Genomic DNA, 288,358 nt, shown 5'->3' with positions numbered 1-288,358 from the left:
TCTGTAGGCCGGAAATTACGGTACTCATTGTTGCATGTTTGAAAGATGAATTGTTTGGAAGCTGTGGAGCAAGGCGGTGGGAGCATCATGGCTTTGGCATGCTTTAGTCACAGGGGTGTCAAACTTACGGCCCGCGGGCAGGATCCGGCCCGTCTGGTGGTTTGGTACGGCCCGGGGAAGAAAGCTGCATTGTATAAAAAAAAATATATGAATTTTCTTTAAAATTTGTAGTTCTTGTATTATCCGCTAGGGGGCGCAGTGTTTTAGTACGTGCAGACAACATGAAAGCAACACTGCGGCGGAACTAGGACCACCTTGACCTGGTAAAATTGAACGTCTGTACAGCGTCTATTGGCGACAATTGCATTATCTACTTTTCCGTTTGCCTCGCACCCTCATCAGCAAAATGTCTTTGTCAAAAAGGAGAAAAGTAGACACAGAGTGTCGGACTTTTCAAGAAAAATGGACATGTTCTTATATGTTGACGGAGGTGAATGGGAAACCCGTGTGCCTGGTGTGCCAGCAGCAAGTTTCGGTGCTTAAAGAATCCAATATTCGGCGCCATTACGAAACTCAGCATGGTGAAAAATACAACAGTTTGCATGGAGAATTGAGAAAACAGAAGGTAAATGAAATGATGGCGCGTCTGAAGAAACAGCAATCTGTTTTCACCCGGAGCCGAGAAGCCAGTGATGCTGCGGTGAAAGCCAGCCCCCTAATTGCGAGCCAAATAGCAATGGCATCAAAGCCGTACAGTGATGGAGAGTTCATCAAAAACTGCTTGCTGACGGCTGCTGAAATTGTGTGTCCTGAGAAGCGACATGCTTTCGCCAATATAAGCTTGACAAGAAATACAGTGGCAGACAGGATTTCGGAACTCTCTGCAGATTTGGACCACCAACTAAAACGCAAAGTGGCATTTTCTGTTGCGATTGATGAGAGTACTGATATCACGGACGTCGGCTCAACTGGCCATATTCATTCGTGGAGTTGACAAGACTTTGAATGTCATTTTCAGCTGCGTCGTCGGAGCGCTGGACAGAGTCGGAGCGGACCGGTCACGCGCCGTAAGCCTGGCTACTGATGGTGCGCCGTCAATGATCGGTAAAAAGGCAGATGTTGTGACAAAGTTCAGAGATAACGTACAAGCCGCAAATGGGGGAGGTAATTTTTGGACATTTCATTGCATTTTGCTTCAGGAGGCATTTTGCAGCAAATCGCTAAGAATGGATCACGTCACGGAGGTGGTTGTCCGAACTGTTAATTTCATCCGAGCCAGAGGTCTCAATCATCGTCAATTTGACAGCTTTCTCAGTGACTGTAACATTATCCACGGTGTGCCTTATCACACGAACGTACGATGGTTAAGCAGAGGTGCTGTGCTAAAGCGCTTCTTTGATTTACGTGATGAAATCGGACAATTCATGGAGAAAAAAGGTCAACCTGTTAAGGAATTACAGGGCCATCTGTGGCTGCAGGACCTTGCGTTTATGGTTGACATCACTGAGCACTTGAATATTCTTAACAAAATGTTGCAGGGACGCAAAAAAAATCGTAACACAGTATTATGACAGCATACGTGCATTCAAGTTAAAGCTCGGGTTACGGGAGACGCAGGTGGCAAGCGGTGACCCTGCTCATTTTCCCTGTTTAAAAGATATGTGCGCAGCAAGCGTTAATTCTGACGTGAAACGGTACAAAGAGAAGATTTCAGGGCTGTTGATGGAGTTTGAGAAAAGATTTCAGGTTTTTAGCGAACTCGAAACAGATTTTGCAGTTTTTCGCTCACCATTCACAGTCAAAGCTTGTGATTTGCCCGTTGCCATGCAACTTGAAATCATTGATTTGCAGTGTGATGTAGAACTGAAGGACAGATTTGCCTCTGTAAGCTTGGACACATTTTACAAGGACCTCCTACCAGGCTATCCCGCATTGACAGCACTAGCTGCTAAAACATTGTCCATGTTTGGGACAACCTAGCTTTGTGAGCAAGTTTTCTCACTAATGAACATTAATAAAACAAAGCTGCGCTCAAAGCTCACACATAAGCATTTGAATGAGATTCTGAAATTGGCTGCTTCTCAGGACATGATGCCTCATATTGATGCACTTGTGCAGGATAAACGATGTCAAGTTTCAAGGGCAAATTCCAAGCAAGACGAATAATTGCTGTGAAAGTTATTCATTTGTTCAAATTGCTTTCCAGATGTTGAAAAACAGTGTTTTTAAGTTCCACAAGGCTGGTACTAAATGTTTTTGGAACATTGTTACTATTTCTGTGATCAGTTTTTTGTACAACACACTCAAATATATGTTTAACTGTGTAAAAGTGTTGTTAAAATTGCACATACTTTATTTATGTTCTTATGTTATTCTCTTGTTCATAATATATTGTTCATAATGTAAAAGGAAAATTCTGTTAATAAACATTTTGATAATTTACTCATTCTTTGCACTAATTATTAGTATTAGTGACTAATACAAAGGATTAAAAGTGGGCTTATTGTTAGTTCTATGTAATTTTGCAATGAGTTTACTGGTCCGGCCCGCTTGATCTCAAATTAAGCTGTATTCGGCCCGCAGACCAAAGGGAGTTTGACACCCCTGCTTTAGTCACTCAGGGGCTGGACAGCTTCCTACCATCTATTATCATCTAAATCTACTGATTGTGGTATTAAACAGTTTCTTACTAATTTATGTAAATGTTTATGAAATACTAAACAGTTCCCATACTTGTATCACTGTACCTAATTTTCTGCCACAAAATTCTATTCCCTCCCAATCTCATATCGAGGCTCCTGAAGTTTTCGTTGTCTTTTTTAATAAATAAATAAATTAAACTCTTTTCAATTGCCATAAAATGAGAATTGTTCACAATTAAAATTAATACATGAAATAATAAATAAAAATTAATAAAAAAAATAATGTTTAAATGTTGAAAATGTTTAAGTACACTAACAAAGTCTTTGTACCTACTTCCCTTCACTGTAGAAGAAAAAAAAAAACAATTGTGAATGCAGATTCCATCTTTATTGCAAAATGTACACGCAAACACAACGTGAAGCTCATAATTACAAGCCAGAACACACTCAATAGCACCGAGTGGAAGGCGCGCTGATTAACAACATCATAAACTGAGAACATTTGCGACACTTGTTTGTCTGCTGCTATTCGTCGGGTGTGATTGTGTGTGTGTGTGTGTGTGTGTGTGGGGGGGGGGGGGTGCTCCCGCGACATCATCTGGAGCAGTTCTTTGTGCTCTTTCATCTATTTGACATTTTCAGCAGCCACATGCACCTGTCCGGCTGTCCTGCTTTCTCTAGCATTACCCCCGCGCGCCCCGCCCAAAAAAAAAAAAAAAAAATTGAAAGAAAAAAGCTCAAGTTTGTAAGCATTTACTACTGCAGCCATTAAGCCGAGTGAGGGACATATGGAAACAGATATTTACACAAGGAGTGGACAAAATATGGCGCAGGGGCCACACAGGGGCGTGGCGGTCTTTAATCTGGGCCACTGACCATTTACATTATTGAGTGTCTTTTGATACCTGGTATTTGTTATATTTTTCACTAACATTGGTTCAATTGCCTTAAAAAAAAAAAATGGGAATTTCTAAGTGACCCCAAACTTTTGAAGTATACATGTACAGGATCTATACATGTACAGTGAATATCCCGCATATTCATATTTCAGCATGTGCAAATTCACCAATTAGAGGACTTACTTTTAATCGATACCCATCATCCCCTTATTTGCTGAGAAACTCCTATACATCTTTTTGTGCTAAATCCATCTCTAACATTGTTGAACTGAAGCGAGGAGTTTCATCGAGCTAGCCACACCAAATAGCCTTGTCGAAAAGGGGGGGAAAAGTGCTTTGCCACCATCTTGTGGCCACTACAGGCAATTACAAACCGTTTGGGGTGCGTCAATTACGGATTTTCTTTACAAGCAGCAGTGTTCATTCGCTATCCATCAGAAATGACGGGGGTTCACTCAAAAATTAAAACATGAGAATCAAACCTTTTAACCCAAGTACATACCTTCATCTATACAGTGGTACCAATACTTACGAGTTGAGTTAATTTTGCCAGATACGAGCCGTTGTGCTGCCGATATTTTGTCTAGTTTCGAGCATACATGAGTTATGGGTGCTAGCTATGGAGAACTAACTACAGTAGCTCGACAAGGAGCCCTGGGGCTTGCCACTCCAAACTGACATTCAATTTAAAAAGAAAACCAAAGAAAATGACACATTATGTACTGAACCAAAGCACGCAAATTCTTCCAAAAGGCATCTAGCTTAATGCTAACACATGACACAAAAGCACTACAGAGGGTGATGAAACTAATATGAACATTGAAATTATCATAACCCTTTATATGACCTCTATTTGAACACAAGTGATGGCAACACATGCAGACAAACAGATGGGCATACATTCTTTCCCTATAAATACATTTATTGCATCTTATTTCCAGAGGTGGGTAGTAAAATTTGGATAAATTGTACTTCTATGAGTAGTTTGACTGAACCATAGTTTGTATGGTTTATAATCTATTATTGTGATCTATTTTTAGAATTGATCGTCAGCTTCCGCATAAGGCAGTGATATGCGCACGCACATACACGCGCGCACTATTTATCAACTATCAACAGCTTTTTCATTCAGTCATTTAAGTGAATAATGCAAAAAATATTTCTATAGGGCCCACATCATTTTTTTCCATTTTATTTGACATTCATTCTCAGATTTTCCTTTTTTAAATATTAGAAGTTCCTAACTAGTTACTATATTACATACTTTTTAAAATTTGAGTCACATTATTCTAAATAACAGCACTCTTCCATGAGTACCATATTTGTCAACTCTCCCCACCTCATCTTGTCTTCTTCTGTTTAATCCTAAAATCTACATGTAGTATATGTATGTATAACGCTGCCCCCAGATGGCCAAGGTCCACATATCAGAATGAGCAGCACGCTCAAAATTATTTTGAAATACCATGATGCACAAACTGTTTAATTCTTTACATTGTGTTAGATGATCTAATTGGGTTAAATGTTTTTAAGAAGTAAAAATAAATTGCAGAGTGCCATTTATATTATTAAAAACAAAAATAGTGTTTGTGAATGCTGGAATGAATAACTGACTTTCATTTTAATCGGGGAAGATAATTTGAGATAGAAGTGACTTGAGCTATGAAAGTGGTCATGGAAAGATTTAAACCCACAAGTCAAGGCGCCAATGTACGTAGAGTAGTGCTTGTCTATAAAAAAAAATTAGAATAAAATATCCAAATGACCCCAAACTTTTCAACAGTAGGGTATATATTGTACACATTTTACTATTTTAATTATTCTATAAATGACTATTTTTATCTCCCCATTTTCAAAATCAAAAGGGTCCCCCTTGAGCAAAAAAAAACCCCCCAAAAAAACCACCCAAACCTGAACTAGCTGTGTACACACTATTATTGAACATCAACAGGAACAAAAATATAAGAGTGTATTCAAAAGTATATAAAGCGACACATTCTTCGCAGCAATCTCCAGAAAGAGCATGTGCAACTCAAAAGTGGCAAGCCGAGTGATTGCACTATAAAAACATTTACAATAAATAGATTTTTTTTCCTTTAAAAAAAAAAAAGTGTTTCCTTCCTTCTTTGTTGACATTTGAATATAAAAGGATGATTTAAAAAAAATGGGGCAACATGGTAGTGGTGTACGAACAGAGCTTTACAAATCCACATTGCAGTCCATTCTCACTCACCTGACGTCGACAGCAAAACTGAATTTAAAAAAAAAAAGAAAAAAGATGGTCATTCAATAAACGAATCAAATCGCTTACTGGACGTACGAGTGAGCACGCACGCACACGCAAACTACTGATAGAGCTTTATGGACAAATCTGCCATTAAAATTGTAATAATGCAATCAAAGCGGCTACATAAGAAGAAATGGCTCATATCAGATTAAATTGAGCATCAAGGATGATGTGGAATTGATTGTTGAAATTGGAGTTCACCACTTGGAGGGAAAACAGCAGAGGCGCTCCTTTTTTTTTTTTTTTTAAATATTTTATTTTAATATTTTTTTTCTTACTAAACTTGCAATGGGATTTTTTTTAGGTTGACTGACTCGCATATATTGTATACGTTATTGGTTCATAAAATTGAACTAATGAAATATGAAAATTATATTCTTGTAAAATGGGCAAACGTGTATATGTTTTCTTGAGAAATTCCTGGGAATTCTGGTAATAATAATTAAAAAAAATCTTGTAATTTTGAAAAATAACTCCCTTTCTCTTTAGGAAATTTACATGGTCATTAAATTGTTCAAGTTTCTTTATCACATGACTACAAATATACTGTATTTGTCAAATTACAAGCTTTTTATTGACTAGTATTAAAACCTTTCAAACAGATTTCAATGTAGATTTTTTAAAAAGTATGGGTAGTAAAATAAATGAAATTAAAACCTTTTTTTAAAAAAATGTATTCCCATGAATTTTTTTTTTTGGAAGAGAAAAGTTGAAATATAAAACACATTAAAACCTTTTCCCTATAATATACCATTTTCTGAAATGTCAGGAGTTTTTTTGTTGTTGTAATTTTGTGACTTTAATTTCCACAACCTCACATCATTTTTCATGGAAAACGACAACTTTGTTCTTGTAAAAATCTTTTGCAATTTTTCAATCGTTTTTGTAATTGTTCAACAATTTTCATAATTTTCAATTCACTTTTGTGACTCTTGTAAAATGTCACTCACCTCCTTAGTGGAACACGAAAGAGGGAGCATTAACTCCTATTCTGACTTTGCACCACGGGCTGCACTTAAAAGTCCTTTTAAGATTTGTCATGTTTTTTTCTTTTTTTTTTTTAAATCATAATACAAGATTTGCATTATTGTCTTTGTAAAGGCAGAACGTGTCTCATTTTGGATTGTGCGTAGCTAATGAAGCGTCTGACGAGGAACACGCGTGTGGCAGCGCGTCGAATAGAATCCGCACGGAGGATCAACAAAGTGACGTCAGTACAAAAAAAAAGCAGAAATGAGAACGACTGAAGCAACGAGCTCGCAGTCCTCGTCGTAAGTGCTTGAACGGCTGGTGTGGCGCTCCCGCGTCATCTCGAGAGTCTTCGCCTTCAACATGAACAAGCGGCGTGTTCATATGCTGCCTCCAGGAGGACAAGGAGGTATTTTTGGAGAAGAGGAACCCCCTCGGTCAGTCTAGTGGTAGTGAAAAGCAGATGGGTGATGGGGGCAAGGGGTGGGAGCTTGGGGGGTGGGGGCACAACACATGCCTGACTAAAGCACCCAATTGGGGGTCTACCGTCTTGCTGGCGTCCCCTCACACCGGGTGACAGTTGTAATGGTTGCCGTGCTCCGAGTCGACGAACTGAAGGCTGGGCTTCCTCTCTGGCTCCTCGCTGTCGGCGCGCTCGGGCTTGGGGCGGCGGGGGGGCCGCTTCTTGAAGAAGTCGGACACGAAGCGGACCTGCGACGCACAAGGGTGGATGGCGTTTGTGAGCAGCAGTTCAAGAGAAGCGGGCAGGCGCGGCTCACAAACGATAGGAAAGTGGAACTCATTCCAAAATAAGGTTTTCTATAGCTTGGGTAATATTCCAACTTTTTTCCTAACCCCCAATATTTCTTGAAAAAGTGACAATTTTACCATGATTTTCTTGTATTTTTTTTTCAAGCAAAAATATTATTTTTTTCTTATTAAATCCTACCAATTTCTCTTTTTGTAATATTAACCGAAATGTTTTTGGTAATTATATAAAAATAATTTCTGAATAGTTTTAGATTTTTTTCTTGTAAAGTCACATTTTTCTTGCAAAAATATGATCACATTTTCTTAGCGGCAAAAAAGTCATGTTTGCGTTTTGTTTCTAAATACATTAAATATATTTAAAAGTAAATGCTAAAAACATGTAAAGACAGAACAACTTAGGACTAAATATAGAACCAAAAATCAGAATTATATCTCATCATACAGTGTGACTTTATTCTTGCAACGGAGTAATAGTTCCCAATTTGTCTTGTAATATTTCCATGCGTTGCTTGTGATATGAGCACTTTTTTCAAATATAATTTTGTGACTTTTCTCCGCTATTTTGTCACCCCCCCCCCCAAAAAAAAAAATTAAATGGCACAACTTTTTTCTCCTTGAACTACTACGAGAGGAGCGCGAATGAGGCAGGCAGGCGGGCGTAATAAACGCTGGGAAGGTGTGCCCGAGTGTGTCTGGCAGGCTCTCAGCGCAGACGTTAACGCAGGGAAGCATAGGCAGACTGAAAGCAGAGGCCATAAAATGCACGTGGTCCCGCGAGAGAATGTAAAATTCCCTGCAGCACCACAAAGGCCAAATGTGGCCTCTCATTTCCACAACCTTTATACATGCGCGCACATGCACACGTTCCCATAAAATGCCGACCATTTTGTCTGAAAATTCACTTTTCTGCCTTCATCATTTTGTGGCTTTTGGTGGTTCTCTTATAAAATGACTACTAAATACATATACTCATCCATATACTATATAAATGCACAATAAAAAAAATAATGGCACTACATTGTACATTATATAGAAATAAAATACTACTTCTTTTTTCCCCTCAAAATGAAAAATAATGACATTCAAATGACTGATGAAAAAACTCTTTCTAGTACAACTTCTCACAAACCTACATTGTTATTGTTATTTTTTTCCCCCCAAAATTCAGACTTCAGTGTATACGAGGAAAATTGCAGCTTTTTTTTCTTTTTAACATTTCAACTTTTCTTGGGTGACGAGCAGAACCTCAAAATATGATAGTGAACAGGGAACGGTTGATTAAAATACTCAGCTACTGCAGCCCTACTTGCAACCTTTTACAAGTTGAGTTCTTGTCGTAAAATTTAAATATTTGTCTAATATTGAAACTATTTTCTCTCCAACATTAACAAATTCCTTCCTGTAAAATTGGGACCCTTTAGTGATATGGCGGGTGGCACGGTGGGCTCAGCTGGAAAGCGTTGGCCTCACAGTTCTGAGGTCCCGGGTTCAATCCCGGACCTGCCTGTATGGAGTTTGCATGTTCTCCCCGTGCCTGCGTGGGTTTTCTCCGGGCACTCTGGTTTCCTCCCACATCCCAAAAACATGCAACATTAAGTGGACACTCTAAATTGCCCCAAGCTGTGATTGTGAGTGCGGCTGTTTGTTTCCATGTGCCCTGCGATCGGCTGGCAACCAATTCAGGGTGTACCCCGCTTCCTGCCCGTTGATACCTGGGATAGGCTCCAGCATTCCCGCGACCCTCGTGAGGATAAGCGGGTAGAAAAAAAAAACATGTATATATATATATATATATATATATATATATATATATATATATATATATATATATTAACATTTAAATATTTTCCTCATATTGAAACTATTTTATCTCCTACATGTGCAAATTCCTTCTTGTAAAATTGAGACCCTTTAGTCATACTGCACCTTTTCTTTCCATTGAAATGTCTTACTCCTTATCTTCAATGTAATATTTTTTAAAGCAGATTATAGTTTCAAGTTGGTATTTTTCTTGTAAAACTATGACCTTCACTACTGCACACAGACACACACTTGGTAATTACCACAAGATGGTGCTGAGTGTCATTCCAAACAATAAAGAGCCCCAGCTGCAAGAGGCGAGAAGAACCATTTGAGGTTCTGTCGAGCACGCGTTTGTACCAAGTCACACTTCTCTCCCCGCTCACTTCCCATCTAGATGAAATGTAACAGCGAGCAAGAAATGAAGCCAACATATTCCTGTGGCGAGAATTATGCCCGACACGGTCTGATGTGGAGAATCCCACCCGGCCTCTCTTCCCTTAAAGCAAAAAAAAAAAAAAAAAAATACAATGTCATCGGGTTTGCTTTGTCTAGAATGTTGTAAAGAAAATAAATGGACTGTGAGCCTGCTCAATACATTAGACAATTCACAGATATTTATCAAGTATGTCCCCATGAGAATGAGAGTAATGTAGGGACGAGGACGCTGCCACCTTTTCACATTTGATCTATTTGCTTTTTTTCCCATATTTACAGGAATAATCAGCAATTTTCCCATTTTATCCAAAGCTAATTTCTTTGCATTGCTTTAAATTCAGATTTATTCATTATATTGTTTTATGTTCTGTCCATTCAGAATACTTCCAATAGTGACTTAAGACTTTAAAGGTAACCCGATATGAAAAACGCAAGCACTAATTAAGTTTGAAAAAAAATCTGAATGAATTAAAAGCTGGAATGATTTGCTGAAAGAAGAAAGCTAAGCCCTAATGAAAAGATTAGCAAGAACAGACAGCTAGAAAAAAATAAGCATGAATAAGCTAAAAAAGCTAAGCATGAATGAAAAGCTAGTAAAAAAATACAAACCTAAAAAAAGCTATACATGAATAAAAGCTAGAGTAAAACTCCAATATTGGGAAAAAAAAGCATTAAGAAAACCTAAAGCATAAATTAGCTAAAAAGGCTAAACATGAATGAAAAGATGGAAAAAGAAAAAAATAAGCAGTTAAAAACAAGAAAGTTAAAAAAAAAAAAAACTATGCAATGAATCCAACGTTATTTCCCAAACAGACAAACTCGAGGTACAACGTGAACGATGGTCGTCCGGCGTAGTCCACGTATGTGTTGCGTACTCACGTTCAACACGGCGATGAGCGCCCCCTGCAGCAGCCCCACCAGGACGTCGCTCCAGTGGTGCTTGTAATCGGAGACCCGCGTGTAGCCCACATAGACGGCGAAGGCCACCAAGAAGAACTGGATGGTGGGCCGCAGGAGCCGAGCCCACTTGGCCACCAGCCGGGCCTGAACGTACAGCTGCGGGCGGCGGGGGAAAGAAGTTGGCATTATTCGACCGATGCCCATTAGCCATTACCGACAGACTATTATTGAAAATTCACCGTGTGGTTTTTAGTCCTGTGATGTCTTTGGTTTGTGGGCCAAGAAGTCTACTGGCAGTGAAAATGGTGGAAAAGTCGTTTATGGCCAGAAAAAGCAACAGCCGTGCAGGTGCTGCACATTTACGATGATGGATAATATAATATTATGTTAACGAAAGGGGTGTCAAACTCGTTTTTGTCACGGGGTCAAATTCTACTCACGGTATGACTGTGAAACGACAGAAAAGTTTAGTCCCTTCATCATCTTATATTGCACAACAAATTGATGCATAACCGTTTTTGAAATCTGGAGTAATAACTTGACCAATTATTGTTGAAGTTACTCTAAAAATGGTTTTGGTACCAAAACAATGTTTGCAATAATAATAATGCTTTTATGTTATATAGCGTATTTTCCGCACTATAAGGTGCACCTAAGTGTCTTTAATTTTCTCAAAAGCCGATGGTGCGCCTTATAAAAGTTTTAAAATAGGCCATTCATTGAATGTGTGCCTTATAGTGCAGAAAATGTGGTAATTTTGAGTGAGGTTAAATGGTCCAGAAAACGCATGGAGTTATTTTCCATTTATTTATTTTTTATTTTATACTATTTTCTTTAAAATTGTGTATTTATTCATTGAAACTTTTGTCTTTTAAATTATTTATTTATTGATTAACATATTTACCATGAATCCATCCATATTTATTTGAATATAAATGTATTCTTTAATGTAGATTGAATAAAATATATCATGCCGGTTATGTATGTTTTTGAAAATATTTTGTTACAACATTTGTGTTTAGATTTTTTTTGCAATTGAGACTTTAAATTTTCATGCATGTTTCTTTTTCATTATAACTTCCAAATGAATTTATTTGGGTTTTTTAATTATTTTTTTCTCTTCATGCAAACTCTCCGTTATTAAATAAATAGTAAAGAGGTCTACGGTACACTGAGCTCTACTCTAAACAAGTGAATAAGTAAGAGTAATAATCATGTGCTGGCCATGTCTGTCTTTTATTTCATTTTTTAAAAACTGCAATATTAACACATTTTGGGAAGCTGGCAGCAGTTCCAGACTTTTAGCAGGGCTGCCGGTGAAGGTGCCAAACTTGGCACCCCACCGCCACACGTCCAACCTCACCATTGATAAAGAACAGTGGACGCTATTATTAGTGATGACTGAAGCTCCGCAAAGCAAGGACAAGGTCTTTGCTGCTTTGCATGGCCTCCAATTACGCTGCCCTGTATCTCTATACTGTACGCGTCTGTCTGTGTCTACGTGTGCGCGTCTATACCTGTCAATGCGTGTGTCTATGTATGCGTTTTTCACTCTGCGTGTGTGTGCGTGTTTATGCGTGAAGGATGAGGCCAAGGCTAATCAAGTGGAACACATCACGTCTCTGCCGGGAAGGAAGCAGGCAGTCCACTGCTGACAACTCGCACATTTTTTCCACCCAACTTATCGCCATGTTGAAAAAAAAAAAAAAGAAAAATAAATAAAGCCCTTATAAGGCTCTTGGGCCTTGATGATTACAAAGTGCGAAGGTCTGCTCCACGCGCCCATCTGGGGACTATTAGGTCTGATCATGTGAAAGGTATCACATTGCGTGCAGATCGCCATTAAACAGACAAATGGCATCAGCATTCATTGCAAGGTTTTGGAGTTTTTCAGATTGAACTTGAAGCGTCTCTGACGTCTTTAAAGAGTGGTAAATGACATACTGTTGTATCTTGAGTTACAAATTTAATTTCCTCTGTGACCATACTCCCAACTCAATTTCCATTTCCAATGAATATTCCTACCTGAAATGCAAATTATCAATCCTCCCCTCACCCCACCCCAGGACAGGGACAGCCAAAGTTGGATGTTTTGGAGACAAGGTTGGAGAGAGGAGACTTCGATGGTTTGGACATGTCCAGAGGCAAGAGAGTGAATATATTGGTGGAAGGGTGCTGAGGATGGAGCTGCCAGGCAAAAGAGCGAGAGGAAGACCAAAGGTTGATGGATGTTTTGAGGGAGGACGTGAGGACAGTGGGTGTTAGAGAAGAAGATCCACGAGATAGGCTTGGATGGAAAAAGATGACACGCTGTGGCGACCCCTAACGGGACAAGCTGAAAGGAAAAGAAAACTGTATTGTAGATTTAAAAAAAAAAAAAAAAAAAAGTACATCGGCCCCTGTTGCGTCCCCCTTCTTTGGTCACTTGACCTGAGCAGTAATGTATCTTAACCTCATACGTACTTTGAATATTGGCTTACAATGCAAAGCAAAACAAAAAACCCCAACAAAATAAATAAATAAATAAATAAATAATCTGCATATCCACAGCTCCTAATGTAAGAAAACTTAAAATGGGGCTTATCACTAAGGCTGGCCAATAAGGCCTTAAAAATATATATATTTTTTCAATTATTAGATTTCTCATTTTTAATGAATTTTTCCTTTTCACTTCACATGCAAATGACAATTACATTTTTGAAAGTTTGATATTCTGAAGATTTGCTTTATACAGTATCTACAGATACCAAACAGTTTTTTTCCACAGAATTAACGTCAATAGTTATTTTTTTTTTCCTCCTCCCTTTGCCCTCCCTGTGACAAGGAGTGTAAAAATGAAGTGCCACCTAAAAACAAAAAAGCTAATTTTTGTCAAAACCGCAATAAAAACAGGAGGCTTAATAAACTAACATTTTAAATATGAATTTACAATCATAAAATTAACCATCAAGCTGTGTAGCTCAGCTGTGGCAATTTGTTCACGGAAGTAGTCTGTGCTTATTACACACTCACCCCCCCAGGTACTTTCAGTAATTTTTAATTTTATTTATGATTTACTAAGCCAAAATTAGTAACAGATTTAAAGCCTTTGAAGCACAAAAAAAAAAGACAGTATTTGTCCGCCTGACTCATTTTAATAAAAAAGTCCCAACGTGGCCTGTGATTTCATTTCGTGGTGATTGATTCAAAAAGCTTCTTCCAAGTTGTAAACACATGAATGCACGTTCTTGAAACAAGAATACTCAAGCATGTCATAAATTGTGCTTACCGCTAAGAAGAGCATGCAGTACATGCCAAAAGATGAGTGACCAGAGTAGAAGGACAACCTGGAGACAAAAGAGTACATTTTTTTGTTAATTATTTTTAGGGTTCGTCAGGACACCAAAATGTCAATTTCCACCAGGATGAAGTCATTGGGCAAAAAAAAAAAAAAAAAAAAAACTCAAAATGTTGACCAGTTTGTTCAAAGAATAAAGAGAAGGTCGAGTGGTCCCACCTGGACTCTGTGACGTCCTGTGGATTGCCCGTGCAGTTGATCGCTTGCACGTAGCCCGTGCACTGCTTGGGCGCACAAACGGTCATGAAGTTGGGCCGAGGCCGGCCGATGGTGAACTTGGCCAGGTCCGTGAGCGACTGGCTGACCGCGGCGCCGAACAGGAAGGTGCCCACCACCTTGTAGAGGGCGGCCACGTACTGGTTGAAGTCAGAATTGGAGTAAATTTTCTTGCTGTACACCAGATAGGCTTCCCCGGATGAGATCTGTGCCAAATAAAGTGTAAACCCGAGTGAGTGTTTTGGCACGAGCAGAAGAGAAAAACAAAAGCATTTCGAGTTAAAACGTACAATGACGACAGTGCAGGAGATGGTGACGGCGGCCAGCATGCTGTGGCTGATCGTGTCGTCTTTGAGCGGGTACTTGATGCTCTCGTCATCGCAGTACACGCCCCTCTGGTAAGGTTTGAAGACGATGGTCATGATAATGAAAGGCAATGCCGCTGTAAAAAAAAAAAAAAAAAATAGCAATAATCAATCATCTAATCATTTTTAAGGAACAAAAACTTTAATTATAATCAAATCATACCGAGAAAAGGTTGCAATTATTCCAATAAAGTTTAAATAGTGTATTATGAGAATAAAATGGAATCCTGGAACTAGTTTTACAGGGAAAAAGTCATGAAAAAAACAAACAAAAACAAAATAAAATACAGTAAAATTTAAGAAAAAAATGGTAGACTTTTTAAAGAAAAAAAAAACAAGTCGAAGTCAATCAACTTTATTGTCAATTCTTTACACAGTACCAATCATACAAAGGTAGTAAATTTTTTCTCACCACCTCATGGTGAAGACATTTCTGACAATGAGTAAACAGCCAAATAAATACACAGCTACAACAAATAGACATATCTTATCACTAACGTAAACAAGGTGCAAAGGAGATGAAGGAAGATTGTGTGCTTCGGGCTTGCGTCACTCACAGTTGTGATGGCTTTGCAGGTTTGGTGTGTGTGTGTGTGTATGTCTCTTGTAGGAAGGGACTGGGGCACCAATGTTCCATCCAGCGTTGTCGACTAAGCGCTGCAAGGCTTTCCTGGTCCCGCCCAACAGTGATGCAGCGAGAAAGGATGCTCGCAATGCTGCCTTGGTAAAATGTGCTAATGGTGGATGTGCCACACTTGCCTGCTTGGGTTTGTAGATGAAACAAAGCCAGGAGGTTGTTCTTTCTCCTCACATGGTCAGAAAGACGAAGACCTTCCTGTAGTGAGTCTTGTCACGCTCGCTGGTTAGACCCACCAGAACTGTGTCGTCTGCACACATCACAATGTGATTGTTGTGCAGTCATATTTGCAAGGTGAAAATCAGGGGAATGAACACGCAACCTTGGGGGACCCCCTCTGCTCAATGTTATGCTGCTTGGCGGGTTATTGGCGACAAGTAGTGCTCGTGACCTTTGATTGTGGAAGTCCAGCAGCCAGTTGCAGAGGGAGGTGCTGAGCCCCCAGTTTAGTGATCATTGAACACTGACACGGAGATTAAGAAACAGCATTGTTGAATCAGTTTTTTTTGGGTGGGTGAAGGTAGGGTGTGTGGGAGGATGATGATAAAGACAGGCATCAGTGCCTCAGGACTGGTTGTTGAAGCACGATGGGGCAGATTTATTCAACAAATGTATGAAGGAAGCGGCGTTGAAATCTGATGGAAAAATAGCTTGACTCGAATGTGTAGACGAGGTCTATGAAGACATCCTTGAGATCTTTTGAGCTGTCCTTCAGCGCACAACCAGGGATTATCTGGACTTGTTCCCTTGTGTGTGATGATAGTGGACTGTCTTATTCACACTGGCGGCAAACAGGAACAGAGTCTAACCATAGGGAGGGGTCATTTGTGGGTGCAAGTTTTGTGCTTTGAAGAAAACTTTTTTAACAACCTGAAAATTTAAGACATTTGTATTTGCCGACCTTACCTACGTCAATGCAATAACGAACACAATTGTTAAAGACCTCTCCGACAGTGCCCACCAAAAATGACAAACTCTTGTAGTGGATCCAGCAGGTGCACCTAATAAAGTGTCTAATAGAAGCATTGGAAACCGCAGTATCACAAGGCATAACGGCCAGACAGGAAATGCCACAGAGCTGCACTACACGCAAGAAAAACAGATCAGCATGCTTACCTTAAGTATTGGATTGCGGTGCCAAAGTGGACCCCTCCCATTCTTTCATGAACCGCTATACAGCTGAGATGATTAAAGTGGGGAAATCCAGGCAGATTGCCTGATTAGAAAGCCACCATGAGCAAAGAAAAATAAATTCTTCAGCTCATGCGGAACGCCACCCTCACATCACTCAAGTTTGATTAAAAAAAAAAAAAAAAAAAAAAAAACCTTCCAATACCACTACACCAACATCCCGTTAAAATATCAGTTAAGTTATAATAATGAGTTATTCCTCAAAAAAAAAATAAAATTTAACAATATTTGATTTAAAAAAGTTCATTACATTTGCATGATGTAACGGCTTTATCAAGTATCAGCACTCTACCAGCGGTGTCAAACTCATTTTTGTCGTAGGCCACATTGTACTTAAGGTTTCCCTCATAGGGCCGTAATGGCTGTGAAACGATAAAAATCTTTAACCGCCTAATCATTTTAACACATGAAATTTATGAACTAGTTTTGGAATCAGAAATCAAGTGTAATGGGTTTTTCCAATTATTGTTGTTTCGTAACACATAAATGCTGGTAATTGCTCAACGGTATCGTTATTTATGATATGACAATTTGTAATTTTGGAACAGATTTGAACAAAAAAAAAAATCATGGAAGTTGATCCACATGATTTGCCTCGGAGGGCCACATAAAATCATGCGGCAGGCCAGATCTGGCCCCGGGCCTTGAGTTTGAGACCTGTGGTCTACTCCAAATTGTAGTACTCTTTCTGGGGAAAAAAGGTGGGTATTGTCATCCTAATATGGAGACATGAAGGAGACTCACTGAAAAGACCAAAATAGTCAAATTTTGCCCAGAAAAAGTTGGAATATGAAAAAAGAGCTACAAATAAAATGTTATTAAAAAAACAAACTAGGAAATAAGTAGTAGTATCAGGAGAATTTAATGATTGTTTTAAATATTTTACAATAGTTGTATTTTTGTAATCTTCCTGAAAGGTGCAATATTAAAGAAAAAAACTAATCACATAGATAAAGTTGTATTTTTCCACAATAAAAAAAGTTTAACTACAACATCCATACAGTCCGTGTCTGTGTTGTCTCGTTTCCAAGGTGACGAGTACTGACATTTGATTAGGAACATAGCAACAAGCAGCATGATTGCCCCTCAGACACGTTCAAGACCAAAAGAGCGGAAAGCAAGCTATGAGTAACAAACAATCAGCCTTTATATGATAAAATCACTGAGCAACCTTGGAGGGATGCACTTTAACCCAAAAAAGCAGACAACTCACAGACAGTTACAAGTTGTACCTTGATGTATCCCGTTTTTACTCGTCCGCCCTCCATCACACAATCGCTCAGCCCGATTTCAGTCTTGAAAATGGAGATATTCCTTTTACTGTATCGTTATTAAGAAAATAACCTCAATATAGCTTTGTTTGGATTTAGACTAGTGATGTCCCCGTTGAAAACCATGTTAATAGATTTAGGATTTTTTCCTTTTGACATTCTTAAAAAAGGTCATACACCCGGGAGGAAGCTAAGATTAAAAGATATGCTGAACTTTAACTTTGGTGATGCGCCTAAAAGGAAATGGGAAACATTACTGTTAGGAAACTGAGTCACCTTGTTAATAATCATTACTGAAAGCAATGAAACTTGTTTCAAGACAACGCAGTGACAAATGTGGAAAGCAACTTCCCGCCTCTCACTGCATTCTGCTCGTCTCCCATAATATTGTTGACAAACTGCCATACCCATATTCCATTGAGGAATCAGGAAACGTACACACGTATTGCTTCCCTACGCGGAAAATGCTTATCATCCGCTGTTGCTGACGGCATTTTAAATAGGTTCCAAAACAACATTTGTGAAGTTTCTTTTTATTATGTCATATGCAACCAGCCAGAGCATTTAAACCCACTCACCATGCAAATCTTAATGCAAATTCACTTCAGAGAAATGGTATACATACACTGTTTTTAAACATTTCATCCTCAAATGCTAATTATAAAAACAGTGGGACATCACCTTGTGGTGGGAAGAAAAGGTATGTGAACCCACTGGAATGTACGAACCATCTGCATAAATTGCTCATAAAATAAATTTATGTTGTGCTTCACAACAATAGTACTGTCGCCAAAATGTGAAAAAGCCTAAACCGCAAATTATTCCCTTCTTTCTATTTTCTCACACGTCGCCTTTCAGCTCACGTTCCCCGTCCCGCGATCGACGCATTGAGCACCCCTGGACTAAAGGGACATTTTATAAAACAAAGATATTAATTTGAAGAAATAGACATTGGATTTAGTAAAAACCGCATCAAAGCTTGGAAGTACTGAAAGGAATAATGCAAATCCCAGAAGCAAAACCAAGAAATAAAACTTTTGAATAATATTAGGTCATTTGCCTTCGATAAATAAAGTGTGGAATTATTTGGAAATCCAATTTTTGTGAAAAACTAAATTTGAGGTTTTATTTCATTTCAAGGCCAAATTACCCAGCCCTACTTTAGGCACGAGATGATTACGAATGGCCGGCGCACATCCACCACGTCCACCAGCCGCCTCCTTTTTCTGGACACGTTGGCATTTGTGCGGCCAGCTTCTAATTTCTTGCACAAAATATACAACCTGGAAGCGACATTTTGTCTGCAGGTAAGCCTGAAAGGGATTTAACGCTGTAGCTTTTGGAAGGATGCAGCCCCCTCTCTGCATCCTCTGCTGCATTTCTTGTAAACAACGTAAATTGGGAGGTGGGGGCAGGGCATCATAAAATGATACCAGAGCTTGCATGCTTGTGCGTCCAACTATATTTTATGTCCACCGCCTTCCAAATATGACTTCAGATATTTCCAGACTGCTGACTCGGGAACTGGCTGTGTCAAAACATGACATCAGCCAACACTAATGTGGAGGAGTTTTTGCCTTTAAACTTAACACTTTTAACACATAATTTATTAAAAAGGTACATATGAGTAAGTTGGCCAAATTATGTTTGCTTGTTTAAAAAAAAAAAAAAAAAAAAAAAAGCATTGTAAATGTCACTTCAATTTCGTGAATGAATTACAACAACACCTAAAAGTACTTGTAATGTGTTGGTAAACTTATGTGTTTTCTGTTAAATGCGTTGCAAAACATCTTGAACCTCAGTAGAGTGGACAGCTTTTTAAAACCCGCTTTCTTCAAAATGCATTAGGTTTGATGTTAACCCATTCGTGGGCAACGTCCCATTTTTGGGACATCACGATTTTCACGCATTATATCCTTCAGTATATCAAAATATTTAAGTGTCTTAATCTGAAGCCACAATTTGTTATCTAAGAAAACCCAAATACCCTCTGGCGGCCAGCGTCCCATTTTTGGGACGAGATTATAAACTAGTAAAGTTATCATATAACCCAAACCATAAACAAAAAAGAAGTGTTATTTCCTTGATTGTGGCCTGTTAGGACGCTTTTAACTCAATAAGGAAAAAAATTGCCACCCTGCCCATGAATGGGTTAAAGTTATGCATCAGCCGCTAGTACAGTGCCCATCCGTTTTTTTTATATACCGTAATATCCGGCCTATAAACCGTGACGTTTTTCACACGCTTTCAACCCTGCGGTTTATACGATGATGCGGCTAATTTGTGCATTTTTTTCTAACGGCCGCAAGGGGGCACTCGATCGGAAAAGGTAAGAGTGAGACTGGTGGAATATATGTGCCGAGGAAGTGACTTTTACCGGTCCGCCCCTGTTAGCGCTGTGCTAGCGTTAGTGTGTTACTGTTGTGTCTTAGTGATTTTTACCGGTATGTTTTTCTTTTTTTTTTTTTTTTTTTAAACTGGCCCTGTTAGCGCGGCGCTACCGTTAGCATTAGCACGGCGGCACTATCGTTAAACTCTGTGTTGTCTTTCTTTGTAAATATCTTGTGTTTCAATGTGGGCACTTGCGGCTTTTACATATCTGCAGAGTATAAAGTAAGTAAGTTTCTTTCGGCTTGTCTCGTTAGGGCAGTGATTTCCAACCTTTATAGAGCCAAGGCACATATTTTACAATTGAAAACTCCCACGGCACACCAACAAAAGTAAATGTCACCAAAAATGTATCGATTAATTACTGTATGAAGGATTTTTTTGTTCTGTCTGTCATTGTGCCTCACTGGCATAAATAGATGAATAAAGATACATTATTTCTTGGAAATAAATGTGTTTATTAGCAATTACAGTACATAAAATTGGATAACTTCCCACGGCAAACTAATGCACCCTGGTACATTGTTTGGGAATCACTGCGTTAGGTGTCGCCACAGTGTAACATCTCAGATGAACGCTCATATCTGTCTGGCACAGTTTTTACACCACATGCCCTTCCTGACACAACACCTCTTTGGGGAGAAGAGGCTCCATTGAGATACAAACTCACGATCCCTGGTTTACCAAACTAATGCTCTAACCACTGAGCTATGGGGCCTCAGCGTTTGTATGTACTAAATGGACTCGCTCTGTAGGCCGGGAATTACGGTATATAAATGTGTCTTGATGACTAAATCTGTTACTGCAGTCACCGAAATATATGAAGGCTGCTTTCTTTCATGACTGGATCAGTCACGACTGTGGACACTTAGTCAAAGGTTTTCCGTTATGTGCACAATTGCTGTCAAAGTTGTGAATCAGTCACTACAGTCGACTGAAGGATGTTCCAGTGATTATTACAGTGGTGCCACAACAGATTCATGGTAGTGGTAAACCCAGCGTGAACAATGTGGATTCAAACGTCAACGGAATGCTTTTGCTGGTCTAAGGGGGAAAATAATCTTACGTGACATCCCGATTGTGTACTCAAAGAAACTGCTAAAAAAACATGCAGAAATGCACAAAGCAGAGGCTGGTCAAAAATAGACATCTGTAGACAAACTGGGCCTCTGAGAGACCACGAGACAAGCCCGCAAGACTGAGAGACACCACTTAAAAAGCGAGTCCTCGGTCTCATTGGGGCTTAACTCAGATGTCTCGCTGACAGCGTGGATTGACTTTATTTAGGATGGAAAAGGGAAAACCGTCACTCTGGATCGGACGCACGGTTTCTACGGGCTGGCCGTCTGGAACGTGGCCAATTTAATCTCGTGCAAATTGTAGTGCCTGCTAGAAGGCAGAGGATGGTAGTATATCACGAGAAATACAGTAAGCAGTATTACGAGAAAACCTCTTTTTACCCCCCTTCTAAAAAAAAAAAAAAAACATTACAAGATTAATATTGCTATAAAACATTTCAAAAGAAAAAAAAAACAAATTACTAGAATACCGTTGGAATATTACAAGAAATAGACGAGAACAAAGGTGAGTTTTCAGGGTGCGGGAGAATAATTGAAATAAACTTTACAAGAATAAAGTCTTTTTTTTTAAAAAAAAAAAACAATATTAAGTGAATGAAATATTTTGGGAGTAAGTACACTGCAAAACTAAAGTCACTTTAATTAACATGAACAGGATTGTATTTAAAACAGTTCCATAAATAAATACATTTTCACGCAAATGTAATTTGAATCTCTGGATGCCGTGACAAGCAGAAAAGCAAAAGACTTGCCCCTCTCATTAACATCCTGCCCTGTTTTTAGTCCATTGACTCTTCACCAGCCATCCGTCCATCCGCCTGCCTGTTATTGTCTTGTGTGGAGCATCCTCCCACACACTTCTCGCGCTCATGTAAATATAGAGCGTGCCCCATTTAGAACGCACATGTGCAATTACACCGTCCCTTGGGGAACCGCATTGGCACTTCGCAGTCTGGATGTTTATTCCAACTTCCATCTGGACGGCACTGCTATGCGCCTCGCACCTACTTGCCCGACCTGCTGCACTTGCACAACCGTACCGAGGACGTCTATTCTCCTTCTCTTTTTTTCTTGGACAAACCCAGCTGTTGTTTTCATTGGTTTCTTTCTTACGCATATTTTCAAGGCCTGTCGAGAGAGAGAGAAAGGTGTTGCTTCAAGATCACGCGTGTGAGAGCGCTCTTTGCGCCAATTCTCATATTCCTGTCTCTTGGCAGCGTCAAGGTCACATGCGGATTCCACGCGGAATTTGCTAGGCTCATAACAAAGTAAAAACAATCTCTTTTTTTGGGTCGGTGGTTTAGCAAAGACTTGCTTGCGTTGTCAAAATGATTCCCGTTCACACAGAAGTGAACAATGTGCATGGCACGCCAGTCACTTTACAAAATAAAACTCACGTGCGCAAACTAAAGTGTCAAGTACACACCAATGGCCTTTCTGTGACTTTAGTGGAGGATTAGCCGGTGGTGGGTTCACCGAGACGCATTTGCAGTCTGGATGTGGATGGGTAGACATTTGCTTTGGTGGGAGTTTTTAATGAACTGATTGAAGTAATTGCAAATTTTTTTAAAAAAGTCATACAAAAACTAACGAGAACCGCTGAACTTTATTTGGAAATAGCCCAAGGCACTTTTAATAGAGGCAGGTGAGTGTTGACTCCCATGTAACTTTTTGTCAAATCTAAACAGAGCCAGATTCAAGTTGTTAGAAGGCGTGCACACTTGTGCAAGATTACTATCTTAGTTGTTTCTTTTACTTACCCTTTCAAAACGTAAAAGTAAGAAAGTAGCACAGGGTATTTTGACGAGCTGCGATAGACCGACAATAAAACAGCAGCCTCCTTGCACTACCTTTTACGGTAAAATGAGTTTCAAATTATCACTGGGGATCAAAAATTTGGGTATATTTCAGATTTATACTATTAATAGAGGTGGGAAAAAAAATAGCGGTGGAGGTGGCAAGCATGCGCTAGCTCCGGTCATCATGATAGCAAAAGCAGAATTTAAGTGTGACAAGTGGACGTTAAGTGTGATGTCATTCTTTATCTTTTGTACATTTTCCTTGAGGAATGTCAGAACTCTTACAGGCATCTGAAAACTATTATAAATTGTAAAAAAAACAAAACTATGAGTATTAAGGGTTTTTTTTGCTACGATAGTTGCCTTTCTCAGGTCTGAATCAGTTCACAACCAATGTCCAAGTCGGTTTTGGTGTTTGCATCGTAGACATTCCAAGCATACCATAAAGAGTCACATAAAACCACGTTTTGTCTCTCTGGTCAATTGGGAGAACGTTTGGGAGTGATAAGCCAATAAAGCAGCACAAGCAAACATAAAATGAGGCAAAATTGATGCTAACTGCTAACATACTAAACCAAAGATGCATCCATTATTGATTGAATCCATTTACGGTACAGATCATTAGATTTTTGAGTGTTGTGGGAGTATATCAAAATAGATATATAATCAAATGTTTGGGTCTTTGGAGTGTCTGCCCAATGTGAAATGAAACCAAGTACATGTACATTACAAAAATGTGCACGTTCTGAATTTCCACCCCACTGTTCCACAGGAGCGGTACCAAGTTACATAATAATTGCCCCCAACAATGAATTTCTCAACCCATGACTTGGCAGCAAGGCTGGGCAAAGATCCAGAATCCCTTTTGAGAAAGAGCCAAGCTATATCAAAGCCAAATGGTAAAATGAGATTTGTTGATTAGTAATTAATGTTGTTTACATAGTAGCACTTCTCATAGACGGGGCTCAAACATTGTAAATTAACAAGAGAACTGAATCAAAACAAGTTCTTATGGCACACCTCGCTAAACAAATATGTTAACTGTTTTTTCTAAATGTCCACAGAAGAGGAATTAGGAGAATTAGCGTTAGCTTCTGATAAACAGCACATAAAGGCTGGGTTGCACGTGACGTCACGCTTGTTCATCCAGGTACTTGACCTCCATTGTTGCAGACAAGCAGTCAGCTGTCCATCGTCATCATGCCAGATTTTTGTTGAGTCTACAGATGTGGAAATCGCAAAAACAGAGACATTGGGAAGCCATTTTTCCGTGTTCCAAAGATTATACTGCATGAAGGAGAAGATACAATGGAGTTATCGAAAAAACGGCAATAAACGTGGCTTGCAAATATACGACGTGCAGATCTGAACGAAGCTCGAGTCCACAAGGCAATTGGTTTTTTGAAAGTCTCTTCTGATCATTTTGTAAACGCCGGGTAAGCGTGTGTATTTCTATTGTCCGGATATTCTACTTCACGGAAGTCTTTCAGATCATTTGAAAGTAGGTCGTTGTGGAGAGTATATGGATCGATATCTTCACAGAGTTTGATCTTCTGTACATATCTAGCTTTGGTGACATCGTCGAGTGAATTAAAGTACGCAAAAAATATCTGCCCCTCGCCGCTTACACAAGTGTCTGTGGACGTTACGTGATGTCGTCTGCAACGCCTAGCTTGTCTGTAGAAATGGCGGCGATTATCACGTGACTGCAACCCAAGCATTGCTTGATGAATGACTTTGTCTACGTGCGGAGGTGGGATATTTGCGTTTGCGAGGGCTGGCTGACTTTCGAGAAAAAGGGACACTGATCAAAAATGAGAAGATGGGACGGTACTTGATAAAACTGTTTCGTACGTATTGCATAAGACAACACAGCCGTATGGACCACACATTTCAATCATGCAATGAATTTATTATATACAAATCTCTATTGAATTATTAACTTGCCATTCTAACTTTGCAGTACAAGACTAGTACTAAGTAACAAGCTTAGGCATTAAATGACGGAAACCTGAAGCACTGGCTTCATTCATATCTACCGTGCCGATTAAACAGTTTCATCGTGGAAAATACAACACCAAGGGAGTGAAAACGCATGGACATGATCCCGTCTTGCAAGCGCTCCTTGAAACATTTGCCGTACTGTAAGGGAAACAAGCAATATGACCTTCTCCCATGTTTGTACTCTGAGACGACGCTTGTTTGACAAAACAGTCAAAAAGTTACACCAGTAAAAACATTTTTTTTTTTTTTTTAAACGAGAATACTTTTGACCACACCTACTGTGCACTTTACAACAAAAGAACCTGTGCAGTGAGAGCATTCATTGCTCAAGGTTTGGAAAATGTGTGTTTTGATAACTATATGAAAACACGACCAAAGGTTGTTGCACTTTTCAGCCATGTTTTAATTCCCAAACTTCGTACTTAAGTGGAACAGTTGGATTAAGCACGGATCGATTGGCAATATCTGGGGGGCTGGTATGACCAATCGACCCATGCTGAACCCAAATGTTGCACGTTTTGGTTTTAATTAGTTATATATACACACGTTACATTACTGTAGTCACATGTGTAGAATTAGTTAAGGAAAAGGGGCAGTGTGCCATGTGAAAGTTATTTTAAAGAACCACTTAATGCTCCCAAAAAATTGAATATCCTGCAAATTGCAGTTTTTGTTGATGAGCAAAATACAGATTGTTTTAATCCAAATGATTACATTTTAGGTGTGTGCTATAATTCTTGACCCTCGGAGTATTTTGACGAAAGCACATCACAGGCAGTTAAGACAATCTGGAAAAAAACCTGCAAAAAAAAAAAAAATGCATGGTATAGGTCTCATTTAAGTTATGTAACTATGTCATCCTCCGTCTGTCTCTCTAGCCCTTCTACTTTTTTGGCTTCTTTCTGCCCGTTCATTAAGGCATGCATGCAGTAAGAAAAGCACGGGCAAACATTTCAAAGACAACAAGGAGCAACAAAACAACCCGCCGTCCCTTCTTCTCTGACAGTCTCAGCCCTAGCCGGCCTGACTCAAGCGGAAGGTATTTGCTGAGCCTTCACTGCTGGCCTCTGGAATTCTAATTCAGCGGAGGAACGCCCAACTTCAACAGTCACACTAAATCCTGCCGCTGCCGATTCTTTTATTTTTAATCCCCACTGCTTCGCTGAGACCGTCATTCACGCATGCTTAGCCGCGTGAGGAGATGGACGCGGTGGTGACGGGGTCGTCCGAGGGCTGCCAGTCAATGAGTCTGGGTTTGAAAAAGCGTTTGGAGTCAGGGGGATAGAATGAAAGAAGCGGCCCACACAGGTTTAAACCCCAAAACCATAAAGGTCCACAGAAGGATTTAAGTCAGCAAATATGAATGTGAATGAATTCAAAGAGCCGCAAGATCCGCACACATACTTGTGTGGCCTCGTGAAACCATGAACATGTGAAAAGTGTGTGTTTGTCTAAGCTGGCAACGCTGCCATAATCTTGACTATATTATGCGTCACCGGCAGAGGTGGTTAGCAACACGCTCTATTCGCTATATGTCTGTGTAGAATTAGACTGAAATTCCATTATGTTTCCTCTTTTAAGAACGTGGTACTTGCCGAGTAGTACATTAATAGTAGCACCGCACTGAGTAGTTTGCCTCAGTGTTGTGGATTGGGCCAATGGTGTGTTAAAACCACAATAAAGCACTCCACACTAAACTGCCATCCGCCCTGAGTGTTATTGAGCAATCACTACAACTATATAACTAGACAACTTAATTTCCATATCGACTGAAGAGTGTGTACTTGAGCTCAGTCGACATATTTGTTGACTTTCGAGGCGCAAACCAGCACTGTGGGCTACCCGGGCAGTCTGTACTCCACGGCACAACGTTGTGTACTTTTGCATGGCAATCCCATTTAAAGGCTTTATACTTCCTAGCCAAACGACGGATGCGCTATGGGAAACATAACCGTGAGAAAAAAGATGTTGTTTGGGTCTCAGAGGAAGATGCGCGTTCTGTTTCCATGATGGTGCCTTCCTAAGGAAAAATTGCTCCCACAGAAACGACTCCCTGAGAACGTCACGACAGCCGTCTTCCCAACGTGCCAGTCTTCCAGTAAAAGCTACAGCACCACCCAAAAATAAAATGAGAATAATGTGCGGAAATGTTGGTGTTTTTATGCTGAAGGGCTTCTGGAAAAGAAACAATGAAATTAAAAAAAAAAAAAATGAAAAAAAGGGAATTTTGTATTAGACAGACACCCTTCATGGTGTTTATATTTCAGCACTCAAAACAACAGATGTGCAACTCCCTTCGTGTGTAATCATTCGGAATGTGGGTGTGCGTCCTTTGTGAGCAAAGGTACATCTACTGACGACTGTGCCCTGGGAGAGGTAAGCCCGGAGGTTTCTTGTTGCAGCCATTGCACACTCACTTTATTCCTCCTCAGTGTACACACGCGTGCATACTTCACAACCTTTACACGTTAAACTACACAGTTTGGTTTGTGCGAGTTGAAACAATTTACACTAAATTTAGTGGTTCTCAAACTTTGGACACCAAGTACTACGTTAATAAAAATACTCCGCTTTCGTAGTACTACCAAAAACTGTTCACAGGATTTAATGCAAATGTAGTCTAACTGAAAACTACAAATATAAACTGTTTTTGAAAAGTATTTTTTTAAAGTATTGTACTTAATAAAAAGAAAAACTTTAAACAACTTTTGATTTATTTCAGATTTAAGCCATACCTGCCTGATTGACTGTCTGCAGTGTAAGAAAATGTTTCAATTCTGGCCTTACTGTCAGGGAAAATAATACTGTACAAATGTCAAATGTTACATACTATATAGTTGGCATTGGATGAATCATCCCAATCCTATTTATTTAAATGGTAACCACCACACTTTACCTTTCATTGCTTATTTAATATGAAAGTAAATATCTGCCACCAGGATTTGAATTTGAAATGCTGCAGAAAACAGGATTTGAATTTGAAATGTAAAGTGATCACATTTTCAATAGTTGTATTTCAGTGTGACTTTTAAATGTTAACAATTCAACTGGCTACAATTTGCAGGCTGAAATTCAGCGTCTGTGCCACCAGGCACAATGAACGCAACAGCCAGCCAATCCAGTTACGCTTTCTCACGTGGCTAAGAAAGCGTAACTGCGAATGAGTGAGTGTTTGGTTCTGACCTGAAGTAACGCTGCCTGGTGGCACAGGCGGTGAATTTTAGACAGCGAATTGGAGCCAGTTGGATTGTGAACATTGAAAAGTTACACTGAAATACAACCATTGAAAATGTGATCACTGTACAATTCAAATTCAAATCCTGGTGGCACTTTATTTACTTCTGTAATTTAATGATGGCTGCACCTCAAACATTACATCTTTAGACCACATTTATTTATGTTGTTTGGGCAGATGCAGGTTTGCATCACACCAGTTGGTCTATTTAGATGACAAGTATTGCCACCATCCCCAGAAACATTTTTACAAACTTTCCCTTCATGACAATATTAAAAAAAAAAAAAAAAAAAAAAATAAGGAAGGAACCAAGCCCAAAAACACTTTTCCCCTGCTTATTAAAAAAAATTGGGGGGTTTAAACATACATACATATTTGTGCTATTATAATGACAGTCAATTATCCACAGAGTTTCATTCATTGCGGTTCAGCCTGATCCCTTTCACACATGAATAGCGGCTTCCACTGTAATGCAAAGATGTATTCCTGCATGCATATCATACAGTAGACAAGTACTGGCTCATCCAACCATCCATTAATTTTCTTACCGGCTTATCCTCACGAGGGTTGCAAGGCAAGTACTGGCTCATTTGCATGAAACAGGACGGTTACCCCCAAAAGCGGCGACTCTGATCAGTGCTGTTTTGAGAAAGGTTCTTTTACCAAAGCGTGCATTTTATTAAGATAATTCAATTTAATAATTTTATGCAAATATATAGTGGCAACTCCCAAACTTAGAAGGAATAAAACCAAAAACCATTTCATATAATTTGAAACCCATTTTACATTACCCTCAAAAGAAAATGACTTGCAGATTACATGTAGCAGATACTCTAAGGAACTTCCAACGACCCAGCCTAAACTGAGCTCCTCCCCAACATGGAAAGCTTTTTGCTCAGTTGAGATGTTTCACTTCAACATATTTCCTTGACATGATTTATTGTATTACTTTCCCATTTAGCGGGATCTTAGGCCATTTCAGAACGAGTACCAAAACTTGGAATAAACAAAATTTAAATTAATAAGAGAGTAGACAGCAAATCAACACAGGACTTCAGTATTAATGGGGAAAGTAAAACAGACAGCAACATTGTATTCAAAGAAAAAGAGCTACATGAGACACTGAATGAGTAGACATTCATTCAGTAGTGAGGCTGTTTGACAAGGGCAGGTCCAAGTATGAAATACACAAAAGGAATCACTCCCAGATTAGAAGTGCTGCTTTTCCCACACTTTAATTCCCTTCGCAAAGCAGAATGTGGAAAAATGGAGTATTTAATGTTCCAAAAATTACATTCCAGGGATATGGAAATCACTTACATGCAAACAAAACTATTAACCCAACCGGAAAAGTATTTTGTGCTTATATGAGCCGACGGTCAGCATAATTACACCTCTGTCAAGTCATTACTGCACAGCCTCGTCCTGCTCACTTAAGCTTTCTTATGTGGTGTGTGTGTCTGCGTGTGTGTGTGTGTGTGTGTGTGTGTGTGTGTGTGTGGTGGGGGACACGAAGGGTGAGATGCATCTGAGACCTGGATGACCGGATGTGGCAACAGACCGACAGATGGAGGATATTTACGTAGCACAAAGCCATGGTGAGAGCCAAGCTAAACCCGCAGGACACTTCAAGAGCTAAATCCCACCATCAATTTTCTAGAGCGCTTGTTTTCATGAAGGTGGGAATAAACCGGGGCCTATCACAGCTGACGTCAGACCTTTGGACCAGAGGTGGTGTACCCTGGACTGGTCGACAATCAATCACAGAGCACGTATTGATAAACAAGCATTCGCCAGTGGACAATGTAGACTGTTAAAATAAACTAACATGCATTTTTTTTTTTTGAGAATGTGGCAGGAGGCCGGAGTACCCGGACAAAACGCAGACAAGCACGGAAGGAACAAACTCCACAGAGATTTGAATGCAGAACAGCTTGACTCTGTGGCGGACTTGATAACCATTAGTACACCGTGTTACCAGTAAATTTCCAAACGCAATGTTTTCAGAATTTACTTTAGTTTTTTCAAGACTTCTCACTCCGATTATTAAATGGTAAAACACAAACAATTAGGTTTATTTATTCACTCGTTTAAAATAAGACTGGTTTTTAAAGGACATTTGCATGTGAATGTGACATCTTAAATCTATCGACAGGTTGATGTAATATTTTGAGTATAAAACAGAACAAAATAAGGGTAAGAAAAATAAATACATGTACAATACAATGACACAGATCATTTGGGGGCACGAGAATTTCTTTGTGGAAAGTCCTAGAGCCTGAAATGTCAACGACTACAACAATTATGTAGTCAACTGTATGTATTTGTCACTTACAGGAGATTCACCGTGGATGCTTAGTACAACACGGTTAAAAACCCATTCGTGGGCAGCGTCCCATTTTTGGGACATCATGATTTTCACGCATTGTATCCTTCAGTATATCAAAACATTTAAGTGTTTTAATCTTAAACCATAATTTGGTATCAGGAGAGGATAACTCATCGGTCAAAGTTAACACGGAGTTATTTCCCTTTCCTTCCTGACCCAACATGGCTGCCTCAAGTACACATGGAGCATTTTCCAAGAGAAGAAAGGGAGAAAGTTCTGTATGCAACCAAGTATGTCTTCAAAATGCTAATCCATCAGTATTATTCATGCGTAAGTGTCGTTCTCGAATAAGAATTCCTTAATGAACATATCTCTAGTATGTACCACTTCACAGAACTGACAAGATACCCGTACCAGTTTTGGGACGCTGCCCGCAAGAGGGTACATCTTTTTTGCCCTTTGTTTATGCGTTAAACGAAAAAGAAGTGTTATTTCCTTGGTTGTGGCCTGTTAGGAGACTTTTATCCCAATAAGGCAAAAATTGCCACCCTGCCCATGAATAGGTTTTAATAAAACACTTTTTTACTCCAGGCGGTCAAATACAGGGGTTCTCAAACGTTTTGGATTCATGGACATTTTTCCAAGGATCACCCCATAGCCCTAACAGCAACAAAATATACTCCCATGTACATTCATAAATACCATTGGTAAATATATATATTGTTAAATTTCAAGCTAACTATTGATAACGTTATGAGAAAGGAATATTTACCCATTGCTGCTAGGTGACACTTTGAACACAGTGGAGGTAACTTACAAAACAACGGTTACTGTTGACACTTTTTCAAGCAAGTAATAATAATTGTTTTTTTTTTTTTTTAAAAAAGCACAGTTAATTCCTGTGAACCTTTGACGCGTGAGTCAAGGAGAAAGAAGCTGACGATGTATTGATTCCCAATTGTTTTTCCAAAACTTTTAAGCTGAAATATGTGTTTCCAAACAGAAAATGAGGTCACGTTGTGCCACCTGGACACGGCTCGATGTCAAATTTATGGAATACACCAAAATCATAAAACTTTTAATTGACTCAAGCATAACATAGGAAAGAGTCATTTGTTTGCTAGTATTGCGTTTTGCGGTTTTAATGGTACATAATTTACGACAAATTACTTGGTGGACCCACAAATTACGTTCCCAGGGATTTTTTTTTTTTTTTTAAATCTAGGTACTTATTCGCACAACATAGATACAAACGCAGTCGTGGACATTTTGACACTGGACGCCGAACATTCCGAGTTGAATTCTTGGCAAATAAAAATAGAATATCACATTTCCATAAACAAACAGTCCTGCTTCCTGCTCTGTGCACGCCAGAGGAGGAGAATGGGGGGAATCTTTTGGCAAAAGTAGATCACAAAGGAAGAACGGTCGACTAGAAATAGCAAGGGAGGGACAAAAGCCGACCACCATCCTGTGCGTGTGTGTGATAATGACACAAACATTCCAAAATTACTGTCACAAATACTCGTAGTCAAGGAAGACTTTGAGGCAGACTCACCGACGAGTACGCACAGCACGTCCATGAGCACGTACAGCTTCTTCTTCACGCTCTTCATGTTGCTTCGCCGTCGTTTCGACTTCACTTTCGGAGCGTGGGCATTCAAAAGCAACCTCAAACTGTACCCGTAAACACCTCCATTGTGCTTGACTTTGCTACATAACAACGACAACAACAAGCAAAAAAATGCAACCTGCACTACGGGTTCTTTTTCCGGGCAAGCCTCGCGTCTACCTGTGCGCGTGCACAAACGCAAGTGCTCGGACTTGTCAAAAAAGTGTGAAAGATGTCGTAAAAAAAAAAAAAAAAAATAGGACGTGTAAATATGGTACACAGTCCGGTTTGCGTTCTGGAATAGGAGACAGGAGAGCCCGAACGGGGCATCCAAACGTTGTTCGAGTTCAAGCAGTTGTGGGAAAGACGGAGCCGAGCGACACGACACGGTGACACTTTGGGCGCCTCCCACCGTGTCCTCCATTCTTGATCCTGACTTTCCCCTCCCATTTTCCTTTCCTGTCTTCCCGGAGTAGTAGGGAGGGAGGGGGTCGCTAAAATGAAAATAATCACGATTAAAATAAAAAGACATATTGACATATAGGTGAAACGGTGGAGCAACGTGTTGGCCTCGCAGTTCTGAGGGCCGGGGTTCGAATCCCGGTCCCGCAGTGTGGAGTTTTCATGTTCTCCCCGTGCCTACGTGGGTCATCTCCAGGGACTCTGGTTTTCTCCCACATCCCCCAAAACATGCAGCCATCCACCCATTTTCTTAACCGCTTATCCCCACAAGGGTCGCGGGGAGTGCTGGCGCCTATCCCAGCTGTCAACAAGCAGGAGGGGGGGTACACCCTGAACTGGTCGCCAGCCAATCACAGGGCACATTGAGACAAACAGCCACACTCACAATCACACCTAGGGGCAATTTAGAGTGTCCGATTAACGTTGCGTGTTTTTGGGATGTGGGTGGAAACTGGAGTGCGGGGAGAAAAGCCACACAGGCACGGGGAAAACATGCAAAGTCCAGGATCGAACCCGGGACCTCAGGACTGTGAGGCCAACGCTTTCCAGCTGAACCCACCATGCCGCCCCTCCAAAAACATTCATTGATAAATTGCCCGTTGGTGTGACTATGAGTGCGACTGTTGTCTGTCTCTATGTGCCCTGCGATTGGCTGGCAACCAGTTCAGGTTGTACCCTGCTTCCTGCCCGATGACAGCTGGGATTGGCTCCAGCACTCTTGTGACCCTTGTGAGGATAAGCGGCTCAGAAAATGGATGGATGGATATTCAAATATTCATTTTCCGAGTTATGGTATAGAGATAGTAATAACAATTCTATTACTATTGTGTAAGCCATGTAAACTGGAAAAACAAAAATCTTTAATAACCGTTTTAGACAAAAGATTGAAATAAGAACAGAAACCATTTTTGTTTGTTTATGCAACTATTGAACTGCAATTGGCAATTTATGACTTCTTCAGAATTCTTAAACACTTGTAAATTTCAAGTCACGCCAAAACAAGATGGCGCTCTATTGCAAGAACTACGGAGGTTCGAATGCCTGCTTTTGCACCACCGTATATACTCTTAAACTTCTAGAGACAGAGAATTGTAATATTTTTTGGCTCAAATGATATTGAGACTATTAGAAATTACACACACACACACTTACATCCTGTACACACATACTGCAACTATTGAAAGATTATTACTGAATATTTGGGCAAGAGGAAATTGAAATTTTACACGTATGCACCCAAAAATAAAAACAAAAGAAAAACTTTAGAATATAATATAATTTCTGTATATTTTTTCCACATCTAAATTATAAACATATTTTTACCAATTGTACACTGGCCAACCACCAACATTCTGACTACTTACACAATACTGTTCCAATTTTAGGCCATTTTAGCGTAATGGTTCCCATATAAAAAGTGCTGGTGTATTAATCACCAGCTGTTTAATTTAAAAAGTCTTGCTGCTATTTAGAATATCATCTTGTTGCCACTCTCCTTGGGGCTCATTTTAAACAGCATACCATTTATTATTTTTGTTGTTTTTTTTTTGCCGAGGTCAGCAACCCAGAGATTAAACAAACTCATTTTAGGTGCGCTTCTGTCAAAACAAAAATTACATGAAACAGATCAATTATGTTGGTTAAATGAAACATTCCTTGCATTGAAACAGTTTCAGAACAGAGTACAAATCCGTTTTTTTTTTAAATGTATTTTTTCTGCCCCCTTTTGGGATATTCCAGTAACAACAAGCTTCCCGTTTGGCAAAGCAGATCTGAACTGAGTTAACAGTGCTGAAACTAATCAGATCACAGTAGCTTTGACTAATTACACGTGAACAGTCTTTCTCGGCGCTTGCCAGCCTCTCATAATAAGGCTTCTCTGAAAAAAAATAATATTTTTTTTTTTTCAACGCTTGCCTGCCTCGTACAAATCCACTGGCAAAGTTACTCCAATTAAACCACTTGATTTACATGTGGTTGCACAAAATTTTCCTCCACACTTCTCAGCTGCCTCAAATGCACACCGATTTACCGCACTCATAAAGTTGCCCTGGCTACAAAATTTGATTGACACGTTAACGGTCTCCTGCGGCGCCTGCTAAAAACGTGGAGGTAAACTTGGCAAACTGACGAATGCACTGCAAAGTCGTCTTACCAGCTTTTTTTGCTATCTAAATCAATGTAATATTCGATTTAGTTGAATCATTTATTATTATTATAATATTTATTATTATTACAAAATAGAATAATTAACAAAAACAGGGCAGTACAATACATACACTGCCAAAAACAAAACATGAAACAAAGAATATTCCTGTTCATAACAGGCCTCGTCCGTCACCTCCTTTTTGTGTAAACGCAAAACATCAACCTGGAACTCCAACACGTGCACATAGGAATGAAAAACAAATAAATAGAGATAGAAAGAAGACGACAAGCGTGGTTTTGCTCCTTCACATCCAGAACGGGACTGCAATAAAACGCAAAGTGACGGTCGGTTAAAACAACAATCACTAAAATCAGTGTCCCGATAGTTCTGTTAGATGAAATCATAAAATGACCAGAAATGGAAATGTAAAAAGTCAAGATTTGTGGTAATCATAATGAACACCCTTAATCAATCATCTAGGATGCCACACTTTCATGTGCAGGGAAACGATGAGTCCATCTTGACCACATTTACAACTGAAACCGGAGCTAATATATGACATTCTTCATCATTTCATCACAAATCCAGTTGACTTCATCCCCGGGCGGACACGATTCCATCCCGATGAGCTAGTCACATCTATATACCGCGGGGAATATTTTCGGCTTGTTCTTAAACCAGACTATTACAGCGTAAAATGATCTACAGTTATTTTTTTTTTTTTTTTTTTACAAATACAGTATCACCTTGATTGAAACCAGTTTGTTCAGCTCTTGATGGCATTCGGCTCGTCGGCAGCGATAAAACGACAAAGGAAAGCACAAGGAAACGGAACAGAGAGGACAGTGAGTGGATGACGGCGGAGAGAAGACCTTTGTGTTCAAATAAAGACATTTTGTGTAAAAAGGCCTTCCAGCAGCAACGACAAGAGTTGAGCGTGCGTCACTTGTACTGCTCCGAAGGAGAGGTAAGGGTATTTTAGGAAGTGTACTTTTTTTTTTTGGGGGGGGGGGGGGGTTGGAATTTGTTCGGCTTGCTTTAATCAGTCTCAGAACACATCGCGATTCAATTGGGATTTTCCAAAGTGCTTTCACTGGAAGGGAAGGCAGTGCAGCAGGGGGATGAATGCAGACAAGCCGGACTGGAGGTCATAAGGTGGGGGAGGGGCGGCACGCAGCAGGTGAAGTCCCACTCGAAGGCCACGGGGGCGTCAACCACGTCACCTGCTGCGTCACAGTCCTCGGGGATAAAAGGACCGTCGCGCGTCTGGAACTGAAAGAAGCCCGGTGGGCGCCCACGGTCTTGGAGGTGGATCGGACCTGCGCCGCAGCCCGAGAGGCGACCCCCGTGGGGAGAAAAGGGGCGGCCAAACAGGTTCTGAGGACAGCCGTCGCCACGCGTGTCTGACAGCCCCGTCAGCAGTTCTTCATCTACACGCGTCACGGGAACAGAGAGAACAAAATGTCATCAGACGACTACTCATTGTCATGACACAGCATGTACAGGCAACTTTGATTTTAGCCATGTTGCTAGCACTGTTCCGTTGTTGAAGGATTTAGGTCAGGGGTGGGTAAGGTACGACCCGAGGCCTACACAGCTTAATCGTCAAGGCTCAAGGTAATATTTGTTGGATCAATTATAATTTTTTTCATTCCATCCATTTTCTTCGACGCTTATCTAGGGGCAATTTAGAGTGTCCAATTAATCTTGCATGTTTTGGGGATGTGGGAGGAAACCGAGGTGCCCGGAAGAAACCCGCACAGGCACGAGGAGAACATGCAAACTCCAAACAGGCGGGTCTGGGATTGAACCCGGGACCTCAGAACTGTGAGGCCAATGCTTTCCACTGTGATCCACTGTGCTGCCTCTTTCACTTCCATTCCACTTTTTTTTTTTTTTTTTTTTTTTTACAAGGAGCATTTACATGTTTAAAACGTCCTTATCCAATATTTTTTTCTAATTACAGGAATTTCAAACAATCGAACTGAAACATGAGAATGATTTTAACACTACACCAACATTTCATTTTGAGTTCTTGACTTAAGCGTCCCGCAACGTACGCATGCTTTGTGCAGCAAGACAAAATTTGCATTGTGAGCAAGCTTCAGATACGCCAGTGCTCAAGTGGAGCGACCGAAAATTCTGCCGTTTACTGAACGCGACAAACCGTGAAATGCAAATCCAAAATGACAGCACTCGCAAGCAGCGTGCAGACGCGCTCACACTGAACTAACTGTATATGCTGAATGGGCAACTAGAGTCAGACTTCCTGATGCCAGTCACTTGACGCATGAATACTACTCTGTGTTTGTATGTGTGTGTCTGTCTGCCTGTTGGCACAGTTAAACTTCATAAACCCAGTTTATTATCATTTTTTACATTCTTTTATTTTATTTTTTAGATTTATAGTTGACAATGAAATGCGATTTGTCTGTTCAAAATGTACCAACAAATTGTGTTTTGGGACATTGTAATAGATTAATGGCATTTTAGGTCATTTCAATGGGTAAAATTCACACAAGTACACAGAGTAACTTGAGAGCTTGGCCATTGAACGCATTAAATCTCAAGTCAGTGCTCAGTGTTTTTTGTTTTTTAAACCGCATCAGTCTATATCAATAATCACATGTTGCCCTTCAGCACAAAGTTTTCCCCGCCTGTTGTAAACGGTGCCAAATGGATAGTACTGTAGCTACAGTGAAGAAAATCAGTATTTGAACACTCTGCTATATTGCAAGTTCTCTCACTTTGAAATCGTGGAGGGATCTGAATTTTTCATCGTAGGTGCATGTCCACTGGGAGAGATAATCTAAAAAGAAAAATCTAGAAATCACAATGTATGATTTTTTAAAAAAAATGAATTATTTGTGTGATACAGCTGCAAATAAGTATTTGAACATCTGTTTATACCAACTAGAATTCTGACCCTCAAAGAGCTGTCAAAAGTCCACCTCCACTCCATGTGACCTGTGTGAGGTCATTAGCTGCATAAAGACACCTGTCCACCCCATACAGCTAATGACCTCACACAGGTCACACGGAGTGGAGGTGGACTTTTGACAGCTCTTTGAGGGTCAGAATTCTAGCTGGTATAAACAGATGTTCAAATACTTATTTGCAGCTGTATCACACAAATAATTCATTTAAAAAAAAAAAAGCATACATTGTGATTTCTAGATTTTCCTTTTTAGATTATCTCTCTCACAGTGGACATGCACCTATGATGAAAATTTCAGACCCCTCCATGATTTCTAAGTGGGAGAACTTGCAATATAGCAGGGTGTTCAAATACTTATTTTCTTCACTGTCGAAGTGATGAAGTACCTGCCTCGTGTTCCTCACTGCCCTGTCTGTAAACTATTGATGCAAAATTGAAGTCAACGTCGCAAATTGGCCGGCTTCTAACATAGTACGAGAGGCGGAACACCAACAGCGGTGTAAGCAGTAAGGTGTGACTGGAGGATAAAGGGCAACGATCGAAACTCACTGCTCACACCCCTCTGCGCTGGAAGCAATTGTCCGGACGCTGATCCCAGTTATCTACGAGTAGTTATAATTGCGGGACGCCGCAAAGGCTGTGTGAACCCGCGGTGTCACCCGCTTATGCGAGTTCTGTCTGAAAGGCACAGGCTTAGGCGAAAACAGAAGAAAGGGGCTCCACAGACACACAGTCGTCCATTGATTCGTCAACAGAGAATGGGCATGTGAAAAGAAGACTGAAATGAGAGATAATGTCAACATGCTGCGCCGTGCCACATTGTACAGCTTGTCTTTGTCCCATTCAATGGTTACGTTGTGTCCTGACGCTACAGTGTAACACTATTTGACATAAATGCAGATCAGATTTGAGCATCCCAAGAGACACAGGCCGTCCTCCTCCTACCAGGGAGTTTCTTTTCAAGAGCGGTGACGTAATCTGATTTTGGACAGTACTGCGCAAAAGTCGGTATCACCAAACCGCCAGTAAATTTGCTGTGTGAGCAAAGTGGAATGACTTCACATGACAAGAAAGACACTAAATAGAACACACACTCTTGATAAACGTGAAACAGTGAAAATACAGCATCATTTTGGTTTTAGTTGGTCCAAATGGTCATGAGCTAGCTAGTCAGTCGACTTCCCCCATGAATGAAAGATTCTGAACAGACGGGAGGCGCCAATATGACTCGCTGATATGTGAGTTGGAGGAGTTGGTTGACGTCATTGTGACTCAAATGGTAAAAAAAATATATACATAATATATTCCTGTCTTTGTAACTTTGTACAGATTGACACCACTTTCTTCTTTGTCTCACAACAGGGGGAAACGTTGAAATACTTGTGCGTCCATTACAGCATTTCACCACTTTTACAGGAGTCAATGTGCTCCAATGACAATTATAAAGATTAATTTTCCATAGAAAGGTCAGGATTTCATTATATGTTTGATGAACTTGTCTTTGGGTCACATGTAACAAGTTTATAGTTGCAAAACAATTCACAAAATTCTCTTTACGGACTAATTCATCTTTGCAGCATCCCTGAAAATGGCCAAAATGGCAACTAAAATGGCAGACTACCTGCGTCTCTTGGGGGAAGGGGTCTTCAGTTTTTTTGTTGTTGTTGGTTAGCTACCCATGTATCTGAGTGAAACGGATACAAAAACCATGAAGAAATATGGAGTGAAGCAATGGCAACAATGTTAATGGTTGGAAAAGATACAGACGCATCGCAACAAATATATATATAATACATACGTAATAAATTGGAATATGGTAGAAAATCTTTTGTATTTTAGTGGTGAAAAAATAGTAAGTAAAAGTAAAAAAAGAAAAACACTCACTAAACAAATGGGAAAATACTTTTTAAAAGGCAAACTATTACTTACCGTAATTTTCCGGCCTTCAAGCCGCGACTTTTTAAACACGCTTTCAACCCTGCGGTTTATGCAGTGATGCGGTGCTAGTGTTAGCGCAGCGCTAGCGTTAGTGCACCTGGTTATAAGTCTCGGTACACCGAAAGAGTTTAGGGTTAGTTAGTTAGTAGGCTAGCGTTAGCATGGCGCTAGCGTTAAAACATTTCCGTGTGCCGTGGCTTATAACCAGCTGCGCTCTGTAGGTTGGGGATTACAGTAGTTTGTATATCAAAAAGAGTTTGTCTCTTATGTAATATTCTAATTACGTACTTGTTATGGTAACCCACACAAAAAATACATACATTAAATATTTTCCTCTCTCTGTAATAAATCTATATAAAACACTTCCTCATTAATTGAGCCACTGAAATAAATATTTCCCATGATATTCAAATGTATCAAGATGGTGTGTCTTGTTCTAAAATAGTATCAAGGACGACAAGCCACCCTCAATCTTTACCTGCAGGCTGCAGCCTGCTTTCTGGAGGCCTGACCACACCAAGGTCACGGCTTTAAGAGAAAGCGGGGGGTCCGTCTGCGCCGAGGGCGGCCCTCATCTTCTGGAGCGCCGTGTCAGAAAGGGGTGAACCATGCATGCATGCGCGCACACACAGACAGACACAAAACAAGAATGGGGGTGGGGGGTGTTGGGGGGGGGGGGAGATAAGGGTAAATCATTCAGAACAGAAGACAGCAAATGCTTGATGTAAAAAATAAATAAATAAAGAAATTATGAATTGTGATGCATAGTAATGGACGTGACATTGTAAACACGTTCCACGCTGTATAAAGTGGGCGGAGACAGAAACATTTTTTTTCAATATAAGCACCAGTTTCACCTTGTTTGTCCAGTTCCAGCCTCGACCGACGAGGGAAGGGATGTGTAAGCTTTCCGGAGACCGCGGCGCTACTGCGAGACAGTAAGCCGGCGGAATTATTGCTTCCCTCCATCTCGCCTCCATACCCGTCCTGATCTCCCTCATCCCTGTACCAATAAAACACAGGGAAGCATGGCGGGGTCAAAGGTCAAAGGAAGGTGAACTTTCTTTACACGAGGGTTAGTTGGACAAGCGATTGTTTACAACTCACATGCTCCCTGACTGCAAGGTGTACTTCTTGCGAGTGATCCTGGTGGCTTGTTGAGTGAAGTAGTCGTGCCTTTCAGACTTCTTCCACATGTAGTAGTACTCCACACACTCCCCCACAGAGCGGGTCCTTACCTGTGGAGAAGGTAGTCTGTCTATTACGCTGATTCCATTTTTAAAAAAATTGTAAGCGGAATGGTACTTGAGACCTGATTTGAACATTACGCCTTCATGTGAATGGACACAAATATGTTTACATTATCTGTCTATGTGAATGTGAGAACCTTTAAATCAGTGGTCTCAAACTGGTGGCACGCGCAAATGATATTTTGTGGATCCCACTGTCATGAAATGAATGATTTTTAGTACTTTATTAACAAATAAAAAAAAAAAAAAAAAAAAAAAAAAAAAAAAAAACGGCAGCTGGTATGGACCCATCCGTTTTTTCACCACAAAACATGATTTTGACTTATATGGCTTTTTGTAACTCCCGCCATAAAAATCCTTTTGGGGGATTTGCTTTTCGAGAAAAAGCAGGATGTGACCTACAGCGCAGTAACGCACTCAAGCGGTTTTACCTGCTGGAAGGTAGCTTGTTGTTCCTTCATGTTATCAAAAATGTCAGGTCGTTGTATTACTGAATATTCGGGAGGATGGATTTGTTCTTCATACTTTTCAAAAACACCCAGTTTGTATTGAAAAATTGATTAAACTGATGCAAAGGACGAGAGCTTCGTGGGTTCCAAATGACAGGGAGGTGTGTATAGAGCTACTGAAAAAAAAAAAAAAAAAAAAAAAAACAATAGTTGGGGGGGGGGGGCGTAATCCGTAAATCAGGGGTGCTAAATGTGTTGATGTGCGCATCGGGAGGCTTCCGTGCAGCAGCCGCTGAAGGATGGCCTCCGCAGGCCTTGTGGATGGCCGCCGGCCTTGTCAACACGGCTTGGCCGGGTTGGCCTGTCACGGCGCCGGGCTACGGTGGCTCATCTCCACCGCTGAGGTGGATCAGACAGGGATTAGGTTTGGCTGCGGCGTCGTCCTCCTCGCAGGCAGCGTTGTTTTTATCACCACCGTGAGGAGGTGGTTTGGCTGCATGCGGTTTGGCCCTGATCCGCATATCATCTAAATATGGCTCGAAACGATAGGGTAATATTGCACCGGTTGCTTCACTCGGTTGTGAGATGTTCTCTTCTTCGAAAAGAGTTTTCGTGTCAGAGGGGGTGTTTTCGTCTCCCATAGTAGGTGGCAAGGCGTGTTTTCAATGACGAATGTCCCAGTGTGATATCACGGACAGAAGATGCAGCCAATATGGCAAACACTTAGATGTTCAATGAGACTTCCGCAACTTTGCGCATGGATGATGCGCTCTCCACTCATATTTATTTTTTCGTATGGACATTGAAGTGAATAATGTTATATGTATTTTTCATTACAATATCTAATTTAGAATGTTTATAGGGATGACACTTGACCTTTAGTATGAAAGTATAATGGTAGTGTGGCCCTTGAGTTTTATACGGATGGCACTTTTACAGTGTTGTGACGCGACTATGGCCTTGCAGTTCAGTACTAAACATCTCTCGTCTTTGAAGCACTTACCTTATTAGCCTGAATGAGGTGGAAGTTTTTCCCGTAAACTTTATAGCCATGCTCAAAATTCCTACACTCCTCCTCACTCCAGCCACACAGATCTTCTAAACACAAAGGATGAGCACAGAGACGGCCCAAAACATTCAGAATCAGTCATAAAAGATAGCGGCCTATTTTTTTCCCTCACAATGTTTTCAAGTAAGCGTTACACTTGCTTTACTGCTGTAAGATGTGAATATAATAGGAACGCTTACCAGTGAACACTTTCACATTGAAACGTAATCGTCGCGTCGCCTCCTCCACATTGAAATTGCATTTCAGCAGTTCATACAGTGCCTAGTAGCACAGACGCACACACAAAAAAAGCATGATAACAGTCACTCACATTTGAAAAATATATGCGTGTGGTCAGTCATGCCCGCAGATATAAAGTTACGGGTGTGGTCCACCAGTCATGCCTGCAGATATAAAGTTGCGGGTGTGATTAGGGATGGACTCTCAAGACCTTAAAATAACTTACTGAGTTGTTATACCAGAGTATGTAATTTATTGAAACTGCACAGAGACACACATTTTTAAAGAGGTCAATAGACATTCAATGTCAAAACAAAATATTCATATAATGAAATCAATTTATTTCATCATGATGTATTGTTATAATTTCACATAATTTACGGCACTATCTATTGTCAATCCATTGGTGAAAGATAGCAGTAGATGATCGATATCTTCCTAATGCAGAGGGGAAAAGTTTTCAACTTCAAGATAACGCGGTACCACGCATTTAGATATATGGATAGATTAGTCTAACGTTAGATCTTAGATCAAGTCAAAGTAAATCACAATGTCATACTTATTTATATATACTTTTCAAGCAGCCAACCTCTTGTGATCGACCGGCGGGGAAAAGTGGGCGGGTGGGCGTCTTACTGGAACGCTCTTTTATGTGCATGCGCTCGACGTATTGGCCACACCTGAATCATGCGACATGGTGGACGATAGTCCAACGTCTTTTTTTTTTAGGGGGCACGCCGTCAAACGATCAACCAAAACTGCCTCGCGATCGACGCACTGAGCAGCCCTGGTGTAACTGAATTTCCTTTGACATGGTTCATGATGTTGATGACTTTCGACGTAAATGCGCTCGCAGTACGTGAAGCAGCTCTGAACATACGGTAATGACATCACATCGAACATGCTCAGTACGGTTAACTTGCATTTCTTGTTTCCGGGTGAATACTGATTGTTTAGGAGCAGGCTTGTTTTGTTAACGTTTATGAAATGAACACGTAAATTAATCAAGACTACACAATAAGCGATGTCTTTCAATATCTATGTATTTCTACTCATAACAAATTTTACACGCGTTATTTTTCGTGCTCGACTGTGCTGATTTGCGAGTGGACGCGCTCGTCAAATGTGAATGACTGGTGACAAAGACGTTTACTGTAATTAGATCTCTGTCTATGTATACAAAATAACAAATGCGCAGTGAATGACCTGCGGTGCCTTTGGTGAATGACCGCCGTGATTGGCTAATGGCTAACGAGGCGGTGATTGGTGTCATCACACAAATCTAAAGGTTTCACATATTCTCGTTGTAGCTCAGTCACTGTGTTTTGACGAGTGCGATCGCGCGCCATCATGCTCGCAAATCTGTCCAGTCGAGCACGAAAAATCACGCACATAAAATTTGTACGGAGTAGAAAAAATAGATATTGAAAGACGTCACTTATTTTGTTTAGTCGTGACATTAATTTCCGTGTTCATTTCTTAAACGTTAACTAAACAAGCCTGCTCCTAAACAATCAGTATTCACCCGGAAACAGGAAATGCAAGTTAACTGTAATGAACATGTTCGGAAGTTACAGTGCCCTCGCTACCCACTTGCCAAATCGTCGTATTAAGAAAATTCCTTTTTAGTAATGAGTGGCAGCGATAATGAATGGAAATGTGAATATTTACTAAGTCGATTTACAGTGTGCACCTCGAAACTTGGTACATTTCCCCTAAAACAATAAATTAGGGCTCCCTCTCATTTTAATTGCATAGCCCAAATATGAACGGACAGACAAATGCTAACATTATGTGTATACGTGAACGGGCAGAACCTGTTCATTGTCTCGGACAGTGTCGGCACATGTTTGCTTGCACATTGCCTCCTCTTGGCCCCGTGGCCTCTGTACATTCAACAAGAAGTCCTCCACTTCCTGCAACGGGAGAGCACCTGGTCTCCACAGCAACTGGTCCCCATTGTTGTACGCTGGAAACAGGGATGCCAGAGATGAAGAAATAAGGAGATGGAAGAATGGCACAAGTAAGAGGTTCCTACCTTGTTCCTGGTATGTGTATGGACTGAGTGGAGGGATTATTGCCTGGTACATGGAACCAACCATGATTTCCTGGTACAGCATGTCAGAGAAATGTGTGTCAGGCCGCTCCAACGACCGCAAAATCTGTGTGATGCAATCTTCTTGGGGACTGACCTTGTGTTCTTCGTTGGAGGCAAGGCAGATATCGTCGGAATCCTCGTCAGACGAGCAGACGGATGCGTCTTTGTTTCCAGCTGAGGGGAAATAAAACATCTGTCTGACTTAATCCATCTTAACCATTTGATATTTAAAGCCCAAGTGTCATCCCTATAAACATTTTAAAATAGATATTGTAATGAAAAATACATATAACATTATTCACTTCAATGTCTATACACAAAAATAAATATGAGTGGAGAGCGTGTCATCCGTGAGCAAAGTTGCAGAAGTGTCATTCGACATCCAAGTGGTCGCCATATTGGCTGCATCTTCTGTCCGTGATGTCACACTGGGCAATCGCCATGGAAAACACGGTGTTCCACCTACTACGGGAGACGAACACGCCCCTTCTGACACGGAAGATCTTTTCAAAGAAGAGAACATCTCATAACCGAGAGAAGTGACCGGGGCAATATTACCCTATCATTTCGAGCCGTATTTAGATGATATGCGGATCACAGCCAAACCACCTCCCCGCTGCGGTGATAAAAACAACGCCACCCGCAAGCAACAACAATGCTGCGGCCAAACCTCCTTCCCGCCTGATCCACTTCTGCGGGGGAGATGAGCCACCGCAGCCCGGCGCTGCGATGAGCCACCTCGACCGAACCCGTGTTGACAAGGCCTGCGGCCGGCTCAGCCTTGTCGACAAGGGCGGCGGCGATCCATCAGGCCTGCGGAGGCTGTCCTTCAGCGGCTGCTGCACGGAAGCCTTCCGATGTGCACATCGACACATTTAGCACCCCTGATTTACGGATTACGCCCACCCCCCTATCTGTTTTTTTTTTTTTTTTTAAGTATCTGTATACACACCTACCTGTCCTGTTGGAACCCACAAAGCTCTCGTCCTTTGCACCTGTGCAATTCATTTTTCACGACGAACCAGATCTTTTAGAAAAGTATGAAGCGCGGATCCATCCTCCCGAGTGTTCGAGCAATATCCAGCAATTCAACAAGCCGCCATTATGGCTAACACGAAGGAACAATAAGCTACCATCCAGCAGGTAAAACTAGACCGCTTGAGTGCGCTACTGCCCTGTACGTCACTTCCTGCTTCTTCTCGAAAAGAAATTCCTCGAGAGGATTTTCATGGCGGGAGTTACAAAAAGCCATAAACGTTAAAATCATGTTTTGTGGTTAAAAAAAACCGCTGGGTCCATACCGACTGACGTTTTTTATTCATAACATACTAAAAATCATGCATTTCATGACAGTGGACCTTTAATGTCAGACGTAAGCCAGGTACACACAAGTCTACAATCAGGGTGAATTTGAACATTTTCCTTCCCTTGTGATCAAAGTCAACAAAGGTTTAATTGTCAAATTTCGCTGAACGATTAACACGAGGGATTATCCCGTGGTGCTGGTCACGGCATCAGAATGACAAAGATGGTAACTTTGTCTCAATTTGAGCGAGCACAGGAAAACCCCCGCCCGGTCTGTGTACCCACGACATTGCGCAAAAGGCACTCCGCTGTGTAACTTACAAGGCAGCTGTTGCTGGATCAGATCTGATGTGCTGGAGGTGACTGAGGGGGTGAGGTCGTCAGCTGATGACTCCACTGCATCTACTGTAGCAAAGATTTCTTCAGTCATCTGATTCTGGAGAAGACAAGGACCATTGGAGGGGGTGTGGCTATTTATTTATTTTTAGCGTCGTTGGTCTGAGGAGGGGCGAGGGGTCTCACCTCGTCCAGGGTCATGTCTGGCAGAATGGTGGTAACGTGACAACTCTGCTTGGCTGGATCAGGCACTGCGTAGCCACACAGAGCCAGCAGCTCCTCCAAGGGCAGCTCGTTGGCCTACGAACCAAGTCAATAAACAGGAATAATGCGGAAAAAAAAAAATACACAATGGAACACTTTACAGAACATTTAGTTGAAGAAGAGCGACATAAGCGTACACTCGGGGATTGGGCCGCCATCTCCTGCGGAAGAGGAGAGCTTCTCCTTCAACTCCGGATAAGACTCCTGCTTCCTCTCCGGCCTAGCGTCTTCATCGCCGTGCCTCAGGATCTCAACTGGGATGGGACCTCGGCGGCCAGGTCCACAGGCCCTCGGCCTGCTTGTGGACAGAAACAGTGGTCACTGACGTACCACTCTTGGTCCAGAATCACATGTTTATTGTCACTCAGCGTGTACTCACACTGAACTGCGGCTAAAGCTATGCATATGTGAAGTGCAGTTAATTTGTATCGTCCACTTGGGGTCGCCATCCTGATGTTCATCATCTACACTGCATTTCTGTCACTTTGAGTGTGTATGGCTTGAAACACTGGGGCCTGGCGTGTTGAGTATTGTGGCATCAGGGAGAAACCGTAGAATTGGCTGTCTTTAGCTTACGTTAGTACCTGCCTGTTAACTGGCCAATTGCTGATTTTGTTGTTATTTGTTTGTATGCCTCTGAAATATGCCTTCTCGGGAAACCGGGCACAGGCACCAAAAATATTGGGGGCTGCCACACAATCCAGAAAATCAAACAAAAAAAAACTTATAAACTCTACTTTTATCACATTATGTTAACTACAAAAAATATGTAGTACATCAACCCCTGATTGCGATGGCAAAATTACTCCAGTGACCACGATGAGAAAGCTAATGGTCGGCCATGACTTCCACATAACCATTTCGAACCCTTTACATGTTTAAAGCGTGTTTCTGCCATTAAAATAAACACACAAGACTCCCCGGCTTCATCTTGTGTTTGATCATCAACGTGAACTCAGGTAGTTACAAAAAATGTTTAAAGTTAATTAGGTTGTGTAATATTGGCTCGTGCGGTTATGCAAGGCACACAAACATACATTTACACATAAAGATCTTCAATGTAGTGGAAAATAAATGTTTTGCATTTTTGTAGTGGGTAGATCTTTGTGACTTGGTCATTCTACTTATCATTGGTCATTCTAAAGTTAAAAAAAAAAAAAAGTCTCGCCCCCCTCGATCGCGAGAGGCTGAATGCTTGAGAAATAGATCTTGGGGTAAAAAACCGGCCATGCACGGTAGCTATATTACTAGCATATCTTATTAATGATGGCGTCTTGCCAAACATAGTATACTGTATGTTACTGGTTTCATGTTGGTTTTTTTTGGGAAACGTAAACTAAGAAATATAAGAGACGTGACCAACCTACTTGATGACCAAGTGAGCATTAGTAGTAGCTTTCCAAGACTAGCCATATGCAGCATTCCATGTATAGGAATCAATTGTTAAATAACATTTATCCTTAAGTATCATTTACCCTTTTCTTGCTCACTTGAGTTAAATAAGTCAAGAAACTAAAATAGTCTCATTTCACGAGAGGCTGCTTTTTGTCCTCACATATCTGCACGTGCCCGGAGCGCATACACAAATGATCGACACATTACACAGTCCCACCATCTGTCCTGACAGGCTTTTCTTGTCAAGTTGTATGAAAATAAGATTAAATTAGACGGCATTGGCATTAGATAGGGCCGGAGAGGGATGAATTTTCCAAAGATAATTTTAATAATATGCTATTGTCAGCTCATACGGACAGTTTATTGTCCACCCATCCATTTTTACACCACCTATCTTCAGTCCAAGGTCATGGGGGCCGCAGCCTGTCCCAGCTGATTTTGAGTGAAAGGCAGACGCTACCCTTGACTGGTCACCAGTCACATATAAAGATGGACAACTACTCACTCACACACTAGCACCATCACTGAGTGAGAACCGAACAAACATTGCCTGCACCTAAGTCAGGCAAATGTACCACCACGCAATGAGTAAGTTTTACACATATGACGAAGTTTTTTTTTTTTTTTTAAAAACATAAACTAAGCAGTTGAATAAATACTTTTTTTTTACACTCTTATTAACCATTACCTGCCTTATGTTGTGCTTCATCTAGATATCTAAGAAACAGTAGCTTATTGGTTCGAGTAGGAGTTGTCATCACATTTAGCATGTTTTGTAGCCTTGTAACATGTATTTTTTTTTTTTTAAAAAGCTATGCTTAATGTTGCCCTTCAAAACAAATGAACAATGTATAAACAACAGGAAAACGAGCAGATAACACCCCCTGCCTTATCTTGAGTTTCATTTTACAAGTTAAACGTGGAATTGTCGTGTAACCACTTTTAAGGACGTTTTATGTGAGACGCGAAAGTTTCAGACCACCAGAGCAACAGGGGAAAGGACACGAAGTAAGCTTTACACAGCAGCGGGCTAGTTGAAGAAGCTCCATTCGCTCGGGAGTGGATTTCGTTCAACATGGCCAGTCGTCGTGACAAAAGTTGTGCTGCTTCGGTTGCAAGTGTGTGACCAGGGGCGCTTTCCTGCCACTTGGTGCTGAACGCCTCTTCCTTCTCGGCGGATCGCGCGAGAAGGAAATAAAGTCAAAATGTCCAACTAAAAAAAAAAAAAAAAAAAAAAAAAAAAAAGAAAAGAAAACGAGAGAGACGACAAAGACTACTACGACAACTTTTTCAGCGTGTAAAAACTTCACCAAATCCGCTCGGGCCGCCGCCTTCCTTCTTTTGTTTTGCGTTCGGTTCCTCTCGACGGCTAAGAGGGAGGAGGAAGGGGAGGAAAGGCTCTTTAACGCCAAGCGAGAGGCTCGAAACGCCGGGGAGCTTCTCCATTCCTCCCCCTTCTACCTCCACTTCCCCGACGTTTAACCCCCGCGTTGCTACGTTTCCCCCTCCGCCTCCTCCACCCCTTCCGCGTTAGTTCGCCGGTCCCACCGCCGACACGCTCGCCGTGCCGTCCCGGGCGACGAGCGGCTGTATTTGGCCCCGGTTTAGCCCGTCGTCTGGGCGACTAGAGCCTCGCTTTCGCCCACTTACCTCCGCCGCCATTCCGTTCCTGCGTGAGCCGACTAGCCCGGATGTTGTAGGTCTGTTGTGTAGCACTGTGCAACGCGACGTGTGTTACTCCCTCAGGTAGTTGTGTACTTGTTGGAACACAACTTCACTTTTTCCCCGTCCATTTTCAACATATACATTTTATATCTCGGACGAGTTTTGAACGTGTTTCAAGTCATTTTAAAGCCACCATTTCCTCATTTTATTTCAAACACTTTACATCTGCTAGCTTCCCTCCAGTGTGTACTAGATATAGTGTATAGTAGAGTAGTTAATATTTTACACTTTTGACATATGTGCTGCACAGCATATTGAAAGGAATCATATTGAACACAATGTATAAGGTTTTTACCAGAATACTAGAGATATGAGCAAAATAATGCAATTCTAGGGATTTAGCATAAATGGTCAAATAACTGTACACATACCAGCACAATGATAAATCTCTGAAAATGTTATTTTTTCACGTTATACTTTTTGTCATCAGCTGTATGTGATCTTGCCCCCCCCCCCTACCAATTACTGCTTTGCAAATGATACACGATTTAATTAGTGATAGTTTTATCAACACTGTTGCATTTATAATATCCATCCAACCATCTTCTTAGCTGCTTATCCTTACAAGGGTTGCGAGAGTGCTGGAGCCAATCCCAGCTGTCAACGTGCAGCAGGCAGGGCACTGTTTGTCAGCCAATCGCAGGGCACATATTTATAAAATACATACCCCAATTCCAATGAAGTTGGGATGTTGTGTTAAATGTAAATAAAAGCAGAATAAAATGATTGGAAAATCCTCTTAAAACTATATTCAATGGAACACACTACAAAGACAAGATATTTAAAGGTCCCATACTTTGGGTATTTAGACCTTCGTAGAATGACTCAATAACATGGACTTAGTACAAAAGTGTCCAATTTATATATACTGTAGGGGTTAGGGTTAGGGTTAGGGGTTAGGTTAAAAAAAGCTTGGTTTTATTGTATGGGTGTTCAGAAAAGGCCCCATTGACAGCTGCGTTTGACCCAGTCTCGTATCCACTTTGTCCACATTTTTCTAAGACTTCTGCCCGCTGTCCTCTGATTGGTTGCTTCTGTGTAGAAGACCCACTTGAGAGAGTACATGTGTTGGTCATGTTGACCACGCTGGCTCAGGAGCGGAGAGGGAAGATGGAGATCTTCGCTAGTCACGTGTATAAATTCGAATGACCTGATTTCAGGCTTCTCGGCAGAAAAATGTTTGGAATTCAGTAATACGTTGACAATTTAAATTCCTCTCTCACATCTTTATTGAAGCCCCATAGAGCCAATGAATCACCAGAAATACTAGTAAAAGTTTGGTAAAATAGAGGATTTTAATGTTCAAAATGATAAATTAAACCCTAAAGCTGGGATAAAGGCATGTTTTCCTCTGTGTTATATTACTTTCCCTTTTAACAACACTCACAAAGTATTTGAGTAATGAGGACACAAATTGCTGAAACTTTATTGGTGGAATTCTTTACCATTTTTCCTTAATGTACAATTTGGCTCAAGATTCCGGGGTCTCAGTTCTTGTACTTTGCGCAAAAATATGTGTCACACATATTTTTATGTGAGACAGGTCTGAACTGTTAGCAGCACAGATTAGAACTTGCACTCTTTTATTACAAAGCCACACTGTTGGAACATGCAGAATGCGGCTTGGCATTGCCTTGCTGAAATGAGGAAGGATGTCCCAGAAAAAGGTGTTGCTTGGATGGCAGCATCTGTTGCTCCAAAACATGTAGGTTCCTTTCAGTGTTCATGTTATTTTCACAGATTTGCAAGTTACCCATCCCATGAGGACGGTTTTCTCATGGAGTTGATCACAAAGAGGTGAACCTTGCCCCATCCTTGCTTATGAACAACTGAGCCTTTCGGGGATGCTCCTTATATACACAATCATGACACTCACGTTTCCAATTAAACTATTTATCAATTGAATCTTCTAAATAGGTGTTTTTGAGCTTTCCTCAGCTCTCCTCGTCTATTGTTGCCCCTATCCCAGGTTTTTTGAATGTGTTGGAGCCGTCAAATTCAAAATGAATGATATTTTAATTAAAAAAAAGGCTAATTTTCAATTTTAAAATTACAATTTTAAATGTAAACACAAATAACAATGCACCTTCATTCATGGTTGGTTTTCTCCAAATATAAATAAATATATTTGAATGGAAAGTTTTTTTTTCTTTTATAAAGTTCAGTTTGTTCCTCGCTAGTTAGCTAGGAAGTAAATATGTGCCACCAGGATTTAAATTTGAACACAATTCGCTGTCTGAAATTCACCTGGCTACAATTTGCTGTCTAAAATTCACCGTCTGTGCAACCAGGCAGGATTACAACAGCCAGCCAATCCAGTTACGCTTTCTTAGTATGTGACATCACATGACTAAGAAAGCGTATCTGCGATTGGCTGGGTGTTGAGTTCTGACCTGAAGTAACCCTGCCTGGTGGCACTGACGGTGAATTTTAGACAGCGAATTTTAGCCAGTTGAATTGTTAACATTGAAAAGTTACACTGAAATACAAATATTGAAAATGTGATCACTTTACATTTCAAATTCAAATCCTGTTTTCTGTGGCATTTCAAATCCTGGCGGCACTAATTTAGTTCCATAACCAAGCAGCTAAAATATCGAGCATGTACTCTTGAGCAACAACTAACATTGGCGTTATTACACAATGCTGTTAATATAAGTAATACTATAAATAAATAGTATTCAGAAACAATGTCACATTTAATTTTGAAGTTATTTATTTGACAATATTAATATATAAGGATTTGGTATCTGGGATCTGTAACACAATTACAACACAAAACTTATGATATGACAAAACATAAAACGTGTACCATAGATGGATTTGGTTGGAGCAATCAAATTATCTAATGATTTATTACCAGTTTTTCTTGAAAAAATAAAAACAATAGATCAGGGTCAGGTTTTAAAGATTCTGACTACCTAAATTGTCTTCCAATTGGAATGACCAATTGAAACACGCCCCACTGAGCACAATAAATAATGTGCTTCCACATGTAGCAAGGAGGGGGCCGGGACAGTTGTATATGGCCGAAGCAGATAAAGATAGACGCTGCTCTCTTCACACATGTATGCTTCCCGGAGCTGGAAAAAGTCCCCACAGTCTGTACTTGTAGAGTACAGCGTGTTAGTACGGAACAGAAGTGTATAAAGACAGCAAAAAAAAAAAATACTCTGGTAATGGTCGAAGTACTGATTTAACCTTTATATTCAAACAAAAGTAAAAATGCTCAAGTAAAGTACAGTAAAATGTGGTGAAGTGCACTAACTGAAAGTAATTTGTACTCCACATATGAATAAGTGGTGGTTGTCCATCTCTGGACACAAAATATATCACCTAAAACAAACAAACAAAAAACCCAAAACTTAACGCTCACCATACAAACATCATCATGACCAAGAAGTTCATCAAAGGTGTGACCTCAACCACCCCCCCACCAAAAAAAGAGAAAAAGTGATTAGTGCTCATCAAAAACAAGAGATGATTTATTCATTTGTTATTCTGTTGAGGGATAATTTTGTACACCTTGTTTCAGGAAAAAATAACATTTTTCATTGTAATTTCAGAATACTATATAAAAAACATCCATCCATTTTCTAAGATGCTTATCCTCACAAGGGTCATGGCAGTGCTGGAGCCTATCCCAACTGTCAATGGGTACACCCTGAACTGGTTGCCAGCCAATCACAGAGCAAGTGGAGACAAACAGCCGCACTCACAATTACACCTAGGGGCAATTTTTAGAGTGTCTAATTAATGTTGCATGTTTTTTGGGATGTGGGAGGAAACCAGAGTGCCTGGAGGAAACCCACGCAGGCACGGGGAGAACATGCAAACTCCACACAGGTGGGTCCGGGATTAAATCCGCGACCTCAGAACTGTGAGCCCAACACTTTGCCAGCTGCTCCACCGTACAACTACAAAAAAAAAAATGTAAATAATTTGTATTCATGAAAATAAATCCAGAAAAGAAGTGCAGCAACAGAAGCAAAAATTTCAGTCTGCAGCACTAGTGTCAAGTATCGTGTGTCTGCAACGATTGCACGGTAGCATATGACAACAATTAAAAAGCACGTGTCGCGGGACTCGTCTTCACTGTTCGCTCACAGTTATAGCCACAGCCTCAGCCAAGTTTATGTTTCATACACTATAGAAAGAACACGGGCACATAGTATATTAAAATAAATATAGACATCATGTGAAGGAAAGCATCTCATATCCAAACAACAGCCCACTGACATGTCTGACCTTGTCCCAAATACTGGATAATTTTGAGGGATTTATGTGTCTCACTCAAAGAGTGATTATGTTGCTTCAAAGGGGAGAAAAACAGCACCACGATGTTATTTTACACAGCCAGTAGGAGTAGTCTTCAATGCCTTCAAAAAAAAAAAAAAAAAAAAAATCAGACCGCTCTCCATTAGATTAGAAAAGGAAAAGGACTTCACAAATTTTTATCAATGGTTAATTAGACACTTTCCCCAAAAAAGCACCTGATTAAAAAAAAAAAAACACGTAAGCATGTGTACATAACCTGAACTGTTTTTGTGATTTTTTTTTCAGATTTGTGCCAAAAAAAAATCACATATTTTGAGAGATATAATCTAACACAAGCCCCCCCTCCCAAAAAAATAAAAAATACTTGCAACGAAAATATTTTTTTGCTTGCGATTGACAATATTCGCAGGTGCACTACCTGACTTTGTGCTCGCTTGTAATCTTTGAGTACAAGTATTTTTACGATGCTAATATATAATATAAATAGGTAATACACGTATTAGCTATTTGACGTATGTGCATTGCCTAATTTTCTGAAATTTATTTTCGGCACAAATCCCTGGGGTGGGCGGGTTTTAGGAGGCATGCATCCTCATTGGATAATTTGTTTGAGTGACAGTTTATGCATTGTTATTTTCTTGTTACATTCATAGTGAAAGTAGACAGTTGACCACGATTTCTTCATGCATTCAAATTATTTGCTGCAAACTGAATTATTTCAGAGGGAAATACATTTGATATCAATATAAATCTAATACTGAAATAAACAGATGTTATTCTTTTATTTTGTCATCACCAAGTAAGAAAGACAGGCTGACTTTAAAAGTAGATATTGTATATAATCCATCTGTTTCAAAAATTCCTATGAGTTAGAGGATTTGTTCTTCCCTTAAAAAAAGTGGCTAATGGCCTTATAGTATCCAGTACGGACGAGTCAGTTTGGTAGCTAACATTAGCAATATAGCTATAGTTATTAGTTGCTAAATTGTTGATAAACTGGCTGTGCGCTTGTATGATGTTGCTAGCACAGTGATACATCACTTCTTCCTAGTACAGCATAGAAAACAAATATGATAACTACTTAGACTTCCTTAACGTGATTGAACATTACAAATCTTGCATTCTTGTCGGTGGCCCCGCCCATCTGAGGACATTAACTGTTACTGAACACAAATTAGCCAATGAGGAGGCATTCCTCCTAAGGGCCGCCCACGCAAGAGATTTGGGCCAAAAAGAAAACCAAAAAGATTGGAAGTGAGCACAATGTCAGCACGTTCACACCCACACATCATTGCAAGTAAAAAAATATTTTCATTGCAAATAATCACGTTTTTTTTTTTCTTGAGTAAGAAGACCATCGTGAGGATAAGCGGCTTGGAAAATGCATGGATAGATTATATTTCTCAATGTCTTATTTTTTGCTTGCAATCGAAGTTCTGTTTGATAGACTTTTTTTTTTCATCTCTGCTGAGTTTTTATGTCTTTAGTTTTAAAAATAAATGAGTCCATTCGACGAAAAAAGTGGAAGTAACGAGATATTCAAATGTAAACATTAACTTAAGGAGTGCCAAGTTATACAGAAGTTATACAGTACGCTGTGTGCATATTTCCTCATTATTATTATTTTTTTAGCAGACTTCCAGTTTTTGTCTTTGTTGACAGGTCAAACTGGCGGGTTACTCCTCCACTTCATATGATCATCAGCTGACACACAGCAACTACTGCAGTCTCACTTGTGAACATCGTGACTTTATCGTTCACACCGCAGTAGAATCGAAACAAAAACAATACAAAGGGATTGTCTGGAATCAGAGTGTTTGTACGCGTGAAAGCAAAATCAACATCGTTTGAAATGATAGGGGGAGAAAAGTATGAGGAAGGAATTTGTCCCTCTACCAATTACATTTCCAGTTGTAGTTTCTACAGAAAATTGAAGTAAAAGTCAATGTTATGCAAATAAAGTTAGATCCTATATTTATTTTACTCTTCTTATACTACTCATGAATTATTCCCAACATTAAACGAATGGAATATGAAAGTCACTCTGAAGAAAAAGTATACTTCCAGGATAAAATTGCATTTTTTTTCCCTGGCAGGGGGTGGGAAGAGGTTCATCATGTTCAGAATTATTTTTTTTTAATAGAAAAAAAGTTGTAAACGTTTTGAGGAAAAACAAGTTTTTTCAAAAGAGCAATCGTGTGTATTTTGAGGAAAAAAAATAATATTACAAGAATAAAGTTCATCAATGTCATAATAGGTAATGTCAAACTGAAGAAATTTTAAAAGTTGAATTTAGTCATTCCTTTTTACCACATTTTTATTGTAGTTACACTACATTTTTTCTTGGAAAAAAAACCCCTTTAGAATCATAAGATTTTATAATAATATTTTATTTGAGGCAGCACGGTGGAGCAGCTGGTAAAGCGTTGGCCTCACAGTTCTGAGGTCCTGGCCAGGTTCAACCCCGGACCCGCCTGTGTGGAGTTTGCATGTTCTCCCCGTGCCTGCGTGGGTTTTCTCCGGGCACTCCGGTTTCCTCCCACATCCCAAAAATATGTAACATTAATTGGACATTCTAAATTGCCCCGAGGTGTGATTGTGAGTGCGTCTGTTTGTCCCCATGTGCCCTGCGATTGGCTGGCAACCCGTTCAGGGTGTACCCCTCCTCCTGCCCGTTGACAGCTGGGATAGGCTCCTGCACTCCCCGCGACCCTCGTGAGGATGAGCGGCAAAAGAAAATGGATGGATGAGGGTCACACTGAAGAGAAAAGTATACTTCAAGGATAAAATTGCATTTTTTCCCCTGGTGGGGAGAGAGGTTCATAATGTTCCGATAATTTTTTTACAGAGAAAAAAAATTGTAAATATGTGAGGATAAAACGAGCTTTTTTTCACAAAAGAGAAATGGTGTGTATTTTGAGAAAAAAAATGTAATAATATTACAATAATAAATTTTGTTATCAAATAGTGATTGTCAAACTGAGGACATTTTAAAAACTGAATTTAGTCATTCCATTTTTCCACATTTTTAGTCTAGTTACAATTTCTTCTTGGAAAAAAACAACAACTTTATAATCATAAGGTTTCAATATATATATATTTATTTTTTTGGGGGGGGGGGTTCCTTTTTCCCTTCAGCACATCCCTAATACGCTTTAGCAAACTTCCACAAGGCGGCGATGTTGCAGCGTTTATGAGTTCATAAGAGGCAGTCGAGTAGAGCAAAGACTTTTTTTTTCTTCCGTTGTGGTCGCTATCATCAAACATTTTCTGTGAAATCTGCAGAACAGCATGTAAAAGAGTCATTGTTGTCATGGTGACATTTCGACAACTTGATGTTGCAGATAACCTATAACACTACCGTGGAAGTGTATTTCCCATCATTCTCAATAGCCAGCCAGCTGTGTTTGCGTAATTATGATTCTGTACCGCTCATGCTAACCCACATCACCAACTGAGAGTGACTTTCCGAGTTCCTTCCCAGAAACTTTCGCCGCCTGTTTTCTCTGTGACATTCCAGCCGCTCTTCGCAGTCTGGTCCATTAATGGCGCATTTCCATTTCCAGCGCGCTTTCTCCCTTGCCCACTCCATCTGCAGACAGGATGTTTGTGTCTCGGCAGGGCAACGCACCAGTGCGAAGATGACCGTCAGATAGCCGGGCTCCCGGCCCTTGTGACAAATTAACGGGGGGTTGCTAAACCGACGCAGGGAGATGGGCCTTGTGTAGATTTACACGTTCACCACAAACACTTTAGACTTGCTTTACGTTTAAAAACCGCAATTGTGTGCATAAAAACTCATCACGTCAATTGTATTCAAAGGCAAAAAATGATCACCACTCCATTTTCAACATGAGCCTTGTAATTAGTAGTCAAAACCTACCACGTTGTTTTCTGCAGTTTTATTTTCATGTTGAAAGCTGTCCTGTGCGTTGGATTGTTTGCCCGGGTTTGGCCCGCTTGCCCTATGTTTGACACTGCTGGTGTACACAGTTTTTCTTGAATAAGAAGACCATTGTGAGGATAAGCGGCTTGGAAAATGGATGGATGGAATGTCTTATTTTTTGCTTGAAATTAAGTTTTGTTTGATTTTCAGGTTTTTTTTTAAATCTCTGTAGATTTTTGTGTGTTTAGTTTAAAAAATAAATGATTTCATTTGACAAATAAAGTGGAAGTAATGAGATATTCAAAAGTCAATATTAACTTGAGGCGTGCCAAATTTTACAGAAGTTATAGATTGCGCTGTATACATATCATTATCCAAGATGCTTATCCTGACAAGGGTTGCGGGAAAGCTGGAGCGAAAGACGGACCCTGAACTGGTCACCAGTCAGTCGCAGGGCAGATATGAACACCATCACTGAGCGGGAATCGATCCCATTCTGCCCGCACTAAAGGCAGGCGTGTGTACCACTACACTATCAGTGACTCTCTGTCTACATATTTCCTCATTTAATTATTTTTTTAGCGGACTTCCAATTTTTGTGTTTGGTGATAAGTCAAAATTACTCCTCCATATGATTATGAACTAACCAAAACTACTGCAGCTGTGAAGTTTTATTTTCATGTTGAAAGTTGTCCTGCACGCTGGATTATTTGCCCGGGTTTGGGCCACTTGCCGTATGTTTGACACACCTGGTGTACATAATGTATGAGCACTAACCTTCACAATTCAGTCTTATACAGTAAAATTCTGACTGCTCAGAGTTCAGTTGGAACAAATGCAGTTATTTGTACAGTGAAGACAATAAATATTTGAACACCCCGCTATATTGCAAGTTCTCCCACTTAGAAATCATGGAGGGGACTGAAATTTTCATCATAATAATACTTATTTGCAGCTGTATCACACAAATGAATCGTTAAAAAAAAATCATACATTGTGATTTCTGGATTTTTCTTTTTAGATGACCTCTCTCACAGTGGACATGCACCTACGATGAAAATTTCAGACCCCTCCGTGATTTCTAAGTGGGAGAACTTGCAATATAGCAGGGTATTCAAATACTTATTTTCTTCACTGTATATTTATATTTTTTTCCCCTTTTTTGCTTTCGTTCATTGGACATGGTGCTGCTCCTTCTGATGTGCAGGTCTTGGCCACATGGGGCTAGCATAAGACAGACAAATGATTAAACATGGAGGCGATCACTCCTCAGTAAGTAACATTAGTTATTCTTTGCAGAGTATAAAGATAATCTGCCCATGAATAGTTTTAGTATATAACCTGTGTATGTGTTCCTCCGCTGCTTGTATTCAAATAGGAGTTGCTTAAAATGTCACAACACCACTCCATAGATGGTATTCCAAAGCCCACCTATGGCGTTTTGCTTTGTTTGTTGGCATTAAGGCAACCGAGGTAAAACTATTTGGTTATTTTTAATGGACTCCTCATTGGAGCAGCACCAAGACAGGAGATGGGGTGAGGTCTGACTTGATTCCATGAGACAATGGTTTGATTTCAGCTAGATATGAAATAAGAAATAATTATTGATCCTCGGAGTAATTGACCCCTCTGTAGAAATTGCGTGGGCCGCGTCACTGACCAATCAGAGCCCAGAGATGTGCCTAAACCACGCCCCTTGTTGTCGTCCCCCATAACCTCAGACAAAGTCGCATGGTTCAGTAAAGCTTTTGTTTGCGTTTTATCACGTCTTAGGGATCCTTAACAATAGATATGGTTAAGAGGTGTTGTCACGGCCTTTGTAATAGTGACGACAGGTATCCTGGTAGGCTAGTTGGTGGAGTTCAATTTGTACCCTTTCCAAAACCGAAGACCGAGTACGAAAAATGTCTTCGATGGATCAAAGTTTGTGGAAGACCGCATGATCAACTGAATCCATCTAAAATCAACCGGAACAGATATGTTTGCACGAAGGTAAGCCCTATTTTTTATTTTCAATGCATGTCTCTTATAAATGAATTAGCTGTTCTTCGCTTGCATAACATAGCTACGTGTGAATGATTGACACACTTGATTTGTGTTGAGCAATACTTTGCGAGGACCTGGCTGCACAAACGTGTCTCTTTGTTGGCGGCTAGCGAGCTAAGCTAAACCGGACGAGCAGTCCTAAAAGCCTTCGACGTGCACCGAGACACCAAGACTGAAGGAAGGATGTTTGAGAATACTAAAGTAGTGATTGTCGTACTCGGTCGGGACTTGCGTAGGCTCGGCACTAATTCAAGAATAATTATTGAGGGGAGCGAGTGACGTTACACAAAGAAAACGAGAGAAACAACTCGTAAATCAAGCCTCGCCTTCTTCTTTTTCTTCATACGGCGGTTCACAATCGGCTATACAGATACACATTATACAGTTTCTGCACACAAGTGTGATATGTAACACGAAAATAGGAAACTGTCAATGACGAATTCGTCTTTGGGTTATAATATATTATATTATGTGGCTTCTCGGTCTTCCTCTGACTCCGGAAAGATCTCGCGCTAATATCAATGGTTTCTCCGTCGATATGCATGGAAATACCATTGAGATACCCCTCGCTGAAATACTTGAACCCTGCTGTCTGCTTTTCAACGATATTTCACTGTTAGCTAAGAATGCGAGTGAGAAATCAGCTGGTAAATCGGATAATTTTGCTCTTGACTTTTCTTCCTGCGACGCCATTTTGTATAATGTTTGTCTGAGGTTAGCAACAGTGGGGTGACGTGACTTCAGGAGGCGTGGTTAAGTGCCCTGTACGGAGGGGTCAATTTGATGAATGCACGTCACAGATATGTGGCAACTGTTATAACTTTTGCACTGCAAAAAAAAAAAAAAATGGAGACATGCAAGTACTCATCACCACTGTCGAGGGCCAGACTTGCGGTTTTTGTCGCAATAATAAGTCAATGGCGGGATTCAAAGGTCACATGAGAGGACTCACGAGATTCGGGTTTCCATGTATTGTACTGCATCAAGTGTACTTAATATCACACGGCTGGGCCGTGGTTTGTGGAACACAGGATCTGAATCATGAGAGGAGATTGTTCCAGAACAAAACAATGTCGCTCTTGGGCCAGCCAAAGGACAAAATGGCCACTGCAGGAAAACAATTGCCTTAAAACAAGTCTATCTATCTATCTATCTATCTATCTATCTATCTCTATCTATCTATCTATCTATCTATCTATCTATCTATCTATCTATCTATCTATCTATCTATCTATCTATCTATCTATCTATCTATCTATCTATCTATCTATCTATCTATCTATCTATCTTCTATCTATCTATCTATCTATCTATCTATCTATCTATCTATCATTATAAAAACGTGCAGTACTGACATAATTAAAGAGAATGTAATGACTTAAAAGGTGGCACGGTGGTTCAGCTGGTAAAGCACAGTTCCGAGGACCCGGGTTCGATCCTGGCCCCGCTTGTGTGGAGTTTGCATGTTCTCCCCGTGCCTGCATGGGTTTTCTCAGGGCACTCCAGTTTCCTCCCACATCCCCATAACTTGCAACATTGGACATGATTGGACACTCTAAATTGCCCCAAGGTGTGATTGTGAGTGCGATTGGTTGTTTATCTCTATGTGCCCTGAGATTGGCTGGCAACCAGTTCAGGGTGTACTCCGCCTCCTCCCTGTTGACAGCTGGGATAGGCTCCAGCACTCCCCGTGATCCTTGTGAGGATAACCGGCAAAGAAAATGGATGATGTTTTGCCACATTTTTTGCAATCCTGTTATATTGTTATTATAATATCAATCTAAATGTGTCCCTCTATTATTGCTTACAAATTTAGAGCACCGCCACACTGATGCATTTTGCAGTGTTTGTTAGCATGAAGCTAAATGGACTTGAAACTGTATCAAATACTCGTGTACATGTTTTTTTGTTTTTGTTTTATTATTTTGTAAGTAAACTTAATTATGGGTGGCAATAAACACCTCTAAGCCTTTTTCTTTTTTTTTTTTAAAGAATTGTTCATTATGTGGGTGGCACGGTGGGCTCAGCTGGTAAAGCGTTGGCCTCACAGTTCTGAGGTGACGGGTTCAATCCTGGCCCACTCCTATGTGGAGTTTGCATGTTCTCCCCGAGCCTCTGTGGGTTTTCTCCGGGCACTCCGGTTTCCTCCCACACCCCAAAAACACGCAACATTAATTGGACACTCTAAATTGCCCCTAGGTGTGATTGTGCGTGCGGCTGTTTGTCTCGATTGCGATTGGCTGGCGACCAGTTCAGGGTGTACCCCGCCTCCTGCCCGCTGGGATAGGCTCCAGCACTCCCTGCAACCTTCGTGAGGACAAGTGGTGAAGAAAATGGATGGATGGATGTTTATTATGAACACTATATTATTATATACATTATTATATTATACTTTATGTAAAGTCCTCTTATCACAAAATTTTGCTTGCAAGTCAAATAAAAAAATTGCCCTAACAAAGGCTCGCGGTTCACCTTTGTGACAAACAAGAATGTTGAGACGGGTCACAAATGTGCCCGGCAACATCGCAACGCCTGTCTGCAATGACAAAGTCTCATGTCATTTTTCTTCATTCCTGGCAACGTTGTCATGTTCTCTTGATTTATTAATATCTATTTTGGCTCCGGCTTGAGGAGAACAAGACGACTTCATGGAAACGGCAGAGGGCACTTCCTGTGGGAGACTCAGATAAAAGTGAACTGGTGGAAAGTTCTAAGTAGTAGTGGCCCATCCAGTTTTAGTTTCTCTCCAGCCTCCAACCCGTGCATCACCCTCTTCACTGTGGTTCTCTGGCCCAACCGCTTCTTTCCCGGGCTACGTTTGCCATTTTCGGGCTTAAATCCCTTCAAACGCAGCTGCGTTGGCTTAAAAGTGTTCAATCTTTTTTTTTCTCCCCTTCTTATTTGGAAAGCAGTTGATTTTGTATAGCGGGACAGAATTCTATTTTAGATCAAAGCGGGGCCAAAACGTGCAACGCCAAAAAAACGTTGGCCTCCGATCTCGGCGACACAAGCGGTTCTCTGTTTCCTCTGATTTCCTCGCGTGCTGTTTTTTTAAAAAAAAAAGGTGCAAGAAACGTGCGCATGAATCAGGCCAGTAAGTGTCGTCATTAAATCGGTGACGCCCCAGGACACTCGGGCCTTTCACCCGGCCACGCGTGCACACATGCGCCATAGATACCGCGCACAAGTCCACGTCTGTCTGAATCTACCGTCACCCACCATCCTCGGGATCATATGACCCACGAGCGGAACCGGCTGTGCGACATGACATCACTTCTCTCAACGGCCACTCAGCTTTGAAATTTGTCGTTAATCATTTACCGGCAACATCTTTGGAGGTTGTTGGTGACTAAAGGTTCTCGTTTTTGCAAATTGGCGAGACCACCGCCAACGGAATTGTTCGTAACATGCAGTCAGTCTCAATATTGGAATGCTGACTAAGTGCTGCTGTTTTGGTTAGCAACGTAGCTATTAGTGGTGAAATTGTTTCGAAATTCTGTATATATTTGTCAGCCCAACCATCAGGTAAAAAATGAAATTACAACACTAAGTTTATATTGGGTGAGTATCATACAGTCACTATATAAAGTCTGCACACCCCTATTCAGAGGGCTTGGGCAATGTCAGGGTGGGGAGGACACTTCGCCAAGTGTTCGGGCATCAGCGTAATTGCGTGGATTGGCGGTGGCCCATCCTATTCCTCACATTTCACAACAACCTCCATCCATCCATCCATCCATCCATCCATCCATCCATCCATCCATCCATCCATCCATCCATCCATCCATCCATCCAATCCATTACTGCTCTGTGGTTTATGTTGATTTTCTATTGAATCCAATAATTCCAGTGATTTTCATCCATCCATCTTCTCAGTCGCTTATCCTCACAAGGGTTGCCGGCAGTGCTGGACCCTATATCCCAGCTGTCAACAGGCAGGAGGCAGGGTACACCCTGCACTGGTTGCCAGCCAATCGCATGGGACTTCCATTATTTGTGAACTAAAACCCTGTACAACAATGTTTTTTTTTTTTGAGAGGGAAAGAAATAAAATAGTGATTGCACAAGTGTGCACACCCTCTTACCACTGAAGACGTGAGTGTGTTCAGAATCAACCGATAACATTCAAAGTTATCTTCAAGTCAGCGCACACTTGCCAACATTTAAAGTAACCCCGTGAAACTGCAAATAAAGTACAGCTGTTCTAGTAGGCTTTTGCTGGCATGTTTTTACTTTCCGGCAGACGGCTGAAAGTTTTGCGCTAACTCTACATTTAAACTGTTCATAATGCTTTCCACTTTGACCAAGGCCGCAGTTCCAGCTGTAGAAAAATGATGTTGCCACCATCATAGTTCTCTTTTGGTGAGGGGGAGTGTTGGGGTTTGTACCAAACATGCCTTTAAGAATGCTGGCCAAAAAAAGCTCAACCTTGGTTTTCCCATGTGTTTTGTGGCTTTTTAACAAGAGTGTGTACACATTTTATTTCCACTGTAATACCACCCATACATCTAGTTTCCCCACCCATGGCTTGACACTAATTTGCATTTTTCCCCGCAACATTGATCCGACTATACGGAAGCACTGTCGTGTCAAAGCCAAAAGCTCACCAGAACATGAACGTAGCATGTACCTTTGCGGTTGACTGTCTCCGGTCCACTGAGGCCCTGCGTCTTTATCTTTTGGACTTCTTCCATTTCAAACAAGTCCATTTGAGCGAGCGCTGCAGAGGAAACACGTGAAGTCAGACTTTTTGGAAATTCCTAATGTACAGTAATTTCATTCCGACCAACCTGGACGGAGCTGGGTCGACGTCGAAATCATGTAGAACCGAGCCAAGACACACACAAAAGCGCACAATGCCCAAGTCATTTGCCAGTTGGAGCTCAGGTTATATGGAGGTTGTAACTCTGTTTTAGAACCGTGTGTCTCGGGGCTGGCAGCGGCTGTATAACGTAATGGATTTTAGACGTGCGCTCAGTTTCCTGTTAGACGGTTTGGTGTAGACACAAGGGAAAACCGCGCTAAGGTCCAAGTAGAGGGCAAGGTGAGAGCAATGTCTGCATATGTGTTGGGTCTGCTCATTGGTGGGAGCTAATTCAATACAAATATTTAGTAACTTTTAAAAAAAGAAACATTTCTACTTTGGTACATAAGAAAATCTTTGAGTCTGTACCTTAAATATTTGAATACATGAAGGAGTTGAATTATTACCAGTCTGTTTTTTTTTTTTTTTTTTTTTTTACACAAATATCTTCTACTTAAGTAAATAGTGTGAGTACTTTTTATAAAAATTCCTTTATACTTTTGTACTTTTGTTGAAGTACATTCCACAGTCGTTATCTTATTTTTTGGTTTTTCAAACAAATATCTGTACAACCTATGTACGTGGTGTGAGTACTTTCGCTCCCTGTTATTGTATATTATGTAAGTTACATTAATTTACTTTTGGATGTAAGTACATCTTTTCATTACTTTTACTAAAATAGTTTTATCAGTATTTCCAACTTTTTTTTCTTACGTATCTGTACTTCTATTGAAAGCCCCACTGACACGAAAAGCATGATTTTTAGTGTTTTTAATAAAAAAAAAAAAAAAAAAAAAGGCAGCTGGAATGGACCCATGCGTTTTTTCACCACACAGCATGATTTTGACGTATATGGCTTTTTGTAACTCCTGCCATGAAAATCCTCTCGAGGGATTTGCTTTGGAGAGGAAGCAGGAAGTGACGTTATCAGCAGTAGCGTGCTGAAGCGGACTCGTTTCTTTCTATTTCTGCTGGAAGGTAGCTCGTTGTTTCTTCGTGTTAGCCAAAATGCAGGCTCGTTGTATTGCTGGATATTGTTCAAACACTCGGCAGGATGGATTTGCTCTAAGTACTTTTCAAAAAGACCCGCTTCGTTGTAATAAATGGATTGCACAGGTCCAAAGGATCATAGTTTTGTGGGTTCCAAATGACAGCTTGGTGTGTACACAGCTACTAAGTAAAAAACAATAGTTGGGGTGGGGGAGGTAATCTTCTCAGAACGTAACAAAAGATCCACGTACGTAAGTCAGAAGTCAGGGGTGCGAAATATGTTGATGTGCCCGTCAGCGCCGCGTCCGCCACGGACGGCTTCGGCGGTGCCACGTCCACCGCGGACGGCTTCGCCATATTGAATCACAACATAGAAATTACTTTACACGGTCTTGAAGTTATTTCGGAGCATGTACTTTGTTTTTAAGTAAAAGTATAGATACTGCACGAGTTAAAGTAGAACTACTCATTGAATTCTTAAGGAAAAGTAAAAAAAAAGTATGAGTACTTTTGCCTTAGTCATCGGAAAAAGCCAATATCAGAGTGAAGACAATAAGCTCAGTGTTTATTCGGAAGGCTCATAAACATTGACGAGACCTGGAACCTGACGCGGTGTCGTTGGCTCGGCTTATTTTCCTGCCACATTCCCACCGTGCGATCCGACCTCTCTCCCCGCCCTTGTTCGCTTCCCTCTCTATAAACACTCCAGCCCATCACGGCCAACCGTGTGGCCTTCCACGGGCCTCGGCCTCTGCGAGCCGCAAGGAGGGCAAATGCGGCCGGGCGAGGTGGGAGGTGAAGGAGTGGCCGCTGTGATCTTCATAATGGACCGTGGACCGCGGCGGTAAACACCCACTCACACCGCGCACTCCTCGCTCGCGGCTTTGTGCGAGAAGATGTGCTGTCCACAGCAGCACATGTCCCACAGATGCCCCTTCAAAGATTTTAAACCATCCCAGCAGCTCTGTTACCAGCACACTACGACAGTGTTTTTTGTTATTTTCTTTTTTTAACCCTGTCCTGTTCAGGTGTATGATGATGCAGAATGGCAACAGAATAGGGCAGTTTGAAATATTATAATAATAGCTTATTAAAAACTGCAGCCAGACAAAAGAAAAAGTTTGAAGGCAGAAACAGAACAGAGAGGATAGTTGAACACTGGATATATGAAAAGTAGTATGATAACAAAGGAGAGACGATGGAAAAAAGGAGCTACGCGGTGCTCCTAATGTGTGGTGGAATACTTGGTGGCTCAGTGGTTCTCAAACTCGGCTCCCTGGACCCTGGGTGTTCGAGAGCCGTAAATGTGGGGCTCGCAAATTAATCAACAATACATTATGTAATTGCATTTCACATTGTGTCATTTCAATGGGATACGACTGATTTGGGATATGAACGTGGTCACAAAAAAAAATCAAACTCCTATTTTAAGGCCCCCTTTTCATCCATCCATTCATTCATTTTCTTTGCCGCTTATCCTCACAAGGGTCACAGGGAGCGCTGGAGCCTATCCCAGCTGTCAACGGGCAGGAGGCGGGGTACACCCGCAACTGGTTGACAGCCAATCACAGGGCACATGGAGACAAACAGCCGCACTCACAATCACGCCTTGGTGCAATTTAGAGTGTCCAATTAATGTTGCGTGTTTTTGGGTTGTGGGAAGAAACCAGAGTGCCCGGAGAAAACCCACGCAGGCACGGGGAGAACATGCAAACTCCACACACGCTTTTAATTTCTTTTAAAATAGTTTTTAGAGCCTGGTTTTTTTTTTTTTTTTTTGCTGTTTAGATAACCACAAACTTCAAACTAGAGAGTAAAAATGTATAACCGTCGTACGAGTATAAATATTGCAAATGCAAGTAAACAAAATAATAGCTGTTCGCATTTGTACAGAGTCATGTAGATGGCCAAAGCATCGAGTCACTCCACTGGTGCAGTGGATGTGTTTTGCCCAGCTGTCACAATGTCCTCATCTAATGTGATGTGAAGTGTGTGTTTTTAGCTTTTATTTGGGCCCGCGCGTGCGTGGAGCCGCCCGGCTTTTCGGATCGTCTCCCTGTCTTACTGTTGTTACTGGTTCAATGCTCGCCGCAGCCCCGCAGATCTCTATCAAGCCGCTTCTTTATGCGCTGCGTCGCATCGCACGGGGTGGTTAGTTCGTCGCCGTGAGCCAGCTAGTGCGCATTCAGCAGTCATTTTCATTCACAAGCACACATTACTTGACCACAGGCTCCCTTAGCGGGGTTACATGTTGGCCTAGGATCCTGCGTAGGTCAGCACAAGATCTTTTCAAAAGTTTCACAGAGTTTACAGGCAATGTTTGAGCACCACAATGGTGAGATCGAGAGGTGCTTTAACTTTGCAAACATTGTGAACTTGTTAGGCATGTTTTGGAGAGCATTCAGAGATTCTAAGACAAATAGCAGAATCTTAAAATGGACTAAAGTGCACAGGCAGTCAACGGAGGGATGCCAAATTAGGAGTTATGTGCTCCATCTTAGTTGTTACAGTTAAGCGATAAGCAGCAGAATTTTGGACGCACTGGATATATTTGAGGGAAGGCTGGCTGACTCCAAAGTCACGTGCGTGACAGTAACCTAGCGAGTTGTGATAAAGGCACAGAACATTGTTTTAAAGTTTTCACAAAGTTCAAAACGTCAGTACTCAAATTACTGTCCATCTTAAAGGGCCACTGTCATGAAATGCATGCTTTTTAGTATGTTATTCATGAAAAAACAGCAGCTCCTTTGGTTTAGCTAAAATGCCAGCTTGTTGCATTGCTAGATGTGGCTCGAACACTCGGGAGGATGGATTTACCCATCATAAGTTTCCAAGATCAGTCGTGAAAAATGGATTGCACAGGTGCCAAGGACGGGGGGGAACCACGTAATCCGTCTCTCATAACATAACAAAAGATCCGCATACGTATGACAGGTGTGCTAAATGTATCGATGTGCGCGGAGGACGGCTTCCACGTCGGGCTTGCCAGCGACGAGCCACCCCGGCCGACAAGGCTGTCCCACACAAACTATTATTTCTTTCCGTAGCTGTTCGGCCGCGATCCGCATATCATCTAAATATGGCTCGAAACAATAGAGTGATATTGCCCCGGTAACGTCACTCGGTTGTGAGATATTCTCTTCTTTGAAAAGAGCTTCAGTGTCTGAAGGGACGAACCCACAGCGTGTTTACAATTGCAAATGTCCCGGGTGACGTCACAGACGGTAAATGCAGCCAATATGGCGACCACTTGAATGTCGAATGACACTTCCGCAAATTTTCGCATGCTCATATTTATTTTTTTCGTGTCGACATTGAAGTGAATAATGTTATATGGATTTTTCATTACAACATCTATTTTAGAATGTTTCTAGGGATGACATTTGACCTTTAAAAGCCAAGTTTGAAACAGTCCACAAAGTGCGCTGAGGGGGCCGAGTCAACATGAAGGGATGACCACAAGGGGGCACATAAATCTGACTGAAATTATTTCAAAACACAATTCCACTATGACGCTAAACGTCACTGTTTGTAGTTTGTGGGCTCCACTTGCCACAGGTTTCATTTTTGGTCAAATATTTGTAAAATTCACTTGTGGTATGATATACTACTGTCCGCCTTGTACAGCAACACAAGTTTCACTTTTCAGTGTCTTTCAGATGGAGGAGTCAAAAGTCTTCTGCGAATGGGCCAGTTGGAAAACACGTGGTTGGTTGACTACAAGTGTTAAACATTAATGGAGTAGTAAAGTCGACGAGTGACAAAAAGTAGTCAAATGAATCTATACTTTAGTCCAAAAAAATCGACTCGAGTACAGCAACAAAGCACTTAGTTGTGTCCCTCTAGCATGTTTGGTTTACTGTATGTTTTAGTCTCCTGCCAAAGGCGGTAAGCTTAGCTTGGCACAGAGATCGGAATGAAGTGGCTCAGTGTGCAGGAAACTGCATTAACGGCCTCTATCTTGTATGATCAATCGAAACAAAAATACTTGGTGTGGTTGCGGTCTTGGCTGGTTAGAGAAGCTTTTGTTTGTTTTTGTGTGGTACCAATCAGTCAACCTGCGTAGGCTACTGCATTTGCACACACACAAAAAAAAAAAAAACAACCAACTGTTCTCCTCAAGGATGTTCATGTTCCTCTCAAAAGGAGGCTTCTGCTTCGTTAACAGTCAATATATGATATAATATATTCTCTTGTCACTATGAAAATGCTTACACTTCCCATAACCACATTATTTAAAGGGTCACTGTCATGAAATGCATGATTTTTATGATATTATTGATGAAAAAACGGCAGCTGGTATAGACCCATCCATTTTTTCACCACAAAACATGATTTTGACGTCTATGGCTTTTTGTCGCTCCCGCCATGAAAATCCTATCGAAGAATTTGTTTTCGAGAAGAAGCAGGAAGTGACGTACAGGGCAGTAGTGCACTCAAGCAGGCTTGTATATTTCTAATAGTTTTACCTGCGGGAAGGGAGCTCTTTGTTCCTTTGAGTTAGCCAAAATGCCTGCTCGTTGTATTGTTGAATATTGCTCGTCACTCGCGAGGATGGATTCACTCTTCATTCTTTTCCAAAAGACCCAGTTCGTCGCGAAAAATGGACGAGAGCTTCGTGGGTTCCAAATGACAGGTAGGTGTGTATACAGCTAATAAAAATAATAATAGTTGAGGGGGGGGGGCGTAATCCGTAAGTCAGGGGTGCTAAATGTGTCGATGTGGCACTCCGGCCGAAGCCGTGATCGACGGACGGGGTGGCTCGTCGCAGCGCCGGGCTGTGGTGGCTCATCTCCGCCGTGGAGGTGGATCGGGCGGGGAAGCGGTTTGGCCGCATGCGGTTTGACCGTGATCTGCATATCATCTAAATATGGTTCAAAACGATAGGGTAATATTCCCCCGGTCACTTCACTCAGTTGTGAGATGTTCTCTTCTTCGAAAAGAACTTCCGTTTCAGAAGAGGCGTGTTCGTCTCCCATATTTGGTGGAACAACGTGTTTTCAATGGCGAATGTCCCAGTGTGACATCACGGACAGAAGATGGAGCCAATATGGCGACCATTTGAATGTTGAATGAGACTTCCGCAACTTTGCGCATGGATGACGCGCTCTGCGCTCATATTTATTTTTTCGTATAGACGTTAAAGTGAATAATGTTACATGTATTTTTCATGACAATATCTATTTTTAGAATGTTTATAGGGATGCCACTTGACCTTTAAATAAACAAACAAACTTTAAATGCATTCCAACACAAAACAATCAATGATATTACCTGACCATGACAGCTGAACTTCCATTTCACTTTACTCCAAATATGTCAAATTTTAAACCAATTTATTTCAGATATTATTCGTTAGAGGCAAAATCTTAGACTGTTATTGGCATGCGTATCAGAGCTTTTTTAGTCAATTTTACAGCTCTGTGTGAAGGAGAATAACAAGTAGTTTTTATATTAGTCTCGGGGGCTTTGGGGTGACACAGCCGTGGCCCGTCTGAACTGACACAGGCAGAATGATGTAAACTCCTAAAAACATCCATCATAGCACAAGAATGATAGTGTAGTGCTTCACTTCCCTGCAGTACGTTTGCTATATTTCGTGATGGAATATTATTTTTAAATGACACTTACAGTCCCACAAGCTACACCTCAAGGACCCCCAAGGTACCGCAGTTTGAGAACCGCTGGAATAGGAAAGGACGCACTGACAGAGACTCACTAATGGTTTACGCAAAGAAGCAAACTGTTTTTGCACGAAATTGCATAAATGAGCAAAATTTCCTTCGCGGTGTTGTGCATGGGAAAATATCTGCGGGGAACAGAAGGCGTTCATGAACGCTTGCGACATAAATGGAAGCGTCTGTCTCAGTAAACGAGCGTTGACACGATGATGCATCTATTTCCAAGACATGCACGTCCTTCCCGTGGTTGCAATGACTCATGAAAATTAGAAAATGGAAGGAGCAGACATTTTTCACAAGATAGATAATTAAATGGGCTGGGGAAAAACACACACACAAACATCGCACATGTCATCTATTTACTCTATTTTCATTTACAGTGAAGAAAATAAGTATTTGAACACCCTGCTATATTGCAAGTTCTCCCACTTAGAAATCACGGAGGGGTCTGAAATTTTCATCATGGGTGCATGTCCAGTGTGAGAGAGACAATCGAAAAAGAAAAATCCAGAAATCACAATGACGATTTTTTTTTTTAACCATTTGTGTGATACAGCTGCAAACAAGTATTTGAACACCTGAGAAAACCAATCATAATATTTGGCACAATAGCCTTTGTTTGCAATTACAGAGGTCAAACGTTTCCTGTAGTTGTTCACCAGGTTTTGCACACACTGCAGGAGGGATTTTGGCCCACTCCTCCACACAGATCTTCTCTAGATCAGACAAGTTTGTGGGCTGCCACTGAGAAACACAGAGTTTCAGCTCCCTCCAAAGATTTTTTTTTTTTATTGGGTTTCATGATTTCAAACCATGACATCTTAGTGAATTACCAACAGTCACATTGGAAACGGTGGTCCCAGGTCTTCTCAGGTCATTGACCAAGTCCTGTCGTGTATTCCTTGGCTGATTCCTCACCTTTCTTAGGATCAGTGAGACCCCACGAGGTGATATCTTGCATGGGGCTCCACTTCGATTTAGATTGACCGTCATGTTTAGCTTTTTCCATTTTCTAATGATTGCTCCAACAAGTGGACCTTTTTTCACCAAGCTGCTTGGCAATTTCTCCGTAGCCCTTTCCAGCCGTGTGGAGTTGTACAATTTTGTCTGTGGTGTCTTTGGACAGCTCTTTGGTCTTGGCCATGTTACAAGTTTGAGTCTTACTGATTGTATGGGGTGGACAGGTGTCTTTATGCCGCTAACGACCTCACACAGGTGCATCTGATTCAGGATGATACACGGAGTGGAGGTGGACTTTTAAAGGCGGACGTCTTTGAGGGTCAGAATTCTAGCTGGTATAAACAGATGTTCAAATACTTATTTGCAGCTGTATCACACAAATAAATGGTTGAAAAAAAATCATACATTGTGATTTCTGTATTTTTCTTTTTAGATGATCTCTCTCACAGTGGACGTGCACCTACGATGAACATTTCAGACCCCTCCATGATTTCTAAGTGGGAGAACTTGCAATATAGAAGGGTGTTCAAATACTCATTTTCTTCACTGCATAAGGCATTACTAATCAATTTTGGGGGATAGAATACATTTTAGAGTAGAGTGAAATAGTAGGAATCATGTCTCCTTCAGAGTCAGGTGGTTTGGGGTTTGAATTCTGACTCAGGCCCCGCTATGTGGAGTTTTCATGTTCTAAGTCGACTTTGACTTCTTGTCTTTGTGTGTGGGCAAAGCACGGCTGCAAAGGTCCTGTCCTGAAGAGGTACAGGCGCGCGCTGCAATTCCTCTAACATGCAAATTCTTCAGAGAAAGGCGTGAGGGCAGATTCCAACCCCAGGCCTCTGAACTGAGAGTATGACAGGAAATGATAATATAACTTCCTAATAGGCCACATTAATTGTGGTTTCCTCAGCCAGTGACACGGCGTGACCTTAATGCCACAACAGTAAACGTCAATGCCAACATCCACCCTTGAAATCCAAACAAAAGCCCCATTGTGACACGAAGGTTTTAAATGTCCTCACTTTCTAAAACTGTCCTCACGCTGAGGTTCGTTTTACTGACTGGTCCTTACAGGGACACGAAACGAGCACGCATGCAGACGTGCACAAACGGCCCCCCACCCTCCCCCAATCGTTCCCAGACGTTACAAAAGCAAGTTGTGAGAAAGCCGGTGAGGGTTGTTTATTCATCCAATCTATTTCCATCATATTCCTGAGGCCTATTTAACTTTCCTATCATAAAGAAAATAAATGATGACACGAGGATCTGCACTCGAGTTCCAGACTAATTGCTTGAGACCCAACCGGGCTGTGATGAAGAGTTCAGAGATTGTGTTAGATTTACAAACGAACTTTTCTTTTCTTCCCAAGCCCTAAATCTTGCCATACAAAAGTCACCACCCATGACAATCAACATCAATTTCGCATCATGACTGATCTGGCATCTGTCCACAGATGTTACTGTAAACAGGTCTTTGAATTTATGAAGTCGGAAAACAAGACCTTACTCATCTGGGACAAACCGTTTTCCGCTGCTTTCCCATCATTACTCATGTGGAATCGCATCCACATTTACAGCATTCTCATTTGACCAGCGGTGATTCTGCACCAGATGACGCATCCGAAAAGTGTCCAACCTCCATGGTCCCGCACTAACTGTTCAACACCTCTCATTTGTTCCAATGTAGAATACATTTGGCCGGTGGATATAATGACTGCCAGGGTCAAACGTCATATAGATTATATAAAATGGACAGGTATGCATTAATGTTCATTTGGGTTTGTCTCAGGATGGCGGCTATCCTAGTGTATATCGCCCAATATTATTTAGAGTGTTGCTTTGCTGTTTATCGACACTAATGCTATGTTTAAAGGTCAAGTGTCATCCCTATAAACATTCTAAAATAGATATTGTAATGAAAAATACATATAACATTATTCACTTCAATGCGCAAAGTTGCGGAAGTCTCATTCAACATCCAAGTGGTCGCCATATTGGCTGCATCCTCTGTCCGTGACGTCACTCGGACATTCGCCAATGAAAACCCGCGGTGGACCCTACTATGGGAGACGAACACGCCCCTTCAGACATGGAAGCTCTTTTCGAAGAAGAGAACATCACACAATGGAATGAAGTTACCGTGGCAATATTACCCAATCGTTTCGAGCCAAATTTAGATGCTATACGGATCACGGCCAAACCAGCTCCCCGTCCGATCCACTTCCACGGCGGAGATGAGCAATCGTGGATCATCGCAGCCGGCCGGTGTGGCTCATTTTCAGCACAGAGGTGGCTTATCACGGAGCCGAGCTGGGCTGCTTTAGGGCGTTGTTCATAGCTGCCGCGGTCCGCGATGAATAACACCGTCGAGCCGGGGCGCTTCACGGTGTCGTCGTCGCACGCAGCTGACTTCAGCATTGTCTGCAGTGTTGTTTTGAGCCGCCGCCGTCCGCAAGCCCGACGCGCAGCCTTCGCTGGCAAAGTGACGCAGCGGCCCGACGCCGTCCAATGCGTACATTGACACATTTAGACCGCCTGTCATACGTACGCGGATCTTTTGTTAAGTTATGAAAGACCGATTATGTGGTCCACCCCAAACTATATATATATATTTTTTAGTAGTTGTATACACACCTACCTGTCATTTGAAATCCACGAAGCTCTCGTCCTCTGCACCAGTGCAATCCATTTTTCACAATGAACCGGGTCTCTTGGAAACTTCTGAAGTGTAAATCCATCCTCCCGAGCGTTCAAGCAATGTCCAGCAATGCAACGAGCCGGCACGAAGGAACAATGAGCTACCTTCCCAGAGGTAAAACTAAGAGAAACAAACGAGTCCACTTGAGGGCGGTCCTGTCCTGTACGTCACTTCCAGCTTCTTCTCGAAAACATTTTTTCAGTTTTAATTAGACAAAGCTATGGCCTGACTAAATTAAGCTCCTCCCCTCAGTTCAACATCAACTTTTAGCACCAAAATGCCACCAGATGGCAGCAAATTAATATTTCCATTCTAAACCCGACATGATGCACAAATACAAAAATAATAGGCTGGGTGGTCCCATATTTAACTACATCCATCCATGAACCATTTTCTTAGCCGCTTATCCTCACAAGGGTCATGGGAGTGCTGGAGCCTATCCCAGCTGTCAACGGGCAGGAGGCAGGGTACACCCTGAACTGGTTGCCAGCCAATCGCAGGGCACATCGAGACAAACAGCCACACTCATAATCACACCTAGGGGCAATTTAGAGTGTCCAATTAATGTAGCGTGTTTTTGGGATCTAGGAAAAAACCAGAGTGCCCGGAGAAAACCCACGCAGGGACAGGGAGAACATGCAAACTCCACAGAGATGAACGAACCCGGGACCTCAGAATTGTGAGGCCAACACTTTCCACCTGATGCACCGTGCTGCCATTTAACTACATGTATTCTTGATTTTTCCCCCCATTTTTTAAAGACCCCCCCCCCTTTCACAATCACACGCACACACTTATTTCATTTTTTTTTCTGATTATATTGCGTGTCAGATATTGGGCGATTTTCAAATTGTGTTCAAATTGTATTATGCCCGTTTGTATTCCACTGAGATGAAATGCAAATCAGCACGCATCCTGTCAAACATCCTTCCCTTCCTGGTACTCACGCTTTGATGACGTTATTTTGAGCCGGGTGCAGATAAAAAAAAAAAAAAAGGTTATCTGAAAGATGCAGCGAAACTGTTCCCCAGACAAGCGGTCACCTGGTGCCCTCAAAGACCCCCAGGAGCTCCGCTGATAAACCGCCACATCTGATACATTATCTCGCCTCAGTTGTTAGCTCACAGACCCCCGACAGTGCATGTTTCCTGTGTGGAAAATGTAGTAGCGATGCAGGTACAAATAATTAGCTCGAATGCTACTACGACGCTGAAAACTTTCAGGCCCACCCGCGACGTGAAAATCCTCAAGAGAGACATTTTTAAACATATACATATTTGAATCCTCCCCAAAAATTGCACAAAATGTATACCATGTATAATATGTTGGACATGTGCCTTTAACGGGCGGTGCTTGTCGGGGCGACGTGTGACATTGGTGAGCCATTATTGCCATTTATTGAATGATATAAATGATTCAACAGATGACTGCAAAATGCGAACACGAGCAAAGGGCTGCAACGCCGAAACCCCTGCAAAAATTCACGTGCGGAAAAAAATCACAAAGTATGACCGAATAGTCTCCATTTTAGGATTGAATAATAAAAAATAAATAATAATAAAATTGTAAAAACGAGAATGGTTTCACAAAATGATTTTCCATTTTAGTTCCCTGCTCTGTGGTTTATGTTGATTTCCTCTTTGAATCCAGTAATGTCAGTGATTTTCATCCATCCATCCATTTTCTTTGCCGCTTATCCTTACAAGGGTCGGGGGGGAGCACTGGAGCCTATCCCAGCTGCCAACGGGCAGGAGGTGGGGTACACCCTGAACTGGTTGCCAGCCAATCGCAGGGCACATAGAGACCAACAGCCGCACTCACAATCACACCGAGGGGCAAATTTAGAGTGTCCAATTAATGTTACATGTTTTTGGAATATGGGATGAAACCGGAGTGCCCGGAGAAAACCCACACAGGCGGGTCCGGGATTGAACCCGGGACCTCAGAACTGTGAGGCCAACGCTTTACCAGCTGAGCCACCCAAAAACAATTCTTCAGGATGGGATGGTTGCGAATAATGAACCACAATTAAAGAAGCAGGATTGACCTCTTTGCCCGTTGCAGATTGAACTCGCTCAGGACGTGCGACTCGGCAGTAGTGGGAAAAGCGGCATTTGAAGTTCCATCGGGGCCTTCCTCTTCCGCCAGCGCCACGCAGCTTCTCCATTGTTCCCACCTCGTTCCACATTCCCGAACGTCTAACTCATCAGCGCTGGCCTACGTCACGGCGTCGTGACTCACTGCGGAGTCGCACATGTCAAGTGACTGCGGCCGCGCACACGCTCACACACACACACAGATAAACACAGGCTATGTTTTTCCCATGATTTACCAGTCATGTACCTGTATGTATTTTTTTTTTTTTTGTTTCCCGCCATCACAGAAGCGGTGCAGATTTCGGATTAGGGTCCGGGTTTTGAAGTTTCAAGTTACGGTTTGAAGTTAGGAAGTTGCAGTTTGAAGTTTGGGTCAGGTTTTGCAATTTGGGGCAAGCTTGCTGTACACCGAGTGACGTGATCAAATGCAGAGGAACTTGACACGCGGTGTGCAGGGTTGTGACGCTTTTTTTTTTTCCCGTCCCCCCATTGGTGGCTACCCGTCTGCAACTAGTTTCTCGGCAATTCTAAATTTGAACGGCGGGTGGTGAGGTCTCAAGGTTGCAGACCAATCAAAACTCGAATCAGATGGCATTTCACAACTTATACTTTCAATTCCGAAGTGAGATCCAGGCAGCCGTTGCAAACACAATACAGTAAATACAGTATAAACATACATTGCCTTTAACAAAAATACAAATTCTATTTATGGTGTCTTTTGTACCTGTGGCTAAAATGTGAAACATGGAAAGTCTGTTGCAAAAAAAGTGCAATCACTGAATAGGGAGGTCGTTGCTACTCGCAGCCTCTTACAGTGAAGAAAATAAGTATTTCACCACCCTGCGATATTGCAAGTTCTCCCACTTAGAAATCAATGAGGGGCCTGATATTTTCATCGTAGGTGCATGTCCGCTGTGAAAGAGATAATCTAAAAAGAACAATCTAAAAATCACAATGTATGAGTTTTTTTTAACGATTTGCATGTGTACATACAGCTGTAAATAAATATTTGAACACCGAAGAAAATCAATGTTAATATTTGGCACAGTAATACAGTGCAGTTGTCCTGTCCCATGTGCAGAAAAACACCCCCAAAGCATGATGCTACCACCTCCATGCTTCAGAGTAGGGATGGTGTTCTTGGGATGGAACTCACTCAGTGTATTACCAACAGTCACCTTGGAAACGGTGGTCCCAGTTCTTTTCAGGTCATTGACCAAGTCCTGTCATGTAGTCCTGGGCCGATCCCTCAGCTTTCTAAGGATCATTGAGACGCCTCGAGGTGAAATCTTGCAAGGATCTCCACTCAGATGTTTTTAGCTTCTTCCATTTTCTAATGATTGCTCCAACAGTGGACCTTTTTTCACCAAGCTGCTTGGCAATTTCTCCGTAGCCCTTTCCATCCATGTGGAGTTGAACAGTTTTGTCTCTGGTGTCTTTGGACAGCTCTTTGGTCTTGGCCATGTTACAAGTTTGAGTCTTACTGATTGTATGGGGTGGACAGGTGTCTTTATGCAACTAACGACCTCACACAGGTCACATGGAGTGGAGGTGGACTTTTGACAGGTCTTTGAGGGTCAAAATTCTAGCTGATAAACAGATGTTCAAATACTTATTTTGCATTTTTAAATCATTAAAAAATTATACATTGGGATTTCTGGATTTGTCTTTTTAGATGATGTCTCTCACAGTGGACATGCACCTGCGATGAAAATTTCAGACCCCTCCATGATTTCTAAGTGGGAAAACTTGCAATATAGCAGAGTGTTCAAATACTTCTTTTCTTCACTGTAAATATCTACACTCACCTTTATTTCGCACCTGTTTCCCTCTTTATATTATTATAAGATAGCGACAGCGGCCAGAGAAACCCGCTTTTTCCATGGGTACGGTGCCATGTTGTTTGTGGTTCAATTGAAAAAAAGTACAGAGCCTCTTATTGTTGTTGCCCAGTAATAACACCATTATTGTGTCAACATGTTGCTATCTGCGTGAGGGCCAATTGCTGGGTGTGCAGGTGAGAGGAGCCGACTGTAATTTGCTCACGATTGAACAGTTCAGTTGCATTCAGTCACGTCGCCTGAGGGTTTCAATTTTGGGTCACAGTTTGAAGTTAGGGTAAGGGTTTCAATTTAGGATTTGAAGTTTGAACGAGCATTTTGATATGGGATGGATCGTGATCGACCGGTCAGTCGCGAGGCAGTCTTAGTCGATCTTGGGACAGCGTGCCAAAAAACAAACAAAAAAAAGACATGTTCCCTCTAAACTGCGCGCGTGCACAATTGTGCACCGCTGATGCAGTCCCTTCGCAGATATTCTGCGTTGCCCACGCAAAAAAAAAAAAATAAAAATCCAATGCAAATTGAAAGTATAACATACTGCTGTTCAGTTTGTGGCATTTTGTATTGTGATTCAATGAGTGAGGGATGACTGGTTGTTATATTCAACGCCACAATTCACATAAAATGAAAAGAAGAAGCCACTGGTTTCTTTAAACGACCGCTGCTCCACCACACTCTTTTTCCTAGTTTACCTTACCCCACCCCACTCTAAAAGACATACACTCATAATTACAAACGTTACAGTTCTTACGCACCCCATCAATGTGTTTTAGTTAGCAACACAGTCTGGGCAATATAGAGCAAAGACTAGCTAGACATGCTGCTAATATTTATTTTTGATATTATTGGAGAACGTTAAAAAAAGAAATGCTGGTGTTTTAAGATACAATGACTGTCGGAGTATGCGAATAATCAAAGAAAAAGTGGTTAAAGTGGACAAGATTTTCTTTTTCCTAGTGGGAAAGGTCTGGTCTGAAGCCATAGTAGAAAGTGCAGGATGAGATGGTGTGTCATTTTAAAAGTCCACCTTGGCACAGCCTGATCCAGGATGAAAGCACAGACAATACAGTGCACAAAAAGCTAATTCTCTATTTTAAATATAGGAGGCAACATAACATTAACCTTAAAACCATTTGATTTGGGAGCATCATCCCCTCCCCTCGTCTTCGGTATCTCGTGAGAGGCTGGCTGCTTGAAAAGTAGATCTTGGGGTAAAAATGTCTGGGCACCCCTGTGTTAGGGTGTCAAGCCATGTTTACATTTTAGTCTCTGAGTTCACGTTAGGGTCTCTTTTTAGGGTTTCTGGTGTGGGTTATGGCACAACCTTTGGGTCAGGGTTTCAAGTTAGTTCAGCCCGCCAGTCAAGCCACGTTTAGGGTTTCATGTCAGGTTTTGAAGTTAGAATTACGAACACCATCGAGCCAAGGTCAGCGGGAGTGCGTAGGCGAGGTTGTAAATGACCTGTCAGAATTTGCGGACATCCGTCACTGCGTGCTCAGGGTAAAGTCAACAGCTCTGAGGGTCGTTCATGTTGCTCCAACGCCGGCCTGACGCGAGCACGGAGGGACAACCCACTGACTGTCAGTAGATTGGACACTGAAAGACAAGACAGAAAGACCGGAGAATTCCATTGCAAGTGTAATATTTGTAAATGACGGACGGTTACTGTGAAATGTATTTTGGAGCAGCAGAATTGTGACTCCTGAATGGAAGCAGCTGTGGATCAACCGCCGCTTTCACCCCACTGCCACATTTATGAATGACAAAGTGCGACTCTTCCATTCCACTCGCATTCCCGCGGCCCTTTTGGTCCTGTCCAATGGGAGAGGTCTGACCTATCTCATACACCCAAGTGATAAACTCAGTCAAGTCGTTTGTCACTTTGGAAAGGAAAAACAATGACACGTCAAATTGGAGAAACATTCACGAGGTTGGAACTCTGCTGGCCTGTGCAGAGGCCACAAATTCCCCATAAAAGGAAAATAAACACATTGGCTCTCCTTTTTTATGCCGATACCGAGATAAAAATAAACCCGTTGACATCGGGCTGCTCTGAATGAAATGCATTCGTTTCTTGGATGGCGGCCTCCGAAGGATCTATTTATTTATTTATTGGTGGGTGAGATGTCACATCCAACTACGTCTGCAATTATTTTATTATTGCGGTTATGGTTTGCAGTGGTGGGGCGCTTCACTGCATCACGTCGAGCGGTTTCCAAAAGTTTGGTCACCGCAGTAACATAAGAGAGGGGCAGCATATTAGGATAACTGTGCACATCAGAAAAACACCACATTAGAAATTCTTGAACAGTGAAAGTCATAAAGTACGTTAACAAAAGTGCTGCTCAAAAGTGAACATAAACATCTCTGGTGCTCGTTATGATGCTTTCAAAGTTATCAAATATCGTTGCTTGCCTGTCAGGGGATAAACTGATAATCCATCCATTTTCTTAGCCGCTTGTTCTCACAAGGGTCGCAGGGAGTGATGGAGCCTTTTATTCCAGCTGTCAATGGGCACGAGGCAGGGGACACCCTGAACTGGATGCCAGCCAATCGGAGGGCACATGGAGACAAACAGTTGCACCCACAATCACACCTAGGCGCAATTTAGAGTGTCCAATTAATGTTGCATGTTTTTGGGATGTGGGAGGAAACCGGAGTGCCTGGAGGAAACTCACACAGGGACGGGGAGAACATGCAAACTCCACTCTGGCGGGTCCGGGATTGAACCCGGGACCTCAGAACTGTGAGGCCAATGCTTTCCAGCTGATCCACTGTGCTGCCTAGACTGATTAGATGGTGGAATTTTTCTTTCTTTGTTTTTATCGATCATAATGATAGATTTTAAAATGCAAAATCATGTGTACTCGGTTGAGTTCATTTCAAGTGGATTTAATTTTCAATAATGAATATAACAATGAGCAAAGGAATGCATAAATCAATGCGTATGGAATTGTGAACAATTCCAAATACTAGTCAGTGTTGGCACAAAACATCCTTACGGTTGGAAAGAATTAATAATTAAAAAAAGAATAATCATCACGAGTCTGATAGAGCATCTAAACTTTATTTTGCGTTAATTAGAAGCTCTTTGTGGAACTGGTTAATTCTGCACAAAACATTGGAAAGCGGGTGGGTAAACCTTTTTTATCCAATGAATATATTTAAACATTTGACATATTTTAGTTTATATGAATGCATTATCATTATCAGTATAATAGATTAGTACATATAAAGATTTAACTGATGTCTTTCCTCTCATGAAATCAATAATATTACTCTTTTCTTTTAGTCTTTCCTTTGTTACATTAATACATACAGCACTTTTGTACAATATTTTAGAATTTGTCGAGGGCATTTAAATGATTTTACTATTTATTCTAATTATTTTCCCATTATTATGACTGGAGTAAAAACATTTGTTGGTGCACATTCGATTTCCTCTCCAAATGAACAAATACGTGTTTAAGAAAAAAATGTGCCTGAGTTAAGACCAAAAGTTATCTGTGAAGAGAGTTCCTGGATGTGAACAAACAAAAATGTTCAGCGTTAGGGAGGAGCTGCGGGCGCAAGAACCGCCCCGCGTCACTGTGAGAGCACACCGCCGTTTTCTGTGAGCAGGAGGACCGACCAAGCGCCCTCCAAAAACTTCACACAACTTTTGCCAACGCGCTTGTGACTGGGCGAGCGGCAATTTTTCTTCTTCTTACTTTAAAGCGAGGGGATATGTTAAAACGGGGAGAACAGAGCAGAACAGACAGCTTTATGGAGCAATGACATATTAAATTCTGGTGAGTATTTTCTTTTTCTTTCTTCTTTTTTTTTTCCTTTGTAAAGAAAGGCTTCCATCCTGTGCCCAAAACAACACTAACCCTGAATATTTTTTTGTGCTGCACTCCACTTGCAGTAATCGACTTTTTTTTTTACTATTTTTTTGAGAGAGATGAGAAAACGTATTTTTTTTACACTTGACTAAGACTGAAATATGCATATACATTTTTCCCCCATTTTTCATAATTTTAGTTAAGTCTGATGTTAAGCTGTATAAAATGACAAAGTGCAAAATACCATTAATTATTTTTTAAAAATCCGATCGGGGTTGTGGCAGTTTTTTTTTTTTTTTTTACCAGTTCTGCTCTAGAAAAAATAATCAGGCTCCTAATATAAGATATAAATAAAATCAGGGGTTAATCATGTCACCATGTTACATATTGGATATGACTTACTCTGGAATTGAATTATGCATTGATGCATTTTTATGATGGAATGAAACAGAGGACTTTGAGATGCTCCCTCTGTGATTATATGCACTGTGAGGGATAAGTTTGGGAATTTAATTCAACAGAAGGAAATATAAAAATATTTATACACTGCATTCTGACGGGTTCAGCACAGACTAAAGATTTTTTCCCTCTCTCTTTTCTTGGGGGGTGGGGGGAACAGATCCCCCCCACCCCCCAAAACATATTAGCACGTCATCACCACGTATTCAATTATATTTCAGGTAATAATTAAACAAAACACTTTTTGTAATGTAATTACTGTATATTTGGTGTCAATTTTGCGCAGATTTTTTTGTTATCCGTTTCCTATCCTATGGGAATACTAGAGGTCCACTGTATTTAAAAAAATTTTATTCATCACATCAGTTTTTGAATCCTACCTTTGCATGTGATTGGCAGACCCTCTGGAGGAGGCTGTAGTAGGATGCCAATCCCCCGCGAGTCCAGTGCTGTGGCGCCCCCTGCCGTGTGAGCGAGGGAAAAGAAACAAGGCTGGAGGGGCTCGAGGCAAGATGGGCAACGCGCCGGAAGAAGGGATGAACATGGTGATCGTGGCCCACTACAACAACTCGGGCAAGTGGGAGCGGGCCCGGGGCGGCAGCCCGTGCAAGACGGCCGTGCTGCTCCTCATCTGCGTGCTCATCGTCCTGGAGAACCTGACGGTGCTGCTGGCCCTTTGGAGGAACAAGCGCTTCCACAGCCGCATGTACTTCCTGATCGGCAACCTGGCGCTGTCCGACCTGCTGGCCGGCGTGGCGTACGTGGTGAACATCTTCACCTCGGGGAGCAGGACCTACTTCCTGACGCCGGCGCAGTGGCTGGCCCGGGAAGGGAGCATGTTCGTGGCCCTCAGCGCGTCCACCTTCAGCCTGCTGGCCATCGGGATCGAGCGGCACATGACCATGGTGCGCCTGCGCCCGTGCGAGACGGCGAGCCGCGGCCGCCTCCTGGGCCTGCTGGCGGCCTGCTGGCTCGTGTCGGTGCTGCTCAGCGCCCTGCCCAGCCTCGGCTGGAACTGCTTGGACGACCTGGACTCGTGCTCCACCGTGCTCCCGCTGTACGCCAAGAGCTATGTGGCGTTTTGCATTAGCGTCTTCAGCGCCCTGCTGGTGGCCATCGTCATCCTCTACATCCGGATCTACCGCCTGGTGACGTCCAGCGGGCGCAGGGTGAGCAGCCGGCCTTCCGAGTGTTCCCTGGCCTTGCTGAGGACCGTGGTGATTGTTCTCGGGGTGTTCGTGGTGTGTTGGGCGCCCCTCTTCCTGCTCCTGCTGCTGGATGTGGGATGCAGCCCCGACGGGTGCCCCGTTCTCTACGAGGTGGACTGGTTCATCGCCCTGGCCGTGCTCAACTCGGCCCTCAACCCTCTCATCTACACGCTGTCCAGCAGGGAGATGAGGGCCGCCTTCTTCCGTCTGCTCTGCTGCTGCCAGAGCGGCGCGGAGTCCAGCGGGACGCCCGCGGCGGGTAACCCCAACCTAGGCACGGCGGGGCCCACGGGGGAGAACAGCAAGAGCAGCATGGGGGGAGGAGGAGGAGGGCTAGGAAAGGCCGTCTTGACCAGAGGGGTGAACTCGGACGTGAAGCACGGGGATCCCTGCGCCACCGCGCTGCCTCACCCGGCCGGGCCCGCCGAGTTGCTGTCGGCCGTGCTGGTGAAGGCGGGGGCCCTCAGCAAGTTCTGACGGGAAGCACCTTGAGAGAGGCCACAACATTAGCTACACCTGCACTCACCAACATTTCTAGAGCCTCGGCACATAGCGCATTTCACGTGACAAAAAGCTCACAGCAGACCACCCAACAACAAAAGAGAAACCTCCACTAATCCGACCTACGATCGACGCACAGTTTAAACCAAAACCCCCAAAACTCTTGGATATCATTTTAATCTCATTTTAACACACTTACGTGGCTTACAGATGTAAAATAAAAACACGCCACAGCGTGAGTGTGCATGCACCGAAGAGTCTCCTACCTTCCACCGACAACCCAGGCTAAATTCTGCTGCTCGGCTACATAGAAAACTTGACTTCCAGCGCACTTCCTTGAGACCAGCTCATATTTAGACAGCGTTTTGGCAATAGGCGAGTTTTTCAGTGAATAACAGAAGTCACATTTTTAAAAAACATAAAAATATGAATTCTTGAAAAGGCATCAAATGAAAAGCATATCAGGCCCACCCAACAATGTCCTTCATTTTTTTTGCTCATTGGATTTGTTCTTTTCATTTTGTCAGATTGCCAAAAAATTGTAGTTTTTCTTCACATGAACTACTTTTGCACGTCAACAAATTCCTTCTGAAAATAAATTGCTCAGATTATTATCCATAATTTACAATTTCAAATTGGATTTAACGTTAAAAATATGCATCACTATAAAATCCAGAACTACTGTATGATGTGGCACTCAACGATAAAGAGTTTGACGCCCAATGTTTTTTTTTTTTTTCCCTAGAACCCAACCTCAATTATTCATTGAAAAACTCACCTTGTCTGTCCTGTTTTGTGCTTGGATCATAACTTTGTCTACGTCGTTTAAAAGTATGGCTTTGCGCCATCTTGGTTGTTGTATGTTGACATGTGGGGAGTAGCTTCATTTCTCTGTCCCCTATTCACAAATGTGAAATGTGGGCGTGTGTGGCTAAACAAAAAGCCGATGTACAGCACGAATAGCGGGAGGTGAATACACAGATTACTTGTACCTTAAGCCATCTAGCAGAAGAGCCTTTCATTGTTTTGTCACTAATTGTAGGAAAGAATAATATAGGGACCAATCAAGTGAAATTGTATAATCTCCCCAAACGCACGATGGCGTCGCAGTGATTAGGAGCCAATGAGGTCCAATAGTGAGCGGTATCAAACTTTTTCTTTCCGAGAGTCCCTTTCACAGCGACAGTTCACACAGCTGTTGCGAGTTGACAAAAACAAAATGCTTGGCGGCATAAACCCAACATTACGATTGCGTTGACACCTTGTTTCACAAAAATATACGAAGTTCTCACTTGAGAACTGTGGGACAAAAAAAAAAAAAAAACTATTAGTGAAAAACAATACCTTTCACTCTCACACATGGCAGACGTGAACTAGCAAAAAAAAAAAAAATAATAAATCCCTTTCTTCTTTTTATAAACACCTATGAATGTAAATTAGGATCTAAACCAAAGGCAGATGCGGGATTTGGTTAGTCGCCGCCCCACGTGGCCCCAGTGCAAGTGGACTGTAACTGTAAACCATGGAAAACATCAAGTTTGGAAGTCTTTATTCAGACAATATTGGATAGATGTTTATGAAATGTGGGAGCCCAAAGTGTACGGGTTTAAAAACTAATCCAGTCATGACCTGCTCCACTGCTGACATTTCTAATATTATATAGCTTAATCCATCCATCCTTTTTCTTAGCCGCTTATCCTCACAGGGGTGGTGGGGAGTCCTGGAGCCTATTCGAGCTGTCGACGGGCCGGAGGCGGGGTACACCCTGAACTGGTTGCCAGCCAATAACAGGGCACATAAAAACAACCACTCGTACTCATAATTACACCTGGGGGCAATTAATGTTGCATGTTTTTGGGATGTGGGAGAAAACTGGAGTGCCCAGAGGAAACCCACGCAAGCACGGCGAGAACATGCAAACTCCACACAGGCGAGGCCAGGATCAAACCCGGGTACTCAAAACTGTGGGGCTAACGCTTTCCAGCTGCTCCACCGTGCCACCATTTCTAACATTATGTAGCTTAATATCAAAGCTATTATTTTACCACAGTTACATAAACTCATCCTAACACACCCCCAAAAAATTGCAAAATGAATTCCTCAAACCTTTTTTTTCTATTCCCTTGGGGCCCTTGCAAGGTCCTATAGAAATCTTTTGATCCAGCTTTTGTATTGGACGGGGTGTTCCTAATGTTTTGGCCTCTTATAGCGTTGAGGGTGACAATGCACTAGGGTCAGTGTTGTTTGGATGAAAAAAAGAAATAAATACATCCAGATTCGAGACTTATTAAAGCCACTATGTACAACAAGTGTAAAGTAAACTTAACATGTTTGTATTTAAAGAGTCATTTTCATGGACTTAAAAAAAAAACAAAAAAAAAAAACAGTACCAGTCAGTGCTAGTGCTTCAAAGTTTTATGGCAGTTTTTTTTTTTTTTTTTAATGTAGAATCTATTTGGGCACTTTTTTTTTTTTTTTTGCGTGTGCTATATGCAAACCTCTCCCACCCCACCCAACTTGACTAGTATTTATTTTCTGTGAAAACATTTGTTGCTTGATAGTATCCCTGAGGTCAATTTTGTGCTCTGTGTGCATAAAAACCACCACGGTACTGGGACTGTTAAATGGGACGATTTGAGAAAGGAAGACAAAAGAAATGGAGAAAATTATTATGATTATTATTATTTGAAGAAGAGACGAGGATGCTGCTTTTGGACTTACCACTACCGGTGCACAAACCTGTTTGTCCTGATGGCGGCGTCAGAGCACCATATCTCAATTCTCTGTTTTTCCGCCAGAATTTGTTTTGGTTTTTTTTTTTGTTTGTTTTTATGTTTGTGTTTCCTCATGAGCATGATCTAAAAACCACTACGACATCAACTAACCACTACTAGTAATTAGCAGTGTTGGATGGAATGATTTCATAGTGGTAGTCTGGTGCCATTATATAGTTAATAAAATTAAAAAAATCCCATTTTGTGTTGGTCAGATTTGAACGTGTTTTGTTGTATGCGTGTGATAAAATAAAATCATTTTGCAAACACATTTCCAAAAAGCAGACAGCAAAGTGTTAACATCACTGATTAGTGAAGATTATTACATATGTGCATAAACAATATTTCATGCAAAAAGATGTGAATTCAATTCATATTTTTTTGTTTTTTGCAAAGGTTTGAGCATCTATGGCTGAGAGTTTGCCGTTTGTAGTACATTGCAGCGTAAAAAGTAAGAGTGACATTTCACGCTCACCTCACTCAGAGATTAGTCCTCGTGCCGCGCCTTAAATTGTGATGTCAGGAGAAAGCGGGGATGCGAAAAGCACAACCTTCTCTGGGATAAAAGGTGAGCTACTGTCGGTTTCCTCGTCACTCACGCTTGAGTGTTCCCTTCCTCGCGTTTGCCTGGGACGACGATGGCATTTTGCCATTTGGAAAAAGAGGAAATGGTGCAAGGTTCAAAGATCGATCATTGCTGAGAGTCACAGATACAACAGTCTGTCAGCTTTTTTATACATTGGCACATACAGTGGGAATAAAAAGTCGAAATACCCGTGTTCATCCATCCATCCATTTTCTTAGCTGCTTATCCTCACAAGGGTCACGGGGAGCGCTGGAGCCTATCCCAGCTGTCAACGGGCAGGAGGCGGGGTACACCCTGAATTGGTTGCCAGCCAATTGCAGGGCACATGGAGACAGACAAACAACCACACTCACAATCACACGTAGGGGCAATTTGGAGTCTCCAATTAATGTTTTTGGGATGTGGGAGGAAACCGGAGTGCCCGGAGAAAAGCCACGCAGGCACGGGGAGAACATGCAAACTCCGCACAGGCGAGTCCGGGATTGAACCCGGGACCTCAGAACTGTGAGGCCAACACTTTACCAGCTGAGCCCACCGTGCCACCCACCCCCGTTCAAATGCCATAGAAAATGTGATCAAGATAAATCATTTCAAAACCTTTTCCACTATTGTGAACTATACTCACTTATACTCAACCGCCAATTTTCAATGCATTCGAGGGGATGCAAAATGTATCTGAGATATTGTGGTTGCACAAATGTGAACACCCTCTTTGCATGTGGGGATGCACATTTGTTCAAAATCGACCAATAATATTCAAACTCAGTTAAATGTGCGTGAGGACACATGGCCTCATTTAAGTGCGCTTTAAAGTGCGCTAAATGACCCATAATAAGGTTAAGATGTTCTGGTAAGCTTTCCTGGCATTTTTATTTTGAGCAGAAACCTGAAAGCGGTGTGTAATTTTTTTTTTTTCTATATCCACTGGTAATTTTCTGGATGTGGTGGCTATTTTAGTGACCTTTACCATGTGACCTTATGAAAAAGTGGTTTCACACACACACATACGCTCGCGCGCACAGACAAAATTTCACTGGCTGGCCATTAAATCACATATTTCATTTTGACTTGGAACAAGTCTGAGTTAAACTCAGAAAATAACATTTCATTTAAGTCAGTATAATGAAATACAGTCAGAAAAAGTCTTTTGGCCCCGATACACTCTAATCATTCCGTGACATTTTCCAACCGCTGCTGATAACGCTGACAAATGCACTCGACAACATTGGAGAAGATTTTTTGGGGAATTGTGAGTCTCTCGTCTTTCACTTCATCAACTGTCGTTGGTTTTACGGCGTAAACCTTATTTTTGGGATAACTGCGTAATCTTCTTTTCCTTTTGGCTTGTCCCGTTAGGGGTCGCCACAGCGTGTCATCTTTTTCCATCTCAGCCTATCTCGTGCATCTCCCTCTCGAACACCAACTCTCCTCACGTCCTCCCTCACAACATCCATCAATCTGTTTTTTTTTTTTTTGGTCTTCCTCTCGCTCTTCTGCCTGGCAGCTCCATCCTCAGACTCTCTCTCCTCTGCACATGTCCAAACCATCGAAGTCTGCTCTCTCTCACCTTCTCTCCAAAACATCCAACTTTGGCTGTCCCTCTAATAAGCTCATTTCTAATCCCATCCAACCTGTTCACTCCAAGCGAGAACCTCAGCATCATGGCCGGCCTCACCGCTGTTTCATAAACGTTTCCCTTCATCCTAGCAGAGACTCTTCTGTCACATAACACACCAAACACCTTCCGCCAACTGTTCCACCCCGCTTGGACCCATTTCTTCACTTCTTTACCACACTCACCATTGCTCTGGATTGTTGACCCCAAGTATTTGAAGTCATCCACCCTCGCTATCTCTTCTTCCGGTAGCCTCACTCTTCCCACTCCACCCATCTCATTCACGCACATATATTCTGTTTTCCTACGGCTAATCTCCATTCGTCTCCTTTCCAGTGCGTGCCTCCATCTTTCTAACTCTTCCTCCTTCCTATTAAAATATAAATGACACTAGCATGAGGTCTGGGAAACATGCAGGAAATTCAACTTCCAAAAACTGAACAAGTAATAGCCAGTCAAAGAGTGACCCTTTAGTTTGTTGTTGTGTGAGTTCTTGCTAATGTGTACATCTGCTGCTCCTCTGTGTGTAATCTGGATGTTGGTCAACAGAAACAAAAGGGGCAGATCTGTTGACAGGGATGAGAAAAGACTGCGGAGGTCAAAATGATCAAGATTATACAGCACACTCCAATGGCCATACAAACATGCTCTTCCTTAATATAGTGTACATCCAATTTCTTTAGCACTTCTCCACATTCAGCCAATCACAGGGCAAGTAAAGAAGAAAAACAATTCCCATTCCCACGTACGAGAAATGTATTTTTTTAATTGTGGAACGGACTTGGAATCCAGGACTTTAGGCTTATAAAACAGATGTGCTAAAGGCTGGACCACCATGCTGCCAGCAAGTGGCTTCTCTAAACCAAATAAAAATCTCACAAATCTCCTTTTTCTCCAAAGTGGGTCAATCACCTTCTAAATCTTGTTAACTAAATAACCGTCACCAGTCCCCTTTGAGGGTTTAGACATGGCGGATTTGCGTCAGTCTCAAAGCGCAATTTGCATTCGCTTATGACAAATGTGAACATGACGGGAGGACAAAAGGATCAGACCGCACTTCTGTCGTCCTGATGCCGGGCTCTGCGGATGATTTGCATGATTTGTGCTTGTGAATCGTGCAACTGTGTGTGTGTGTGTGTGTGTTTGTTCAGTCCTCACAATCAATCTCCTGAAAGTGAAGGGCTGTGTAGACTTTGCTGATGAAACGTCAAGAAAAAAAGATTAATGTGATCGATGTTATAGTCCACGTCAAAAACTGAGCAGTTCAGATGCAAATTGAATAAAATTAGTTTTTAAAAATTTCTGTCTAATTTGGAAAACAAAATCTCAATGACAAGGTCGTTCAAAGTTTTATAGGACATCATTTCACGGCGAAACCTGACATCACACAAAAACAAAAACGTACCAAGTCTGAAATGTTTTCATAACTATAAAATGACATTGAAGTGGTACATTAGGAAAAAACCCATACAAGCGTGGGAAGCATATGCAAATGATATTCAAACCCGAAACCTCTTAATTGCAAGCCAAACAGTCTAACTACCAGGTCGCCCATTTCCCTTGTGTAAATTCTATATTGTACATTTTTGGGCTATTTGGCAATAAGCGGCCTTGCAAGCTTTTTACTTGGCGGAGGTCGTGCTCGTGCGGTGGCTGGATGGAGCGAAACGCTGATAAATTCTTCCTTAAAATAACTCCGGACCACTCCAAATCCCCCCAAACAGCAGCTGCTTGCTCTGCAAACCGTCTCTGATTGCAATCTTCCCACAAGGCATGCGCACGGGTGCACGCACACATGCACACGCACACTAGGAAACGGTCACACACAAAGAGACACAGTCACATGCACTGTCTCAGACAGATAAACACACACACACACACACAACTGCCTAGTGTGACCTCCACACTTTGATGGCAAGCCCCCTGCAACAAACGCTGGGGTTTAGTGTGTCTCAGACGAGGGATAAGAGAAGCAAAGCGCGACGGCCTTTTAGCCCGATATGTGTGTGTACAGTCTCTCGCTTATGGCTCTGTGTGTGTGCGTGTATATATATTATATATAAATACTGTTGCAAGAAAAGGTTCCTCAATCCGTAGAAATGACCTGGATTTCTTCACAAATTGCTCATTTATGGTGATGTAATTTTTAGCCAAGTAACAGCAACAGGCAAACACCACAATCTTAGACTAATATACCACAATGCCACTTTTTAGTGTTTTTACTCAACACAACACGTAATTGACCTTTCCAATGGCGATCTTAAGGTCCGCCCCCTTAGCCATGTCCCGCAAGCTAACAAAATGTAGTCGATTCTCTATCGCGTATTCCAGACAATATTGTGGCATGTTTGTTTGTTTGTTTTCCTTTCGGCTTGTCCCTTTCGGGGTCGCCACAGCGTATCATCTCAGCTGAACGCATATATATATATATATATATGTTTGGCACAATTTTTACGCCGGACGCCCTTCCTGACGCAACCCTTCTCAGGGAGTGGAGGCCCCAGTGGGATACAAACCCACAACCCCTGGTTTACCAAGCCAGTGCTCTAACCTCGGAGCTACGGGGCTTCTTGGCATGTATTTTTGCCAAATGCGTCAGACTTGTCCAAGAGAGTTCTACAGAGGTCGCAACTCTTTCACACAAGGAAATGTACACAGGATTAAGATTTTTGAAAGAGCAGGACGCAATGTTAGAGTTGCAGCGAAACGTTGGCGATCGATGCAAAAAAGTTTGACGCCTCACAAACATATTCATATTGAAATGCAACAGGATAAAATGGTGAAATCGTACTGCGCATGTAAAGCTGGGTGAGTACTTTTTACTTGGAAAGATCACGAAGGATATCATTGTAGTCTTTTTAAGTGAGTGGGTGTATTCATTTGCCTTAGCTCCTAATGGAACCCAGTTTTCTGTCTTAAAAGACTGATGTGATACAAATAGGCAAAATAGACATTTCTCTTGCATGACATGGCGCATTTACGTGTCGCTAAGCCGACTCGTCGGCATAAAACATTACACACTGCATTCAGCAGGTCAGTGATACGCTAACAAAGTGAAAGTTGTTCTCCTGCCATGTATAAAGCACTGATAATAATGAAATCAAACTCAGAGAAGATACTTCTCCCTCACTTACCTTTGAACATACAGCCTTGTCCACATTTAGTTGTACGTGCGGTCTTCCGTGAGCCTTAATCCATTGAAGACATTTCCTCAACTGTGTTTTAGGCATTGGAAAATGAATCAAGCGGGCCCCTTGTAACCTAGCAGGATATCTTTCATCAGAATTGCACATTCCCCAAGACCATTTTCTTCGTAACATTAACTTTTCCAAGCGCACGGTACTGACAACCAGCATTGCTTGTGGGGCAATATGGCGAGAGGGGCGTGTGAAGCCAGGGGTTAAGACAATGCGGCTATCTGATTGGCTATGATTGTATGAGTGATTGATAAGTCGGAAAGGTCCATTGTCGCAGTGCACGGTGGGAAAAAAAATACAGGAAGCAGCTTTAACCAACACTTCCGATCACATCACATTTATTGGACCCCAGGTCAGCTCACCCCGTGTTTTTCAACCACTGCACCGCGGCGTAGTGTCTGGTGTGCGGTGGGAAATCATCCAATTTCACCTAATTGGCGAAAATGAATTCGCAGATAATGTGCAGTCGCCGCCTGTCTGTGCAATGATGCGAAGAGTAATCGTGTAATATGCTTCGATATCAGTAGGTGGCAACAGGTAGCTAATTACTTTGATAAGTGTTGCGTCAGGTGGTTCTGCCGGTGAAATTAATGCTCGGAAAGTGATAGTGATAGAGAGGATTTTGAAAAGGAAAGCTAATAACTCAGAATTGGATTCTGGACAAAATTCTGACTCAGATGAACACCCGAATATGAGTGGAGGTCAAAAGAAACCATAGACGGTTTGCTCATGGAAAGTCTCTGGCGTGAGGCAATATAGCGAAAGCTATCTTTCATTTGGCGTCAATCTCACTGGGGATCCAACGATTATGACTACGTTGTGCTTGGTCTGTGGTGAAAAGCTAGCAGTCCAATGGTTCAGAGAAAGCTTAAACGGCATCTCCAAATGTAACACCCTGCACTTCAGAACAAGAATGAAGTGTAGTATTTTGGTCCAGTAGAGGAACAGGTAACGTTGATAAAAAAAAAAACAAAAAAAAAAAACAGGAAGATAAACAAGGAAGCTCTGAAAGCAAGCGCCCACGTATCTGAATTTGTAGCCAAATTAAAAACAGCCACACACTGTGGCAGAGACATTAATACTTAGTGGCTGTAAAACCACTTTAAATGAGATGCTTGGACCTAAAGCGGCTAAAGAAATAGACAAAGTCCCTCTTTCATTTAACACCATTTACAGACGTATTGGTGACATGTCTGCAGATGTCGAAAGTTTAGTTTTGGAAACGGTCCCTATCAGTAGTAAATTTGCATTGTAACTTGACGAGTGTACAGATATTCGTAGACAAGACCAACTCCTGGCAAAAGTGCGGTTTGTGGATGGATGTGCAATGGGTTGCTTTCACTGACGTCACATTTTTTGCTGAACCATTGCGCGCTGCCATTTAACCTCTCTACCTAACGCATAGCTAGTGTGGAAGTGTACGGAATACTCTCGGTTACTGTTTTTGTTTTTGTGTTTTTACCGGACTCAAGTACACAAGAGAGGACTTGCTAACCATCAGAGCGCCTTCTTCTGACTTTTTTTCGACAACTCTCACCAATTCGCTGAAGCTTTTTCCAGAGTCACGAGTCAGCGCGCTCTTCAAAGCCTCGTGATCTGGTACACAAGTCCGGCTGCCTAAGCAGGGACATCGTCTAACGCTTCTGACGAAAGACTTTGGATGTTGTGCGGCTCCGTGCTTCGCGGAGACTTGGCTTTGCGGACGATTGCCCGACGCTGCTATCACGCTGCCCGGTCTCAACCTCCTATCGTGCTGATGTGTCGCCAAGCTAAGCTCACACGCTTAATCGATAGTTTTTTTCAGAAGGCCAACATTACAGTTAAGATCGTTTTTTGTTAGTCACTTGAAAGATTTGAGAATTTTGTGAAATACTGGATTTGTTTATACTTTTGTCTGTCTGCCATTGTCATCAAATTTTAAACAAATAATAAACATTTCGCTTTGCTTGTGGTGAACTAATATACAGGTTTACTTTTTGAAAAAAAAATGGAATAAATTCAGTTTGCCTCGATATTAAAAAAAAATAATATTCCACCGCCTTTTGTTTTCCATGTTAGCATTCGGGTAAGTGCTCTTCCTTCGTGATTTCTGTCACACAGAGTAAAAGATCAAGGGGCACAAAACTGCGCCTTTGTTACGCAGTCCTGAGTCCCATGATGTGTGTATGCCAGGTGGCCTAATGGTCAGTCTGGGCTTGATGTGCTGTCGGTCCCGTCCGTCTTCAATAAATGCGGTTAGAAACATGTCGTCCACCTTGCCTACGTATGAGTAACGGGAGCTCATGGATTGAAAATGGCTGCCGTTCGAGGCAGCCCAACGGGAAAACAACGTTTTTTTTTTGCGAGCCAAGAAAGGGAAATTTTTTGGGTCCCATCTGAATATCTTGAACAAAGTGGACTTAAATGGGAAAACTGCATGGGTGTCTGCACTGATGGAGCGACAGCCATGGTCGGACGCACCAAACGCTTTGGAAGCAGAGTGAAAGAAAGAGACCCTGATCTGATTGTTACGAACTAGCCAAGACCTTACCAGGAGACATACTGTAGTTCCTGTGTTGAATGATGCTGTGCGAATGGTGAACTTTGTAAAATCAGGACCCGTGAAAAGTCACATACTTGCATTTTTATGCGAGGAAATGGGTTTGGAACATAAACTCTTGTTGTTTTATACAGAGGTCTGGTGGTTGTCCTGTGGGAAGGTACTGGCCCATGCTTGTGAATTGCTGGTGGAAATAAAAGTGACAGTAACAAATGAGAGGTCCAATTACACAGAATTGTTTGCAGCTGATGAGTGGTGTGCAAACTTGGCCGACATTTTTCATCATCTGAAAGAAATGAACACATGTATGCAAGGCTGAAATGAAAACAAACATACAAGCGCACATAAAAACAAATGGATTTCCACTCAAAGCCGCAATTCTAGAAACAACGTGGAAAATGGAAATCTTGAAATGTTCATACTCAGCAAGCAATGGAAAAACGTCAACACGGCAGCATTATGTAGGATAATAGTGACAAAACACTTGAGGGGAAGATGTCATTTCATTTTTTTTAACCTCCATTCAATCCTTTGACTGGGTGAGGGATCCATACAGTTCAGCATCGCTTGGTGGAAAGGGCATGACTTAACAGGAACAGGAGGAACTAACTGAACTGAGAAAACTTTGGACAGTTTTTGGTTGGCTACTGCCAAGGAGTACCATATTCTGCCAAACAAAGCTATTTTGACATTGCCCCAATTTTCCACAACAGGCGAACTTTTCAAGCCCGACTACGATCAAAAGTAAAACCGGAGAGAGATAGAGCTGATGAGGAAGACCTTTGTGTATGTACAGTGAAGAAAATAAGTATTTGAACACCCTGCTATATTGCTAGTTCTCCCACTTAGAAATCATGGAGGGGTTTGAAATTTTCATCTTAGGTGCACGTCCACTGTGAGAGAGATAATCTAAAAGGAAAAATCCACAAATCACAATATATGATTTTTTAAAATGATTTGTGTGCTACAGCTGCAAATAAGCATTTGAATACCTGATAAAACCAATGTTAATATTTAGTACAGTAGCCTTTTTTTGCAATTACAGAGGTCAAATGTTTCCTGTAGTTGTTCACCAGGTTTGCACACACTGCAGGAGAGATTTTTTTCAGGTCATTGACTAAGTCCTGTCGTGTAGTCCTGGGCTGATTCCTCACCTTTCTAAGGATCATTGAGACCCCAGGAGGTGATATCTTGCACGGGGCTCCACTCCAATTGAGATTGACCGTCATGTCTTCCATTTTCTAATGATTGCTCCAACAGTGGACGTTTTTTTTCACCAAGCTGCTTGGCAATTTCTCCGTAGCCCTTTCCAGCCGTGTGAAGTTGTATAATTTTGTCTCTGGTGTCTTTGGACACCTCTTTGGTGTTGGCCGTGTTACAAGTTTGAGTCTTACTGATTGTATGGGGTGGACAGGTGTCTTTATGCACCGAACGGCCTCACAAAGGTGCATCTGATTCAGGATCATACATGGAGTGGAGGTGGACTATTAAAGGCGGACTAACACGTCTTTGAGGGTCAGAATTGTAGCTGATAGGTGTTTAAATACTTATTTTCAGCTGTACCACACAAATACATTGTTTTAAAAAAATCATACGTTGTGATTTCTGGATTTTTCTTTTTAGATTATCTCTCTCACAGTGGACATGCACCTACGATGAAAATTTCAGACCCCTCCGTGATTTCTAAGTGGGAGAACTTGCAATATAGCAGGGTATTCAAATACTTATTTTCTTCACTGTATTTCTTGGATTCCTGCCAGAATATCAGCTCTCTGTTCATCCAAATAGCCCCAGGTGTTACATCGGGTGAGTAAAATACGATTATTAAATGTATTTTGTTTGTGTTTGATTTTTATTCACTGTGCTTTGGTGAGAACGGCTGGATATTGCTCATACAGTATAGGAGAGAGATTCATTTTCTGCTTGTTGGTGTGCCGTCGGATTCTTTGAATGGAAAAAAAAGCGCCTTGGCTCCAAAAAGGTTGAAAACACGGAGCTAACATATGACTCAAGCCACTCCAAAAATAACTTAATTACTTCACTGATAAGCTTGATTTGAAAAGTGGCGACGTTATATGACAAGTTTGTTCTTAGTTGTCAGCAGCTGCCCCTGGCACATTACCAAGCATGCATACTGCACATCTGACAACTTTTAGGTGGACACAACAATTACTCTCTTGCTAAGCTAACGTAACATCGAACATAGCATAGAATGCTAACTTAGCATATTACAGGTACAACATTGATGTAACTATTGTACGAAACAACGACATAAACTCGCTTCTCATGGACACACACTCCGTGAAAAGATAACTATCGGATAAAGATGTCTAATATTTAATATACAAGTACTCACGGTCATATAGTCTTCATCTTGCAAAAAGAAAAGAAAAATGACCAAGACTTTCACATCTTGGCTACCTCGTGTCTCACTTTTCAGCCACATCAATGAAGAATCACATCTAGTTTGCTTGTGGCTGCTAAATAAGCCACCATGGGACCAAAGTAAGTGAAGGGAAAATGGTGTGCTTTTATTCTGAAGGGATAACTGTGGACAGGATGTTATACCAACATTGGCTCAATGTGACCTTGAGGCTACTCTCGCCAGCTGTTAAATTCCTTTCCCAATTACACCCTAACTCCTTGAGGGCAACCTTAAGCTACAATGCCTCCCTGTGACGAAAACAATTTTTGACAGCCCTGAGGTACGCCTAGGATTGCTTTTCATGAACACGCCGAGATAGAGTAATTCCCACTCGCAATCTCCAGGTAAATTAATCACAATAACATTTGAGTATTTTGGTCGGTGGTCATTCCTCCAGGCCGACCGTGATGGATGCACAGCTGCCGCCGCCTCCACCACCGCAACTGACATTTCACACAGACACACACACGCACACGTAAAGAGTTACGACAGCTGCGCGTGAACACAGTCTGAAGTCATTTCGAAGGGAAGGCGAAAGTGTCGCCAGTGCACGTGACAAAATGGAGCTACCCAAACAATTACTCACAGCTCGTGAATGTGCTGGGATCGTCAGGTACACTGGTGAAAATTATCCTGTTTCACTTCATCCATCCATTTTCTTCGCCGCTTATCCTCACAAGGGCCGCATGGTGTGCTGGAGCCTATCCCAGCTGTCAACGGGCAGGAGGCGGGGGACACCCGCAACTGGTTGCCAGTCAATCGCAGGGCCCATGGAGACAAACAGCCGCACTCACAATCACACCTAGGGGCAATTTAGAGCGTCCAATTAATGTCGCATGTTTTTGGGATGTGGGAGGAAACCGGAGTGCCCGGAGAAAACCCACGCAGGCACGGGGAGAACATGCAAACTCCACACAGATGGGGCCGGGAACAAACCCAGGTCCTCAGAACTGTGAGGCCAACGCTTTACCAGCTGAGCCCACCGTGCCATCTGTATTTCACTTCATTGGTCCAAAAAATGTTTTTACCTCAAAATAAATGTTTTGATATGTCTATCATCTCCTAGACCAGGAATGTATACTGGAGCAGTTAAATATTAAAATCAAACAGTCTGTGCCTGTTTTTTTTTTTTTTTTTAGTTCTATTATTTTTCAACGAGAGCCTAAAAATGAAGGATGAAAAATCCATCAGGTTTTTAAATATAACTGCGAAAAATCAGCTATCAGTATTTTTATGTGCGATGCAATGTAATATGAAAAGACTAATAATGAAAATTACCTTTTCATTTGGGGCTTTTTGGCAACTTGAAATTGTCATGGATGATCAGAGAGGCGTGCAGTATAGCGAGGAGAAGATTTGTTTGATTCCAACATGCTGTGCTGCCACTGTCGTTGCATTTCACATCCTTCCCCGGGAAGCCTCGTCGGGAAAATGGGACCGTGGCGGCACCCCCTGCCATTCTCAATGTCAAAGTCTCTCACATACACACTTGTGATTTTTTTTTTTTTTACAGTCTCGCTTTACTCCCCTCTCCCCCTTCCCAACAGAGAGCTCATCTCGTCTCTCCGTCACGCGGGTAATCAGCCTCCGCGATTTCATTTGGCTCAGTAATGAAAGCAATCCCAGCGCTTTTCAGTCTGCAGCACAGCCCAAATAATGAGAGCCCCTCCCCGCACTCCTCCGCCACCACCCCAACTGTGCTGTTAATGGATGGAGGAGAGCAAATGTGTGCGTGTGACTGAAGCACACAATCCTGCCAAGTGTTCTCCTTTTTTTTTCCCCTGTGATGTAATTTTTATTGAAAAAAAAAAAAATCTGCACCACTTCATCCTTGTGATCTATTTCCTTAATTAACACGGATACAAAGCCATAAATGTAATTCAGTGGTTGCTTGTTACTTGTTACCTGTTTCAGGGAAATGAGACACCACTTACCTCTACTCGTGCTAGCTTTCTGTAATCTGCGCATCAAACAACGTTGCAGCTCCGCTTAGCTTTTGACCTCGGCAGAATACTGATTCTGGGTAGCGATTCCCGTCTGTATGAGTGGTGTTATTCAAATTAGCTTGATAATTACATTTACAGTGGTGCTTTGGGATGGAAGTTTAAGTCATTCAATGATCACGCTTGTAACTCAAAACATGTATTTCAAAGCGCCACTCCCCGTTAAAATTAAAATTCCATGAACCTCAAATAAAAAGAGAATGCAATATTTTGAATCAGAAAAATAGCCTTCTTTAATGTACTTCATAAAAACATACTGTAATGACAAAATTAAATAGAACATAAGGAATAAACCGGTTTGGGCACATTTTAGCTGCATAGAACGAAAATTTTGAGATTTTTTTTGCTTCTGTTTACCGTATTAACCCCCCAATCATGGCTCCAAAGAAGGAAAGTTCCTTGTTTAAAGTTATTCTGCACTTTTGTTAATAAAAAAAAGTTTACAAGGCTGGGGGCCGAGTCGCTACAGCTACGGCATTGCCCTCCCAGCCTAGCATATTCTACCACTAAAGCATACATTTCAAGCAAAAAATATATTTCTGATATTATTTCATTATATAAAGTATTTAAACTATACACGTATTTCTACTATGCAATTTATTATCAGGAAAAGCTAAAAAAATGCTTTAAAAAGCCAATTTTTTTTTTAGACTTGGAATGCATTATTTCTTTTTCCATTCATTGTAATGGGAAACATCGATTCACTTTTCGAACAAATCACTTCTCGAACCGTTTTCTGGAACGTATTGTGGTCCAGAACCGAGGCATCACTGTACAGTTCACTGTACTATACACGGAACCAAATTATAAGCAATATACGTTAATGATTAGGACTTTATTTGAGGGCGATGGCAATTCCGATATTTGGGAAAACACTCAGCTGATTAATTAAAATGACGGAATAATTTTTTTTTTAAAGCATTCATCTCTTAACACAACAATAATATGAATTACGGGAAGACTATTAGAGTTTCTTCAATACTTGTCATTCAGTATTTGATGGAATTTTTCTTTTCTTTTTTACAATCTTGGGTGGAATGTTTATGAATGTCATTATTTCTGCGGGCGATTTTTGCCTTTTTGAAAAAGCCTATTTGTCAGTCCGACCATGCTATTTTTCGCTCTCTGTTCACCATGCATACCAATACCAATTTTATTAAACTTGTCAAACTCTCTCGTGATCATTTCATCCCCCCCCTCCCAAAATGACTGGAACAGTCTAGGACAAATCGTGAAACTCATCTCATTCAACCCAATATCATTTAAGAAGTTATTGAGGGATACTGTACATGATTTTTTTTTTTTAGCCTATGAACCTTTGATTCATTATATTCTATGTATGTAAATATTTAACTACATCACATAGTACAGTTTCTTGTACTGTTTATGCATGTATTTGTTATTTTTATTTTTCATTTTTTGTTTGTTTTTGTTTCACTATGTTTTCAATTGTCTTAGCTGTATGCATAAAGTTTAAATAATAAAATAAGAGTTGAAAAAAATACACACTTCCATTTGTTGGAACATATGAGCCTTTTTTTGACACGCAAGACATCAACCAGCATCCCAAAATGAGAGCTAAATAAAACACGATGGCAAGAATTTACTCAAATACGACTCACCAATGAGCTTCTAAATCACATGGCGGGGGGACAGTCGGCAATCAAACATGTTAGGCGGGGAAGGATTGCTAGAAAGGGACGACACTTTCAAGTGTTTACTGATTAGCCTGCAGCCTCCAAAACATGTCGTTTCAAGTCATTGGAGTTAGACGGTTCTTTCCGACAAAGGCAACATAGTCCCCAAAGAGTTGGGGCTTGAGTGGGATTTTACATGAAAAGGAAAAGGCCCTGTGAAAAGAAGAAAACTAATGAGTCTTTTAGAGTAAGTCAAACAGTGCTCTAAGTGGTTGCTTCACAGTCAAAGGTGTTGCATACATTAGCCGTACTGGACTATACGCTGTGGATATATATGTACATTGTCAAGTTGGAAATTTACACAGAAAGACTTTGTAAATGTTTTATTTACATACCTTTTTTCCCAAACAGCGACTGTAACATGGAAGTAAAACGGCTCAAACATAACAGAAAAGTCTTCTCGTTCCTCCTCCTGTTCACTGAAACCACTCAAGTCATCGACTTGAGTGTTAGAGTTGAAGAGTCTCAGAACGTCTCCATCACACACCATTTCTGTCTCTGTCGCTCTCGATGTCATGATCACCTCGAGATGCAGTTACCGCTGAAGTCGTCCTGTACTCCTCACGTAGCAGTCCAGCCTTTCGAAATCCGTTGGTGATGGGAGATCCTTTCGGATTGCTCCATAATTCCCGATCAACTGATGATTTTCGCACGCGACCAGTTTTTGTGAAAGAGTTCTCGCCGCTGCTCATCCAAGCCTCCCACTCACCTCGGAGTGCCGCTTTAAAAGCACGGCTCACGCTGATGACGTTCACCCAGTCCTAAACAACATTTTCGAGGTCAGGCAACCCGCTCTTATGAACTCTGAAAGCCTTTGTTGCGTTTTGGCTTTACATCAGTTCTTCATGCTACCGTCTCCAACGCCTCACCATAGATTTGTTCACGCCAAACGTCCGCGCAGAAGCTTGAGTCCCCTCCTGGATGGACAGATCAATGCTTTCAACTTAAAAGCTGCAACATATGTTGTTTTTCTGGAACTTTCCATGATGAGGATATGAAAAATAAAATAAAATATGTTGCATTTGTGCATGTCGTGCTGGGTTTTGCTTCAAGCGCCAAAAACTAGCGCAGTCTTCTTCTACACGCTGGAGGCATCGACGCATGCCCAAACCCGAGTGCATTATCGGGAACAGCCATGTTTTAAGCATTACATCCGAATAAGTTTCTTGTTTGTCTAAATTGATAGCCGCTAGCGTGAAAAAAAAAAAATCAATATTTTAGTCGAATTGTCACATAGGCCACTTGTTTCAGAGTACAGTAAAGCCTCGGGTCTCGAACGTCCCTGTTTTCGACCAAATCGGTTTTCGAATGAAAATTTCCAGATTTGTTTATCTTCGGTACTCGAACGCCGCCGACAAAGCCCGCAAATAACATACTGCCTGCGGCCAGACCAGCTGACTCACGATGCACTTTGTGAATTCCCACTTTGCCGAAAAAAAAAAGGCGTAAGCAGCTGACCCACGCATGACGCGTTTTGTTATTGTCTATTCAAACACCCCCCGAAAAAACCCAGAAATAACATTGCGCGCGGCGCAAGCAGCTGAGCCACCCACGACGCGTTTTTTTGTCAATTCGAATTACCCCCGAAAAAAAACCTGGAAATGATAAAACGCGCAGGGCGCAACCAGTGCACTTTTGTTATTCTGTATAATGCAGCCTCGTCCCAATAGTGACTGTTGTTTTTCTTCTAATCGAGGACTACTGTATTAACCCCCAATCATGGCTCCAAAGAACGTGAGTTGCTTGTAAAGCAAAAAATAAATATATTTAAGTTATTTTACTATACAAAGTATTTAAACTATACAAGTATTTCTGCTATGCAGTTTATTATCAGGAAAAGATGGGAAAAATGCCACATTTTTAGGCTTGGAACGCATTATTTCTTTTTCCTTTCATTGTAATGGGAAACATCGATTTTCGAACAAATCACTTCTCGAACCGCTTTCTGGAACGGATCATGGTCCAGAACCGAGGCATCACTGTATTGGAAAAAGTAGCGGCTTATAGTTCGGAAAATACGGTACTTGTCTATCTGTCTTCTGCAAGTGACAAGTTCAGCGTGTACCTCATCTCTCGCCCAAAGGCAGCTGGGAAAATGTGCAGCTCACCCTCATACCTGATCATCATAAGTGGTAGAATATGGACAGATGTATCAGATTTACAGTTAGAAAGCTGACAATCTTAAGACTGTAATAATACCAGATCCACCATATTTGCGGAGTGTCACGATAGCGCACAGAGTTTGTTCAAATTTTGCGTGATTTGTTGCTCAATTCTTGAGAGAAAATAAGAACCCATGCAACACAACACAGGAGCCACTAAAATTAGAATTGGCGTCAAGGAAGTATGTTAAAATTCTACATCATGAGGGATTAAAGGACTGAGATCTGTGTACATCAGGGAGGAGCTAAATTTAGCCATGGTCACGCGGGAGACTTTGATGCAAGTGTATGTTCTTGCTCTACTAAGTGGGTATTAAAAATGACATCAAAAACATCAGCCAGCAGTATACTTTTAAGGCTCATATAAGATTTGTCTGAAATGCTAGTAAAGATCACAATTTCTGGGATAGTCACGGTTTCCAATGAAACCTGGCTTTTGTGAAAATCTGCGAATAATTGATGCCCGTCAGAAAAGGTTTGCAATTTCCTAATGAAGATGCCACAAGATGGTAACATAGTACTTTCTTCTAATAGACGAGGTTATGGCCAGAACTCAAAAACCCAAATCAGCAAATTGAGGATCGTAGGTTCACCCACAAATATCTACCAAAAGACAAATTCATAAATGGCGAACTGTGAATATACAGAGGTTCACAGTAAACCATTACTGGAGGTAATTGTAATATTTCTCGTGGCATTGATTACTTATTTTTTCACTAATGTATGTGTGGCAAGGTCACTATCTCCTGCTAATAGTAGTTAATAGGGGTTCACTTACTGTATGTGAGGTTTTGTGTACACATTTATGTCTATGTCGTCTCATGTTCTCATTTCTAGCATTCAATGAAAAAAACAAACCTCTATGGTTCCATTTATTGATCCTAATACAAATGTGAAAAATCTGACAAGAGGAATATTTACCAAGTGTTAATGAGGATTTTTTTTTAGGATAAACAGCAGTAATTGAATTGAATCTCAATCTTTGGTCAGCCTTCCCCAAACAGAACATTGGCAAATCCTGACTTTCTCTTGAGGTGCAACTGACTTCCTCAGCTCTGACAGACACGTGGCCGAAAAAGAAGAAGAAGAAGAAAAAAAGAGAAAATGAGAATTTATGATGTCCTGAAGTCCGTCAACCTTGGTTCAGCGCAGATATGACAGCGAGAGGGAGAGAAAGGAGATCATGTACTGCCTTCTCTGCGAATCCATCGCCTTGGATTTTAGTGACGCTTGGCACAAGTAGAACAGCGGTGAAAGGTCCAGTCGTCCAAAAATAACCTGAACGAATGAGCTGGAAGTTTCTCAACAAAAACTTTGAAAAGTCAGAGAGTCTGCACCAGTACGGGGAAGAGCAGCGACAGGTGCTCAGCACCACGGATGGGGAGCTTGTGCGTGGTGTAGAAGTGCACCAGCTCGGGGATGGAGTCGAACGCCGGGCTGTTGTGTCCCAGCACGTACTTGGCGTCCTTGCACTGCGTAAACTTGATGTGCATGAAGCCCTGGCAGCTCCTGGGACCAAAACAACAAGCTCAAATTAGATTGGGGGAGTCGCATTTGAAAACAGAGGTGGGGAGTCATGAAGCCTCCGTGGATTTAGGTAGGGAGGGGATATTATGATGGATGAGGATTAGCACATGCGGAGGCAACCAGAGAAAGTCAAATGCGTTGGACTGTGAAGGGGGATGAGAAATATTCACGTCCCTGGTGGTCATGGCCGACTTTCACTTTCAGGAATCTGCAATTCAGAGGTCTCTGAAACTGAAGAAGAAATTCACATTGTTTGTGTAAACTGGGACGACAGGGACAGCAAGGCCTCCTGTGCTCACCTAAAAAAATATCTCAAACTAACTCCAATTCCACATAAATTGGAATGTGGTTAATTCTGAATTTAGCCAAATCCCTACTTATAAGTACTTATGGTGAAGAAAATGAGTATTTGAACACCCTGCTATATTGCAAGTTCTCCCACTTAGAAATCGTGGAGGGGTCTAAAATTTTCATTGTAGGTGCACGTCCACTGTGAGAGAGATAATCTAAAAAGAAACATCCAGAAATCACAATGTATAATTTTTTAACAATTTATTTGTGTGATACAGCTGCAAATAAGTATTTGAACACCTGTCAAACAGCCAGAATTCTGACCCTCAAAGACCCGTTAGTCCGCCTTTAAAAGTCCACCTTCACTCCATCAATCTGAATCCTGAGTCTGATCCACCTGTGTGAGGTCGTTAGCTGCATAAAGACACCGGTCCACCCCATACAATCAGTAAGACTCAAACTTGTAACATAGCAAAGATTAAACAGCTGTCCAAAGACACCAGAGTCAAAATTGTACAACTCTGCAAGGCTGGAAAAGGCTACAGAGAAATTGCCAAGCAGCTTGGTGAAAAAAGCTCCACTGTTGGAGCAATCATTAGAAAATGGAAAAAGCTAAACATGACGGTTAATCTCAATCGGAGCGGAGGCCCATGGAAGATATCACCTCGTGGGCTCTCAGTGATCCTTACAAAGGTGAGGAATCAGCCCTGGACTACACGACAGGACTTGGTCAATGATATGAAAACAGCTGGGACCACCATTTCCAAGATGACCGTTGTTAATACTCTAAAACGTCATGGTTTGAAATCATGCATGGCACGGAAGGTTCCCCTGCTTAAACCAGCACATGTCAAGCCCCGTCTTAAGTTTCCCAATGACCATTGGGATGATACAGAGGAGTCGTGGGAGAAAGTTTTGTGGTCAAATGAGACCAAAATTGAACTTTTTGGTCATAATTCCACTAACCGTGTTTGAAGGAAGACGAATGATGAGTTCCATGCCAAGAACACCATCCCTCCTGTGAAGCATGGGGGTGGTAGCATCATGCTTTGGGGGTGTTTTTCTGCACATGGGACAGGGCGACTGCACTGTATTAAGGAGAGGATGACCGCGGCCATGCATTGTGAGATTTTGGGGAACAACCTCTTTCCCTCAGTCAGAGCATTGAAGATGGGTCGTGGCTGGGTCTTTCAACGTGACAATGACCTGAAGCACACAGCCAGGAAAACCAAAGAGTCGCCCCGTAAGAAGCACATCATGGTTCTGGCCTGGCCTAGCCGGTCTCCAGACCTAAACCCAATAGAAAATCTTTGGAGGGAGCTGAAACTCTGTGTTTCTCAGCGACAGCCCAAAAACCTGTTTGATCGAGAGAAGATCTGTGTGGCGGAGTGGGTCAAAATCCCTCCTGCAGTGTGTGCAAACCTGGTGAACAACTACAGGAAACGTTTGACCTCTGTAATTGCAAACAAAGGCTACTGTACCAAATATTAACATTGGTTTATTCAGGTGTTCAAATACTTATTTGCAGCTGTATCACACAAATAAATCGTTAGAAAATCATACAGTGTGATTTCTCGATTTTGGACATGCACCTATGATGAAAATTTCAGACCCCTCCATGATTTCTAAATGGGAGAACCTTGCAATAACGCATGGTGTTCAAATACTTATTTTCTTCACTGTATGCAGCTCCAATATTTTAGTTCATTTTTACTTTATTATTGTAAGATTATTATTGTGTGTTACTAAGGTTATTATTGTGGAGGGGCCACATAGTTAAGAGGATTCAGGACCGACGCAGAAATTGCAAAGTTTCTGCTCAACGTGTAATATTGTCACCTCTTTTTGATTTTTAATTGATGGTACGTTCCCGGAATATACACCAAAGCAGTAACATTTTATGTTTTGCAACACAACCATCGTGAATAAGTCATGCTAGCAATGAAGCGGTGCCTAACATGTTTGTACAGTGCACGTCTCGTGCGCGTTCATGTTCGTGAGGCGTGTGGCCTTGGTCAGAGACGCAGACCCGGCAGCATATGCAGCTGTGGTTAGAAACGCTTGCAGTTGGCAGCCATTTTGCAGCCTACAAGTGTGGTGTGGAACAATCATGGCAAGCGAGTCAGATCCCCATGTTTAACTGCTTCGGAGAAGGTCCGCGCTCTACCAAGTAACATTAGCAATGTTTACCTGCTATAGATCAGGTCGCTCATACTGGCAAGGCTCCTATTTATATTCTTTTCTTGTAAAAATAGGAAAGCACAAGTTGGCACCAAGTAGTGGTATTTTAAAATCCAATAACCGTTATTGATGTGCTAATAGCCTGCAAAACACCAGCTACATGCACCGATCAGGCTTGGGTCAGCATAATTAGAGCTTTACTGTCAACTATCCAATCAAATCCTGACAGTCTCTTGGCAGTCGGTACCAGGGGCCGTTGCATTTTCGTGTCAATAATGTTGTTGACCTTCCCGGTGGGAGACTAACTATGTGACGGGGGGGGAAGCCAGATGGATGCCACATTCTATCACTGTCAACGTGCGTTGTTTCTCAGGGGGGAATGTTTGCGTCAAGGCTGAAACTCAGCAGGCAGTCACTACAGGTTTATGAAGACTAAATACAACCACAGAGACTCTTATCTGTTTTGTTCTGGCTCCAGCCAAAAGGTTGAACCACAGAAAAAAAGTGAATGATATGACTTGAATCAAATATTAAGTGTTTGTGTACAGCAGCTTTTGTAGCCTCCCCCAGGCGAACAAATTAAAGGGGTTGGGGGGGCAGTTGCATGAATTTAAACCTGATTCCCAAGCTGTATCCTGGGAAATTATCCTATTTCACTCCCACACCCCCCATTTCATTTTCACTAAAATGAGTTATTTACACGACACATAATGGATCTTTGTTCCTCTGGCTACCCCAGCGACATAAAATGACAGGCAGAACAATGAAACGTTCTTCCACGAGGCACCAGAAGATACAATAAAACCGTGTATCCACCAGTTACTGCCTTTGTGTTGTACTTAACAGGAGCAGATTTCACAGCAAGCAAGTATTGCAATTTAGATGAGAACAGCATATCGCTCTTATCTGGTGGATAACTAGTATGTCCAGATATTGACAATTCTATAGTTATTTGCAAATCAATGTTATTGTTCTATGTTATCATTACATATTAAAGCTCAAGTGTCGTCAAACGGATGATTTTTGGTATATTATTAATGAAAAACCCACGGCCAATATGGTCCCATGTGTTTTTTTCACCACGAAACATGATTTTGACGTATACAGCTCGGCTGTGACTAAAGCAGCACTGCTCGGCTCTGTCATAAGCCACACCGGCCGGCTGCGATGAGCCGCGATGGCTCATCTCCGGCGCGGGAGTGGATGGGACGGGAGGCAGTTTGGCCGTGATCGGATATCATCTGAATATGGCTCGAAACAATAGTGTAATATTGCCCCTGTAACTTCACTCGGTTGTGTGGTGTTGTCCTTTTCGAAAAGAGCTTCGGTGTCAGAAGAGGCGTCGGAAAAATACGAATATCTCTGTTGTTCGGCTTCCATAGTAGCAGGCACTGCGCGTTTTCAACGGCGGAAGTGACGATGACGTCAAGGACAGATGGCACGACTAATATGGCGACCACTTGGATGTCGAGGGACACTCAATTCCGCAACTTTGTGCATGGATGACGCGCTCTCTGCTCACTTTTTTTTTCCCGTATAGACATTGAAGTGAATACTGTTATGTATTTTTCATTACAATATCTATTTTAGAATGTTTATAGCGATGTCACCCACACTTTAATGACTCAATGTAACAAATGTAACTTGTGAACCTTCCGAAAATGTAAAATTCTGCACCTTCCCTCACTCTACAGAGCCCTGTGGCATTCTGTTGCCTCAAGATTGAAAGACAATCAATTTTCTCTGCCGCTAATCCTCACAAGGGTCGTGGGGAGCGCTGGAGCCTATCCCAGCTGCCAACGGGCAGGAGGCAGGGTATACCCTGAACTGGTTTCCAGCCAATCGCAGGGAACGTAGAGACAAACAGCCACACTCACATTCACACCTTGGGCAATTTAGAGTGTCCTAATTCATGCTGCATGTTTTTCGGGATGTGGGAAACCGGAGTGTCCGAGAGAAAACCCACACAGGCACGGGGAGAACATTCAAACTCCACACAGGCGGGGCCAGTATCGAACCCAGGTCTTCAGAACTGTGAGGCCAACACTTTTACCAGCTGATCCACCGTGCCGCCTATCAAGACAATAATGAGTTAAACTAGGTTCAACACACCTAAGTTTTTTTTAAAAATGGATCACTGTAATGTTTCGGTGCAGAAGGGACTTGTCCGCCAAGAGACTACGTTGGCGTGCGGATGCTTTTCTCCTTATTACACTGAAGGAGATTGGAATGCCGGAGGTTGAACGTAATTAAGGCTTCACAGTGTCCTGAGACTCCATATCTGCTCACATTACGTCTTCACGCAAACCAAACGCAGAACCAGAATTGCGACCTTGCAGCTTGACCACAGGAAGCGTGCAGAAATGTGTGAGTAATCCTCAAAGTTGTTTATGTGCAACTCCCCCTAACACACACACACACACACACACACACACACACACACACACACACACACACACACACACGTACTCCCATCTCTCTTGCGACTACTCCCTTCTTGTGTGCCCAACAGAAGGTGATTCATATTCATTAGTGATTATGGCGAGGATGATGTGCGCACTGAAGTGTGCTCTACCTGCCTGATTACCACTTAAGAGGTGGGGCCGTTGAGACCAAAGAAGGGTGCTACCGTGCGAGCAGAAGGTGGGGTGGGAGATGGGGGGGTAAGGACAGAAGCGTGATGGGAGAACACAGTGATGGATCATGCTCATAATTACAAGGGAGAGATTTGACCAGATAAGCATTATTGCAGCCTGCAAATGAGTAGTGGAGGAGGAGGAGGTCGCGTGGCAATGATCCTAAGTTTGGGTGATGGATGAAGGGAGGAGAGCAGAGAAAGATGGATGAAGGTGTGTGTGTGTGTGTGCTTACCGTAGAGACAGCGAATAGTCACATCGATTGGTCTGACTGTTCCTCACCAGGTAGCTACACTCTTTACTCAATGTGAGCAGCGACTCCGCTTCGGACCGAGAAAGTGAACCGTGATACCACCTGAAACATACAATACGAGAAAGCTGTCATGCATATAATCTACAGTAAAATATCCAAAATCTGATATACAGTTTGACCTTGCCTATTTGCAGTACACAGCCACACATATTCAGTTTTTTTTTTACTTCCATTTATCGGATTTCCAAAGTCGTAAAGGCCTTAATTTCTCTTCGAAATAGACAAGGTGCCAAATTGGACATGGCACCTTGCAATGTGGTGCACCTTATGTGCACAGTGACTTTGCCACATTTGCAAATGTTGTTGTATGACTTGTCCCACAAAGTACACTTCAACACACTTGTTAAACTATTAGCATACTCGCCAGCATTGCCCCACACGCTCCCTGTGCAGGCAGGTCACGACTGAAAATGTTGTACACACTCACTCACTGAAATTATCACACCACAGCACACAGAGTATAACTAGTAAATAATAAAACAAATAAAAGACTGACTCACAAAATAATTGACACAAAACATGCCCTTTAAAGGCTATTTACTTCCTTCCAGCATGCTTTGCGGCACTGCTGGGACCAAGTGTATGCACGCGGGTTTTTGTAAACATATACCTTTATCGTACGTGTTATTAAGTGATTGAAGAGTTTGGACTCCATTAGTGAAATAAGAGTTTATGTGCAAATAGGGCAGCACGGTGGGCTCAGCTGGAAAGTGTTAGCCTCACAGTTCTGAGGTCCCGGGTTCGATCCCAGACCCGCCTGTGTGGAGTTTGCATGTTCTCCTCCGGGCACTCCGGTTTCCTCCCACATCCCAAAAACATGCAACATTAATTGGATACTCTAAATTGCCCCTAGGTGTGATTGTGAGTGTGGCTGTTTGTCTCCATGTGCCCTGCAATTGGCTGGCAACAAGATCAGGGTGTACCCCTCCTCCTGCCCATTGACAGCTGGAGATAGGTTCCAGCACTCCCCGCGACCCTCGTGAGGATAAGTGGCAAAGAAAATGGATGTTTGGATGGATGGATGGATGTGCAAATAGATGGAACATAAATCACACCAATAATGTCCGTAACTAAAACACCAAAATAAATGTGTGTTTTTAACGTTCAAATCTTTTTCCACAGCCTTCTGACGTCTGCTGGTCACCGCTTAGCTGAAACAGTGTTAAGGTTTATGCTTTCCATTATGGTATGTGAAGCAAAGGTAGCCTAAACACACAAATTGTTCTTTAAAGTGTTAAAAATTGCTCGAAACCAATCAAAATGAGATAAGATGAGATGTTTTCTGAGTATGTCAAGTACACGCACACTGATCAGGCACAACATAATGGGCATGCTAGAAGATAAATAATGTCAAGTTTAGCAGTAATGCTGCTCCTATTAAAATATTTTATCACTTTGCCATCTATTAGATTGAAGTAATTAAACTAACGGCTACAAAGATGATGAATATGAAATCAAGCAAGCCTCTTAATGTAATGAAATGTCAAGAGCAACGTGGCCTGTGGTCAAATACTAGACATGAATGTGATATATGGTATATGTACTTCAGAAAGAGGCATACGTACACTTGTTTCTCCAAAGGCTGTGCGGGGTCCACCCTCTCTCCCACCATGGTGAGGCCCTCCTGGGGCATTCGAAATTTCACCGCCCCGCCCACCAGCGGGCTGGACCGGGGGCCCGGAGGACGCAAGCGCTCAGTAGGTGATGAGCGATCCCATTCGGGCCCGTCGAACTGGACTGTTGGTACAGAGATAGAAAAAGAGTTTTATAATCAGAAAAGCCAGATTGTTTTTTCAACAGTACATTTTGTTCAGCTCTGGGGAGCAATACTTGCAATCAACAGACATTTTGTAGCCGATTAGTCGAGTAGTCAACGTTTATAGCTTAAAGTTGACTAATCACGTGTTTTCGGCCCAAAAAAAATCCCCCTCCAAGAAAATAAGTTATTTTTATTTAAAAACTATGAATTCTACAAAGATTTTTTCCCCACCAAGTAGTTATTATGAGTGAAAAGTATTTTTTCCAAAGAAAACTTTTTAAGGAAATATTTGTATTTTTTGATAAAAATCTTTGAGAAAAAGTCAATTTGCTGTAAAAAAAAAGTCACCATATTCTGAGGATTAAACTATACTTCACTTTTCTTTATTTTATAAATATGGATGTAATATGCTTGATTCTTGTCCTTATTTTCTTGTCTTATTCTATTTTCTTTTCAGACAGAAGCAGTAGTAACTGTACATAAGTTAATAAAATCATGAAAAAGTCAGTAGTCGTTATGAGTATTTTGTTCTGTACATTTTCCTGAGAAGTTGCGTTGTGGTGGTTATTTTTTTAAATAAAATTTTTTTTCAATAAAATTGTTGAACTTATTTTAGGCCCAAAAAATACATCTTATGCCAACATCATCCCTCCCTTTCCTCCCCGAAGAGAAAGATGTAGTAATCGTGTGACAATAAAGTACTTTTTTCAAGGGAATATTTTTTTTTAAGATAAGTACCAAGTTTAAATTAGAGCTCATTAGTGTATAGTATATTCTTTATTTCTAAGAAATAGTAGTATTAAGAATAAAATATTTTGACACAAGTATTTTGAAATGATATAAAGAAGAAATGTACAAATCTTAAAACAGTAAAGTGGCATTTTTTTATGCAGGTTAGTGTCCTACTTGTTTCAAGACATTTGTTCTTCTTTTCCTGTCGGCTTATCTTGTTAGGGGTCGCCACAGCATGTCATCTTTTTCCATCTATTACATCTTCTTCTCTAACACCCACTGTCATCGTGTTCTCCCTTACAACATCCATCAACATTTTCTTTGGTCTCAGCACCCTTCTACCAATATACTCACTCTCTCGCCTCTGCACATGTCCAAACCATCGAAGTCTGCTCTCTCCAACTTTGTCTCCAAAACATCCAACTTTGGCTGTCCCTCTCATGAGCTCATTTCTAATCCTATCCAACCTGCTCACTCGGAGTAAGAACCCCAACATTTTCATTTACTTATTATTTGTTTCAAGACATAAAAAGGGAGAAAAAGTATTCCTTTGTGGAAAAAGGAAAAATATTATAGGGATAAGATTGTCATTTTCGGCATGCAAGTGACAAAAACATCATCAGAGGAGGACTTTGTTCGCGTACAGTGGAATAGAATGTTCTATATTCGCTGGTATGATGAGTTCTACACTAGAGTGTAGTGAGTTGGACTGAAGTGCGGATAATACAGGAGATGGTAACGGATGGGTGATGTGGCGCTAAATGTATAGCAGGTGGGAAGCAACAGAAGAGAGAGACAAAGAGGTCATAGTGCCGACAGATGTTTGAAGTGGGGGCGGGGGCTGGGTGCCGGTGACGGAGCAAATGTGGGGAAGATGCTGGGTCATGTTCAGGGCGAGAGGTCACCTTGCTCTTCAGCGGAAGACTGACTCCCCATCCCCCCTCTGGCCCGCAGGGGCAGGCCAGGACAACTCTGACAACTCGCTCATCTCTAATAGAGGAAGAAGGGGAGCGGTATCAGGTGAGAGAAACGAGAGCGAGACAGTGAGAAAAGCACAGATGGCGACAATAAAAAGCTGATATGTGCGAGAGGTGGTAATGACGACGTGGTGAGACTCAATCGGAGTGCGAGATTTTAATGAGAGGAAGCGAATGGGAGTGAGATGCTGCAGCAGGAGGTCCCCTCGTTATGTGGCGGAAGAGCAAAAGGACACGATTGGTAAAAAGAGGCAAAATGCCAAAGAAATCAATTGAGGATGTACACACTTTGTACTCTGAGGTTTTGGATCACCAGCCAACTTATGGACTGAGCCACTCACCCTTTGTCAAAAAGCACGTCCTTTAAATAAACAACAGACCGTATAATACTATGGTCGTTCTAAAGTCAAAAGCCACTGCGATTAAACAATTTCTAACTTAACCACAAGTTGGGAAAAATATAGCTCGGAAGTAAAAAGGGTCACGCAAGACGAAGATCTTAAAGGATTAACTGCACAAGTGTGTTTAGCCTTTTCTTCGGCTTTGGTCTTGGTAAAGAGGGCAAAGATGAACACAGAACCAGAACTTGAGCACATTTTGATTCCAGGGCAAGACGATATTCACCACCTACTATTCTTGTTCTACTCAAAAGCTGTTTTGATCCCAAATCCAAAGGAATACCACTATCTACAACATGGGTGCTCAATGTGTCGATTGTGATCAACCGCTCGATCACGAGGCAGTCTTACTTGATCTTGGGACGGCGTGCCCTACACCCCAAAAAAAAAGACATGACTTTCTCTATCAACGACCGTTGCTCCGCCAAACTCTTTTTCCTAGTTTACCGTACATCCCCTGGTTCTTAAAGATGTACACTCATAATTACAAACGTTACATTACTTACGCAGCCCATCAATGTGTTTTATAATGACAGTGTCCACGACCGTTGCTTTAATTAGCAACACAGTCTTGGCAACGTAGAGCAAAGACGAGCTAGAGATGCTGCATTTTTTTTTATATTAATGGAGAAAGTTAAAAAAGAAATGCTGTTGTTTTAAGATGTCATGACTGTCGTAATATGTGAATAATTGAAGAAAACGTGGTTAAACTGGACGAGATTTTCTCTTTTCTGAGTGGCAAAGGTCGTGTCTGAAGCCAAAGTAGAAAGTGCATGATGAGATGGTGTGTCATTTTAAAATTGTACCTTAGCACAGCCTGATTCAGGATGAGAGTACAGAGAATACAGTGCACAAAAAGCTAATTCTGTATTTTAAATATAGGAGGCAACATAACATTAACCTTAAAACGGTTTGGGAGCATCATCATACCCCGCCACCAGTAGCTCACAAGAGGCCGGCTGCTTGAAACGTAGATCTTGGGGTGAAAAAGTCTGGGCACCCCTGATCTACAAGATTCTGTTAAGATGGGTGAGACCTGCTTTTTTTACCTACCCACTGAAAAATGTACTTGAAAAATATATACGTCAGTGGCAGTAAATGGTTAGACCCCCGGTGCAAATGTCCAAGGATCTGAATGAGTTAAAACGTTTTATGATTTTCACATAGACAAATTCATTCCATTTCTCTGATTTGCTATTGGATAATTTCAAATCCGTACCAAATGTGAGTCCCAGAATGCATTATGTTCAACCTGAGAAGCTTCACCACACGCATCTCAGAGACCGTATTTCCGTTCACTGAGGGCCGGTGTGCACTGTGGATACAGCCATTCGTCATGGGAGGGAAAGGAGATAATTTAAGAGATAGACTGTAAGAGCCTGAATTGTTTACAGTTATCTGATGCTGAGAAATTGTCTGGCTACACCAGCAACCAGAACAAAAATGAGGCTTAGTAATTGAAGGGTGTGAGGGCTGTGAAATTTTTTCTTACACTGTCCTACCTACAGTGGAGGGAGGCGTATGGGGCGGGGGGTTATAGGGTGCATCGTGAGGCAGAGCTGAAAATAGCTCATTATCTACCACGGCAGGCAATAATCTGTCGTCTCTGTAGTCTGACACAAGACCACATTATGCGATTTGGATTTGCCCGTTCTGTGCGATACTACGGCTAAAAAGATTACAAAACAAATACACAGGAAAGAGATGTCTTAATGAGCTAACAAATCTCAAGCCCACCAACAGCCAGCCCTCTTCCTCCTCCCCCTGCAGGCCTGCTGCTTCAAAGACCGTTTGAATGGGCGTTTGGAGAAGGACCTGGCTGTACAAACATGCCTCCCTCCCCTCCCTGGTTAATTATTGAGCAGGCAGACACACTCCGCCACGTTCCCTGGCTCGCTGTGAATTATTGATGCATGGCGCGGTACAATGGCCCCATCTGGAGCAGGGCGCACCGCCACCGAAGCCAGGACTAAAGTGTGGCCTGGCAGCCCTCGATGAGACTCATAAACACACCTGAAGCTAGGAAAATGGTCTGTCCGTTCAGCCGGTTGCCCTTTATATCGCTAATTAATTACCAAAACAGCAGCCCAAAAAGATCAATTTGCTCATATTCATAGTGATTTGGGTCATCAAGAACTCATACCATTTAGTACTATGAAATTCAAGAACGAAAGAAGAAAAAAAAAGTGCCTTTGCACAGTTACTAAATCTCCGTTTTTTTTTTTTTTTTTTAAAAACCTGAGAGGTGTTGTCTATTATTTCTCATGGTGAATTTTAGGAAGACTTATTTTTAGTTATTTTCATGGCTTCCATTGTTCAACGTATGTCCTCACTGAAATACACAGCTTGCATCAATCACATGGCCGTAGCCAGTAAGGAGCTGGTTTACAAAAGTGCAGTGCTGCTAACTTTGAGACTTCCGACCCCACTACACAGTATTAAAAAAAAAGTACCGTAATTCCCGGCTTACAGAGCGCACCTGGTTATAAGCCAGTATATTTGTAAAGGAAATACCATTTAGTACATACATACGCTGCAGCTGTGTAAAAGCCACAAGTCCCCACGTTGAAATCCACATTGAAACACGAGATATTTACAAAGACGGTACACAGAGAGTTTAACGCTAAAGCTAGCGCTGCACTAACAGGGCCAGGCCAGTAAAAGTCACTTCCTCGGAACATATATTCCACCGGTCTCACTCTTACCTTTTCCACTTGAATGCGCCTTTTCAGCCATTAGAAAAAATGCACAAATTAGCCACATCGCCGCATAAACCACAGGGTTGAAAGCGTGTGGAAAAAAGTTGCGGCTTGTAGGTCGGAAATTACGGTAAGTTGTGACTTTTATTCCTGCAAAGAAAGAACATAACTGACAAGATTTGAAATACAAATTGTTCCCCGGAATACTTTGTCATTTCACCACGTGAGCAATGACATGAGACACGAGTGTGGTTCGGGATCTTCCCCATTCCAGTGAAACAAAAAAAAAAATAAATAAAAATGAAGGAATTACGGTAGAACCTATTCATAGAACCTTGGTTCACTAACAAACTGGTGAAAATATTTGGTACAAATATTACTTGGGTTAATGAAATATGCTCCCTCACATAAATATGGAAATATAATACTCTGATACTCAGGATTTAATCAGGAGTAACAAAGATGTCAGTAGTCTGCAGTATGACAAGTGCAATTTGTTACTGCACAGTATGTCTGAAACGCCAGTTTATCCGTTTGCTCCGACAATGGTTCAACACCCTCAACAATGCATCACGTTATGAATACGATAGACACGCACGCACACACCACTGCAGGTTTCATTCGCCCGCCGATGACGACTCGAAAGCGATGATGTGCCATGCGCGGAAGGCGGGCGCTCAGCTTTGTCCTCTGATACAGCACAAAGACTTCGATGAGACAAAGACTTGCAGACAAAAGCGGCCTGCGCGCTCACAGTCTTGTCGATTCTACTTAGATGCTCCCTCAATTCTCTCTCGCAATCAGCCCAATTTATGAAACTAAGGCAATTCGGTAATTTTGCCAAATCCTAAAGGAGCTCAGAACCTCTCTTTCCTCATAATTAACGAGCGGGGTGAGCAGGGCAAATGGAACATGTTGCTTTAGCTGAGTGACAGGTAACTTTTCAAGCACACCTGCTGTTTTTGTGCTTGCTCAAGAGAAAGGAGGCGGCGCACAAAGACAGCTTCATTTATCCACTAATGAAGACATCTGTTTCTTTTGGAAGGGGCTGGCACATGTGTGCTCATAAAGACCTTCTGCCGGGCACACGCAGCCCAACCCCCATAAAGATAATTAACACATTATGTCCGTGCAGGGAAAAAAAAAATGCATTCACACAAGTTTGTAGCACTTTAGTCACAGGTAATCAATTCCCAGACATGTATTGAATTGATCCCCATTTGAATTAATGCCTTGAGCTTCATGACTTCCACACAGCATGACAAAAGATTCAGGTTCAGGTCCGAGAGGCAGGAGAGTGTCCCGCTGTGGTATAATTGCCTATATCAATAGTTATTGAACGCACCAAATAAAAACACACCACAAAATATGAACTCAAAACAATATAAATTCAAACGGATTTTACAAAGTGAAGTGCAAGGATGTGCGTCTATTACTCCATTGCAACCCATAAAAAAGCAAGTGTCAAGTAATCACTAGACTGCTCTCAAATGTTAGCTTGAGATTTCTTAAATGGTTACTCAGGAGAGCAAAACAAAGATTCTCTGTAACTACTTCTGTTCACAGCCTGAGCTTAACTAAGTTCCTTTTTGAGATTTCAAAAGATCTTCAAAACGTCGAAATCTATCACTTCAAATATACTTCCTTGACACCAATTACTAGTTTCCCGGTAGCCAGGGGTTTGACTGGATCGTGTGGTAAGAAAGAATACAAAACCTAAAGAAATTAGATTTTCCAAATAGATGAGGATTAGTTCCACAGAAAACTCATTTTTTAAATATTTTGTAAACACCAACACGTGAATAGGTGATATTCAAAAATGTCATAAAGTGCTTAATAGAAAAATAGCCATTGTAATTTTTATTGGCTGTGAAGTAGCGATATACTGTACATGCCAGCGTTCTGGGTTTCCAGTGATCCATCTGTAAGACTTTTATTCTTTCGGGTCACCCATTTTTGCCATTCGCTTGGTCCTTAACCCCCACGAACCGCGATGGTTCACAGTAATTGGCTGCTCCTTCTCCTTGCGGTCCAGTTTACTTTCATCAACTCAACCCGTCTATCTTACAGCCAAGGAATCACGAAGGACATGCCTTTCCATTAATGTCGGGCTAAGGTCACGGCTGGGGAGTGGTAAAACGGGCGAGTGATGGGGGAGTACGAGGAAATGTGACAAAGAAGTCCGTCAGCGGCGCCACAAAATTGATGAAGAGGCTGCTCTCTGATGATGGCCCACGGGGCCTTCAGAGAGCAGCGCACTGCAAATCTCATTTTCTGTTTTTCTTTCTTTGAGTGCCTGTTTGTTTCCATGCACACCGCCACACAAAAACATGGTCAGGCTCCAACTGATATATGCACACACTCAGACAAGAAATCCCACAGACAGCGCTTACAAACACAAAGACGAGTCAGCGCACGGGCACACACACACCATTTGTGAAGGAAGTACAGTGGTACCCCAACTTACTAGTTTTTAGGATACGAGCGTTTGCCGGGCTGATTTTCTTTATTTTGTCTTGAGGTACAAGCAAAAAATGTGAATTACGACTACAAAGTACGATGCATCTGCAGCGAAATTCACAACAAACTGCAGTTTAGCAGATATCATACAATTCTTCAAAAAAAATAAAAAGAGACCAAGTGCTTCAAGCTAGTGTAATGCTAGCTTGATGCTAACACACCATACAAAACTCCAAAGATTGACGAATTAAACTAGCAGTGCAAAAACCCCAAAAACAGTGGATGTTTGAACACAAATAGTGCAGCTTTACATGTAGACATGTGTTGCTTTCAGTAGGCTGGGATGGATTAATGGGATTAGCATTTATTTAACCTGAAAAGATTTGAGAAACTGAGCATCTTGCTTTGTAAATCATCAAATCAATGCATTATTCATCTAAGTCTGTAAAACTTTCAACTTCTTCCACTCATTCAGGAGAGGCAAGCAAATGAAGTTAGAATTGTATGATATATCTCAAAATGACATGGGATTTAAGACCTGAATCTGATGACCCTGATTCTTCTTTCTAAAACAAGCAGATGTTGCAACACCACAGATGTTTTCTGCCTCCGTGTTTCGCTCTTATTACATTTGCTCATTACAACTTTGAACAGAACTATTGTGGTCCTACAGCATACTCAAACACGAATGCGAGCCGGAAAAGCTGAAGACATTTAGTCATTTTCTCTGGTGGTGTTTTGGAGGGAAAAACATTTGGAAAACTGGCATCCCATATAATTCCAATTTAGATTTACTGTACCTCAATGTGGGAATTTAGCTCATCTAAAAAAAATAAAACACAAAACTCCCTTCATAAATAGAAAAAACATTTGCCAGACAAGAACGATTTATTAACACTACAGAAAAAAAAATGCCGGCACATTTATCTGCAAAAATCTCTGCCAACAAAAGTTATTTGGAACACAGCATACAAATGAACCTTGAGCAATAAGTGAAATGCTGCTTCAACATGTCTAAAGACAATTGATTGCAAATATCAGCATCTGATGCTAGTAGAACCTCTGAATTCTACTTAAACATAAAATGTAGGAATCTCATTTTAGACAATTAAAAAAAAAAAAAATCTGTCAAACTTTTACTGCTGTGATATATCGTATTGTCAGAGTTCCTAAAATCCTGCAAAATGTAAGCAAATGTCCAAAAACTTCAAAAGGACTCCCCTCCTTCACAAGCTTGTTGAACTTTTCTTTACCTTTTTGCATTTTACTTTCAACTGCTGAGAAATAAATCACTGTTTTTGCAACAGAATAATAGTTCTTTCCAACAGGCTCCTTTGTTATTTGCACAACTGTGTTAATGATTCCACTCATGTTGACTGTTCCTTCGCGGGATTTCAAGATGCTAGTCACTTTTTAAATACAAATACCGTAATTTCCGGCCCACAAGCCGTGACTTTTTTCACACGCTTTCAACCCTGCGGTTTATGCGGTGATACCGCGCTAGGGTTAGCGCACCTGGTTATAAGCCTCGGTACACAGAAAGAGTTTAACGCTACTGTCGCGGTAACGCTATAACCAGGTGCGCTCTTAGGCCGGTAATCACGGTACTCGTTGTAGGGTACGGGGGGAAAAAAATGATGTTTTATGGTTTTATCACCATGTTGTTAGTGGAAACTGTGAACTATGGGACCCATAAAAAATGTATAAAATTTATTGATTAAAAAAATAAATTACTTTGGAAAGGAGGGAAAAAAAACAACTCCAAAACAAAATCGCTGAATCGACCAGATTTAGCAGAGAGTTGCTTAATGGACAGAAAATTATACCTCACTGTAGAGCATTTTCTCTGTTGCTGTTTAATGAGCGACTGCATCAGAAAACACTTCAATGAAATACTTTGGGAATAAATGTAATTCATTTGCCTTCCACATATCTGTAATCTGGATTCGCAGCCAATTTGGGGGTTCCTTCATCAGTTTTCCAGGCCAGAGAGGATCTCATAGGCATCATGTGTATCTACCTGTGCTCAAAGCTCTTGTACAGAACTATAAAACAAGGGGAAAACACACTCATGTCTTCATTAGGCGTGGCCGTCAGAGCGCTAATGAGATGGTGCCTTTCATTAACTCACTGATTGGTACCGAGCAGCTGCGGGGTCCATTTCCCACCGCCGGGTTGTCTGTTGACGTCCGAGAATTAACAAATGCTGTAATTTGAGCCGGATAAGGGAGATTGGTGACAGCTTTCTAAGACTGAAGGAAGAAAGCCCCTAGTACGTCAGAGACTCCCAAGGGAGGCTCACAAAGATGGTTGAAGTGAATGATGTGGCTAATGAAAATGAGGTGAAAAGACTTTGGAGCCAGTATTAGGTGACAAACCAACTACAAGATGTCTTATTGTCCTTAATAGCAGCACCGGTCCTGTCACAGTTTCATCTTAGAATGTGTGGTATTCTCGTGAACCACATTCATTTCTTTTTTCTCACTTGATACTGCTTTTTACTCACTTTTACTCCTTTTATATAGTGCCCCCCAGACATCACATAACTTACAGTATATGCGTTATATTACAGGATTTAACTGAAAAGTATTACAAGCCTGTTAGGAAAAGACGCAGTCAGTAAAGTTACAATAATACGTTCTAACTAAAATGTTACATTTAAGTGAAATTTACACCATATTTAAGAAAAGCTTGCTTTTTAACAATACAATCGTACATCTACTTACAAAATTAATTTGTTCCAGAAGTTGTTTCGTAATGTGATATTTTTTTGTACTGTAAGTAGAAGCGCTTTTTATATATAAATAGCCTAATCCATTCCAAGCACCCCCCACCCACAAAAATAAGCATTCAAAGTACATAATGTAAAGAATAATAAAAATGATGTCCATTTATTTTTGCGTTGGGCGACTATGTGAAGAGAAGGATGAGTGACAAGCAAAAGGCATCATGGGGAACGGAGGAGAAGGCCGAATAGCAAAGCCTATTTTTGCCTTTTGTACCCTGAATTTTCCTTTGTAACTAGAGACAATATTTTTCAGAGGAGGCGTTTTGTAACCTGAATATTTTGTTACTAAAGACATTCATAAGTAAATGCACCACTGTAACTGTTTAAATTAAATATTTTCATTTCAATTGCAAGAAGGCTGAAGTATTGGTACTCAGTATTCGCAAGCATTCAAATACTTGGTCTTTTGGGGGGAAAAAAAAGGAAGGGGGGTATCAGCGTATCCTCCTACGTTTGTGGTTTCACTATTACTGTATAATTAGCCTTCCAAAGGATGGTCCGTAATGTGATCTGGAATGAAAGCAATTTTGACACACTCTGGTCTACAAGTTGTGACAGTAATTAATTTTAAGCATATATAATCTGCTAAAACCACCGTCAGGAGTGCTCGCATGCACGCTTCCATTCTGCTTCCCTCCCACACTACACGGTATCAACACCAACGCACTCATTTGTGCCAACATACGCAGTACATCCTCTCACCCTCCAATTCAATGCCTGGTGATAATCAGAGCTGCTTGAGTACAGTATGTACACTTGCCTGATGTGAAGGCAATGTCACGAGGGTAGACCACGGTGACCCTATCTGCACCTAGACCCAAATCCCCCCCCCCCCCCACACACACACATACACACAATACACATGCCTGTAGACCCCACCTGCAGCAGGTTATCCGAGGGAGTGTGTCACATCTGCTGGGAAAGAGGGCAACGGCGACAAGCTTGTCAGCGCCACGTACAAAAAAAGCGTATGTGCTCATGTGTTACCAAATGACTGATGAGGCAGCCACCATGCCCCTGATTCCCCCCCTCACCTCAACACGGCCCCTGGCTCCTCTTTACCTAACCTTGGATGAGGATACCTCGCTGTCCTTTTGATTCACACCTCTCATTTTCTCAGCAGAATCCTCTCGGGTTTCTTCCTCTGCCACCGGCCAGCCGTTCCCTGTCCATGCAGACTAGCTCTGTGACCATGGATTAAGGCAGAGAATGGAAATTATGGTTTGTTTGTTTAGACTTGTGTGCTTTGGTGCGTAACGCAAGGCAACATGCCAGCCCGCAGAGCAAAGGACGTTAAATGGCAATGACAGGAGGTCAAAGAACTAAAGCAGAGCAAGCATTTTCCTCCTTTGCGCTGCATAACTATGCTGTGTGAGAGGGTATGCTATGTGAAGCGGAATCATTGCCTTTTCAATTTCCTGCCATTTACATGTTTTTAATGTCACATCAAATGAACACCTCTGTCTAACGCAGGGGAGTTTACAGCAACTGTTCAAAATCTGCAATACAGAACATTTTGCTATTGTACATCGTTTTAACCCACACATTTAAACGTTAATCAAAACGGACTTATTAAACATCTTTTAAGCACATTGTAAAAGTAATTGAATAGCATACTGAAGATACAGTCTGTGTGTTAGATGGTGCGCCTTTAGTTCTTGTCATTTTGTCTACTTTTTCTTCTGGTAATCTGATTTCAGCATCGACTGGGTTGCAGCTGCTCTCACCGGGACTCTTATTAGCATTGAATCGGTCATGCACATGTAGACGTGTAATTAACTGAGGGGTGGGAGGCTCTAGCCACACACTTAGGGGTGGGCTTGGGGAGTAGGAACGGAGGATAGTGCCGACGAGGCACGGTTGATTTATTATCCCATCACCTTGACCTTGCTGACTTGAAAGATGCAGCTCAATTAAGCTGGCTTGGCCTCTCGGGGCGAGCACTGATCTACTTGGGCTGACTGCGTTCCTCTTTGACATTCCATTCCTCCCAACAACACGGTCAGAAATGACAACAAATATACACCACCGGGCATCTTCTAATTAATGTAATAAGATACGTTTCACATTTCCCAACCGATGATTCCACTTTAAAATATTTTGCTCATTCGGGACATCGGGACGATTATCTACATTCCCCAAATTCCATCCATCCATTATCCGAGCTGCTTATTCTCACAAGAGTCGCGGGAGTGCTGGAGGCTCTCCCAGTTACTCTTATGCACAAAATTTCCAAGAATTCTCATCAAAATTAATAGAAACATTTTCCAAAATGTATCTCACTCATCCATATTTCTCTACTTATTCAATTCATATTCAAACGATTCTGAATTGAAAATGTGTAGCTTTTTTTTTAGCACTCCACATTTTCCAAAACAAAATCCCCAAAATAGATATTTTACCTGAAATTGTTTACATGATCATACAATATTTCTTGACCAATTCCAACCATGAAAAACTTCAAATTGTTTCGCTCATTCAAGACATTTACCTTGCATTTCTCATTTATCCATCCATCCATTATCTATCACTTTTCTGGGTCAGGTCACGGGGGAAGTAGCTTCAGCAGGGATACCCAGACTTCCCTTTCCTCAGCCACTTCTTCCAGTTCTTCCGGAGGGATCCCGAGGCGTTCCCAAGGCAGCCGAGAGACAGTCTCTCCAGCGTGTCCTGGGTCGTCCTCTGGGTCTCTTTCTGGTGGGACATGCCCGGAACACCTCACCAGGGAGGCGTCCAGGAGGCATCCGAATCAGATGCCCCAGCCACCTCATCTGGCTCCTCTCAATGCGGAAGAGTAGCCACTCGACACTGAGCCCCTCCCGGATAACCGAGTTTCTCACTCTATCTCTAAGGGAGAGCCCGGACACCCTGCGGAGGAAACTCATTTCGGCCGCTTGTATCCGGCATCTTGTTCTTTTGGTCACGACCCACAGCTCGGGCCCATAGGTGTCGGGTAGGAACTTAGATTGACTGGTGAATTGAGAGCTTCTCATTTGGACTTAGCTCCCTCTTTACCACAACGGACTGATACAAAGTCCACATCACTGCAGATGCTGCACCAATCCGTCTGTCGATCTCCCACTCTATTCTTCCCTCACTCGTGAACAAGACCCCAAGATACTTGAACTCCTCCACTTGGGGAAGGATCTCATCCCCGAGCTGGTGAGGGCACGCCACCCTTTGCCCGTCTGAGGACCATAGTCTCCGATTCGGAGGTGCTGATTCTCATCCCAGCCGCTTCACACTCTGCTGCAAATCGCTCCATTCTAAAATTTTTATTTTAATGTTACCGTACCTGCAATTAACATATTTGTATTCAATCATTCAACTGTAACTATGCATGGTTACATGACACAAGTCAAGCTCTATTACTGCTTAACAGTGTAGCTTTTTTGTTTGACAGTTTAAGATTCGTTGTCTAAGCATTTTAGGCATACACACATTTAAAGTAATTTTGTCTTTTCTACTGCGTTAACATTAATTAGTAAACCTACGATTAGTACGACTACGATGTGTTCTAAAGCAACAGAATTCTGTGACAAAACGCAAAGATTGATTTTTTTATTTCTGTTGCATGTCACATGAGCAGCGATATTTCTAAGCATTCCAATGCAATCCCTGATGGAATTGCCATACTTAATTTGCTATGCTGTTCTTTTTGAGGATACCACGCGAACACCAGAAAATAAAGCCTTGAGTCCCTCATGGCACACCATCAACCCAAAGGTTGTTGTGACTTTAACACTGCCTTACGTGATAAAAGAAAGAAATCAATATTCAGAGTCATTTGAAGTGAAGATAGATGAAGACAGATTTGAGAGTGCTGAGACAGTGAAGGTCACACTGGTCTCCACTTCCTGCATCAAGCATTTGTATTTGTGGTGTTGGTGGAAAATGAGCTTTATAAGACGAGGACAATTACAGTAGATAAGAATTTCACTAGCAGTACAACAGACTACTCTCTGAACCCTCTGCCAGTGTTCAGCCCTTTAAAAGAGCTCATTATGAGAGTTGGCTTTACTGCCCCCCACCCCCTACTTCCAAACACACACAACCCAATCTCTAATTGTGTGGAACAGTCCCACGATGAAAAAGATTTGGAGAACTGTTACACTTTTTGCTTGAGTAGGTATTGATTTGTTGCTTTGCTTTTTCAGTATGATGGATAATTCTCTATTTTAGGAGCGTCACTTGGATGGACGTTGCAACACGTTTCTTTTATTGATTAATCAAGACAAAACCAATAACCAACAAACAACTCATTTTTATGTTTACATATAAATTGTTCTCATCCATTTCAGATGTCAAAAAAAAAAAAAAAAAAATACATTCCCAAGATTGCAAAGAGAATTGAGCACGTTATATATAGACAGGCTAATTTTGCCAAGCCAGCAAATGTCATGCCATTCACTTGATGAACAAGTTGTCACCATGTTCGTCCCATCATTTTGAGGTTCTGGGTAACCCATGCCTGCATGGGTTTTCTTCAGGTACCCGAACAAAAGCATCCATGACTTTAAATTGTTCACAATATGAATGTGCCTGATGTTTTATTTGTGCCTTGCGATCACCCAAAAAACGCCAGTTCGAGTCTACAGCTCACGCAACACTAAGGATGGGAATTTCTAAGAATTCGAATTCAGTAGCGCATACGATGCTGCTTATCGATCTCGTTTCTTAATCCATGATTTCTCCGATTCATTGGGGAAGGGAACAAAGAAAAAGAAATGATATCTGAAATCGACGATGATTTAGATTGAATTCAACTGTCATTCTAGAGTTACAGATGGATTAAGCGTGGGTTGATTGGTCATGCATGGACAGTTTTTTTTACACTACTGTAGCACCTGGCCAGACATAATGGAGGCTTACATTGTATGCTATAAGTGTTGGAAAATGTGAAAATGAAATACACTTCTTGCATGTGACACGACACAAGGGGATTTGGTAGGTATAGTTGTCAGGCTTGCAAACAAAATGATTCTCAAAATGAACCAGTTCTTGATTCCCATGCAAGCGCGAAAGAAAATGGAGGGATGGATGAATGAGGGATTACTCCACCATTACCGTATTACTATATTTAGCAGTAGCATCCACGGATCTAAAAAAAAAAAAAAAAAAAATACTGGATGGCTCATTGGACCCCAAAACTGAAGTTGCCATCCGCCATCTTGATACTCCCAAAACAAACCATGCTGATCTGTGCAGCGACAGTTTCATGACTGTGAGAAAACATTCCACAGGTAAGTTAGAAATATTTACTTTGACACTGTTAAAGTTTGTTTATAAAGGGTTTTTTTTATTTTCTGATGAGCTTAATTCACGAGAACAAAGTTTTTTTTTACGGTTGTTGTTGTTTACTCTTCACTCTTTGCTTCACCTTTATAGGCTGACGGTTTTCCCCGAAAAAGCGATGTAAATATTTTCCCAAACTTTATCAGTGGATAAGCAAGAAAACACATTTTCTGTGAATTTTTTGATGAATTTCATAATACAGAACTCTGCAAATTGAATTGGATTTCCAAATGCGAAGAAACTAGTTGAAATTTTCTGACGTCGAACAACACGTTTTAGCATGTATTTTCCCATTGCGAGTCCTTATTTCCAAAAATAATCTAACTGATTGACTTAAAATTTTATGTTTTTATGACATAAATGCTTTGTTTATTTGCTATGTTATGATGACAGTGCTTCACAGCGTATTTTGGGGAAAGTTAACATGTCATGGAAATCGGGCCCTAGGTAATAAGCGAGATTTCTTGGTAGTCACGCTGTTATATGTCTTTCCTTTGCACTTAGCCTTTTTTGGTTTACCAAGTCGAATTAAAAATCCTTCATGTTACCAGAACTGAAAAAATGTCAAGCTCACACAACCAGTTTTAATTGTACATGACAAACTTTGAGGAAAAACGCCATCATAATCCAACCTGTAAACCATGTCCTCCAAACGTTTTGGGAGTACCAAGATGGCAGCCAACTGGCTTCAACCAAATCGACTTACCGCTCGACGTGTATGGACTATCCAGTCTTTTTTTTTTTTTAGATAAGATTTCAGATCATTTTTTTCATCATCACGTTGATAGAACAGTACAGAAGCTGAATTCTAATTTCTTCTGCAACCCATCGAGGCAAGAAACAAGCTGAGCTTGAACTACTTGCAGCTCCTTCTAGTTGCAGTCAAATCCAATATGGTAAATAATGTAAAATTTCTGTTTTACTTTCACAATGTTTGTTCATATATCATTAACATTCCAGAAGCGTACCTGCAAAAGCTTTGGAGATGTGATCTTTCTTCCATTCCCAGGGTTGGTCATACTCATCCGCCGGCCTCTCGTCATCTTGGGGCAGCCTGCTGCCCTCCTTGCCCTCCTCCTGTGCTTCTCCAGACATGAAGCCTGGACGTTGGGCTCGCCCATCTTCATAAGGGGTGTCATACAGCTGCAACGCGCCCCGTGCCCGTCCTCCTCCCGGACCACGCTGTAGCTCTGTAAAATCAGATACAAAAATGACTGAAGTTGTCGCACAGTCCCAGCCTGCTGAAGATCACAGCCACAATAATATTAACACGGGTATTGTTTGGTACCAAGAATGCCTGTTGAGCGCTGACATGACTAGAATTAAAAGAGCGGGACGAATGATGTTTGCGCAGCTTGCGGCGCGGCTCAGAATCTCATATCGCGGCTTAACAAGCCTTTGGGCTCCAGTGTCGAATAGCATAAAGGCACACGGGCCCACACCTTCCACTCATCCTCACGACCCCCTGCAGCAATCAAGCTCCACTCACAACGACGGCCTTGTTCCCCCTGCAAAAATTTTCATCACTTTCTCCGTAGGTCCCTACTGAGGAATATTTCTTGGAGTCAAATATGGCCTTGGGATAAAAAGGATTATTGATGCAAACGAGGGAAGCTAATCAGATTCCTGCAACTCATCAACAGGAGCAGGAACTAGAACCCTGTTTTATCTAATGACCTAAAAAAAAAAGTACCCTCTGAAACAACAGGTTGTAAGAAAAAAAATTGATGCGTCGGCATCTTTTGTGCAAAATAAATGCATAAATAAAAGGACAAAATAGAACCGTTTAATGGTCAAAGGAAATGAATAAACTTCAACCTTCACAGTACACCACGATGCTACCATTGGGTTGCCTGGTAGTCACCATGGCGACCAAATGGAGGCCCTGGGGAGAGGCCCTGAAGCTGTGAGGAAGGAAAATGGAGGGAGAGCAGAGGAGCGACACAAGAAAGGGAGGGTAAGAGGAGGAGGAGGGGTGAGGAGCAGCTAAAGCAGGATGGGGACGGGGGGGGGGTCTGTTGAGCACGCATGTGGGGGATCTGTCAGCGCTTGATGTTAAGTCATGGCGACAGAAGCATGGCGGCGCCGAAAGCTGCTCTACCTGCGCTGAGAACCTGAGGTGTCAGTGAGGCTTCTGGGAGAGGGCAAAGATGAAGACAGAGGGATGAAAACAGGCTTATGGGGGAACAAAATAAGAAATTCATTGGAACCACAAAGGCGACAAACACAAGCATGAAAGGGGGAGAGAAAATGGTAATCTGACTGAAAGGTGAGTTCGGCTGAGACATAAAAATGCATGTAACAACGATTCAAGACTCAAGACCTGAAGAAGCGGGACGCTTTGCAAGTCGCATTTGCTTCTGTGAAGTCTAAAATGCACCCAAATGAAAAAAAGCATTGGGACCTCTGGACAATAGTGACTCTCAGTCACTGTCCTGGAGGATCTTAAGAGTGTATCTTACATGTCTATGCCAGTCATTTATTGAGACAGGCACAAAAATTAAATACTGTAAGCGCTCAATGACAGAAGGTACAATAAACCTGTGTATCATATATACAACACAATAAGTCATGGCTTCCTGTGTGGTTATCAGGTTATAATATTTCAGAATACCGTGTATAATTTTTGCTTGGCGGTGTGCCCTGAGATTCCTCTAATGGAAAACATGTGGCTTGCCCCAATAAAGGTCGGGAAACTCTGACCTACATGAAGTGAAAACGTAAGAAATATGACAGTTCTTCCATCCTTCGGGGAGACCATTGACAATAATCTGGATCATTCAGTTGAGTCTGAGTCTTTGAAGATCTTCCACACCGGACTAATCAAAGATGCTCCCACAAAGGTGAAAGAATAAAAAGGGTCTCAAATGTCTTGGTAAAATCAAGAAAGTAATCTAAATTACAATTATATAGTTTAGATTAACTAGAAATGTGTACAGTGAATTGTAGTATATTTGAGGTTCACTATTTATGAATTAACTTAACTACTTCTGTGGAGACTATCATCTATTTTCTGTAAAACTCATTTTGTTTTTTTTTTTTGGTGGTGTTTCAATAATCCTCTAAAATTCCACAATATGGTACCAGAGCCCTGACTAATAGGAAATACTGTATTTTCCGCATTATAAGGCGCACCTAAAAGCCTTTAATTTTCTCAAAAGCTGGCAGTGCGCCTTATAATCAGGTGCGCATTATATATGTATCAATATTGAGCCTTCAGTGCAGCTCCAGCTAATGGATGGATAACGTAACCCCACCCTTTACTGTAGCGTCTATTCTATGCGCCTTAAATATGAAAAAAGTTTTGAAATAGGCCATTCATTGGAGGTGCGCCTTATCATGCGGTGTGCCTTATAGTGCGGAAAATATGGTAATTGATGTCAAGGAAGTATGTTATGTCTACTGAGAGACTAACATTTTTGTGTATCAGCAAGCCAGTGTAAGCCCAGTTAACTTGTAGATGCTTGACCAACTGGTTAATGTTGGTGGTTGTAGAACTTGCTTTAAGTTTGATCAATTCCTCTATCACTAAATGTCACATTTGGTAACACTGAAGGAGGAAATATGGTACTTTCTTAAATACAGTTATCAACACACAACTTGAACAAGACCAAAAAGAAAAACTGCGACTCAGAAGCAGTGAACAACTACAATAAAATTCTATGTGTCCCCTTGGGAACACTATTAATTCAAGCCATGATATGTCTTTGTATCTATCGTCTGATCCCGGGAGTCTTGGAGAGAATGACAGTCTGACAAAAACTGTCAAAAGACAGACAAAACCTCACAGATCAAAGCTGAGACGATACTTGTCCAGGCTCTCAATCACTGTTGTGATTTTCATCTCTTGCCATTCTCTCCAAGCAGCTGCTACAAGAAGAGATTATTGCCCGTCTGCAGGGGAAAGGAGCGCGCATTCATTAACTACACGAGATTATCACAGTTTTCGACCACCGAAGATGCAAGTCTCTTCATGGACACGCCGAGACAATAATTTGCTAAAAGTCAGATTACAGCGATAGTAAGACGCCCCTTGGGGGCCGAGGAGAGCCCTCAAGATGAAGCCAGATAGACGAACAAGAAAAGAGGAGGAGGGGAGACGGCGCGAAGCGGCGCTAGCGGCGGGAGCCCTTTTACACTAAATGACTGGGATGGGGTAGGGAAGAGATGCTGGGAAGAGGCAGACTATGATGTTAAAGGAGGAGAAACAAATGGGAAACGGAAGACGAGAGTGAGATAATGCGGCAGGAAACCACAGGGGAGGGAGGGCCGGCAAAAAGAAATCAGAAGGATTCATTACCTTGAGGGGGAAAAAAAAAAAAGGTCTTGACTGGCAACACGAATTCATTATTTTACAAATGAAAACAGTAGCATATAAATTAGTGTGAATATTAGACTGAAATATTAGTGGATCTAAATTATGGAGAGACCAGTGGTGGGTAATAGTAATGTGGTTTGAAGATTATGCGAGTTGTCCCGTGTTTTGTGAAAACCATGCAGAACGTGTCAGTTGGAACGAGACGAATGAGAACAATGTTGTAATTTGGGAGGCACAGTACTTAAATCTTCTACGCCTTGTGGTAGGGGACCCTTGATTCGAGTAAATTTTGCAAATGATAAAGAGTCCCATAGTGACTGGCAGGATTGCTTCATTCACCTGTTATGACTCGCTGGGCCTCATAAGGTTCCATGTAGCCATTGTTCTCAGCAGGAACTGGTCTTGCATCTGGTTCTGGTCGATGGCCCAATCGAACATCAAATGGGTCTGAATAATCAGTCTCCCCTGCCAGAGGAGCAGACGGCACAGCCTAGAACGGGGTGGGGGGAAAACAATAACAACAAAAAATATAAATACTTATATCAATACAGGGAGACCTCGGTCTACGACTGAGATCCGTTCCTACAGTAGCGACTTAACTCGAAGTTCGACTTAAGTCGGATTCCACCATTAAAGTCAGAATTAATATTAAAATACTTTGTATAAAAAAGAAATACAATGAAATAAACAAGATGATGTACTCGGCATGACTACGGAGAGGTGGATGGAGAAGAAGAAGGGGAGGAACCAGGTCCTCAAGCCTCTCCATCTCGACAAGTATCAAAGAACCTTGTTTTGTGATCATTGTATCCGACATAGGAACGGAACCCTTCACAAGTGCTTTGTCTTTAATAATTGTCACCACGGTCGACCGACTGAAGCTTTGGTGGTGTTGGTGTCTCTCCTTCCTCCAATCTTTTTATGGTCTTGAGCTTCGTTTCCATGGTAATTAATTTTCTTATGGCTTCAGAAGCATTGCTAAAAGACACAGCTTTCTTCTTTGGGGCGAGAATGTCGAAAAAGGAGGGCAGAAAATGCAAAGATACTCAGGCACAAACACGGACTAGCATTAGCCAGACAAAGTGGTGGATGGGGGACGGGCGTTGTAAAGTCAAAACGTCTTGGGTCAAGACCGTCTTAACCCGAGGACTCACTGTAAATGATTAAATGACTTTGATACATTTGCAGGTCCCATATTTACCAAACATTTTCTATTTGGGATGTTATATTGTCTATGTTGTGCCTCAGCAAATGTGAAATATGAATTACAATCATCTATGCATTCTTAGGTTTCAGACGTTTGAGAGCCGAGAGGCTTGTAAACAGGACATTTGAATTTCTCGAGCTCATCTACGTCACTAGCAAAGATCTCCGCCTTCGTGCTTTCATAAGTAGATCTTCTACACTGAGTCTACCAATGTGAGGGAAGGGCGTCAAAGGCTTACACAAATATGGAAAAGCGGATACAAAACCGGATCAAACACAGCTGTCAGAGGGGCCTTTTCTAGAGAATCGGATGACACAACCAAGTGTTACTTGACCTGAAATCGACACTTTTATACTAAGTCCATGTCAGAGAGTCACTCTGTGAAGGTCTAATTGGCCAAAATATTCAGTTCAATAACAAAAAATACATACAGAGCAGCGAGCCTCTCTCTATTGTTTTATATATATATATATATATATATATATATATATATATATATATATACATATACATATACACACACACACACACACACACAGACAATTGACTATATTCAACATTACACCATCTTCATAAGTATTCGACTAAATTTCAGTGCATTACTATGTTCATAAAAAACAAGGTACAGTAAATTGAAAAAAAAAATGCTTATGAATGCTGCCAGATAAAGAAGCACAATCACCGCCCGCTGTATTACTTGCATGCTAAGTAGTGTAGATGTCGGGTTGTTGTTTTTTATGGTAATATTGTGACACTTATTTGCAACAACATTCAGAGTGCCACAAGAGGCGGGACTTCATACTTAGCAGTAATACAAATGTGCTCCTGGTTCAAAACCTTAAACAGAATTCTGTCCCGCGGTTGCCATGACAGAACAGAGTTCTGGAGAAGAATGTGTATTTCTAACATTTTAGTGATGGAAAAAAAATTGAACTAATGCATTCGCTGAGCACCCTACAATGTAGGAGGAAGAGAATGGGCCACTGGCACTGACACTAGACACTGACCACTGACACCTAGAGAGGTAGCCATATGGTCACGCGCACACGCACTCATGCATGCGCACACACACATGCAAAGTACACACACTCACACGGACACGGTTTGGCAAATTGCTCTGCTGTGTCTGTCTGACAATTCCCAGTACGGCACAAAGTCTGAAAATAAAACTCGATTCAAGCGCCCACATTGATTGCGTTGTCTATCGATGTACAGGAATCTGCCGTGTTAATTAGAGTGGAGATTTTCTCACAGATCCTGGGAAGTTAATGAGGGAACAAGCTATCGACTGGAATACGTCGTTAATGAACTTCAAAACTTTTGTGGTTAAAAACTCCAAAAGTTTACTTTTTAAACAAAGTTCAGCCATTCGAAAAAAATAAAAACTTAATTAAACACCCCTCCTTTTTTAACAACTGAATATATAAATAGTTTGAACTGTAAACATACCACAAAGTATGAGCCAAGCAATTACGCTGAAAACCAAATGGCATCCAGATCCGATTTAAATACAAAGACTCTCTTGTACCTTCCTACACTAACAACCCAGGCTAAACTTCGCTCCTCCCCAACAAACAAAACTATCCTTTCGGTCAAGATGTATTATTTCAGCAAAGTTCAACAACCCCAATGTACTACAGTAGAGCCTCGGTTCTTGACCACAATTCGTTCTAGAAGACGGTTGGAAAACCGATTTGTTCAAAAACCGAATCAACCGCCGCGCAAGTTATGTTATTTCTGTGTTTTTGTTTTTTTTTCGGGGGTTCGTTTCAATTGACAATAACAGAGCACATCGTGGGTGGGTCAGCTGGTCGGACCGCGCGCACTCTGTTGGGGGCGTTTGAGTACCGATTTTTGTCCGAAAACAGAAGCAAAAAAATCTTGACATTTTTGTTCGAAAACCGATTTCTTCGAGAACGAGGACGTTCGAGAACCGAGGCTGTACTTTACTGTTATACAGGAATATAAAGTTGCAGAAAGACAAAAAAAAAAAAATCATGCCTAGATATACAGGGAATAGATGGTGTAAGGCGCCATGGGGAAAAAAAACATGCATGTCAGTTTGTGAATATAATTTTTGGAACTATTTGGGGGATTAGTGTAAAACCTTTGCTACTGCTCGAGTCCCTGTCTCCATGGAGAGAACAGTAAAAAAGACACAACCCCCTGTGGCCCTCGAGATATCCCAGTCCACATTATCGTCAATCAACACGTGCTCACGTGGGGGTCTCCCAGCTTGCGAAATCAAACCCTATTCATTATTTATGGAAGGTTTAAAGCTCAAGAGACGGGCGACCGCCTCTAATTCAACGCACTGCTCAAGGCGTCAATTATTATCTCATCTTTCTTAGCTAGATACTCGTGTGGCACCCGCAGCTACAATTTATGCAAACATATTTGGGACACACATTTTCTCACCGAGTGCAATCAATAAAACTGTCACACTGATAGTAAATGGGACCAAGTGAATTGGGAGAGTGCTTTCATCCCATTCCTCCTTCCTCTCACCCTCCCCTTCATTTTTCATCACCTACAGCACAGGTGTCAGACTTAAGGCTCGTGGGACAGATCCGTGCCCCCCATATAACTTTATAGAGGTCATGAAAGATTGCATCAATTTTTCATTGACTTCTTTTCAAGCTATTATATTCAGACCGTCAGGGTAACCAGAACTACAATGTGCCCTACCAGGAAAACAAATCTGACGCTCCTAACCTACAGCGACGTGCTTACAGGTTCTTGCTGGTCATCTAAAGAAATGGCACTGAGCAGGATCTTGGTGCGCCCCAGGTCTTGGGAGTCCACTTTGATGAGTCTGTGTTTGGGAGATTTCACATCAGTGCTCGAGGACTTCATGGGTGAGCCGTACACGGGGGTGGCGGGCTCCGAGGATTCAGCCCTGTGTCTGTTTTCTGAATCCTCGTACGGATCTTCAAAGTCCAACTCCCTTTGGAGGCGATAGGCTTTTAGGATCTCGCTTTCGGTGTAGTCCGGCGTGGGAGGCTGCGGAGGGACTTTTCTGCTGCCGAAACTCAGGTAGTCTTTGAGCCACTTGGCCATAGCGGCTCTTCTTCCAATCCTCAGTACGGCGCTGAAAATTGAATGGGGCAGACAACGACCAAAATGTTATTGGAGGCTCATTATTTTTTCAAACAACTTTTATGGTATGTTTGTAATGTAATATATAATAAATTGGTGGATACGCTTTGGTCGACATTGGGTAATCTCATATAGTTAATGATTCAAAATCTGCTTGCAAGTACATTAAATAATGACATTACAGTAAAGTACCATTTTTACATTATGTTAAAGAGTACGTCTTACTGTGAAAATACACACACACAAACTAGCAATTGCTTGATTTTAAAAACTGTAGATTGCAACCTTTAAATAGCAACAATTTGCAATGACATTTAGTGTAAGAAGCAACACAAGTATGCATCCATAAAGTAGCAATTAAATGGTGTATCCTCGGGCTGGGCAATAAAGCCTTAAATACATTTTAAATAAAAAAATAAAATTATCACCCACCCCCCAAAAAATAAATTAAATTTACGATTTTAATTTGTTCCCCATTTGCTTAAAGACAAAGAAAAAGACATTCAAACTGTGTTTTTTCCCTTGTGATACGAGAGGTTTAATTTTTTCCTCCAGCAAGTGTTCCCACCATGATTAACTTGCATCAAGAACCACAGCAATAATAGAATTTTTTTTTCTGACCAAATTATGTCAATATATGCTCTGTTTTCATTTGCGGAAAGATAACACAGAACCTTAATAAATTAACTATTGCACAACATAAAATGAAACAAACTGCATGGCTCAGCCCCTCAACATTTGTTGTTGTTCAGCTGTTACTTTTTTTTTTTGACTGAGACAAAACATCTATATTGGATGCACATACCTCGGGTCAAAAGTTTCCAACATGTTAAGTTACTGCAAACGTTTTGAACTGTATAAGCGCCAAAATTAATTCAATAATAAAATCCCAACAAATCAACTACTCACTCAGCCCCATATCCCACTTCATTATACGAGATATAAATAAACACTAAATGACAATAATTGACTAAAAAAAGGGAGTGTGGCTTTCCATGCTGTCAAAGGAACACCGGGCTAAACTACAGCAGCTGATCAAAGACACTCCTTTTGTTTTGGGCAACAAGAAAATCTGCGAGGTGAACTTTGCCCGAGGGCTGCCATCAAAGTTGATATACAGTACTTAATGTACATGCGAAAAAGACAACCTCCCTCACACACACACACACAAAAAACAACCATTAACATACACACATAAAGACAACCAATTGCATGGAATGCCATTTGCAAATTAAACTGACAAGTCCGAGTGTGTGCCGGAGGGAAGCTTAAGCTTAGCACTTTTAGTTTCAACTTTCACCGCAACATTGGCAAGACAAAAAAAAAAAAAAAAAAAAAGCACATGGACTCACCGGCCAGTGTGTGCGTGTTTATGTGCTCAGCCCCTCAGCCACTTTGCACGCTTCATTCCGTCTTCCCTCGTCTCCGCCCACGAAACAACTTCCACGCGTTTGAGTCAAAATCGGGTTGGGGAGGGGAGAAAAAAAAAAACAGAAACAATGATCCGAGCGTGAGGGGGTGTATACATGCAGCGGGGGATCCTGCAAGGAGCGAAGGCAAAGGTCCAAGTGAGTGGGGAGCGAGTGCGCGGAGCTCGGAGATAAAGAGAAAGTCAAAGCGTTTAAAGGGGAGGCGCTTCACTCCGTCCTATTATCTGCGGCGCTTTCCTTCCACGCGCACCGGAGCGTTCATTCATTTAAATATCGGCAAACATGGAGAGCTTCCTCTAAAAATATAACGCCGGGAGGACACGCGGTGGAGTAAACAGAGGGGAAAGCAGCTCGCACGAACACGCGACGTGCATGTGCATTATTTATCCTCATGACATCACTGGAGCTCCTTTTTCCTCCCCTCTTTCAAATTGGTTGCTGACTCAAATGGGAATCGTCTTTAATGAACAACACGCAGTACATGTGTTTTAGCTGACCACCTCCAAAAACATATACTAAATCTATACTGGAAAGACACAAATCAAACTTGCCAACATTTTCAAAAATAAATCTTGTGTCTTTTAACTGCGGGCACCTTCGTGTGGAATATTGACGAAAATCTTGTGATCCGTGTGCAGGGTGTCCTCATGGTTAGCACATCTGCCTCACAGTTCTTCAGATTTGAATCTCAATAAAGACTCTGCTGTTGCGGGGTAATACTTCCGAAAGGTCATTGAACCTTTCGAGTGCGTAACCTGATCGATTTGGAACCTTTTAGTTCAAGTCAAAAGTTACTCGAGCTTTCAGTAGAAATGTGACAACACAGTTTCTGGTGAATAATTGCTAAATTATCCATCAATGGTGACTCTAAATTGGTCAGTGCTTGTACGAGGCGTAGCAATAAAGAAACGAGACTAGGCTCAGTGCTAATTGGCAAAGTGTTTGCGTGACAATTTCATATATCCCACGCCGACTATGCTCTAATAACGTTCCCTTCTCACTTTGTGCTTCTTTTTCAGTCTTTTACCTAACACGCTGATATCATGCTTCCTTCCATTGCTTGCATAAGACACCTCTGTCATGATTTGTCACGCACTCCTTTTGCTGTGTTCACACACTTGTGGTCACACGCTCAACTCTGTGCTTCTTTTTAGAAACACACTAGTCCCCATTTCGTCACGCTCTCGCGATTTGCTTCTTTTTCAGGCTTTTTGTGCATAATCCTGCTGTCGCGCTTTCACGCTGTGATGCTTTTTCACTATTTTGTAGCACATTGTTGTCAGTGCTTTGCCATGCTCTGTTCCAAGCTCGTGTGTAGCACAGTCACTTTCTGACTGCTTCTTTTTGAGGCTTTTCTGTAACTCGTATCACATCCACTCTGCGCTTCTTTTTAAGGCTTTTGTGTAGCTCACCTCGTCACGTTCGTAATGTTTTTGTTTTTCAGGCTATTGAGTAAGATGCTAATGTGACACTTGGTCACTCTCTTTGTTTCAGGATTTTGCACAAGACCCTGCTCATGTTTTGTCAAACCATCAGACTGTGCTTCATTTTGAGGCTCACCCCCTCCCCCCCCCCCAATCATCTTCAAGTATTTGTTTCTTTCCAACATACATCACCACATGTAAGTATGGACATCGACACGCAATGTAATTATCCGCTTGCGGGAGGTCATGTTGCTGTGCGAAAACACGGCAATAATTCCACCTCTTTGTAAAGGGCAAATGCGAATAAATGCAAGATTTCATGTTACACCTCTGTAAGAGAAGCTTTAGAATGCTTTGGAAGGACTCCCGCCACGGTTCTGAGCAAGGAGGGCTGCAAGGTTGAATTGTATTCAGCAGTGCAAACATTCAATGCCCTATACAGAGTACAAGATGTGGTTAAAAGCGCTGAGGCCTGCACATCCTGATTGGAAAACATATTGAATCTCATCTCACAGATGTGCTCATCTCCATTGTCCACGAGGACAGACTGGACGTGCTACAGCCATTAAGGTCTGTAAATGCCTTTTTTCTTTACGACGCTCATGAGCTCAATTCTCCTACAGGCGGGAAAGAGGATGAGGTCATTGTACTGGAATCCTCACTCACACACACCCTCCACCGTTGCAAGATAGCCATCAACATCACACCCCTCACATCTTCCTCCTCTTGCTCACTGTGTTTAAGGGTTTCCTGGCTCCAGTCATGAGCCAGACCGTTTGGAAGAAAATCTGGAGCCACTGGGGGCTTATGATGGTTAATCCAGTGCTTTGCGGGTCTCTGTTATTCAGTTTAAATCAGCTGTGACTTGAAAATACGCAACTATTTATGCATTACAAACCAGAGGGAAAACACAGTTAATCCCCGGGGGCTATAAAGACAAGACGTCACTCCGTTTTGCCAAAATGAAAATCGAATGACAAATGAGTCTTGTGGGGGGCAAGTCGAACATTCTTGTTATTTGGGATTCAAAGGAGTAGAACATCCAAAAACAAACAAAATTCTTTCCGCGATGCAAGATCTCTTTCAAGATGCAATTTAGCAAGATTTCCAAAAAAAATGAGCGTGGTTGGAACACAGAAAGCTTTAAAAATTTTAGGATGGCCACAACACACCACCAAATATATCGAGCATCTATAAGATGTGTCACAAAATTTCCAGGACGTGTGTCACCAAAGATACAGTTCACATCCACGCTACATGTTTTCCAGCCTTCTCTCGCACATCTTCATGCACGCCTGGAATGATTCTTTCCAGATCCTTCGCAGATCTCTCATCACGACCATGACGTCACACATGTCTTCAAAGTGGGTCTCCTTGATGACCCCCTTGAGCATAGACAGCTAGAGGGGGTGGGGGGAGGTGGGGAGGCGCACAGAAGCGACAGGTGGGGGACAATCTCGACTGGTTGCCAGCCAATTGTCCAGCAGTTAAAAATTTCAGGGCACAAAGAAAAAAACATCTGTTCCAATTCACTTTCAATCTATTGGACAAGGTATAGATCACCAGAGTCCCAGGAGGTTAGGAGGGGGAGGGGGGACTCACACAAGCACAGGAAAAGCGTGCAAACATCATGTAAGACGCTTGGGCCCAAGATTCAAACATTGAGAACAAATGTAAGGCAGATTTACAAACCACAAAACCATTGCGTTGACTTACACTTGTGTAGCGCTCATGCACCTATGTCATAAAATCACGTGACTTTTGTTTACCTCACCATATTGTCAGTCAAGATAAGCATTGCTCAATGCGAATTGGTTGGAGACAACACAGAAATATGTCTTGTAGCACGACGCCCAGACTCTTGTCTGATACCGTCAGACAATGAGAAGGTGAAAATTAATGATGGTACGTGGAAAAATTAGATAAACTCGGCATAGATGACCTGTATATAATGCCGAAATCGATGTTTTGCCAATAAGAAATTGGACTGTTAATTCGCTTCTGCTTGTCTTGGACAACTGGATATACACATGTATCTGGTGAGTAAATCGTTGAGATTTACACGGAAAAGTTTGAAAGCGTATAAAAGTCTGGACGCAAACAAATACTTTGTTGCTGGATCTGTTCTCATCAGGAATAAATCCCACATAGTGATGGTTTTGATGGGTTGTGAACACGTTAACCTTTGCCGAAATCCATCGATCTTTTCAGCTAGTATTCAATACAAATACCAATAGTTAAATAAATGACCCCTGGTTTTACACAAACTCGCATTCATTAACTATGACTGAAAAAAAAAAAGAGGTCGGAGTGGTCTCCATGGAACTTACTTGGAAGCGTTTGCGGTAACACTTAACCTCCATAAACCTCTGCGACACGTTTTTTTTTTTTTTTTGTTTATTAACACGGATTGTTCTCAAATGAGTCAATTTGGCATTATAAATACTTTTTGGTAATTTGAGATTGAGAAGAATAATCCTACCTGAAATGAAGCGATTACTATACAGGCGTGTGAGTATTTTGCCTGGGCACCATCCATCATGTTTAATTGCCGAAATCCATCGATATTTTCTGGTCTTTTCAGCTGGCATTCCATAGAATGATCTCTTTGAAAATCTGTCTCGTCTGCTGTGACAACCAACAGCACAAAGGTCTCGGGTATTGTAAATATTCTCCGGTTCAATGTCTCCCACAATGTCGAGCAGCTCTGTTTGACTGGTAATATGGCGCCGTGAAAATTGTGATGTCACGTGCACAAGCTCTATACAACTTGTCTAAAATAATGTCAGAATCCATCCTATAATTGTGCTACCTAGTTCCTACATGTTGCTTTCAAGTCTCATTATCTTGCAATGTACTGGTAAGAACTCTCCACGGCTGGTCATCCCCCATTTTACTTGCATCATGATTATCACTAGCCATTATGTATTTCAGCAAGCTATACAACTCGGTCACAGCGTTATAGAACTTTCTGGAGTTAGAGATGGAAAATGATGATGCAACGGGAACATGTGGAGAAAGGAAAAGTGGAGAATTGAAAACGTGTTATACTGTGAGCGATAATCACAGAGAAGGGCAGGTACAAAAACGAAGTTTTTCCAGGAAAAATATACAGTGGGCGCTCATAATTTTACAGTCACACATAGACACAAAGTTACTGAGATTCCTCATTCCGAAGGGTAAACTAGTTTTTTTTTTTTTATGTACTGTACAGTCTGACTGAGTCAAGGAACGGATTTGTCTCACTTGTGCTTACTGACCCCTTCTGGTCGGCGCTGCGTATTGCTCAGGCATGACTCTTACCATCAATTCAACTGTTACTGATGACAAAAGATTACTCTACATTTATTTAGTAAGTTAAAGAAACAAGATAGTTTGGGTAAAGTACTGAGTACATCCGAAGACTAGAACGCACAGACTTAGCTTGTTGATTCGCTTCACCTGTGTGCCTTTTGCTCGACAGAAGTAGTTTGACTAACAACTCCTAGAAAAGTAAAATTAGGTTTATGTACTTACTTTTTTACGTGTTTTTTTTTTTTTTTTTTTTTAAAGAGGTAATACCCGAGAGGAGCTATAACATCTTGTGTGTGAAGAAGCCCATCGTGGCCTTTGCAAACGTTCAATCGTCCCAGAATGGGTGGAAACCAACCATGATTATTCCGCATCCAATCAAATGCCAAACCTGTTTGCTTACGCTGCCATGATTGGTTTGTATGTTGATTTGGGCGGGGTTACGAGAGTTCGCCAACCGAGTGATACTTTGGCTGGAGAGGCTCGCAGTGAGAAAGTCACCTGTCCGTCCCCCATGGGGAGCTCAAGATTGATTTCTTCCTCTTTTTAAAAATACATTTATTCAGTAAATTCTGCTGCATGTCAATCACATTTTCTGAGCAGTCTTTCTGTGCAGATCGAGCAATATGAAGAGTCTGAAGGCAAAGTTTAAAAAGAATGAGGTACGTGCTTGTTGGTGTGAATGCAGACTGCCTTGTGTGTTTGTATTTGCTTCTATTTTGTAAAGTTCAGTATCGTAAATGGACATTTATCCTCCCTGGGGAGCGTGTTTGAATGTGAGGTGGGTGGGGGTGCATGACAGCAGGGCAGTTGCGAGAAAAGAGGCTCAATGGCCAGTGGAGCTCAGGTACCATTCAATTATTCATACATCCACTCACCAAATAAATTTCTAAAGGTGAACTCACGTGCATTTGTCATCATTCTTTAATACCCTGTGATACCGATTATGACGCCAGAGCCGTTGCTAACAGGAAAGCGGCAATCGGTGTCAAGCATTATTATTGTTATTATTATTATTATTATATTATTATTGTATTGCTCAGGAGGAGCTATGTTTAGCCTTGGCTGTAGTGAAAGTTACAGTAATTTCCAGATGTACATATACAAATGCACTGCTTTTTTTCTTAATCAAAACATCTGGGAGCCATTTATTTTTTAGGGTTATTCTTGTATGATGAGTTGTGTTGTGACCGGTTTCTGGTATGTTTACAGTTCAAACAAAGGACCTTTCCGACCTGTCAATCGCTCGTACAATAATAGCCAATCAGATAGCGGCATTGTCGTAACCCATGGCTTGACCCGCCCCTCTCGCCGCATTGTCCCGCAAGCAATGCTGGTTGTCAGTAGCGTGCGCTTGGAAAAGTTAATGTTACGAAGTAAATGGCCCTCAGATGCGCTTGGGGAACGTGCAATTCTGACGAAAGATATCCGGCTAGGTTACAAAGGGCCCCCTTGATTCATTTTCCAAAGCCTAAAACACAGTTGACGGAGTGTCAAGATTGGATTAAGGGTCACGGAAGAGGGCGTGCTTTACTATTTGCCCATTTGTATCACATCAGACTTTTAAGACAGAGCACTGGGTTCGATTGTGAGCCAAGTCAAATGAAAACACCCACTCACTTATAAAGACTACAACGATATTACTCGGGATCTTTCCAAGTACAAAGTACTCACCCTGCTTTACATGCGCAGTACGATTCCACTATTTTATTTATTCGTAGTATTTATTATGATTTAATTGACTTCAAACCTGTTCTGTTCAATCACCATTTTGAAAGCTTGTGGGACATGGCTAAGATCGCCATCGGAAAGGTCCATTACAAGCAAAGGGCATTAAAAATAGAGATGGTTTCAATGACTCACTTTCCCCCCTCACTATTCACAGGGCTCTTGGGATGCTGTATTCAATTATTTGCACTGACCAAAAAACATTGAATCTCAAATTTGACTACTGTAGGCTATATACTGTAATTTTTGGAGCAAGAGCTATCCTTCAAATCTGTACAGTACCTGCATATTGTGGTGTCCCCAAAACCTGAAAGTGAACACTTAATTGTCTCCCTTCCGTCCGAGTGACGGAGCAGAGCACAGCCAGCATGTTTCTCCTCTTTCTTGCTGAGTCCTGATAAGGAGTGAGAAGGGCACATTGCTACAGGATGGAACGGCCGAGGGGTGGAATGCTCAAAAGACTGGGACAAAAACAATCTTGGAGAAGCTATTCTAAAGAAGAGAGCTGAGATTTGAATTCTAATTAGTAGAGAGGTTAGGAAGCTCAGATGCGGAGCAGTCGGAGATCCTCTCATAGCTCACAGATCCTCCCTGGACCGTTTTTTTAGTTTAGTGTGTATGCTAGCTGCATCTATCCTGTCGCTAGCCAGATGAAGCCTTTTTGTCGTTGTCTCAGCCTGCTCCCACTCCCAGTATGTATCATTTCAAAGTCATGAAACTGAAGTGTTGTGTCATACCTTGTTTTTGTGGGTGATACTTTTTTTTCCTCTTTTTTTTATTTTGGCTTGGATCCCAACAGAGTCAAGACTGGAGCAAGAGTGATGAGAGGCTCCTCCAGGCTGTGGACCAGAACGAAGCAGACAAAGTGTCCGCCCTCATCCTTAAAAAGGGTCTCTGTCCCACCAAGTTGGACGCCGAGGGCAAGTCGGCGTAAGTGGGTCACCGTAGGCCTCCTGTCCGCCACTTTAATGGAGTTGAGCCAAAATGCTAAACAAATGTAATATAATATTTTAGGACTACAATGCTGTGTTGGACCCCATCCTTTTTATATAGCTCATATTTCCTCACTCAAAATAGATGTCTGCTGTAGTACCAAGATTAACCTGTGAAAGGCAGTATGGAACCGCAAGGCACCCACACTGCCAGGAAATACAAAGAAGAAAAAGTTGTAGTAGTACTGTAGTCACTGATTTAAACAAAAAGACTGGATAGTGAATACAAATCGAGTGGTATGTCAATTGGATGAAGCCACGGCCGCCATTTCGGTACTCCCAAAATGTGGGAGGACATGGTTTACAGGTTGGATTACGGCGGGGTTTTTCCTCAAAGTTTGGCATATCGAATTAAAACTGGTCGTGTGAGCTTGACATTTTTTTCAGTTCTGGTAACACGAAGGATTTTTACTTCAACTTGGTAAGCCAAAAAAAGGCTTAAGTGCAAAGGAAAAACATATAACACTGTGACTACCAAGAACCCTTGCATGTTACCTACAGAGCCCGATTTCCGTGACGTTAACTTTTCCCAAAATACGCTGTGAAGCCCGATCATCATAACATAGCAAAAAACTAAGCATTTTTTGTCATAACATTACATTTCAAAGTCAATCAGTTACATACATTTTTGGAAATAAAGACTTGCAAGGGGAAAATACATGCTAAACACATTGTTGATTTGTTGTCTCTGCGACGTCCTATTTCAGAGAGAAAATTTAAACTTGTTTCCTCGCATTTGAAAATCACGTTCAATTTGCTCTGTTTGTGTTCTTTGTTCTGTATTATGAAATTCATCAAAAATTTCACAGAAAATGTATTTTCTTGCTTATTCACTGATGAATGGAAAATATTGACATCACTTTTTCGCAAAAAACTGTCGGCCTATAAAGGTGAAGCAGAGAGTGAACAGTGAACAACAACAACCGTAAATATTTCTAACTTACCTGTGGAATGTTTTCTCACAGCCACGAAACTGGCGATTAACGTTTTTACAGCGGTGTTTTTGGGAGTATCAAGATGGCGGATGGCAACTTCAGTTTTGGGGGCCAATGAGCCATCCAGTCGTTTTTTTTTTTTTTAGATCAGTGACTGTAATGACATGAGCTTGAGAAGGAGAACGAATATAAGAAACTAGTAAGGCTGAAATGATGAATAATTCAACAAAAAAAGTAAAAGAGAAGTCATTATTTTAAAACTTTGCTTATTATTGTTTAATAATGCAAATTTAATTGTTATTTGTTTAAAGGATGGGATGATTGGTAGAATAATCAATAACAATAATAATATCATTCATCAAATATTATATCATATTACATTATATAGTATTTAGAAACTACCCCAAACTGTTAGCTTATCTGGTCACTACATTGTGATTTCAAACTCTTCTTAGCTTTTTTATCATGGTGAAAGCCTTGTGGGAGACCTTATTCAAGCACTGTTGCTTCTTTATTTGTAGCCAGAAAAAAATGTAAAGTTATGTGAGTTTCCTTTTTGATTATTGTTCTATTTGATGTCAACAATCATTGACTCTTGTGTCTCAACCTCAGTCAGGGTTGACTAGACACCTGCGTTTACCATCGTAAACATTGGACAGGTTTAACATTTCCAACTCTCGTTTTCCAAAAATTTGGATAGAAAAAAATTCTCTTACCACATCTGATACCAAAGGATAATTGCTCAGTACAATTTAGAGACAACTGACAATTGGACCTTTCCCGACTGGGCTCAAATTCAACCCAATTATTGGTATGTGTGGGCCACGCTTCAATGCATGGTGTGAAAACAATATCTACATTCAAATCAATTCCGAGTTAGAGAATAAATAAACGCATACAAATTATACATGTGTCCCTCCGGGAGCTTCCACCTGTGTGTGTCTCGGGGGTTTGTCGACTGCCTGGAGGTCATCATCGCCCACGGAGCGGACCTCAATGTCACAGATGGTGCCGGTGTGTTATTTTACAATTCAAAAAAACAAAACATATTTTACCCACCAAGGCCACCGCATTACATTTTATCACATGCTGTTTACCGATTTTTAATTGCTAGGCTTCGGCGCCCTTCACCTCGCAGCCCAAAATGGACAGTCAGACTGTTTAAAGAGAATTTTACAGGTAACTCCTTCCAGTGGACAGAATTCATTTTATCATTAATAAATAAAGAAGAGATCAACGCATCTTCTGTCCTATCATGTTTTTATGTGTAAAAGGAGAGATTAGAAGTAGATTGCACAGACTCCATTGGAAGGACGCCCCTCCACCATGCAGGTACAGTAACATTATCTTACAGTACACACCACCTGTAAAGTACGCTGCATATTTTGTGTATTTTAATCACATCAGACCAATCATTCCCAACCATTGTTCAATGCGAAATGATCCAATTTCAGTTAATTGGTGTGAATATTACTTTTTATCTATGGTTTACACTTTTGTCCTCAATCTTGTAACTGTTTTTACTCACTGATAGCAGCACTTTAACAACATACTTGTCCTCTTTTGGTATTATCTCTTGTCTTCAATTCCCCAAGTATCGTGTATTTTTATCATATCTCACATCACATTATTTTAAACTCCATCTTACTGTGTATTATCCCAATATACTTCATATTCTGGCACGACCAGAATATGTGTATATGCATCCGTGCTCTCTGGCATGATTTCTAAATAGATTTCTTTCCCAATATTTGGAACAGGTTGACTATATTTGTAAAATTAAATAATCTAGTGGATGCATAAGAGTTTTCCAATATGAAATATGTGAATCAATAAAGGTTGGGAATCGCTGTATTAGATGCAGATCTTGGAGTGATGCGGTGCAGTGGCTGCAAATAAGTATTTGAACACCTGCATTATATTAAATGAATTCTCTAACAGAGTTAATTCAGGGAGACTTTTTTTATACATACTGTAATTTGTGCAGGTGTACTTTATGATAATGCCACTCTTGGGAATAAAAATGATCATAATACCATTGAAAAGTACTATCAATGTGAATCACCAATTTTGTTTCCAGCTGTCAGTGGCTGCTTATCCTGCACTGAGATCCTATGGGACTTTAAAGCTGATCTTGATGTCCAGGACGGGGTAGGTTCGATGGTGACTGGGTGTTATCGTAGTTGCATTATTGCTCCAACAATGTATGGATTTGTACGTCCCTGTTCAGGATGGAGCCACCGCTCTCATTCTGGCCGCTCAGATGAGTCGAGCGGAGCTGTGTATCTTTCTGCTGGGTCGAGGTGCCAACGTAAACATTCAGGACAACCAGGGGAGGTATATACAACTCTGAGGAGATTGGCTTGAAGTCGCGTGTCTCTGTCAATGTGGCTGGAGCAGCTGCTGAATTTCTGACAGATGGAGTCGGGCGAGAGCAGCACCGGGGTTGCGCTGGTCAGAACACAAGGACTCATGAAGGGAGTCTGTGGCATTTGGATACGATTTCAAGGGTGGTAGTTCAAGGCCTCTAGCAGGCATCAACAACTTGCAGTTTGTTTGAAGTAGCAAGCGTGTTGATTCAGTCTCAACGAGTTCCCTGGCATAGCTCTGCTCAATATAACACCGGTATCAAAAACAGTGGTTACAAATATTCAGCAAGTTTGATCAGGCCTGATACACCTCATTGCAGTTTATATAAAATAGAATGAGGTCACTCATTTGAAGAGGACATTTCCTCCTCCGACCGCGCTCTTTTTTGAATTTTTTTTTTTTTTGGTGCTCTGCACACAACGTACCATAAAATGAAAAGCTTAGGTGGTTCAGCTGGCGTTTGGATGTAACACGAGACTGCACAAATGATCCGAAGAGCACTTTCGATTGCACACGCTCACCACCTGCGACCATTCTAAAGCTTAGCCATGTGTTTACGTTATTTTACAATCCCTATTGCGGCCTGTTTATACATACAGTGAAGAAAATAAGTATTTGAACACCCTGCTATATTGCAAGTTCTCCCACTTAGAAATCATAGAGGGGTTTGAAATTGACCGAAACCCAATAGAAAATCTTTGGAGGGAGCTGAAACTCTGTGTTTCTCAGCGACAGCCCAGAAACTTGTCTGAGCTAGAGAAGATCTTTGTGGAGGAGTGGGCCAAAATACCTCCTGCGGTGTGTGCAAACCTGGAGAACAACTACAGGCAACGCTTGACCTCTGTAATTGCAAACAAAGGCTACAGTACCAAATATTAACATTGGTTTTCTCAGGTGTTCAAATACTTATTTGCAGTTGTATCACACAAATAAATCGTTAAAAAAAATCATACATTGTGATTTCTGGATTTTTCTTTTTACATTATCTCTCTCGCAGTGGACATGCACCTACGATGAAAATTTCAGACCCCCCCCCCTCATGATTTCTAAGTGGGAGAACTTGCAATATAGCAGGGTGTTCAAATACTTATTTTCTTCACTGTATGATTTCATTTTGTAGGTTGGGGTGGAGCAGAGAGCGCGTGCTCACATTTGTTTTGGTACCAAATGTGGATTGGTGAATTAAACAGACAAAACTAATATGAAAGATTTATTGAGTGGCAGAATGGAAACCCAAACTCGGGTCGCTGGTCAGCTGGAGCTGAGTCAGAACGAGATGTGGTGTCTAGACCAGGGGACACCAACCTTTTTGAGGTTGAAGGCTATTTTGTGAGTACCAATCATATGAAGAGTTACATGACCTGTTTGGGGGAAACTTCACAGTCAAGAGTTCATTATCCATAAAATCCATCCATCCATTTTCTTAGCCACCCTGAACTGGTTCCCGGCCAATCGCAGGGCACATGGAGACAAACAGCCACACTCACAATCACACCTCGGGGCAATTTTAGAGTGTCCAATTAATGTTGCATGTTTTTTGGGATATGGGAGGAAACCGCAGTGCCCGGAGGAAACCCACGCAGTCACTGGGAGAAAATGCTAACTCCAAACAGGTTGGGCTGGGATCGAACTGTGAAGCCATCGCTTTATCAGCTGATCCACCATGCTGCCTCTTCTCCAACATTATTGTAAATATGTAAATAATGTCAGCAAGTCAGATTCAAAATTGAAAGTACAAATAATGATAACGATTACCATTTGTGACCTGTGCTATTAAAGGAACATGCCTTCCGGGCTCCTTAAGTGGTCCTCTCGAGCAACCATGCGCCCGCGGGCACCGCGTTGGTGACTCGTCCTCGAGACTCTTCACCACCCAATTACGGTGTTCCGTTGCTCAATTACCGCGTCGTCTTCGATCAGGACTGCCCTGATGCTGGCCTGCGAGAGCGACTGCGCCGAGACAGTGGCCGCTCTCCTGAGGGGTGGGGCCAACGGACAGCTGATCGACGGCCTCGGAAACAAGGCGGACAACTACAGCCCCGATAACCATCACATTGTATACATGTTGCAAAATGGAGCACCCCCTGGTACGGTATTAGTCTTAAAGTAATTTCATTGTAAGAGTATATTTGAACTGTGTTTTCAGCTCATTTGACACTGAAAATCAAGTACGTTTAGCTTGTGTGAGTCCTTGATTGCATAAAATAAATAGCATAAAAATAAATGGGCTACGGCCTGCTCCATGTTCCATGGAAACGAAAACTAATACTGACATGCAAGTGAATGACAAATGCTTGACTAGAATAAAAAATGAATAAGTGTACAAACATATTTGTGTGTACCTGTGCCCATATTTCTATGTGTCTCAATGTAAGGAAATGTTTTCTCTCCATCTGCATACGTAGTGTCTGAAGGCACAGGCGAGGAGGTAATGTGGCATTACTACCACAACTTGGTCCTTCCTGGTCCATTATCTTTATTGTACTTGTTTGCTTTCCAGTATGACGTTATTGTGTGTTGTGGGTCTGATATTTTGTAATGTAAGACCACTTATCCTTATCCTTTCGCTAATTTTAATCTGACTGCCTCCCTCCCATTTTGACTAATCCAGACCCTCCGGAGCAACTCACGGACCTCACTGGTGCAAGGCGGTAGTACCCCCCGCAAAAGGAAAGCTCCCCCGCCACCTCTCCAGGTACGCTTAACAATATTTCCCATATCTCACAGAATACCACTCAAAGAAATTGTACAAAAACAACTCTACGGTGATTTCCACACTGTTCACGGGGTTACCGATAAGTCATTTTGAGTAATGGGCACCGTGGCGAAAAGGATTGAAAATTGCCAAAATGATGCCAAAATATGGTCGTAAATAAAGCATTACTTTTCTATTAAAATAGAGCAATGGCCTGTCTCAATGAAGCTCCTCCCCTCACTTCAACATAACTCCTCCTTGGACCCAAGTCGCCACAAAATTGCTCCAAAACAAAACTTTTATCTTAGCCACGACTTTGGCCTTAGCACAAAAAACACAAATAGATTATCTATCTATCTATCTATCTATCTATCTATCTATCTATCTATCTATCTATCTATCTATCTATCTATCTATCTATCTATCTATCTATCTATCTATCTATCTATCTATCTATCTATCTATCTATCTATCTATCTATCTATCTATCTATCTATCTATCTATCTATCTATCTATCTATCTATCTAAGATGATTCAACGGAGTTTACAATCTGCTTCCTTATCCATCATTTGCTTCTGTTTCATGTAATCCATCCTAATCAACTAGGGTTTGCCACCCACACCTCATCCGCGGAGCCCCGCTTCTCCCGCTCAGTCACCTGAACCTCCTCAACCTCCAGAATCACATCGGTCAGCCCAGGTTACTGCTGGTTTATTGTTTTGAAGCCATTCATATTTTCATTGACAGTCCCCTGAAGAATTAACATTAAATCGTGTATTTTGGGTGTAAGGTGGAAGACGAGGAGGTGTTTGAGGAAATTCGGCGGCTACGCCTTGAACGAGGGCGTCTCCTCCAGAAGATAAAAGTCTTGGAGCAGCAGCAACAGAGTGCTATTTCTGCCTTGGAGGAGGTACTGCCATACTGGTATACCTGTATGCTTCTTCAAAAGTGCAAATTAGCAACAGACTCTGACACCACATGCGCGTTTGGCTTGTACACGCACACCCCACTAGCTGTCCCAACTAAAGCTGCGTCTAAAGGAGGCAGAAGCTGAGAGGGACAGGTTGGTCGATGAACTGAAGGGAGCCCAAGGCGCTGGGGCGAGTGACTCTGAGGATATGGAGGAGATGTTTAACTTTCCAGGTACGATTTTTATTTGTAATTCCTAAGCATCTACGAATCTGCATGGGCATTCAAAATGTGGCAAAACCCCTAAAAAGTTATCTAGTATTAAATATATGCTTAATTTGGAGGACTCTCATTCAATAATGCTGTAAGATCCTACAAGATTGCACCAAAACACTGGTTAATAGCAAAGTCGCAATTGATGTGAAGGAAGTGTGTTAGAATGTTTTGTCAGGGAGAAGCTAAGTTTAGCCTGGGTTGTTAGTGGAGAGAGCGGCACGGTGGTCTCGGCTGGTAAAGCGTTGGCCTCACAGTTCTGAGGACCCGGGTTCAGTCCCGGCCCCGCCTGTGTGGACTTTGCATGTTCTCCCCGTGCCTGTGTGGGTTTTCTCAAGGCACTCCGATTTCCTCCCACATCCCAAAAACATGCAACATTAATTGGACACTCTAAATTGCCCCCAGGTGTGATTGTGAGTGCGGCTGTTTGTTTCCATGTGCCCTGCGATTGGCTGGCAACCACTTCAGGGTGTACCCCGCCTCTTGCCCGTTGACAGCTGGGATAGGCTCCAGCACTCCCCCTGACCCTCCTGAGGATAAGCGGTGAAGAAAATGGATGGACGGATGTTGTAAGATGTATTTGAAGTTATAAGTTGCAATGTTTAGGGATCAAAATATGTTCCATTTTAAACTATTAATATCAGTAATAAGGGGACGCCAATTGGTTTTTCACAATAGCGGAGAGGCACTGTTGGTGTCACCTCCATATAATGTGCTTGTTATGGTCATTACATACTTCATTTCCATGACCATGCACTTCAGAGATGTTGCTCTCCAAGCGTTCGAGAGCGTCACCCGCTCGCAACGAGTCCTCCTCTGACACACGATCCACCAACCTGCCTGTCGACGACACAGACCAGGGAACTGTGGAAGAGTTACACCAAAAAATAGAGGAACTCACATCGCAGAACACAGAGCTTGTTCTCAAAGTGCAGGTACAAACACACAGAAACTTTCAGAAAAAATACACACACACAATAGTAGAACAGGTAGACTCTCACATGAAGATGTCTTTCATGTCTTGATTAACTTTATGATCTCATCCTTGTTCAATATGCCTTAAAGTCAGGTTATGTGCATCTTGACCTTATGTCTTCATAAACATGGCTGCCGCAGCTTCTCTTTTACCATATGTGTGTATTTTTCTTACCTTATGAAGAGTAATCATGTCATGTTGCATTCTAAGCTACGATGCCTTTGTCACTTTTCAGATGCTGGAGATGTTTGAGAAGGACGACACTGACATGCAAAGCCCCGGCGTGGGCTTTGTCCCCATAGAACAGTACGAAACCGTTAGGAAGGAGTTTGAAGCCCTGCAGGAGCGATTCTCTCGGGCTCAAATGTCCAGTGGAGCGTCCGGTGAGGCGGAGGAACGGTAAGATCTGTCAAGCATCGAACGACAGTAATCCACTAAATAGTTGCGGTTCGCAACAGTCCTTGGCTGTATCGATGCCAGAAGCTGAAACTCACAAAAACAACTGTTTACAAATTCGCCAGGATGCAAACAACACAAATATACTGCATGTCATTACCGTAATTTAAAGCCTATAAAATGCGACGTTTTTCACACGCTTTCAACCCTGCGGCTTAAGCGGTGATGCGGATAATTTCTGCATTTTTTTGTAATGGCCGCAAGGGGGCACTCGAGCGGAAAAGGTAAGAGTGATACCAGCGGAATATGTGTGCCAAGGAAGTGACTTTTACCCGTAGTTTTTTTTTTTTAAAACCGGCTCTGTTAGCGCTGCGCTAGCGTTAGCACTGTGCTAGTGTGTTGCTGCTGTGTTACTGCCGTGTCTCTGTGATTTTTACCGGTATGTTTTTTTTTTTTTTAAACTGGCCATGTTAGTGCCGTGCTAGTGTGTTGCTGCTGTGTTACTGCCATGTCTCAGTGATTTTTACCGGTATGTTTTTTTTTTTTTTTAAACCGGCCCTGTTAGCACAGTGCTACCGTGTTGCTACTCTGCAGCTGCCGCGGCTGTTTTTTTATTTTTAACCGGTATGTTTTTTTCTTTGAACCAAACCTGTTCGTGCTACCGTGTTGTTGCTATGTCAAGATAACCTAAGGTATTAAAGCTTTCTGTGTACCTTGTTTCTATGTAAATATCTCGTGTTTCAATCTGGGTTTCATTGTGAGCGCCTACGGCTTTTACACAGGTGCATCTTATGTAGATAGCAAATGGTATTTCCTTTAAAAATGTACTGGGTGAGCTTTATAATCCGGCACGCTCTGTAGGCCGGAAATTACGATACATGCTGACCGGTGGCAAATGTGAGCATCACTTGTATAAGTATGTCACTGGTATAAATATAGTAGATTCGATACATTAGAAGCAAAGCTGGCTCTGTTTGATTTGGTCTTTGTATTGTTCCACAGTGGTGACCAAACATCAATGGCTGAATGTTCCGAGAGTCCAGAGGCCCTGAAGGAGAAGCTGCATGCCCTGCAGAGCCAGTTGGCCTCCTCCCTGTCCGAGCTGGAGCAGCTAAAGGAGAAAATGCGTTTTGGGGTGTTCTCCATGGAGTGTGGCGAAGGAGATGCAGCAGGTGCTAGTGAGATTCCAGCCGCGGAGGCCCAGCAGCTGAGGGCAAGGGTGGACGAGTTAAAGGAGGAGCTTGCTCAGGGACATGCCAAATCGGTTGCTCGAAGCTCTGAGGACGCTGACAGAATCAAACAGCTGACAGAGAGAGTTGAGCAGCTCCAAGCTGCTCTAGTCCGGAAAAGCTCTGCGGACAACGGCGGCTGGACAAACTCAGCTGCGGGAGACCGAACGGAATCCGTGAAACTTGAAGATAAAGTGGCTGAGCTGGAGGCAGCTGTGGCAGAGGGAGGGAGTTTGTCAGGAGGCGCCGGACCAAACGGGGAACAGATTCGTCGCCTTCAGGAACGTGTGGAGGAGCTGGAAGGTGAGCTGAAGAAGTGCGTTCCCCGTTCCCACCTGGAGGAGTTGCAGGTCACCCTGGGCCTCCAGTGTGAACAGCTGGCGAGAGAGAGAGCGGAGGTGGCGAGGAGGCTGAACGATGCCCTCCTCCAGTTGGAGAGCGTCAGGCCTCCTGCAAACGGCGAGGATGACGATGAAGAGGAAGAGCACTCGGAGAGCTCAGAGCTCTCCGTTACATCAGGTTTGGCGTCACCTTATCTGAATACAGCGGAAACTAAAGCTGGCCTGGGTTTAATCAATAAATCCGATTGTATTTGTCAGAAAATAAAAATATGTCCATAGTTGATGGTATCAAGCAACAAAATGGCTGTGAATAGAAAGAAAGGAGGTAGTTTACAAAAGCAGTCGGCGTTGCCAACTCACAAATCAGTTGCTATATTTAGTGACTTACACAACATATCGAGCATCTGTTTTCTCAGGAAGTGACTCGTGAGTTTAATTCTTGCTAAGAATTCCTGTTGCCCATTTATATGTTGCAAACAGTGATTTATCATGTTGGGAGTTTTGGACCTGAGGTATGTGCTAAATCCTGGACAACACAAAAGAAAAAGTTAAACTTGTTTTAAAATTTGTCATTCATGTTTTCTGTCTGCAAAGGGAGACGGGTTCGATTCAAATTCTAAATAGAATCTTTGTCAAAAATGTAAACTATTTTATTTTGAGGCCATATTCCCCAGCCCCTGTGGAAACTGAATTTATGATATGCACGTTTCTGCGTATCTCTCCAATCAGAGCCCTCAAGACGTACGCTGGCGGCCGTCCGCCAGGAGCTGGAGGCGGCTCGACAGGAAGCCGCCCAGGCTCTCGATTGCTTATGCGCTGAGCGAGAGAGTCGCGCCCACGATGCCCTGAGCCTGAAGGACGTCGTGCCCCTGTCGAAGCACAAAGAAGCGCTGTCCGCTGTGTCGGAGCAGCTGGCGCAAACCCTGCAAGACCTCCGGGAGGAAAAGACCCTGCGGACGGAGGCTGAAGAGCAGGCGGCCAGATTTGAGGCCGAACTCGAGGCCGCGCGTGAGGCCGTGCCGAAGGAGGAGCACGAGAAAGTCAAGGTTGGTGGCCAAGTCTGCTGAGATTAGTCGGCCCCAGCTCACCCGTGATCCTAATCAAAACAACCGTTACAGAAAATGGATGGATAAAAGAATATTTATAATAAGTAAATGTCGATACATAATTAATATTCAGGTTCCTAACTATCCAATCAAAATGGATGAACTCGAGTCCAGTCCCAGTGGCTTTTAATATTCACCCAAGTCTTTGTTCTCTGGCCTGTTAGGCGGAACTGGAGCGCTCTCTGCAGGCCAGCGAGAGCAGTGCAGCGGCAGCTCAGGAGGCCTTGAGTGACAAAGAGACACAACTGAGGGAACTCAAGTCCCAAAAAGCCGCCCAGCAGGGTCTTATCTCCAAGGAGGACCACGAGGCCCTGCGGCTGTCCATGCAGGCCGAGATCAACGCCATGGCGGCCCGGCTTAACGACCTCACGCGCAAACATGAGAAGACCTGCACTGAGGTGCGCGTGCTATTTTGCCAAAATAATTTTGATTTATGGAAAATGAGTAATTGCGACGTGCTGGGGGTCGAGTACTTGGTTCAGGTGTTCCAGGTCCAAAGGGAGGCCCTCTTTAACAAGAGCGAGCGGCAGGTTGCGGAGACACAACTGGTCGCCGTGCAGCAACAGCTGCAAGAACTGCAAGCCAAGTCCGGGCACATCCAGGAACTCCACACTAAAATTCAAGAATCTCAAGGCCTGGTCAAGGAGAAGGACCGCAAGGTGAGGTATTAAGTAATCATATTCGTTGCGCAAATATTGTGATAATTTGGCATGTGTTTAGGTGTGTGTGTGTGTGGGGGTGCTCTATTTACATAAACCTGAAACAGCACAAGGTAACTCAAAAATACTTATATATATATATATGTATATATAAAAAATAATACCAGGATGTGGGCATGGTGAGGCTGTGCGCATGAGCAGAGCTGTTTTAAAAAGATGAACAGTTAACACTTAAACGGGAACCTAAAAAAAAATAATGAACTCTAAGTGTGATTACACAAAAAATATATTAGTAATAATAAATGGCATTTAGGTGGAATGGTGGACGACTCGTTCATCTCTGCCTCACAGTTCCAAGGACCAGGGTTCAAATCCAACCCCCATTTGTGTGGAGTTTGCATGTTCTCCCCGTGCCCGGGAGGTTTTTTTCTAGGCACGCCGGTTTCCTCCCACATTCTAGGTTAAGTGAAGATTTTAAATTGCCCGTAGGTGTGAATGTGAGTCCCAATGGTTGTTTATTTATGTGTGTGTACCCCGCCTCCTGCCTGAAGATATCTGCGATAGGCTGCATTGGCCCTTGTGAGGATGAGCTGCTCAGAAAATTGATGGATGGATAGAAGACAGCATTTACTGTATATAGCCTAGGACATCCATCTATATTCCAAGCCGATTATCCTCACATTTTATCAGCAGCATCTTTAAGATGCACTGCTTCAAGCTTGCGGGGGAATTTTTTTTTTTTTTTCGTTGTAAGCTTAAGAGTAATACCAATGTTTTCTTATGTTATGTATTTCAAATTCACCCACGTTGATACGACCACTGTAGGGGTGGGGCTTCTCCAAACAGTTCCTACAAAGTTGGAAACCTATAACTACCCAAAATGTCTTGGGAAGATGAATAATTAGGTTTCAGTGAGCGATTAAGGGTACTAGCCCAATCTCCAGTTTGATTAATCACAAATATTGGAAAGTGGAACAAATGATGCATTTTTGCAGATTACCGAGCTTTCAAAGGAGGTGTTCCGGCTAAAGGAGGCGCTCGGATCTTTGTCGCCGCCTCTCGGCGTCACGTCCTCCGGCTCACACGCCCATCACGGGAACCCAGGACAGCAAATGGCGCTACAGAACAGGATTGCCATCCTCGTCCAGCAGCTACAGGTAAAGACATAATGTAAATTCATTTGAAAGATATACATTTGAGGACATTATCATGATTAATTTTACTTCTCACAGGATTGGGAAAGAAAACACAAGCAGGTGGTGGCCGTGTATCGTTCTCATTTACTGGCAGCCGTGCAGGTCGGTGGCAATCAACACAGAATCGTACAAGCATTATTATTATGATTCATATTATCATTATAATACATTACTGGTGCACTCACTTTACTACTCTCGCCACACTCCACCGTTTACATATCTGTTGTTGACCAATACTGGCCACTAATGTGCCTGAGGAGCAGCGGCGCCATTTGAGCAATCCAATGAGTAGTATCTGCAACATTTGCACAATTGACATCGCTCCAAATTATTTTTACAAGTGGTCACTTTCAACTGCATATATCTGTTGAAGTCTCTGCATCCTTTGCAGAGTGGTCATTGCATTGCTGTATTAATCATTCAAACTGCTCTAATATCGTTGTGTGTCAAATATATTCTCCGTCAATTGACTGCATTACTAGAACAGCTCAAATTACTGTAGACAGATTCCTGGTGTGTTTTTGACATACCCTTATTTCCGGCCTACAAACTGCGACTTTTGTCACACGCTTTCAACCCTGCGGATTATGCAGTAATGGTACACAGAAAGAGTTTAACGCAGGGGTCACCAATGCGGTGCCCGTGGGCGATTGGTCGCCCGCGAGGACCATATAAGGCGCCCGTGAGGTATGTTCTAAAAATACCATAGGCCACAAATTTTTACTATTATTTGTGCTTTAAATTCTGAATCTGACTTGCTTACGTGAATTAAAATTTTAAAATACCTGTAATGTCATTTACTACAATAAATTAAAACAAAAATATTTTATGTACGTGTAATGAACCGAGTCTGAAATTTGCCGCAAACAGGTCACGTAGCCCTTCATACGATCGGTGCTCACGAAGTAGCCCTCAGCCTCATAAAGGTTGCTGAGGCCCGGTTTAACGCTAGGCCGCGTTAACGCTAGCCCTGCGCGCTCGCGTTGAACTTTGTGTACCGAGGCTTATAACCAGGTGCGCTCTGTGGGACAGAATTACGGTACGTGGCAAAATGATTGATTCTAATGTCACACACACACAGGTCCACAACAAAACAGGGTTATAATTACTGTATTCCCTTGACCATGATGCCTTTTAAATTGGAAAAGGAAGTAATAGAGCTCGTTAAAAACAAGAAAAATAATAATTCTAGGATAATGTCATACAAATACGAGATTAAAGTGGTCATCTTGCCATTGCAACAGCAGAACATTAAGAAAGCAAAAATAATTCCACATCAATAGAAAGTCATGATATCACAAGATTGAATATCAGAGATATATTAGGACAACTTATTTCTAGTAGAAATGTTACAGTATGTAAAAATTTGTTCTATTACATAATATGTAATTTTAGAATACATTTTATGACAAAAAAATGCTCATTTTACTTGTGTTTTATTTATCATCCCTGTGAGTTTTAACATCATGTGCCAATAAATGATTCGGATCCTTCTAGATTAGGGGTCTCAATCAATTTAATTTGGGGCTGCTGGAGGCGGAGTCTGTCTGAGGCTGGGGCGCAGTGGAATTTAAATTAGAAATTAAAAACAACCCTATCTTCTCAAACATCTTTTTTTTTTTTTTTAACACAAAACAAGATGAAGGACGCTGGTGATTACGTGTGTTTAAAAAAAAAATTCCTTGGCAACGCTGCTGTAACTTTCTCATTGAAAATTGTTTCTCTGCTTGCATCAAGTCCAGTCGATGATACACGCCCAATAGCCATCTACCCCACCGTGATTGGTCAGCTCCACACACAAGTGCCATCCATATAAAACTCATATTAAAGTGGGGGCCGCAAAATATCATCTCCTGGGCCATTTGTGGCCCGTGGGCCACAAGTTTGAGACCACTGTTCCAGCGAAATAAATCCATCATCGTGCAAAATAGATGGGAATAAAGTCATAATATTATGAGAATAGTTGTAATAGTGTGTCCCTACCAGGGTCGTATGGATGAAGAGGTGCAACGTCTTCTCCTGCAGATCCTCAGGATGAGCCAGCAGGGTCAGTGACATCCACGTCATGCATCGCTCGAACTCATCACATCGAGCAACCACAAGTGTACGACTGTGCTGCACAGAGACAGTGAGCTAACGTTGTCGCACACCATGTAAACACACCCCTGATGGGCTGTAAGTGGCACAGGGGGATGACATTGGCCAAGCCAGGACATCATTAGAGTTTTTTTTTTTTCCATCTTTTCATTTTTGACAACTGCATGACATTTTGTGTGCCACAGCGTGGCCAAAAATGAACCAATTTTTGCAAGGGCATATAAAGTAGCGCATTTTGATATGAAGCGGTTATTTTGGGCAAATTGATGGGCTCGTACTTTTAACAGTGTGATGCTAAATTGTCAAGGTTTTTTTTTTTTTTTTCCCCCAGAAAGATAATCAAGCGTGCTGTGGGAAGTGATCCAATTTCACTTAATAGGTCTGTGTATCTTTCTAACGATCACTTAAGATTCAACCTGAATGTACCGTAGGCGGGAAGACGGCTTTAATTACCTATGATATATTTGCAGAACTAAGGGGGCAATATTTCACATACAATCCCTGTTTACCTTTTTTTTTTAAAAAAGCAATGAAGTTCCTACAAATCACAATAATACTGTTATCTTCATCCCCGCATCGATGCCGTAAAACTGTACAATGAAGTTTGAAAATACATCAAGTCTTGTGCGCTTTTCATAAAAAAAAAAAAATCCAAGTGTGATTATTTTTTTAGAAGAGTTGTGTGCATCGCCTCGCATTTGTTTTTATAATGTTTTCCTTGTTTTGATTCATAATAAATGCATATGTTATTAAATACATTGCCTCTTCACTGTAGCATTAGCGCATCTCTTGGCTGCGGCATGTGTGTTGAAGGTTTCAATTCAATGTCCAATGAGAACTAGAAACCTGAGGCGATTTTTGACAATCATATGAGAACCGAGGTTTTCTTGTTGAATGATTTTTTTTTCCCCACCATGGCGATAACAGCCACAAAACCAGTACTGGTTTTGACAAGTAAATATTAAATATATTAACTGTTCACCCATCCGTGGTCCTATGCAGTTAGTGAAGGAAACCATGTTCCTAATTTAATTTTTTGTTTTCTGTCCATTTCTCTGCACCACGTTGTGTTTCGGTTGTTCCTTTCTTAATTTCACCTGCTATCTCTTCCCTACTTCCTGTTTGTTGAAGTTCCTGTGCACCCCCCCCAAAAAGCTAAACCTTTGTGTCGCAGTACTCACAAGACAACTCATCTTGCTGCGGTTTTGCTACGGCCTGAATGAGGCAGGGCACACGCGTGCAAATTTTATACATTCATCCGTTGACCCAAACTGATATCTTTGGACAGGTATGAATACAGTATGTTCAGGAGCACCCCCACTGATTTTTAACATCACACACCTGTTACATATGCACACTTTCTGCTTTTATCGTGACTAGTGTATTTGGGATGACAAACAAAAAAAGCCAAGTCTTATTCCCCAAACAAATGTCTGCTGCAGAGCCAACACTGACCTGTGAGAGGCAGCACGGTCCAGCAGAAGATCCATCCATCCATTTTCCAAGCCGCTTATCCTCACGAGGGTCGTGGCCCGTGGGAGTGCTGGAGCTTATCGCAGCTGTCAACGAACAGGTGGCAGGGTACACCCTGAACTGGTTTCCAGCCAATTGCAGGGCACTTAGAGACAAAGAATCAGTCACACTCAGAATCACACCTAGGGGCAATTTAGAGTGTCCAATTAATGTTGCATTTTTTTGGGATGTGGGAGGAAACCGGAGTGCCCGGAGAAAAGCCACGCAGGCATGGGGAGAACATGCAAACTCCACACAGGCGGGGCTGGAATCCAACCCTGGACCTCAGATCTGTGAGGCCAACGCTTTCCAGCTGAGCCCACCGTCCCACCCACAGAAGATCCAGTGTGCTGAAATTTTACAGTAGAATAGAGTTCATAGCGAATAGTGAAAATTTCGAGACAAACCTCCAAAAATCTTGGGAAACCGGGAATAAACTGCTATTAACATTTTTTTACAGGATTGCCTCCCCCGCCTCCAAAAAAAAAAAAAAAAAATCCAGAAAAAAGGTGAATCTTCTGGTGCTGCAAGTATGCAGGGGGTCCACTGCACACACCACTATTGTCAGTGGTTGAGGACCAAGCTATTCACTATTAATAGTTTAAACTGTAAATACACCACATACTATGGACCACCTCAAAATTGTAATACTTCAGCATCATCTTCTAACATTAGCCTTACAAATAAATGGGTCACTGATGATTTGATTTCAAAAAGTAAAAAGGAACCCAAGTCTGCATTTACACTTGGCAAAGACTCTCTGCGACCACCCTGGCTAAACTTAGCTCCTCCCGGACATACAAAGTTTGTCTCAATTACAAGGGATTACTGTAACACTATTTTCTGAGAGAAATTCACATATATTTTAAACACACGCTACATCACAAGACAATCCCTCTCAATGATCCTTCAGAGATAATCAGGCCTTGATCCGAAGTGAGGGAACACGCTCAAATTTGGCCCAATTGTTGGTACCGCTAAATACACTATAGAATGCCTTTAGAATGGAACTCTCATTGCCTTCTATGACTTTTATTGAGAAGGATGTTGTAAATCAAGCAAAGACAAGAAATTCCTGAGAAAGAAAGAAAAATGCAAGTTTTGTGATTAAGGTCGTTAAAGGCATACAATGAAACTGCAGCCACGAGCAGCGGAAGATCATATCATACTCATATCGCAATAGCTCAAGTCTAGAGTGGAAACAGAAAATAGCCATTTAAAGGTAGAAAGTAAAAATATGTTTGCCTGAGCCTGGGACAAAGAGAACATCAGGTCAGGTTGCAATCCATATTTGTATGACTTGACCTTCAGGGATTTAGCAACTAGGCGGACAAACGAACATTATTATTCTGCATTGACCCTAAAATGAGCAGCTTACATTCCTGTTTACAAGTCCAAGATCAGAATCATCCTGTTGTTCGGACAGTCATTCATTGGCATTCCAGAAAAAACAACAACAAAAAAAAAAACAGTCTGTTTGCAACAGGCACGACGATGCACATTCTGTACACAAAATGCGAGTCCCTGTCTGGTTATTAAGGCACTGAAGTTGGACAGGCTGTGTGTGTGTGTGTGTGTGGGGGGGGGGGGCACACACGTTGGGGGGGGGGTCTTAAAGCACTCACTGGTCACTTGATTAGGTACACAGACACAACTTCACGAGATCCTGCACACAAATTCCATGATGATGATGTAATGCATCAAACTGAGAGCTCTTTTTCATATTTTAGTTTCCGTAACATAAAATATTGGCCCATTTTCTAATCCGTTTAAAAATAAAAAGAATTCCACCGTCATTTTTGTCTTAATCCGTAATGCTATTTATACATTGCCTAATTCTTACTTTACAGCATTTATATTAATTGTACTTAAGAAATGGGTTTTTATTCCTAAACACCTTTCGATGTGGGTTTTCCTTCTGCAACCAAGCTTGTAACTCAACACACGAGTATCTCAAATCATTTGGACTCATTAAAATGAATGGAAATTGCATTCATCTGTTCCTGACCCCCGCAAATCATCGTAATGTGTATTTTAATTTGTGAAATTGGCAGTTTATAATATTGCACTTTATAAAAACATACAGTCATGGCATGATTAAATAGAATTCAAAGATGTATTTTTTTAGTCACATTTTTTCTGTTTCAATTCGATAGTCATTGTTCTGCTCCTTCTGCTGTGGTTACTGATGGCCACCTTATGCCAGTCTACTGTATTACAGACATACGGGTACACCTGGAACGGTCACTATTTAGTAAGCTGCAGTATCATTAGTCACTATTCATTTATGTCTATGAATATTGTTGTATTATCTGTCTGCATTTGTGTTGAAATAGCTGGCGCTTGAACACAAAACTATTCATTTGTCATTAAGTTATGTGGTTATTATTGCTAGTATTTATTATATATGTTTTCTAATTATTATCTATAGCATTATTCATAAATCTTTCACAATTTTACTATATTTTTGCACCATTATTTAACAAGAACTCATTAGATATTAGAATATCGGAATCAAATCCAGTAAAGACATTGCTACGATTGATTTTCTTTTTTGTGATGTATATCTTTTATTACTATTTATCACATCTGATAAATATATAAAATATCCATCCATCCATCCATTTTCTTAGCCGCTTATTCTCACAAGTGTCACGGGGAGTGCTGGAGCCTATCCCAGCTGTCATTGAGCAGGAGGTGGGCTACACCCTGAACTCGTTGCCAACCAATCGCAGGGCACGTAGAGACAAACTGCCGCACTCACAATCACACCTAGGGGCAATTTAGTGTCCAATTAATGTTGCATGTTTTTGGGATGTGGGAGGAAACCGGAGTGCCCAGAGAAAACCTGTGCAAGCATCTAATAAATATTATATATAATAATATAATAATAAATATAATAGTTTAGGTACCTGATTTTACCAGAAGAATATTTCCAATGTGTAGTTCTACACCACCACAACCACATTAATACAGACATTGAATTAAATTCAGCATTATGACTTTGGTAAATATTGACTACTGATATTGTACATTGGAGCTCAATTTCTTCGACTGACTAGACTTAATAAAGTGGCCAGTGAGTATACACCATATTTGACAAAATACACACAAAGAATGACTCAGTGAGCCCTACTATACATTATCAGTGTCCATCTTTGCAGGTTTGGTGCTTTTGATTAGCGGGGGAGACATACAAACCGTGTACTCAAGTCTTTTTTTTTTTCTTCCCTCCTTTGTACCGTGTAACCACGGCGACAGAATCTCATGTGATATAGGATTGCGTCCCATTTGTGCAACTTACTGATGAGGTAAGTCATTGCAGAGCAGAAGCAGAGACTAGACAATAGACATGGAAGTCGTTTAGGTCCTTCGTTTAGCTTAATAGCTGCATGCTGGGGGGGACAAGACCAGGGACAGTTTCGTGATATGAATATCCAAAAAGGCGACGACGTCTCACTCCCCTTCGACGCTGTCATTTGTCACACGTGTGTGTCCACTTGAGATTTAAAAAAAAAAAAATCTCCTTTTGGTTTCCACTGGAATAGAAAAAGAAACAAAAATACGATTAGTTTGAAATTGATACCTCATTGAAAAACTGATCACTCACAAGGCATACACACTGATGAAAAATATTTCCATGATTATTATGGGTTTGATACAAAACCATCGAGTTAATAAAACAAAACAAAATATGTAAAAAAATGCTAGTTCAAGAAGAAAAACATCTTATTAAACAATCATTAAATTATTTTTTCGGAAAAAAAAAATTCAACCAATATATATAGTTAAGCTAATAGTCTAGTTTAGTAACACTAAATATATTTATAAAAGCAATAATATATAAAGTTGCTTACCAAAACAATGTTGAGCACCAAAAAAAGTTCATGTCAATAAAAGAAAATATATTGAATTAAGTCCAATATTCACATGGTTTATTAAATAAACATTTTGTTCAGTAAAAAATTAAATTCATGTTGGCTACATTAAGAAACATTGGGTATGTTTTTCAAGCAAAGTAAATTATTTGTTAAATTAACTTCTAAAAATACAAAAAAATTATTAATGTAAGGTTAGGTAATACAAAACGTTACTTCAAGACAAAAAAATTACATTACTGTTGGTTGAATGAAAAAACTAATGTTTTTAAATGTAATATAAAAATTCTGTAACACAAAATATTAAAATTCATTTAAAAAGTGCATGTTAATACAAGAGTATTAACTCAATTCAAGATTAAAAAAAATTTTTAGTAAAAAAAAAAATATTGGTTCATAATGCGTCTACCTAACATTATGGCCAATGAAAGACTGCATATGAAGCAAAACCGGCAAATTTCAAGTTAAACAGATAAAAGTCTTCGCAAAACATATCCATCAGTCATTTGCTTACCATCCCATTGCGCAGAGGGGGGCAGACGGCTCATTGCTTCCTCCTGACCACCTGCTTGAGGTGCAGCTCGCTCTCGGCGGCCACGATAGGCAACTCGTTCCTCAGGTGGTACGCGATAAGGTGGCTGATGCTCTCGAATAGCATGTCTTTGGTCCGGACCTTTGTGTGAGGGAAGCACCAAAATGAGACGCTTTGCAGTTCTCTGTATCACGTTTAGAAGTAGCCAAGAAAACAAGAATGTTGTTACTTTGGAACATCATGACTCAAGTGAAAGAAAAAATCAAAATAATTAGTTTACACGTGAAACGGCACTATAGACTGACCATGTAGATATAGCATTGCATAAAAAGAAAACAATGCAATTTCTCAGGTTCAAAATGGAGTTGTTGTAGGCTGAAATGTATATTTTTAGGCAGACACAGATGACAGCACATGGCGTGGGTCTTTGACATTTGTAGCCTGTGAGGTAAACCGAGGCCAGAGGTTGTGGTACCTCTCCTGACTGCGAGTCACACATGGCTGTTTCCGCTCATGTTTCTGAATACCCATCTGTCCAGTTTCTACAGCACTTGTCCTCAGTGGGGTCACGGGTGCGCCAGAGCCGATCCCAGCTGACTTTTAGGCCAGAGGCGGGCTAGCAACCTGACATGCATTTTTGAGGGGAAATTATGGAGGAAACTAACTTTTCACCCTTGGCGGATGGATTTAGAAAGTTTCCTCTGCAAGAAACAGGAGCTTACTGTACTTTAATATCTGAGGAATTTCATTTCCCACTCACCACTCCCTCAGGGTCCACCAGTAGCAGATGTTTTGGCAGGCCGCAGTGCATGCCTGTCAGCACGTACTGGCCCTGGTTGGTGGTGCTCTCCCGCACGAGGAAGTCTCCGTCTCGGACCAGTAGTTTCTCGGCATCCCGCCGGCTCATGCGGCTGTGGTACCAGGCCTCCCGCCGGAGCTGCTCCTCGTTCGGCGCCACGGGGGCCCGGCGACGCGGTGGGCTCGGCCACTGGTCCTCCAGTAGCTGAACGCTTCCGCCTTCCGCCGCCGCAGCACCGCCTGCCTCGTGCAGTTTCAGCGCGTCCTCAAAGGGTCCTGGAGGAGACCGTGATTGCGCAACAGTGAGGAAGGATTCCAAAAGTGAATGAATCTGTGAATAGTGAACTGCAAATATGCGTGGAATAACTACATTGACTTAAAAAGAACCAACTGCAAGTGTTGTTGGCTTCAGATTAGATAATCATAATCATCACTCATAATATGCCAAGTGCAATTTAGGACTCACTCATGTCAAAGAGGTCCTTCTTGGGACTGTCAGGGCCCCTGGCCCCCCTCTGTCCATCGGGGCCCTGAGCCAAAGAATCCAAGTTTTCCAAACTCTGTGTGTTCACATACTGATGCTCCTCGTAGTCTTTGCTGCCAGGTGGTTGGCTATCAGCGCACAAGTAACCATCTGCAAATATAAATTGCGTGTGGGTATGTGTGTGTGGGGGGGTAGACAAAAAGTATATTTCTGCGTATCGACAGTATATCAAAATAAAATGCTACACGTTTTTACTTTTTAAAGATGCAATATTTCACAATTAGTTTTTTAAAATGTAATGATTTGTTATTGGATTAAATATTTTATTTTTAAAGCAATGCATTTCATGTATTACTTTTAAATAATCAATAAATAGTAGTAAATATACTTCAATGTAAATAAAATACTTAAAAATATGTTCTGTGATACGATAGTACTCTATTACATATGGTAAAATGTAATGTATTTCACTAGTAATCAACTAGTTTTTAAAAGTGGGCTTTATGACATTTTAACCATTTTTTTTATTTTCACAAATTGGATTTTAAATAATATACATTTTACTTTTTTTTCACCTTTGTACACAATGTGTTGTGGAAGCCAATGCATCTCTGGTGTATTATTATTATTGTCTCACCAAAAAAAAGTGTAATTAAAAACACTAAATAGACACATATCCATCCATCAATCCATCCATTTTCTAAGCCGCTTATCCTCACAAGGGACACAGGGAGTGTGTGAGGATAAGCCTCAAATCCTGTAAGACATTGCTATGATTGATTTTCTTTTTTATGATGTATATCTTTTATTACTATTTATCACATCTGATAAATATATATAATATCCATCCATCCATTTTCTTCATCGCTTATCCTCACAAGGGGCACGGGGAGTGATAGAGCCTATCCCAGCTGTCAACGGGCAGGAGGTGGGCTACACCCTGAACTGGTTGCCAGCCAATCGAAGGGCACGTGGAGACAAACTGCCGGGATCGAACCCTGGACCTCAGATCTGTGAGGCCAACATTTTACAGCTGCTGCCCTACGTAGAATCATATATTTCAGGAATATAATTCACCATACTCTCACAATGGTTGAAATGTTGTGTTTACAGGTAGTCTTGCCACGAGTTCTCCTTATACCGCAGAGTATAAACTGGCTGAAGCATCTACAGTACTACGCAGTGAGTAATCCCCCCCACGTGGCCGCTGAGTGTCTCACCTGAGCCGCCGGTGGCATCGGTTTCCCAATGAAGTTCGTAGCACAGCTGACTTGCATGGTGAGGCGCTTGCTCCCTTTTCGCTGGTGACGCAGTCTACACACAAACACGCGCTCGCTGTCAAACTTTCAAAAACAGCCCGTGCTCAATAATGCATGAGCAGCGCTCTCTCCCCGCCACTGCACATAATGCACTTTCGAGGCACTCTATTTGAAACCCAAGCCACAGCGTGTTAGCGTGTTTTCGCCCTCACCCGGAGGGTCACGGGATCAAGCGAGATCTGTTTGCCGAGTCTTTGGGCAATTAGGGTGCGGCAGTGAGACCGAGTCTGTTTGTGTTCTTTGCTCTAGCAGGCTTGGACTGGGTGGTGGGTGTCATACCGACAGTTATTTTTCGATCTCATGTTTTGCTTACTTTGAGTTCAGGGAATCACAACCACTGGGCCACGGAGTATTAGTATGATGTTGAGATAATCAGTTTTATTTATCTCCTGCAGCTAATGTATCTTTGTTCATCTATCTCTGCCAGTGGCATATCGTGACAGGCGGCACAATTACGTAAATACTCTTTCACTTCACTTATTAAAATGCACGATTGGAATCCCCACCAATACATTTACAGTTCGTGGTACAAATGAATTTCACTTTTTGTTTTGAACCACTCCTAAGTTATTTGCTGAAAACTCCACAACTTCCATTTTTTTGTGCTGTTTCTGCAATGCTCTAAGGTGCAACAGGACGGCGCCATAGCCATGTCTAAATTAGACAGTAGTTAAAGTGATACATTTTGACTGAGAGACAAGCTTTGAATGGGTGGGTGGGTGTCAATTTTGTGTCATGTACCAGCGGTGCGGGGGCGGACCCAAATGCAGGACTCCCAGTCGAAGGCATGATGTTCAATGGGTTTTATTACAAACTAAAGATGTGCACAACAACACAGTCCAAGAAGGAAGGATCCAAAAAACAAGAAACAATGTCCGATAACTATGGGACAACTCAAGAGCATAACAAAAGCGGGACTGGATTATAATGGCGCAGTGGCAGAGTAACCCGGGATACTCAACGAACTGGCAAATGCCAGTGTCAAAACTCCAACTTAAATACAAGGTCCAATCACAGTGCCTCATGTGAAACAGCTGTGACCGGCAACAGGTGTTAGAGGTGACACCGCCCAGAGCAGTGGCCTGGCCACGCCCCTCTTGGCAGTGGTCCAGCCTTGCTCATGACATTTAGCCTGGGTTGTTAAGGAGAGTCTTTGCCATATGTACATTTCCATGCATTTTTTTCATCATCAAATCATCTGTAAAATATTTATATTTAGGGAGAGTGTTGCATGCTCGGTTTGAAATGATATTAAACTGTTGTGGGCCATAATTTGTGGGATGCCATGTATGTCTTAAATCATGCACATAAGCAATTATAAACACAAACACAACAGTTTTGACTGTGGACTCAGAGCTCCGGCCCACATGCCTGTCACAAGCCCCGTTGCCTTCGTTTGTCATCAATTACCTGTTGTGCTGCCCTGCTTTGCGGTTGCGTGTGGATGTGAGCTAGCTGGGATTTACTGGGACGCAGCCTGGAGTCCACCACACCGCCGACGGGAGGCTCCTTTCCCGGGATGCTGTTGTAGTAGTTGTGCTCGGAAAAGTCGTCTTCCTCCCCCCACGCCGGCTCTTCTGTCCTGAAGGACCTGAGCAGACAAACGGTGCATTGATTCAGAACCTATTGGACACGCGCTCATTTTAACACAGCTTGATCCAACCTGAACTCTCATTCCCAATCATCCTTATTTAGCTTTTCTTTATAACAGGAGTGGGCCAAGTTTGCCCTGTGGGCCACATAGGGCCTGCGGAGGTCTTTAATTGAAATGATCAAGAGTCCTCTGTTGCATGATTTTAAATTAATTTAGATGTTTATCATTTCACAATTAAAATTAGCAATTGTAGAGTTTAACTTTTATTCTGCCCGAGTTACAAATGACCTAACCCACATGTCTGTTTTAAAAATTTAATTTGACTCAAGCGCCTGAAGTAGCAACCCCACCCCCAGCCTTCCTAATAACAGGGGTGCCCAGACTTTTTTTTTTTTTTTTTTTACCCCAAGATCTACTTTTCAAGCAGCCAGCATCTCGTGAGCTACCGACGACGGTTGGGGGCGGGGGGGATGATGATGATTCTCTCTAACAGTTTTAAGGTTAATGTTATGTTGCCTCCTATATTTAAAATACAGAAATAGCTTTTTGTGCGCTGTATTGTCTGTGCTTTCATCCTGGATCAGGCTGTGCCAACGTGGAATTTTAAAACTACACACCAGCTCATGCTGCATTTTCTGCCTTGGCTTCAGACCAGACCTTTTCCACTCGGAAAAGCGAAAATCTCGTCCATTATAAAACACATTGATGGGCTGTGTAAGTACTGTAACATTTCTAATTATGAGTGTCCGTCTTTAGGGGGGGGGGCAAGGGGGGGTGTAAGGTAATCTAGGAAAAGAGATTATGGCGGAGCAGCGGTCGTTGTTAGAGAAAGTTCCGTGTGCTGCCTAAAAGAAACCAGTGGCGGCTTCTTTTCATTTTTTACAGTATGTATGTGAATTTTGTCATTGGATGTAACAAGCAGTCATCCCTCACTCATTGAATCACAAAATGCCAAAAACTGAACAGCTGTATGTTATATTTTCAATATGCATTGGATTTTTTTTTTTGCGCCCAATGCAGAACATCTATGAAGAGACTGCATCAACGGTGCACAATTGCGCAAACGCATAGTTTAGAGGGAACATTGGCTGACGTCCTTTTTTTTTTTGGGCACGCCGTCCCGCGATCGACTCAGACTGCCTCACGATTGACCGGTCGATCAACCCTGCTAATAAGGTTGTCCCAATAGTGCCAATAATAATGATGTGGCCATTTGATTGGATTAAGCAGATCTGATGTCACCCCCCCATCCAAAGGTCAGCCTCTATAAGTCTGCTGAACATTTAAATGGACCACAACCATTGCCAGATGGAAAGACTGCAAACAGAACTAATGTGTGTGTGATTCTCAATCAGAATGGGTATGACTAGCTCCCTCACAAGAGTAATTTCTATTTATGTGCCCTTTTATTGTTGATTCCTAACAATAAAGCGGTCAATTAATTTTTCTCCAGCTTTAATTTCGTATTTTTCAAAATTGTGAACAGTTCCAAAAAGAAGTTAGTCTGAGCATAAAACCTTCCGGCATCTGCTAGAAAGTAAAATTCATGTCAGGGAAAGCCTACTAAAACAGCCATCATCTTTTAGGTGCTCAAAATCCTTAAATCGCTACGAACCCGCCTCGTGTATTTACCTGTCTAAAGACGCCAGAGTCTTGGGTGGACTATGCAGATACTGTTTGAACTGCAACTCGAAGGCTTGGCCGATAGTACTGATGACGTTCTCGGCCAAACCGTCCGAGCACTCCAGAATATGACACGCTGCCACAGAGGGACGACACAACCCGTCAGTCCGCTACCCGGTTTAAAACCCACCACTTTCCTTTTTTTTTTTTCTTTTCTGGCTACCTCTCTGATTGACTGGGTCTTTGGCCACGTATGCGACATAATCGGGTGTGTCCTGCAATGACAAAATTGGACGGCATGAGGGGAAGATGCGACATACAGAAGTTGAAAAACATCACAGCTGAAAAGTTTACTCACTGCGTCTCCACCAGAGGCGAAAGAGATAGACTGCATGGGGTGATGTGCTAACATCTGGAAGACAATCAGTAAAAATAGGTGATTTTTTAAAAAAAAAAATTTTTTTTTTTCAAGTACAGTATTATGTAAATCAGGAGTTCTAAAACTTTTCTTTTAATTAAACAACGTTAGAATATTATGAAAACGATGTCGTAATTCTGTAAAAGAGTCGTGTAGTTCTAAAATTAAAGAAAGTCTGACAAGGCTGGGATGTCATACTTTAATTCGTAATCTTCAAAAATACGACTGTTATAACACCTTTTATTCTGGAAAAGATGCTATCTTCTCTCACTTTTATGTTCGTTTTTTTATAGAAAAAAGGTGAAATGTTGACTTTTCTTGAGTTAAAAAGCATAAATACATTTTTAAAATTGAAATTAAACTTTAATATTTATGACTTTTATATTCACATTTTCCTTACTTTAGAAGATAAATGTAAAACTTTTTTGTATTTTTAAAGGCTGGAAAATTCATTATTTGAAACTCATTTTTATATTTTAAATGTTATTTTTTCAACAATTTTTGAAAAGCTAAGAATATATTTTATTAAAGTACTTAAAATCAGGGTGGAATGGTGGAGCAACTGGCTAGACCGTTGGCCTCACAGTTCTGAGGACTTGGGTTCAAATCCCAGCCTAAGTCCCCGTGTGGAGTTTGCATGTTCTCCCCGTGCCTGCGTGGGTTTTCTCCAGGCACTCGGTTTCCTCTCACATCCCCAAAAAAACATGCATTCATTGGAGACTGTAAATTGCCCCAAGTTGTGATTGTGAGTGCCCTCTGATTGGCTGGAGACCAGTTCAAGGTGTACCGTGCCTCCTGCCCATTGACAGCTGGGATAGGCTCCAGCACTCCTGCAAACCTCGTGAGGATAAGCGGCTCAGAGAATGGATATATGGATTCTTAAAATCAGCCAACTTTTCAATATTTTAGTAAGTCAAAACATTAGTGATCTACAAAATAAGATTTTTAAAATTATTTAACAATCAACTTATGCGCATTCAAAATGACTAGATTTTGATTTTGTCATTTAAAAAATACTTTTAAAAAGCATTTTAACACGTGAAAATGTCAGTTATAATTAAGTTGCATAATAAACATAATTGTTCATTTATATGTTTTCAATTGTAATCATTTATTTGTCACAATTTCAAAGGGGTAGACTACATTTTTATGGTTAGGTTTTCAGATAAAGATATTCATGTAATAGATACCAGCTATAATTATAAAATTATTGTATTCCACCTTGGGCCCTGCTCAGCTCACTGGCACATTTATGTATTTATGAATGAATACGTCTTTTAATGACTTCTAATATATTCTTTTACTCCATATGATTAATTTAGTCACATTGACAATGGCCGCCAGACGCATGCTGAATGTCAATATTATATTCACCAGTATCATATTCACCTTCATTGACCTAAGGCGCATATGTAATTTTTACACTAGAGAGGAACCCCCCTCCCCCCAACAATACATATCTTGAAATAATGATCATCAATTTCATGGGTGTCAAACTCAAGGCCCGGGGACCAGGTGTGGCCCGCCACATCATTTTATGTGGCCCGCGAAAGCAAATCATCTTTGGCAACTTCCATCAATAAAAAAAAATATAATGTTGCTATGTTACCAAACATTTTTTCTACAGTAACTTAATATTTAAAGAATTGATTATCCTTGTCTTCTGTTTTCAAAACTAGTTATCCCTCAGTTGTTGTGTAATGGTTAATATGATTTGGTGATTAAACATTTATATGATTTCACTGTTCCAACGGCCCTCTGAGGGAAATCATTACTACAATGCGGCCCAAAAACAAAAAATGGGTGTGACACCCATCAACAAACATTTACTGTAATTGCTTCGCCGGTTACTCCAGTCTACATCACTGACAAAGATGAACAAAGACGTATTATTTGTAGTTTTCAGAGCAATTAAGTTCAATGAAATCATTTCCCACTGTGGTTAAGAATCACTGAATTCAATATATGGAAGTACTTGTCTTGTGGTAGGAATGAGCAGACCCAGCCCGTCGATGGAAATATTGACGGCGATGCTCATGCTGGCAAAGCGCAGGTTGCTCTTTCCCATGATGGAATGAAGAGCTTTGCTCACAGCCTATAGAATGACAATGAGTTGAACTCTTAACACGACAGCCACTGTAAATGATGATTCAGTTATGCAAAAAAAAAAAAAAAATTGATCATTAAGACTCAATAGCAGGAGAAATTCACTACGAACCTTCTTTTTCCATGCCCCTTTTCCACCTGGCACAGCGTCACAGAGCCTGTTGATGGCCTCCCTAATGAGTGGAATGGAGAGATGTCAGAATTAAAAATCGCCGGTGAGGAGATCCGACGTTGCAGCGCTGTCACATGTGATAACCGTTGAGGCACACTGGCCACTTCATTAAGTACACCTGCTCAATCTCAACATGTCCCCAAAGATTTTTTTTTTTTTTTTTAAATTACGATTCCATACAGTGTCACTAAATGATAACATGTCATTTTACATTTACCATCTGCCACCAGCAAGATGGCAAGCAAGCGTTTCGGAGACTAACACAGTGATGTGTCACACAATGCTTCAATATGTCTGTGGAAGTACGACAAATGTGACATCACTTTTCCAGCGACATCACCCCAATGAGAAAATAAGAGCAAGACAAAAACCAGGAGCAAGTTAGTGCAAACGTATGTTTCTAGAAATGGTCAATTTGAGGTTGTCATTTGCTGTGAGGTATAATCAACTAAATTATAATGGACATACGTATGGAAAAAAATGAGATATTTCACTCCTTCACTGAACTACATGAAGCTTTTGACGCTTTTCTAACAAATTGAGATGCACCTGTGACAACTGAAAATGTCAATATTGTACTTTTAATGCTGTCATGGCTGCTAGGTTGGTTATGCCATAACTTCTATTTTACCAAGAGCTATTTATTTGTGAAATCTGCATTTTTTTTTCATTTTAATTTGTTGGTTAAAAAATATAGGAATTTATATATATATATATTAGATAGATAGATAATTTTTATATAATTATATTATTTATATTATATATTTATTTATATAATATTAGATTTTTTTAAATCTATAAATATATAAAATGTTTGAAAAGGGAAAAACGTTTTTTGTACTGAAGAAAAAGTAAAATGTATTCAAATGCAAAATAATACATTTTAAAATATATTTAAATTATTAAAAATGTAAAAAAAAAACATGCATGCGTGTGTGTATGCAAGCTAATAATAGTGCTCTTTTTTTTTTTTACTGACACAAACTTAACGAATGTTAACTATTGAGGCTTTAGATAGGGAAAACTGCCACAGACCCCCCCCAGGAATGATGGACGCTTGTGTCTGTGTCAGACAGTGGGAGGGAACCAACCTCGGTGTCATGGGACGCCGAGGACAGCAGTCAAGAACCTGGCGTCCCCTATCGAGTGCCTTGTAAATATTTAAAAAGCAGCAGCAGTGCCAGGCTTTTGTCTTGCGTAAAGGTCTCCGGGCTCTTTTTCTCTAATTTTTTTCCGCCTCCTTATGCAACAAGGCTGTTTGGAATGATTCATCTCGGTGTGGACAGACTTTTTTTTGTTTTCTGCATCCAGGCCTACAAGTTGCTGGGTGTTACTGTTTTAATAGTACTAACAAAGAAAGCGATGCCGCATGACATCATGTTGGGGAATGAACTGCATTCTTTGCGACCGACATCACAATTTGGGTTCTGAAAAGAGGGGTTTTGGGGTTAGTTAATGTGAGGTTTAAAGTTAGTTCATGGTAAGTTTAAAGTTAGCTCAGCTTTTGGGTTAGTGGTTGGAGTGAGGGTTAGTAAAATTAGTGGTTAGTTTTGGCAGTTGGGTTTGGGGTGAGGTTTTGTTGTAGTTCAGGTTATTGATGAGTTTAGGGGCCTGAGTTGGAGTTTACGTCAGGCAGTGTGTTAGAACGATCCCATTATTACAGCAGAAGGTACAAAATTGTACAGTATGTCTTTTTCATCCATCCATTTTCTTCGCCGCTTATCCTCATGAGGGTCACGGGGAGTGCTGGAGCCTATCCCAGCTGTCAAGGGGCAGGAGGCGGGGTACACCCTGAACTGGTTCCCAGCCAATCGCAGGTAACATAGAGACAAACAGCCACACTCACAATCACACCCAGGGGCTATTTAAAGTGTCAAATTAATGTTGCATGTTTTTTGGGGTGTGGGAGGAAACTCGAATGCCTGGAGAAAACCCACACAGGCACGGGGAGAACATGCAAACTCCACACAGGTGGGTCCAGAATTGAACCCCGGACCTCAGAACTGTGAGGTCAATGCTTTACCAGCTGACCCACCGTCCCCCCTTGTCTTTTTCAAATCCCATAAATATATTCTTCCTTTGTTTGTCAGCATTTTTTCATGACTGATAATTAAAACAAGGAATGTCTAATACCACATTTTATTCACTTTGGAATACTCACCAAAACTGATACAGAGTACGATACCATTTGTCCTTGTGATACATAAAATATGACATAATTGTGATTTCTTACAGATGCACATGATGTTTCGCAAATGCGTAAAACTGCTGCAGCTTAGTGCGTACTACTGTCCAGGAGGATTTACTCAATGTCAGATGTTTTTGCCTGAAGTACGGGTAACTGATATTGGCAGTCTTGACAAGTACACAATACCTTGAAATAAAGTCAGTATCAGCCTGATTCCATTAACTGGTAGTGGCACTCGCCCAATCCTCATCATCAAAATAATAATAACGCAGCAAAGATACATTGGCTTTTTCAAGAAATGAATAATATTCTCAATAATGGGTCACTGATGGTGTCGTGTTACAATTGCTTTTTGGTGCTCACTTTTGGGTTCGGTTTCCACCCATCGACTGCCTCAAAGTCCCCTGGGACCGACTGACAACCAATCAAGGCCGTCGTCTGCCTTTTGCTTCAAATCGTAACCCTGGAGAGTATAAGCGCTATAGAAAATGCATGGTTGGGTGTCAGTGGTTAGGGTGAAGGTTAGAGGTGAGGGCTGGGTTACGATTAGGGTTAGCGGAGGTTTAAGGTTGTTAAGGTTACGATTCCCAAATCTTATGTCCACCTAGTATTGTGTTTTGGAAGCGTTCCACCCTCCAACATTATCCGACAGGTTCAGTGGGGGATCGCTGCAGCTTTCCACGGTCATTAGTGAACATCATCAATAATAGATACCCCCACCTCCTATCACGCCATCACTGCTCGCTCCCCCCCCCCCCCCACTTCAGCCGAGCAGGCTCACATTACAGCCAATCGATGCGGGGAGAGAAATAAGGGTGCGAGAAAGTGAGGGAGGTGGAATAGGGCGAGCGACTGCGTCTGCTGAGAGACCGAAGCCTGCTGTTGCGACAATAACATCATGTGTGTGTGTGTGTCTGGAACCAAAACACAACAGCTTCTTGTGCCATTGTGTATCCTGTCACCTGATTTTGGGCAGCAAAATGCCATGGAAAAAAAAGCAAAAACTTCCATCATTCCTCAGCCCCCACCCAAAAAGAAAAAACAACAACAACAAAAATTACCTCATTATACATCTCAACTTGTGGTAACGAGATAGTATCTGGGCTGAGGAAAAAGCCATTAGAGGTTTTGTGTAAGCGAACCTACCACCCCCAAGAACTCTAACGGCACAATTTTTTACAACACTTGGACCTTGGCAGAGGTCTTTTCTCAAATGAGTCTTTTTTTTCTTTCGGCTTGTCCCGTTAGGGGTCGGCACAGCGTATCATCTTTTTCCATCTGAGCCTATCTCGTGCATCCTCCTCTCTAACAGCCACTGTCCTCACGTCCTCCCTCACAACATCCATCAACCTTCTCTTTGGTCTTCCTCTCGCTCTTTTGCCTGGCTGCTCTATCCTCAGGACCCTTCTACCAATAAATACTCATTCTCTCGCCTCTGGACATGTCCAAACCATCGAAATCTGCCATCTCTAACTTTGTCTCCAAAACATCCAACTTTGGCTGTCCCTCTAATAAGATCATTTCTAATCCCATCCAACCTGTTCACTCCAAGCGAGAACCTCAGCATCATGGCCGGCCTCACCGCTGTTTCATAAACGTTTCCCTTCATCCTAGCAGAGACTCTTCTGTCACATAACACACCAGACACCTTCCACCAACTGTTCCATCCCGCTTGGACCCGTTTCTTCACTTCCTGACCACACTCTCTATTGCTCTGCATTGTTGACCCCAAGTATTTGAAGTCGTCCACCCTCGCTATCTCTTCTCCCTGTAGCCTCACTCTTCCCCCTCCACTTTTCTCATTCACGCACATATATTCTGTTTCACTTCGGCTAATCTTCATTCCTCTCCTTTCCAGTGCGTGCCGCCATCTTTCTAATTGTTCCTCCGCCTGCTCCCTGCTTTCACTGCAGATCACAATATCATCTGCAAACATCATGGTCCAAGGGGATTCCAGTCTAACCTCTGTCAGCCTAACCATTACTATCTTTTCTCAAATGAGTAACGTTCTAATAATACTGTAATCATATAACAACACATCGGATAGTGACATTTGAACAGTATTATGGACTTTTGTGGCGCTGACTTTGCTGAGTCGTCAAACTTTGCTTCCACAGCCTGCCCATACAAAGTCATCCAAATTCGATAAATCGGCAATTTATTACCACCCATCTGTCAAGGATTCATGATTCAAATTGGGTAGCGATCAGATTAAACATCTACTCATAGTTTGTTTTTGAAGGAATCCTTGGAATAATCAAAATTATCCCAAAATAAATGCTTCAAACCATATTGGCAGACTTTCAGTGTCTTGTCGGTTTTTTTTTTTTTGTTTGTTTTTTTTTTTTGGCGGCTCTTATGATAGCTTATTTCGCATCACTTGCTCATCTAGATGCGTTGTCAGCAATCTGACAAAAACTCTCAGAGTTTGCTTTTGAATGATTCGTGGAGAAAGGGAAAATCGAAAATGTCTGACACTGCAGACTTCCATTTTCGGCCATGGTTTTTCTAGAGTTGTTTTGAGGGTCTACTCATTTCCACATTTTACGTTAAACGTTACGTTGTCTTCAGGGGCTAAATCTTTCCAAAAGAAAGCACTTATTTTCACATTTTCTGTAAAGAAAAAAAGATTTATGATCTGCTATTTCTGTGCAAATTCATACTCACGGGGGAATGTGAGGGAAAAAAATATTTTAAAGTTGTATGGTGTCAGGAGAAATTGAGAAAATACCAGTCGGGGAAAAATATTTAAAAATAATACTATACAGTGGAGTGTTTGTTTTTGATAAATGAAGGGGGGAAATGATTTAAATACACAAATTGGATTTTGTCAATTAAATCAGAGCCCTGGTCCAGAGTAAATTGACCTTTTGTAATTTAATAAGGATCCCAATTTTCTAAGTTTGATGTAAACTCGAGTTGAATGTTTATTCAATGTGTTTCCCTTTATCAGGGCGGAAGAAAATACATCATAAAATCATAAAATGGCAGACTTTCATTATTAGGGTTGAGTTCATGAGCCTTTTTTGTGGCGCTCAACTGCACCAATCAGAAATTGAAGCATCTGTGGACACGATCTCGAAATCCAGGTAGGTCATCTCGTGCTATCTTACGATGATCTAGTATGTAGCGAGGGAACAAGTCAGCGTCTCACCTTGTCACCTGAGTGCGCGTGTTGAAGTCCAGGGAGCGCATCGACTTCAGCACTTCAATGCAGCCCATGTACTGCACGCACACACGCAAACAAACAAAAAGTCATTATTTGTGACTACAATTATGCCATTCAGAATGTTAGTTACACAATCTTTTTCCAGGGGGTGGCGCTGGTTTCGGATAGAAAGGAAAACATTGTATAACGTTGTGCTGTCATCCTCGGGTCTATTTCTGACCCTGCGTGATCTTAAATCCGCAAATAGATGTACATACTTATACTTGGGTGGCTAGAAGCCAGCTGAGTAGCGTCCTAATGGATGACAGTCGGAGGTGCTAATGGCACCTTGACTGGATTAGAAGCACTAAAAGTGCCTAAGCGGTGATGTCTCACGTCTCCGCAGTTCTTGTGAGAATGCCCCTCATGTAAGTCTGCTATTGTGTGTAAAAAGTGCAAGAAAGCTATATCCTCAACCGCCGTATCCCATTTTCAGGCGGTATGAAAATGATGCATTTCAAACAAATTATGTATCTTTCTTGATCTATTTATGCCAGCGACATCACTCCACTAGAGGGCAAAAGGTACATTTAACCCAGGGGTGTCAAATTCATTTTTGTTGCGGCCCAAATTGGAGTTGGAGTTTCCTTCACAGGGCCATTATGACCGTGAAACCATAAAAATCTTTAACCACCTCATCATATTAACACGTGAAATTTACAAACTAGTTCTGGAATTAGAAATTAAGGTTAGGGTTGGGTATGGTACAAATGGTGGGAAAAAAAAAGTCATGGAAGTTGATACGCATGACTCGCCTTCGCGGGACTCATAAAAATCACATGGCGGGCCACATCTGGCCCCTGGGCCCCGGGTTTAACACCTTTGATTTTTGTGGAATCAGCTTTTGACATTCATGCACAGGAATAAAAGCTTTGTGTTCATCTAAACAAGCTGATATTTCACATTTACATTATTGAGATTTGGTCACTAATTTTATTTCATATATATATTTTTATGCCACTTTTCTCTGGCCTTGTGCCGTGAGATGTTTTTAAGGGTTAGGAAACATTCACGGCTGCTAAGGATAGAGAACGTAACATCCATTAAGGAGTCTTTGATGTGTGTCGGTGTATGTAATGCTCTGGTAATTGATTTTATTGACTAATGGGAGTTCATTTGTCGGACTGATTTTCATCCATTCATCCATTTTCTGAGTCCTGGCTGACATTTACTACCCATGTATACAGTAAGTTGCAAAAGCATGCATGACACTGAAAACATGCAAATTCTGCCTCCAAGTTTCAAATATTTTGTCCCATCTGAGCCATGCGGTTTGACGTTTCCTTTTTCGTTTTCAGGGCAGTATTTGCATATGTGTTTTGGCATTAGGGACATTCCCCCAATAGAAAGCACTTATTTTCACATTATCTGTAACAAGAAGAAGAGTATCTGAGGTTAATTCAACTTAGCGCCGGAATAAAACTGCTTCAAAGGGTGATCGTTATCAGGAGAAATAAAGCTAATCCTAGATGTGGGAAAAATAACTGGAAAAAAATTGCATGTTTATTTGCGTTTTCCATAACCAAAGGGTGAAAAAAAATCTATTCAGATCTTTGTTTAAAAAAAAAAAAAAAGAAATCTGAGATTTGTTTTCAGGCTACATCACCAGGCTCTCGCTTAAGGTTTTCTAAGAAATCTGACATTATTTCATGCTGTGATAACGTTCCCTGTTTTAGAGGTATAGAGTACTATGGTCTACTTGTATTTTAATTTACTGTAGTGGGCAGGTTAATAGTACTACCAGGCTTCAAGTTCAAATATTTTCTTTTCATACCTAGTTATACTGCAGTATGTACTGTATAGCCATTAGCACATTCCTAACACTACTCATGTTTCCATCAGTTTGTTGTTATACATGTATATTAACATACTATGTATTTGATATTGCAGTACATTAAGGTGATACATATTTGTGTACTGCTTAAGTTTATCTGTCCGAAAATAGCCCCCCCCCCGATGTCATAGGCTTTTCTCATGACAGAATATTAGCATTAACACAGCTTATGTAAGTTATTAAAATCTTTTTTCTCCCACTTGTTAGTTTTACCGTACAACAAATAAAACAATGCCGTACAACTGTAGTATAAAATATTTGCATCAGTTCTGATCACGTGTCATTGTGACTTAATGCAAGAAACACAAAATCGACAGACCTTTGAGTCCAAATACTTAATGAGCCTCTTAACCAAATTTGAAGCGAGGGGGAAGTCTCCCATCAGGCAAATTGTCCCCCCCCCCCCGACCCACCACTCTTCGTCACTGAATGTCTCCATTGTTGCAGACACACAGATCTGCTGATACAACGCATCCCGTCTTCTATCCAGCCTATCTGTGGCCCTATCTCTTTGACTGCAGGGACTGTGAATTTCCAAGAAACATTCCTCGGAAATCCAATAACGCTGTCATTTACTTTCAAACGTTTGGCGTCACGTCTGCTGGCTTTAACGAATGCGTGGGTGTGGGGTGCTTGTTATATAACAGCGCAAGCATCTTCAGTCCGAGGAAAGTGACTTTTTAAAATGGGAACGCCGAATAATAACGTCTTGTCCGCGATAATAAACAGTGAGCGGCGACTCAATTGTCTACTACAAGGTAGTTTTGGGGACGCAGTGGAAAAAAAACAAAAACAGGGAAACATTATCACTCCAAAAATGTTAAGGCAAAAAATAAATAAATAATTTTTAATTAAAAAAATAAAAAAAGTCGTCTTGCGGGAAGGAAGTTGTATTTTGTGGCTACAAAGAATAAGACTTTTATCTTGAAAAAAAAATGCTACTTGATTCTTGGAGTATTATTTATTTTCCCTTGGAAAACATTTTAGTGTTAAAATGAAAAATAATACAACAATTTAAAAAAATTATCTGCAGCTGCAAGTTTGTATTGTGATTGTGGAGTGAATGGAAAGTTTGCAATTGTGACGCGTCCAAAAAAGCTCTCCAAAACTGTGACAGATTTTTGTTATAATAACTTTTCCTCTTTAATATATTAATTTTATCTCAGAAAATATACATTTTGAGCTTTACATTTTTTTCTTGAAAATGCTACTTTATTTGTGGAGTTTTGTGATTTTTTTGTAAAAAAATGCTCTTGAAAACATGACTTCTTAATCTCTAACAAAAAAAAGACTTTCATCTTGAAAACGTAGGACATTTTTAATTTTGGAAAAAGACCAACTTTAAAAATATGACTCATCTTTTTGCGGGTTAATAATCTAAAAATAAATATGGAATTAATGAAATGATTTTTTTAAAAGAAAAAAAAGAAAAAACAATGCTTTTTCTGATTATTTTAAAATTCCTTTGGAAATACATCACCTTTTTACCTGCAAAAACTGATCTAAAACCTTTTTTTTTTGTAAAATTTGCATTTCAAAGAATACAACTTTTTTTTTAAAAAAAGCCATAACTGTTGTTGTATTTGTGCGTGTGAATGTTTCACATTTTCCAAACTGCTGCTAGTTGTGAAATGTGTTTAATGGCATCCACTGCTCCCATTCAGCGGTCATATCTCACATTCGCGCTCAGAAAGCAAATATTTGGCCCGATGTAGTTTCATATCTCGAACAACTTGTAAATTGGGTCACTTGTATCTCAAGCCACTACTGCAGAGCATATATTCATAACAATGCATTTGTAATAGTGTATGAATTGTTTAATCAATTGTCAGTCATTTGGTGCAAAAATATTGCTTGATATTTATAGATTTCTTTAGTGTAAATAGAGGGATGTAGTCTTTCCCTCCACTTCCTGTTGCTACATTATTTTTGTGTGTCGGACAGGGCCAAAAAGAATACCTCCCCAACTGGCAGTGGGCCTCACTCAGTACGTAATCCATGCTTTACTGCCACTTACAGGACCGGAGTGCAGTGGCAGTTCTTTAATCATGTCAAGTTTGAGTGGTCGTGTTCAGGCTCCACCACTTTTCATGATAAGCGGGTTGGAAAATGTTCAGGATCGTTCAGTATGGTTATCGTCATCTTGAAGGTGTGGTTTTTGATACATTACTACAGCGCCATCGTTACTTTGAGAGCTGCTTTGTTTGCTGCAGTGCACTACAAAAAGCGTACTGTAGTAGTAATCACGTGAAAGCATCACGTTAGAATAACAATAGCGCCTTTCCAGGTGGGAGAGTGTGTATGGATGCATCCAAGTTTGGGCGGGATTTAACTATGGTGTACCATATAGTGCACTATAGTGTCTAAATGGCTGACCACAGCAGCAACCAAATGTCACTTTGACACTAACACATGCAGCAAGCAGTCTTGGATGCATAGATCTACATGTGTTTTGCACCTAAAACAGTGTCCAGTGAATAGAGGGGAGGACCATGATCATGATCGCAGACGGAACCTTGCACCCACCCGCTCCCTCGGTGCTCAGACCTCTGTCCTGGACATCACATGACGCCAGTGACTGTGATTAAATGTAATTGAATATAGGAATGAATGGTGCCTGGGTAATGGCATTAGAGAGCATGGCGGCTCAGGAGTCGCGCCCCCCCCCCCCCCCCCACGCCCACGCCACCCCCGCCCAGTGTCATGAGCTGGTCGGGAGTCGTGTCGGTAAGTGGGGGGAGGAAAACAATGGGGCGGGTGGCCAGAAGTGAGTGGGTTGTGTGTGTGTGTGTTTGGGGGGGGGGGGACAATGGAGACATCAGGCAGTTCAGTAGCTTAGCGCAGCAGACATTGCCCATCTCAGCCTGATTTTTAATGGCTTGCTGCCGCGTTTGTAAGGCAGTAATCAACCCATTTCACCTAATACGTTCTAAAATGATCACATTTACTCAAAATACGATATGTTCATCTATTTATGCCCGCGACGTGTAGTGAAAGCCAATTTAGATACGAGCTGTCATTCAGCCATTTTTTTTTTTTTTGCTTTGACTTACAAGCGCGAATGTGAATTCACTTCACAGTAAAAAGCACTTACTTACCAAACATTGAGAAATTCATTGAGAAAGAAAACATTTTCACGCTACTCCTGGTTAAAGTTTACTAACAAACTAAACAAACGGGAATCACACGAGGATTGAAACCAACTGTAAAAGCCAACTTAGCTCAGTGCTAGCAATGAATGCAAAAACGCCATGGACATGCTAAAAGTTACCACTAATGGTCACAGTTGTAAAAGAAACATTTAACCATTTCGACATAAAATAATAACGTCTAAAGCATAGAAATATGACTAACTTCGCAGCGTCTTAATGTGTTATTAATGTGTGGGATCACACCTGTTCCTGCCAGGCTATGCCCTGCTTCAGTATTATTGGCTCCAAGACATTCACCGCTGCACTATGATTGGCTTCCAGAAGGGAAAGGAGCATGTGACTCAAGTGCGTCGGTGCGTTTTAATGGCTTTATTCTTCTTCGTTTGTTTCTGCATTACTGTACAGTATTATACTGCCTCCCGGTGGCCAAGTCAGGCAGAGCAATAGGAGCAGCACAATGCATTGGACTGCGATGTTAAATCATGATGCATAAATTGTTTACTTTTTTTTACATTTTATTTTAAAGGTGCTGCACCACCTCTCCTCATCACGTACCCTAAAAAATAAATCAGTCTGTTGCATTATTATTTTATTATTATATTATTATATTAGATTATTATAATTACAATATGGTTTAAAAAAGTTAATTTATTTCAGTAGTCATACATTATATAGATTGATTAAAGACTTGAGAAAATAAGTTATGAAGGGCCAACTCTTGCCCAATTACCGCAATTAAATACGTTTCCACAGTTTGATTGTTTGGGGTGTAAATATTTTAGTTTCTGGAGAAAGTGAACATTAGGTTTGCTGTTTGCTAATCATCAAAATCATGTTCTATTTTTTAAGCAACTTGTAATATTTCACTCTGAGTGTGTGTAATGCGTGTCTTTTAACACGAGTTTCACTTTTTGAATTGAACAACCTCAGTCTAAATTGACTTTTTGACACCATTCCAATTCATTGACATGTACTAGAAATTAATTGTGAACTCCGAATGCCTCTAGGCAGTCTTTTTAAAGATCTCGTTTTCCACACATGAATGTAAACAATCCTGAGCACCACTCCCACAGGGTCAGTGTAAAGGCGATTAAAGTGAACGTTTGTCCAGGGTGTTGAGCATTTTGTTGCGAGCGTGATGCGCGGCGACCATGCAGCAAGGCTCTCGGGCGCCAAGTCATCAATCTGGATGAAAGATGTGTTCTTGTGCCTCACCACATGCTCTGCATAGCAACAGACTGCCAGACACACTTTGTTTCTTTCTTTCCTTTTGAATTCCGTGACTATGACAATCTCATTTTCGAGCGTTTCTTCTGTGACAATGGACAACTGTGGCGGTGTCATTTTCTCGTTCTATTTAACTTATTGTTCTGTTTAAGGGCTTTGCATATGTTGATCTAACGCCAATTGAAGAGATTTTTAGCACGGTTCATGAACTCAACATCGAGTGACCCCCCCCTTCTCCTTTTGTTTTTCTGCATGTGGCCATCAGTGGAAAAGGTGTAGAGATCTCTCCTCTAAATTATACAAAGACGTGAGCATGAATGCTTCTTTGTCCACAACACAGGTGAAAAATTCCAGGCCTGGGGGCCAAATCTGGCCCACCGCATCATTTTATGTGGCCTAGAAAAGCAAATCATTTGCATCAGTTTCCATGATTCTCAATAAAAAAAAATCTCTACCAAAATCTCAAATTGTCCTGTAAAAACGTATTTCTCCCAAAATAAAGTCAATTTTAATCATACTGTCTCAATTCAGCAGAGAAATTATCGCACAAGTGCAGTTTGACCTCAGTCTTTGCTTTTGTTCTTGCCTGTTTCCTGTCTTTATGGCAGTCATGTTCTTGGTTGACAATTGCACAATGTTTTTGTGGTTCAATTAAAAAAAAAAAAGTGTGCAGCAAAGAACTAGTGACTATATTTTTGTTTACACTTCTGCCCTGTTGCTCAGTTTGCGGTTGCGCTCAGAAAGAATCCTCAACCATAACACGGGCTGTACAGGTTTACCGTCTGTCTGGGCTGGTTGGGTTGTAATGGACAAAGAGTAGAAAGAGTAGTTAGAGAGAGAAAATGGGGTAAAGTGGTTGCGCGGCAAAGGAACAACAGGGCCATCAACAATGGTAATGGAACCCGTGATGAGACCAACAATGTTAAAGTCGGGTGGGATAGGATGCAATTCACAAGCTCCCCTCATGAGGACAAGAACTATAGAACATGGATTGAATTTGGAGCAGAAGGTAATTCACGATGATTGTGGACTCACCCTGACGATGTAAGAGGCCCCCGGTCCCGCGATCTTCTTGTCCGGATGCAGCCACCCTTGGGAAGGTTTGTGTATGAAGCTGCCCTTCTGGCCGGGGTCATCCCCGCCGGGCCACATGCCCTCCACCCTCGTCCTGCGACTCATTCCCGATCTGCAGCCTCCGCCGCCGGAGCCACCGGGGGCGGCTGTGACCTCCTCGAATCCGTGGCCGGACTGCGGCGGCACTCTCTGCCCGCGGATGGCCTGCAGAGAACACGGGGTGATGCACACCGGGTCACAAGAGTTGAGTACGGCGGCCAGACTGGCCACGGGGCCGCTGGCCGAGGGCGCCCCGCTGGGCCTGTGTGGCGACGACGACGAAGCGGAGCAAGAGGAAGGGGACGCTTGGTGGGCGGCTTTGCTCGAGTCCTTGCTGGAACTGGAGCTAGAGCTGGAGTTGGACGGGCTCCGGCTCAGCAAGGAGTTGGAGAACTTCCACTGCGGCATCTTGGGGATGAGCATGCAGAAGGTGGTGGCACCGTCCTGCTCTCCGTCCAGGCACGGCGAGTCGGCCAGAGCCGCGGCCCCGGAGGACCTGGCGCCGGAGTCCAGGGGAGGCACGGGGAGGCCGGGGGCCGAGGAGGGGACCGCCGGCGTGGCTACGACTTTGCCACTCATGGCGAAGCTCTGCATCAGGTCATCGGAGGAGGAAGTCACAGACTCGTTGCGAAAGCGGTCATACTTTGGCTTAAGGAGCATGCCCGGATGATCCACCTGAAGACGCTCAGTGTTGGGGATGGGGAGGGAGGGGGAAGGGGGAGGGGAGGGGTTGGGTATTGGGGTGGGGGAGACAAGAGAACGTTCCAGGCGGAGTCGTCTATGCAAGTCGGCGGGAGTGCTCCCGTTCCGCACGCACGCCGGGCCGTTGTGATGCTGCTCCTGCCTCCCGTGTGAGTATGAGAAGAAGCCCTCCTTCCTCTCGCCGCCTTGGGCCACTTGGATTGCACCGTACGCTCGCTCGCCCACTCTCTCTCCCTCTCTTTCTCCTTCCTTCTGCGGATGATGTCATTGGCTCTTTTCGCCCTGCCCTGCCCATGCTCTTTGACAGCATTAGCTAATCACATCTGTCTCTTTGCCCCCCCCCACCTACCCACACACACACAAACACGCACACTCTCACGCATTCACACACACTTATCTTGTCACTCAACTGTATTGCACACATTTTTCATTCTTTACATCCCTTGTTTAGCATTTTTATTGCATTTGCCTAATAGCGTCATTTAATTAACTCAAATAAAAAAGTACTCCTTTTACAAAGTAGTCTTCATCGTCTCAGTCCAACTGTCAGTGAAACTACAAAAATTTCGTGAGAGAGATTAAAATCTTACCCTTTTTATGTAAAAAAAAAAAAAAAGAGGAGTTCCAGCCAGTTAACTCGGATCAAAAATAAGCTTCGAGATAAAAGAACAAGCTAATATTAGCGGGCCACGTTGCGACTAATCGAGCACGTGCAAAAGCAAACTGACAAACAAAACAAAAACACGCAAGGGCCCCGTCGCTGTCCCACCCTCTTTAAAACAGCCAATCATAAGTTTGTTTGCCCGAGCGAGTAAAAAGTTACTAATAAACCACACGCAATCAATACATATTGAGCAATGACACTTGTTTTTGCTTTGTTATTGTCCCCCCCCCTCCCCATTTGGATGACAACATAAAAGTGCACATAATATAATCAATGTGTGTTCAGAAATGTCAGTGAATGAGACGAGTTGATAAATCAACGCCTCATTGTGTTGCTTCGCATGCACGAAGCTGCCTGTGAATGCCCGAGTGCTCATTAACGGCCTGCTAATCTCACTGCAGTGATCAGGCACACAACCAGAATAGACCGGTTTCGACCATGTGACTACATCCGGGGCACCTGGCCGTGTTGGATGGGTTCACTCTACTGACGTGCCGTTCACGTTTATGCTTTCGCATACAGACCAGAGTTACACAAATATTCGTACGACTGTTAAAAGTGACGCATGATGGCTAAAAAGGTTATGGAAAGTTATCGGGGCTCATTAGATGTTGCTTCGAGAAACCGTTACGACAAGAAGTCCGCTTTGATTGACAATATCGACCCGTATGCCTTGGAGAAACACAAATGGTGCACACAACTGTGAGCGTCAGTAACCAATCCAGATATCGTCCACGATCTCCTCTTCTCGACGAGCGCTTTGCCGTGGGCCAACTAAAGAATTACAAAGGTCTGGAGGCCTACAACGAATTAATCAATGGGTTTTTTCATACGGCCGTATCCATTGTAAGCACACTGCTAAGCTTAGTGTACAGCTACCGCGTGATTATATTCACCGCTTGTGTTAAATTATGTTGATTATACCAACGAAAGAGGTGTAGATTATTATTTTCATTTTTGTTACTGAGAGGTCGAGAGAGGGAGGTTCGACCGGGACGAGTCCCAAGTGGAGCCCGCACCTCTTTCTCTACTTCTACATTTTGAACACAACTCATGAAACAGCTAGCGGTGCGGTAACTCGTTTTTGCAAACTTATTATAATAAAACAGAAAATACAGATTTTGGAGACATGCATTGCATTCACACACGAGTATTGTGCTCAACTGCTAGCTTGGCCTTGCTAATACAAGACAGTCACAGTTGTCGCCGTTTGGTTGCTAAGTGTTCTGTTTTCTCACGCTGGTTCTTGATCACAGCTGGCAGTCGAAAGAAAAACGCTTCACAACGTGCGTTTGAGCATAACATAACATAACAAAGCAGTGTGCCCCCACTCATACGCCTTTCTGAAATGATTCCTGATTAGTTACATGTGTTTACGTGAATTCATCAAACCAAGATGGCGCTTGCGTTCTAAATCGGAAGGTGTGTGACTACAGTCGAAAAGTCTACAGTGCCGAGTAGAAGCAATTGGCTGCAAAGCCCTCATTGCAACAAAATGTACAAATTTTACATATTTAAACCCGTAAGCGATCCTATAAGAACATTTTGTGCCATGTAAAGTCAAATTTCGGGGTCTCTGTTTTTCCACTTCCCATCTCTGTTCTTTAATTTAGCCTTGAATGGCAAATTTACACATTTTTTTTTTTTTTTTGCTAGCAATAAAAAAAAAGTTACATTGAAAATTTTTCCTTTGACCTTTTTATTGGCGTTGCTGGATTGTCTTTGTTGCTCACCAACGGACGAACAATCGACTGTTGGGGGGTTGCAGTTGCTTTATTTCATTATAACATATTGATCCCGTCAAAGAAAACTCTTTCGGCTCTCTGATCCAAAAAGATTTTCTTTGGTTACTTGTTTCTGTATTATTATTTTGATAACATCATTTTTCCGTAGGTTCCTTTTTTTGCTTTGTGTCTTTGTACATTGTACATTTTGTTACATATTTGTTTTTTTTTTTCTGAATTAGCTGGATGAATAAAAGTGAACTAAATCAAATTCCCCCAAAAATGTCAATATGATAAGAACTTCATATATTAAAGTGTCAAGGAATACTTAGCATACAACTCCTGTATTGGATGTTGGTAGATTGCGTTGTTTTACACTTTAAACTCAGTCAATCGTTCAAAATCACTTCAACCTGAAGTGTACATTTCAAATGGGACATTTTTCATAACCCAAAAAAGGTTTATGAAGTTGTATATGAAACACACGCATGCAAACTTTTTTTCTTTTACATGCACACCATTATTCAAGTTTAACAGCAATTTATCATTTCACTAAGGAAAAAAAAAAAGCTAATTTTGAATGGTGAAAAATAACACCATCTGGTGGACCTATTATAAAGAATTTGAAATTGAAATTTGACCGGAAAGATATATAGGTGCATTCAGGCTTTGCATAAACAACTATTATTTAACATCAAAGGAAACGCACACTCGTCCTTTGAGTACGGGAGGATGCCTTGCAGAAAACAATATGCGGGTATGAAATGTTGCTGTGTGCTTTAAAAAGTGATACAGGTGCCGGATGGATCTTCAGATCTTCCTACATTGTGGCTGATATTCAATCTGAAATGGCGACGACCAGCGGGGTGACAAACTCGGAGTGCCTGATCCCCATGGAGAAGGCTGGGGCCCGAGCTTTGTGCGCAGTCACTTTTTCCGGATTGTAAGCACCGGGACCGGGCTTCTCGGTGCCATCCTTGGGCACGCCGTGGCGCCCCAACATTGTAAAAGCGGGCGGCCTGCGGAGATAAACACTGGGATGTGTGCTGTTGTATCTGCAAGGCCCCGGCGTCTTGGCGTTATCCACAGACGCCCCGCCTCGGCTGAAAGCGGCCGACATTGTGTAGCTGGCGCCGGCCGGCTTATTTGGGACGTGAGAGCCCATTAGAGGAGGGAGAGTGTACTTGTTCGGAGCGGGCACAGGGTCCGTGGTGCGGTAACGTGTGCGGGAGCCAATGGTGTAGGACGGGGGGCGACGCTGGAGGGCGCAGGCTTTTTCTGGGCTGTAGGAGCCCGGTCCGGGGGTGTGGAAGAACCTCTCTAAAGGGGGAAAGGAAACGCATGGTCAAGTGTTCATAAATTTGGAATCAACAATTCAGTTCTCAGAGATATTGTTTTTGTCTTTGTCTTTTTGTCAGCCAGCCGTCACAGTTAATATGGACATTTTACATCAAAGGACGTCGATGGCAGTTAATGGGCTAGTTTTTTTTTTTCCGTTTGTTTGTGTTTCAAAGTAGCTTTGCAATTTTAGGTTAATTTAATGAATTAAAAATGAGAATAATTACGCCCCTAGCAAATTTGACCTATATTGATTCAACACCAAAAACGGCTTTGAAGTAAGAAGAAAATTGGCACAAAAAAAATCATAAGATCCCAAAAATATAAAAGGTACTATACAAATAACTTGTGGAAGACCGGTAAAATAAATAAATAAATAAAGTTACAAAGATTAGGCTCAAAACATACTCTGTGTTTTTGTTCTGCCCAGCATGGAGTATGCAGGGGTGCCGTCCCTCCCTAAGCGAGTCATCTTTGCGTCGATGTGGTACTGAGGTCCCGGACTGCTGTCAACACAAAACACTGCACACAGAATAAACACCATGCACAACACTAATATGGCAAATATTAATAAGAACAAAAACCATCATTTATTCGGCGGCACGGTGGGGGCAGCTGTAAAGCGTTGGCCTCACAGTTCTGAGGACCCGTGTTCAATCCTGGCCTTGCCTGTGTGGGTTTTATCCAGGCACTCCGGTTTCCTCCCACATCCCGAAAACATGCAACATTAATTGGGCACTCTCAATTGCCGATAGGTGATATTGTGAATGCAGCTGTTTGTCTCTATGTGCCCTGTGATTGGCTGGCAACCAGTTCAGGGTGAACCCCGCCTCCTGCCCGTTGACAGCTGGGATAGGCTCCAGCACTCCCCGCGACCCTTGTGAGGATAAGCGGCAAAGAAAATGGATGGATGGATGAACGTGAGAAAAAGTTGTCGACTTACTGCTGTTGCTCATCCTGCCAAGGAAGGAATATGCAGGACTCGTTTGTTTTGTGAAGTCATGGCCAATGAAGCCAATCGTAGGAGGAAGTCCGTAGCGCCCCGGGCCCGGTCCTATTTCGACACAGTGCAGCACGTAGAAAAATGTCATGATTTTATGGATGTGTAGAGGTGCATCTCTAAACTGTATTTATTCCAGCAGTTGAATTTAATGACAGATTCATTAATTTCATCTCTGAATAAAAACACTCTTTTGTATTTTGTTAAAACTCATGTGATCGTTTTTTTTTTTTTTTTGCAACATTTTAATTGTGTGAAAATGGTGACTTATGTATGTGTGTGTGATCTGTGTGTGAGCGTATTGCAACACATATATCCGACCGGGAGAAGCAGTACAAAATGGATGGATGGATATTATACAATACATTAAGTACTCTTCCATCAGATGGCAAAAAAAAAGATGGCACCAAATTGACGCTTAACCTTATCAGGCGTTAATCAGAGCCACTTTAAATGCTGACAACAAGAGCGGGAATGTGCTTCTTTCTGCAGACAGCCATTATGAGGGTGTGCACACTTGTACAACCACACGATATCAGTTGTTTATTTTTCACATCCCCCTCTCTCGTTGCAGTTAAAAGCTCTCCCGCCAGTTGGCAGAAGGTTAAGGGCTTTCTGATGTAAAATACACGGCATGGCTTCTCTCAAACAAGTTAGGGAAACATTGCCATACATATTGTAACTATGATTTAAATGGCCGCATTATTCCAACCCTTAAGAAAAAAATAATAATAAACATAGCTAACTGGAAGACAATGATCAATCCTATTTATTCTGAATTGCAAATTGTGAACTCACCGCTCTCTCTGGCTGCAATGGCCGCGTACTGCTTCCCCATTGGACTCTTTGAAAACCACTGCCGATGCCTCGCAGTGCCAAATCCGACCCCCCCCCTCCCCCTTTCCCCCCTCAGCAATGCTTTTCAAAGGGTCCGCACTGCAGAAGACCCTCCTTGCCCAACAGGTCTCGCAGGTGACTGGGCCCTCCCTCCTTCTCTCCACCATCCCTCCTTTTACTTTCCACTGGTGTAATTTCCCTCATCAGCCAAGCGTGCGGTCGCCCCGGAGACCCCCCACACCCATCCCACCCCCCGAGGCTTGTCTGTCAGCCCCCTGCAGTGAACGGATCCAAAAAGAAAGGATGACTGTCGGGCAAGGGTGTCAAACTCAAGGCCCCCGTGGGTTTGCCACAATATCGCCTTGACTTTTGCTCATATGTTAGTAGTTATCTCATCATAAGTGATAATAATCAAATCAATTTCATATGATGCAACTCTATTAAACGCCTTCGTGCGCAACACGATAGCTAAAGGGCAAAAGACAAATCAATAACATGCAATTTTTCCAGGGTTTGAAAGCATAATGATGTCGTTCGTACTGTTCAAATCGCACTCACGTCTTGAAAAGATGACAAACTACAGATGTTGCAGTTTCCTAAAAATGACGGCAAACTACTGACGACTTTTCTAAAAGAGACAGACTACAGATGACGCATTTCCCTAAAAGGAAGACAAACTATTAATGTAGCACTTAGCTAAAAATATTAAAAGATTGAAGCTCATTTTAAAAGGCATTAGTGATTTTTGGCAACAACCTGGTAGCTCAGTGAGTGCGTCGTTGGTCTTGTTGTGGAAAGTTGTTTTAATTTTTTTCAGATTTGGTGCTCAGTGTTAATCGAGCGGCTTGATAGGTGACATGAAAAAAAACCCCTGTCATGAATCTTTAACAGGCCGCTGGCCACTGCTGCGTTGGAAACCCGAATCGCGCAAACATCGCCACGTAATACGTGGCCATGTTTCAAAAGAAAGAGGAAGTAAGAGGGCTTCTGGAGCAAGGGTTGGATTTAAAAGCCGGTTGAGGTTGACAGGAAAGGATCTGCATGCTGCAGACCCCTCAAAGGTAATAATCGTGTACACAATACGGCTTCCAGGTAACATCCCGACATCCGAGTATTTTGTTTTGTGTGTTTGTCCTCTTGAGGTACATGGGGGAGCACACTTACATTCTCACCCATGGACAATTTGCTTGTGTACCCACGGACCTGGACTGGATAGCGCACACATCGAGTGGTGTGTCGATTGGTTGAAGCCAGTTGGCCGCCATCTTCGTACTCCCAAAATGTATGGAGGACATGGTTTACAGATTACATTATGGCGGGGTTTTTCCCTCAAAGTTTGGCATGTAAACTAAAACTGGTTGTGTGAGCTTGACATTTTCTTAGTTCTGGTAACATGAAGGATTTTTAATTCGACTTGGTAAGCCAAAAAAAAAAAAAAAGGCTAAGCGCAAAGGAAAGACATAACAGCATGACTACCAAGAAACCTTGCATATTACCTAGGGCCCGATTTTGTGACATTTCCCAAAATAATCTGTGAAGCACTATCATCATAACATAGCAAAAAACTAAGCTTTTTTTTTTTGGTCCTAAAATCATTAAATTTTAAGTCATTCAGTTGGATATATTTTTGGAAATAAGGACTCGCTATGGGAAAATACACGCTAAACGCATTGTTCATTTGTTTCTCTCTGCAATGTCCTATTTCAGACAGAAAATTGAAAATTGTTTCCACGAATTTGAAAATCGAATTCAATTTGCAGAGTTCTGTATTATGAAATTCATCAAACAAGCTCACAGAAAATATGTTTCCTTGCTTATCCGCTGACGAAGTTTGGGAAAATATTGACATCGGTTTTTTGCTAAAAAAAAAAAAAAAAGGTGAAGCAGAGAGTGAACAACAATAACCGTAAACAAAACTTTAAGTGAATTAAGTTAATCAGAAAATAATTTTAAAAAACTTTGCAGACAAACTTTAACAGTGTCAAAGTAAATCTTTCTAATTTACCTGTGGAATGTTTTCTCACAGCCACGAAACTGTCGCTGCACAAGTCGGCACGGTTGTTTTGGGAGTATCAACATGGCGGATATCTCCTTTCGGCGACCTCACTTCAGTCTTTTTTGTTTTGGATCAGTGGCGTGCGCGTGTTTGTGTGTGTTATTTTTTTTTTTAAATGATCCGCTAGATGGCACTAACGAATCCAAACCGCCACCAACCCCCGTCAAAGAAGAAAAAAAATACGTCATCGAATAATCCATCTTCTGATTGGCTGTTATCTTCTCCCTAGCGACCATCTCAGCCAATCGGGCGAAGGCGCGGTCCCGAACGTTACTTTTTGAACCCGACATCTGTGTGCACTCTCTCAGTCAGCCAAGCAGCGGCACTCGGGAGCTTACCGACGGCATCTTGAGACTGCGCGAGCATCACTCGATAATTCTCAACAAACAACTCCACTCGGATAAAACGTCTCTCTTTTTTTCCGCCCTTCCTCACTGAGCCTTGCTTATCAGGAAACATGTCAAAGAAGGAAATTATCTACTCTGACAAATACAACGACGACGCCTTCGAGTACAGGTAAACGGAGAGGAAAACCACTAAGACTTTTTTTGCGTTGTGTAAATTGTTACATCAACAAACACGTTAACATATTCAACAAGGTTTTAAGTTTACAATAACGTTTGTACATAAACGGGGAAAATGTAATAACATGCTTGGTCAGCTGTGTCGTCACTTCACTGTAAGCTAACGCCCCCCCCCCCCCCAACTGTCGAAAACATGGCGTCGTCTCTTTTGGGCATAAAAGCAGTTTATATGATTCCCTTTTGTTTTGTGTGTGTTCCGGCAGGCATGTGGTGTTACCGAAGCAGCTGTCCAAACTGGTGCCCGCCTCGCACCTCATGTCCGAGGAGGAGTGGCGGGGCCTGGGCGTGCAGCAGAGCCAGGGATGGATCCACTACATGATCCACAAACCAGGCGAGAGCACACGCCCACCATTTTGGCACTTCAAAGCAAGGCTGTCAAAGACTTTTTTTTTTTTTTGTTACGGTTTCCTTCAGAGGACCGTTATGACTGTGAAATCAAAAAATGTCTTTGATCGCCTCATCGTATTTTAGGCACACAATTTAGGAACTAGTTTGGGTTCAGAACTGAAGCGGAATGGGTATTTTTCAACTGTAACACACACACACAAATGCTCGTTCTGATATATGACAATTTGAAATTTTGGTACAGATTCCCACAAAAGTCTTTGAAGTTGACACACACGGTTAGCCCGCTTGGATTAAAAAAAAAAAGAAAAAGAAAAAAATCACGTGGCGGGCTGGATGTGGTCCCAGGGTCTTGTTTTAAGACCTCTTGGTGTCCCGCAAGGTTTTGTTTTTGTTTTTATTCCCCAAGCATTTGTTTTGGGGAGGTGGTTAGTGATGACCATATGAACCTGCCACATTCCACCACATCCCACTTGGTTCAGAAAAAAAGTTCATTTTTAAGTGTGCCAAGTCTAAATTGATCAATCAACAAATAATCATCAAATTAACTGAAGACTATCTTTGCTTATCGATTCACGGCTTGGAGATCTTGTCTAAATTCATATTGTGCATTGCAGCCTCTCAACTGGAAATATTATTTGTCGTATTCATTATTGGAATCTAGAATTCCTTGATCAATCAAGCAGCCCTAGTCGTAACTTTTTTTTTTTTTTTTTTTAAATGTGTGATAGCTTCTTTTGGAACCTCTACTCCATACCTGGAGATTACTATTATCATACCCAAGGAATAAGCAACCATATTTTCCAGACAAAATGGGCCAAGTGCCAATGCAAAATTTCCAGTTATTATGATAAAAATTTGATGCGCCGATTCACTGCTCATCAACAACTGTCTTTGATGTCTTGGCATGCTTTGAATCCTTGGCACAGTTTGGGTTCGAATTTTCTGAGGAGTTTCATTTTTGTCCATTCAGACACCTTTGACGGACAGTGTACTCGTTATTCGGGCCCTCAGTGGGCACTCACGCCACCTCTTGAAAATAATGACACCACATCCATCCATTTTCCTAGCTGCTTATCCTCACAAGGGTCGCGTGGAGTGCTGGAGCCTATCCCAGCTGTCAACGGGCAGGAGGCAGGGGACACCCTGAACTGGTTGCTAGCCAATCGGAGGGCACATGGAGACAAACAGTCACACTCACAATCACACCTAGGGGCAATTTAGAGTGTCCAATTAATGTTGCATGTTTTTGGGATGTGGGAGGAAACCAGAGTGCCCGGAGAAAAACCACACAGGCACGGGGAGAACATGCAAACTCCACACAGGCCGGTCTGAGATTGAACCCACGACCTCAGAACTGCGAGGCCAATGCTTTACCAGCTGAGCCGCCATAATAATACCATATCACAATTCCAAATAGAAACCCGTTCAAAAAGCAACGTAACAACTGTGGTACGTACTGCACCCGGAGCACTTTAGAATGCCAGTAATATTACAAAATAATAGAAAATATGTAAACAAAACGCATCATACTCACCAGGCTTGTGTGCAGATAACAACTGACAGATGTGGTTGGCAAGTCAAAAATCACTTGGAAATGACTTTTGCTTAACTCGCTCAGAAGATGGGGGGCGGGGGGGGGGGATGCATCACGATGATGATGATATAATACATTTGGACCTGAGGTGACTCCAAGTGGACAAAAATATGACTTGGTCCTCACGTGCACGTTATTATTTCATAAATGGGGGAGTAGAATCTATATTTGATAGCTGCAGCCCTGCTAAATTGGTACAAAATTACTATTTTGGCAACACTGACTGCTTTTTCAAACTAGCTCCGTGATAGTTTTTATATTTTAAAAGCTTGATTTACATGATATGTCCATCTGCGGCACGGTGGATCTGTTGGTAAAGCGTTGGCCTCACAGTTCTGAGGACCCGGGTTCGATCCCGGCCCCGCCTGTGTGGAGTTTGCATGTTCTCCCCGTGCCTACGTGAGTTTCCTCCGGGCACTCCGGTTTCCTCCCACATCCCGAAAACATGCAACATTAATTGGACACTCTAAATTGCCCCTAGGTGCTAAGTGCGTCTGTTTGTCTCCATGTGCCCTGCGATTGGCTGGCAACCAGTTCAGGGTGGGATAGGCTGCAGCACTCCCCGCGACCCTCGTGAGAATAAGCAGCAAAGAAAATTGATGGTTACAACTGAGTCATAGGCTGTAACTGCCTCATATAATTTGAACGGAACTACAATTGGATTAAAATGCTTTTTTTTCTAATTGATGATTACACTGTCAAAAAACTGGGTGAAAGTGTTTGTTTTTCAAAGTAAAATATGTTTGAAAATGTCTTATTTTGATAAAGATAAAAGATTACTCTGCCTTCACGAAGGAGTAGAGGGAATATTTTTCAGTTAAACAACAGTTGTAGTCTGTATGATTACTCACTTTCCCCCAAAATAGTTGTAAATGATTTTGGTTGCCAAATTTAATCGTCGTGATACTCCTTCCGCTCACAAATGTGCAAATTTCTTTTTCCTCCGCAGAGCCTCACATCCTGCTCTTCAGAAGGCCTCTCGCCAAGCACTAATTAATGCTAGAGCCTGGCTGCCATTTTGTGTTTTTCTCTTCCTCCTTGTGTAGGTCTTTATTACAACTTCATTACATTGTAATTGTACAAGGTGAATTCTGTCCTCTTTGAAATTCTCTCACATGAAAGTGAAAATGTTCTCATCCGTCACATGAAGCTTAAGTTGTATATTTTGACTACAATAGTACATTTGCTCTGTTCTTTTTTGTTTGTGGATTGATGGTACAAAAGTTTTACTTTTCGTTTTTTAAGCTTTATATAAGTGTACTTTCGTTGTATTCCATGGTTGTAAATATTAAATTTAAGTATTTCTTTTCCTCAACATGTGTGTGAGTTGAACTAATTAAAATATCAATACGCCAAGTTCCTTCTGAGAGGGTTCATTATTATTATTTTTTACATAAGGGGGTAGGAGACTGTTGGTCGTGTGGCTCATGATGACCAGAATGCAGTCAAAGCGTCAGTTGAAGTCCAGACGGTGAAGTGCGCACTTGACGGCGTTCGGTTGATCCAGCTGACAGTGTTGAAAACATATGACCAATAATTCATTGTCATGGAAGCACCACAAACAAGACTTTTAAAGGCGCAAAGCTGGGCTACACTTTGGAGTTGTCGTAAGGGTGCGAGAGGCTTGGACTAACGCCATCCTGGCAGGGAGCAGCCTGAGCTCATGTAACACGTACGTGGGGGGGGGGGGGGGGGGGACAAGTACGGTGGCCCTGGCAAGCCTTTGCAAAGTCACTTGCAACACTGCACATTCTGCTTTGTGTCAACAGCTAATAAGTGACGCTTCGTCATCTCGGCTGATTGGAAATCACCCAATCTTCTGTTCCTTTCGGCTTGTCCCGTTAGGGGTCGCCACAGCATGTCATCTTTTTCCATCCAAGCCTATCTTGTGCATCTTCTCCAACAGCCACATTTCTTCCCACACAGTAACCATCAACTTTCTCTTTGGTCTTCCTCCCCCTGTTTTGCCTGGCAGCTCCATCCTCTGCATCCTTCTACCAATGTACTCACTCACTCACTCACCTCTGGACATGTCCAAACCATCGAAGTCTGCTCTCTCTCACCTTGTCTCCAAAACATCCAACTTTGGCTGCCCCTCTATTGAGCTCATTTCTAACCCTATCCAACCTGATCACGCCAAGCAAGTACCTCAATATTTTCATTCCTGCTACCTCAAGTTCTGCTTCCTGTTGTCTCTTCAGGCCTCACCACTGTTTTATAAACTTTGCCCTTCATCATCCTAGCGGCGACTCTTCTGTCGCATAGAACACCAGACACCTTCCGCCAACTGTTCCACCCCACTTGGACCCTTTCTTCACTTCCTTACCACACTCACTATTGTTGACCCCAAGTATTTGAAGTTGTCCAACCTCACTATCTCTTCTCCCTGAAGCTTCACTCCTCCGGCCCTCCCATTCACGCACATATATTCTGTTTCACTTCGGCTAATCTTCTTTCCTCTCCTTTCCAGTGCGTGCCTCCATCTTTCTAATTGTTCCTCCGCCTGCTCCCTGCTTTCACTGCAGATCACAATATCATCTGCGAACATCCTCGTCCAAGGGGATGCCAGTCTCACCTCATCAGTCAGCCTATCCATTACTGCCGCAAACAGGAAGGGGCTCAGCGCGGATCCCTGATGCAGTCCCACCACCACCTAAAGTTCTTCTGACACACCTACGCCACATCTCACCTCTGTTCTCCTGCCCTCATACATGTCCTGTACTATTCTAACATATTTCTCTACTACACCAGACTTGCACATGCAGTACCACAGTTCCTACACATCCCTATTTAAATGTGAGCTTTTGTTTGACCAAAAAAAAGACCAATATGAATCATTTTAAAACTTTTTCCACCTTTAATATTACCTGTCAGGTAATAATGGCAAGTAAAACAAAAAATTCTGCTATTCTTTTGACAGGTAATATAACACTGAACTAAGCTTACAGTTGTTCTAGTAGGCTTACCGTTTCTTTTGAGCAGAAACCTGAATGTTTTCTGATAACCACACTCGCTCCATAAACCAAGTTTATAGCTTAAACCCCCACCCAAAAAAATGGTTCATGTGAATTTTTGAATTAAAACCCTAAGTGGGGAAATAGTGTGATGATATAGAGCTGAGGCCAGAAGTTTAGGTGTACTGTGCAAAAATGAGTTTTATTTTTTTAATTTCAGTCTCAACCACTCGGTTAGGATCACCAAAATGGTTACATTTTGTTAAAAGGAACAATCATGAGATAATTTCCGAGAGAATTATAAATTATTTTTTCTGAGGTTCAAAGTTTACATACATTCCATTAGTATGGAGCAGGATTTCCTTTGAACTGCATGCCGTGGGTCATGTGTTTTTGGTAACCTTCCACAAGCTTCTGAGGAGGACTCCGCTGGAATCCTGGCCCATTCCTCCTGATAGAACTGCTGGGAACCAAGTCAGGTTTGTCAGTTGCCTTTTCAGATCTGAGAGCCCACAAATTTTCCATGGGATTCAGATCAGGGCTTTGTGACATTAGCTTTGTTATCTTCAAGGTACTATTGAACCATTTTGGTAGTATGCTTCGGGTCGTTGTCCGTTTGGAAGACCCATTTGTGCCCAAGTTTTAGCTTCCCGACTGATGTCTTGAGATGTTGCCTTCAAGATCTACACGTAAAGATCTTTCTTCATGATGCCGTCTATTTTATGAAGAGTTCCAGTTTCTGCTGCAATAAAAGAGGCCTACAACATGATGCTGCCACTTCCGTGCTTCACAGTTGGTGCGGTGGTCTTAGGTCTACAAATTAAATCATTTGGTGATCCCGACTGACTGAAACAGGAGCGCTTGAGTCCGATTTGACTTCAGACAGACAAAAAAAAAAAACAAGTGTGTGTTTTTGCACACTGTGCGTAAGCTTCTGGTTTAAACTGTGTGTTTGTGTAGATACACGTACACACACATAGCAGTATTTGTGGATTGTGATAATTTTGTGATGGGAGAAACGAGTGAAAAATGAAAATGACATGTCAGTGCATGTACTCAACATTTTTTTTCAAAACTTTCTTTTATTTAAAAATCTCAATATTTGATATGTAATACAGGTTATGTGTCATCCAATTTGGAACATTTACAGCAATTAAAAAAAAAAAGAAAACTTCATTCTTCTCGATTTGTTTCTTTGATTGCTTCATGAATCAAAACGCAACATAAACAAAATAGCTTATGAACTGTACAATCAAATCTCAAAGCAGGTGGAAAGGAAGGGAAGTCGTCTCGGAGGGTCCTGGTTGTGAGACTGGTTAAAAAACAACAATAAAACTGTGTGTTGGGGGTGGGGGTTCAAGTCCACCAGGGACTTCTGGTGCCTGTCAGTCCACCTTTGTCTTTAGTGATACCCAATCTGTGGCGTGCGTCATATTTTAGTTTATGTATCTGTAAAGCGGGAGTTTCCTAAACTTAATCTGATATTTAACTTTTCTATATTCGGATATTTAACAATTTCTTGGCTTTTTAATGTTTTTTGGGGGGGGAGGGGTTGTAAATTCATCCTTCCGTGTTCTTTCACGCAAGTCTCTGATGTATTTTAGCATGACTCAACCCCCAGAAAACATTCCAATATATGTATTCAAGAAAAGATATGATATGTTCTCACAATTTTAAACTATTTTCTGGACCATCACACTTGATGGGCAGGCAGGCACTCCAGACCCTAAACTATTTTTAAAAGTAATGGAGTAATGAAGCCAAATTCCCATAATATGTCTCCCTTAAAGATGGATATTAATAACCTAATAATAATAAAGAAAACAGCACAACTGAAGTGATTGGACCGTAATGACAACGCGTATGGCCGGGCAGTGACAAAAAGTAACAATATGACCCTCTAGCTACAAATAAATACCAAAGATAGAAAATATAACACAAATCGTTGAGCTTAAAGTCAGTTGTAATTACAAAACAAACCAAAAACTTAAATATTGTATTAGCTTTTTGTTGTTGTTGTTGTTGTGCTAATGATTATAAAGGCAGTACGGTGACTAACAAAAATGCTGTGGTGATGTCAGGAGGAGAGAGTGAACAAACATGCAAACACACAAACACTCACACACACACACACACACACACACACACACACACACACACACACACACAGTGAAGAAAATAAGTATTTGAACACCCTGCTTTATTGCAAATTCTCCCGCTTCAAATCATGGAGGGGTCTGAAATTTTCATCGTAGGTGCACGTCTAATGTGAGAGAGATAACCTAAAAACAAAAATCCAGAAATCACAATGTATGATTTTTTTAATGATTTATTTGTGAGATACAGCTGCAAATAAGTATTTGAATACCGGAGAAAACCAATGTTAATATTTGGTACAGTAGCCTTTGTTTGCAATTACAGAGGTCAAACCTTTCCTGTAGTTGTTCAACAGGTTTGCACACACTGCAGGAGGGATTTTGGCCCACTCCTCCACACAGATCTTCTCTAGATCAGACAGCTTTCTGGGCTGTCGCTGAGAAACACAGAGTTTCAGCTCCCTCCAAAGATTTTCTATTGGGTTTAGGTCTGGAGACCGGCTAGGCCAGGCCAGAACCATGATATGCTTCTTACGGGGCGACTCTTTGGTTTTCCTGGCTGTGTGCTTCAGGTCATTGTCACGTTGAAAGACCCAGCCGCGACCCATCTTCAATGCTCTGACTGAGGGAAAGAGGTTGTTCCCCAAAATCTCACAATGCATGGCCGCGGTCATCCTCTCCTTAATACAGTGCAGTCGCCCTGTCCCATGTGCAGAAAAACACCCCCGAAGCATGATGCTACCACCCCCATGCTTCACAGGAGGGATGGTGTTCTTGGGTGGAAATCATCATTCGTCTTCCTCCAAACACAGTTAGTGGAATTATGACCAAAAAGTTCCATTTTGGTCTCATTTGACCACAAAACTTTCTCCCACGACTCCTCTGTATCATCCAAATGGTCATTGGCAAACTTAAGACGGGCCTTGACATGTGCTGGTTTAAGCAGGGGAACCTTCTGTGCCATGCATGATTTCAAACCATGACGTCTTATTGTATTACCAACAGTCACCTTGGAAACAGTGGTCGCAGCTTTTTTCAGCTCATTGACCAAGTCCTGTCGTGTAGTCCAGGGCTGATTCCTCACCTTTCTAAGGATCATTGAGACCCCACGAGGTGATATCTTGCAAGGATCTCCACTCAGATGTTTTTAGCTTCTTCCATTTTCTAATGATTGCTCCAACAGTGGACCTTTTTGCACCAAGCTGTTTGGCAATTGACCCCTCCGTGGATATTGCGCAATCCGCGTCACTGACCAATCAGAGGCCAGAGATCTGCATAAACCAAAGCCCGTTTTTGCTCCCGCCATTTTCTCAGACAACATTGCATGGTCCAGTATAGGTTTAGTTAGCGTTTTATCGCGTATTTGGGTTATTTAACAAAAAATATGGTTAAGAGGTGTAGTCACGGACTTTGTAATAGTGACGACAGGTATCCTGAAAGGCTAGTTGGTGGAGTTCGATTCCTACCCTTTCCAAAACCGAAGACCCAGTACGAAAAATGCCTTCGTTGGATCAAATTTTGTGGAAGACCGCATCGTCAACTAAATCCATCTAATATCAACCGGAACACATATGTTTGCACGAAGGTATGCCCTATATTTGATTTTCAATAGATGTCTCGTATAAATTAATTTGAAGTTCTTCCCTAGCATAACATTGCTACGTGCCAACGATTGCCACACTTATTCTTAGTTGAGCGATATTTAGCGATGATCGGACTGCACAAACGTATTGATTTCTTGCTGGCTCGCGGCCGAAGCTTAACCAGACTGTGTTTGCATGAAGATATGCCCTAAATTTGATTTTTAATACACGTCTCGTATAAATGAATGAGACGTTCTCCGCTAGCATAACATTGCTACGTGTGAATGATTGAATGAAATCAGAAGCATGGCGTCTCTCTCAGTTAAGAATGTATTGTATTTAGAATCTATAATATATCGTTGATTTGAATGAAATCAGAAGCATGGAGTCTGTCTCAGTTCAAAGTGTATTGTATTGTGTTTGCCATTTTTACTGTTTGTCTTACGTCAGCGCACGTGGCGTGACGTCACTTCAGGAGGCGTGGTTAAGTGCCCTGTACGGAGGGGTCAATTTCTCCGTAGCCCTTTCCAGGCGTGTGGAGTTAAACAATTTTGTCTCGGGTGTCTTTGGACAACTCTTTGGTCTTGGCCATGTTCCAAGTTTGAGTCTTACTGATTGTATGGGGTGGACAGGTGTGTGTGCACCGAACGGCCTCACAAAGGTGCATCTGATTCAGGATAATACATGGAGTGGAGGTGGACTTTTAAAGGCGTACTAACAGGTCTTTGAGGGTCAAAATTCTCGCTGATAGACAGGTGTTCAAATACTTATTTGCAGCTGTATGACACAAATAAATTGTTAAAAAAATTACACATTCTGACTTCTGGATTTTTCTTTTTGGATGATCTCTCTCACAGTGGACATGCACCTACGATGAAAATTTCAGACCCCTCCATGATTTCTCTAGTGGGCGAACTTGCAATATAGCAGGGTATTCAAATACTTATTTTCTTCACTGTATATCCATATACACACACGCACACACACCTGGCTTCCTTCTCTCTCGACTTTCCTTTCCTTAGCATATTGACAAATAATGTACAACGTGGACGCGTGTATGGCTTCACTCGGGCATTTCTGCGGAGGACAGGAAAGGCAGCACAGTGAGGAGAAACCCAATCGAGACGGAACAAGCCAGTGATTCCCAACCGCTGTGCCACGGAAATTGCCACAGCAAATGATCCAATTTCACTTATTTAACTGCGACAAGTAATTAATGTTTATTCTTTTTTTTTTTTTGCTCCAGCGACATGTAGAACAAATTCATTCATTCTCATTTGTTTGTTTTTAAGAATTTCTGTTAAATTTCCATTTCACCTTTTATTGTGCAATAAGTTTCAATGTAATCATTAAGTACTGCCCCCCCCCCACTATATGGAATTGCAGGGTCAATGTTCAAACTGCATAATGTTACATCAGATTACAATAATTTATATTTATATAAAAATACTTTTTGGAATAAAACCACTCTCTTGATTAACGTATGGCTACTATGCTAATATTTTAATGTTAGAAAATGTGATGGTCCTTATGAGAGCTAAGAATTTGTTTGATAAACCACCAATGACTAAGACCTTTTCCTGTCACTGCATGTGGAATTCAAGTCATATTTTGTCATAATGAAATCATCATCTATCATTTATTTTTAGCGCATGTTCTAAGACAAGTGTGAAATGATATTAAAGTGTTTTCCACAGAGGATAAATCATTTATGGCCATAAGTATTGTTATATTGTCTTAGATGTCTACATGTGATGCTTCACCATTCATGTCGAGCGCTTGAAGAGTGGTAACACCGCGACCACTTCTTCTTTTCCTTTCGGCTTGTCCCGTTACGGGTCGTCACAGTGTGTCATCTTAGATGAACGGATATATTTGTTTGGCACAGTTTTACGGCGGATGCCCTTCCTGACGCAACCCCTCTGCATCTGGCCGGGGGGGAAATCTTACAGCACTCGGTATTCCCAGGCAGTCTCCCATCCAAGTACTAACCAGGTCCAAACTCGCTTAGCTTCCGAGATCTGACAAGATTGGGCGTTCTCAGGGTAGCATGGCCGTAAGTCCTGGTAACACTATTGACACTTTTTGTTAGCCCATGTATGTTCTTTTGCAATTTTGTGCTAGCATTGAGCAAGCAGAGATTCCTAAGGCAAAGAGTTGTGGTGGTGTTTGAAAAACACAAGGTGTGACTGTCTTTGTTTGATGTTTAGTTTGACAGTAAACTACAAGTGGGTGTTTTTTTTTTTTTTTTTAAATGTTGTTTGTATGTTTTATTACGCTGTGGCGACCCCTAACAGGACAAGCTGAAAGAAACTTACTATAACCAAACTGCTACTTGTTGAGTTTGCTGTTCCCATCCAAGCCCTCAAGGCGCCACAGTATAAACATTTATCAAGGGCCGGCAATTACTTGTGGTTTTTCACTATTTGCGGAGGTTTGGCGTACATATATCTGTTGTCACGTTTTTGAATCGTGGCTTGCTGTGGGATTTTTACCCACGTAAAATGTGCCTTGGCTCAATTCAGGTTGGGAAACACCGGAACAGGGAGAGCTCGGTACCATCGTTCCGGGCTGTTCCTCGTAGCCGCCGTGGGGATTGGAGTGTCGGCGGGCGGGAGGACCTTCTTCGCCGCGTCCAGGTCATCTCGGGGAACGTCGGAACCGGGGTCCCGCGCCCCGGCGTCGGCCAAGAACGGGTCGGAGTCCGCGTCGTAATCGTACGAGTAGTAAGAAACGTCGGCCATCGAGCCCTGCTCCTCCTCGCCTGGACAGATTGTGCAAAAAAAGGAAAGATATGTAGAAAAATAGTTTCTACATTACTGGAATGAACACTGTAGCTTGGTGATTTATTGGGTGGGGGATTTGAACACAGTAAAATTGTGCATGCAGTATTCAAACACCAAGCCGCCTTGTGACCACAAATAATTATTGTTTGGACCTGAGAGTACAACAATCGCCCCGGGCAACGAGCCACATGCTGCTTCACCATGTCCAATGTCATTCATATCTGAATGCATTTGGCAGCCTGGTCCTTCTTGCTCTCCTTTTCAAGTAAACAAAAAAAGCCAAAGAATATGCTAAACACTCACATAATGAATTATTTCATGAACAAAAGCTTCTTTTTAAATAAATGTTTATATCCTGCTAACCCTATTTGCAAGCTCACTAGCTGACAAACAACAAAAACGATTTGGTCCTTTCACATTTTTTTGCGCTTTCTGTAACGCCATAAAATGGTGGGGCGGTAAATGTCTCAAGATGTTGCAGAGAAAGGAATAAAAACAAAAAAATGACTAATAGGAAAGAAGTACTTGGTACTTTTACAGTCTGCGAAGCTACGAAATGCACACCAGCATCCTGACATTTGCAGGTTTTACCTATTCAATCAAATCTGTCAGCCGTTTATTTTTAATGTTGTTGGAAAATGAAAATCAAATGAAACTCCAAAGTGTTTGGGGATCATAGATTGTGGTGGATTTAGGGGTTTTAACCTTTCTAATACAGGCACATGTTCACATTTCCGTGGGGGATGGGGGGGGGTGGCTCCATGACTTGAGAATTTCCACTGCTCCAGTTGAGACTTGGTCCCCTAACCCTGCCTGCAGGCTTCACTGTCATCCCAGCAAACCTTTTGACAACAAGCCGTGTTTGTGCTGCACTTCCCATTCACAGGCACCAGAGGGCGCTCCCACTTTAAAGAATGCTCCCACATCGCATATTCTGTAGTGCTGTACACTCCAAGCACCACAGTTACAAGGCAACAGTTTTTTTTAAAGGTGAATTTCTCAACTTGCAAATGATAGTCGCACTCAAATAGAACTTGTGTGTGCCTGCAAGTGTGTGTCCTCCGCTTCACTAATACGACAAGTCCACGCAGAGACGCTAATTCCACAACCCCCACTTCCCGCTCCAGTGGAAACTTTCAGCACCTTGGCTCACCTAATGCAATCTCTGACTGCCACAACACGGCGAGAAAGCACTACTGTTGCGGAAACTCTTCAACTCACTTCAACGGAGTTCGTTGGCCCGAGTTGGAGGAAAAGTATGGAAGTAAACAAGCGCCACCAGGATTTGAATTTGAAATGCCACAGAAAACAGGATTTGAATTTGAAGTGTAAAGTGATGACATTTTCAATAGTTGGATTTCAGTGTAACTCCTCAATGACGGTGAATTTTAGACACCGAATTGTTGCCATTTGAATTGTTAACATTGAGGAGGAGCTGACACAGAGGATAAAGAATATATGCTAATGAGCATTGTTATATTATCAGTCGATATGTGATCCCCATAAAACAGGGTGCTTTTGTGAAATTATTTGTCCAATCCTCCTCAGTGTAACTCCTCAATGACGGTGAATTTTACACAGCGAATTGTTGCCATTTGAATTGTTAACATTGGGGAGTTACGCCGAAATCCAACTATTGAAAATGTCATCACTTTCCATTTCAAGCTCAAATCCTGGTTTGTGTGGCATTTCAAATTTAAATCCTGGTGGCACGTATCTACTTCCATAGAAAAGGACTACTTCTGTCGAATGAACTCAGCATAGTTCCTTGGTACCCTGATGCCAAAAGATGGGAGCAAAATAACATTATTGCATTTTTTTTTTTTTTTTTAGTAAATAACTCATGATATGTTCCCCGCCAAAGAGAGGAACTTTTAAATGCCGGACCGTGAATATGCTAATGTTGATTTAAAGTCGGATTAGATTATCATTATTTCACAACATATACTTTCTGTGATTGGGATGATGTGAGGTTTTTCGAATGTTCAACAAAGGCCAAGGCTGAATAAAGGTTGGAAACCTGGTGCTCGTGGTTTTCAAAGACTTTTGATTTTGTATCACTGAAGAATATCATACAGAACTGTGAGCGTTTTGCCGTTCAGCTCAATTCCTTTTGGTGTCGGTAGCGCGCTTTTACATGGTCACCTGTCTTCAGAACAATTTTGGAACCAGGAGGCTTCGCTCGTCTGTTGTCTAGGAATGCTAAAGCTAAAAAAAAAAAAAAAAAAAAAAACAACAATAAAAAAAACAAAGCAAATTTTAATCTGTGCTAACAAAGATCAAGATAAGGATTTAACTAGTTGCTCACATACAACTGACTGATGCATTAATATTAGTTGCGCTATACAGAGGATAAAGAATATATGCTAATGAGCATTGTTCTATTATCAGTCGATATGTGGTCCCCATAAAACGGGGTGCTTTTGTGAAATTATTTGTCCAATCCTCCAAATTACAGCATGCGGAGCCCCCAGCAGTCCACGAATTCCGGTTTGAGAACCGCCGCTTTAATGCAAATGATCTATTTCTGTGTTTATGAGTGAGAGCCACAGCATTCCTGTGGAGGAGTAGGAAGCTTTTGTGCGAAGAGGACCTTTGACTGAGAGCAGCGACCTGGAGCCAACAAGTCAGCGCACGCCGTCACACAACTAATAGACAACACACACCTGCACAACACAGCACAACACAAACATTAAACTTATCGTCTGCACACGCATCTGCATTGTGTCACATCCAGTGAAAGGTGTTGTCTCTTTCCCCCGCGTGCCAAAAGTAACACAACAACAACAACAACAACCCGGGAGGAATGCTCTGGAAGCTACAGCCCACGCAAAGGTAACAATCGGGTTTGTCGATCGTAGTCTTTATCAGATCGCAGACACGGTGCGAAGGCAGGGGAATGTCGAGCATGCGCGCGCGCGCAGCATAGCTATCGACTTTCCTCTTGAAATGTCAACACGCCTCTTTCCCGAAGCGCCATTTGATAATCCCGTGACACGCTTTTGAATTTAGTAGGAACGCAAATGCAAAGTTAAGCAGTAATTGTAACAGTAAAGACGATCCACTGGCCACAGGAGAAATGAATAAACAATCAAACATTCCACAAATATGGGAAATGTCGTGGGCAGGATGGGGTGCCATGAAAAGGTGCCACCTGATGCAAGAATTAGGTATGACGCTCATATTTTATCTTGAATGAAAAAGTTCAGTTTTTTAAATGAATGGCATGGGAAAAGCATTTGACCTGGCTTGTTTCTTCAGTTTGTTGTTCATTCCAATGTCTGGTACCACTGATTGTGAGTTACCTGTACAATCCAATGAACATGACAAAAATGCAGCCGATTCCATAAAACTTTGGCGTATTTGATGTGCTTAAGCTTATTGGTAATTGTGCTCCCAGTGATTTTGGGTCACACGAAGAAAAACGTGGAGAATAGCTACATTAATTGAACACTCGAAATTGCCCCAAGGTGTGATTGTGAGTGCGGCTGTTGTCTGCCTCGATGTGCCCTGCGATTGGCTGGCTACCAGTTTAGGGTGTACCCCGCCTCCTACCCGTTGACAGCTGGGATAGGCTCCAGCACTCCCCGCGACCCTCGTGAGGATGAGCAGCAAAGAAAATGGAGGATTGGATGGATGGTTTACTAAATGTACTGTAGTGCTTGTTTTAAATATTAAAAATATTTCACTTAATCACGTTAATTTGTTTTCAATCAAACAGGGGTGTCAAAGTCTTTATTGTAGTTATGGTTTCCCTCAGAGCGCCGTTATGACTGACACCATAAAAATCTGTTATCGCCTCATCATATTTAAGCATGAAATTTAAAAAACAGTTTTGGAATCCGAAATCAAGTGTAACGGGTTTTTCCACTATCGCTGTTGTTTGGTAACGTAAAAATTCTTGCAATATCACAACATTACCATGTATGACATCCATCCGCCCATTTTCTTTGGTGCTTATCCTCACGAGGGTCGCGGGGCATTTATGACATGACAATTACAAATTTCGGTACAGATTTCAACAAGGATCATGGAAGTTGATACGAATGATTTGCCTTCACAGGCCACAGAAAACCGTGCGGCGGGCCAGATCTGGCACCCGGGCCTTGAGTTTGACACCGGTGATTTAAAAGATCACTTTATAGTTACAACAAAATAACATGCACTGTTTATTCATTTACATATTTATGACCAACATTTGAACTCAATGATTAAGAAAATGAATTTTGTCTGAATTGTATTTATTATTTTAGCATTTTTATAAATAAATTATCATTATTATTATTATGAATGACCGTGTGTGTGTTTAGTGTAATTACCTGTGTTGATAGGCACTGAGGGTTGCTCAGTCTCCTGGCTGGTTATTGGTTGCTTGTCCTCTGCCTTGATCTCCACTGGAAACACACAACATGCCACATTTGGTGAAAAATATCATTTTCCCTGCTGATCGTCACCACAAGAGAGTTTCATTGATGCGTCACGCGCGTTAAACGCTAAGCAGAAATGTTTTAATGCACCCCACCGAGCAACACGTTTCGCCAGCACAATGACGTCCACTCAGTCCTCACGGAGGCCGGCATTCAAATTGTTCCAAAAATAGAGCGGCCGGGAGGCGGGTGGCATGATCGTAAGTGGATCTGATTGTATCTTTCTCCTGCTCAAAATGGGTTAATGACCCTTGCCGCGCATGAGCGTACACAAACAAACACCCGAAGCAAACACAAAAACTCGTGAGCGTTTTATTCATGTCTGCGGCGACTGAACTTGTTTCTTCCTCTTCAAAGTCTCGTTTTGCTCACTCGTGACGGCTCCTTTTGTCGTTGGGCTGTGCGTCGGAAAAAGGAATGTGACGACGATTTCAAAGGCTCGGACAAAAGCGGTCTGTCCATTTACGCGGACCCCTCGAATACGGAACCTGGTGAGGGCGAAGGGGGCGGCTGTGTGTTGCACGTGGGTCAAGTTATCTGAAAAAGGCGCGCACAGACGTAAAAATCCGGGAGTCAGGTCAACATCTGAGCAATGAGAGTTGACACACTTGAACACACTGAGGGCAAGTTACGATGAATTACATTAAGTGCTACGTCTGCTAGCTTCACTAGCTTCCCTTAAATCAGTCGTTTTGAATTCATATTTAAAGGGGAAATCCAGTGGTTTGCATAAACACTGAATCCAATAGGTCATGTAATATGTACCCTATTTTGACAATGTGATGCTAAATCCTCTCATTTAATAGTGTTTTGAGAAGATTTTTAGCGACAATTACGGACTTTCAGGGGCGCTGCAATTTTCGCGAGTCACATGACCTACGTGGACAGACGTGACATGTTACGCTCCGTTCCAAATCCTCGATTACATGGGACACCATTATGCCCAGCGCTGATTTCTCTGATTTATCCTCCTCTGATCAAGAAATAGCAGTATCGGTTGATCGGGAAGACAGAGGAATACTTCCATACAGATCTGAACCTCTGGCTGTAATTAATGTTGAATATTCTGATGGTTCTTCGGGCGGAACGACGCAGACTCTGACCACTCGGAGGCCTGCGCGCGACATAAGTGCGTAAACAAAGGCCCTCGGAGCTCCGGTGGCGGCCGCGCAAGCTCGGCTAACTGTCCAAGACTGCCTTCGAGAACCAAAACATTTGTGATGACAACGTTCTTACTGTGAGGACACTGGGACACGGGGGCTTGCTTGATGCGTGTCCCGTTCCGGCAGGCGAAAACCTCCATCTGACACTGGTTCTGATACACCTGCCCGTCGGACCCGCAGACGGGCTCCCCGTCATAGCCGCAGTCCCGGTAGCAAGTGCAGCGTTCAAACTGGTCCGTCTCCAGGCAGCCAAACACGTTGTTGCACTGGTTCGCCTGCACGAAACCTGCAGAAATCTCTTTTTTTTTTTTTTTTTTTTTTTTAGGAGATTGACGGCAGCCCGGGGGCCTCACGTCAACGGTGTGAGGTCTCACCTGTCCAGTGACTGGACGAACTCTCCACCTCGTTGCAAGTGGGTCCGTCGCACAGCTCCCGGGCGAGTGGGCTGCTCTCGCTGACGTTATAAAAGCGGGTGGCCTCGAAGGCTGTAAATCACGTGTCGTATGTATTTTAATGACGGGCCACATCTGAGGTACGGATGCCCTCAGGCAAAAAATGCTGACAGTATGTGAAAACTCATTTTGAACCTCACTTTTAAGGTAACTCACAGTACTTACTGTCACAGTAAATGTAAGGGAGTGTATCATAAACTGAACTTTTTCTCTCGACATCTGTAACTCTCTATTTCTGTTGCCGCCTGTCTTCGCCAGGTCTCTTTAAAAAAAATACTGGTAATGGGACCCACCTAGTTACATAAAAGTTAAAATAAATCAATTAAAGAGTGAGGATTAAATCCCTTTTAAAAAGTTTTTATGCGGTCCCTGTGTATCATTTGGATCTGTTCCTCCGGCTTTTTGACCAAAACAGTCACAGCGACACAAATACTGGTCCATAGCAACGTTAGACTCACTTTAAACATCCCTCCACCCCCTCCAAAAAACCCCACAAAAAAGTGTAGCAGTCACATAAATCACTGTGACTTTGACAGGCTTTGCAAGTCTTTAAAGAGCGGCGCTTGGGCGATGCACGCGAGGCGCACCTGGTTCGTAGTAGTCGTAGATCTTGACCGGAGCAGGCGCAGTCTTGCCCACGATGTATTCCCTGACAGCCCGGAAGGCCACACATGTCATACACTGGCTGGGGATCTGCCATGAAAGCGCGTGACAAACAAAAACTCAATGAATAGGACTGACACGGCGCACATAATAAAACAGATACAATTCATGTACAAAAAGTATTGAGACACCTCTCATTCCAGAAACGATAATATATATTGTATTACGTTACCTCCTACTTTCATTCCCAACTGTAAATGTGTATCATATTGTTGTGATCGGTTGTATAGTATGCAGACGTACAGTATGTACTATAAAAAGTTGCTGACTATTTTTGTCCATAACTGCATAAAGTATACTATTCTGTTTATATTGTGTACAGTATTCATGAATAGTCGTCACTCCACTGCCACAGGCCATTTATCGATACTTCCAGTATTTTACTCCATACTGTTTGTTTACGTCACTTCTGCGTGCACAGTATTAATTCCGAATATAATTTGAAGATCATTGTATTTAATATTCACGTACAGTTGCTCTTATTGCCTGATGTGTATGTATTATTTGATGTTATCACTCTTGTGTATTCAGACAGAGGGAAAACCCACCTCATCGAAGTAGAACAAGACTTTCCTGCCGTTGAGCTCGTACCTCTTCAGACCCACACGCTTGTCCATCAGCAGCTGTCACAACAAATAGCAAGATGCAAACTCAACGAACGTACTCAATTCAGTACTATTGTATTAAAGCTATATGTTGCCAACATCATTTTAGAATATAAACAATTTACAGCATCCTGGACGGTTCCGCTGCACTGACAAGGAGCGCAGGAGTCAGCACCACAGTGGACTGGACAGCTCCAGATCAGATTTGAATTAACACTGGATTAAACGATCACATCACTTCCGACGTGGCTGAAGCAAAATGGTGTTTCTCATTGCTGGCAAAAATCCTCAAACAGGGCCTTTACAAGCTTAAATGCGCATGCAGAGTTTGAAGCCTCGTAACAATGTGGTACATTGCACGTTGGACATAATTAATTCAAGTCCATCCTCATTTGAAAATCGACGTGGAATATGAAACATATGCACTCCCAACACGATGGAGAATACATGAATACAGTGTAGACACTGTTTCCAACCACCTACGTGTAATACTACTTCTGAACTGTGTGCCAAAATCTCTGCTTCAGTAAAAGTACAAATAGTAGAGTAGAAGTAATGAATCAACTCTTTGTAAAAGCAAAATCGTAGACTGAAATGTACTTAAGTATCCATCCATCCATTATCTACGGCTTTTCCAAACTCTGACAGCGGTCGTACAGGGACTGAACAGCTCGTATCAGGGAGTTCGGTACTCCATACTCCTGAAGAACCCCCCACAGTACTTAAGTACAAAATGATATTATTCAATATTATGTATAACTATCAACAATAATGGTTTTGATAACCAACAAAATTCTCTCTCCACAAATAGATTCCGCTTAACTTGCCACGTTGGTTTTTAAACCAACAACTAACCAGCATTGGCTCAACTTTATTGCTGTCAAAATAATGTGTCCCATAGCTTAAAAATGTTGAAAAAAACAAAACTAAACTAAGCTTAACTGGCGAATGACAAAAACACACCTGATCTTAACTGTGGCAGACTTTTTTTTTTTCAAAATCGTAAGTTGTGTTGTCATTTCAGTAGATTGACAAAGGTAAGGTAAGGACAGAAAAATACTCAAGTACAGATATCTGAAAAATATAGATACAGTAACAAAGTATTTGTACTTGGTTACTTGCCACCACTGCTGTGTGCGCATGGACGTGTATGACTGCAGAAAAGCGTTAAAGGAGCTTAGTTTAATGGCAAATTTTAAGAGCGTGCATAGTAAGCTTGTAGAGATCATTTGCCCGACGGGGCGACTTTTCATTCTGTCAAAGGTGGCAGCCGTTGGACAGTGGGGGTTTATGAGGCGCTCAGCCTGAGCTGGCGCCACAACCAAGACGCGTACGCACAAACACTAACGCGAGGTATACAATCGGTATATTTAGAAAAGCATAAATTGTCCATACTGCCATGGCCAGTGAGTCCGTCGCCTTTTTTTAAATATTCTAACCATAGCATGTTCCGCGTTTTTCATTGTGTTGGTTGACGGGTGACTAAACTCATCATTCAGCACGAATTAGATGCAAGCGGGACGGGACGGAAGGGGCCACGCTTTCCGCCGTTGATTGAGGAATATAAGTGACAGTCGGGCAGGCACCAATAAAACTCTGAGGGGGTGTAAACTAACCTTGTTAGCCACCAGAAGGCAGGTTAACATGAGTAGGCACAAATTCACAAGTACTCCTATGCATGCGCATGTGTGTTAAACATCTCCACTAGTCAGAGAGGTGCTTCTAAGAGCTGGAAGCCTGCAGAGAGAGGCCCTGAAAGTGACTAATTATAATGGTTTGCGTCCCCAGTACAGCACAGACTATTGAACGATGAGTTTTTACAATCTACGCACAAGTTCAAATATAGTTTCATTCATTTTTGATGCCTAAAACATGTTCCGAAAATGGTGGTGTTGACCACTTTTTGACAAACCTTTCCTTTTAACAACACTAAATTTGGAAAGCATTTGGAAAGTGTCAACACTTTGGATGTTTTGGAAACAAGGTTTGAGAGAGCAGACTTCGATGGTTTGGACATGATCAGAGGCGAGAGAGTGAGTATATTGGTAGAAGGGTGATGAGAATGGAGCTGCCAGGCAAAAGAGCGAGAGGAAGACCAGAAAAAAAAGGTTGATGGATATTGTGAGGGAGGACATGAGGTGGGTGTTCGAGAAGAAGATGCACGAGATAGGATGAGATGGAAAAAGATGACATGCTGTGGCGAACCCTAACGGGACAAGCTGAAAGGAGGAAGGAGAAGAAGACGAAAGAAAGAAAAAAGAAGAAAAAAGAAAGAATAAAGACAAGAAGAAGAAAGTGTCAACACTAATTGTTGAAGCTTTGTGAGTTGAATCAATTTCCATTCTTGCCTCATGTACAACTTCAGTTGCTCAACAGTCTGGGGTCTCCGTTGAGCTTCATTATCTGGTACACATTTTCAATGGGAGACAGGTTTGGAGTGCGAGCAGGCCAGTCTGGTACTCACATTGTTTTCCTACAAAGTTACACTGTTGTATCACGTACAGAATGTGGTTTGGTATGGTCTTGGTGAAATTAGCATGGACATCCCTGAAAAAGCGGTTGCTTGGATGGCAGCATATGTTGCTCCAAATCCGCTAGGTATCTTTCAGCATTGATGGTGCCTTCAGAGGTGTGCAATAATGGTCCATATACATTTCTGTGTGTAAATGAGAACAGTCATTTCTCACTGTGTGCATTCTCCCACCACTCAAAACCGTCATTTACACACTCTCCTGCAAATTCTGGGTGGAAGAACCCTGAAATGTGACCGTTCCCTATTAATTCCGCCATGGACTTCAGAATGTTTCCTCTTCCGCACTTGAGAAGCTCCACTAAGTTCAGCACTTAAGAAGAAACATCATATTGTAGAATTTGATACAGTCAACGGCCCGGCAACCACTGGCGATGGCCCGGCAGCAGCTGATGGATCAAAATGCTCACCAACTTTCGGCCATCATGTGTCCCTGCTACATTACATCGAGTGCAGTATGTGGACGTATTCTATCATATTAACAGCCGAAAAATATTGGTGCGAGTGAACCCGTTTCTATTAGTGAGAGATTCCCCCCCCCCCCTTTTTTTTTTAAATACTAAAATAAATCCAATTACAATAAGGGTGAAATGGATAGATATTGCATCATTTATTTGTTTATTTATTCTTATTTGCTTTTTATGTTGGTCGTCAAATATGTTAAAGCGAATTCCCCGATTCGCAACACAAGGAAGGTTGCAGGATTCCACTGATCAATAAAAAACAAACAAACCGAAGAATATGGCCACAGGTGCGTGTACGCGTGTGTGATTTTACTCACCCTCTCAAGACTTTCAACATCTGCTCGGAAACCAGAAATCATGGGGACCTCTATGACGGCCATGTTAGAGGAACCCGAATGAAGCCACCTGGACAGACACAGGAGAGGTTAGCCAGTGGACGGAAAGGATGTGCGTCTGTGCTGCTCTCACCTGGCGCAAACTTCCAAGGAGAGGTGGAAGTCCATTTTGTCTTGGTGAGCCGCCGGGTCGTCGTCATCGATGGGTGCCCGGCGCTTGCGGTTGAGCTCGGAGCGGTTGTCGGCACGGCTCCGCGGTCGCGAGGAGGGATGACGGGAAGATGAGGACGAGGAGGAGGGAAGAGGTGGCTCTTTGAGGTCCACCTTGAGCTGGAACGCCGGCTTGGATACCGGGTCGGGTACGTTGTAGGAAACGTCAATCTGGGAAGAGTATGGTATCAGGATGGTGAGTATTTTTGCTTTTAATGTTTATGGTTTAATGCTGGTTTGGATAAGGATTACAAAGACACACACAGTCGGCTAAAGTTCAACACATCTACCACACTTTTGAGGTAGGTTTGCCTGTGACTGCTACACAGTAACATGATAAAATGTGTACAATTTATCATAAAATCATGCCAAAAATGCTTTGAATTACCGCGATCAGTACTGCTTAACTTTTGGCTTTGATGGGATCACAGTGGAGTCCAGCCATCGCTTGCGACAAAAGAAAATAGTGGCTCTTCATCCAGGTATCCTCCAAGTCACGGGTGGCAAAACTCAGTACACTATAAGGATTTCGTCTTACCTTTTCTGCCATATTTTTTTTTAAAACAGCAAAGTGTCCCAATACATCTGTCCATGCAATGTTATAACCGCTAATTCCGTCATTCCAAACACTGTGTGGCGGTACACGATATCCAATTGCGCATTTTCATTTCGGCCGTGTCAAATATGCGGCTTGAATCAGTAAAGGTTGCCACTTACAGGACAGAACACTCTTGTCAAGCCAAATGTCTACAGGCGCACGCAAACGCAGCCATTGATTGAATTCTCGGCCTGTTGTATGTATGTCAATAGAAGCCAGGTGCTGCTGCCTCAAGCTGCACGTTGTGTTCTGTTGTTTACAGCAGTGGTTAAAAAAAAAAAAATAAAAAAAAAAAGAGAGTAGAGATGCCTGAGGAATGAATCTTTCCCAAGATTCAACATCTTTGACATCCAAAAACAAGCAATTAAATGTCAAGCGATAAGAGGACAGGAAAGGAAGAAAAAAAAAAGCCGACTCATAAGCGCATAAAAGATTTTTTGTTTGCAGGAAGTAATCAGCATCCTGTCCTGGGGGGGGGGGGGGTGCAGCACATAAAAAGAGCAATTCTCTAAAGTGTACCAGATTACTCCAATTGCCCGGTGATTCATTTGTGCGTTAAAAAGGAGCAACAACAAGCTCTTGGCTGCCAACAAATTCTTCCCTGTGAGCCGATGAGGTAAGCGTACGCAATAAGTGCAGCACGTGTGCGCGATTGTGAAAGTCGGACTGCGCTACCTGCATGAGACAGCAACCTTCTCCCTTGGCGCTGACGAAAAGGCCAGTAGGAATACTGGGAATCTGGGGCAAAAAAAAAAGAAAAAAGAGTGACAAAGGGGCAGCAGGGGCGAGGGGGGCGGGGGGTGGGGTCATTTACTAGGAAGAAAACAGATGTTGCTACTTTAAACATATCAGGCGTCATACTTTTTTAATTAGTTAATTATACAAACCCCAATACCAATGAAATCGAGATGTTGTGCAAAACAAATGAAAATAATAATAATAAAGATTTGCAAATACATTCTCAACCTACTCTATAATCAACTGACTACACTACAAAAACAAAATATGTAATCTTCAACCTGATGAACCTTAGTTATGTTATTGATTAATTCTAGTCCTAACTGTATGCATTTGAAAACTTTGCAGTTGTGAATTAATATTGTATTTTTTTATTGTCTACAGTTCCAGTTAACATGAATAACTAGCGGGTTAGTGAGCTCATGAATTATCGTCACTGTCCCATCGAATCTTTGCATCTCCATAATCGCTACTATTCAGGAAATTGAAAACAAACACCCAACCCCACATGGTTAAAGGTCAAGTGTCATCCCTATAAACATTCTAAAATAGATATTGAAATGATAAATACATATAAGATTATTCACTTCAATGTCTACATGAAAAAATAAATATGATCATCGATGCGCAAAGTTGCGGAAGTGTCATTTGACATCCAAGTGGTCGCCATATTGGCTGCATCTCCTGCCCGTGATGTCACCCCGGACATTGAAAACACAGATGTGGCCCCTACTGTGGGGCACGGCCCTTCAGACACGGACGTTCTTTTCAAACATCTCACAATCAAGTGAAGTGTCCGGGGCAATATTACCCTATTGTTTCGAGCCATATTTAGATGATATGCAGATCACGGGCAAACCACCTCCCCGTCCAATCCACTTCCGTGGCGGAGATGAGCCGGTGACGATTCACAAGGTCTGCGGAGGCCGTCCTTCAGCAGCTGCTGCACGGAAGCCTTCCGATGCGCACATCAACACATTTAGCAACCCTGAATTATGGATTACGCCACCCACAACAACTTTTTTTTTTTTTTTTTTTTTTTTTTTTAGTAGCTGTATACACACCTACCTGTCATTTGGAAACCACGAATCGCTTGTCCTTTGCACTTGTGAAATCCATTTTTCACGACGAACCGGATCTTTTGGAAAAGTTTGAAGTGCGAATCCATCCTCCCAAGTGTTCGAGCAATATCCAGCAATGCACGTGCCGACATTTTGGCTAACACGAAGGAACAACGAGCTATCTTCCCGCAGGTAAAACTAATAGAAAGAAACGAGTCCGCTTGAGCATGCTACTGCCTCCAACGTCACTTCCTGCTTCTTGTCGAAAAGAAATTCCTCGAGAGGATATTCATGGCGGGAGTTACAAAAAGCCATAAACGTTAAAATCATGTTTTGTGGTGAAAAAAATGGATGGGTCCATACTGGCTGCCGTTTTTCATGAATAACATACTAAAAATTATCCACTTCATGACACTTGACCTTTAAAGTTGCTATTTTACCATTTATTGCTATTTGCTGTTATGCACAAACAGCGACACAAAGCGACCCATAAATGATGTTCTATTTGTCTCTTAATGACACTTAATGAAAAAAAATGAAGCACTTACTCTGGCGCTCAGAAGGAGTTTCTTGTTGTCCTTGTTGAGCTCAAATGTCTCCTGAAAGTCCAGGTTGGTGGAGGCCAACGAGATGGTGAGGTTGACACCCGCAACATAGGACAGGATGGCGTACTCGGATAACGCCTGTAGTGCCACACAAGTGTCCTGGCACACGGATGAAGTGAGTGAGGAAAAGTTGTACTTCAAAATCATCAGCTTGAATTTGAACCAACCTAAACTACTGAGTGGTGCCTTGAGATAAGAGTTAAATTTGTTCTGTCACCACGCTCATGAATCAAAACAGTGGTGTCTCAAATAATCTCTCCCAATCAGACTCAGTAATGTGCTGTAATGTTAGTCATTTTCCCCCAGAGGACAAAGATTAAATCTATGTGTATTGTTATATTGTCTGTCTACATATGATGCTGTACCATTTGTGTACAAACGTTATAACACTGCCGCCTGAGGTTGTTAAATTGTCTATGATATTTCCCATTGTATATTAGCCTTAAACAACAGATCGTATCTGGAAAAAGTCTTAATACAGTAGGTCAGGGGACCACTGTATATAAATAAAGCTATTATTATTATGATTAGGATAAAAGTCTACAACAGGTTTCAGGCCTACTTGTGTAGAAGAGAAGCCGCCTAGGGCGTTGCGCTGCTGGGAGAGCCATTTGACCACGGGCAGGGCCGAAGCCACATCCCCGAGGAGAGTGTAGGTAAGAAGACCGTAGGCTGTCATCTCCACCTCTGCAGACACCACTGGGGGGGAAAAACGCTCGGCAATTAGAAGAAGCCGTGTGTGCGGGGGATATCAGGTGGACCGCTTGGTGTACCTGACTGGGAAAGGCCGTCGTTGAAGCCCATGAAAGTGTCTTCGTCCGTCATCGTGCTTCCAGTCAGGCTCCAGTGGGTGAGTCCGTCTGCACACATACATGTACTGTGGAACCTAACGTCTGACATTTCAATTATGAATATGTATCTGAACACTGTGTAGCCAATTTAACCCAATCTGTGAATGACAGCCTTGTTGTGACTTGAAATCATCCATGGCTTTGATAGAAATAGTACTATGCTTGATTATGTAGTCGCCTGATGGAAAATAAACATTTCGTGCAAGAGTAGCCAACCCCCGCCCCCCAAAAAATATTCTATACCAGCAAAATTAAAGCTCCCTCCTCAAAAATGTGAATAAACAAACAACAATCTAAAATACATAATTATACATCAAACAATGAATTTAAAATAAATGTAATTTGAAATAAATACATAAAATTAATTCTTAAAATTGTGTTTATTTTCTTGTTCTTTAGGTTATTGTTATTTGTCCCCCGCAAAATGTATCTCATGAATTCATTCTAGAGCGGGTTAGCGTTAATGAAAAAACGAAAATTTTGAATTCACATCAAAATAAAAGGAAAGTTGAAAAATTTATAAAAAAATATATTTTAATCAACAAAGAAGAAAATATGTCAATATATAAATATGTATTTATATATATATATATATATATATAATTTTTTTTGGGGGGGGTTAAAATTGCAATACCATGTTTCTAATTATGTTTTTGGGGGAACACAATGACTCAGGTGGTGTCACTCACTGTGCTAACTGCGACAGTACCTTGCGTAATGGCCATGTGGTTGAGGCGGCGCAGAGCGAGAGGGGCAAAGGCGCTGCGGAGCAGAGCCAAAGCATATGCGCACAGGGCAGTGGTGTAAGGGTCGTCTGCGGAGTAGATCTTGGTCTCCAGGAAGTCCTTGGCTTTGGCCACTGCCACCTTCTCTTCCTGAACCAGAAAAGAAAAAGCAATGCATATTTGGTGATCATTGCAAAAATGCTTAGAATCCCTCAATGTTATTAAAAGGCAATTTTGGAAGAGATTTTACCGAGAAACATGAAGTAGACCACACAAAACGATGTGGTGGAATACATCTGGCCCCCGGCCCTTGAGTTTGACTCCTGTGATTTACAGTAGTGACGTTTTGTGACCGGCAGAACAATTACATCCTCTTTCACCAGATAGCAGAAGGTACAATCATCCAGTTTGTCCACTTTTTGGAGCATTTTATTTTTTGGGGGGAGTTGGTGTGCCGTGAGGATTTTATTATTATTTTTTTTTTTATGTAAGATACGGTATGTTCCTTTACGCAATAAAGTTTGGGAAAAACTGATATACTAACACCATCTTGAATCCATCTGCCCTAAATAAGTGCCTTACCTTTCTTTTATGTAAAGGACAGAGAAATGGACACGAGAACGATATATATATGCCCAGGCTGCTCAGTACAAATACTGCTGACAGCAAAAAAAAATGTTAAAATTCAACAAAATTATTATTGCCCTGGGTAGTGATATTCTAATTGAGTTCAAACACAATTTTGTTGTGAAATCAACTTTTTTTTTTTTTTAATCAAACATGGGGGTTTTCATGCACTTTGTTCACCCCGCACACCAAGCTACGCGGCTGAACACGACTTAAGTGGACATCGCAAAAATATTAGAAGGCGACGTTTAGCTGCGCACCAGCAATCGAGCAACTCGCAAACAAACAAACTTGCTTCAACGAAAAAAACTGTGGCCTTGTATGCCGACCTTCTGTTGCGCCACATACTGTATCATACACTCTACTGTGTCGTCTATTGAACCATAAAAAGATGCTGCGGTTGTCAAGGAAGAAGCGCAATAGAGGAAACGGGCAATAGAGGAGAGTGTGGGTATTTTGAGAGGCTGTGTTGAGCCGGTATCAGGCGGCGGGCCCAAGTCTCTATTTTATACCACACAAGGTCGTTTGTCGACTTCGCTTTCTTGCGGTGCTCAACATTCTGTAAACGTGATTCAGCTGAGCTAAATATCATCAGGCATCAGGTGAACATAAACAACCCGCGTGCACGCTCACATCTTCAGTTTGGGTGCGGCTATTGAATAAACTTTCCCCCCCTCCAGCTAAAAGTTCAACGTCAGCTTTCATCTTCGGCAGATGTGACCTTCCCTGTAATCTAAGAGATGACAGGCCCCCAGAGCGGCTCAGTGCAAGTGCACAACTATTTTTTTGCATGAAGTGAATTTGGAAGGGGATTGATCTTTTGCTTTGATGTGAAGGATTTTTTTTTTTTCCAATTAAAATTTCTTCCAATTTTCACCGGTTGTAAAAGATCAAGGGGGAGGTCAGGATGGAGGAATCCGAGGCCGGGCCAATGTGCTCAACTATGTACAATTGGAAAGCAAAGGTTTTCATAAGAATTATGGTGAAACCCAACCCATTTCAATGGTTTCTCCCCCCCCCCCCCTTTAACATTGTTCAGGACATTTATTTTCCCCTCACAAAGCTATTGTAGGAATATTTTTTGAATAATTTATAGTAGGAGCTCCAGTATAGTAGGAGTTGAATGAAATGGGACCCAAAAGCAAACAATTTGAAAGCATGGATACATACACACACACACAACACACACACACACACACACACACACACACACACACACACACACACACACACACACACACACAGACACACACACACACACACCACACACACACACACACAGAGACCTACACTTCAAATTAAAATTTTTATAATGATACCAAAATGATGATGATAATTTCAATACTTTTTCCACGATTAACGTGGCCTATAAACTGCTCCGCTCAATTGAAAGTTTTTGAGAGGTAAAGTAAAAATAAACAGCTGCAGATGACGTAGTTGCACAAGTGTGCACACCCTATAAGAAAAGGAGAAATGGCAACGTTCAGATCCAACCAATTGTGTTCAAACACTTGCTAAATGGGGGTAAGCACACAGCTCCTAGCACTCAATGTGTTCCTCATTTATACCTTCCCAAAAGTTCAGATGTTCTAGTAGGCTTTTCAGGACATTTTTATTTTCATTCTAGTAGAAGCCTGAAGGGTTTGTTTTTTTTTTTTTGTTACTAATACTAACAGTAATTCGGAACTGTTAATTCCTTCCACCATGTCTACGGCCCCGGTCGTAGTTTAAGGAAAACAACTTCAAAGACTGATGCCGCCATCGTCATGCAACATTGACGTCAAGGTGTTCTTTTGGTGACGAGGCCAAACATTCCAACCTTGGTTTCATCGGAGCATAACACAATCTCTTGAACATGTGGGCCACAAAATCCTGCCATTTGAACAGGGAGGATGTCGACTTTTCATAAAAATCATTGTATGTTTCCTGTCATGTCAATGTGGTGGAGAGTACCATTGAAGACATTTTTAAGAGAGTACTTTAAAAGACAACTCAGGTAAGTATTGTGGAGCGCAGGCGAAAAGCAGAATTGATTCGGGAGGAATGTAAATTATCCTTCACAAGCCCTTAATGTCTCTGCGCATTATCCGGAGATGTTTTGACGCGATGAAAAACGTTATCAGATTTGCAGCACTGACTTGAGGCATAACAAATGGGAGCGGGCCGGCTGCCAGCACATCCTTCCCTGCAGCTATCAGCGATCCTGCAATTTGCTCCCGCAGCTGGCGGGACGGCACCTCTCATTGCCCTTGATGACTCCATGAAATGAAATGAAACTCGTAAAATCAGCACTACATCCGATGTAGCAAACAGGAAAAGTGCTTTTGTTTTTACAAGACTTGTAAAAGATATTTTAACGCTGTTAAGCGCTCTGGACTAACACAAAGAACCTGACTGTTCCAATACCTTAGCAGAAGAGTAGTGATGGGCACTGTAAAGAATTCAAACTCAAACTCTTTTGATTATGTTGAACTGATTGTTGGGCAACCTCGTTTCAAAAAGTAAATTCCTTTATGCGCGATTGTGAGTGTGACTGGTTGTTTGTTTCTACGTGCCCTGCGATTGACTAGCAACCAGTTCATGGTGTACCCTGCCTCCTGCCTGAAGATAGCTGGGATAGGCTCCAGCACTCCCGCGATCCTCGTGACGATAAGCGGCTCAGAAAATAGATGAATGGACGGTGTGAACCACTTGGCTCCCACCAGGAGAGGCACTATTGCTTTTCTCGCAACTAGTTTCTTGACGAAAGAGGAACATCATGTTCTCTATGAGCTAAAGTTGTGCAAAAAAAAAAAAATTTGCACCCTGACTGCATTGTCCATTGTATCTATATATATATCTCCATCCATCTTTGCCGCTTATCCTCACGAGGATCGCGGGCAGTGCTGGAGTCTATCCCAGCTGTCAACGGGCAGGAGGCGGGGTACACCCTGAACTGGTCGCCAGCCAACCGCAGGGCACATCAGGACAAAGAATCAGACCTCGGGGCAATTTAGGATGTCCAATTAATGTTGCATGTTTTTGGGATGTGGGAGGAAACTGGAGTGCCCGGAAGAAACCCAGGCAGGAATGGGGAGAACATGAAAACTCCACACAGGCTGGTCCGGGATTGAAGCCAGGACCTGAGAACTGTGAGGCCAAAGCTTTACCAGCTGACCACCGTGCCACCCTATTGTATATATTTTCCTTAAATAATACTTCTCACTAGAAACAATTTTAGGAATACTCATTGATCTAAAACACGGAGAAAAATATTCTGATGTGAGACAGTAAAAAAAAATCATGTATTTTTAGACTGTCATGGCCCAACTGTACAACTATCAATGGCATAAAAGCATTAATCAGCTCAGCAGGATGCAAAAAATAAATCAATAAATAAAAGTTTTTAAAAAATTAAAATGCAAAAAAATAAAAGTACTGAAAGGATCTCAACCAGAATAGGTTTCCGCCTTGCACAGAAGCAAAAGTAAAAAAGTAGTAAATAAAAATACATCTACCCATTTTCTGTAGCGCTCGTCATCATTAGGTTTTTAGATGAGCTCGAGCCAAACCCACCTGACTGTGGGAGAGAAATTGGGTACACCCTGGACTGGGTGTCAACCAATCCCAGGGCACATAGAGACAAATAACCAGTTACACACATATTCACACCTATGGACAATTTAGTCTTCAAGCGAGGCTAACATGCGTGTTTTGGGAGTGCGAATGGAAGCACAAGGAGCAGATAAGGCAGTTCGGAAGAATCAATATGAATTATAATTTTCAACACAGTCGTCATGCACTTACATCAGTTGATATGCCCGTCTCCAAAAGCGCTGCCACCACATAAGCCGTCAGAGAGATCTTCCCGTGGGTCCCACCCTGTAGATGGGAGAAAACATTCATTGCTTTCACTTCATATCGCATTACAAAAATCATTTCTGGCCGTCTTATCCTTCCCCACATTTTCTAGCGCGCTCGTCCTCATTAAGCTGTCGGAACAACTGGAGCCGATCCCGCTGTGAATTATTTACACTTTTAAACGAATAATATAGGCCATCGTAAAGATTGTGGTGGGGGCGTCAAATTGAGGCAGGGCTTTATCCCCGCAAGGTGTCCCCGGTTCTCCACAGAAACAATTTGCTTGTTGCTTTTGCACGCTTGCAAAACTCAAGCCGGGGTTACAGCATGACAACGTAATCAGATGTGAAAAATCTCCGCAACAGCAAGAACTCCCTGAACTCGGCGAACCCTCGACGCAGCCATCCGTCTACCTGCAGGTCTTTGTTCAGAATCCGCCCCACGGCCGGAAAGGAGCCGTCGTCTCTCTGGTGCCTGATGAGCCAGGACTTCGCCGCTCGCAGCTCCTCGGGGTCAATAAAGATGAAGCCCCGCGACTGGGCAAAGGACTTGAGCACGAACGCTGTCAACCTGGAGGAAGCGCCGAAGGGGGGAGAGAGCGGTAAACAGGGATCAAGGAAGGGAGGAGAAGTATCAAAGAGACTCCAAAAAAAAAAAAAAAAAAATGTGCTGGCAAATTCCGCAAAAATGCTCAACTGTCAAACTTCAAGAAGGCAAACACTTTTCCAGCCAAGTGTGAAGTTTGTCCAACTAGTCACAGTCTTTCAATCTGTCAGCAGAAGGAGGTATGTAAAAGTGGACGTTATGAGGAAAGGAAAAAATAAAAAGCTAGACACATCTTGACGATGTAAAACCAAACATGGAACATTGAAGCACTGAATGCGTTTAATCAAAGTATGGTTAATTTTTTATGCGATTGTGAACATTAAACACGTCTTGAAGCGATTGAGTCCGAGTCGACAATGGGAAGTCGTGCTACGTACTTGTAGACCAGGGTCGGGCAAATTACAGCCCTTCTGTCCTTTTAATCCGGACCACCGAGAATTTACATTATCATGAGTCCTGTAACATTTGCTACACTAATTTTGCCTTTTTTTCCCCAATAAAATGAATTAAAATCCATCCATTTTCTTTGCTGCTTATCTTCACGAGGGTCACGGGGAGTGCTGGAGCCAATCCCAGCTGTCAACGGGCAGGAGGCGGGGTAGACCCTGAATTGGTCGCCAGCCAATCGCAGGGCACATAAGAGACACACAGCCACACTCACAATCACACCTAGGGGCAATTTAGAGTGTCCAATTAATGTTGCATGTTTTTGGGATGTGGGAGGAAACCGGAGTGCCGTGAGAAAACCCACACAGGCACGGAGAAAACATGCAAACGCCACACAGGCGGGGCCGGGATCAAACTCGGGTCCTCAGTACTGTGAGGGCAATGCTTTACCAACTGCTTCACCATGCCGCCTGAATTGAAATATTGTTATAAATTTTAACATTTACTCACTCATTCATTCATTGTGTGCATTCTTTGTACTAAAAACATCCATCCATCCATTTTCTGTGGCGCTTATCCTCACAAGGAGACCTGGAGCATGTCACAGGTGTTATCAGGCACGTGCCAGTGTAAACCCTGAACTGGTCACCAGCCAATCGCAGGCCACGTGGAGACAGACAACAGCCACACTCAAAATCACACCTCTGGGCAATTTCAAGTCTCCAATGACTGCATGTTTTTGTGATGAGGGAGGAAACTGAAGTGCCCAAAGAAAAGCGAGATTTGAACCCTGGTCCTCAGAACTGTGAGGCCAACGCTCAAACCATTTGCACCACTGGGCAACCTTTTGAATAATTGCTCCCTTAATAAATATTTACCGCTGTATGTATTTGTATAGGCGGCATGGTGGGCTCAGCTGGTAAAGCGTAGGCCTCACAGTTCTGAGGATCCGGGTTCAATCCCGGCCCCGCCCGCGTGGAGTTTGCATGTTCTCCCCGTGCCTGTGTGGGTTTTCTCCGGGCACTCTGGTTTCCTCCCACATCCCAAAAACACACAACATTAATTGGACACTCTCAATTGCCCCTAGATGTGATTGTGCGTGTGGCTGTTTGTCTCGATTGCGACCAGTTCAGGGTGTACCCCGCCTCCTGCCCGTTGACAGCTAGGATAGGCTCCAGCACTCCCCGCGACCCTCGTGAGGATAAGTGGTAAAGAAAATGGATGGATGGATGTATTTGTATAGTATGATAATAATATAATATTGAAATGTTTTAGGCAGAGATGTGCCAGTATTTGTTGCATTTTGCCCCTGCTTCCAAATGAAATTGGGATAAGGGCTTTTGTGTACACTCAGCCTGGAATCTGTTGACTTAAAGCTCCAGGAATTGGTGTCCTCATGTTTTTTTTAAATCTAAAATGGAAGAAATTAAAGCAGTTTGTACAGTACATAGATGTTCTAGCTCAACTTATAGATGGTTAAATCAGAAATGTTCTTTTTTTGTTTGTTTGTTTTTTTATTTTATTTTGCACAGCTGTAACTGTCTGTCTTGCCCAAGTCTCTCTCTCGAAAAAAAAACCCAAAAAAAAACTGCCTGTTATGCTTACTTGGGTATTCTTTGTCTAATATTCACATTTGTTTGATTGTGCTTAATCATTAAAGTGTGGAAATTATAATAAATAAATAAGAATTTGAGAAATGGGCAGTGAATGGCTGAATATGTGCTTCCATATTTGGGCATCATTCTGCTCCACTCATTACTGGCATGGAAACAGGAGTTCAGGACATGCAGAGAACATCCCTTTAAATATTCCCTTTTCCCACATTTATAATCAAGGTTGACGGCAACAGTATCCCCCTTATCAATCTTTTCGGGATGAACAGTCTTGAAAGCTGAATTATATTGTTCATAATCCAGGTGAAATGGTAGCCCTCTTTATACTGGGATCAAGAATAAGCTTTCCCAAGGTCCACATCAAAACATTCCCCTCTAGGCTCTGCAAATCTGGACCTCTATCTCGGACAACACCCATGTACGGTGTTCAAAAAGCCGTCATATTTACGCTTTGAAGTGTGCAATTGGCTACGGAAGGCCTGAGGAGGGGATTTGGATGTGGAAAGCAAGGAAAAAGGCAAACTATGAGAGCCACTTCATAGCCAAAACACGAGAGACTGATACTTCCTATTTTCCCAAACAAATTTGCGCTCACCCTTTTCCAGAACCTACCACTAAGCAAAACAGTCAAAAAGCGTGTCAGTGAAAAAGAAGAACATCCAGAGACTAAACATTTCTGTTGTTTGTTTGTCTTTCCATCTTTATCTTTGTGTCTTGTTATGGTCAGCTGTATGTGTGCCAATTAGTCACATGTGGGCTGGAGCGCCGTGATCAAATCTTGAGATGTCGGCCAAAGCCGTGCAGCTTTTCAGTCACCAAATCCTTTGTGGATGATTGTGGGGTTTTTCAGCAAATTTTTCTGCACGGCACCACTACGGTCCACCACACACCAAGTAAGCAGCAAAGCGTGTGCGTGTGAACTCCTCAATCCCCGAAAAAATAGTCATACTCTTACATAAGGCGGCGTTAATCAACTCGTTGCAATGGAAATTTTTGGGTGAACCGCAAGCACCGCGGCGTGATTGACAAAAAAAGAAGTGGATTGCCCTGGCCACTGCAGGTATGTTATACTGTATTAATATAAAGACAGAACATAGATGACAAATAAAAGAGAGAGTGGATATTTGAGAAAGGCTTGAATCTACGGATTGACTGCATGCGCTGCATTTTGGCAACAGAGACACTTCGCTTGTTGGCGTCAGGTACATACAAAATTATTTTAATCTATAAATACAGTTAAGTATGATTGTAACCAACATAGAGTACACAATATAGTGGAAATATTGTATTTGTGGAGGTTGGCGGTGGCGAGCTGCATGTCGCTTTGTACCTTTTGTACATTTCAGTGACAAAGACTCAATGCTTTGCTTGATGTAAGTTACATTAGCAGTCAAATGTTTTAGAACTGCCTAATCTTTCCATAGTTGTTTCAATTTAAAGTCTAGCAGTTTAAATCAAATGAAAAGTATGAAACTGTACAAACTAAGTAGCAATACGTCACAAGATGTTTAACAAAACAGGTAAAGTTAACCAAAATAAAATGAAACCCCATCGAGCTGCTTTGAGATGAACTGGACGGAAGAGTAAAAGCAAAGCAACCTACGTGGCACATATTTATGGGAACGTCTGCAACAAAGAAAGAAAAAAAAAAGCTTACTGAACAATAATGACTATTTTACCAAAGAAAGAATTGTGTCATTATGTTATGATATTTCTGCCTAATGTAGCCACTTAAATGAATCAAAACTTCAGATGGCATTTTGGTTTAGAGATCGATTCCATGAGTTTTTTTTGTAACTTGAATTGTTTATTTGTTCTGTGATTTTATTTCAGAAACCAATGCAACACTGAACTAGATGAATTTCACTTGGCTTTTTTTTTTAATATAAAAAGTATTCTGTTCCATTACTACTATATACTCATATATATATATATATATATATATATATATATATATATATATATATCATGTACATTCAGTACTGGTATGGCTTGATGGCGGCCGGCTGGATCTGGCTTTATATCAGAAAATGTTTCTGATATGAGATGGTCTTTTTGAATCGTGGTTAAACACTATTCACTTGTGATTCAAATTTCGACTCACCAAAAAAAAAAAAAAAAAAAAAAAAAAAGAAAAAAACCTTGTGGCCGATGGTTGCCCATTCACAAAACCAGCGGCAGAACCCGCCACATTAGGGCAACTGTTCAGTCACCTTCGGCTGGTATTTCGGTCTCCAAAGGGATTTCTGTGGGGGTTCTCAAACTTTTTGGCTCCAACATTTTGAAAACTTGCCATGAAAAAATGTTCATCACGGTTTATACAGACAGATAATGATTTTAGATCAAGTCAATTTACCTTCGAGATACCGGGAGTCCTCTGTCTACGACTGAGATCCATTCCTACAGTAGCGACTTAAATCGAATTTCGACTTGAGTCAGATTCCACCATTAAAGTCAGAATTTACATAAAAATACTTTGTGTAAAAAGCAAATACGTTGAAATAAACAAGATGATGTACTTAGCATTACTGGTGAGAGGTGGATGGAGAAGAAGAAGGGGAGGCTGCGCTTAGCTATTGCGAAGAAACCTGGTCCTCAATCCTCTCCATCTCGATAATATTCAAAGAACCTTGTTTGGTGATCATTGTATCAGACATGGGAACAGAACCCTTCACATGCGCTAAAATACGGGCTTTGTCTTTAGTAATTGTCACCACAGTCGACCAACTGAAGCGTTGGTGGTGTTGCTGTCTCTCATTTCTCCAATCTTTTTATGATCTTGAGCTTCGTTTCCATGGTAATGGATTTTCTTTTGGCTGCAGAAGCATTGCTAAAAGACACAGCTTTCTTCTTTGGGGCGATAATGTCTAAAAAGGAGGGCGAAAAATGTAAAGATACTCCCGGCGCACAAACACGGACCAGCATTAGCCAGATGAAATGGTGGACTGGGGACGGGCGTTGTAAAGTCGAAACATCTTAGGTCGAGACCGTCTTAACCTGAGGACTCCCTGTACTGTAATACATCTTTTTGCTAGCTGGCAAATGTTAGCACTTGTAAATGCACAGCTCTGAATACCAACAAGCCTCACGTTGACAGATTCATAAGGCATGGTGGAGGCTACCTTTAAGTGCACCATCTGCGTTGTGCCCAAAACCTACACCGCCTGCCGCGGTTGTTACATCCTCAAATCCCGTCAGTCATGAGGGGAAGAAGTCTAGCTTTTCCCTTGCGCTGAGTGACTCTATCCCGGTGGTGAGTCATTCATCCATGCTCTCGGCCAGGAAAATGGCATTTGGTGAAGTGGCCCCAGACAACGTATAACTCTGTCTCCAAGAGGAGGCCAGAGCAGCATGGGTCCGCTTCGTGTCTCGGACGACGCTCGAGTGCAAATAAATCTTGACAGTTTCGTCTACTTCCAGGAACCAATTGCGCAGTTTGTTTACGATTCCAAGTTGCTTATGCAGCATGTTGTTTTACAACACTGGCTCGATCATATATCGTGACGGCCACCTCGTCCCGTAAATCTAGAAGAGGTATGCGCTGGGTGAGAAGGCTCCAAAAAGTGACCGCTGCAGAACCCCGCAGAGAACGTTAATGTCATTGTTATAAACATTATTAAATGGCTCTATCTGCCTGTACCCGAATGAGGCCAAACACAACAAAGGGAGAAAAAGATAACCTCTGTGTGTTGGTTTGTGTGTGTGTGTGTGTGTGCGGGGATGCAGCAGGAACCTTCCGTGCAGTTAAAAGTTGAAGAATGCAGCCCCGGCGTTGGACCCTAAGAGTTGTGTAAACTGCAGTGACAAGGACTTACCACATACTTCCTGAGGAATCCCTCTCTCCAAAAGCGCTGTAAGAGCCATCCTGACGTTTGTAGGTCAGCTGTCTCTGGTAACCTGCATCGGAAAAAAAAAAAAAAAAAAAAAAAAAAAGATTGTGCTGAAGATTCATGTGATTAAGCAGGGGAAAAACTCTTTATGTCCACCCGCATTGTATCAACAACATGAGAAAAAAAAAGACAAGACAAGGGTGAAACTATAAGCTGCCTTTCAAAGATTGAAGGGCCACAGGCAGCTTTGTGGATTCAGAAGCAACGTGGAATTAGCAACATTTCTCCTAGACAGGTTTATAAAATCTTTTGGATTATTAATTGACTATACATCCCCCCCCCCCCAAAAAAATGCAGCTTTAAACCAACAACATTTACTATTATAGTGACACTATTCCGAATAAATCATGGTCCCACTATACAGTGAAGAAAATAAGTATTTGAACACCCTGCTATATTCCAAGTTCTCCCACTTAGAAATCATGGAGGGATCTGAAATGTTCATCGCATGTGCAGGTGCAAGAAAAATCCAGAAATCACAATGTATGATTTTTTTAATGATATATTTGTGCGATACAGCTGCAAATAAGTATTTGAACACCTGTCTATCAGCAAGAATTCTGATCCTCAAAGACCTGTTAGTCCGCCTTTAAAAAGTCCACCTCCACTCCATGTATTATCCTGAATCAGATGCACCTGTGTGAGGTCGATGGCTGCATAAAGACACCTGTCCACCCCGTACAATCAATAAGACTCAAACTTGTAACATGGCCAAGACCATAGAGCTGTCCAAAGACACCAGAGACAAAATTGTACAACTCCACACGCCTGGAAAGGGGCTCGGAGAAATTGCCAAGCAGCTTGGTGAAAAAAGGTCCATTGTTGGAGGAATCACTAGAAAATGGAAGAAGCTAAACATCTGAGTGGATCTGTTGGTAATACACTAAGATGTCATGGTTTGAAATGATGCATGGCACGGAAGGTTCCCCCGCTTAAACCAGCACATGTCAAGGCCCGTCTTGAGATTGCCAATGACCATTTGGATGATACAGAGGAGTCATGGGAGAAAGTTTTGTGGTCAGATGAGACCAAAATGGAACTTTTTGGTCATAATTCCACTAACCGTGTTTGGTGGAAGACGAATGATGAGTTCCATCCCAAGAACACTATCCCTACTGTGTAGCTTGGGGGTGGTAGCTTCATACTTTTTTTCTTCTGCACATGGGACAGAACGACTGCACTGTTTTCAGGAGAGGATGACCGCGGCCATGTATTCTGAGATTTTGGGGAATAACCTCTCTCTCTCCCTCAGTCAGAGCATTGAAGATGGGTCGTGGCTGGGTCTTTCAACATGACAATGACCCGAAGCACACAACCAGGAAAACCAAGGACTGGCTTCGTAAGAAGCATATCAAGGTTCTGGCATGGCCTAGCCCAGCAGTCGGCAACCCGCGGCTCCGGAGCCTCATGCGGCTCTTTCATCCTTATAATGCGGCTCTGATTGGCTTGGGAAAATAAATTACTAAAAAATTTTTTTTGTATTTAATTGAAGTGCGTTTTATTTGTGTTAGTTTTTATATTATTTTAGTTCTAAATTTGAAGATTGTGATCTTGAAATATTAAAATATTAATTAAATTATTTGATATTATTTTTTCGTCGCTCAAAATAGACGTCACACTGCGGAAGCGGGTATACCCGCTGAAACGCCGTCTATTTTGAGCGACTTTCAAGCCCGGCAAAGCCAATGGAGAAACATGCTGCGGTAAAGTAGTAGAAGTTTTTTTTTTCTTCATTTTAGATGTGCGGCTCCCAGTGTTTTCTTTTCCGTGGAAACCGGGTTCAAATGGCTCTTTCGGTGTCAAAGGTTGCCGACCGCTGGCCTAGCCAGTCTCCAGACCTAAACCCATTAGAAAATCTTTGGAGGGAGCTGAAACTCTATGTGTTTCTCAGCAACTTAGAATATAATAGTGTGTTCAAATAATTGTTTTCTTCATTGTAATGTCACAGCAATTGGCTAACATTGTCTTGTTCACATCGCATGTTTACTACAGTGCATGTCTGGTGCCCTTGAACGGCGTGGCTCGACTCAAGGGGGGAGGGAATGGAGGCTACAATAAAACCTTGGTAGTAGTTTTAAAACTGTTTTTTTTTTGTTTGTTTGTTTCCCTCTCTACCAATGTTTTGCAGTGGTTAGCTTCCTTTTACATGCCTGTGACATTTGGGGTTTGTGGTTGTCAGCACGGGTTTACTCCGGGCACTACGGGTGCCTCTTACATTTTAAAAACATCGATGAGAGCTGTGGATGACTGTTCAATTTTACACTCAAATGACAGTTAATAGTGTTAAAACATCAGAGTTGATAAAGGTTTCATGATGGCCCTCATTTGACCTTCTATTATTTTCCTATGGGAAAAATAGTTTCAAAATCCGATCAAGATGGCGGTCACATTATCCTTAAAGGTTCCACTGTAGTTCACAAATGATGTGCAGCTTCAGAGGCTAAGCTTTGGTGAGCAGAGTTTCTTGGAAGTTGCGCGTTTACTGCAAGTCTCCTTCAAAAAAAAAAAATCCTCTTCAAACAAAGCCGGTACAATCTACTCAATAGATGGGGGGCCTGCCCCAGGTGGAGCATGTTATGAGACTTCGGAGATGCAAAGTAAGAAGGAGATCTTTCACATCGAGCGGAATGAGAGGGAAAAATAGTGAGGGGTGATTCCCAACCTTTATTGAAGCAAGGTACACATCTTAACGTTTGAAAAATCTCATAGCACACCAACAAACAAAAATGTCACAAAATGTGGATACACAAGTCAACTATACACTTTCTGCCATCAAATAGAAGAGAATTTATTGGTTCTGTCTGTCGTTATGTCCTGCTGCTATCGATGGATAAACAAAAGTATATTATTTGTTGTAACTAAATAATATTTTGACCAATTAAGTGAAATTTGATCATTTCCCACGGCACACCAGAAGAGCTCTCATGGCACACTGATTGGGAATCACTGATCTAGAGTATTCACTGCCAACCAGGTCAAAGTTCCCCACAGCTCCACGAACAAAATCCATTATCCAAGGTAAACGTCACACCCGTAGACAAGTCTCCACCAATTCCTTCCGCTCCTTTTGCACAGCAGGTCAACAAGGGATTTGAGTTGTTGAGAGGCACGTAGTGAGAAGCAACGCTCCCATTTCCCGAGTTTTAACAGCTGCTGTACCTCACTTGTGGAAGGTCAATGGGGAAGGGACCCAGTGGCCGTGAACGGGCAGGGCGGCATCCGAAGAACAGACGAGCTCGGCTTTGAAATTGCTTTAAAATGTTCTCCAATCAAAATGTTCGTTTTCATTTTAATTGCTGATGCTGTGGCATATGCAATTACAAATAATAGTTAGGCTGAGCCAGTCGAACCACACTTGGGCCCACTTGAACCAGGTGTGTGGTATGTTTGGGTGGTCAGTGTTCTTTGGTGTATGCGTACTCAATGTTACATGTCATGTCATTATGTAATCACTCCTCTGACAAGTTGAGAACAATAACAGCCACCTTGCGCAATAGAAACTACCTAAACGACTAGAAATTACTTGCAAAATTAGGTAAGCACAGACCTGCTAGCAACATGAGATGGGGGGGGGGTTTCAAATCCAGCATATGTCCAATAGCTAAAAGGATGTGACGAAAAAAATTTTGGACCTAATAAGCAGTTTAGCAGATGGGCTGTACCTTGCAAGAGGTAATTTGTGGCCTCATTCTCCACCTCGAGGCTGACCTGCTGGGTCTTCTGCAGGTACTTCAGCACGAAAACGTTGGGCGCAAAATGGATCATGTTTTGCTCCCCGCACCCGAACGGCAGCCGCAGCAGTTTGTCCAGGTTGTTCAACGTGGGCCCCATCACATCCCCTAAAAAGCAATGAGGGCACCAGTCATTCTCAAAGATTTCGATACAAGTCTGTCTCTTCATAAACGTGTACCGATCATAAATGCGGAAGCTCGCTCAGATCCAGGCACCATGTTGTGCGGGACCCCCAGAGTGAAGGCCTCGTTGTGGTTCTCATCAGAGTCTTCCTTCCTCCAGATTTTAAACTCCCCAATCGAGCCCCAGCCCGTGGAGAAGCCTATGTGTCGAACCTGGATGGGCGGGAGGGGTTGCAAAAGCATTAGTGGATTTTTTTTTAAATAATAAAGGAAAAAAAAAGACAGAAAAAAAGAAAATGACAACTCCATTGTTTCTATATTGTGGCTTTTCAAAGCGATTGATCGTTTTTTTGTTTTTGTTTTTTTTAAACAGTAGACAGTAGTAGGCAATTCTGAATTTAGAGTTGTGCGCTTTCAGTGTAGTACCCCGTTGTGCCGCAACATGCCGGGCAGCACCAAGGTCCACTTGAAGTGATACAGCAAGAGGAGGCTGAGTAGGTCCCCAACGACGCTTCAGTACTAGTTGTTGATCCCACAGAGCATAAAAAATACGTATATGCCTATGAGTATTGTTGTATGCTCTGTTTGCATGTGGTGTCAGGTTTTTTTTTTAATATTACAGCACGTGGGAAGCGTAAAACTAGTGCGGCTACTGTATTACATATTTATATGGTCTCTACATGTGTTATAATTTTCACCTACTGCGGCTGGCTCTTGATTTCTGAATCTTTTGAAAAGACAAACCTGTAAAGGGGATGTGCCGGACCACTGAAGAATTATTGATGCATTGGACGGATGTAAACCATGGCCCACCTGAGGAAAAAATAGACGAAAACGATGACTTATGTACAACAACAAAGACATCCAAAACGAATTGGAGTACATGATGCGTTGAACAGGCTGCCAGTCTTGTGTGGCGAATAGCAGGGGGAGCAGCGTATAATAAGCAGTGATCAGCATTCCTCAAGACTATAAATATAAAAAAAAAAAAACAGCACAATGATGCCCTTTAGGCTCGAGACTCACAAGACGTGTGATAGTGATGCCACACATAGTTTTGAGGACATAAGAATGGGATTATTAGGCAACAAGTAGCTTTAAAGGGTTGCTTTGACTACAGGAACGCGTAATTCATGTCACACAAATCTTTGGATTGATTGTTTTGACAACACAAAGGTGTGATTTTCAAGGCACACAAAGCTTTGAGTATGACAGTTTGGAGAACACTAACAACTGATTATACTACAAATAGCGATCCTGTAAAGTCACACGTAACTTTGAAAGGGAATGTTTTGACTAAGTAGTGGTGCGATTGTTTTGCTGTACATATCTTGGAAACTTTCAATCTCATGCTGATAAGCAGAAGACGCTGTCTACCTGCACCAGACCTCCCTTCCAGAGGATCCAGAAGCTGCGGAACTCATCCCAGGAGAGGATGCCCGGCGTGGGGACACTGACGAGGGCCTCGCCCATCTTGCCCAAGGAGATCCAGGAGCGAGTGTTCTGCCTGCCCCCCAGCACAATCTCAATCATCTCGGCACTGTCATGCGGCATGGGTGAGAGGGCGAAATGGGCGTCGTTGTGCGTCTTTACGGCCATCTGGAACTGGCTCATTTTGGCTGGCTTTTTCACGTATTGATACTCGTACTTGTTGGGAGTTGAAATGTGGATTCTCTCTGGTGGTAAAAAATAATATACTCTGGCACTCAGATGTAAAAAGTCCAACGTACCTAAATTTCTTTGGAACACCCTAATACGGATGAACCTTCACCTAAACATGGGATTTTTCAAACAGAATTTTGTATCATTTAACATACTACTTTTAGTACATCCTATTTTGTCTTCAGACATTGTAAAGGAGCATGTAGCTCATTAGCCAAGGTTACAGTGAAGAAAATAAGCATTTGAACACCCTGCTATATTTTAAGTTCTCCCACTTGGAAATCATGGAGGGGTCTGAAATTTTCATCGTAGGTACATATCCACTACGTGAGAGATAACCTAAAAAGAAAAATCCAGAAATCACAATGTATGATTTTTTTTTACGATTTATTTGTGTGATACAGCCCCGTAGCTCAGTGGTTAGAGCACTGGTTTGGTAAACCAAGGGTTGTGGGTTCGTATCCTACTGGGGCCTCCACTCCCTGAGAAGGGTTGCGTCAGGAAGGGTGTAAAAATTGTGCCAAACATATGTGCGTTCATCTGAGATGTCACGGTGTGGCGACCCCGAAAAGGACAAGCCAAAAGAAACTTTATTTGTGTGATACAGCTGCAAATAAGTATTTGAACACCTGAGAAAACCAATGTTAATATTTGGTACAGTAGCCTTTCTTTGCAATTACAGAGGTCAAACATTTTCTGTAGTTGTTCACCAGGTTTGCACACACTGCAGGAGGTATTTTGGCCCATTCCTCCATAAAGATCTTCTCTAGATCAGACAGGTTTCTGGGCTGTCGCTGAGAAACACGGAGTTTCAGCTTCCTCCAAAGATTTTCGATTGGGTTTAGGTCTCGAGACTGGCTAGGGCACGGCAGAACCTTGATATGCTTCTTAAGGAGCCACTCCTTGGTTTTCCTGGCTGTGTGCTTTGGGTCATTGAAATGTTGAAAGACCCAACCACGACCCATCTTCAATGCTCTGACTGAGGAAAAGAGGTTGTACCCCAAAATCTCACAATACATGGCCACGGTTATCCTCTCCTTAATTCAGGGCAGTCGGCCTGTCCCATGTACAGAAAAACACTCCCAAAGCATGATGCTACCACCCCCATGTTTCACAGAGGGATGGTGTTCTTGGGATGGAGCTCATCATTTGTCTTCCTCCAAACCAGGTTAGTGGAATTATGACCAAAAAGTTCCATTTTGGTCTCATTTGACCACAAAACTTTCTCCCATCACTCCTCTGTATCATCCAAATGGTCATTGGCAAACTTAGACGGGCCTTGACATGTGCTGCTTTAAGTAGGGGAACCTTCCGTGCCATGCATGATTTCAAACCATGACATCCAACAATCACCTTGGAAACGGCGGTCCCAGCTCTTTTCAGGTCATTGACCAGGTCCTGATGTGTAGTCCTGGGCTGATTCCTCACCTTTCTAAGGATCATTGTGACCCCACGAAGTGATAGCCTGCATGGGGCTCCATTCTGATTGAGATTGAGGTCATGTTGAGCTTCTTCCATTTTCTAATGATTGCTTCAGCAGTGGACCCTTTTTTCACCAAGATGCTTGGCAATTTCTCTGTAGCCCTTTCCAGGCGTGTAGAGTTGTACAATTTTGTCTCTGGTGTCTTTGGACAGCTCTTTGGTCTTGGCCATGTTACAAGTTTGTGACTTACTGATTGTATGGGGTGGACAGGTGTCTTTATGCAGCTAACGACCTCACACATCTGATTGAGGATAATACATGGAAAGAAGGTGGACTTTTCAGGCGGACTAACAGGTCTTTGAGGGCCAGAATTCTAGCTGATAGACAGGTGTTCAAATACTTATTTCCCGCTGCATCACACAGATAAATTGTTAAAAAAAAAAAAAAAAAATCATACATTGTCATTTCTGGATTTTTTCTTTTTAGATTATCTCTCTCACAGTGGACATGCACCTACGCTGAAAATTTCAGACCCCTCCATGATTTCTCAGAGGGAGAATTTGCAATATAGCAGGGTGTTCAAATACTTATTTTCTTCACTGTATTTTAAATGTTTTTTTTTCCAAGTAACTAATAAAAATGCATTTGTGATCACGAAGCAGCTCCCGTTTAGTAAAAGTGGAAGAGTGATCCTGTTGCTGAATGCATTTGTGCACTGTTCCACACAACATCATACAATAGAGTGGAATGTGTCTGCATTTACCATTGGGACAGAAGAAGACACTGTAGGTATATTCTCTAGGCAGGCCTTCTGGCTGCAAGGAGAAAAATGAAATTAGAAAACACAAAACTCAAATAATGTATTCAGAACAATGTATGACATATTGATAGATGGTCAGTCACTCACCTCCACAACGACAGTCCTACGCACAAAGTCGAGGCCAGAGGGCGACCTTCTTTCCTCCACGTCATTTCCTGTTTTGCCCGACTGTGGCGAATCTGAGCAGCAATTTGTTTCACTATAGGCGATGGCCCGGGCTGAGGAGGCAAACAGAGAAAACTGAATGGCAACCTGTTTTTGGCTGATCCTCTCGAGTCGCTGTTACATTTCATTTCTGGTTCACCCATGAATGCTCATACCATCATAGAATGATGATCAGTAGAATCAAAGTTCTAGAGTCTAATCTAATATGTACATCTTGATGGATCCCAACATAATCAGTCAGAATGTTTCCTGTATCAATCAACAGGAATTAATGTATTAAATGCAGATAAATATTTTTCCATGTATTACTTTTAATTCTTTATCATTTTCATTTTTTATGTTTAATATTAGAGATAGTCAGACCTTGAAGCTGACACAGCTACTTATTATTAACTGTGTGTGCCTCAGTCTTGAGGCCAAATGCGAGGTTGTGATTGTTACGGCACACATAGCCGCGAGAGTGATTGATTGTTGTCTCCACAAACATTTTATGATAATACCACCCAAAGCTTTGACTTTGAGTGATTTGTTGAACTGCACAAGTGTGTGTTTTTTTATGCCAAACACTTTTTTTTTTAGGGTGCTTGGTTTTACTACAAGATTGTGTGATTGTTACATCACGCATATCTTTGAGAATAGCTGTTTTTTACTTGAGGAGGTTGTGATTTATGTGACAAACAGTTTTGGGAGGGATTGTTTTGATTGAAGTATGCAAAGGTCTGATGAATAGGCCACATATAGCTTTAAGGTACCTCATATAACTTTAATATGCCACACACAGCTTTTATTGTTTTTTTTTTTTTTAACTATATGAACATCTGATTATTTGGCCACACAGCTTTGACATGCCTTATATCGAGTAACATTAATATGTCCCAAATGGCACTGAAAGTGATTGTTTTGACTACACATGCTTGCGATTGTTCTAACACGTAGCTTTGAGAGTTGTTTTTGACTGGAATTGTGTGCAATGGCGATGCCACGCATAGCTTTGAGAGTAAGTGTTTTGACTACAAAAGCATGTGCTTGTTATGCCACACGCAGCTTTGAGGGTGTTTTTTGTTTTGCAGATGCGAAATTTGATCATTAGGCCACACAAAACTGTAATATTCCACATGTAAATTGGATATTTCACACAGCCCCATGACATGCCATCCATTAAGAGTCCTTTTTTTTTCCCTTCATTTGAGATGGTGTAAATTCTCCCATGTGAATTAAAGCTGGATGTCAAGAAATTATTCCAGCATGCAGAAATTCCACATGCCAACGCACACGTCAAATGAACGAACAAACAAAAATAAAACATAGCATTGGTGGAGCTCATTAATTTGAGCATGGCGTTCTGCCGACGTAGACATTGACGCTTAATACTTTGCCACTCATAAGTCATTACTACTAATTGCCCGGGGATAAAAAAATAAATAAATAAATAAAGACAAGCCAACGTAAAATTAGCAGACACAGCCATTAGTCTAAACAATGTTGGTGGATATCGTGTACAACACCTTGCGCATTACACAAGACAAACATGCCTGTGCAAGGACTCTCGCGTTAGAAATGTGGCCCCGTGCCAGTGGCGTCTTTGTGTGTGTGAAGTGAGAGGGAAACACAAGGGGGCTAGGGGAGTCGAGTGGGGCCATGGGGGGCCCATTGACCGCCGTGACCTGCAAACTCATCAACATGCCACTGAGTGTCACAGCACAGCTGTGGCAGCTCCCCCGCTGCCGGCCTGCTTTGTTCTCACATGCGCTCGGGAGGGGAATGTTTGTACCTCGAGGTGGGTGAGCAGATCGCGCACAGCCGACAAGGGCACGGCTATTCTTGAGGCCTCGTGCTGAGGTGGGCAATGTTTGGGTGACACACCAATTAACAACTCCTCTAGTGAGTACTAAGAACTAAAAGTTCTGGAACTTGGAAATCCAGATTCAGTTACTCACAGACCACCAGAGAAGAAACACTGCTCGAATATAGTTGAGCGCTGTTTTGAATGCTGCTACAAGGGGAATGCTTGAAAGTGGAATACTGACCGCTTAAGGATAAAGAATTCAGAGATATTTACAAATTGTGCATTCCGCACTTCTTCATTTAAAATAAATAAATGCATAAATTTTATAGCGAGGGCTTTGAATGATTGACAGGGTAATCCACTAAGACGTCATGGTTTGAAATCATGCATGGCACGGAAGGTTCCCCTGCTTAAACCAGCACATGCAAGGCCGGTCTTAAGTTTGCCACTGACCATTGTGAGGAGTCATGGGAGAAAGTTTTGTGGTCAGATGAGACCAAAATTTAATTTTTTGGTCATAATTCCACTAACCGAAGATCATTGATGAGTTCCATCCCAAGAACACCATCCCTACTGTGAAGCATGGGGGTGGTAGCATCATGCTTTGGGAGTGTTTTTCTGGACATGGGACAGGACGACCGCGGCCATCTATTGTGAGATTTTGGGGAACAACCTCTTTTCCTCAGTCAGAGCATTGAAGATCGGTCTTGGCTGGGTCTTTCAACATGACAATGACCCGAAGCACACAACCAAGAAAGCCAAGGAGTGGCTCCGTAAGAGGCATATCAAGGTTCTGACGTGGCCAAGCCAGACTCCAGACCTAAACGCAATAGAAAATCTTTGGACGGAGCTGAAATTCTGTGTTTCTCAGCAACTTGCAATATAGCAGGGTGTTCAAATACTTATTTTCTTCACTGTAAAGTCGCAGGAATTGGCTAACATTGTCTTGTTCATGTCCCATGTTTACTACAGTACATGTATGGTGCCATTGAATGGCATGGCTCACAGGGCGTCAATAAAGCCTGGTAGTAGTTTTATGTGTGGCCCACAATGAAAGCACATTTTGATACAGCTGCACTCCTGTAGGGACATGCTGGATGCGGCAGAACAGGACTAAACCCATTATAGTCATAGAAACGGTTTACCCTCGGTCAGAAAAAGGCTTGAACTGTGCAAAATTGGTTCCAAGTTGAGCTCTGTGGATACCTGTGATGTTTGCTGGACCCAATTCACTGAAAGCCAACACGATGGTGGTTGGTGTAGCCTCCCCTGGAGCCACGCACTTCTTCCTGGTAAGGTGGTGCTTTCCAGGATGACCAATAAACTTGATGCCCTTCGGAACTGACACTTTAATGTGAACCTGTAAAAAAAGAAAAAAAAAAATTGGGAAGTGAACAATCTTTCTCGCTGTCCCACCCTCATGCGGAGCATTCTCGCCAGGGAGAATATATAAATATTTCAAGATCTCTTTGAATTTTTCAAGTGAGCTGACTCATGTTTCTCATGCTCCCTGGAGGATTAAATGCCGCTCATTGTCAAACTCTGATAGAGGAATGCCCTTTATCCACACTCCAGGAGTCATAAATAAAGGAGCAGAAAATATAGAAATCGCATGTTGCCGGGATGGATATCAAAGAAAGCTGATACGCCCATTTGCATCTCTTCATCTAACACGAAATCAGGCACATCTGCAAAGATCATGATGTCATCGCTTCAGAGTGCAGGATGGACCCATTTAAGGCTAACATCGAGCTTATAGAGGCTCCTCTAAGGGCGTATTCACACGAGGTCATTTGAACCGGGCAAGACTTCAGAGCCGTTCCCGCTGGCCTGCAACCAAACTGTGGCCCGTCCTGGTGTGCCATTCTTCCATATTTCACTTATTAAACCGATTCAAACCATTCTAACTCCAAACTGTCCAGCTCATTCGGGACAAATAGAGGACTATTTATCATGTTCCAAAAATTCCGACATCTTCACAAAAAAATTCCCAAGTTAAGAGATATTTTACAAATGAACCTCCTCCCTCCACATTTCTCAACCGATTCAAACCATTCCATCTTCAAACTGAGAACTTCACACGCAAAAGCAGACAAGCACAATTTAGACAAAAACAGAGCCACACCTACTAGTAGACTGCCTATCACATCATCAATCGATTTCCTAACCCTGCAAAACCAAACAACTCTCATGTAAAACTCATTGAAAATACAGATTTTACTGCAGCTAGTGTCATCTCCTTTAAAGCCGATACATATTTACATCATCATGCCACGTATACCTTCAATCATGTCTGTGCCTGTGATTTCTCCTCAACTCTCTGCTAATATAGCTTTTATTGTGCTTGAAAGTGACTATAAAATATTCTAACTTTCAACTGAGTCGGGATGATCTTGAGGAACAGCAGCTGCGCCAAAGATAACTGCCATCAGTGCGACTTGTCATTTTAAATTCAGGTTCACAGTTTGTTCCAGCGACTGTAATCCCCTGTTACAAATTTTTAAGACATCAAAAACTTCTTTAGGCTTTTGTCCGCATCATCATACCTCAGCACACGTCGGCAGATAGTTGTAGACAGTCAAGGGAACTTTGGTTTGCTCCCCTCGGATCAAGCTGTAAGGCAAGGTGAAGTCCACAAAGAAAGGCTTGAAGGTACGAAGCTCCGCTCTCGTGGCCAAACCCAGCCCCTTGTCTTTGGACAGGCCGACGGCCTCCGTGACCCACGTGGTGATGGAGTCTGGCACATCCAGTCGCAGTTCCGCTTCGCCTGTTTCAGAGCTGTTGGCGCCACAAGACAAGCTCAGTGAAACACTTGTGTCAATATAGACTCCGCCACACGGTTTCAATCAAACCACTGAAAATTTTGGATTACTATTAGATTAAAATTCTACCTTACTTCTGTCACATGCTTTGAATTCATTTTTACGTCCTAAATTTAAGTTTTGTCATAGTGACTGCTTGTTGTGATACTAGGGTGCCTCCGACTACCCGTGATAAATTCCTTGTGTCTTGTAATACACTTGGGCAATTCAAGCTGATTCTGATTTGTTTCTTTAAGAGGTGTGGCTTGATGACGATGTGTGTAAAATCGGCAAGTCTGACTGTCTGGACGAGACAAGTAGCTAGTACCGACAAAGGATGATAGCAGAGTGTCGGCCTGGTGTGTCCCAGTTTTTAGACGGGGCTTTGGCCTGAGCACAAAAACAATGATTACAATAATGGTGGGGCTGAATGATTTATTGTTTTATGATCAAAATCGTAAATTCAGACAATGTCGCCAAACCTCCATTTTTATTTTATTATTTTTTTTTTTTTGAAAAGTGCTCCTAACTGACTCAAGCGCACTCATTTGAACCTACTAGTGGGCAGTAATCAGCTCCAAGCTGGTTAAATAAAGCAAGGTACTTCCACTTATGCTCCCTCCTTTCCCAGTTGCACACAAATTAGGAGTAATGCTAGGTGTTAAGATAATTTGTGTCGAGTCTGCAGTGGCTATGAGCTGCACTTGCTAGCTGGTGCGGCTAAACACCAGCTTTCCTTGGTGCAGATCTGCTCCCCTTGCCCAGACTGTCAATGCTAAGGGTTAGCATGTAAAAGGAGTTTCCCCATTGTTAGTTAGGGTTAAGCTAAGTGGACCTAACTAGGGAAAACCTATTTGGGTCTTTCAAAAACACAAAATGAGATTCTCTTTTTTATGTTTAATTTCACAGTAAATTTCAATTGGGTGTGGTAATAAACAGCTTGAAGGCTCTTTGTTTCAAGGATTATCTACCATACACCTTCTTGTTGCGAAGTGAGTCGAACTGAGTACACTGCCACCGTAGAGCACTCATATTAAGGGTTGTGCTTGCAAGTCAAAGAAGAGATGACAGCTCATATCTTGAAAAATAAAATGTGCGAGGGGACACGGTAAGGTTAAAAAAAAAAAAACCACAATATGAGCACTACAAACTGTACGTTCCACCCAAAGATAATCTAGCATGGGAACCCTGTATTGGCAAGCTTTAATTACGAGAGTCTTGGCTGATGGTAAGTTAAAAACATGTTTACTGCTTTGCTTGATCAAAGTCTACTTTTATAGAACTTCAGGGGAAATCAGAGCTATTTGGAAATTATGCAGGGTTTCCAAAGGAATTAGGTACATGGAAATCTATGGGCAGTTGATTTACATTGGCTGAAAATGAATAGGATATTGAGAGAGTTGTTGAGAGAGCGACAGCCCGCTCCAAGATGGGCCACTTTAAAAAAAGAGCCGCATTCACACACGAGCGGGAACAGCTTCTGGAAGCGGACTCCCGCCCTCCTCCCACCACTAGATTTCTATCATCTCTTGCACTTTCCTCCCTTCGTCTCTCCCATCATCCTTTCTTCCATCCCATCCAATAATGCTTGGGATTTACATACCTGACGTTGAGGCAGTGCCACACCCACGTCTCCGGGAAGAATGTTCGCCTCCGCTTCTCTGTTCTGCGAGCCAAACAAGCCGACATCAGTAAAAGGCCTCAGCTGCTCACAATAAAACAACACCATAAAAGGACCAATGATTTACATGGGATTTGCACGCTGACATTCTACTAAGTCTCGTCATGAGTTTAATGTTCATCACCCCAACGGGTAGCATTAAGGAATGTCGGCAAGGAATACGGACGAGCAATCACATCTAATTCCTTTGTTTTTCTCCGCTCGTCCGTTTCCGAGCGCTGATTGAACACTGAGATGTTTGCTCGTAAAGTCAGGAAGTGATTGTTTTGCTTCACAACTAATGGAAGTTCACGCATTCCAAAAATTTAGCTCAGTCAAACAAAACATTGATAGTGTACATTTTTTTAACATGCGGTACTCGACACCTGGTTTATTTATAGTCATTATGGGTTTTTTTTTTTTGTTGTTGTTTTTTTTACAGTGCAAGTTGACAGGTATTACGAATAACAGGTGAGAGGCGTAATCACATTAAAGTGGTTTTAGATCATTATTTATTTGATATGTTTACTGCTTAGAGAGTCACTCTCTAACATGGTCTTGGAATAAAAGTGTCAACTTAATTTGAAAAATACACCTTGGTTTTGTCCTTCAAGTGTCCACAAAAGGTTCCTCTGGCAGCTACTTCTGTTTGACCAAGTTTTGTATCCCCTTTGCCCATATTTGCCCAAGTCCGCCCCTTTCTTCTGATTGGTTGTCTCCGTGTAGAAGGACACGTGTTTGTTGTGTTGACAGCTCTGGTTTGGGTGCGGAAAGGAAAGGAGGAGCTCTTTGCTCGTGAAGTAGATAAGCTTGAGAAATTCGGATGAGCTGATTTCAGGCCATCCATCAGAAAAATCTCTGGAATTTAGGTATGCGTGTACAATTTTAACTCATGTCACCTGTTTACCAAGGAACAAAAGACACAATTTTACATTGCAAATACTAGAAAAAGGTTGCTTTGGCAAAATATGCCACCTTTAAACTATTAAAACTTGTGTTTGCAATTTTTAAGAAATTAAACACGTTTTGTCGTTTGTTAAAGACAAAATGATAAGATAGACGTTGCTTGAGTTTAAAACTTGATCACAGTGTCCAAGACTGAAATACCTTCCTGTTGCCACTTACTTGACAATCAAACGAGAATGCATGGCGCCGACCAGGGTGGCAGTGTGCGGCTGAAAAGCGGGGATGGCCTCGTCGGTGTACATCCCCCCACTCTGCCGGTGGTTCAAACTCACCATGTCTGTCATCACAACAAGCCCCGTTTCCTGTGTTCAACATACACAGAGATGGAGAGCAATACAAACTGGATACACACCGATATATCAAGAGCAAGAATGGTGCAATCAATAACTTGTTTACCGACCTTTATAAAGCCAAGGCACAAAATCAGCATTAAGAAAAACTCTCAGTGAAGTGAAAATGGGTCATTAACAAAGTGTTATTCTCACTGTGAAGGCGAAGCGCGCATCCTTGGTGATGTCCCAGTACCACGGAAAAACCGAAGAGCGTCTGCGTCTCTTTGAGGACAGCCCGGGCCACCAAAAGTGTCCGTCCTCTTTCTGAACGCCAAAAGCATCGGACACGTCAAAATCTGACAGCTCTTTGAACACCTGAGGAACAAAGAAGGTAAAAACGGTGACTTTTGATGGAGCCCTTGTACACGTGCATTAAAAAATGCTCTTGGATCGTATTTCAATATGTCGGAAAATTTCATTTGGACAATTGAACTCAAATGCTGCGGCTCATACAGTTTATACATTCCTCCCCATTTCATGATTTTAAATGATGAATCTTTAAATGATTATGGCTTCTACAAAATGAAAAACACAAAATCGGGAAATTAAATGTACTTTTTTTAAATACTTCTAAGAAGTATTTGTATGTGCATCTTCTGACTTATTGGGATTCACGTGCAGATCCAAAAAGTGTCCCGTAAGACATAGTCGAGTCCCAAGTACTAACCTTGTCTGGAGTGAGCTGGAAATCTGGCTTCAACAAGTAAAGGCTTTTGTCCACAGTGGCCACACAGACACAAGAGCCCTTCTCAGCACGGACGTGCAAGCTCACAGGGTCACCTGGCATGGACTCATTGGTGGACAGGGAAAGAGACACCTGGAATGCACATAACGTAGAAAAAGTACTGTACAGTGGCGAGTTGGGATACGGTGGAATATTATGGTATTGTGGGTGGATTTCAGAAAGCGCAAAAACTACAAAAAGGTTTTCAGCAAATGATGTTGGTGGTAAGTTCCATATGGGAAAAAATGCAAAAAAGTGAGCATTTCTGAATAATTAACTGCTGATATGCAGATTGCAATGGTCGTAATTAGTCCCATGGAAAATAAAAACCTCTGAATGGTGGAGTGTAAATTTTCCCCACATCAGTAGTACTTTTCCTCAGCATTCACAATAGTCACAATTCAGCCTCAGTTAATGAGCTCCGTTGGGCTCCTTTCACCACAGTGACTTTGAAGTTGATTTGCTATTCAGTACATGACTTGTCAAGACTTACCCGTTTAAAGTCGAAAATCTGTATTCTCACATTTGAGTGCCATTTGTTTTATTTTTGAAGTCTATTTTTTTTTTGTGTCGTGCGGCCGAACCTGGCAACAAACCAGTATGCTATTACGTCGAGTGCTGAGGTCACCTCATACAGCGTCATATCATATGTTTGAGATTACTAAATTTGGGTTAAAGGATTACATTTTTCATAATATCGTGTCAAAGAGAATGACAACATGCAAGATGATCAACTCGAAATAACAAACGCAATACCTAACTTAATCATTTGTGATTATAAAACCCAGAAAGACAACACACGGGTTTTTACTTGTTACTTTTGTGTTGTATCTTTTGGATGGTTATGATGTTGATCAAAAAATTTCAAAATGTAAAATCGACAAAAAAAAATAACAACAGAACGACAGGTAAGCAATTTTACAGTTTAGCTCACCAATAACTGCTCTGAGGCCATTAAAAATCTGTCCTGTACTGCATGCAAAGTGGCTAATGTGGAAATAAATATTGTGACTGAGACTGTCTATGAGTTGACCTATGACTTTGTTCACCCAAATAATGACTTGACTCAACCTGCTTGAACTTCAAAATAAAATAAAAAAATTCACATGCTTGACGTTTGAGTCGATAACTTGGGACTTGTTTGGAACTTGAAGGTTAAGACTTAAGACCTCTGGTGTTTATCTCAGCAATTTGTGTATTTCGATGATGTCCTGCTCGCAATGCAATCTATTTCATGTCTTTTGATTTCATCTCATGGTGTCATAATGGATTTTCAAAACGGGCCATATGGTAGAATTTAACATATTGTTGTGTAATTGTGTATAGTCATCAGAATATGGAACTAATGAGTTATGGAAGTAGCGCGAACCGTGTTTTCGAAGGCAGGTTGGATGGGGATTTGGAGGCTGTCCGTAACGCCCTCGCCGTTTTCCCGCACGTAGTACACGAGCAGACGGCTGAGCGGCGCCATGGTGTGAGCCACAGTGAAGCGAAGGTATGACACACAGCTGTCCATTTCCATTTGCGAGGAAGAGTCTGCAACACAAAAAAAGCAAAGACCACACAAAATAAATTCAGAGATTGCCTATTTCCACAACGACAGTGTGCTATTAGCGATCTAGTTATGCCTACAACGTGAAAATGCATCTTCCGTGCATGCCACATTTTACAGAACAACTCAGTGTCGTGACTTCAGTTCCCCAAGGAAAGTGGTGATGCTGTGGCTATCCTTTCCCATATGCAAGGGTTTTTACCCTTATAGAATCTGTGGTAACACAGGCATGTGAGTGACGAACCATGAGATAGCATAACAACACTGAAATTTACCTGAGGCAGACGCAGGCGAGTGGGTGGTGTGAATATTTTTCTCAAAGGTGACCGTAGCCCGTTTCCTTCGGTGCAAGGCAGTGAGGTTGGCGGGCTGCTGGCCCGAGAGGATGATGTTCCCCCTGGACGCGACCTCGTAGTGTAAGGTGAAGTTGCAGGGACACGTGGATTTGAGCCCCACTTCTGCCTCTTGGCCGACCTGAGATGCACATGTATGCACTACACTCAAGAAGTTGTTCAGCAACATGAGAGGAAAATATATTAGAAACACCTCTGTATTGTATTTGAAGGAAGCAGAACAAACCTTGAGCGGAATACTGGGGCTCTGGATCTGGATGTGACACCTGCTGGGAGAGTACCAACTGCTGATGGACAAGTAGCTGGGCAGATACTGATCTCCGACTGCCTTGCCTTCAATGGACGTCACCTTTGTCTACCAAACAGCAAATCAAAATATGATCAAATCACGGATTGTTGCGCACTTTAGCGCCATTGCCTTTCCCTCTGTTGTACTATTAAATTTCTTTAACGGGATGAAAAAAAAAAAAAGTAGCGACCTGTATCTATCGTATGCATCAACTCATGTATTTTCAGGGTTTAAAGTTAGATGCGCTGTCACGCCGTACAACACTTTACTGCTACTTTCCTGTTAATGTGGATTTTTTTTCGAGTCATGTTCATTCATAACTGGAAAGATGAGCGATGTTATACTCATGTTGCACGTAAGGGTTGAAGCAACTACTGAACCACTGCACAGTGTCGGCTAGAGCTTTTTTTTTTTTTTTTTTTTAAATACCTGTCCGCTTCAACTGCATGATCATGCAGAATGGTGAATTTTTATGCCATTGACGATGATAGTTTGAAGTCAATGAATCGCCATTCCTGTGTTTTGCCATTAACATTATGGATACCCTATTGAAAATCAACACGTCTGCGTAGACGGTCCTCAAGTGTGTAGACATATTTTATTAGAAATGAGAGCGGTAGCACAGTCACTTTCAAACTGTGCAACTAAGCACTGTGAGAAAAATGACGAGCCAGCTTTTGTTTGGAAGCAAAACCACACACAGTGAGTTGACAAGTGGAATAAAACACCGACATAATTTATTAATCAGCTTGAACTCGATTATCATCACCTTACCGTCAACTTCAAAAATGTTTTACTCGTTCAACTCCTGATTACACATGCATGTTCTCTTGCATGACTGAGTGCAACTTTCATTAACTGTGAATTCCATCAAGTTGTTCTATTTATAATTATTGGTCAAGATGAGGATTAACATGGAAGTGTACGAGGCCTGATTAGAGTTTAGTACAGTTCCACAAGCCAAACCTAGCGGACTTTAGTGTCGAGCGAGAACCAAGTACAATATAGTTCAGATGGTCTGGTGTCAGTACGCCTTAAGACATCTGTCTCAAAAAACAAAGGCCACTGACCTCGAGCCAGACATACTGTGCTGCGGTTGGGATGGAGGGGATCTCAAAGGTTGCCTGACCGTCCTTGGAGATCAATTCACTCGTGTAGACATTGTCTTTGGGGCTCAACTCGGCCTTCACACGCACCTTCACACCATCAGCAGGGCTCCCATCCGGATAAGTCACCTCAATCTAAAAACAGAGGTGATGAGAAAAAAGGCCAGTGTTACAAATCCAAATAGTAATGGCCACCTTCATCACATATAACTTGGTCATCGTCCGTCTTACCTTCCCTTTGTATGGCAAACCTGGCTTGAAGTGTTTGCGTGTGTCCTTGGAGTACCTAATGTCAATAAGTTGCTTATGGACTGGCGTGGAATCGTCGAAGGTAGTTTGCCTGCTTCCGTCCATGCTGGTTAGCGAAGCCCAGATGCTCACGGTGCCCCTGAAGTGGTCGGCCACATCCGCGGGCATCATGTCTTTGACGCACAGGCTGAAATTTGCAGAGCCTTTTATCTGGGAAGAGCAAAGCAAGCACACTAGTAACGTTGATCTTCAACAAAATCCCAGTGGAATGGTTGGGAACATCCATAATAACAGTTTAATATAACATATGAGTGATAATAGTTATTTCAGCAGTTGAGGAATATAATTTAAATTGCCAAAACAGTGGACTGAATTTGGCACTCCTTGTCAATTGAGTGTATGTGGCCCATGAAACCTTGCCAACATTTTTCTTTGACTTTAGTTAATAATCAGTTGCTGCGGCAATTATGTCATATCATAGTATGATGTTAGGGTAATCTCAAGGTTTTGATGATTAACAATTTGTGATTTCAACGTTTTATCAGTCAAATTTCATAACTGCCAGGGGAGACAATAAAACTGACCTCCATGTTCTTGATCACAGGGTGGCCCATCTCGTGACGGTAGTAGCCCACTCCATTGACTGTCATGTTCACGCTCAACTTCCCTGACACTGCTTTTCCGAATGTGTACCTGTCGAATACACTTTGAGGTGTTATTTACGAAATGCTTTCTTCATTTTGGAGCTGACTTTGTTCATATTTTAGAAATTCTTTTGGTGTGTTTTTTTGACTTACCGAGCCCGGACAGTAGCCTGCTCGCATGAGTTCAGGTCACGGATGTAGCGAGGTGGCTCGATTGTTAACTCAAACTTGGGTATGACTGCAAAAGAAGCAGAGCACTATTTAGACTTTTTTCTTTTTTTTTTTTAGCAGAACAGTCAGAGTATGATAAAACGATTATAAATTTTTAATGATTCCCACCGTATTTCTGCACTTCAAATGATTTGTTGTATGTGTGGCCCTGCACATCCACAAAGATAAACCACTCTCCAAACACAGGCTGGTCGGACAAGGGGAAACTCATGTTCACAATCCCTGCATCAGAAAGAATTCTGGCTTAAAACGGAGATAAGAGCATGCAAGATGCACAGAAATGTACTTTTTCACCATATTTTGACAGTAAAATATTTTTATTCTATTAGCCAGTGGAAATTATGAATATAAATTGCTGCCCTGCCAATCCCCATCGCAGGTCCACAAAGGTTGGGTGGCACGCTTTTAGGGGGGAAAAAAACAAACAAACAAAAACATTGGACCGCCAGGAGCAGAGTTATTATTACATGTACAGTGAACCTGTTTATGGTTGGGGATACCATTCTGAAACAATTTTTCAAATAGTTGTACACATCCCACGCGCTTTAAGCACATTTGTTAAAACAGCATAAAAATCCTAGAAAATAAAGTACAGTACTGTATTTTTGAAATGTCTGTTTTGGATAGGTGCCTCCAAGAGGTGCAGCATGACAGGTTCGCGTGTGGGGTCGGCAAGTCTGTGCGTGAGCCGTGGCCAACAGCTGCTCTTTTCCATATGTATGCTCATCATGTTCATGTGTTTTTCTGTTCTGCTGAAGTTCAATATACATCTGAAAAGTGACCTTTTTTCACATGCGAGGGGCATTACAGTAGGTATACTATAAAAACAAATGCTATAAACCACAGATTATCAAAATATAGTAGAGATTTTCACAATAGAAAAGTAGACAAGTTTCACACACAAATCTGAGCTATAGCATGGGAACACCATCTGTAGGTTCATGCAACTAGGGCATACCTTTGAATCTCTTCAGCGTGTGATCATCAGAGACAGACATTAGCGCAAGATCAGAACTTGTGGTGCTGAGTAAGTAATGAAAACAAAACAAAAATGTTTAGCAAATAAATGTTGCAGATCTATCTTGTATACGTGGTTGGGACATAAAATTTAAAACTACGGTTGTTTGTGTTTTAAAGGAAAGGCCTTGGAAAAGGCCAAAATGACTTTAAAATGGCCACTCTGAACCAAAATGGAAGACTTGCAGTACATTTTGGACATAGGTTTTTGAGATTATTTTGTGGGTCTACTCATTATAGATGTAACTACCAATGTTGTTAAATGAAGGTTAGGTCAAGCACTGTTCTTGCAGAGTTGGATGTTTTACGGTGAGTCATCAAACCTAGCTGCCATGCTCTGCACACACACTATGAGGGAAAAGGCAAATTGTTTCCAAATTGGTGTCACCGCTTTGTCGTTTATCGGTGGTTCACATTAGATTCCAATCGGATTTAAAACAAAAACTTAGGAGTAGTTTGTGTTTGAATGGCCACTAGAAATGGCCAAAATGGTCGCTTTGGGTGCTGAGGATGGAGCTGCCAGGAAAAGCGAGAGGAAAACCAAAGAAAACGTTGATGGATGTTGCGAGGGAAGACACGAGGACAGTGGGTGTTAGAGAGGAATATGCACGAGATAGTGTTACGTGGAAAAAGATGACATGCTGTGGTGACCCCAAACTTAACAAGCTGAAAGGAAAAGAAGAAGAACCAAAATGGCTGACTTTCTGGGACTTTTCAGACATGGCTTCATCAGACTTTTTTTTTTTTTTTGTGGCTGTACTCGTGCTCATCTGAGATGTTACGCTGTGGCGACCCCTAACGGGACAAGCCGAAAGACACTTACTACTTTTTACTCATGATGGACAACCATCCATCCATTCATTACCAAAGCCGCCATACGCATAACTTTTGCATAGGAGAAACTAATTAGCCTAATGGTAACAAACTGCCTAAAGAATCCTTGTCACGATGTTACAACCGTTTAAGTTATGGATATTTGAACACAAAGATGGAGCAACACATCCATCAATTTTGTGAGCTGCTTATCCTCACAAGGGTTGCGAGACTGCTTGAGCCTATCCCAGCTATCGTTTGGCAGGAGGCGGGGTACACCCGCAACTGGTTGCCTACCAATCGCACGGCACATCGAGACAGACAACAGTCACACTAACAATCATACCTAGTGGCACTTTAGAGTCCCCAAATAATGCATGTTTTTGTTTTTTGGGATGTGGATGTGCGATGTGCATTGAACAATGACAAAGAAATCTCAAGATATGGCTCACCACAGCAGATAGATTTCAGACCCTTCCACTGCACCATCCTGGATCCTCTTGGATCCTGAAAGAAAAAGAGGCGGACATCATATACAGTTGCTCCCACCATACTCTGAGTTCCACACCTGTGGGTTCAACTATTCGCAGATTTGTTTTTCCATTTTTGTTTCATTGGTGTCATTTTATGTATAATAGTGAGTTGCTCAGACAGCAAAAAGTATTTACCAAAGCGAGTCGTTTTCTCTCAACTCAGACAAACTCCCAGAACACTTGGGAAATATCGGCGCGTATCAATAAGTGTTTCTTATTCGCTTTTATGAGATCCCGTGTGATTACACGAGACTTCACCATCGGCGGAACAATAGAATCTTTATACGTGCAGTCTGCTTTGTTCAGATTCTCGGCACACACCACACAAGTGACATCCAAAACTGTTGAATGCTCTTTTTTTCCCCATCTTTCTGAGTGACGTCTGTAGCAGATAAAAACTTTTTTTAAGCGTGGAGAAATCTTTGTGTATGTACCAGGCCTAAATTTGGGAACTCCGGATTGGGCGCCCTTGAAGCAGAGGCCTGCTTCTTATCTCGGACCACGATGAGAACGCGGACAAGACAGAAACAAGTTAACGGCAAGTCAAACAACACCTAACGCTTCCATGTTCAAAAGTGAGTATTATCATCTTTGGAAAAACGCAATTGCTCGTCTTATTTCTTGTATTGGATGTTTTTCGTGCCAGTGAAGTGGCCAGCGAGTAGATGCATTTGTTGGTCAAGCGCGAGATAATGGAGAAGTAACCTGCTATTTGGCCTTCAGTGGAAATCTATCGGGAACGAGGGAGACCAGCTCGGCGCGGATGCCAGCGGTGAATTCACTGTGTCAATGGGGGAGGTGAAGACAAGGCTTCTATTTCATGCTGTGTTTATCCTGCTGCTCCGCAGAACACGCAGCTATCTACAGTAGGTGAGCTTCCCTGTTTTTCTTGCTCTGTAATCTGCCGCTGTGTTGCCCTTGACCGGATGCGTGACCCCCCCACCATGTCCCCAGTCCCCTGTTGCCAATCCCTGGGTGATCCGATCTGACTCCACTCACCAAAATATATGCATCAATCTGTAAAAGAGGGGCAAAGCAGACAAAGTTGGAAATGAGACCAAAACAATAGAGGCAAGCTTCCCCTCTTAACACCCATCTGAATATTCATTAAAACCAAGACACAGGTTTTTAATTTTTTTTACCTGTTACTTTCAAAATGACAAATATTCTTATTCTTAAAAGTAACAATATTATTAAAAAAAATATATATATTCTGCAGTTTGAACATTAACACCACTCTTAAATACAGGAAAATATACAAAAATGTACTTAAATAAAATAAAAATCATAATAAATAATAATATAAATAAATAAATCTGGTACTGAAGCAAAGATTCTTTTGCATACCATGGGATGGATGGTTCAATTACCAAGTCAAGTTTTATAAATAATTGGTTTATTGTAAATGAAAACAAAAATATTTCTAAGATAAACCAATTTACATATTCATTGAACAATAACTTGTATTAAATAACTGGTACTGTATTGATAGTAAATAAATAGAACAAATATTGATAAAGTTTACATGGATATTTAACATTTTATTTAATTTAAGGGCTGCATTTTTATTTAACTTAATTAAAATGGTATATTCACTATCACAATATAAACAATCATATAAAAACACACTCAAAAGAACTATTTAAGAAATACACTTTGCACACATTAATTTTACGAAATAATTTCTACACTTATTTAATGTTGTGCAATAACTGTTTCCTGGGTCACAGAATAATATTATCGTTCCCCCCCTCCCCCCCGCCCCCTTTCTTTTAACCTAATCCATCTGCTTTCAAGTGTGGCCTTGCCCACCTCTGCTGTAACAACATCAACAAACACATTTGCGCAGCGTATTTGGTTCAAACATTCCTGGAGAAACGACCCAAGCTGGGCTTCTGTAAATGGGTAGTCTACGTGCCTCGATACTCGGGCAGACCCAGGTTCACTGCCTATAATCCCCGACAATTAGCGGTGGGAAAGCAAACGTCAGATGCACAAGTAAACACAAGGAAAAAAAATCACTTTGGAAAAAAAAGTAGTAGTAGGAGGCAGGCGGTGATGAAATTAAGTTAAAATGAACGTTACCTTGTCATTAACTGGCCTCAAGTCAGGCGTGACCGTGTAGATGTTGATGAGTACTGAGGACACACAAAAACAACAGAGTAAATATGTACACTACATCCCAGTTTGGATCAGCAATTTGTCATATTGTTTACAATCGAGACTCAAATTACGGGACGCTGCTCTAATTCTGTAGTGCGGGAAACATTTTAGTTATTTTTTTTACTAGCAGATGGATGTCTTTTGAAGATGAGGTCAAACAAATGAATAAATGTGTTACACATTTAAACATGTAAAATGCTTCATTGTAATAACAAAAATCATCATCTTCACTTTTATATATATATGTATAATGAATTCGATAATAGTGATATAACCCATTATTTATTTTTAAATAAAATTGTTAAATGTATTGCATTTGTAAAAGACAATGCATACGTTTATATATATCCATACACATGCTTAATAAATCTTACACAGATTTTTTTACATTTTATTATCTACCATGACTTGAAAAAATATTGAAAAAGTTAAATGAATAAGAACATGAATCAATTAAATATATTGCCCAATTTAAAAAAAAAAATCTAAATTACAAAGCTACACAGCCTGGGTTGAACAGACTTTTGTAGTGAACGCTTAAGTAAGTTGAATATTGATTAATCGATGACGTCAACTATATATTTTCAGCATAGTACACCAGCCCGATATCTTTTTGTGGCTTCGTCACGTTTCAACAGAGTGGCCCAGGAACAAATGAAAAGAAATGATTAAAAATACAACGCACAATCCACACACCACTTTTCTCTTCAAAGTTCTTATCACACAGTTGCTGCCCGCACATTAATGCGCATAATTTGGCGATGAAGATGGAGCTTCAAGTCACAGTGCTGCCCTCATATTTTAGTAGTAACATTGAATCATCAATTAATTGGTTCAACCCCTTATATATACACAGGTACAGTATTCTGTATATCAAATATTACAGGACTCTTAATAATGTAAATACTTGGTGGTCCAGATGAAGGAACGTAGCGGCAGACCATACTTTGCCAACCCTTGTTCCGTGGTATTTAATTTGTTACATTCCACTCATGCCAATTACCAAATACCTCCTAGTTTAGTTCAACTTGACTGCATATTTTTAATACATGCATAGTGATTGATTCCTATTAAAAACACCTCTAAGGGGAAAAAAAAAAAAAAAAAAAAAAAAAAAGAAAAAAAGGATCTCGCGTGTGTATTATGTGACGAACTAGCAGGCGCACTATCAGAGGGGAACCTTTGTGTTTGGGCTTGTAGACGGGCTTGTCGGTCTGGATGAAAACAGCTGTGCCCTTGCTCTCCACCGTGACTGTGGTGTGGTTGTGGAAGATGTGGCCCCCTTCTGTGAGGTGACAGTTCCCCCACACTTTCAGGTGGGCCTGGCCTCTCAGCCCAGAGGGAACCTGGTGCCGCACACACACACAACATAACACGGGATTATCAAACACAAATTAGGTCAATGGGAAAGGAGTGAAGTTTTTGTGTTTCACACGTAATTCTGGGCCAAAAAATGCTTCATATTAGCCCCATTTTTTATGTCCTATATCTTCCACACTTGTCGACCGGTTCAAACCATTCCAACTTTAAAATAGTCAGCTAATTCAGGCCTTCCAGTGCACAGTTTTTCACATTCCAAAACTCACATATTTTTTACCATTATTCCACAATTACCATGAGAACATGCCCAACATATTTTAAGTTTTTCCTCTCAAATTACCAAATATTCACAATAAAATTCCATCCATCCATTTTCTTCGCCGCTTATCATCACAAGGGTCACGAGGAGCGCTGGAGCCTATCCCAGCTGTCAACGGGCAGGAGGCGGGGTACACCCCGAACTGTTTGCCAGCCAATCGCAGGGCACATCGAGACAAACAGCCGCACTCAGTCACACCTATGGGCAATTTAGAGTGTCCAATGAATGTTGCAGGTTTTTGGGGATTTGGGAGGAAACAGGAGTGCCCGGAGAAAACCCACACAGGGACGGGGAGAACATGCAAACTCCACACAGGAAAGGCTCAGAACTGTGAGGCTAACGCTTTCCAGCTGACCCACCGTGCCGTCCACAGTAAAATTCCCAAATTAGAAAATATTTTATATCCTTCCACATTTCTCAACCAATGTATACAATTTCAGCTTTGAACTAATGACATAGTCAACAATTAAATTAATTCTAAAGTAATGAAATTTAGTGTCAGGCCTCCAGTATTCACATGCAACGTCTCTAGAAATTGCAGCCTTTGATTTTTTTAGGTTGCTATGGTGACACAAGCTACACAGCTCTTCTCTGGTCATAACTTGATCGCTACAATTGGAGTTGGCAGTGCTGAAGAACTATGTTAGGGAGATACTGTATGCTCCACTTTTTGTGCAACAAATCATTAGGGGGAAAAAAAACTCGATACAATGCAGTACAATTCTACATTATTGCAAATCACAATAATAAATTACTCCCGTGCATCTTTAAACAAATACTTGATGGACTCACCTTCAACTTGATGGTGCCTTTGTCTAAAACACGGAAAAAAAATGGGGGAAACGCATCAAAACATTATATTTCATTCATTGCAAGTTCATTCCTGTCCAAACAACATTCATTTTTTTTATATTTATCTAATTTGAAAGTGAATAATGCATGTATTTAGTGACAAAATTGAACTTTTATCTGCACCTTTAAGGGCAATGAAGAAGAATGTACTTAAAGTATAAAGAAAAGAAAAAGAAAAAAAAAATTATGCCTAAAATTGAAATTCAATCAAAATATGCTATGCATACAAAAATAAAACCTGCATAAAAGATGATGGTGGGATGATGCGTTCTCACCAAGCACGGAGCCATGGCTGTGGGCCACTGCCTGTCCCTTCACGGACAGCTGGACCTGCACACGAGTCTCCGCTTTGGCGTTGAAGATGGTCACGCTGATGCTCTCCTCGACGCCCGCTCGGAACACCGATGGAGCGGCCACCAAGTAGCCCCTTGGAGCGGAGAACCGTGGGCAGGACGGAGGGCAGACATGGAAGAAAGAGAGAGATACCGTCAAGGTTGCTTGAGTCAGTCATTTCAGATGTGCTGCGGGTGATCATGTCGTTGTTGTAGCCAGTCAATCGCATTGATCAGTCGACTTCTAGTTCCAGGAATGCGGCCACTCCCATCGGGCGTTTCCACAGATCCATTACGGTCAGCGTAGTGTGAGCCGCTGTGTAGTTGAAGATGGGCCCTGTCCGCATTTCGGGCAGAGGTTGACGATTGTATTGTCGATATGAGCCATATTGTCATTGAGCATGCGGCTTTGTCCAGAGCGGAGTTGCGACAGTTTGGATCTTGTGGCCCGCGGAAGATCGGTTTCGGTTTTGTCCACCTTTTGTCGGGTAGCCACCATGGATGACGACCGGTTTGTTGCCGGCCACCGCGTCTTCGACCGCCGTTCGATGGAGCCTACGTGGCCCGTGTCGGTAGGCTTGTTCGTCGAACACTGTGTCGGTGGGGATGTCTTGACGGTATTTGAGGCGAAGTAAACGTGGTTGAGGTGGTTCGTTTGACACCTGACGCCATAGGTGTGCGGGTAGTCGGCAGCGTTGTAGATACTGCTCGGTGAGTAGTTCGTTGTGATGCTTCACTGGTCGGATTTTGGTCTCACAACGCAAGTGGTCCTAGTTAGACTTTGAAGGCGGCGTTCTGCTGAGTCTGGTGCTTCTTCCAGTGCAATGGCTTGAGCGAGTGAGACCACACTGGAGCGCCATTTTTGAGGACGGACCTTCCGATGGCTTTGTACGTCACAGTGAGCGTCTCGGCGCTCGGGCCCCAGTTTGAGCCGGAGATGGCTTTGAGCACGTTGGTTCGTTGGTTGACACGCTTGGCCATGTACTCAGCGTGAGGACCAAAGGTGAGCATGGTGTCCAGTACAACGGCAAGGATTTTTGGGCGGTTGACAGTTGAGATCGGTAGGTTATTGATTTTGATTGGTAGGTTAGTCCAAAATTAGGCTGAGAACGTGGTGAACAGAGGGGCCGTACTTTTTTTGACTGACAGACTGAGGTCATGTTCGACCAGGAATTGATGTACGGTGTCGTGGTACTTGTTCACACACTCACAGGTGGCATTGATGTTGGCATCGGACTTGTAGATCGAGATGTTGTCGGTATACGACGTCGTTGGGTGATCATCAGGTGTGCCCCCGGAAATGATCCATTTTCACTTAACAGATTCACCCCCGGCCCACATTTGACTTCTAAAGCAGCCAATGCCGGTGAATGTGTTTTAATTGGTCCAAAGAAACGTTTATTTACTCCAACTTCCTTTGGAATATAACATATGCACCTTGGCTTAAAAAATGGCTGGGAAACAATTTTTCAGAGATGGGTGCACACAAGGAACAGTGTATTCACAATAATTTAGAATAAAAAGGTGCATTAACACCTTTGCATGTTCAAGATTTTCATGCAGACCTACACACACACACACACACACACAAAACAAAACTAACCTCAGAAACATTCATTAGACATAAATGAGTCGGACTGTTGGACTCAGACGCAAGCACAAAGATGAGAGCAGTTCAGGCCTCTGAGACTTGAAGCGCTCATGGCTGGCAGCATAATTGCCAGCATGCCCGCTTCGCTGCAAATCCTACAGGAAGTCTACCTCCACATTTCCCTTTCCTCCTGACTCGTACGCCCATATGCACTCGCTTACACAACCAGCATACATTCCACACCAGATCAGCTTTAGAGGTAACTGTTAGTGGGCATTTCCCACTACCTGCTGCCCAATCAGCTTTGCGTGCTCTGGTCAGTAGTGGGAAGTTCATGAGTTCACTTAAGTAGATGTTTCAGCACTTTATTTGAGCAATTCTTTTCCTGACCATTTGGTTGACTTTTCTTCCTACTTGTGAAAACAAATAACAGTAGTTACCTTTTTCTCAACGTTGGCGAATGATGTCACGACGTAAAGAGGGAAGGGTGAGGTCAACCAGGGTTCAGCACTTCATGAACTGATTGTGATCTTTATAAGGCGGGTGGGGAGGGGCGGACAGCGACAGCGGTGACACGGAGAAATATAAGCCAGGGAGCCTTAACGACAACGGCAACAAATTTGGAGAAGCGAGATATTCACATATAGTGAGTAGAATTTTTTGTTGTTGTTGTTCTGCCGAGTTATCAAAACAGTTATTGTAAATACCTGACAGTAAGAATTCATTTGGACTTTTTACCTTTGTCCCCAAGCACATTTCTGAGCTTGTACTTGTAGTTATAGTGACTTATGAAAATGTATTGAATCACTACTTTTACCCAGGTACATCTACCGGAGTACAGTGTGTAAATACAATGTCTAGCTCTTGCCTTATTCTTTTGGGTGGTCCAGCAGCCCCCCGACACAACCTTGAAGTCTCTTTGGAACGAGGTAACGACTTAGATTCCACACCCTCGTTCTGACATTTAATTGAAGGAAGGGGACCCGTGACTGGGGTCACAGTGCAAAGGCCAAGCTTTGATGCTCAATAACAGGCGGTGGTAGGATGGGTGGGACTAATTAAAGTATTTGGATGAAAGACTGATCGCCATTTGGTATAGAGTGGGGGCTTCAGTGGCCATTAGGACTAGTGCCACCATATCCAGCAGATGGCGCTCTGCTTAAAAAAAGACAGTTAGCAACCTCTTATTACAGAGCACCGATTTAATCGTTTCACATCAGAGTTGCTTTATACGTCATTAACTGCATACTTGTCCAAGGTGTACACCAATTTAGTTTTCATTTCCTATCCAAGTATTCTTAACCTCTTACTTCACAACCAGGAACTGGCCTGCTATTCAACACACACACACACACACACACAAAAACAACGTTCCATTATTCAGCTGGTGTCGTTCCACCGTTTGAGTTGGAATGGAACTGTGCCACCCATCCCATACTGGTTATTACAAAGTTTTGATAAATGTCAGAAGCAGGAAATAGCCTGCTAACTAGCCTGCAGAGAACCTTTTCAACATTTCAATGACAATGAAACTGTTTCTCCAGTTGGTATTCAGCCTATCTGACAATTCTATGTATTCTATGGAATACAAACTGAAAAGACCAGAAAATATCGATGGATTTCGGCAATTAAACATGATGGATGGTGCCCAACCAAAATACATGCACGCCTGTGTAGCGATCGCTTCATTTCAGGTAAGAATTATTCGTCTCAATCTCAAATTACCAAGAAGTATTTATGATGCCAAGTTGGCTCATTTGAGAACAATGCGTGTTAAAAAAAAAAAAAAACGTCTGTCACAGAGGTTTACGGAGGTTAAGTCTGGCCTGTATCTCTTCCCTGAACGTTCCGTTTTGACGACTCTGTCCTCTTTTTTTTTCCCCAATCATAGTTAATGAATGCGAGTTTGTGTAAAACCAGGGGTCATTTCTTTAAATATTGGTATTTGCATTGAATACTAGCAGAAAAGATTGATGGATTCCAGCAAAGGTTAATGTGTCGCCGAACACATTTCCGCTTTCACGGGCCGTCAAACCGTCACTATGTGGGATCTATTCCTGATGAGAACAGATCCGGCAACAACGTATTCGTATGCATTCAGAGTTTTATACGCTTTCAAACTTTTCCGTGTAAATATCGACAATATATTCACCAGATATATGTGTTTATTCAGTTATCCAAGACAAGCGGAAGCGAATTAGCATTCCAATTTCTTATCAGCGAAAACATCGACTTTGGCATTCAATACGGACGGGTCCTTTATGCCGGGTTTATCTAATTTTTCCACATACCTTTGTTTATTTTCACCTTCTAAATGTGTGACGGTATCAGTTAAGACTCTGGGCGTTGTGCTATAAGACATATTTTCATGTCGTCTCCAACCGACTTAGCATTGAACAATGCTTTGCTAGACCGGCAATATGGTGAGATAAACAAAAGTCACGTGATTTTATGACGTAGGTGGAAAAACTCTATACTACAAGTAGTACTTTATTTGTCCGTCCTTCCATGTGTTTCAATGACAGATTTCATTTTGTCCTTCCAACATTTTGTCCTTGTTCCTCAACTACTGGCTAACTGCCTAAGCGCTCCAATCGCAGAAACAACAAACAGAAATGCTGCACTTTTGTCAAGGGTTCAATGCCACCTAGCACACATCAGCTTGCAACAATGGATAAACGTTACATTTAGTCCATTTGAAACTGTTTATATCCTTTTCTTGAAACAGGTCAGGAATATTAAAGTTGAAATGTTCATAAAGTAGATAGCGTTTAGGATTGCACATGGTAGTTTTCTTTAACTGGGCGGGTCCTGGCAAAACTTTTGCCCATCTGAGGGTTCCCTGGACGCAAAAACCGTTCAGAAACCCTGCACTACTGTAAGTAGCACGTGCAGTTCTTCATCTTTCAATTTGGCTCTTCTAAATCTATTCCCTAAGTCTGATAAGTCCGCTGGCTGCCTCCCCCGCCCACCTACTGAAGTTCACTGAAATTAGAAGTGAGCACACCCTGTTGCATGCCTGAGAGAAGGATCAGGTGGTTGGCATTACAGCGCTGCAGAATTACAGCCAGAGGCAAGTGCAGTTCCTGAGAGCTCGAGAGTGCGAGTCATGAGAAAATCCTCTGGAGGGGTTGAGGGGAAGAAAAAAAAAAAAAAGACCAAGAAATGGACTCGTTTGATCTACAACGGGCGGAAGAAAAGCGACCCTCAGATGAGCCCCCCTGGATCAGGTGCTTATATACGGAGTCACGTGGCCTTCTCGCTGGAAACAGTTTTGCCTCAGATTCATTTTGCCCCAAACTTGAGAAAACGTGTCTCTGCTATGTATTTACTCTCGTCTTGCCACACTCAGGAATAACATCTCAAGGTCACTCTTCAATGATTCCAGAAAGTGCTGGACAAATAATAATCATTCAGTCAGAAGGAGCAGCACTGGAGCCGAGTGGTCAGCACTTCTGTCTTACATTTCAGGTTCTGGGTTTGAATCTCGTCTCATTTTGTGTTTCCATATTTCCGAGTGGTTCTTGAGTTTCTTCTCTCATTAAAAAAAAAAAAAAAACAAAGGTTAGTGAAGAGTCTAAATTGTGCAGAGGCGTGGCAGTAAGTCGGAATGCTTGACTGCTGACCAGTCCAGGGCGTACACCACTCCCCTCACCAAAAGTCAGCACAGAGAGGCTTACATTGTTAAATAAAAGAAAAACACTTTCATTCTCGTATGAGCTGAAATAAACTGTCATTAAGTGTTTTCGGGGTTGGTTCCCTCCCTAAAAAAGAAAAAAAAAATCATCCAAAAGGTGAAAGTGCCGCTTCCAAACCATGATTATGCAGGGGATCCACTGAAGCTTTTGTATTGTGAATCTGCGAATAGTTGACACTCCTTAGAATTCCCATGAAAAAAAAAATACAAATGAATGTGGAAATTGGGGGAAAAAAAAAAAAAAGAAAAATAACATGCACAAACAAGCTGGGGCTTGGATAAAATAAAGCAACAATAAGTTTCTGCAAATAAGAGGGGATAGCTTCCTAAAAATCCACCAAATAGGTACTGTACATGCGATCAACCTGCCAGGTCCAGGTTGTATCCTACTTCTTTCACCAAAAGCCAGCTGAAATAGACTCCAGCTCACTCTCGACCTTCACGGGGGCAAGCATTCTAATATTAAAAAAATAGAAGAACAATGGATGGCATTGCATTGGTTTCCTCTTGGTGTGCAGCTAACTAGCAACCAGTCCAGGGTGGATCCCATTTCTTTTGCCAAATCAGCTGGGATAGATTCCAATCGATCAGCCAAAACCCTGATGAGAACAACCTCTGCAGAAAGTAGATGGGTGGCTTTGCATCCCCCATCCGACGATGCGCCCACAAACACATGCAACCACTATTACAAGCTTTTGTTGTTGTTTGTTTGTTTGTTTGTTTGTTTCGCATCTGGAGAGAATAAAGTTGGACAGCACTTACCCCTTCTCGTGTGCAGCAGTCGCGCTCACTTTGCACATGAATAAAGTCCACCCCAGGAGGCTCAAAGCTGTCACACGCAACATTTTAGGCGCGAGGAGGGTTTCCGATGTGGTCCCCTCCACTCAGATCCACACACACACACACACACACTTAAAAAAAAAAAAAAACTTGAATGAATGTGATCAGCGATGCTTTTTTTTATTATTATTATTTTGTTAGAAGCCCTTCAGTCTCTTCATTGCTCTCGACGGCTCGGTTGCAAAGATCATCAGCCCTGCCCTTCTCCCATGTGCCTTCTCCTTCGCTTCTTCACCCGCCCGGGTTCCTTTCGCTCAGATTTCAGCATTACAAAAATCGGCGAGCGGGCTCCCACCTCGCCGTACAACAACTAAAATATTTTTCAAATATGTATAAATAAATACCAACAACGGGAGGAAAATTCTATTGAAAAATCAGCAGTGAAAAAAGGAAATCTCCGTTTAATCCTAAACTCAGCGAGGAGCTCCGCTTTGCTTCACTATCCGTCACAGACTGAAGCCTGCAACGCAAAGCACGGCGCACACACTTACACTAACGCGCACGTGAACGCGCACGCGCGCGCACACGCCCCACTGCAATTTGTGTGTTGAACTGTTTATCCACACGTGTTTCTGAGAGTGGGTTGGGTGGATTTTGCTGGAAAGCAACGAAAGGGCAGTTGCTCGTGGAGGAAAAGAGCGTCTCCGATGACTTTTTAAATAAAAAACAAAAACGGGTAAATGCTGAAAAATGTGGTCATGTAGGAGTTTCCTTGCTGTGAGCGGAAGACGGCGTGGCAGTTCTATGCTGCCGCTGTGCGGAGAGAAGAGGGAGTGCATTTTCGTCAAGCCAAATACACGTTCAAAAATGAAAAAAAAAAAAAATGTATATATAGAATTATGCAGCAGAGATTTGCAAACATTTTGACTTGCAATTCAATGAAACTACCATTTAAATTATTTTTTTCATTTTATTTATTTTCTTATTTATATTCATGACCTGTTCATTAGCAAGAATTGTAACCGAATTTCATTGAATTTAGTTCAGCCCACATTCGTCGGATGCTAGCTGACCTGCATCTCTTCCACCCACAACATGGATGCGAATGAAGAGCAAACAAACGTGCAGTCCATCTATCTATCTATCCATTCCCTGAGCCGCTTATCCTCACAAGGGTCGCGGGAGTGCTGGAGCCTATCCCAGCTCTCAATGGGCAGGAGGCGGTACACCCTGAAGTCGTTGGCAGCCAATCGCAGGGCACATAGAGACAGACAACAGTCGCACTCACAATCACACCTAGGGGCAATTTAGAGTGTCCAATTAATGTTGCATGTTTTTGGGATGTGGGAGGAAACCGGAGTGGCTGCAGGAAATCCACACAGGCACTGGGAGAACATGCAAACTCCACACAGGCGGGGCCAGGATTTGAACCCCAGTCCTCAGAACTGTGAGGCCAATGGTCTAACTAGTTGTGCCACCATGTTGCCCAAACGTGGAGTCAATCCTGGCAATTTACCCAGTTGATTGCTACATTGAGGGACTTTTCCAAACATTTTTTTTACTCAAGGAGATAACTGTGCTGAGGATTGCCAGACATGATGCCCATTTATCCACAAGTTAGAAACTTTTGCCCGTAGTATGTGGTACACTTCGAAAATCACTGCGCTGGGTCATTTCAGAGCTTTCAATTGGCGGGAAGCTGAGTAATTGTTAATTATACTTGTTTTATTAATACACCAGTCCCTTTATGGAGCTATGTATTTTTAGGTGGTACATAATTTGAGAATTATTTGGACTATTTTTGACTGCCAAGATGGGTCTGACAAACCCTGTTAGAGAACAAATTATACACACAGTAACACAAAAATTATTAAACTAAAAAGAAATATCTATAATAGAAAATGTTTTGTCTTTTTCTAGCAAATTCCACATTTACTCTTGTAATATTTCTTTTTTTCCCCAATAAAGTATTATAGCCTTTTCTTGAAAATACTAAGAATAAACTACTACAGTACAACTTTTTTTCAATGATTTTAACTGCTTTCAGTGTTTCAATTTTGTCATGAAAAATTTTTCCCCCAACATTACAACCATTTTTGTAGATTTCTTTCAAGATTAGACATCCGTCCATCCATTCTCTTAGCCGCTCATCCTCACAAGGGTGGCGGGAGTGCTGGAGCCTATCCCAACTGTCAACGGGCAGGAGGCGGGGTACACCCTGAAGTGGTTGTCACCCAATCGCAGGGCACATGGAGACAAACAGCCGTACTCACAATCACACCTCGGGGCAATTTAGAGTGTCCAATTAATGTTGCATGTTTTTGGGATTTGGGAGGAAACCCACGCAGGCACGGGGAGAACATGCAAACTCCACACAGGTGGGGCCGGATTGAACCTGGGACCTCAGAACTGGGAGGCCAACGCTGTCAAGCTGATCCGCCATGCCGCGAAATAGGACACTAAAGACAAGATTTGGCAAGGAAAAAGTAGTTTAATAGTTTTTTAAGACCAAAGGGTTCCAAAGGGTTGTTCTTAGAACAAACGTTACAAAACTAGATCTAGTCCATTTCACCGCGAAATCAAATCAACACTTTAAAATATTTCATTTCTGCAACTTTTATTACAACTCAAAAGCAAATCCTAAAACATGAATCCCAAAAAGTGCATTTGAATGTAAACGTGCTTTCCAATTCACTCCAGTACAAAAAGCGGAAGGCTCAGCCACGCTGCCATAGAAGTGTAAATTGAACCACGTTGATTATTGTGGTGGTAGTTTACAAGGAGCTCAATCTAAACAAGTTTCACGATTGTTGTGATTTCAATTAGGCCTTTTGCCAAACGCCACCATGAAGAATGCTGCCAACGCTGAGGTCTTTGTGCTTCTCAGTGGCAATGTTGTGATAAAGAGAGCAGCACAGCTTCCCTTGTTCCGGCTCAGCAAAGGAGGCCTTGGAGAACACCACTTCCCCGTCCGTGTTGACCTCCACGCCACACTCTTGACACAGCGTGCTCGTCAGAGTCTTCTCCAAGGCGAGAAGCTTAGACAGCACGTCTAGCGGGAAGCGACAGTTCCGGCTGTTGTAGCCGTGGCTGTACACGAGCAGCAGGTCCTTACGGCTCGCCGTCACGTGACGGTGCAGAGCGCAGGCCTGCAGGAAGCTCAGGCGCCGGGCGCAGCGTAGCAGACGTACCGGGTTCCGCTCCAGGAAGGAGCGGTTGATGGAGACGGCGAGCGCGACGGAGGGGGCGCGCCGAAGGGGTGTCGGAAGCTCCGTGATGTGCTGCATGGCGCGAGGGGAACCTCGGGGAAATTAAGTATAAGATTTATTAGAGACTCTTGCATCCAGTTTCTATACTGTTCATTCTCAATTCGGTCGCTGGTGTGCTGAAGACGAGCCGAGTCGAGCCGCGCTGACTTTTGGGCGAAAAGCAGGATACACGCGGAACTGGCTGCCATTCTATCACAGGACACGTGGACAAACAAGCACTCATACTCACCGACAATTCTCTGAAATTCATCACGACTGATGTCCGCAAAGTCAAACATCCTTGAGCTTTCATGCAGTCATTTTAAGACAGCAACAAATGAATTCACAAGAAGACACAACTTGCTCCATAATGCGTGTCCACCTGCACACGTCATCGAGGAAACTTCATGAAAACATGACGTGAATGTGAATTCCTCCTAAATTATCGGCAAGATCTTTTTACTTTCTGTAACCCAGCACCAGTGTCTATTCTTGTTCAAGTTCTAACTAGTAATTGCAGGCTATATTAAGATGCATGTGTGTTCGTTTTCGGATGAAAGGCACAGTGGGCAACAGGAGAAAAATCCAAAAGAACCAAAAATGTCATTTTTCAGAAAACATTGACAACAACAATGGATTTGAGTAACTGATCCGAGCTTGTATTTTATCATGCATCTACTAGAATTTAGTTTGATGGCGCAGCTATGACTGAGCTCTATGAACTCTGACAAGTCAACAAAGAAACGTGTGAACTTATTCATTAAACACACACACACACAGTTGAAACCGGAAGTTTACATGCACTATGCAAAAACACACACTTCATTTTTTGTCTTACTGTCTGAAGTCAAATCAGACTAAAGCTCTCCTGTTTCAAGTCAGTCACGATCATCAAAATTATTTTTGTTAAATACCACAATAATGAGAGAATTAGAATGATGAGACAAAAAAAAGAAACAATTTGTGTTTTTGTAGTGTATGTAAACTTCTGGCTTCAACTGTTTATCAAGGTGTACCTAATAAAGTGTCCAAAAATGTCAAACGTAAAGAAACCCACCTAAGTTATAGAGTAAGCCGAGAGCCTGGAACTCCTCCTGGTTGGGATGCGGCCCCGTTCCCCGCGCGTAGCAGTCCAGCAGCCAGCTGAGGTTCTCCTGTAGGTGCGTGTCATTGATGCGAGGGTCGAAAATTCTCAGGGGCTCTCCGCAGAGTCGGTACGAGGCGTACACGAGGAAGCGCACCGTCCGCTCCAAAATGGGCACACAGTCCGGCCCGTGCACCCTCAGGATGATCATGTCTTGCTTCACGCTGCGCAGGCGATCGAAAACAAAACTGTACACCTGGAACACATGATGAAAAGTTGTTGGTTCAAGTAGGCCTGGGCGATAACTCTTAAATAAATTTACTAAATCTGATTGCCTGTATTTTTTTTTTTTCACAAAAAATATGACTTTTTTTTTTTTTAAACAAAAGTTTGTTTGTTTAGGGTTTTTTTTCTGAAAAAAATGTACACAAAAAAATCATTTTGAAATTGTAATGGATATTTTTTTCCACTTCACATTCGGGAAAACCAAAAGTCAACATAATTCAGATTTCAAATTCAAACCACTTCTTGTGGCTGATATTGTGTTTGCCTTTCTTGTCAAGCGAAAATGTTTTTGCTCATTTTGTTTCTTTCTTAGGGGTAAGTAAAGTTCAGTGACTTACTTTTTTCTAGTCATTCGAGGGTTTGGAAAATTTGCCAAATAGAGCGACCAAATCACGAAGTTGCACAACTGACTTTGTAAAACTAGCCCCTCTATGTCTACAACCATGTTGCTAGTATAGGTAGTGCACATCAGCAGACAGATTATGAACTACGCAAGCAGTAACACAAAGAAAATAGGTTTTAAAAAAAAAAAGACCTGTAGAATAAAAATGGACTAATCATACGGATCAATCAATGTAAAAAATGCTACTAACCTCAGTCCAAGGATGCAGACGAGGAGACGCAGCGACCTCATCAATGAGGTAACACACCGTTTTCAGCAACACTGGAGGGGGACGCAAGTCGGCAGAGTTGGTAGAGTCTTTCCCAGCCGCCGGTCTACAATACTCTTTGACAACCCGCATTGGGTCAGCTCGGGGTCTGCGGTCTTTCTCCGTGCCCGCCAACATCTCGAAGCGATGCAGGCGATTCTGGGATTCGCGGTTGCGCAGCTCCCCAGCGGGACACATTGTTTGGCATACGCCCCTTGGTAGGGTATCATCAGTACCCTGCCCAGACTTGACATCTTCCTTCGTTTCTCTTGGATGGGATTTACCGCGGCCATGTCCCTTGTTCCTCCTTCTTCTCTCTTCTTTGTACATCCTTCCTCAGGGAGGTGGAGCTGCATGGGGGAAGGATAACGACACGTGAGAGAGCATAAAGACAAAACATAAAGATTACATCGATTCGGGTTTTTTTTTGTTTTTTCTCCTCATTAAGGCAGCGAGTGACCTATAGTCTAGAGAACTGTTCACATTGCTGGAAAATGCAGTCTTGTCCACCAACATATTTTACTACTTTTCGACAAAACTACAGCGTCACAGGCAACGTTTAACTCGGGGGCGTTTACATGCTTCCGTCATCGTTTTTACTACTAGCTTCGTCTAAATAAAGCAATTTCACCAAGGTTGAATAAATAAATGTTCCTACTAAAAAACGACCATTCCTTATTTTTCATTTCATGAGCTGTTATTATCGCCTACGGAAGAAAACGAGTTAGCAAAGCGACGAAATTCGCTATATGGCAAAATCGCGCGCTTCATCACTGTAAAAAGCCATATAAAATATTTATACATATAAAATCATACAGTAAATAAGACTTCAATTTAATGGCATTGCACTAAATTAAAAACATAGTTTGTTCGACTAAAAGAGGGACAGACTCACTGATGATCGCCGAACTTCATTGACACTTGTGTACAAACACTTCTTCTACAGCCTCTCAAATGGCGCTAACCAAACATTCTAAGCACCACACTGCCACCTATCGGAAAAATTGGTATGCTTACAATTCAAGCATTGTCTGTCAGGGTTCTCCTGACCGTGAGTTGCAATAAATAATAAAATGTTACAAAATTTGATTTTTTTTTGCCAGAGTGAATCAAAATAAAAAGCGATTTTTTTTGCAAGATGTTTAAGAGATTCACATAATATGAAAAACATAAAATGTGAAACTAAAAAGTGTTTTAAAAAAAATGTGAAAACACGAAACAAAATAGTCAACAAAAGACGAAGTGAAAAAAATTGAAAATAAGCTACAAAACTGTACTTACATTTACAAAATGTGAATTAAATATACTAGAAATGCATTTTAAAAACTGCTTTACGTAATTTTGCTCAAGTTCTAAATGTTAGGAGTTTCACACCACCATCATTTTTACTCTTACTTGAATATGTCGTTGCACTGGTCTAGAACAGGAACTGCCAACGGGTAAAGGCCCTCTGTACAAGCTTAACACAATGTGGGACGTTGACATACTCTTACCTGTTCTAAATGAAGAAGACTTTACATATTGCACATCAGTGACTCTTATAAGAATAGTTCTGATAAACAGAAATGTCTCTTGTTCTTTTCACTTTGTTGTTCTTTGTTCTGAATGTCGTACCAGGGTAGCACCAACTGCCAGAGAAAATTTCAGTTTTTACACACTTTGCGAATAAAGCTCATTCTGATATTTAAATGCAAATGTTTTTAGTCCACTACAATAAAGGAAATGCCCCGAGCTGCTTTTATTTATCCTTTAATTGTGCACACAAAAGACAAATGGAGCTAATCCAATGTGATCACAATGACCAGTGTCACATGACTCCGATTCACCAATCAGATTCCCCACGAAGGAGTTATATGACCTGATGGACACAAGCCCTTTGTGGGCCAACGAAAGAGACTTATTTTGGGGGAAAAGTATTTGTGCAAGATGTGTGTATCGAACTGGTAGCTTCACATTAATCCGTACCAAAGTAGCTCTCAATTTCAAAAGGATGATGACCTTCACTTTATTATTCAGCCACATTTAAATTTCATACAATTAAAGAGACACGCAAACAAACACAAAAAGTAGAAAATGATGAACGCTGCACAAGTAAGACTTCAAAGGGCAAAGGTGGCGATGCAAAGCGCTTGTATTTCGTAAACCCACACACTATCAGACACACGGTTTTGGGCAAAAAAGCTCCTTGACTCTTGCGAGGCCCAGTTGCTCCTCTTCCAGAGCCTGCTGTGCTTGGACGGTGTGACAGGAGATCAACGATGACAGTTCCAGTAGTTCGGAAGACACCCTAAAATAGCAGGAAAAACAAAATTTGAAGCCTTGACAAATTGACATTAGGTGCGATCAACTCTATACCATACAGTTGATAATTCAGACATCCTTTCATAAAGAGCAAATTAGCACAACTAGTACTAAGCTATTCATTGATTTTATCCATTCATTGAAATTCAAAATAACTTCCCAGGATGATCAGTTCTGCATGTCCCCCGCTGACACTAACATGTCAATGTGAAAAGGGATCAGCTGGTTTTGCAGATACTCTTGCCAAGTGTGTAATATGGTAACACTTTTACAATCTTTTGGTGGACTTAAAAATTAAAAACAAACAGCAATCTTAATTCCTGTTAAGAATGAGACAGTAAAAGCTAGAGAAAGACATTGATTGGTGCCAATTTATACTTTGGAAGATTTTGACCAGAGTTGTGTCCTTTAAAAGGTGGAAATATTTTGCACATGTCACATTGCCTCATTTGTACAAAGTGCACATAAGAAAAGTTAATTTTGAGAGTTCAATTGAATTGAAACTAATATTTTTTTTATAAGTTGATTAAACAAGTCCATACTTTGCAGAAGGTCAAATAAATAAATTAATTAATCTTAAAAGAATAAATAAATACCGAAACTTATGAACCATTGTGAACCTTGTGTGTGAAAGAACCATACACTGAAGTCCCATGTGCTACAACCTTATGAGGGTCTTTGGCTTGAGCACCTACCCACATAACTGCTGACTCAAGTCTTTTGCGGTCTTCTTAATTCCTTTAAGGGACTCCAAAGCGACACAGTTGCCCTCGTGATCTCCAGTTGTGCACTCCCTCAGAAGAGTTTCACTCTCCTTCAAAAACACCTCTGCTTCCCCTGTGGGGGACACACACACGACAAAAAAAAAAAATAAATAAATAAATAAAATGGGAGTGGTTTACACGGAGCCCCTAAAGGGAGATTGAAAAAATAAAATAAATTTGTCATTGTAGTGAATAACTACTCCATTCCATGTGTGGATGTATAAAAGACCCTTATTCAGGAAGCTACCACTAGGAGGTAAATAAGCTACAACCCATAGGTAGCTGTTTTTCGACATTCTCATTGTAATAGTAACTTACTTATGAGTAAGTTACTCATTACAATGACAAACTTTTTTTTTTTTTCTTTCCCAATGTCCCTTTAGGGGTCCGTAGGTTTAAGGGTTTTTACATTCATCCATTTTCATACCTCTTAATTTGCAATCGTTGTTTAGATGTGACTAAATGACAAGCACATTTACAACAGTATATAAAAATAAACAATATAACTGACTGAGAAATTCCCGGCCGTCACCGCCAATGTGGACGTTCTTGACGGGTAGCTCGTGTCGGGTGGTGTCCACAGCTGAGGCGAAATCTGTATATGCTTCTGTGAACGGTTTTGCACCTTCAAAGGCAGGAGTCAAAGTGGAGATCTAACAGCGCAATCAGATGATATTACAGTCACTCACATTTGAAAAATGTACAGGTGTGGTCAGTCACGCCCGCAGATATAAAGTTACGGGTGTGTGTTGTGTTTAATTATGAGCGTACCGCTTTAAGAGCAGGGAGGGGTGGGGGGGGGGGTCAGCTAAACTAGGAAGTAGAAGTAGGCTGAGCAGAGACCTGGCGCTTCAGTGTTTAAAAAAAATAAAATAAAATAAAAAAATAAATAAGAGACAGGCTGCGGTTCACTGCACTGGATCAGTTTTCACGTGTGCAGTGGCGCATCTTAGAGGGAACATTGGTCAAGACTACACAAAATAGGCAACATTTTTCAATATTTTTGAGTTTCTACTCAAAAATTCTACGTGCGGGATTTTTCGTGCTCAACTGTGCAGATTTGTGAGTGCGATGGCGTGCGGGCCCATCAAATCACAGTGACTGATATTACACACTGACAGCATCATTTTATACAATTAAGATAATCAGCAAGATCAAAAAAAAGAATTAAAAAAAAGTGTTCAAACAATTTTCATATACAATCCCCCCCCCACCTCCCTGTGAGGAGCAAAGTATTCTCTGGAAAAGTTGAAATAAAAAAATAATACTATTTTTTTGTTTTAATAAACTTTGCCTTCCTGACCTGCAAATCCAGAAGCTCATTGGTTTGCATCCGCATCTCCATGAGGCGATACTGGCGCTTCTTCGCCATCACCTCACTGCGCAGCGCCTCCTCCAGCTCCATGGCTTGGAGTAACCTCGCTTCCGCCTTGGCCTTCAGCTTGGTCGTGTTATGCGCAGTCTAACATCAAACAAAGCTGTTCAATCGCACCACATTTTGCTTCAAAAGTTAAAAAAAAAAAAAAAAGATTGATCAATTTGGGAGGTGCACACCTTTGCTGTGATATAAGTCAGGAGTAACGATTGCATCTCGATCCACTTCTTCTCTTCTGGGTTCCTTTCAGCATCGTCAGTCTTTTTGAGCACTGTTTTATCTTAGAAGTTGGCCAGAACGCCATAAGAGCTCAGTCTAATTTATAATAGGAACACGGGCAAATGGTTATTTTACCTGAAATGACTGACACGTCAAAATTAGGCTGAACGGAGTGTCCGTCGGAGAAAGTCGATTGCAAGACGGTCTTTCCCAACAGTGAAGGCTCATTTTTATGTGACTCCTCAGCTGAAAACGCATTAATGCATCTATTTCAATTAGTCATCACAGGAAATACAGCAAATTTGTGTATCAATAGTTCATTTGATTGGCAATCAAAAAAAAAAAAAAAAAGAAAAAAAAGGAAGCTAAACAGGTTTTCATCAATCAGGGTGCCCTACAATTGGCTGGCAACCAGTTCAAATTGTACCCCGCCTCCTGGTTGAAGATAGGTGGGATGGGCTCCAGCACTCTGGCGAACCTTGTGAGGATAAGCAGCTCAAAAAGAAAATTGATGGATACTTTTTATGTATACAGTATATATTTACATAAAGAAATCAATTAATTTTAAAATTTTGATCCAACCCTAAAATTGAAAAAGATGGCTTTTTTTAAACGTTGGAATAAATAAAATTGAGACTTTTTGTTCTGATTGCCTTTTGAAAAATGGAAAGAACAACCGACACACAGATTCCTGTGCACTTAATTTTTATTTTCGACATTACGTACCGGTTCCCAAAGAAGGCGAGCCTATTGAGTGTCGTGTAGGGGTGCCCACCCTAACTTTGGCATGGCTGGGTTTAGGTGACAAGAATCTCTGTGGTACATTCCCAGAAATGTTGCTGAGAGAGTTACTCTGTGGACGAGAGAATGCAGTAGTCACGGGAATGTACTGATAGCCAATGATTGGACTTAACAGGTAGCAAGAAAACATTTTGCCCAAGTTTCAATTTAAATGTCATGAAAAAAAAAACAAAAAAACATGCACATTCTTTGTACTACCTTTGAAAGAGATAACTTCTCAGCAGCCTGCATGTACCGAGACGGGACGACGGTTCCATTTACTAAATAAGAAGTACAATGTGGTGAGGGAGGAGAAAAAAAAAATTCTAAAGTAACAGTGACAATGAAGTGCGGTGTAATAAGATGTGAATTTTGTAGTGGAATCTGACGTTGACATGCCACATGTGTTGATTTGTGCTCACAGCTTGTTACATATTAGTGGTGTGACGTTCACTGCACATTAGGTTCATCAAATACTTTCAAATTGTTCATTGGTAAGAATTTAAGTGGGAATGCTCATCTAAACTGTGTTTGCCCAGAATATTAAAAGCATTAAACGCCTCATGCCCAAAGTCATCTGGAACACGCTGCAGTTCATGCAGTTCCTAAAATGCAGAGATGCATAGTTTACTTACACATTCCCATTGAGCATCTCGGGGAGGTGACTTTTACATTGGCACTGGCAAGTTTGGGCGCAAGTCTCTGTGGTAAACTTGCAGATTTGCCTTTCGGGTGGTTACCCTATAAGGGGGGTTGGGGGCGCGGGGATGCAATGATAAAAAAGTCAATGTCTGCTGCTTCAAGACATATAAATTCAATTCTATAACAACTACAGCAGGGCAATTAAACAAATTGTATCAATGTATTTGTCAGGACGATTTTTATATTTTGTTTTTCTTCTGTAATAAAAAGAGCATCAACGCTGCTTCCACTAAAACAGCTGTGAAGAGAGTAAAGCTTTTTTACAAACGCAGTCTTGCCAACTTGCAAATGGCAACTAAATGTGGAGCAACTTTACTTTCAAAACTTTATTAAAATGCGATTGAATTGCATTTAAGACCATATCAGGCCGCCCCAAAGAGAACCCACCTTTGAACCTGACGTCCTCTCGTCAGCAGCAAGGGACTGAGACACGGCAACGACTTCATTTGCTAAATAAGAACAACAATCTAAAAATATTAACACTTGTGGAAAACGCCACGTTAAATCTGATTTGAGATTATGGCCGTGCGATTGTAATTGTCAAGTGTCATATCACTTTCGAAAACGAAAAATACACAGGACCTATTTGACGCAACTTACATTTGTTCACAGCGCGAAGGGGTTTCTTCCCATTCGCGTTCTGGTTTGTTTTACGAGCGCCGCTGACACCTCTTAAACTGAAAAACAAACACTCGAATTGCGGTTACGATGAAAACGCAGAAAACGCTACTTATGAACTCTTCATTTACGATATACGATATGAAAGAAGAAGGGAATGACGAAACGCAACAACAACAAAAAAAAAAAAAAACCTTTTTCCATCGCTGCATAAATTTTGAATTCCGCTTGTCGTTCTCCTGGAGGCCATACTTTTGTTTTTGGAAGAAGCCCGCCCTGCTCCTCAATTTATACACCGAGAAGAAACAAAGAGCATCGCATTGGTTCCGCCATTCATTTTTTTTTGTGACGGAAGCGTTCGGCGTTGACACGCGTGGCGTAATATTGTTCTCAGTTTTATCTTTTAATCATATATGCACACAAAACATTATTCAATTCTCAATTATTCATATAATATTGAAAAATAGAATACACACTGACTAATTTGGCATGTGCTTTGTAAACATCCAGGGAGGATGTCAGGGTTCCGCAACATACAGCTCCAGGGCCATATCAAGCTCTTTTATCCTGCTTCTGCTGTGGGTCTTTGAGACTTTTGAAAATAAACGTGGTCATTTTAATTGGCGCTTTCTTTTTTACCATGCAATTTTAAATTTCAAGAGTATGGTGCGCTTAACAGATCCATCCACTTATTTTCTGAGCCGCTTAACCTCACAAGGGTCACGGGAGTGCTGGAGCCAATCCCATCTATCATCAGGCAGAAGGCAGGGTACACCCTGAACTGGTTGCCAGCCAATCATAAGGCACATAGAGACGGGCCTCTGTAGTGAGCTATTCAACACACTTGGTAAGCAATGCGAGACAAGAAGTTTCTGAGGAAACCAAAGCAACTGTACGCTGAGGCTCAGAGTAAAAATCACACTAACCAGCTACAATAAACACTTTAATTAGCTATTATTTGGTGTCTATTGTCCCAGTTGCTGAAAGCAAAGTTGAATTATATCAGACTGATGTGGATTTAGATTTTCAAGATTACCGGTTCCATAATGTTATATCCTATCATTTATTATTTATCCATTTTATTTCCATATACTTTCAACATCTATTTTATTTTGTATCTGTAATTGTTTCTTCTGGTTTCAAAAACTTTACATTCGTGCCATCATTTCAGATCGTCACGGTGATCGTATGGCAGCCTGGAACAACGTCCTACCACATCTTTAACCAGCCATTGTAAGATAGCTGGTATCAAATACTGTATATGCATGTATATGCTAATCCTCCACAATGCACAATGGCAAAGAGACTTTTGTTACTTAAGACAAAGTCTTGAAGAAACAAATTGCGTGGTGATCCCCGCCTGTCTGAGCTGCTCTCGGCCAACACGTGAGACAATGGGAAGGTAGCGGGTGTGGGCCGGGAGGATTCCTACAACCCTATCATTGACGTGAAGAAGATGAGCGAAAAAACACATAAAAGTTAAGAAAAGTCTCTAGGAAGACTTATATCAGTAATGTGATATAGTGAGTGCGTACCGGTACAGTTAGTGACTGAAATCCATTTGTTGTGGGGAATACATTCTAGATCTACCTGTAATAGATTAAAATCGGTGATCGAATAGACATTATTATTCTTTAAACACACTAAAACAGATTAAAATGCTCATTATGAATCTATTTGAACACAAAATGACAAAGGATAAACTATATTGTAATTGTAGTGCAGGATGACGTGAGACTGGCTGTGAGCTATGGCCGAGAGACGAAATTTTTTTGCAAGGACAAATGGCACAAAAAAATCACAGTCAATAGTAGAACAATTAAAAAGAAGAAGAAGGGGACTACAATGTATATAAAAAGTCAACACACCTCTGTTGAAATGAGCATATGTACAATTCTTCCAAAGACACTTTGGGTGAAAATGATGACAGACCGTAATCTTTCTTTTAAATATTGACGAAAGAAGAAAGAATTGACTGCAGCAAAAAGACACTTTTTTTTTGTTTGCTGAGGGTTAAAGCGCAGCGGCTTGAGCACCAACAAGTGGCAATGTGTGCACGTGTCTGGTGGCCAACAGCAGCTCCCGCGTGAGTCTGCCTATTTTATTGCTGTTCTCCCGGCTGTAAAGTGAATTTGTGACCGTTGGCTCTTCTTTCCTACATGCGAGGGGATGACAGTATTTGTAAAAAATAGATTTTAAAACGGACATCTTTAAAAATCTACAACATAGCGGGGTAACGATAAACTGCGGTATAGCCGAGGAAACACTGTATGACATGACTATGACGTGTATGATGAATTGCACTCATTGAAGAGTCTCCGGGACTGGATTCATCCTGACCTTTCACAACTTAATGAATTTTAATGATAAAGGTTGAGCATTTGTGTAAAGGCCGAGCCATCACTCAGTACCAGGCAATGTCACCACCCCTCATTTTCGCTTGGTGACAACTAGCATCGTTTTTGAAAGCATATATCCTATATCCTGCAAGATTGAGGTATGATATTTGAATAGAAAAGAGCTGCCTCCTTGATTCTCAGGTGTATAAAGACAGAGGAGTCAGAGAGAGCTAGTGAGGAAAAGAGTGAACAGAGAATACTGACAGAAAGCAACATAAGAAGACAGGACGGCACTGAAAGAAAGTCTTTGTCTGTTTTTTATCCCCCCCACAACACTCCCTTAGCTTGCTCCGAAACTGTGACGTCCAATAAATGAGTGATTCTGAAAATTTTGGGGTCCAGGGATCCCTTACAAGGCCTTTTTTCCCCACAAGGACCTCCTCACCATTAATCCCAGCCCTCCCCATGCCTGCGGGGGTTTTCTCCGGGCACTCCGGTTTCCTCCCACATCCCAAAAACATGCAACATTAATTGGACACTCTAAATTGCCCGTAGGTGTGATCGTGAATGCGACTGTTGCCTGTCTCCATGTGCCCTGCGATTGGCTGGCAACCACTTCAGGGTGTACCCCGCCTCCTGCCCGTTGACAGCTGGGATAGGCTCCAGCACTCCCTGTGACCCTTGTGAGGATAAGCGGCTCAGAAAATGGATGGATGGAAGACAGTCTGAAGACTATTACGGAGTGCACAGTGATAAAAACGGACGTATGGATGTGTTCTTTGACTTCATCTAAGAAAATGGATGGATGGATGGATGGATGGATGGATGGATGGATGGATGGATGGATGGATGGATGGATGGATGGATGGATGGATGGATGGATGGATGGATGGATGGATGGATGGATGGATGGATGGATGGATGGATGGTATTATGTATGACCTGTTTAGGTTCCACCAAACTCAAATAAATCAAATTACAGTGGTAACCTGAATGGAATTTGTTCCTTGACCAAGCTCATCACTTAATGTACTTGATGATACTTTTACATATTTAAGGACAATTTCTATACTGTTTTTGAATTGTGCCTAATAAAGTGACCTGAGGGCAAACGTGATTAGACAGTACACACCCGTGCCCCAGCTCCTCCTCCCATTGCGGTAAAGCAGTTACTCATCACTGACCAGTCTGCTTGTCTGGTCCACATAGCCTTCCAGGAATGCCCGCCTTACGTGTGGAGGAAAAACAAGCGGAGGCATTGATGTCGGAGCGCGAGCGGATCACACGGCTCTCATCACATCCTACAGAAGCACATACAGTTGTGTTCATGCATTTAGCCAATATTTAGATTTTATTAGTCGTTGACAGTGGATTCAAAAAGCACATTGTACATTGAAATTTCGTACATATGTTGTCCCTCCCGGTTGTATTTTATTCTTTTATTTGATTGTATTTGATTAGTTTTTGTTTCATTTTATTGATTTATTGTGCTTGTTTTAAATTGATTTAATCTATTTGATTGCATTTTGTTCATTACATTATATGTGTTTTGTTACATTGTTCTTATTTTGATGATTTTATTGAACTTGATTTAGCATTTTATTGTCCTGTATTTTTATTTTATTTTATTTTTATATTTTTTTATTTATATGTCATGTATTTTTATTTTACTGTTTTATTTCAGGCAGTACAGTGGCACAACCTGTTACGCATTGGTCTCACAGTTCTGAAGACCGGGCTTCAAATCCTGGCCCGGTCTGTCTGTAGTTTGCATGTTTTCCCCGTGCCTGTGTGGGTATTCTCCGGGCACTCCAGTGTCCTCCCACATCCGAAAAACATGCATCATTTGGAGACTCTAAATTGCCCCTAGGTGTGATTGTGATTGAAACTCTTGTTTGTCTCTATCTGCCCTCCAATTGGCTGGCAACCAGTCCAGGGTGTACCCGCCCTCCTGCCCGAAGACAGCGGGGATTCAACGAACAGAACTTGCCGCATCCGGACAGGCACAAAACCTCAGAGTTGCGGCCCGAAGCACAGCCTTGGCAAGATGGCCCGCAGCCTTCTTTTTCACCTCATTCGCGTGGCACTCCTTTTCTAATATTGTAATTGGCCAGCTTGCCCCGGAGAGACGTTTCCTCACTCGGACGTCCGTTCCGCGCGAACGACCCTGGAGCCTGTTGGAGGTCACACAGGAGTTCACCTGGAGGTGTTTGTCCAAGCAGAAACGACAAGACCAATTAGTACATCTTCAGTGGTGTCGGTAAAGGTCAAAACGCTGATGTAGCTGTGTTTGCGGCATGATCGCGCTCAGTGCACTGTCGACTTCCGCCAAGGCTGGACAATCCTTTGAATTGGCATGAAATATTACACCTTGATATATAGCATTATGCCCGAACATTATCATTATGTTGACGACATAAGGCAGTGGGAAATTCCTGTAGAAAAATGTAGCGTCTCATTATGTTAACACTGATAAAAGACAATTACTTGAGGAACACTTTTATCCATCTATCCATTATCCACGCAGCTTATTCTCACAAGGGTCACTGGAGAGCTGGAGCCTAACCAAGCCAGCTTCGAGCGAAATTCCGAATACACACTGAACTGGTCACCAGTCAGCCGCAGGGCAGATATCAACACCATCACTGAGCGGGAATCGATCCCACACGGCCCACACCAACATCAGGCGTGTGCACCACACACCGTAAGTGACGCGGAAAGCTTTTATCTGCATCTTTAACAAAAAGTAAACGATTCCATCCACCCACGGCAGCTGTGTTCATGTCGCATCCAAATGTGGTCACTCATTGTCAGGCATATTATTTATGATTTCATTATTTTGAGAGTTGTTTTCCGTTCCAATTTTGTAATATTGTTCTAAATTGTGTCTTTCAATTTCTAACATGCTAGGAGTAAAGTTCACTAAAAGTAGAGCCGGACGACACTCAGGAATGCTTATCAATCACAGAACACTACTAATGGCCAAATCAATGAAGAATGTGTGAGTTTCTGGGTGTGAGCTGTGGTTGACAGCAGCTTCTGTGTGGGTGTGTATACAGAAAGAAAATACATGCGAAAATCCCTTAAAAAAGAATAATATGAAATGTGATACAGCAGAAGGACACTATATTGTCTTATGGTGCAGTTTTGAGAAAGTTACTTAACAACAAGATGTCAGCCGATCAGATCCCACAAGCAGTAAAAACAATATTTGTAGTGGCACTCAATTGAATTCCATTTTAACAGATTCAAATCTGGTTTTGCGGCGAGAACGTTTCTACATTTCCAGGTGAGCACAGAGTCCGTGATGGCTCTCTGTCAACTGTGCGAAAGTTTGCAAATCACAAACGTGCATGATACGAGCAAGCATGGCTGTGTGTGTGTGTGTGTGTACGGGTGAGAACCATGCGCAGTGCTTTAGCAGGGCAGTGTAGCGTGCAGTGCGGGAGCCAGCAGAGGCGGCCCAGGCGAGCGCCGCCCCCACTCCCCTGGTAATCCCTCCGTTTTCAGGAGCCCTGGCCCGTACTTGATGAGCTTGAGCAAGAAAAGATTGCGCTCTGTCGTGTGTTTCTCCCCATGTCACTCTTTTATTCACACACTTTTTCTCATGTGCCCCCCCCCCCCCCCCAACCCTGTCCTTGCTCCCTGGAGCCACTTTTGCGAATGAGTACCTTCCAAGTGTTGACTCAGCAACTTTAGTCCACCCCACTCACTCATCCTTCTAGTTGGCATCACGTGTCAAAGTGTCATTTTTGTACAAATACTCAAAAATGAATCTCATAATCAAATGAGTTTGGCAATTTAATCTGATCTGGAGGTAGAATCAATCTGCACGACAAGATGTGATGCCTCTGAAACAGAAAATCTTAAACAACTTTGTTTAGGCTAACTTGGGCTGGTTCTATGCGTATTAATGTGGCAATCTATCTACTTTTAGTTGTTTATGAAATAATATGCCAAAAACCCCTTCAGTAGTTATGATAGTGGATTACAGCCAAAGATAGCTCAAAAACAAAAATGGAGATTTTCGCATATAAAAAAGGATGCCCTTTGGTTTAATTTCTCTCATGGTTGCATTATTGATCCTTTTACTCTCATCTGTACTCTATGCCTCGTAGTCACTACAATGAATATGCAAAACCATCTTGATATGACATGCCGTGATTCCTCAAAAACAGAAAAAAATAAATACAGCTTTTCTTGGAAAACAAACATCTGCCCTTTATTTAGCTGTTGTGTTGCTCAACTGGTCCTTCTGCAACCATGTGTACTGGTAGTCAGCATAGTGCGGCAAGCGCGCATTGCCGTGACTGCCGTGGAGAAAGCAAAAGAGAGACTGTAAATAGGAGGCCAGCCTGCTAGAACGGGCCTTTATTTGCGTCCCATCGACGTATCTGCCACTCTTGAATCAAGAGACGAGATGGATGATCGGCTAACGTCTTTTTCTTTTTTTTTGCGCAGACCGTTATGCGACCCTTTGTTCAGATTTTAGCAAGAATTGTGGAGGTTGACGCACATGATTTCCTTTTGCGGGCCACGTAAAATGACGTGGCGGGCTACATCTGGCCCCCGTCCCTTTGGTTTGACACCTATGTTCTATACTGTATATGCGCCAATATCATACAGCTAAACAACACTGTCCATACTGAATAGAGATTCAAACCCATTAATCATCATCACCGCTCCACCGTAGATGCTCGCTTCCCGTCATCCTCAGTCCACCAACACAAAGTAGCCCCCCACCCCCACCTCCACCCCAGAGATGACTGGACCCCCTCCCTCCCGACTCGACCACTGCTCAGTCAGACAACACTAAGCCCAGCTAGCTACTCACAGCCAGTGGCTAACAGCTTCAGACAGGCGTGGGAGCAGGACTGTATCCAAGCAGGATCTGCCCCCAGAGCTGCCAGGTCAGCCAGGACAAACAGGGGCTCAGACCAGGAAACGGGCCCTCTGCCTCGGGGCCCGAAGCCCTCTTACTAATCCCCCTCCCACAGCACCCTCTCCAGAGCCTCCCTGTACCTCTCTGTACCTCAACACTGACTAGTTCTCTCTAGTCCATCCAGTGACTGACCATTATACAACAGTTAGATCCAACCAAACAATTTAATTGGACGAGAGTCATTCCACATGTGTTGTTTTACAATACAATAAAACTCTGACTTTTTCAGGGAAGATATTTTGTCAGACCAACTTTTTCTACTCTTTGGTCCAATAATATTGTGTCTACGGTGCCTCAATAAATTTGTAAATCTGTGAATTAAAATCAACCATCCATTTCAGAGTTCCAGATGCTTTTCTGCCGAAAGCCCTGAAATCAGGTCTTTCGAACTTCTCTAGCTTGATTTACGTCACTAGCAAAGATCTCCACCTTGTTTTT

At 41.9% G+C, this 288,358-nt stretch overlaps 11 protein-coding genes, 1 long non-coding RNA gene and 1 pseudogene across 25 annotated transcripts; 3 read left to right on the top strand and 10 right to left on the bottom strand.

The window, feature by feature from the left end:
• Positions 1–3,467: 3,467 nt before the first annotated feature.
• Positions 3,468–32,565, bottom strand: plpp2b (phospholipid phosphatase 2b). Its single transcript, XM_061825702.1, has 6 exons — positions 32,116–32,565; positions 14,550–14,701; positions 14,203–14,465; positions 13,975–14,032; positions 10,686–10,862; positions 3,468–7,508 (listed from the first exon to the last, which is right to left on the bottom strand). The coding sequence occupies exons 1-6, from the start codon at positions 32,171–32,173 to the stop codon at positions 7,362–7,364; spliced, it is 855 nt and encodes a 284-aa protein (XP_061681686.1). The 5' UTR covers positions 32,174–32,565; the 3' UTR covers positions 3,468–7,361.
• A 2,333-nt stretch (positions 32,566–34,898) lies between these two features.
• On the bottom strand, positions 34,899–49,783 carry mier2 (mesoderm induction early response 1, family member 2). 6 transcript variants are annotated; one of them, XM_061825994.1, is made up of 13 exons: positions 49,692–49,782; positions 46,784–46,941; positions 46,569–46,682; positions 46,368–46,482; positions 44,836–44,915; positions 44,682–44,751; positions 44,461–44,612; positions 42,604–42,685; positions 42,359–42,450; positions 40,764–40,894; positions 40,514–40,659; positions 40,135–40,234; positions 34,902–36,210 (listed from the first exon to the last, which is right to left on the bottom strand). In XM_061825994.1, exons 2-12 carry the CDS (start codon positions 46,802–46,804, stop codon positions 40,179–40,181), a joined length of 1,059 nt encoding a protein of 352 aa, XP_061681978.1. In that variant the 5' UTR covers positions 46,805–46,941; positions 49,692–49,782; the 3' UTR covers positions 34,902–36,210; positions 40,135–40,178. The 6 variants fall into 6 exon arrangements, with proteins under 6 accessions (XP_061681976.1, XP_061681973.1, XP_061681974.1 ...); XM_061825993.1 differs by having other exon boundaries at positions 34,904–36,210; positions 42,359–42,453; XM_061825992.1 differs by having other exon boundaries at positions 34,899–36,210; positions 40,135–40,231; positions 42,359–42,453; positions 44,461–44,751; positions 49,692–49,783.
• Positions 49,784–82,655: 32,872 nt separating this feature from the next.
• Positions 82,656–87,451, top strand: s1pr3a (sphingosine-1-phosphate receptor 3a). Its single transcript, XM_061826243.1, has 2 exons — positions 82,656–82,837; positions 83,729–87,451. Exon 2 carries the CDS (start codon positions 83,842–83,844, stop codon positions 85,012–85,014), a length of 1,173 nt encoding a protein of 390 aa, XP_061682227.1. The 5' UTR covers positions 82,656–82,837; positions 83,729–83,841; the 3' UTR covers positions 85,015–87,451.
• A 13,911-nt stretch (positions 87,452–101,362) lies between these two features.
• Positions 101,363–103,532, bottom strand: LOC133503713 (uncharacterized). Its single transcript, XR_009795818.1, has 3 exons — positions 102,744–103,532; positions 102,210–102,635; positions 101,363–102,027 (listed from the first exon to the last, which is right to left on the bottom strand). It is a non-coding gene; the product is annotated as an uncharacterized LOC133503713 (long non-coding RNA).
• A 1,362-nt stretch (positions 103,533–104,894) lies between these two features.
• Positions 104,895–143,224, bottom strand: shdb (Src homology 2 domain containing transforming protein D, b). Of its 3 annotated transcripts, XM_061825075.1 has the most exons (8): positions 143,087–143,206; positions 138,069–138,156; positions 136,351–136,708; positions 132,750–132,900; positions 129,061–129,282; positions 112,550–112,721; positions 110,907–111,026; positions 104,895–105,545 (listed from the first exon to the last, which is right to left on the bottom strand). In XM_061825075.1, the coding sequence occupies exons 3-8, from the start codon at positions 136,675–136,677 to the stop codon at positions 105,359–105,361; spliced, it is 1,179 nt and encodes a 392-aa protein (XP_061681059.1). In that variant the 5' UTR covers positions 136,678–136,708; positions 138,069–138,156; positions 143,087–143,206; the 3' UTR covers positions 104,895–105,358. The 3 variants fall into 3 exon arrangements, with proteins under 3 accessions (XP_061681059.1, XP_061681060.1, XP_061681058.1); XM_061825076.1 differs by lacking the exon at positions 138,069–138,156 and having other exon boundaries at positions 143,087–143,224; XM_061825074.1 differs by lacking the exon at positions 143,087–143,206 and having other exon boundaries at positions 138,069–138,540.
• Positions 143,225–143,353: 129 nt separating this feature from the next.
• On the top strand, positions 143,354–161,454 carry ankrd24 (ankyrin repeat domain 24). Its single transcript, XM_061825165.1, has 21 exons — positions 143,354–143,523; positions 145,389–145,519; positions 147,442–147,530; positions 147,631–147,695; positions 147,791–147,848; positions 148,597–148,667; positions 148,747–148,853; positions 150,807–150,978; positions 151,498–151,581; positions 152,190–152,282; positions 152,374–152,493; positions 152,597–152,726; positions 153,528–153,700; positions 153,977–154,140; positions 155,140–155,885; positions 156,437–156,753; positions 156,978–157,211; positions 157,296–157,472; positions 158,468–158,629; positions 158,705–158,770; positions 160,655–161,454. The coding sequence occupies exons 1-21, from the start codon at positions 143,488–143,490 to the stop codon at positions 160,721–160,723; spliced, it is 3,264 nt and encodes a 1,087-aa protein (XP_061681149.1). The 5' UTR covers positions 143,354–143,487; the 3' UTR covers positions 160,724–161,454.
• A 1,858-nt stretch (positions 161,455–163,312) lies between these two features.
• On the bottom strand, positions 163,313–188,889 carry shc2 (SHC (Src homology 2 domain containing) transforming protein 2). The gene is made up of 13 exons (XM_061825469.1): positions 187,846–188,889; positions 180,544–180,614; positions 175,142–175,202; positions 174,899–175,018; positions 172,864–172,917; positions 172,729–172,780; positions 172,515–172,641; positions 170,699–170,879; positions 169,190–169,283; positions 167,952–168,119; positions 167,448–167,761; positions 166,670–166,828; positions 163,313–165,816 (listed from the first exon to the last, which is right to left on the bottom strand). Exons 1-12 carry the CDS (start codon positions 188,581–188,583, stop codon positions 166,700–166,702), a joined length of 2,109 nt encoding a protein of 702 aa, XP_061681453.1. The 5' UTR covers positions 188,584–188,889; the 3' UTR covers positions 163,313–165,816; positions 166,670–166,699.
• Positions 188,890–190,969: 2,080 nt separating this feature from the next.
• On the bottom strand, positions 190,970–197,184 carry cimap1d (CIMAP1 family member D). 3 transcript variants are annotated; one of them, XM_061825471.1, is made up of 4 exons: positions 197,046–197,184; positions 193,295–193,405; positions 192,760–192,873; positions 190,970–192,333 (listed from the first exon to the last, which is right to left on the bottom strand). In XM_061825471.1, exons 1-4 carry the CDS (start codon positions 197,083–197,085, stop codon positions 191,852–191,854), a joined length of 747 nt encoding a protein of 248 aa, XP_061681455.1. In that variant the 5' UTR covers positions 197,086–197,184; the 3' UTR covers positions 190,970–191,851. The 3 variants fall into 3 exon arrangements, with proteins under 3 accessions (XP_061681455.1, XP_061681456.1, XP_061681454.1); XM_061825472.1 differs by lacking the exon at positions 197,046–197,184 and adding an exon at positions 196,194–196,333; XM_061825470.1 differs by lacking the exon at positions 197,046–197,184 and adding an exon at positions 194,150–194,273.
• Positions 196,628–200,126, top strand: cks2 (CDC28 protein kinase regulatory subunit 2). Its single transcript, XM_061825473.1, has 3 exons — positions 196,628–196,760; positions 197,032–197,159; positions 199,720–200,126. The coding sequence occupies exons 1-3, from the start codon at positions 196,702–196,704 to the stop codon at positions 199,761–199,763; spliced, it is 231 nt and encodes a 76-aa protein (XP_061681457.1). The 5' UTR covers positions 196,628–196,701; the 3' UTR covers positions 199,764–200,126.
• Positions 200,127–202,820: 2,694 nt separating this feature from the next.
• On the bottom strand, positions 202,821–269,151 carry cpamd8 (C3 and PZP like alpha-2-macroglobulin domain containing 8). 2 transcript variants are annotated; one of them, XM_061824895.1, is made up of 44 exons: positions 268,596–269,151; positions 262,489–262,640; positions 262,154–262,176; positions 260,903–261,068; positions 259,645–259,697; positions 258,559–258,576; positions 257,479–257,533; positions 255,305–255,418; positions 255,119–255,203; positions 254,906–255,014; positions 254,304–254,531; positions 254,037–254,207; positions 252,904–253,032; positions 252,600–252,798; positions 252,142–252,308; positions 250,716–250,865; positions 250,202–250,363; positions 249,876–250,018; positions 248,694–248,756; positions 246,836–247,067; positions 245,496–245,649; positions 242,426–242,556; positions 242,282–242,333; positions 239,811–240,109; positions 239,178–239,246; positions 238,490–238,646; positions 238,242–238,418; positions 234,505–234,586; positions 228,497–228,653; positions 228,030–228,104; positions 223,601–223,766; positions 222,814–222,900; positions 222,603–222,739; positions 221,984–222,139; positions 220,312–220,374; positions 218,962–219,209; positions 218,811–218,898; positions 215,443–215,517; positions 214,819–214,924; positions 214,154–214,264; positions 213,853–214,065; positions 212,509–212,583; positions 207,963–208,167; positions 202,821–206,480 (listed from the first exon to the last, which is right to left on the bottom strand). In XM_061824895.1, coding segments are annotated over exons 1-44 (5,586 nt in total). In that variant the 5' UTR covers positions 268,679–269,151; the 3' UTR covers positions 202,821–206,479. The 2 variants fall into 2 exon arrangements, with proteins under 2 accessions (XP_061680879.1, XP_061680878.1); XM_061824894.1 differs by having other exon boundaries at positions 213,853–214,077; positions 268,596–269,150.
• On the bottom strand, positions 207,347–207,465 carry LOC133504183 (5S ribosomal RNA; annotated as a pseudogene).
• Positions 269,152–271,092: 1,941 nt separating the features above from the next.
• Positions 271,093–275,618, bottom strand: sac3d1 (SAC3 domain containing 1). 3 transcript variants are annotated; one of them, XM_061825838.1, is made up of 5 exons: positions 275,374–275,617; positions 274,776–274,872; positions 273,824–274,230; positions 272,919–273,201; positions 271,093–271,914 (listed from the first exon to the last, which is right to left on the bottom strand). In XM_061825838.1, exons 3-5 carry the CDS (start codon positions 274,208–274,210, stop codon positions 271,436–271,438), a joined length of 1,149 nt encoding a protein of 382 aa, XP_061681822.1. In that variant the 5' UTR covers positions 274,211–274,230; positions 274,776–274,872; positions 275,374–275,617; the 3' UTR covers positions 271,093–271,435. The 3 variants fall into 3 exon arrangements, with proteins under 3 accessions (XP_061681822.1, XP_061681824.1, XP_061681823.1); XM_061825840.1 differs by lacking the exon at positions 274,776–274,872 and having other exon boundaries at positions 275,276–275,618; XM_061825839.1 differs by lacking the exon at positions 274,776–274,872 and having other exon boundaries at positions 275,374–275,618.
• A 238-nt stretch (positions 275,619–275,856) lies between these two features.
• haus8 (HAUS augmin like complex subunit 8) lies at positions 275,857–280,966 on the bottom strand. Of its 2 annotated transcripts, none has more exons than XM_061825837.1 (12): positions 280,834–280,966; positions 280,622–280,698; positions 280,409–280,470; positions 279,955–280,060; positions 279,539–279,600; positions 279,266–279,392; positions 278,675–278,785; positions 278,500–278,600; positions 278,249–278,407; positions 277,457–277,598; positions 276,877–277,018; positions 275,857–276,167 (listed from the first exon to the last, which is right to left on the bottom strand). In XM_061825837.1, exons 1-12 carry the CDS (start codon positions 280,887–280,889, stop codon positions 276,035–276,037), a joined length of 1,278 nt encoding a protein of 425 aa, XP_061681821.1. In that variant the 5' UTR covers positions 280,890–280,966; the 3' UTR covers positions 275,857–276,034. The 2 variants fall into 2 exon arrangements, 1 of the variants encoding a protein (XP_061681821.1); XR_009795850.1 differs by having other exon boundaries at positions 275,994–276,167; positions 277,457–277,570.
• Between the last annotated feature and the right edge of the window lie 7,392 nt (positions 280,967–288,358).

The sequence above is a fragment of the Syngnathoides biaculeatus genome, chromosome 7, assembly GCF_019802595.1.
Source record: "Syngnathoides biaculeatus isolate LvHL_M chromosome 7, ASM1980259v1, whole genome shotgun sequence".
In the NCBI taxonomy this organism is placed as follows: domain Eukaryota; kingdom Metazoa; phylum Chordata; class Actinopteri; order Syngnathiformes; family Syngnathidae; genus Syngnathoides; species Syngnathoides biaculeatus.
This window is presented reverse-complemented; position numbering and strand designations above follow the sequence as displayed.

Bases quoted from the DNA above. Each gene is read 5' to 3' on its own strand.
- plpp2b (XM_061825702.1), bottom strand. From the start codon at position 32,173: ATGAAGAGCGTGAAGAAGAAGCTGTACGTGCTCATGGACGTGCTGTGC. The intron at 14,702-32,115 runs GTGAGTCTGCCT...TTTTTTTTACAG, and splicing joins CGTGCTGTGCGTACTCGTCG to CGGCATTGCCTTTCATTATC. The intron at 14,466-14,549 runs GTACGTTTTAAC...TATTTGGCACAG, and splicing joins TCTCCTGCACTGTCGTCATT to ATCTCATCCGGGGAAGCCTA.
- mier2 (XM_061825989.1), bottom strand. From the start codon at position 46,804: ATGGCGGCCCAATCCCCGAGT. The intron at 44,752-44,835 runs GTCAGTCCCCAA...ATGCTGTACCAG, and splicing joins CCTCCAACGAAGAACACAAG to GAAATCATGGTTGGTTCCAT. The intron at 42,454-42,603 runs GTAAGCGTTCCT...CTTTGTGTTTAG, and splicing joins CAATGTGAAAGTGTTCACTG to AAGATCTGTGTGGCTGGAGT.
- s1pr3a (XM_061826243.1), top strand. From the start codon at position 83,842: ATGGGCAACGCGCCGGAAGAAGGGATGAACATGGTGATCGTGGCCCAC.
- shdb (XM_061825076.1), bottom strand. From the start codon at position 136,677: ATGGCCAAGTGGCTCAAAGACTACCTGAGTTTCGGCAGCAGAAAAGTC. The intron at 111,027-112,549 runs GTACGTATGCCT...TGTATGTTTCAG, and splicing joins CAGCCTTTGGAGAAACAAGT to GTGGTATCACGGTTCACTTT. The intron at 105,546-110,906 runs GTAAGCACACAC...TTTTGGTCCCAG, and splicing joins GACTATTCGCTGTCTCTACG to GAGCTGCCAGGGCTTCATGC.
- ankrd24 (XM_061825165.1), top strand. From the start codon at position 143,488: ATGAAGAGTCTGAAGGCAAAGTTTAAAAAGAATGAG. The intron at 152,494-152,596 runs GTACTGCCATAC...ACACCCCACTAG, and splicing joins CTATTTCTGCCTTGGAGGAG to CTGTCCCAACTAAAGCTGCG. The intron at 152,727-153,527 runs GTACGATTTTTA...CATGCACTTCAG, and splicing joins GGAGATGTTTAACTTTCCAG to AGATGTTGCTCTCCAAGCGT.
- shc2 (XM_061825469.1), bottom strand. From the start codon at position 188,583: ATGCTCCTTAAGCCAAAGTATGACCGCTTTCGCAACGAGTCTGTGACT. The intron at 172,642-172,728 runs GTAGCCAGAAAA...CCTCTGTGGCAG, and splicing joins AGACCCAGTCAATCAGAGAG to CGTGTCATATTCTGGAGTGC. The intron at 169,284-170,698 runs GTAATTGATGAC...GTTTGTGTGTAG, and splicing joins AAAGCAGGGCAGCACAACAG to ACTGCGTCACCAGCGAAAAG.
- cks2 (XM_061825473.1), top strand. From the start codon at position 196,702: ATGTCAAAGAAGGAAATTATCTACTCTGACAAATACAACGACGACGCC. The intron at 196,761-197,031 runs GTAAACGGAGAG...GTGTTCCGGCAG, and splicing joins GACGACGCCTTCGAGTACAG to GCATGTGGTGTTACCGAAGC. The intron at 197,160-199,719 runs GCGAGAGCACAC...TTTCCTCCGCAG, and splicing joins CTACATGATCCACAAACCAG to AGCCTCACATCCTGCTCTTC.
- cimap1d (XM_061825471.1), bottom strand. From the start codon at position 197,085: ATGAGGTGCGAGGCGGGCACCAGTTTGGACAGCTGCTTCG. The intron at 192,874-193,294 runs GTAAGTCGACAA...TTCTGTGTGCAG, and splicing joins TGGCAGGATGAGCAACAGCA to TGTTTTGTGTTGACAGCAGT. The intron at 192,334-192,759 runs GTATGTTTTGAG...TTCCCCCTTTAG, and splicing joins GGGCAGAACAAAAACACAGA to AGAGGTTCTTCCACACCCCC.
- cpamd8 (XM_061824894.1), bottom strand. From the start codon at position 268,678: ATGTTGCGTGTGACAGCTTTGAGCCTCCTGGGGTGGACTTTATTCATG. The intron at 250,866-252,141 runs GTTCGCGCTACT...TGTGCATTCCAG, and splicing joins AACCTGCCTTCGAAAACACG to GTGTCTCTTTCCCTGTCCAC. The intron at 238,419-238,489 runs GTACACGTTTAT...ATTGCTTTTTAG, and splicing joins AGCTTCCGCATTTATGATCG to GGGATGTGATGGGGCCCACG.
- sac3d1 (XM_061825840.1), bottom strand. From the start codon at position 274,210: ATGTACAAAGAAGAGAGAAGAAGGAGGAACAAGGGACATGGCCGCGGT. The intron at 273,202-273,823 runs GTTAGTAGCATT...CATGTGTTCCAG, and splicing joins GTCTGCATCCTTGGACTGAG to GTGTACAGTTTTGTTTTCGA. The intron at 271,915-272,918 runs GTGGGTTTCTTT...AATTTCCCCGAG, and splicing joins CGGCTTACTCTATAACTTAG to GTTCCCCTCGCGCCATGCAG.
- haus8 (XM_061825837.1), bottom strand. From the start codon at position 280,889: ATGGCCTCCAGGAGAACGACAAGCGGAATTCAAAATTTATGCAGCGAT. The intron at 278,786-279,265 runs GTACGTAATGTC...ATGCGTTTTCAG, and splicing joins CTCGCCTTCTTTGGGAACCG to CTGAGGAGTCACATAAAAAT. The intron at 277,599-278,248 runs GTCAGGAAGGCA...TTGCGCTGTTAG, and splicing joins ATGAGCTTCTGGATTTGCAG to ATCTCCACTTTGACTCCTGC.